Consider the following 244,648-nt stretch of genomic DNA (forward strand, 5'->3'; position numbering starts at 1 on the left):
GCAGGTCTGTAGCTCGGCAGTAGACTGACTGTTAATCTCCATGGGCTCCTGGTATGCCTGCCACGGTTCCTTTGCTTTCACGCAGCGCTGCAGTTGGTCCCTGATGTACCCCTTCTCCTGCATCCCCTGAGCAATCTGCTTGTAGATGTCGACATTTCTTCAGCTGGGCCATAGCTGTGCTTGCACAGCTTCTTCTCCCCACAGACCCAGGAGATCCAATAGCCCCTGTCTACTCCAAGCTGGAGCACATAGCCAGCATGGTCAGCACACAACAATGGAGAGCTGCTGGGGGTGCTCACCAAGCTGTGCAATCAGTAGAAGGCATTTAAAAATGTTTGGGGCTTTAAAGAGGAGGGATCCATCTAGTGTACATAACCCCTGGCCAGTAGGTCTCACACCTGTGACCAGAGCAGTCCGTGTTGGGCATTGTGGAATAGCTGCAGGAGAGTTGTTAGCTTTGACATAAGTAACTGAAGAACCCTAGCTTAGAGCAGAGGTTCTCAAACTGGGGGGTGGGTGGGTGTCACACAGGGCCGGTGCAACCATTTAGGCGACCTAGGCGGTCGCCTAGGGCACTAGGATTTGGGGGGCGGCATTTTCTTTGGCAGTGACCGCAGTGGACGGATCTTCGGCTGCTGCAGTCGCTGCTGGCATTTAGGCGGAGGGAGCTGGGGTAGGGTGGTGTGGGGAGGACTGCCTGCAGCAAGTAAGGGGGGGCAGCAGGCAGGGAAACTCCCCGCCCCAGCTCACCCCTGCCCCGTCTCCTCCCCGAGCATGCTGTGGCTGCTTCACTTCTCCCGCCTCCCAGGCTTGCGGCGCCTAAGCTGATTGGCACCACAAGCCTGGGAGGTGGGAGAAGTGAAGCAGCCACGGTGTGCTCGGGGAGGAGACGGGGACGGGGTGAGCTGGGGCGGGTGGGGTGCCTCAGGGCTGAGGGTGGGGAGCTGTCGCAGGGAGGGCGCCTCAGGGCAGAGGGGGGAGCGGCGGCGGGGGGGGGCCTCAGGGCGCAGGCTTGAAAACGGGGGAGGGCGCAAGGTGGAAGTTTCACCTAGGGCGCGAAACATCCTTGCACCGGCCCTGGTGTCACAGAATGTATTCTGGGGACAGGGGGTGTGAGAAAAACTTGGGGGGGAAAAAAGAAAAGAAAAAAACCCCACACATTCAGAGCTGGGTGCCTGGAGAGTGGTGGCTGCTGGCTGGGTGCCCAGCTCTGAAGGCAGCACCACTGCCAGCAACAGCACAAGCCACCCTCACTTCTGTGCTGCTGCTGAAGGTGGTGCTGCCTTCAGAGCTGGGCGGCCAGAGAGTGGCAGCTACTGGTCAGGCACCCGGGGGGGAAGAGTGGGGTATAAAGAAGGCTCAACACTACTTGGGAGCAGGTGTTACAATGTCAGTGTAATGGGGAGCAGGAGACAAATTTAAGTGTAGACATGCACAACTAGGTCAATGGAAGGTGACTTATGTCACCTAACTTTGTAGTGAGACCAAGCCTTACAACTTCTGCTGTCTCTGTAAAATTTCTCAGTGCTGTTTAGCCTTCTTGAGCTAGTACTCTGCCAACTACGGGATCTTCTATGTGAGAGCTGCATATTGCTACTGCAGCATTAGGTTACAGCTAGACATGCTTTTACAGTGAATAGGGGTTATAAAGGTCTGGCAGACAGCCAATGGAGGGTAGAAGCTAAAGCCTGAGAAAATTCAGCTCAATCCTATAGAGTGAGTAACACATTCCACTTGATCCATACTCATTCTTGTTCTGGGGTGAAAGAGAGCTTTCCTAGAGCAGAATGAGTGTAGGAGAGACTTTGCAGTGAGTGTGGCCAGCCTGCCTTGAATCCCCCAGAATTCCAGATGCAACAACCCACAAAGCCTCCAAATTCAAGATGAGAAGATTTTTCTTTGTTTAAAAAAATAGTTTTGGCTAAATATTCCTCACTGTTTATTAAAAGTATTCAAGTACCCTGGATGGAAAATGAGCACTGAAGAGCAAGAATCTCCTTTAGCATTTCCATTGAGACAAAGGAATTGTTGTGATGACAATTTAGAAAACAGTCAATAGGGAAACAAAGTGGGATGGGAAAATGAACACAGATGAAACTGGAAGAAATGCTCTTTTATTTCATGCATCATTACAAGTGTTAGTTATGGTATTCTGGATGTAACAGAATCCTCCCCTACCTAGAATAAGTAAGTTTTTTTTAATTGATTGTCCTGTGTTGGTTACTAGGGAAAGTAGCAGCCTTCTCTTATAGGAATAATGTTATCATCTTAAAGTGATTGTTATTTCCCTTGCATATAATATTTTCTAGGAATTCTGCATATTTGGATTTTCCAAGAACTTGTTTGTCAAAGAGACAACCTAAATCCAACCTAATGCCTTCTGAGTTTGTTGACTGAAGTTCATAGACAGCAAGAGACTAGCAGCAGATGTTTTCTGCTTTTGAGGCCAAAGATTCTCCTCCTCTGGACACACCCTCTGTCTCAGCCTTGTACAGTAACAGCAAGGTCAGTATATAGAAACCTGCCTCATCTCTAGGAGTAAAAGGCCACTGATAGCATGAGGGGTTGAACCAGTGTACACAGAAGCACAAGGTCCAAACCCCAACCATGATACATATTAAGTTTTCTTGGAAGAAAATTAGAGTGCAGAGAAGGGATTTGATATAATTGGTCACAATTTCACTTACCTAATGATACTAAATTTCAACCGAAAGATCTTATGGTCTGGAAATCCTTGTCAGACCCTCAGATGGTGCTTACAGGCAGCTTTGCTTTCTGTCATTACTGAATGCTGACAGCGTACAGGTTACTGAAAGTTGGGCATGCTATGAGATTTCATGCTATGCTGCCATGCTAGAAGTAGAATGCCACTAGTGGTATCCAAAATTAACAAAGAATGCTTGTGATGACATATATAGCCAGTGAAATTAAGGGTCATTTCACTCATCTCACTGCAAGGTGATACAATACAAATAGACTATAAGAACAATTGGTAACTCTCTGGTGTTACACCCCAAGCCACTGTTCATCTTAATAGCCTGATTACATAAACATGAATATTGAGATCCTCGCATGAATGCCTGAACTCTACACAATTAACTCCTCACAGGCTATTTGGTTCACTTGAAGAGGACTGTGAATGGCAATTCATTACTTCTAAAGATGCATCCACAAGCAGCAGCACAGAAAATTCTCAGAATCTCATTTCTTGGGAAGGGATTGCAAAGGGTGGACATATGAAAGCAACACCTTGGATAACAGGATTAGCTACTAGGAAACATCCCTGGGGTAGGCAAAAAACACAGATGTCATCCTGATAAGAACACTAAGTCAATGTGAAGCAAAATGGGCAGGAATTGCACAGCAAAGCCTTCCTTAAAGATGATCTATAATGAAAAGAAATCATATTACCCTTTATTGCTCCTTTCTGATGATTTCAAATGAGAAAGGAAGACAGACATTTTGTTTAAGAATCTCTTATTTCACAATAATATTATGTCTTTACTTCTGGATTTTCTGGAAAAATTGAGACTGGAAAATGGAAATGGGAAAGTGACACCCAGCTACTCAGATATCACAGCAACTACCAAAATAATAGACTGAAATCTGAGTTGCAGTTTTCCCAGACTTAACTAGGTGGGGGGAAGTGGAAGGGGATATGGAGTTCCTAGTTGCCAGAGTTCCCGGACTACTAACATGACACCTGCCTGTTTTCACTGAAGGCTGTGCAAGCCCTTGTGCCTAGGGCACTCTGTTTGAAGTCAAGCCTGGTGTACTTTAATTGTGCATTTCCATGCATTCCACTCTTTTAATGGGTGTGCTAGCTAGAACCTTGTCTTTTAGCTTCTGGTTTTCAGACAAATATTTGTGTATTGAATTGAGTATATGAAGAGCATCATAGCAGGACTCAATTTTATACACACAAAGTACAGTGAAAAGAACAGTCTGTTTTGTAGCATTGTTTCTAAGAAGGGATTCCCACCTTTTTAAAAAGAGGTCTTGTAATTATTTTTCAGCCTACAAACCAGTTCTTGACTGGGGGTGCACGGTGAAACTTTTGAAGTCCATTCAGGACCTTTTTAGGTATCCATTGCTATGAGCTACATATAAATATGCAGAAATTGCTGCCTGTAAGAAGACGACTCCTGTTCTGAATGGATACCCACCATTTTAAAGCTATTAATAATGGCCTAGGAGCCATTCATAGACCAGGACCCCACTGTGCTAGGTGTTGTACAAACAGAACGAAAAGACAGTCCCTGCTCCAAAGGGATTACAATGCAAGTACATCTTCAGCTAGGTTCCCCCTCCCGCCCCCATTTTAAATCATTCCTAAACCAGTGGCTAACTTTATATAGTAATTATTTGGTTTTCATTCATTTTTAGGAATGTTTCATTATGTTGCTTTTCTTGGCTTAAATGATGAGTGAAAGGCATTGCTTTAGAGAAAAACCCCAGTATTGAGCTATATTCAGGTGTGGGTAGAAGGGAATTTAAGCTTTTTGAAGAGCATATCAGCATTAGGACTGAATCCTTGTACACTGAAGTATGCATTTACTGGAGCAAGTGCCCTCCAAGCCAGGCCAAAAATAGTATTGTTCCCCTACGTGCCAAAGTTTTGTTGCCCTTTAATCACAAAATTGAAGTCTCCTGTCATTTTAGTCTCGTGAACAGATTACAAGCCTCTTATCAATACAAGAAGGAGAAATAGGGACCCTATGACAACCCAAATGCGGTAGTCGGCTTCTGTTGAGCTCTACTGATGACTAGTGCTTATTTTAGTCATTTGGCCACCTTCCAACTTCAGATAACACTGATCTGAGATGTAAGTGTTAGACTCCGCATGTGCTGTTCGAAATAAGCTTCTGAGCATTCTCCCCCTCCCCTGTATATGGGGCAAGCTCACTGACACTGGTTCCGAAAGAAATTCTAGATCCTCTGCACCCAAAGGTACAGTGTACCCCAGTTTGCCAGTTTTTCTTTAACCAACACTCTCAGGGACCAACTTTCCAGCGTGCCGGTGCTTGACCCATGGCTCTGCCCCAACTGCCACCCGACCCCTTCCACCAAGGCCCCATTTCACCCCTTCCTGCCCCCACTCCAGCTCCACCCACCCATTCCCACTCCTTTCTGCCCCTCCCCTGAGCATACTGTGTCCTCGCTCCTGTCTCCTTCCCCCCTCACACCTCCTGCATGCCACAAAACAGCTGACTGCGGTGGGCAGGAGGTGTGGGGAAGGAGAGGAAGGCGCTGATTGGTGGGGCCCGCTGGCAGGCAGGAGGCACTGGGGGGATGGGGAAGTTCTGATAGTGGGGCTGCTGGTGGGTGCTCAAAACCCACCATTTTTCCCCATGGGTGCTCCAGCCCGGGAGCACCCACAGAGTAGGTGCCTATGCCAACATTCCTGTGTAGCACACAGCACTTGTGAGCACTTAAACCTACTTTTTGTTTTATTGTATTTAAGAAAGAGTGAAGAGTTAACCAGAAGCAAGAGAAAGTGATGGAAACAACTGGCTACAACACAAAACAAAAATGCAAACCTGGGTCTATCCTTATCAATAGTTACCTTCCTGTGTAATAAAGTAGGCTTTCCACACAACGTTCAGTCCATTGCAGAGCTGGCTGGATTCAGAAGAACCAGGATCCAAATGTACATGAAAGTCCCCTGTTCCTTAAGGTGTTTCCTCAGGGAATGAGTCCAGAGTACCTTTCCCTGAACTGTATTATACTGCAAGTCTTTTGTCTTTATTCATAGCCAGGGTGATCTTCTGCCTGCTAGAATGTTCCTGTTGGCCTCCAAGTGGTCTCAATCATTTACAGTTGCCTTTGATAGTTTTTCATTGACTATTCTGGGCTGTGGCAAGATCAGATAGTACAACCCTGCATTACCTCAGCAGCTGACTAGGCAGGGGTCACCACTCCCTCTTGTTTCAAGAGGTCATCACTGGGAGACACATTACCTTCTGGTGAGTAATTTCTACTCCACGTGCACCAAGCATACTTTCAATATAAATACATTATTCCATAAATATTACCCATACAATGGATTATGAATGCTGACAAGTTATGAGCTTTCTGTAGTTATTTTACATGTTACTCTTTATGGGTAAATATCCTGTAAGACCTGTGTTTGGTGTAATGAGTTTGTTGAGTTGGAGGCGAGTTCTTTGCAAAGGACAGGAGACCCTTTGCCCAGGGGTCTCTGTGTCACACTCCCCAATCTTTTTTTAATTTTAGATTAACAATGTGGCAGAAGTGGGGCTGCTCTGGAATTTACAAATATTGTATTGGGACCTGATTATTTCGCTGTTTTATGAATATGTTTAGTCCAATAGCAGACTGACGGAAAAACAAGCAGGAAATGAGACAATAGCTTAACATAACCACCCATCTGCCAACACTTCAAAGCAAAAGGCTCTTGCATGGTGTCTTATGTTCTACCTCCGATCACAGACATCACTCACCAAACTGGCTTTGGGCAGCAGGGTTCAACTTTGTGAACACAGGAGAACAGAGACCCTAACTACTATTAAATAAAGACATTGCCTCTGGAAGAGAAGACACACAGTTGAGGGGAAAAGACTGATCTCCTGAACCTCTGGGGGCTGGGTGACTAAAAGGGAGGCCTGCCCAGTGTCTCGACCAAGGGTTGGAAAGATTCTAGGGAAGAATCTATGTGCATAGATTTTTTGTTTTAACACCCCCTCCCTCCCATATTGTGCTTTATTCCTACTATTAGCCTGTTTAAACCAAAGTATTGTTTAATCCTATCTGGTCACAAGCTCCTAAAGGGTAGAACACCAGGCATTGAACCCAGTTGGACTTACTGGGTAAGTACAATCAGTACTGAATCCTGTAGCCCAGGGCTTAGTCTACGAGTGGGAGAATTACATTATCCCACCCCAGAAGAAGTAAAAGCCCAAGGCTTGATGCCAGAGGAGATGCACTCAGGGAGACCAGAGGTGTAGCTCGCCCTGTAACCATGACACACAATTTCAGCCTCCCACAGGAATACAGCCCTTTCCTCCATGCATGCTGAACTTGCACAAGATATAAGAAAATATACTGAAGAGGATGAGCCTGCATTGTCAACATGCCAGTAACTGGTCTTTTTACCTCTTATTTCTAGGATAGTACAATGACCAATAAAAACCTTTCAGATCCAGCCTTAAATTATGGGGAGAGAAAGGACAGCCTTGCCATTAAGGAACTAGACTGGGACTCAGAACTAGGCTATATTCCTGGCATCGTGAAAATAAATGCAATTATATTTGTGGGGCACTAGGATGATAATAATGACCAAACACAGAAAAGCCTCTAAAGAGATAACAAATGGCCCTGTGCAAGTTAAAAGGGACAGGGCCTGATTCAGCCTTCTTCCTACCCATATTAATTTGCAGCAGGGCCTGTAGGCAGGTGTGAAGTCTCTCCAGCTGGAGATGGAAAAGTAAAATCCCAACTACAGTCTCTTCACATCCCTTTCTTCAGGGCTTGCTTTATTTCCAAAGCTCAAAACCAGCACAAACCAAGTCAAAGAACAAAGTACCAACCACCACCCAGGGCCTTGGGAGTTTCAACTGAATGAGTATCAGAGGGGTAGCCGTGTTAGTCTGGTTCTGTAGAAGCAGCAAAGAATCCTGGGGCACCTTATAGACTAACAGACGTTTTGCAGCATGAGCTGTCGTGGGTGAATACCCACTTCTTCGGATGCAAGCAGTGGAAATTTCCAGGGGCAGGTGTATATATAAGCAAGCAAGAAGCAAGCTAGAGATAACGAGGTTAGATCAATCAGGGAGGATGAGGCCCTGTTCCAGCAGCTGAGGCACTGCTTGCATCCGAAGAAGTGGGTATTCACCCACGAAAGCTCATGCTGCAAAACGTCTGTTAGTCTATAAGGTGTCAGCTGAATGAGTAGATGCATTTTTCCTTTTAGTTTCCTTTCCTGATATTTTGGAGAAACTGATGCTAGGGTTTGCCTGACACTGGGTCTCTCCTTTCTACTGCTCCTGCCCGAAAGGGAAGAAACCTTATAACTAACTTTCCGTAGGTCACCTGCTTACTCCTAGTCATGTGCCGGTGATGAGCACTCTCAGTGCTGTAACAGGTGCACTGGGATGTGTGTGTGCGCGCCTTAGGGCCCAGTACCCCGTTATGTGCTCTTAGGCTATTTATTCATAGGCTTTTGTGTTGCACGCATATGCTGCCTGCCTGAGATATGTCCTCCCTCCTTAAAACTGTTATGGCCCACATTCAACTCATATGCTTTAGATTTTATGTGCTGTCTAAATGAACTGGGGACACAGAAATCAACTTTCTAAGCAAGGGGTAGGGACCTTGCATTCAGGCATTATCATAATCTGCTACCACCAGACACAAACAGGACCTCAAACATGGAAATCAGGGATGATACTAGCTACTGGGTTGGGTTTTTGGTGAGGACACAAGTGGCTACAAATGACACAGGCCTAACACTCCCACTGCTTCTGATACAGATCTCTAATGTCCAGACAGCTTTTTTTTTTTTTTTTTTTTTTAAACTTATCTCTCCAGGATGTCTCCTGTTTGTGGCTTGATAAATCCCTTTCTGGGGGAAGTCACAATGGTCACACAGTAAAGCACAGTACAAGTCAAGGAAGATGTTAGAGCTCGAAGCCCTCCACTGAAGAGATCCAAACCATACTCAATTATTTATTGATGAATTTAAGAATATTTTGAAATCTGTGACCTTGCAAGTGGAGGGCATTTTGTTCAGTCTTAATGGTTAAAGAAGCACTTCATGGCACACTTTGTAGTCCCTGCCTTGAGGAATTTATATTCCATTATGTTCTATAGAGTGCTAAACATCCTGGTGATGTTCAAATCCTACAGGAATGCAATATCAATATTTTAGGTTATGTTGATCTTTTTGACCATGCACCATAATCAAAACTGACATTCTAAGAGGCATGCTCTCCTGGCATATTATGCTCCTTACCTTTTAGGTAGTCTTACATCCCTTTCCAGGTTTCACTGGTTTTAGAAGTGTCACTTGACTGATGGAAAGAGCCTTTATGTTTATATACACATGCTTATTCTTTGCTTGAAGTCCACTACACTAGAACAGGTTACAGAACAAGTCAATATCCTAGTACTAGTTTTAACTTAGCCTTTTATTTGCAGACTAATGATCACTAGCTTCTTAAACCAAGCCCTTCATGAAAAGCTGCAATAAGTCAGTCAGCTGCACTAATTACCTCAGACAAGATGAAAATACAGAAGTCACCCACAAACTGAACAACCGGATCTCATTTTTCTTCACTTCCCCCTCTTATCCCTCCCACACATCAGCCCCATAAACAGAGTGAATTAGAAGCGTAGTAAAACAGAACCTTGTACATGCCTACATAAAACCCTCTATGGTAACTGAATGTTACCCTGGGGGAGGGGAGGATCTCCCACAATACAAGGGAGACAGCCACTTGAATGACTCCCTCTAGCACGGCTAGAATCCACAGGTTGCTGGTTCTCATCAATCACCTGCAGCTGTGTCCCTATTAGAGCTTATAACTTAATGAAAGTTGGGCCTGTTTACTAATTGGTCAAGAGGCTTCAAAGGGAAAATTAAGTCTTCCCCATGCCAGTGGGTGGCATGGCTCTTATTACCTAAGGATCACTCTACAATACTGTTAGGGTTTCAGAGCCAGTGTTCAGAACAGAGTCAGCCTCCTTAGCCTCTCCTCCCACCCAGTCATCCGAGTTTGTAAACTCTCCAGATTAACTCAGACCCCACTTTTATAATAGGTGCTTACAAAACTCAGCTGCAGAGATCTGGCTTCTCAGGCAGCTTTTCCTGGTAAAGCTTCAACCACTGTCTTGCCTTACAATATGGAGTGTTTGTCCACCCCTTAAAGTATGAGGGAACATTTACTCATGAAGTAAATATGCTTCAATCACACTTATCATTTTGTTCTGTGTGATTCTGTTTTTGGTGTATACAGTATACGTTTGCTTACCTGCCCATGCACAAAACTCAGCCCTATGCCATTTGTGTCTCTATCACTAAGGGAAATTAGCAAGATGCTACAGCATTGCTTCATTTGGTGAGTGAGGGGTAGCTAATTTGGATAGTTATATTTATTGAAGTCTATGAAAAGGGCTAGTCTTCAAAGGAAAAATGGTGCATTGGTTAGAGCACTAGCTGAAGATCTGGGTTCAGTTCCTACTGTTACAAAAATCCTCTTTGACTTTAAAAAAGTGTTTTAGGCCCAGATCCTCAAAGATATTTAGGTGCCTCATTCCCATTGATTTCTAGGCACAGATCCTCAAAGGTATTTAGGCATCTAACTCACTCCCATTGAAATAAAATTTGTGCCTCAGTTTCCCAATGTATAAAATGGGGATAATAGAGTTTCTCTTCTTCACAGGGGTGTGGTGAGGATAGGAACATTAAAGACTGTGCTCAGATACTATGGTGAGGGGGGGCAAATAAGTGCCATACACAGATAGACAAAGCCAAAATGAAACCTGCCTTTTTGACTGTCCTAATTTTATATAGAGAAAAAAGAAAGGAAAAGCCAATGAGCTCTCCAAGCAAATGCTGCTGCATAGCTGAAATCTCACAAACAATACCAAACCTCACCAGCAGGGGCGGCTCTAGACATTTTGCCGCCCCACGCACAGAGGGTCCGCTGGTCCCGTGGCTTCGGCGGACCTCCCGCAGCCTGCCTGCTGCCCTAGCGGCGACCGGCAGAGCGCCCCCCGCGGCTTGCCATCCCAGGCACACGCTTGGAGCTCTGGTGCCTGGAGCCGCCCCTGCTCACCAGTAATCACACACATGCAGGAAGCTGGGTTCCTTGCAAGGGCATGACTGAAAATCATGCTGCCTGTTCACTTTCTGCAGTGTAGACAAGCAAGGTGCTAAAGGATACGTGAATTCCACTCTGTGTCATGAGGTCACTTACACCCTGATCTGGCAAAGACAGCCAATTGAGCCCACATGCAACCTCAGTGAGGCCAAAGAGACTCTGGACAGCCACAAGTCGTTTCCTCATGTGGTTCTTTTTGCAAGGTTGGGCCCTTCAGTATTGCTGTGTGTGTAAGATTTTTCTAAAAGCTTTAAATGTCAGTCAAACAAAGCAAAGCTGGTTTAAAAAAAGGCAGAAAGTATTCTGTCAAAATATTGAATTTTGAAAAATTGTGATTGCTCAGTCAGCCATTTGAAAAACAGCACCCACAAAAATTTTGAAAATTTTGTGAAACATTTTTTTCAAGCTAAATCTGGAAAATTTCCCACCAGCTGTAATTTAGTGCAATATAAAACTTATTGAAAGGATGCCGCAAATACCAAATCAAAAAGTAAGAGTTCCTAGCACAGGTCCAAGTCTTGGTAAAACCCAGGGAACACTTTCCATTCTCGTCTATCAAACAATATATCCCATGAACTCAATTGCTATCTGAAAATGTCTGACACTAGGCAAAATTCTGCCACCCTCACTCACATTGAGTAGCACCCTACTACACAAGTTGTCCTGTTGAAGACCCTGGGCATTTTCTACCAAAGAACATAAGGAGATCAGAATCTTGGCTTTAAATTACGAATTGAGGGGGAGAGAGTATATAAAATCTAAAAATATCGAAGGAGGCCGCTGAGTATTCCTTTGGTATGTCTTTCAGCCCAATATCTCAGTTATGCGTATCAAAAATATGAGAGGTGTATGCCATGGTTGCCAAGTTTCACACAGTAAATAAGCAGCCTGACTTTCACAATAAACCAAAAATCAAGCTAATCCCGTTTCAAAAAAAGGCCAGACCAAGCCAATCCCTAAGAACCCCAACACTCTACGGGACTAGATCCCCCCGGCGTGCAGTCTGGGACTATGGTGGGCCCCTGTGCACCCCAACTCTCTCCCCCTTTTGCCCCTGCTTGCCAGGAGCCGATCAAAAAAAAGAAGCAACAAGCTACAACAAGAAACAAGCCAAACAAGCAACAAGCTGCAAGCCAAAAACTAGCCAACAAGCAACTCACAAGCCAATTAAACTAAAACCAAGCCCAATTTCTGCATTTTTTTCACGGGTGTGGCATGTCTGGTGTCATGTCAAAGCCAAACATTGAAATTATCTTAGGGAACACTGTCTAAATTATGAGAGCTTTTTTGGGAATGGATTACTAAACTCATTCTGCAGGACTGGGAGGTAGACCAAAGGTCCCATATTAAAGCTCTGACTCATGAAAACGTTTAAATACATGCTTATGTCCATCCTATTCAGGATAGCACTTAAGCACACACTTAACTTTGAGCCAATGCTTAAAGTTGAGCACACGTTTAAGTGCTGTCCTGAATTGGGATACTTTGCTGAATCGGGGACTATGGTAGAGGGGTTCAGAATTCAAGGACCAGAGTTCAGCCCCTAAAACAGACTTGTAATACCTGGCTAAATGCATCTCATAATAGCTAATCTAGTTTGTGTGTTGGGGGGAAAGGAGTCAATCTCTAAAGAAATGAACGGAGGTGCTGCTGGTGTGCACAGACACACCAGGAAATATCAAGTTTCTGAAGTGCATGGTGAGGCTGTGCAAGCCACAGGCTGGTGTGCACCAGGTGTAAAAGCATTCAGGGTGGTTCTAGAACTGGCATCAGGCACAGGCCTATCATCTGACTGATGGTATTTGATTCAGCAATTTACTGAATCAGAAGCAACATTCCTTGAAAGATAAATGGTTGGAAATCCACTGGATGAATGCAGCTGAGTTTGAATGAGTCCATTATTTGGTTAATGAGATCACCTTCTTCCAGACAGCAGTGATAAGAGGATAGAAAGGAAGAACTTACTCTAGATGTGCTGTGCCAGCCAGTCCAGTTGAGGTTGTGTCAGCACTTTCCGTATTAAACTCCCATTTAATAATTTGGCTGTAAAAGTTTAGTCTTGGCTAACATATGACATACCAGGTCTCATCCTGGAAGATCAGGTAGATAATATGCTTTATAACCTTTTTTTGTAATACTATTCTTTAAAAAATCAATTTATTTAAAATAAAGACTATTTTAAAATAGCATACTTTAGATTGGACTTAAACTAGCAAATGCCAGAAAATTCATGTTGACCATTCATTTTTTTCCACTGCTGCAAATTAAAATTGGACTGTGGGTGTTAACTTTGAAGTGACTGGCTATAATACCTTTTTAAGACAGATGCTTTGTGCTATTTCAATATAGAGAGCCAGATTCTCCTTTACTCTAAGGCCCCTTGACACCATTCTGGCGGCGTATCATATGGTGCCCCAAAGTGGGAGAAAATTATATTTACACCCACCTTAAGCCGCCTTTACATTGACCCAGATATTCATCTCCAGTATAACTCTAATATGTGTTACAGTGCCTGGCTGCCAATCTAATATAGTTGCAAAAGATGGTTTTGTGGTTTCACTAAAAATTGTTTAACTGACTGCAAGTAAAGATATATCACTTGGCCAGTTATTAAAATATAGTTAATGATTCTGGGCCAAATGTTTAGTTGTAACAGTTGCTTTCCATTTCAAAGAATCGTCTGCTACGTGGAGGACAGTAGTGAATTTTTCACATGCTTGATGGTAACATTTTGGGGGCATGAAGAGCATGCTTGGGCATGCTCAGGACTCCCAGCTGATGCTCTTAATAAGGAATGTTTTCTGATACATACAGATAACCATAATAAAAAATGTTCACAACATCCCTTAAGAGAAAACAATGTTTGGATGGCAGTGTGCAGCCTGGACATGTCTAGAACAGGAAAAGTCCTAGCAAAGAACAGGAGAAGGAAATGTGGCCCAGGAGGCCTCCCATTTTTGGTTTTTCTGATCTGGCAGTTAAAGCTGCATTTAAAACAAACAAACAAACAAACCCCCCCCCACTGCTCGCTGTTTAAATAAGCGAGTGTTGAAAAATCGTATTTTTTTCTCAATATGTAATTTGAGGTCTGGTGTTGCAAGTCAGTTCCGCGTTTAATCTGTGTGAGAGCCACCATCTTAACCAGTACTGGAGACTGAACTAAGATTTCCCCACAGCTGACTGCTAAGTCTTTACACCTTGAGCTAACAAGCGGAAGCTAGGACCCTAACAGATTGGTATCTACTGCGGCTCAGGCATAAAGGAGGCTGCATGGCGTTCACTGAACAATAGCTTACACGTGGCTGCTTGAACTTTGTGTTGTACAGACAAAAATGTGGTTAGTAGAATGTACACTGTTTGTATAAAGTAGATCCAAGTGCACACCCACCCACCACAGCTGTAGTTCAGTACTGTGTACCTAGCAGAGACTCTAGCCGTGTTTCTCAGGTTAAAACATGTCCTTAGGAGCACAAACACTGCAAGGCTATGTAGTGTGTCCACTTTATATGTACTGTATTGTTTAAAATATACATATATTTTAGACCTCCTATAACCCTCTCCACTCTACCCATCCTGAGCCCCCTCCACAACTCCCACCCACTGTGTGGGCAACCATACATAAGACAGACTGATAAACAGGAATGTATTTATATGTATCCAGATTAGCTTACAGTACTTCATTGGAGAGGGAGGAATAGATTGGGTCCCCTATTACAATTATAGAGAATCGAATATAAACAAAATATTTGCTACACATTTCTAAGTATACAGCATAAGGAACAGACATGCCTGTGAGGCATAAGCAGACTAAGCAATTGCTTAGGACCCCGAACCACTCATGGAAGCCCCCTATTGGCTTTTTATTATGTGTTGGGGGTGGAGGCAAAAATATTCCTGCATCAGGCCCCCAATGGGCTAGCACTGCCTCTGCTGGCATGTGTATATGTGATGATACATTAGGGCAAAAGAACATAAATGTGCACTTGACCATCTGGTCACTCAATAAGTACCTTACCCAGAAGCTAGTGAAAATTTTTGGATTTGAAATAATTAAGGGCTACATTGCCCTTAATCATCAGTGTTGGAGTGGGAAGGGGCTCAAACTTGTTCCTTTGCTCAGCTGAGTAAGGACAGCTTAGATTTCAGCTCTAGGAGCTAGGGTCTGGGGGAGATAATGGGCTGATTACCTGATACGCCCTGCTGAAAGTCACTGGGAGGAGACAGGTGGGATGTGGGAGGAGCCTTGGCTCCACCCTCTGCTCACAGGGCAAAATAAATTGCACTTGAACAATTGTGAAGCTACTTTCTTCCCCAAAACAAGTGAGAGACAGGTGAAGAATTGTATCTGTCTGAGGCACAATTCTCTCCTAGGTTCTTTCTGGGGCAGGACAGCTGTGTGTCAGTCTTTACTCTAGGTCAGGGGTCAGCAACCTCTGGCACGCGGCTCACCAGGGTAAGCACCCTGGCGGGCTGGGCCAGTTTGTTTATCTGCCGCGTCAGCAAGTTTGGCTGATCACAGCTCCCAGTGGCCACAGTTCGCTGTTCCAGGCCAATGGGGGAGGTGGGAAGCACATGCCTCACCCTTGCTGCTTCCTGCCGCCCCCATTGGCGTGGGATGGCGAACCACGGCCAGTGGGAGCCGCGATCGGCCAAAACTGCCAACACGGCAGATAAACAACTGGCCTGGCCCGCTAGGGTGCTTACCCTGGCGAGCCGCGTGCCAGAGGTTGCCGACCCCTGGTCTAGATTGAGCTTAATGACTCAGTTGAGCCCTAAACGCGGTAACACAATAGCTGTACTGAAACACTAAGCGGTCCCGAACTCAGAGCTATATCAGCTCCAGATCTATTGCATTTGAGTAGGAACACTGCCTGACAACTAGTATTTTTGATGTCACCATTCATCTGTGTAAACAGCTGAATGAACATTTGTAGGGCAACTACTATTGTGGCGCTCTTTAAAGGCAATTTCACGATGACAGCTTTGGGCAGGTGGACAGCATGCTTCCATAAATAATTAGTGTTACAAATCTTCACCATTGCTTTTACCCCCGTCATGGCTACTGGAATGCAGCCACTGCTGTTTGTGATTATAATCTGTGCGTCACTAAAACCACAAGGTCTGGTTTTTACAATGCTGATTCTGTCCACCCCAATACCACCAATGCCCATAAATTTCATTACTTTCCAAAGAAGCTGGAATCCCGTTGGCAACATCTGCAGACTTGCCAAATATTTGTTTGGAGTACAAATCTATAGTTGAAAACAGAAGATCTTGACAAAAGAAGCATCAGACATTTTCAAGTAGTGCCTGGGATATCTGGAAAGAGTCTTCTCTAAGAATGATGGACGAAGTGTTTAGGAATTAGTTTTTGCATCAGGAATCAGTTTAGCAAGGGTCTTGCTACATCAGAAGAGATACTGATATGCTCTAACTTAAAACAGCTGCTATTTATTATGCTTATGCTGTAAATCAGTGCTATCACAATTCCAGTAAGATGTTGCATATACCAAAGAATGCAGGACTGGACACCAGCAGCAGACTCAATACACTAGGGCCCCGCAGGTTTGTTTACAGTGCTGTGCAGCATGCAAATTTCTAAAACTTACTGCATGTTTTTAAAACTTCCCTGCGCAAATGCACATTGTTGCATATTCATAGGTCCTCTGCAATAGATATGTTGGCTAAGAAAATATGCACACCAAAAATAGCAAAAAAGAATGTCGCCGTAAATACATGATGATAATTAAACATAAAGCCAGCCGCAATATTTGGAACAGGCAGTTTTCTGCTGGAAGGCTCCAGAAAGAAAAATGGCTCTTTCCTCAACAGGCCTACAGTCTCGTTGCTGACATATTGTTTCTGGTTTTCTGTACCCACATGCTGACACAGTGTTTTTGTTCTGAAGATTATGTATACACCAAAAATTACTTATGATCATGGAATGTTTATTCAAACGAGACCCTGTACAATACAGCCAGCTTCCAGGGGAGGTCAAACTAATCCAGTGTCTAGGCACTTTCAGAGTGTGTTGCAGAATTCTCCTCTTTGGTCTTGTGTACATGGGAAAGATTGGGTGGTTTTTTTTTTTGGTTTTTTTTTTTTGTAATTATACAGCTGTAACTAAACCGAACAAATATGTCCATGCTGCTTTGTTTAAAATGACTTACTTCCCTTGTGAATCACTGTGTCCACACAGCACTGCGCCTTTTCACAATAAATGCACAGCATTTTGGACAGGTATCCCAGAGTGCACTATACTGTCACTAAGTGCAAGGCCTGATGGGCTATTTCTTTTAGTGGTTTGTAGGATACTTATCGGAACATAATGGAATTCTGGGGATTGGGGGTCAAACTCCCATAGGTCCTTCCACAATATCCCAGCACTGGTCTGGTTTTTCACTAGCCAGTCATTTTCACATTATTTCATTGGCAAATAAATTTTCAAGCTGCTGTCAGGCAGCCTGGGGGAAGCACTGCTGAGCAGTAGGGATTCTGACCATTGTTAGTACGAACAGGAGGCACCAGATGTAGTGGCAGTCATGCAGGCGAGAGGCTTTGGAGAACATGGAAAATTGCTATTGCCATAACCACCAAGAGGCCACATGGATACCGCTGGCAGAGGACACAGTTACTCCTGCATGACATTTTACTGAAGCAGCTTCGATGGAGCGCTGCTTCTGGGTCTGGCCAGGCAGCGCTGACTGGTGGGACAGGTTAGTGCTGCAGGCCTGGGATGACCAGCAATGTCTGCAGAACTTCAGGATGTGGGCGGCTACTTTCCTGGAAATCTGCACAGAGCTCACTCTGGAGCTGGAGCACCAGCTAGAGAGTCCCTTCCTCCTGCAGTGTGGAGAAGTGTGCGTTAATTGCCAGCTGGAAGCTGCTTACCCTTTATTGCTAATGCTCAATAGCTAACCAGTTTCGTGCTGGTAAATCAGCTGTTGGGGCGGTTTTCATGGAGGTGGGTGCTGCTGTTGAGAGAATGTTGTTGCCTCGGGTTATAAAGCAGAAAGTTATTGATAGCATTGAATGCTTGGGATTATATAGGACCATGGATGGGATCCACAAGCCTATTATTTGCCCTCCATCACCCCCAGGCCTTGGCATTCATCAACAGAAAGTGTCATTTCTTCATGTTCATGCAAGACCTGGATTACCTCCATGGCAGCTTCACTGACTTTCTTGTGGGGTGGCCTGGAAAGGTCCACGATGCCAGGCTCTTTAGAAACTCGCCCCTTTTTTATGCAATGAAAAATGGAACTTTAGCTTCCCAAAACCCACTAGAGATGTTAATGGGGTTGTGGTTCCAGTTGTTACTCTGGCAGACCCAACTTACCTCAGTCTTCCCTGGCTTAGGGGCCCCTTTACCGGACACTTGGAGAAAGGAACGGTTTAACTGTCCGTAGAGTGGCTGTAGAGTAACTGGGGAGCGTGGATTTGGAAGACAGAAAGGAAGGTGGCAGTGTCTCAAGACAAATATGGAGGCTTCTCAGAGAGCTCTGGTTTGTGTTACAGGTGCTTGTGTTACACAACTGCTCTGACAGCAAGGGAGGGAGCCTCACTGAGGGGTGGGAGGCAGACATGAGAGGAGGCCTCTATCAAATGTTCCAATGGCCAGAAGCATTGTGTTTGTATTTTGAGAGCAGGATGTACGGGAGGCAAATCAATGCAATGTGATGAATGAAAGGAATGTAAATGAATGAAATGATTACAATGTAATGAATTGATTTTATTAAGAACAGGTGGTATTGGGGAGAGATGAATCTTATCTTAATGACAGTTTTCAACTGAGTGCAACTGTAAATAATAAAAAAAAATTGCTGTGACACCTATCAAGACAGTGCAAACTCAAAACCAACTAAAATGGTGCAGAAATAGCCACAGTGCAGAGCCAACATGTTTGTGCACAAAAGCTCCATAGGTGGGATGGTAGCTGTTCACCTTGTTTTGGGGGGTGGGATGGCATGGGAACAGTCTGTGTCCTGCAGCTGTGTGACTGAAAGGAGGCTCTCGGTGCCCTGTGTTCTCAGCCGGCTGCAGGAGAGGACTATGTCGGAGTGTTCCCCATGAGCACAGTGCAACCATGCTCCCCAGGAAACTCGTCTGCATTTGTATCATGTCCAACATCCTTCCCTGCAAGTCCCTTTCTGTGTCCAGTTGATCCATGTGCTCCTTTAACAGCTTCTTGGCAGGCTCTTTGTCCTCCTCTCTCTCTTTCTTGTCTTGCAGGATGAATGCTTCTCTCCATTCCTTTGGGATTTTTGCCTTCTGGTGGGACCCATTCATGAGGTGAGCAAACATCTCCTCCCTTGCCCTCTCTCCTCTGGAAGGTGGGCCAGGCTCTTGGCTACTGATAACCTTCCTGTCCGTGTTGGCCATGCCACACCAGGTGCTAGGAGAACAGGGGAACCTGTAGCAATATAGCCACCATGTCAACAATGCTAGAATGTTGCTTCTCTCCAAATAGTCTCCATTTTGGAATTCCATTCCCTTGCACTCTTTTCAGCCTCGGGTGCACTTGGAGATAGTGAGGCATTTTGAGTTATTGCCCCTTAAGTGGGGCTACCTGCACCATGGTGAAATAATACCCTTTAAATTACCCTTGTACAATATTTCAGGGGGATGGGAGTGAGGGAGTGGGAGTCTTTCCCAAGGGGCAGGTTATTGATTGCACCCCTGCAGGCCATCCCTGCAGTGGAGGATATTACTCTGAGACAGAGAAGGGTCCTTTTTCAGAAAGGCAAAAAGACAATCGGGGAGATATGCAACATTGCTACTTGCCAAGATGGTGACCCCTGAACTATTGCTGGAATGGAAGGGAAACACTTACCAAGATGGGCAGCCCCAGGAAGGCAACATCACCTTGTCAGGTACGTGCCAAACTATACCTCTTTTTGCCTGGAATTCTCATTTATAATGCCGGTTGATCAGTGCAAAGTGAGCTGCAAAATAAATAAATTGTGCAGCTGTGATGCATGCCCTGTAATGGGTTGAACAATGCAATACGCTCCAACAAATAAATGCTTGGTACTTTTATAACCCTTGCAGCCACAATTGTCTTTTGAATCTATGCAACATGAAATGCCCACAAGAACCTCTGTAACTTCAAGTGGCCAGTTGACTTCATTTAACTTTACATGTATGAAAATCGTAAGACCTAAAAAAAGCTCAAGGCAGTGAACAATAGCAGTCTTATGTAGAACTGGGAGAGTAACTGATTTTTTGGTTCACTGGAAATTAAAACAAACAAAAAAATCCAAATCAATTCCATCCAAACTGAAAATGACATTTTTCAGAATTTTCAACAAATGGAAAAAGGTAAATAAATAATTTTTAAAAAATGGGTTGAAAAAAATGTTTTGTTTAGGTTCTAGGCATTTTTAACCTTTTAAAATTAAAATCAAAGGCGTGTGGGAAGACTCCGCAGTGGTAGTAAAAAAACAAAACAAAACCCTCCGAAACCTATGGAAGGAAGCCAGCCCCTTTCTCTTCCCAGATAATGACTACTGCTTGTGTGTTCCCCCTTGAAATGAAGAGAAGGTAGTAAATCATATTTCTACCAGCAGGGAAAACAATTAGAGTACAATGCAGCTTTTCTAAGAAAACTGAAGTTTCATCTCAAGTTCTGAATCTGAGCACTCACTGGAGATAGAAATTAGAAAGGGTCACTAGTTTGGCCACAGTAAGGGCCTGATTCAAAGGTGGGGATTTTGTTGGTTTTTTTAGTCAGTGTAGGTCTTTCCATTGACTTTATGAGTTTTGGATCCCATGGTAAAACTGCTGGGCAACTCCTATCTTCAGACTCTTGTTTCAGGAATGTTTTATCATATAAGCTGCAGGAGAAAAAAATAAATACATTGATTTCCCCACCTACAAATAGACCGCCAGGAAAGTAGCTAGGTGGAGAGAAGTGGGAACATGTTTTCTTCCACAGCAACTCATAATCTCATGCCTGGATTATTTTTAACATTATGTTTTTCTTATCATTGTGATTTCTGAGAGGAGCGGCCTGCGGGGGCTTTGGCTACTGAAGTCCAGCAGATATCCAAAATGAGCAGCAGGAGTTCCTGCAGGGGAATGCTATTAATGACCTCACTGGCAGCCTACAGCCAGTTCCCCAGGGGGGTGTGAGGGAAATAAAAAGGCAATGGAGAAGGAGGAGAGCAGGCAGGAGAGCTTCTCTGAGCTGCCTTCTCTCTAATAGAAGCCTTATCTTTGTTTAGTTTGGACCCAGCCTAAGCAAGTTGTATTAACCTGAGTTCTGGTTGTAGTAAGCCTTGTTTTTCTATTTGGAATAAATCCCATAGTGCAGATTCCTGGTGTGAATAACGGCCATATAAACTGGCCCATTGGTGTTTGAAAAATAACAAATTTGTTCCTTTTCACATATGGAGAGTTTTCTCCCATTACAGCCATACAGCTACATTTAACAGAGACCTGCACCACACAATGTCTTTTAAAAACAGTTGAAAAATACATATTTTAATTTAAGAAAATAAGAATGGCCATACTGGGTCAGACCAGGGTCCATCTAGCCCAGTATCCTGTCCTCCAACAGTGGCCAGTGCCAGATGGTACAGAGGGAATGAACAGAACAGGGCAATTATCAAGTGATTCGTCCCCTGTCATACACTTCTTGCTTCTAGCAGTCAGGGTTCAGGGACACCCAGAGCATAAAATTGCATCTCTGAGCATCCTCGGTAATAGCCATTGATGGACCCATGAATTTATCGAATTTTTTCAATGCAGTTACACTTTTATCCTTCACAACATCCTTCGGCAATGAGTTCCACAGGTTGACTGTGCATTGTGTGCAGAAGTACTTCCTTATGTTTGTTTTAACTTACTGCCTGTTAATTTCATTGGGTGACCCCTGCTTTGTGTGTTATGTTAAAGAGTAAATAATTTCACTTTCTCCTTTCACTTTTTCATGATTTTATAGACCTCTCATATCCCCGCCAGTTGTCTCTTTTCCAAGCTGAACAGAATCCCCATCATTTTAATCTCCCCTCATATGTAAACTATTTCATACCTCTAATCCTTTTTGTTGCCCTTCTCTGTACTTTTTCCAATTCTAATGTATCTGGTTTTGAGATGGAGTATTCAGAACAGTGCGCAGTATTCAAGGTGTGGGGATACCATGAATTATACAGTGGCATTATGATATTTTCTATACTATTATCTATCCCTTTCCAAATAGTCTCTAATATTCTGTTAGCTTTTTTGATTGCTGCTGCACATGGAGCAGATGTTTTCAGGGAACTATCCACGATGACTTCAAGATCTCTTTCTTGAGTGGTGACAGCTAATTTAAACCCCATCATTTTGTATGTATAGTTGGGATTATGTTTTCCAATGTGCATTACTTTGCATTTATCTCTATTGAATTTCATCTGCCATTTTGTTGCCCAGTCACTCACTTTTCTGAGATCCCTTTGTTACTCTTTGCAGCGTGCTTTGGACTTAACTATCTTGAGTAACTTTTATTGTCTGCAAACTCTGACACCTCACTGTTTACCCCTTTTTTCAGATCATTTATGAATATGTTGAACAGCACTGGTCCCCAGTACAGATTCTTGGGAGACCCTGCTATTTACCTCTCTCCTTTCTGAAAATTGACTGTTGATTTCTGCCCTTTGTTTCCTATCATAACCAATTAATGATCACTCTTGTCCACAGGTTTGTTTGACACCCTCAAATAATTCTAATTCCATTTAGAAAAGCCTTGTTGACTCTTCCCTAACACATAGTGTTCACTGTGAGTCTGATAATTCTATTCTTACTATATAGTTTCAATCAGTTTGCCTGGTACCAAAGTCAGACTTATCAGCCTATAGCTGCCAGGATCACCTCTGGAGCCTTTTAAAAAAAATCATTGTCACATTAGCTATCTGCCAGTCATGTGGTACAGAGACTGATTTAATGTAAGTTACATACCACAATTAGTAGCTCTGCAATTTCACATTAGAGTTCCTTCAGAATTCTTGGGTGATACCATCTGGTCCTGGTGACTTATTACTGTTTAATTTATCAAATTGTTCCAAAACCTTCTCTACTAACATCTCAGTCTGGGACAGTTCCTCAGATTTGTCACCTAAAAAACAAATGGCTCAGATGTGGGAAACTTCTGCACATCCTCTGCAGTGAAGACCAATGCAAAGAATTCATTTAGCTTCGCCGCAGCAGCCTTATCTTCCTTGAGTGCTTCTTTAGCACCTCGATTGTCCAGTGCCCCCACTGATTGTTTGGCAGGCTTCCTGCTTCTGATGTACTTAAAAACATTGCTTGCTGTTAGTTTTTGTGTATTACACTTTTTACACTTGACTTACCAGACTGTACGTCCCTTTCTATTTTCCTGGGTAGGATTTCCTCATACAACAATGGGATGCTCCTTCATCTGCTTTTTTATGACCCTCTTTCAGGATTGATGAGGCACCCCTTCAATATATTTGAAAAATAGTTTTCATATATCACTACTTTTCAAAAAAAATGTATTTTCCTATTTCACAAATAACAGTTCTACTAAACAGATGATCTACAGTATCTCTCCAGTGCTCCCTCCATATCATCCCACTGCTTAAAACATACTTTTCTTCACCACCACTAAAACTGAAGACAAGATTGTCTCTACACACAAGTGAATAGGGAAGTAACATAAAGATGCCCTTGTTCTCCCCTATATAGGCTACTCACATCTGCCAAGAGCAGGGGGAGAGCAGGACTAATGGAGCTGCTACCCCCGCACCCTCCATACACAGAAAGCGCCCTGGCTCCACCTGTACCTGCAACATGCCAGCCAGCATTGCTGAACTAGTAAGGAGGAAACAGTAATTGGGTACTGATATAGATTGTAGTATCATAGAATCATAGAATCTCAGGGTTGGAAGGGACCTCAAGAGGTCATCTAGTCCAACCCCCTGCTCAAAGCAGGACCAAACCCAACTATGTTACTCCCCCGATTGGAGTGCAGGTGGGAACAATGGAGGGTATGGTGTGCATCGGACAGCCACAATTCATTCTCTGGTCTGCTCCTGGGGCAGCACAGCTACATGTTATGCATTACTCAGAACATATTGTACCCTTACAATCTAACTCTCAATGCGCCCACTTGGGGCCCAATCTTTCAGTCCTTTCAGAGGCAGAGCTTGCTTTCTCACAAGAGATCTTTTAATTTTGAGCAATCTTCTAATATACACAATGTCAGTGGGGAAGAAAACCATGCTGAGAGTAGGTAAGATGTGCCAGGTCTCTTTGGCCTTGAATAGTCCTGAAGTGTACGTAAAATCACCTAGATTTTATTAATAGAAAGTCCAGGTTTTGCACTCTTTCTTCTCTTGCAAATGGCTTTTGGAATATAAAAGGAATATAAAATGCTGGTTTGACTAATATCAGTGAGTATTAGGGAACAGACACAATCATATTAAACAGCAACAAATGATCTAAGGAGTGCCTTTGGATGCCCATTTTAAAATAAACATTTATGGTTTGAATTCTTCAGCCATCCATGACAGGACAAACAAAGTGTCATAATCCCAGGATTTGGCAGTTTGGATTACACTGGACATTCTGCCTTTCTAGTCTTACATTGCTATTTGGCTCATTATTCTCAGCTAATGCAATTATCTGTGCTCATATTTTCCACAAAGTCTAAAAGCTGCACTCGGACAGTTTAAACTGACAGTTTAATTAAATTATAGCCACGTGGCTTATTTCTAGTCCATGGATATTTTTAGATATTTGTCATTAATGTAGCATTTGGGTTCCTCCCTTTTTTCAGTTTTTTTGAGGGGACCTTACCTTTAGATACTTGAAAGGGGCTAAAATTTCAGAAAATGCCAACCCTCTGACAAGCACCTTTAATGTGTTTCAAAGTGGGTGCCCAAAAATTGGGGCAACCAAAATCATTAGTCACTTTTGTAAATCTTGGCTTACACTCTTTAGGAGGGATGGAAATCCAAACATTCATATACAATATAGGAGTGCAGCAGTTATATACCAACCTGCTTTAATCATTTGATTCCCTTGCTGCCATGCACGCTGTCTTCTAGCGCAAAGGGTCTAGTTTACATACGCTTTTACTACAGTCCAGTCTACGGTCCCATTTGCTTTTATTCCAAGCAACAGTGAAAGTCTTCAGCAAAATAATAAATCCAAAATAACTTCTCTGACTGGAAATTCTCTTAACAAAGTTTTATTCTTTCTAGTTCATTGCTCTGGGGTCAGTAGCTGTGTTCACGCTACAGTTTCCATTTAGCAGCCCTGTCAATTAAATCACAGTAGTTCTGTATGACTGTAGTGTTCATCACGGGTTGCAGTTTTTCTAAATTTGGTACCAACAGCAGCCATGAACGTGTAACTTTCAGTGTCACTAGCCAATTTTTTATACAAGGAATGTAAAGAGATAGCCTGGGACCCAGCACTGATCCCAGCGGCATTATCTTAATAGTTGGCATGTTTATTATAGTGTAATTTGGGATGCCCTTGGTTGTTTGGTGCCTGCTTTCACTCCAGTGAGCTAGTTTGTCTTGTCTCAAGTGAGTCCACAAATCAATCTGTGATTTGGAACCACAAATTATGGGGGTTGGGTGCAGGAATTACTGGATGGTGTTCTACAGCCTATGTTACGCAGGAAGTCAGTCTAGATAATCACATTTTCTTCTCGCTGTAAAATCCATAAAACTATGATTGAAAGCCTGAGCAATCAGATATGCTAGCTTTTCAAGATTTTTGGAAGTTAGGGAGGAAACTCTGTGTAAGCCAGAGTAACACTGGTGAGATGGTGCAGTTTGTTATCATTTCCCTTGATGTGAGCTACAGGGTAAATGCTTGGAGGGAGACAATTTTGTTGGATTCTCTGCTTAATTCTTAAACATGAGTGTCTTTTTTCTAAAGAGACCTTGATTATTGGCGGAGGCCAAAGCTGAGAGGAAGCAGTTGGAGAAACTGAGTGGTGAAGCATCAGGCCTGCCTGTTTTCCTGTTACCAAGAAAATCCATCATAGCAACTTGAGGAAACCCTGGTAAAACAGTGAAAATGGAAAGAGCACCTGAGCTAACTGACTGTTTCAGATGACCACTTACCAAGGCTCTTATTTTGGTCAGAGGGAGCCATTTTGGCAAGGTCCTATCAGATATGATAGAAAATGATAACTTTCTGTGGGCTTTTGGAACCATCTGGGGGAAGTGAACGCAGACCTCTGTAAGATGTTTTGACAAACCTATATCCCAACATCATTCTGTTCAGTTTTAGTGGTGTTTAGAGTAACTGCCGCAGAACCACATGAAATTACTCTAAGACCCCAAGGATTTTATCCTTATGATTTCCATATAACTTTTCTGTAAGGCAAAGGGATCTCTGCAGCCTTGTTGCCCACCTGCCAGCTGTCATTGGCTCAGCATAGATCTGCCATTGCGCTATGCCAGGGTAGGAGTGCAGAAGCTGCTGCTTGTCCAGAGGGGAGACAGCATCAGCTCTAGCCTCTGCTTTACATTCCTGTCTTCTCAAAGGACACTGGAGGCAATGGCTAGAGCTATCGAGCAGTGTCTGTTGGCAGCTAGAAAAACAGGGAGAACCTCATATCTCCACTTCAGAGGCTTTTCTACTGTTTCGTCTGCTGTGGATGGTCTGCACAGAGCCACATTTGCCTCTTCCCTGGAGCTGGGTCACGCTCAGGTCAGCCACAGCACAGAACTGGGGCTATGGAGCCCACAGTACTGAGGTGATTTTTTTCCCCCAGAAATCTACGGAATTTAAATTTACTTTCTGAAAAAATAATCCTCTTCTGTTGGTGAATTTGACCTTTATAAGTTAAACCGAGGCATTGCCCTCTTGTTGAGAATGGAGCCAGACAGTGAAATAACAGCTCAGAGAGAGAACTTCTACTCTATAGCATAACTAAAGTATTAAATAATTAGGTTAAAAAATTAAATGTCCTTGCAAATTTTCTGCACTTTTGTGGACAGTTGTTCTAGCAAGGTTAGGCAATTGCCCTTAGCTATGGGTGTTCGCCATACCTGGTGTGCCTTGGAGATTTATTGATTTGAATGGATGTTCCACTGGACGTCTGCTTCCGTGACACAGAAATGTTCCAGCATCACTGAGAGCTGTTAAACAGGTGCAACAGATGACAAATTCTGGTTTGGGTTTGAGGGCCCATGCCACCTAGGTTGAAAAGTGAGAGGTCTAAGGTGTTCTAGGGAGCTATAGTAAAAATGAGACAGATGGGGGGGGCATTAGGCTAAGAAAAGAAGTGCAGATGTGACAAGGGAGTGTTGGTTAATAACCACATTAGAGACAATGATGGCAAGGCTAGGAAGAGATTGAGAGGAGTGGGTTGAGTGTGTGACCCTGGAGTGGGTGGGCGAGTCGATTGACTGTGAGACATCTAGAGTGTCCAGGATGGAAAGGAAGTTAGAGGAAAGGTGACTGCAGGCCTTATCGCTGTGGGCGGTTGAGAACCCAGGGGACAGGATGTGATGAGAGCAGCACAGTGGTGATGGACCCTGAAAATCCTCAAGGAAAGAATTATTATTACAGGCTAAAGCAGCCTATAGATTAGTTTAAGTTGGATGTTGATGACTAATGGATGGTTTTGTGATGTACATAAATGGGAATTAGGAAACGGCCACCACATTCACATGAATTTGTGACTTACTTGGAATCTGAATACAAGTCTTGAGTGGGAAAAAACCTAATGCACCACCCTCCTCAAACATGGAGCTCCAGTTACTGTCTTTTTACATTATGGGCTTGTCTACATGAACATTTAGATCACAGCAGGCTGGGGAGTGAATCTATCCTGCACTAGCCTGTCACTCACTGTATCCATGTGGAGCCTGCTGACGTGCACTGACAGTTTGTTATTGCACTTTGATCTACTCTGCTTTGAAGCGGGAGTAGACTAACGTGCACCAATAAACAGTTAGTGTGCATCACTTAGACACTTAGACCATGGCAGGCCAGGACAGGGTAGATTCACACCCCAGTTTTCCACGAGCTAAATGTTTGTGTTGACAAGCCCCATAATATATACTTAGAAGAGTGGAAAAACAAGCAACATGGTATCTTCCCAGCAATGTGAAAACCAGAAAGCTATTTGAATATTCTTATCTGGGTGCTTTGCTTTCAGATAACAGGACAGAAGTAGTAGAGGGGTGTTCTAGATGCTACTTTTGTTATTGTTAATTGTTTTCTATTATTGCAGAACTGGAGCTCCTAGGAGCCATTGTGCTATATGTTGTGTTATAGCCATTGTGCTATATGTTGATGTTTTTCAACACTGGATAAGCTGAATAAATCATCATGGTTCTTAAATGAAAGCTAGATCACAGCCTTATTTAGAAACTACTACATCTTTTTATTTTTTTAAAAAAACCTTTCAAAGGAGTTATAAGAATGAAAATACATATGTGGATTAACTGTGGTATAAGAAGTGCAAGGAATAGTTTTCTTTCCATAATACTGGAAATGAATGAGGTCTTATAGGCAGCATGATGTTTTTGATGATGTACACACCTCTGAACGCCAAAGATCAAAAATGTTGAGCCCCATTCAAAGAAAAACCTCAAAACAGCAAAAATTCCATAAAAATGAAAGACTCCTCTATTTTGCGTGTGAGAAAAGAAAAAAAGCTGGGAATTTTACAAAAAGGTTTGAGGCTCATCATAGTAACTTGTGGGAGCTGAGAAGGGATATGCCCTGTGCGTGAAGTTTGTCACGCATTATGTCTCTTAGTTACTGTCAAGGCTGAATCCCCACTCTGTCACTGAGTGCAGAAGATGGGGGTCCGCAAGGATTCTAAAAATTAATACTTGCCACTCCAGGCTTGTATGAAACTCCCAAGGTTATAGCTCTTCTCTGACCTTGGCTTGGTAAATGCTGCCACCACCCAAATGCCTAAAAAAAAACAACCCTTAGACCCAGGAAGAAACACTTGGGAATTCCTCCCTGAGGCGTACCCTCAAGCCCTTTCACCCGCGCCACCTTCTCCAGGGAAGAGCAGAGAAAGAAAACAAAGGAAATTAGCTGTTGCCACCAGCTAATCAAACAGCATATGCACAAACCTCTTAGGCCACCAAAAATCCAATCATGTTCTTAAAAAAGGTAAATTTTATTTAAAACAAAAAAAGAAAATACATTTGGAATTTAGGATTTTGCTAGATTTTAAAAGAGCAATTCCAAAAATTAAACACCTAAAATAGTTTTCTTGGGGGTTTTGCTTAAAGGTTACAAGCAAACAAAAGCATCTGGGGTTAGCACAGAGGAGATCCACAAGCCTTAAAAAATAAACAGAAATAAACCTGATTGCATCTAGCTAAACATTCTGATCTACTTACACATTTGGAGTTCAGATAAATAGTTCTAGGCATGATCTGATGATTTATGATCATACCTGGTTTAAAGCTGCCAGCCAAGAGAGAACAATGGAGAGACAAAGGGAAAGCTTTTTTCCCATTTTAAAAAGTTCTAGCCTTCCCATTGGCTCTTTTGGTCAGGTGCCCACTCCCTTTTCTCTACCTGGGGACTTATTAACCCTTTACAGGTAAAGCAAGCAGCCACCCAGAGGGATTTTATAGCTAATTGGCTGGCTGAGTGTCCATAAAAGGGAGCTCCCCCCCACACTTTATTTATCATACTTACATATCTAATTTAGACTCTCAAGTGAAATTCCACACATTGTGCTAACTGGACTAAAAGGGGCATAGCACTATGAGCACAGGCTGGACCACACTTCTAATAACACTGGAGCAAACCACTGCCAGGGATTGGGTTACCAGTTATGTGGTTGATTGTGTCTCCATGGGGAGCATATAAAACAAAATTGGACATAAAGGCAACAGTTGCTGCTTTCAAACATAACTTTTTAATATTCCCATGCTTGTTTCAAATCACATACATGTGTTTGCAGCAAGCAAAACGGAACCACTGCATTTACATTCGGGCTATGGCAGCACCAAGGGGATACTGAGCTTAGCGATTTTATTGTTCTGTTTCATTCTGTGCAGAGATAATACTGTGCTTACACATTGTGTTGAAAAGTTTAGGTGAATATTTATGGTAAGCGAAGTCATCATGACTCCCTCCAGTGCTTTGCAGTTTCTAGTAAAGCATAATGTTGTGAAATATCTTTGAAGGTAATAAATGTCATATTAACTTTACAACTGAAGATTAATTCTTATCGGATCTGTCCCTAGGTAGGATAAAAAATTCACTACAGTGCAATATTTGTAAATAGGATGATTGTTGTCTAGGGCAGACAGAACTGCTAATACAAATCTGATCAAGTCACACAAATATTATGCTGTGGTTAAGGTTGCCTAACACTTCCCATTATAAGACTCTGTTTTATAACAGCCAAAGTTTAACCATTCAGGCTAAAATTCTCTATATATTGCCTTAAGTGTGTATTGTGCTTTACATGTGTAAAGTAAGACAGCTCCCTGCCTGGCTGAATTTGCAAACTAAGATAATTTGGATTAGAAATTAGGAATTCCTGACTCTTAGTCCTATGCTCATCATACTGAGCTATGCATCCCTCAATTAAATTTACTAGCTGATAAATTGAATATTCTCTTAAGGAGTCCTAAAAGCAGAGTTTCTGGTGTGTGCACACTCATGCTCACCAGCAGAATGAGCTACTGAAATATGTGCAAATTAATGTAAGCAGGCTGGTGTCTTGGAGCACAGGAGTGTAAATGGACCGTTTGAATTAACTTCCCCTCTGTGTTTAGGATTCAGCCAGTTACCTGGATACTTTTGCTGTTGCAACCAGCAGATAATTATATCTAAGCATGTTGTTAAATGAAACCTGTTTAGATTAATCGGGATTTAGTCTGGTGGATTATGAGGATGGATTTAGATTTGGATTGAAGAAGTATTACATGATCCAAAAACAGCAACTACACCAGAACGAGCAAGCATTTCAGCCACCACAGCAAAGGCCAGGGCCGGGGGACAGTTGCTGAGCAGTTATGGCATTTGCTGGGCAGATAAATCTAGCAGTGAGGAAGAAATTATGCCTCTCCTTCCATCTTATGTTCAGAGAATATTTGGCCCCTGGGTTCTTGTTTACACAAACTCTGGAGCAGGAAGGGGGCCTAAAGGAGTGGCTCTGAAATCACAGACATTTATTGTTTCATAGAATGGTGCCTCATACTTTCCATGCAGCCCCTCTGTTCCATAGAACCCACCTGAAGTGGTGATGGGCTGTAGGGAAAGCAGCACCCGGAGGAGCAAAAAGGGAACATGAGCCAGACCCTTAGAGCTAATGTACAGGCCCAGGCCCTCAGTACAGATGGCCCTGAGAGCCATAGGCTTTGGAGGTTGAATCCTGCCTGCCACAGGTTTTCTCATAGGTAGGGTTGCCAACTTTCTAGTCGAGCAAAACCGAACACCCTGGCCCCGCCCTTTCCCCGAGGCCCCTGCCCCTCCCCTTCCCTCGGTGGCTCGCTCTCCCTCACCGTCACTCACTTTCAGTGGGCTGGGGCTGGGGGTTGGGGTGCAGGACGGGGTGAGGGCTCTAACTGGGGGGTGCGGGTTCTGGGGTGGGGCTTACCTTGGGTGGCCCCTGGTCAGTGGCACAGAGGAGGGGGCTAAGGCAGGCTGCCTGCCTGTCCTGGCACCACGCTGCGCGCACCCTGGAAACCTCCAACAGGTCCGGGTCCTAGGCGGGGAGGCCAGGAGGCTCCACGTGCCGCTCTCACCCACAGGCACTGTTCCCCCTGCTCCCATTGGCTGGGAAACAGCCAATAGGAGTGTGGAGCCAGTGCTTGGGGCGGGGGCAGCACATGGAGCCCCGTGCCTCCCCCCCCCCACACCCCACCTAGGAGCCGGACTTGCTGGCTGCTTCCAGGACACAGCGTGGCGTCAGGACAGGTAGGGACTTTTAACAGCCCGGTCGGCGGTACTGAGCGGAGCCACCAGGATCTCTGTTCAACCAGGTGTTCTGGTCGAAAACCAGACACCTGGTCACCCTGCCCATAGATGGGAGTGAGCTGGCCTCACATAGATGCAGTTTTACTTAAGTCGATATTTGTAACATAGGAAAAGGCCACATGAAAATCAAGGGGCGTGGCAGTCAGTCTTTGTTAACATTCTGACTCCAGTTGCAGGGAGCTGTCTGTGATGTTTCTAATGCAGATTTTTTATCTGAAATTGAAATACTGATAGCAAAGCACTAGCGATATGATTACAAAAGGTGAAGAACAAACCAACAAGGGCCAGTGCTGAGGGCTTTCTAACACATCCGAATCCCTAGTTTGTCTCAGAATATTCTAATCCCATCTTTCTGGTGTACATGTACCTGGATGAAAAGTGTTCAAAATATATTGATTACCAGTGAAATCTCCATAGCTTCCTTCTTCATGATTAGCTCTGCCATCAAGTCCGGAACAGTCCATATCACATGTACACTGCCTATCTCTAAAGCCGCAAAATTAGATTAAGGGCTCAGCAACATCACAATGCAGTTTTTAATCCTCTGTGCTACCTACTCTGAACACAAATGTCAGGGCAGTGAGGTCAAATTCCCATGAATGACTTTCAGAAAAGCTCTTCCTTTGGGAAATGCAGTATCAATGCAGTTTAATGTGACTTTGTTTGTTATAGCTGCTTATTTCAGATTTATGCCGTGGTGTTGTAGCCATGTCTGGGTGCGTTCATATCTTTCATTGGACCAACTTCTGTTGATGAGAGATACAAGCTCACAGAGCTGACCTTATTTCAGGTTTACATTCTTCCTATATGCCTCAGCTCTATAGGTTTCCATGACTTCCACAAAATGAGGGCCTGCTTCTACTGAAGTCAGAGACAAAACTTCCAGTTCTCTTTAATAGATGCGCAGTAAGGCCTTGAGATTTAAGATGAGGATAGACTGCACAGGTCCACTGTTTGCAGCAGGGTTACTGTGCTTTAAGTTGCAATTTGTTTCTTTATTTAAACAGCAGAGAAATTCTAATACCAACACCTGCTGTTTCCTTGACACATCATAGATAGTTGACATGCATATTTGAGTTTGTTTTCCTGTAGTGCTTGCCTCCTAAAAATATACATTCAGATACATCTGCTACATCATTAACGTGTGATCATTTTGCACTTAAACTGAGGCAAAGTAGATCATGAGTCTGAGGCTTTGTCTACATTGCCACTTTACAGCGCTGCAACTTTCTCCCTCAGGGGTGTGAAAAAACACCCCTTTGAGTGCTGCAAGTTTCAGTGCTGTAAAGTGGCAGTGCAGAAAGTGCACCAGCGCTGGTAACTACTCACCTCGTGGAGGTGGTTTTTTTTTTTACAGCACTGGGAGAGCGCTGGTGCAGCGACTACACAGCCACATTAAAGTGCTGCTGCAGCAGAGCTTTAATGTTGCTAGTGAAGACATGCTCTGAGTCTCCTCCCACTCCTATTCAGTGAAGTCACTCCATTTTTATCAGCATCAGTGAGAGGAGAATCAGGCCCAGAGCCTTGAGGTTATATAGGTATTTTAACACTCTGTCAAACCGCCCCTTTTTATCTCCAGTATTATCTAATGATTCATAATGTAATACAGTAGCTCCTCACTTAATGTTGTAGTTATGTTCCTGAAAAATGTGACTTTAAGCGAAACAATGTTAAGCTAAGCCAATTTCCCCATAAGACTTAATGTAAATAAGAGGGCTAGGTTCCGGGGAATTTTTTTCACCAGACAAAAGACTATATACATATACATATGTGTATATGTATATACACACACACAATTTAATCCTGGTGCACAGTGATGATGATTGTGAAGCTTGGTTGAGGTGGAGGAGTCAAAGAGTGGGATATTTCCCAGGGAATGTCTTACTGCTAAATGATGAACTAGAAATTGGCTGAGCCCTCAAGGGTTAACTCTCACATGCTACAAGGCATCAGGAATGGAGAGAGGGGAGACAGCATTGCAGACAGAAACAGAGACACACACTGTATGTGTGAGAGAGAGATGCGCATTTCCCCTTTAAGTACACTGTCTTGTTAATTAGATCAGCTTGCTGAGACCGCAGCTGCTGCCAACAAGCTCCCTCCATCCTGAGCCCTGTCCTGTTTCCCCCCTGCTCTATGGAGATGGGGTGCAGGAGCAGGGGGAAGTGGGACACCCAGATATTAGCCCCCCTCTTCCTTCCCTCCCCCGCACACAGCAAGCAGGAGTCTCGGGGAGCAGCTCCAAGGCAGAGGGCAGGAGCAGCACATGGCAGTGGGGGGAGGGACAGCTCAACTGCCGGCAAACTGATAGCCTGCTGGGCAGCTGCTGCACAGGGAACTTAGGGGATCGGGGAGCTGATAGGGGGAGCTAATAGGGGGGCTGCTGGTCCACCCTGGTTCCAAGCCCCCACCAGCTAACTGCAACGAGCTGCTCTTCCTGCAAGCAGTGGACAAAGCAGGTGGCTGCCAAACGACGACGGAGCATTGCACAACTTTAAATGAGCATGTTCCCTAATTGATCAGCAACGTAACAACGTTACCAGGACGAATTTAAGTGAGGAGTTAATGTACCCCAAAATGAAGCAGAAGCAGTTTAAACCAGAGGTGTGGTGTGCCAACCACAAAATTCTAGTTGGAAAAATACTTTGACAGGTTAGTAAAATATATTTCCCCCCAGTTATTACTAATAGTCATGACAAAAGATGAGTGAGTTACATTTTTTACAGAGACTGGTATGTTTGTATTGCAATTTTACCATTGCACCTTAGGTCCTGTTTGTGCTATCAGATGAACTGGGTTAGGAGACCAAATTACAGCATGCTTCTCGCTAGTATGGTTCCATCCTTGTAGTGTACATGGGACCTAAGTGTGCCCTGTAAATCATGCTAAAGCCTGGGAATTTAACATGATTCAGGGGCATCATGAAAACACACTGAAAGATGAAACTGTGTTGGGGACAACCAGAGACAGAATGGATGAGGTAATATATTTTATTGGACAAGTTTCTGTTGGAGAGAGAGAGACAAGCTTTTGAGCTTACACAGAGCTCTTCTTCAGGTTTAATATCCTGGGCCCAACATGGCTATAACAACACTGCATACATGTTTCATCCAGCTTATTTTTATAGTGTAGCTGGGACCTTTGAATAACTAAAACAAAAAATTGGCTAATGTGAAAGGTTGAGGCTTTCCAGAGCTGTCCAAAAACATGTCCTAACTGCTGCATTCTTGATGCTTATACAGCTTTTCATAACTGTTTATTGTTCTGGGAAATGAGAAAGGACTGTTTACACAGTAGCTACAGTAACATGTGGCACAAGGCTGCTAACTCTGTGATGAAGAATGTTTTCATTAGGAAACCATGGGATAGTTCTCCCATCCCTAATCTAAGTTTTCAGATCATGCTCCTTGTCTTGATACCTGAATGTGGGGGATTTATATGGACAACTCCTAGGAAACAGAGCTGTGTGAAAGTTCCGGCAAACTTTATTCATGTGACAATTTGCATTTCTTGGCATGCTAGAGAATATTTTGTTTTGAGCTCTTGTGTTAGAATGAACCCCAAAATACCAAGCTCTGATTGGCTTGGGGTCAAAACCATACCGCCTAGCATAGTTCCATCCAAACCTTAACTTGCCCCCATTTGCTCAAAACTCAGTTTAGGTTCAACTTTTCAGAAAACCTGGCACGTGGTTTGTGATATTATCAAATCCCCAAACTGGTTTCTTTTGGGGGGATATGTTACAGGGTGACTCCTCCTGGAGCAGCCTCTTGTGGCAGTCAGTGGCAGAACAGGTGCATCTACCTCAGTTTCCCTCCTTCGCAGTCCCCAGTAACTCCGTGCAAGCTCTCGTGCCTCAGGAATTCCCCTCCTTTGGGCCAGTTTATTTCACTAACAAAAGCCCCAAATCAGACTCTATTTATCACACCCAGTGCCTGTAGTCCTGGAAGTCCCATGACAGCTAGTCCCTTGATGCTCATGTGCCACATACTGGTGTCTCATGCCACATCTGGGCTCCTCTTTGGTCCTCTTCTGTCCTTCTGCCAGGACAGCCACTCCAACCCCAAGTGAAACCCTGCTCTTCCCAGCTGGAACCTCCACCCCTCTCTGCTGAGAGTGCCTCCTTCCCAGAGACCATCCATCACTCCCCTCCTGTTCCATTAACCTTTTGTCTCAGATGGGCCAACAGACAGTCCTTTCCACTGCTCCCTGGCTCCACCCAAATCCGGTATGGAGACATCAGCAGACAAGCCCTTCAGCCCTCTGCTTTGGCTTCAAAGTCAGCAGGCAACTCACTCTGCTGCCTTCTGCCCTCACCAGCTGACAGGCCCTGGATCTCTGGCTTGTGGAGGTCAGCAGGCAATCCCTCTTATTGTTCTCCTGCCTTCCCCCACACTTACAGCTTCCTTCAGGACTGCCTACAGTCTTCTGGTCTCTGGCAGCTCTCACATGCTGATCTCGCCCCTCAACGGCTCATGTGCCCTCATTTAAGACCAATTCGGGTCAGTTTACTAGTCCGGGACATTGGCCTCTTCCCTCTTAAAGGGCCAGTGTCATCCTGTGACTGGAAGTTATGGTGAGATTTCAAAATCAGGCTGAATATGGGAAGCTAACTTCAGAGCCGGCTCCAGTTTTTTTGCCGCCCCAAGCAACGAAGCCAAAAAAAAAAAAAAGATAAAACCACGATCGGCGGTGCTTCGGTGGCAGCTCTACCGCAGTCGCTTCACCGCAGCTGCTTCATTCCCTCCGAGAGGGACTGAGGGACCTGCCACCAAACTGCCACTGAAGACCCCTTTCCTTTGGCCGCCCCTGCTTCCTTTGCTGGTGCCTGGAGCTGGCCCTGGCTAACTTCAACTTTGGTCTCAAAATGTAGTTGTAAATGGGGAATCGTCATCGAGTGGGTGCGTTTCCAGTGGGGTTCCACAGGAATGGGTTCTTGGCCCTATGCTATTTAACATTATTATCAATGATCTGAAGAAAACATAAAATCATCACTGATAAAATTTGCAGATGACCCAAAAATTGGGAGAGTGGTAAATCACGACGAGAACAGATCACTGATTCAGAACAATTTGGATTGCTTGGTAAACTGGGTGCAAGCAAACAATATGTGTTTTAATACGGCTAAATGTAAATATATATAACTAAGAACCAAGAATGTAGGCCATACTTACAGGATGAGGGACTCTATCCTGGGAAGCAGTGACTCTGAAAAAGATTTGCGGGGGTGGATAATCAGCTGAACAGGAGCTGCCAGTGTGACTCTGTGGCCAAAAGAGCTAATGTGATCCTAGGATGCATAAACAGGACAATCTTGTGTAGGAGTAGAGAGGTTATTTTACTTCTGTATTTGGCAACTGCTGCTTGAATATTGTGCCCAGTTCTGGTGCCCACAACTCAAGAAGGTTGTTGATTAATTGGAAGGGGTTAAGGGACAAGCCACAAGAATGATTAAAGGATTAGAAAACATGTGATAGACTCAAGGAGCTCCATCTTTTTAGCTTAAGAAAGAGAAGGTTAAGGGGTGACTTGATTACAGTCTGTAAGTACCTACATGGGGAACAAATATTGAATAATGTGCTTTTGAAATTAGCAGAGAAAGGTACAACATGATCCAGTGGCTGGAAGTTGAAGCTAGACAAATTCAGACTTGAACTGAGGCATACATTTTTAATGGTGAGAGTAATTAATCTTCAGAACAATTTACTAAGGGTTGTGGTAGATTTTCCATCACTGATAATTTTTAAATCAAGATGGGATGTATTTTTCCTAAAAGCTCTGCATTAGACTAGACTAGATGATCACAATGATCCCTTCTGGCCTTGGAATCTATGAACTCTGGGGCAACTGTTCTATCATCACAGTGATGTAGGTATATTGCATTGGCAACGGGATGGGCTGTAGTGCCCGGCCTGCCCTGAGAACTGCATGGGGAGATCCCGGCACCTGTACAGAGCCCTTACTGAAGTCAACGAAGCTCTGAACAGGCTCAGGGCTTTGCCCACATAGTTCTCAGCACATGACTAAGGCCTAGCTAATGGTTTCCATCTCTAATCTCTGTGATTTATACAATAGGTCTTTAGTTCCCTAAATGCATGATATTTCTTTAAACTGATGTAACAACTTCATTAGAAAGGAAGGATAATCCAGTGGTTAGGGAGCTAGCTGGGATTTGGTTCAGTTCTGGCACAGACTTACTGTGTGACCTTGAGCAAGTCACTTCAGGCTTGTTTATACAGAGAGTTGTTAGTACCTGGCAAGCTAAGATATAAATCTACAGTGCACTGTGTACTAGCCTGCTGCATACTAACTGTCCATGTCGATCCTAATTCCTGATCGTAGTGTGCTTAGAGCTGCTGTGCACTATGGACTTTTAGTGCATGAGAGTGGCGGCCACACGGCCAGTTAGTTCACAGCAGGCTAGTGCGCTGTAGATTTACACCCCAGCTGCTGCATACTAACTTGCCTGCATGCTAACTGCATATTAACTTGATCTCAGTTTCCCATTTATAAAGTGGGGCTTATAGCAGTTTCCTACCTACAGAGGGGTTATGAAGGTAAATCTATTATAGACTGTGAGGTGCTCAGATTCTATGGCCGTGGGGCCATATACCCTAGCTAGATTACTTAAAGGAACTGAGATTCTGTTATATTCATAGACTAATAGAAACTTCCTAAGTGCCTAACATCTCATGTGATAAATAAAACTTACTTGAAAATGATGCTTTTTTATTGTTCAGATATTTATAATAAAACACTAATAGTTAAGTAGTGTAATATCCTGAGGATCTCAAAGCACTTTACACAGATGGGTAAGTATATATAAAGCTCAGCTGGCCCCAAATTAAAGAGAACAAAGGGATGGGGGTTGCTAAGAGCAAGGCGGTTCCTTTCCATTACAGCTCCTGTGCTACTGTAATTACGTTGCCTTAAAAGGCTGGCTGCATGGAGGTGTTGTGGTTCTTATCTCCTGTAGATAGTGTATTTATAGCTCATTTAGCTAACAAACGCCTGACTGTCTAATTACTAAATACATAGTTTGAGTAATCCAATGCAGCAATAAGCCACTGCACTAGTTCCTGTTCTCTCATTCTCAGACTAGACAGCGGAAGCATCACCAGGTTGCAGCAAGGTAAGAGCAAATAAAAGTTTGTTTACTGTCATTCCTCCTCGCCCCCAGAGGGGAAGTAGATTGTCAGCATTCTATGTATAGATGGTGAGCTAGATGCTTCCCTCTTACAGGGAGTGGATATTGAGTAGCCTGTTTGTTTCTTGCTGTCTAACAATGTACATGTACCATTTTCATTTCTCTGAGTTGTCAGCCTGCTGGTGGGAGCCAGGTGCTAAATAACAGCTGCTTTTTACATTTCAGCACTAATAATATAGTGTCATGTTTTCATGTTGTGAAAGAATACACCCATCTGTAAGTATAGCCACTTTTCTGCACTGGAATAGGAAATGGAATGACTTTAGGCAGAAAGCTCTTGATACATTTTTCTCTGTCAGCATCTTCTCCTTTGCTGATGAATATTTGGAAACTGGATACAAAATCCAAAGAAGAAAGATATCGCTGTTCAGCTTTTTCTCCTTGACACCATTTCCTAATGGCCTGGGGCAAATGACAGATGATGCTGATTACATGTTTAAACAATTACTTATGGATTATGGCAACTGTGCAAAAGAAGAAATTGAAAAAACACTCCTGTGTTACTCAGTGTCAAGCAGGAATTCTTCATAACTAACGAGTGAAATAGCATTAGCAATACCTGCCAAACATCAGTTATCAATTTAATGTTACATTCAATTATCTTTATCCTGATCTCATGACAGTGCTGATTTTCAAGTGAAGTCTATACAAGGAAACCTCTTTGGAAAAATAAGATTGTTTGCATAGGTGTATAGTAGATTGCGTGTATTTTAATTTACATACTCCCGGTTTTATATAGAATAATGCTTTTATTGAGAGGACCTTTCAACCAAGGATCTCAAATGCTTTACATGGACGAGCAAGAATTATGATCCAGACTGTACATCTAGGGATAAAAGCCAACACTTACGAGTTTTGTGCCCCAAGGTTATTTACCACACTATTATTGAGGGACTGAAATTAATGTAGGCTGATTTTCAATGTTCCAAGCATCCACAGCTCCCAGGTATTTCATCAGCATTGTAAATTCTCAGCACTTCTGAAGATCAGGCCACTTAGGGCCTGATCCAAAGCCCACTGAAGTCCATAGGAATATTTCAGTTGACTTCCTGCGGGGTTTTTTCCAACAAAAACTAAATCAACATAATCCTACAGTAAACATCCCAGTAACCAAGTTACAATACAGTATTCATACTAAAGAACAGCTCCACTTCCTTCCATCACACTAGTGTCTTGCCCTGAGCTTCAAATTCCCAGTTCCTGGCTCTCACCTCTAGGCAGAAACAGGGAGAAATAAAACAATCGTTCTTGCTAGGCAATTATTGTTAATATGTCATCAGCTTTGCATACTGACGCTTTCTTGAGCTTTTTATTTGCCCTTAACAAGCAAGTAGTGCAAGGATCCACAATGAAGAACTGGAAGTTTAATTTTACAGATGCTTTCTATAAGTGTCCGGCCCAAAGATGACTTTAGATTTTATGTTACTTTGGGGGAAAAAACACTTTGCCAGTGTGATACAGAGATATTTTAAAAGGGAATTTAGTGCTTTTCATTGCATTTGATTTTAAAAGTGAAATTTGTATATACAGAGAGAGAAAGAGAGAAACCAAAACTTAATCCATTTTAAAAGCAGCCTTAACAATAATTCTTTGTTAATAACTAGCATTTGAAAAATATGACTAATGGATGAATAACTTTGTTTTTCCCTTCCAAATATCCAACTAATCAGAACAAGGCAAACCTTTGACAGCAGCTGGCAAGAGGTATGGTGAGAGTAAATCCATTAAAAGAGTTGTTCAATATAGAAACTCAAAAGGGCTGTTTTATAAGGAAAAAAATTAAACAGAGACATAGTTTGGGTGAAATCCTGGTCCCATTGAAATCATTGAGAATTTTGCCTAAATCTCCCATCAATGAGAACAGGATTTCACCCTTTTCCTGATATAATGCGGTCCTTAGGAGCCAAAAAATCTCACCGCCTTATAGGTGAGACTGCATTATATCGGGTTTGGTCCGGAACGGCACACTAGCAAGAGCCGGTACACCGTGCCGGACTGGACCAGCTTCCCCAATGGTAATTTAAAGGGCCCGGTGCTCCAGCCACTGCAGGGAGCCCCAGGCCCTTTAAATCACTGCTAGAGCTTCAGCAGCAGGGCTTGGGTGGGGATTTAAAGGGCCCAGGGCTCCCCGCAGCGGCTGGAGCCTCTGGCCCTTTAAATCACTGCCCGAGCCTGGCTGCCAGAGCCCCAGCGGGGATTTAAAGGACCCGATGCTCCAGCTGCTGTGGAGAGCCTTGGTCCCTTTAAATCACCGCTGGAGCTCAGGCAGCGGGGCTCAGGCGGGGATTTAAAAGGCCTGAGGCTCCCCACGAATTTGGATATAATGCGGTAAAGCAGCAGGGCTCAGGTGGTGCTTTAAAGGGCCCGGGGCTCCCTGCTGCTTGACCGTATTATATCCTAATTTGTGTTATATCAGGTCACGTTCTATCGGGGTAGAGGTGTATTTTAAACGGCACTGAGCTTGCATAGGTGTGAAACAGTACAAAATGTTCATATTTTTCTCTACCATTCTTTCTTCTTTGTAGCTAAATGAAAAAAGTCTAATCAGAAGTTAGTAGTATCTGAACTGCCTCAGACAGTTGTTTTTACATTAGATGAATTATTACTGGCTGTAATGTTTTATCTTTAGGTTTGTATCCTGGTGAGTTCAGTTTGATGATAAATCTAGGGTGATTTCAACAATGTCAGTTCATCATGCAAGACTGATTAGTTTTAGGAAGTTTGACTGCATATTATATATAGTCCCTACTTTAAAAAAAAAGTTGTGTGACCAACTTTACATATTTTCTATAGACTATTTCTCTACATAAACATGGAAGGAACAAAAGTTAAACAATATATATTTTAAAGGGATACTGTGAATTAAAAAAAATAAATAAAAATACAAACCACACTTCTATTGGAAATTGATTGGCTGATTACAGTTACAATTATTACCTAAGATTACTAAAACTGAAAGTGATTAGACGAAAAAGTATTTTTCCTCTATTTTTTTCAGTTTGTTTACTTTGTGCCTTTGACAGCATTTTAAGTGTAATCAATTTTACATATTTCTCCTTATGGTCAGTTTTCCCTGTTCCCTGTGTTGTTCTTTCAGATGGCAACAGGGGAGAGTAAAGGATTTTTTAAAAATAGGAAAATATGATTTTCCAAACCATATTGTCATGTGCATACAAGGGGGGCAGAGATAAAGTCTGAAACTACTTCTAACCATTTAATACATACACACACACACACACACACCTGGAGTTCAGATTAGAACTTTCCCTTTAAGACTGATACTGAATTCTAACTACTGAATTTTAACTTTTTTTTTTTTAATTTAAATTTGCACACCTTCCCTTGTAGGAAGCTAGAATTTCAGTATAATGTAGATGGCATGCTTCTGATTGGCAGTTTGCAGCGAACAAAGCAAAGTCAAACTCCTCTACTGGACTGTAGTAAAAATCAGATGTATCTCACTTGAGTTCCTACATTACTAATGGATAAGGCTACAATTCTGGCATGGAAATTTTTAGTAAATTTCATATCAAAGGTGCAGGAAAAAATAGATAAGTCACAGAAAGGTCACCAAATATTTCCCACCTTGCTTGCACTTGTTGACATTTTTTCACCACAGTTTCACTCCAGTGGCCAGAAGGTGCTGAAAGGGCATGGGTGTGTGTGTCCTGAGCCTGGCTCTCTGCTCTGGGCATTGCAACCTGGCACATATGGTCACACCACCACTTAGGTTTGGCCTATCTGCTCCCAGCAGATGGCGGGGCAGATGGGCCAAACCTGTGTGGCACTGCAAGCCCGTATGCCAGGTTGCAAATCCGCTTGGTTTCACAGATATTAGTCAATCCGCAATCTCCATGACCTGGGTGACAAAATCGTAGCCCTACTTATGAATATCACCATCCAGCAACCCACTATTCTGCCATTTATCACATTTATCGAACCCTGAGCACTTAAATTCCAGAAGTACAAAGGACATTATCACAATGAAGTCCTGTCTATCTGTTTCCACCGGTGCTGTGGCAAGATGGGAAAATGAAGGGGCATGAGACTCACCTTCTGAAACAACTGTTAACTCCAGGAGCTGAGAAAGGTTTGGAGGCTGCGTAGGGCCCAATAGGGGACAACAGGAAAGCCCTAGTGAAGTTCTGTTGTCTGGCACTAATGGTGCAGAACAAAGTTTTAGAGAGAAAGGCAGCAGCAAACAGCTGCAAGCTGAGGTCACTGAGGGTAAGAGGCAGGGGCATGACTCAAACTGTGTGTGTGGGGGGGTGAACCTTTAAATTGCACCCCCCTATCAGCAAGTATCAGTCATCTCTGCCTGTGAGAGAGAGAAGTATTGTTATCACCATTTCACAAATAGGGAATGGAGCGAGACTATGTGATTTGCCCAAGGTCACACAGGACAACTGTAGCAGAGCAGGGAATTAAACCCAGCTCTTCTATGTCCCAGGCTAGTACCCTAGTCACTCCTCCATCCTCCTTTTGTGAACCAGGAGGCTTTCCTGAATCCTGAGGATGAGGACAGCAAGTGTCATCTCAAGGAACATATTGCAAAACTGATGCAAAATGGAGTTGTAACAACACAGATGTAACCCACTTCCCTCTCATTGTTCCCTTTTGTCTTCTTTGTCTTGTGGTTATTCTGGTTTTTTGTGAGGTGAACTGAGCCTTCCTTATTGCTCTAGCTCCACTTCCTATTGCTGTTTTCAGCTCTTCAAGGCTCTGCAGGTTCAAATCTGCAGGTCAGGGTCTGGGAGTGCAGAAATGAGCAGGTTGTGTCAAAAGAAGGCGGTGTTGGTGGGAGAAACACTTAGTAATGAATTCTTCCTTCTCAGCTGGAGAAAGATTGTTGAAGCAATACTCTGCAGAAACAATTACCACTTACAAGTGAAAAGGAAGTGAAACACAGAGACTAGATTCAAGAGAGAGGGTGGCTGCGGCAGGCTTCCCTGTTAGTAATTGTCTGTGTTTGAAGGTCTGGGTGACTCAAGAGCTTGGCAATGAAATACAAAGCCCCTAACTTCTAAATCACCTCAGGTTTGTATCCAGCCCAGATCAGTAGTGACTGAAAGCTATATGTTTGCTCTGTGACCAACTACACGTGAAATGAGTTGGTCAACTCAGTTAATTTCCGAATGGGCTGGTGTCCATCTCATGACAACCACCATCAAACACTGGCAACCTTGTTGGCCATCTCAACAGAGGCAAAGGACTAAACGGGCAGAGAGCCTGGACTATTTTATCCTGCTATAGGTGACCCCTCCGATTCAGGGAGGGACCTGCACCTGTTCTTTGGGGGAAATGATGGTAGCAGTCTTTGGGGTTGGCAATCCAGCACTACATTTTCTTTGTTTTATGCACTGTGTGATTCAGTAGAAATTTACCTCATGGTAGTGTTCATAATTTTCCTTTTCCAAAAACCAAAAGAAGTCATAAAACAAATATTTGTGCACTAATCACCAGCCAGATTCATTATTTAAACGGAAATTTAAAATTGGCCAAATGGAAAATAACATTTTAAACTAGCAAGTGTAAATATATATATAAAATGTTATTTTCCATTTGGCTAATTTTAAAATATAATAGATATAGACAATCTCCTCATAAGAACAGACACATTTATTTTAAACTTGTAAGAGCAATGTACTGTTGGGCCAAGACTTCTAGAATAAGTTTCAGGCCTCTGCACGTTTATGCCAAGTTATATATTTTTGCAAAAATGAATTTGTGATGGAAGTGCTGATAGGTTTTCTAAACAGACAATTTGAATGGGATTTTGCCTGATGATTGGTGCTATGATGGCTTGATGCCATGAACTGGAACTACAACACGTTTGTACTGAACCGCTTTTCAAACATATCAAAGAGGCTCCAGTGACAATGGCTGTTGACCACCTAGAACAGAGGATTCTGTCATTTTACACTTTTTTTTAAACTTCCTTTCTTTGTTTGTTAAAGTAGTAATGATTTTTTTAAAATTAACATTAAAAAGAAGCCATTTTCCTGCTAAATGTAAATTTTGCTATCAGCTTTGTCCTCACAAGACACCTCTGTTCCTTTGCATTCCTGTGCTCAGTCTTAACTCTTCCCCGCTGCATCCAGGCTGAAAATCCAGTTCTCTTCCAAAAACAGACTGTAAAAAATGGCCTGGCAGAGTTCCACATTTATCACTTCTCAGTGATTTCTATACTAACCATGCCCAGTTTACACAGATAATGATGGATTTACTGTCAGCCTTGCAAGGTCAACCTGGGACCTGAATGTCAAGCTGCTTTTTTTCTAGCTCAGGGATCACCACCAGGAATAGAGTATCTCTTCAATTATTTGTGCAACCATGTTTCATCAGATTCTGCCCTCAATCTTCTACAGGGTTATAAATGTCTAATGAGAGCAGACTTTGTCTCTGCAGATAGAACTTTGTTAACTAAGTCTGGTAACAAGGTACTCAAAGGAAGAAAAACCCAGCCAAAATGATATTCTAACATCAGAGACCGTGGGGTTCCTAACTGGGACACATCCCGAGGCCCTCCATTTTTAATCAGTCCTCATTCAGGCAAAACTCCCACTGATTTTGGTAAGACTTTTGCTAGAGAAAGGACTTCAAGATTTGTCCCAACAGCATTACTGAGCTTTGTGATAATAAAATTCAGGTTTATTAAGATGCCACAATTGTAAATAAAACCCTCATGTTTTTCTAGTATAAAGGAATCTAACAAGGAAATCACATCACTATCTATGAATATTGCAAACACAAATCTACCAGAACTAGCAATAGCTGTGTCAATACAGTAACATACAGAGGAACTAGATTTATTACTGCAGTTTCACCCTACAGTATGGCCAAAATCCTGTTATTGTCATATGTGGCAAACTGGGAAATAGCTGTACTATTTTAATGAATATGGTGAATATCTATCAGTGTGTTTGTTTATGATGGGTTACTTGCTATGGAGATGGATCAAAGGGATTGTTACAGGAACCAAGCAAGGAAAGTAAAACAATGACACAGATGAGAATCCTTGAGGAAAAAATAGGGAAGCTGTTAATTGTGGAATACCTCCAACCTGGCCCCATTTAGGTTGGAACAGTTTAGTATATTAAACCATTACAGGACCCCAGCCTAGGGGGTTGAATGAGTTGAGAGAAGCTGCTCAGGGAGCATTGGTGAGTACTGATAGGGATACAAGAGACCCGCTGTCAGTCCAAATGTATGTCTACACAGCAACTAGACACCCATGTCTGGCCTGTGCCAGCTGACTCGGGCTTGCAGGGCTCAGCTTGCAGGGCTGTTTCATTGCTGTGTAGGATGCCCAGGCTCTAGTGCAGGGGTGCTGTATCATGGCCCCACCACTTTTTACCATCTGTAAGGGCAAGTGACAGGTGGGGAAGAGGGGGCAGAGAGGAGTAAGTGGGGGTGGGACCTGAAGGGGAAGGGGCGGGGCAACAGTTTGGACTTTTAGGAAGTTTTCACCGCTCCTGCTCTAGGTCCCTGTGAGGTGAAAGGGTCCCAGAGCTCAGGCTCCAGCCTGAGCCCGGACGTCTGCACAGCAATGAACAGCTCCTCAGCCTGAGCCCCACAAACCAAGTCGGCTGGCACAGACCAGCTACGGGGTTTTTTTTTTGCTGTGTAGTCAAACCCTGAAAGCCTGGGTCTGCTGCAAGCAGGCTGTAACTTGGTCCCCAAGAAAATAGGGTGGCACCAAGGCTAAGTCATGTCTACCAAGGGGCTTGAGGCGAATGCCAAGCAGGGGGAAGTTTCTGGTTTTAAATACACTTCGGAGTGTGAATAAATCATACTTTGTTTCAGAGAAGCTGCTCTCTGTGTCACTGCATATTGCTCCTGTCCACACGTTCCTAAGGGAAGCGCTTTCAGGTGCCACACCCATTGGGCCTGCGAAGTGTCATGGTTGGTAACTAGGGGGCAGAGCCGTAATTAAGCATTTTAGTGCCCAGGGCGAGCAGCCATATTTGCACCCCTTAGAGGTGACGCATAGGGGGAGCATGTGGGGTCACATGGCCCCCGCCCAGTTTTCTGCCTCCTATTTAGCACAGAGGTTTTCACACTATGGGGCACACCTTCCTAGGGGCATGCCCCCCCCAGTTTGAAAATGGTTGCCTCCTGCCAGGAGCCAGCAGATCGGAAGCTGGTAGGAGCCCCCAGCCCACTCAGATCCCGGGCTCTCCACGCTGTGGGAGCCGGGACACTGGTTGGCTTCCCAGCAGCCCTCCCTGTCCTGCTCCCCAAGCCAGGCCACCTCTGCACAGATGGACACTCCCCAAGCAGGGTGGGTGGCACAGCTCCAAGCTGTGCCTGACACACTTTGCCTCTTTCCTGAAGAAGCTGAGCACTGGCTGGCAACACCCTCTGGAGCTGACCCCTGCCCATGGAGCCTGGCTGCCATGAGATGCTCCCCATTCCCTGGAGGACTCATTCCTCTGGGGCACCTGCCTCTCAGCAGCCCGGTCACACTCTGCTCACTGCCGACGGACCTGCCACTGCAGCCGGGTCACTCTCCCCACCCTCCCTGCTCACAGAGCAGAACCGGCCCTTGCTCCCCTGCCTCAGCCCCATGGCTGCCAGGATTGCGGTCTCACAGCCAGAGCTTTGGGCTCAGCCATGCGACTCTGGCCCAGAGCTGGGGGCAGACGACTGCTGGCAGGGCAGACTCGCTCCCGCCAGCTGCCAAAACCAAGGCTGTAAGAATAGAGCAACGCCTAGAGTTACCATATTTCGTGTGGGGGTACTTGAGGGTGTATTTGGAGAACACTGGAGGGATGTGTGTACTGGGAGGGATACCTGGGGGTGCTGGAGGGGTTCTTTGGGGGTGCTGGAGGGGTGTCTGTACTGGGAGGGATACCTAGGGGTGCTGGGGGGTATTTGGAGAGCACTGGAGGGGGTACCTGTGGCAGGGGTACCGCTGAAGGTGAGCTGCCGGTGCTGGGAGGGGATGGGCTGGCTTAACAGGGGAGCACCAGCTGCTGCTGCTCAGGGGATGCTGCATGCAGGGCTCCTGCTCCCCCCCCCCATTCCTCTATCCTCTTCTCTCCCCCATCCCTTCCCCACTTCTCTATCCCCTTTCTCTCCCCATCTCATCCCCTTCCCTCTCCCCACTTCACCCGCTCCTCCCCCATCCCACATATGCCTCTACCTGCCCCATTCCCCTGCTCTTCCCCCTGCCCCATCCCATCCCTTTTCCTTCTCCACTGCTTCTCCCCCCCCCCACCTCCTTCCCCCCATATCCCCATCTCCTATCCCCCTGGCCCTGCTCACCAGAAAACTGTTAGTGTGCGCCAGCATGGTCCACATAGGCCAGTTAGTGAATAATACACTAGCATGCACTAGAATTCACATCTCGCTGGTATGGATGAAAGCACCATATAGACAAGCCTTCAGGCATGGAGGCAGTGCATTCAACAGTGCTCTTTACTGCTGCTGCTCCAAAATGGAGAGGCAGGTTCTCCATTCCCCCCTTTCAGCTCCTGCTGCCAATGGCAATATACACATGTAACCCTTCTGCCAGATGGAGCCAGCAGCAACAAGGGCTGGGTTCAGTATCTAGGGATTCCTTTTCAACACAACACAAAACTTGCTCAAGCCTCCTCCCTCCCCCCCCATAGTAACCTGGGACAATTAAACACCACCCTTGGGCGCCTCTAAGAGGCAATACTTCCCCTCTCACAAGCACAGAGTCTGAGTGTAGCAAAAACTTTTAATAAAAGGAGGGAATTAACTCAGCATTAATTTAGGAAAACATCACAACTAGGGTTCATAAACACAAATCATGAGCAAAAGACCAATCCCCAAGTAAGTTGGGCTGTGTCCTTTTCCCCTCAGGGTCTTAAGTCCAGCAACCCAGAAGTCCCTTTAGTGTGCCCATCCCTTCTCTGCACCCCTCTCACAGTTGCTGTCCTTGGCCAGTGCAGCCCCAGAGTTCAGAGGTTCATCTGCAGAGTTCTCCTCCCACTCTGTGTGGAAGGCAGGGGGGTAAAGAGGCACCTTACATGCTACACTGCTCGAGCACTCACTCGTCGCCCCAACGGCTGATTGCCACGCCTCTGCGGGGCTTTGCTCTGGCCCTCTCCACCAGCTTCTCTGCTGGCTGCTTGCCTCTCCGCCAGCCGCCCTGCTGGTAGCCTGCCATACCTCTCCACCAGCCACCCTGCTGGTCACGCCTCTCCTTCCTGTGAGGTGCTGCTCTCATCCCAATCTATGCAACTGCTGTTTCTGCTGTACCTCAGCTCAAGCTCCACCTAAGAGAGGCAGCTACCCTGCCCCTTCTGTCCATTAGCTTCCAGCAGTGCCAAGGTTCTTCTTTGCAATGAAAAGTCTGGATGCCTGTAAAAGCAGCTGGAAATGAGGCATAGCCAGCACCATGGCCAGTTGGCTCTGCCTGCTGGTTTGGACACTGCTGGCTAGATTCAGTGAACACAGGACTGGGATTCAGGAGACCTTTGCTGTATTCCTCACGGTCACTGACTCACTAGGCCATCTTGGATAAGACACTCAAACTCTCCATACATCAGATACCTCATTTGTAAAGTGTTTAATGCTTGGCCACCTTTGTAAAGCTCTTTGCAACCTATAGAAGAAAATTACTATGTACTGTACATGTCAAGGCTATTATTAGTCTACTTTAATATCCTGTACATTGAATTCTGTCACCACATGCTTTCAAGATCTATGTTTTGCAAAGGCAAGAGAGGCCATTCTACCTTTCTCCCCTGACCCGCAGCCAGGGCCGGCTCCAGACCCCAGCGCGCCAAGCGTGCCATGGGAGGGCGGCAGGCGGCTCTGGTGGACCTCCCGCAGACATGCCTGCGGAGGGTTTGCTGGTCCCACGGCTTCGGTGGCGCATCCGCAGGCATGCCTGCGGGAGGTCCACCGGAGCCGCGGGACCAGCGGACCCTCCACAGGCACGTCTGCAGGAGGTCCACCGGAACCGCAGGACCGGCGACTGCCAGAGCGCCCCCCACTGCGTGCCGCCCTGCTTGGGGCGGCGCAATTCCTAGAGCCGCCCCTGCCCGCAGCAAGCCGTGAGGTAGGAGCTGCCATCCAATATACACATCCCTCAGTGGTGGGGAGAAGCAGCAGGAGTAATGTTGGCTGTAGGAGCAAGAAAGACCATGGCCTTTAGACACCTTCACTAACATAATGACCATCATATTGGCTATGTTTATTTCTCAACCACCCACCTGTTCTCCTTTATAGCTGCGTTTGTAACACTGACAGATCCTGGTCAGCGGTGGCTGGGATCAAACCCGGGACCTCTGGAGCTTAATGTATGAGCTGCTGTTGCATGAGCTGAAACACACGTGTCTTTTAGCCAAGTCTATAGCAGGCTCATTAGTTTCTAGCTGGTCGAGCTGCCACTAGAGGGGGACAGAGTGCCACACCAAGCAGGCATGGATTAGACTTTCACTGGGTGGGCAGGATGGAAAGATGACGTGTTGCGGCATTAGTGGTATAGCAGCCTCGCTGGGACATTTGGACGATGTGGTATGGGGGACGTAGGGGAAGGACCGAGACAGTCTAACTAAATATATAAAAGAAGTCACTCACAACAAATACACCTTCAACCTTTTGTATTAATGTCATTTGTCTATTATTGTCTCTTATCTATTTCAATTGTAAGCTTTCTGGGCAAGGACCTTCTTCCTGTGTGTTTTTGCAGCACCTAGCACAGTGTGCTCCCACTTTTGAAAGGGGTTCTTCATGCACTTCCACAATAAAAATAAGTGTGCGCTTATAACAAAAATTGTTGAGGTATGAAGTTGTGACTTTTCTTCTTGGACAAATGGCAATACTCCTGTGACTAACATTTTATCACAATCTTTGTTACAGTCAAATGGGATGTTTTGTCCTCAGTGGAGTAACAGTACAAGCAGATACAGACAGACAAACACACATGCACCTTACACTTACTATTTGCTGTACCAAGAAGTCCTTCCAACCTGAATAAAATCCTGAATGTTGGTTCTGAATATGAAAAATAAATTTGAGCATAAATCTTTTCAGTTATTAACCATCAGCTTCAAATGCCTTTAATATTTTGAAAACAAGTGGTGGGATATGATTGGTGATGGATTAGCTGTTTGAAGAAAAGAGAGTACTGCTATACTGAAAAATATCTATGTATTAATTACAAGAAAGCCACATTCTAAAAATAGAATGGAACCTGAACCTAGCACACCATCATTCTAAAATGTAACAGCTTAGACTATTGTAAAGAACAGAAAATGAATGAAAAACATAATAGGACAGACTAGTCATAATATTATAGGTGGGTTTTTTAAGAACATCTAGAGAAGTTGTACACCCAACTCTCCTTAACTTTTAATAGCAGTTGAGTGCCTTACTCCCTTTCATCCCACCCCAGGCCTGAATACTTCACACAATTACATTTTCAATCCATTTCAGTAATAATTTCAAAAGTGACATTCTTTAGCATCAGAGTCACCTCAGCTTTCCAGGCAGATCATGTTATTTACTGTAAAGCTGTCTGCTTCATCAAACTTATTTTTATTTTAAAACAAAGCCATTCCCATGAAGTTTAGAACACAGATAGGCAGCCCATTTATGGAAAACATTACAGGAAGAAATGCATTATGTGTGTATAGCAATTTTAAGATGCATTTTTTTCATTTATAATTAAGTGGACTTGTTGTGGGTTAATGTTATGTATCAGTGGCCCAGAGATCAGAATCAACATCAGCAACAAACTAATGTATTTAATCCTATTATTTCAAAGGGACTGGGCATTTATAGAGTTCAAAAAGAACATGGGGCTAGAAGGATCAATGGTAAGGCTGCTACTTCAAAGTGCATGCCTTGAGTTAATATTTTTAATCATAACATGTGTCTGAGACTCAGTCTCTGAGCCTCTCGTGCTATATGTGGAATAGACAAACCATGTCACTAGGCAGAAATAAATTGTTACCACACAAAAGAATCTTTATATAAAACAGGAAGCCCCCAACTATCTTCAGTTCAGGGAGATAGAATAGTACTTCTTAAACCGGGTCTTCAAAAATAGTAGCATCCAGAGAGGAAAACTGGGACGTGATTCTGCAGTCCTTTTAGAGGGAAAACTCCCCCTTTGAACTCAGTGCAAGTTTTGCTTCAATAATGACTGTAGTATTATGACCTGTAATTCTCTTTCCTTAGTTTCTTTTGCCATTTTTAGCTTAACAATTATGTTTCTGATAATGTCTTTCTAGTTTCCTTGTTTTCACTCAGTGTTTCCTTCACTTATTTTATAGTTCTTCACCCTCTGACTATTCTATAGTTTTTCTTTCTACTTTTTCCCTTCAGTTTTTCTTTCTACTTTTTCCCTTCAGTTTTTCTATCTGTGCAGTTCTATTTCTGCCAAGAATCTGAACCAGAGCTGAAGTGAACATTATACATTTTCATCTCCAAACCTAAGTAAGAGATTGAATGTACAATTACTGTGAAATTGTACTCTGGAACCCACTCCATAGAACTCTTGTTCAGATCTCTTAGCCATTGTTCAGCTCTCTTGTGGCATAACCAGCATAACTAGTGTTAAATACTCTCTCATCATGGACAACTTTCACTGATATCAATGGATGTTTGACAGATGAATCAAGTACAGAATATGCAATAGAGATCTGGAGTGCAGATACAAGATCCACAGAACAGGTTAGAGATAAAATTGTACCTGCTAAATGTAGTCTAACCAACATACAGAAATCTGGGGGAGGATTTCAAAATAAAATCTGACATTCAGTGCATTCCTAAGGCAAAAATTTACCTTCGGGATTTGTATGAGTTCCAGGGATAAGTCAACACTAATAAGGGCAATAAGGGGTTGATCCAACTCCCATCTTCAAGAGGTAGCAGCCACAGAGAATCTGAGACTGAAAAGAAGGAAGAAATGCTAACAAGTCCTATTTGTGTTTCAGAAGTTATTTAAAATGCACTACTATTTAATAAATCAAGGGGCAATATTTTCAAATTTACAATAGCAGTAATTGCTGCAAACTCTGTCTCTGGTAACTTGGCTTTCCTGGAGATCAGGGATGGATGATTCCAGTGCAAACCTGCTGATGCAACTCAATGCCCTCTAATGGCAGCAAAGCTGGTACCCAGAGGAAGTACCACAGAGGGGTAGGGAAGAGAGCATGTGGTGGAAGTGACATTTCTTCCCTCCTCCCCTCCATGCATTGGCCCTATTCCATAGGATCAGGCTCTCCTCCATCAGCATATGAAGAGAGAAGCATGGAGTCTGCAATGAACACTCACTCCTCAGGGAATTTTTTGCCACTCCTTCCACTCACCACTATGGCTCAGATGTAAGTTGGAACCATGAGGACTTAGCTCTCTTTGCTCCATGCAGAGTTGAGGCGTCTCTTCTGGCAGTGCTGTTCGCCTAGTATGGGACCAGTCAGCTGCTTTAATGCGGTGCCTCAGCCTCACTGGCTTCCCAAGACTCAGAGCACCATCAAAATAGGAATTTGTCATTAGTTGGGAGATTCCAGGCCCTTCATGACTCTCACTTGTGTTCCCTTCAGCTTCCTTATCTGCCCTAACACTGTTGCCTCCTCTGACCTGCTCCGTTCACAGCAGCACCACAGCCCCAGCCCCTCTACTTTTCAACATGGAGAGATCTTTATGACACAGTCAGCAAGACTTGGAATGAGATTTCCACCAGCAGTTCTCTGTCTTCCTTCTTGCTTCATCTGTCGCAGACCCTCTGCAGAGCCTCATGACCCATGAGGCTGAACGGTAACATGTAATTTCATACACACCCAGAAATAACATATTGAACTGTGTCACATTGGCCTGCTCACTTTCAGTCTCCACTGGAGACTGGTTACTATGAATTAAACTATTACTGTTGATATCCCTATCTTATAACATAGTAACAATGCACAGATATTCTGAGGAAATCATTGACATTTTAGAAACAGCCTAGTGAGATGACTGGTTCTCCCCTCTATATTGAAATAAGCATTCTTGAAAGCTACCAAACCATGAGAACCTGTCTCATTTTTCACTGAAGCAAAGGAGTGAGTTTTAAAGACTATATGTGAAAACGATTCCAAAATGTTAAGAAAGCAAACTGTATTGAATGGAAATATGATTTCTCCAAGTTTGCCCAGAGTTCCTAAAAATACAACCCTTTTCAGATTGGTTTAGGAATAAATTGCAGCACATTTTCCTCCCAGCAGAAGAAAAAGCCTTTGGTCTTTCAGAAGTAAATAGTCAGATCCTCAGCTGTCTATTGAAATCAAGCTATGACAATTTACACCAGCTGAGGGCTTGCTCCAGAGGTTCTATATCAGGGGTAGGCAACCTATGGCATGAGTGCCGAAGGCAGCACACAAGCTGATTTTCAGTGGCACTCACACTGTCCGGGTCCTGGCCACCAGTCCGGGGGGCTCTGCATTTTAATTTAATTTTAAAATGATGCTTCTTAAACATTTTAAAAACCTTATTTACTTTACATACAACAATAGTTTAGTTATATATTATAGACTTATAGAAAGAGACCTTCTAAAAATGGTAAAATGTATTACTGGCACGTGAAACCTTAAATTAGAGTGAATAAATGAAGACTCGGCACAGCACTTCTGAAAGGTTGCTGACCCCTGGTCTATATCAACTCAGTGGGAAAAAATTCAGATTACTGCAAATAGGAGTTGCAACTGGGGATTTGAAGGGGAGGAGGGAAGATGAGAAATACAGTGAAAAATCTGTTTATATATTGCATATACAGGAGCAGTGGCAGAGGAGCCAGCAAGCAGAGCTGAAAACGGGAATCTGAATGGGAGTTTGTCCGGGAAGTTTGGGAAGGGTGTGTGGGGTGTTCTGTTTGGGTTTTTTGGGGAGGTGAGTTGGGTTTTTGGACAGAAGCTTAGGAGGGAAGGCTACAGAAGCAGCAGTGTTAAGGATCCAAGGAATGGAAGAGACAAAGGAGATGGCTGGGATGTGGAAATTACGGGATGTACATTATCCTGGAGGGGGTACCTGAAAGATGCTTTTTTGTATGAAGTGCCACCTGATAGAAGAGAAGATGTGAGGTTTGGAGATGCAGCTAGAAAATATGATTGAGTTTCAAAGGGGATTTGAGCAGATGATGGCAGGAAGGAGAGAGGAGGTTGAAGGGAAAACTCAAGACTTGCAGATGCAAACTGGACCAGAGAACGGTGAGGATAGACTGCTAGAAGAGGAAAGTAGCCAGTGGAAGCATGTGACGCTGAGAACAAGGCAGAGGAAAAGACTGGCTAGCGAAGGAGAAACAGGTCTACTGAGTTGTAAAATGAAGGGGAGAGGCAGGCAGTAACAGAAAGGCAAGGAAGAAGAAAAGAGCAGTTAGTCCTACAAGAAAAGGAGAACAGACAACAGAGATAGCCAAAGTTTGGAGACCCAGGAGGATAGAGGATGATTTGCAGAAGGTTGCAAGTGTGAACAGAAGACAAGAAGACTTGCAACCAGAAAGATTAGAAGCAGGAAGGCTGGAGAAGTGCACCAACACCAGGAAGAAGCAAGTCAACATGATTGAGAACTCCCTACTAAGAAGAACAGACAGGCCTGTCAACAGAGCTGATCTGGAGAACAGAAGAGCATGTGTGGTGCTGTCTGCAGGGAGCTAAGATACGGGATGTGGACCTGAGAATAAAGAGGATCCTAATGGAGCGGGAAAGAATCCACTGATTGTCTTTCATGTGTGAACAAATGATACTGCTAGATTCTCGCTGGAATGCATCAAGGAAGACTATGCCTGGCTAGGGAAGATGCTTAAAGAAATGGAGGCTCCGGTGATCTTTGGTGGGATTCTACCCATCTCTAAAGAAGGAGAGTGAAGGTGAGACAAGATGATGATGAACAGCTGGCTCAGGCAGTGGTGCTATAAGGAGGCCTTTGGGATGTTTGACCACTGGGAGGTATTCACGAAAAGAGGACTATTCTCATGGGATGGACTCCTCTGGAGTAAGGAGGGAAACAGACTTGTGGGATGGAGACTGGCACAACTGATTAAAAGATCTTTAAACTACGAATTCTGGGGAGGGGGTCAGAGAGGAATTCCACCCCCCATGCCAGATAGGCAGAGACCCTAGAGGTTCTTCACCTTCCTCTGCAGCGTGGGCCACGGGTCACTTGCTGGTTTGAACTAGAGTAAATGGTAGATTCTCTGTAACTTGAAGTATTTAATATCAAGATTTGAGGACTTCAGTAACTCAGCCAGAAGTTAGGGGTCTATTACAGAAATGGGTGGGTGAGGTTCTGTGGTCTGTGATGTACAGAAGGTTAAACTAGGTGATCATGATGGTGCTTTCTGTCTTGAAGTCTATGAATCTGTATTCCAAATTTGTTCGGGGAATGTTAAACATCTGAAACCTCCCACATGAGGATGAAATTTCAGAAATATTTAAATATTGCTTGACTGTTTTAATCTTATTTGACTAAAATGTAAGGTTTGCATGATTCCATATTACTCTCTGAGCATTAATGCCAAAAATAGCCATTTTCTTAAATGGATCCTGGGATTTGCTGAATTTTGATTAAAATTTGATAGCACAAAACTTTCCAGAATATAGCAGCAGTTCATGGAATCAGCTAGAAACTGAGCAGTTTTCAAACTTTGCAGCATTGCGTTTTTATTTTCACAGGCCTTTCAATTAAAGCTATTTCATGGCTCTAGTAGGGGGGAAATGAGAATGGCATATTACTACCCACCACCCGCCCCTCGTTTTCAACCTTTGTTCTGTTTGTTTTTTGAACCAAAGTGGAGAAAATTGCCAATATGCCTGTAAACTTCAAGAACTGGAAAATTGCTACAATACACATACCACTGAGAAAACCCAAACTAATATAATTCGATGTAAAGCTACATATAAGTTATATAAAATGTTTACAGTCAATGGCATGGAAATTAATTCCACTTATAGCTTCAGGACTAAGTTCTGTTTTTCCCACACAAGTGTTCCAGCCCATGGGAAAGAACCACTTTCCCAACCCCTCACAACACAACCAGGAATGAACCTGTCGGAATACTGCGTGTAGTACTCCCTGAGTGCATCAGGAGACAGGCTAGTGCGCCCTATGGCACTTCATGCTTCATCAGGAGTGTGGCCAGTGAAGCTAAGGAAATGGCCAGGACTCTGGCCCTTGTGTAGCTCTTGATGCCCAAAGGCAGACGTGGTAGGGAGTACATATTGCACCTCTCAAGAAGGGGTGATGTTCATCATGCTCACCCAGTCCACCTGAGGACTTCTTCCTATAGCTAAGTCAGACCGAATACTTTGAACCTCCTCTGCTCAGCTGCTACATTTCTGCACCTTAATTAATCCTTATTGTATGCCAGTTACTTCTAACATTTTTAGAAGACTTTCAGCAGATCTGTGCCGAAAAATGCATTTGCAATTGAAAGTCTACATCTTCCAGTTGGGTGACTGCATCCGCAGATGGCTATTTAAGCACCAAAAGCACCATCAGCAGCAGAGATGTCTGCTGTATACAAATGTAAGTTTCCCTTAAAGGCCTCTGAGAAATTGCCTGTTCCTCATAATATACTGCTGCAGTTGTGATCACCAGAAGTATTTGGCCTGAGCCCCTCCTGATTTAAAGGAAAGGGAGCTTCTGGCAGAGCTTTTCTCTGTGAGGGCTTCTTGATCCTGGAAATCATCCTCCTTACAAGTACAAACTAGCTGGTGTCTTTTAAACTTCAGGACATGCAGCAAGGCTCATCTCTGATGTCAGATTTATGGGGGAAAGAGGAGAGGCCTAGAGGTCAAAATGTTTGGGGAGGAAAGTGGATATTTAAGATCTTTATTGGTAATTATTTTATTAATTAGTTATTTTATAGTTATTAGTTACTCTGCCGGTACGAAAGCTGCTTAATTTGCATTTGTATTATTAGTCCAAATAAAGAAAGAAAGAAAGTTGTACATGGTCCTCCTGCCTCCCTTTAAAGGACTGCTCATTGCTGTTACATCAGAATGACCGTGTCTTTGAAGCACTGCTGCTTTGCATTGCGTAAGTCATGCAAATACTGATTTAAAAAAATGAAGAGTTTGCATTTTGAAAATTATCTGGATATTTAATCCCTGCCTATATGGAGATTCTTGATAGACAGATTTCAGATCCTGGCCTGGCCCTCTCGCCATGCTAACCAATGCCATACAGAAATCAGGTTATAGCCCAGCACCCTGCAAATTCTACAGACTATTTTATAATTAATATAGGCCTTATCCACACTGGCCAGGGAACCTGGGGTAGGCCCTGATTTAAGCACGTTTGGGTGCTTTGCTGAATCAGGGTCATTGTGCCTTTCTTGCAAGAAAAAAGTTTACATATAGTTCTGTCATAGGTTTCCCCCCCCCCACTCTGGACTTTAGAGTGCAGATGTGGGGACCTGCATGTGAACCCCTAAACTGAATTACCAGCTTAGATCTGGTCTGGCTGCCACCACCCAAAAAAATTTGAGTCATTTGGGAAACTCTGTCTTCCCCCCAAAACCTTTCCCTCCCTGGGTAGCCTTGAGAGACTCCTCCACCAATTCCCTGGTGAACACTGATCCAAACCCCTTGGATCTTAAAACAAGGAAGAATTACTCACCGCCCCGCCCCCTTTTTGGTTCCTCTGGTGAGGTGTCAGCTAGGCTAGGTGAACTTCTTAACCTTTTACAGGTAAAAGAGGCATTAACCCTTAACTATCTGTTTATGACAGGTTCTCTGGAAAGATGCTAACTTGGTTTGAAATTTCATTGTAGAAGACAGAGTCTGAGCAGCTAAATTTATCCCATGTGTTGGGGTGAGGAGTGGACCATTCCCAAGTTTATATGAGAGTAAAACAGACTGTGTTCACTGCAGACTAAGGCTGCGCTGAAGGTCAGGCAGACACCTCTGGTCAGGACACTCTTGCGATACATAAGCAATGGGAAAAATAGTGTTAAAAAATCCGCACCAAGCAGATTGTACGGTATAGTAAAGTGTACGTAAAGTTGTACCTTTCCGTAAGCAATATGTTTCTCATTATACAGTCAGTTCTTAGTGTGCACTAAATCAATCATTCTGGCCAAAGGCGTTGTAGGGGCTCACCTCTAAGGATTTGACACAACTATTAGATTTTAAGCAAATTCTGATTATAATACTCAGTTGAGGCCATGGCCTAATAAGAAATTCTGCACTAGGCTCTCTCCCCACTCCCCTTTACTAAATTATTAAAGCAAAGTATCTGTCAGAATACTTCAATGGAAGTCCAAGGGCAAAACTCCATTGGCTTTGGAGGGAGCAGGCCTGGACCTCAATTTCCCTGTCTTGTAAAATAATTTTTTAAATGTAAAACTACAAGAATATCTAGTTTAAGTTGCAAAATGGCCCCAGGAATATTCTTGAAGTGAACTGCAACATCCAGCATGCCAATAGCATCATTCTGTGGTTTTGTTATTTACTTTGTAGTGAGTGCTGTGTTAAAAAAAAATCACAATAAAGACACATAACAAGAAAATAGTATGGGTACAATTCAGACTAGCTATGTGGAAATCAAAATCACGACAAATTTCCCCTGGAAAAGGAATGAGAATTAGGAATGTCGGGGGAGGGGGTGCCAATGGGTTTGGTGTGGTAGAAGAGAAAGGGTGTGTGATTCCGCTGTCCCATTAAAAAATAATTACCAATAAAACAAAGCAGAGATGTGACCATTCATTGCTAGTGTCCCTCTCCAAGCACAAAGCCTCCAAAAAGTCAACCAGGGCCTAAGTCAACAGAAGTTCTTCTGCCCTTCTAACTTGGAAAGCAAATTAAATACTTGGCCAAAGCTCTTTTATCATCTAAAGGGCAGCATGTGGCCCTCCACCTCCACATATTTCATTCTAATAGCTCAGCAACAGCCAGTATACATTCTAGCTTAGAATTATAAACATTACATTAATTTGCAGCAAGTCAGAAATACCATTAAAAGATTGTTAGCACTGCGGTTGCTGTGAGTGGATGAGGGTGATGTAGGGAAATAAAACTAGTGGAAAGAGAGAAGAGCAAGTAAAATGTTACCTCAAGAGAGACCCAGAAATAACATCTCATACAGCCCAAATCTGATCACTTTCAGGGCTCATGTCCAGTCTCATCTTTTTACCCAGGCATTTACATAAGAACATAAGAATGGCCGTACCGGGTCAGAGCAAAGGTCCATTTGGCCCAGTATCTGTCTACCGACAGTGGCCAATGCCAGGTGCCCCAGAGGGAGTGAACCTAACAGGCAATGATCAAGTGATCTCTCTCCTGCCATCCATCTCCACTCTCTGACAAACAGAGGCTAGGGACACCATTCCTTACTCATCCTGGCTAATAGCCATTAATGGACTTAACCACCATGAATTTATCCAGTTCTCTTTTAAACGCTGTTATAGTCCTAGCCTTCACAACCTCCTCAGGTAAGGAGTTCCACAAGTTGACTATGCGCTGTGTGAAGAAGAACTTTCTTGTATTTGTTTTAAACCTGCTGACTATTAATTTCATTTGGTGACCCCTAGTTCTTGTATAATGGGAATAAGTAAATAACTTTTCCTTATCCACTTTCTCCACATCACTCATGATTTTATATACCTCTATCATATCCCCCCTTAGTCTCCTCTTTTCCAAGCTGAAGAGTCCTAGCCTCTTTAATCTCTCCCATTTGAAAATGGGAGCTGGCTTGGAAATTGTAACTCTAGGGATCGAGGATTGTTCAAAGAGGATTTGTAGTGGGTTATCTGAAACTGCTGCACTTAAGAATTACTTCTTATTATCCTAGCTCTTCTTCAGCTCTTTTCATCCATAGATCTCAAGGTAATTTGCAAAGAAAGCCAATATCATTATCCCCATTTTACAGATTGGGAAATTAAGGTACAGAGAAGCAAAGTGATTTGCCCAAGATCATCCAACTGACCAGTGGCAGAGCTGGGAATCTTCTGTGTCCCAGTCCAGTGCTCTATGCACTAGGCCACATTGCCTGTGTTTTTAAGGTATGTTAAAGGTCCCAAGAGCATATGGCTAGGCAACCCTTTTAGCATTTCTATGAATCAAAACATTTAAGAAGCAGGTTTTATTCCTAAGAGCAGTGTAAGGCTCACTCATTTTATGCAGTGGGTATTTTGCCTGCATGAGGACTGCAGGATCAGGATCATTGTAGATTTTGTTTAAAAAAAAGTGAGAGAGAGATGTTACTGATACGTTTCATCCCAGGCCTGGAGCAGAGTACTGTACAAGTTCACGGGTGGGGAAGATGCACCTGCAGCAACAAGATTGTGAATCCCTTACTGTACATGGGAGAAGTCTTCTTAACACACGTACACACTGATGCTATTCAAAACAAAGCACTTCAGTTGTTTTCCCACAAACCTATGTGCCATCCATAGGGAAGGGCTGCAGCGCCACCAACAGTAGCTCCCAGCGGGAAGTTTATGGGGTTTATATTCATCCTGGCAATTTTTCTTTAAGTTGAACAACTTACTCTTCTTGGAGTGTGTCCATCGTTACTGAAATATTAGCAACTTGAACTGCACACAAGGGTAGAGAACAAACATTTCTAATGTGCTTTGGATCCAAATTCTTCTCTCTCCGGGAGGTTTCTGAGGACCCCCCCACACACTATTTTTAAGTTAATATGTTTCTGTTAGAAAGATTGAAATGAAACTAGACTTGACAGTAGATAAATTATTTCCTGGTTATGTTGGAATTAATGGTTCTCCCTTTATTTAACATGTGGCCATTGGAAGGGTTCTCTGTATGGTTCCCTAAGTGTGCATTGAGACAATCTGCTTCTTTGGCTTCCAACTACACAAGGGGGATTTGAATTTCAGTTGCTTCACCTTTCCTCCCTCCACTCCCCCCACTAAGGGGGGTAAAAAAAGCAGGAAGGACGACTACATGGACAGAGGCACCCATTATACACGCATGCTCCTCAGAACACAAGGCACCTTATCCATCAAGTACCTAGAAAGAGACAATGTAAATCAATCCATTGTTTAAAGAAGAGTGAAACAGCTGCCAGAAGAGCCAGTGCAAACAGATTCTCATACTAATTCTAACCAAATTCTTCATTCTCCCAGCCAGGTGAGGAGAAAATCAGTGAAGGGTTTGTGCTTGAATTGCTCTCAGCCTTTCTTTCTGCAAGCTGAGCTCACTGGGCTTTAACAAAGCTCCATTACTAACAAACATCACGGGGTTAAAAAAGCAAAAGTGTGGGGAGGGAGGAGGGGGAGCCATTTTCGGAAGAGGGCCAACAAAGACAGTGTGGTTAGGAAGGGGGAGGAAAAAAAAATCTACATCCTTGGAAGAAAAAGTGTTGAATGCCAGCTGCACAGAGCCTAAAAGAATCAGTGTTTCTGATGCTTTTGTCTCCTTATATGGTAAAATGATACAGAGGGGTTTCACTAGGCTGTGAAGGCAGCAGCCTGTTTCCACACAATACTGGCTGCAGAGCAGAAATCAGAAGAACTGCCCTTCACAGGCTGTAGAAATCCCTGGTTAGCTGTGCAGCTACTCTACAAGTAGGGCCAGGTGCTCTCCTTACATATTTGTTAATGGATGTGACTCCCTGTCCTGCCTGGTCCAGGGAGAAACACTGACTGTCCGCTACTGCTCTGTAAGTAGATATCCCTTCCCCCACCCTTCCCCCCCAGTACCATTGACTATACCTTAGGAGTTATTGATTTAAATAACGAAGCGTGCAGAGTGAGAGATGTTTAATCCTAAAAAGTGTTCTGTAATGGATAAGAATAAGGGGAGGGGGAGATATTTAATCCCCCCCTAAAAAACACAGCTAGGGCTGTGAAGAGGATAGGAAGAAGGGTTTTTCATAAAAGCAGATCTTTCTGTATGTCCCTCTGTAAGTGATATCTTAATCAAGGTGATGAGGCATTGATCCATTTCATTCTGTTACTATTTTTACTACTCTATAGGCTATTGTATCTTTATCTGATCCACAGGAGAAGTCGTAAAAGTAGGAGCTCAGGTTTTGGGGTTTTTTGTTTAAAAAACAACACCTCCATTAATATTTCCTAGCCCAACAAAAGAGCTGATTATTTTTGCACTGTAGAAATAGTTGATACACATACAACAAAGATAGCTTCCTATTTGCTATTCCACACCAGGGACAAAATGTACAAGGAAAAGGGTGTACTTTTTTATTTGGAGAGATTTAATTGGAATGAAAAGCAATAAATAGCTCTGAATTTTTTCCTTTTGCCATATATATATATATATAAGGAAAAAATTCAGAGCTATTTTTATATATATATAAAAATATATATAAAATGTGTGTGAAACCACAATCACGGAGGTGGATTATCATGGACTTCTCTTTATGCAAAATAGAGGAAAGATCATTTCAATAAATAATGCTAACTTTCATTTTTCTGCTTTCATTATTTTTCTAATCCCTTCCCCCACCCCCACCCTCAAACCAAGAGGTAATATTTGGGTTTTGATACATTGTTCACAAGACAGCATCCTATTTCCATGTACATTCATGCCGGGACCCAGTCACAATTACAAAGAGGGAAACCAATAATAGAAATATACACAAGAAATGTCATTTTGTTGTTCATCAACTGCTATTTAGAGGTATGTTGATTAAGAGGATTGATTACAAATAAGTGTTATAACTAGTACATTTGGATTAAGTAATGATAATGTGACAAAATCTTCCCTTGGATATGCATATGCAGTTCCCATTGACTTCAACTGGAGTTGCCTTAGGCATATCAAAAGAAGAATAAGGATCATCGAATAGCTTATTGCATCCAATTGGTAGGGAATTTTGTAATTAAGTTTGCAGTTAAATTTCCATTATGATCCCTTATTTTCATTTGTTTCTACATTTCAGAAGCTCTCTCCTTTGGGGCTAACATCTTTGATTTATTTTTACTTAGCCAAATGATGACTTTTTGGTTCCTGAAAGTTTAAGAAAAATTGATTCAGCCATTTGGATTTGAAACCCCCACTGGCACCCACTCCCCCCCCCCCCACTTTTCTCACTGTATAAAAATTATCACCCGTTTCCCTGTCCCAGGCGGATAACTGGAAAAGGGTGGGCTTTGAAAGCTGGCTTGTAAGCAGAGCTCATTTTAGAGTTCTGTATAGCCTTGACCAAGTTTGAAAAACAATTAGCTGAATACTAATAAAATTACAAATGATTGCTTCCAGCAGCTCCCATTGGCCTGGAGCAGCGAACCGCGGCCAGTGGGAGCTGCGATCAGCCAGACCTGCGGACGGGGCAGGTAAACAAACCGGCCCGGCCTGCCAAGGGCTTTCCCTGAACAAGCAGCAACCCCAGTTTGACAAACACTGCTCTATGAAGTAGAGAAGTACTATTATCCCCATTATACAGGTGGGGAAGAGAGGCACAGAGAGAGTAACTACATTAACAATTGTGAGGTGCTCAGATATTATGATATTGGGGGCTATATAAATACTTTGATATGTAGATAGCTCATTGTTATTTAATGTTTGTGTAAAGTACCAAACTGAGAAACCCTTCTATTCATCTGTAGGAGAGGGAGAGTGATGCTCCCTTCCATGCTTTTCTGGAAGAGATGCAGTATGGACTATTTGGGCTATTGTCATGGTGCTGCTGATGGATTGTTTTATGCAGGATTTCTGTACAATGGGAGAGGCAGGAATTTTCACTGTATAGCATCACATGATGTTCTCCCATTGCCTGGTTATATCTTTGGGGCTGGCTGTTCTGGGTATTGTACTGGCTGTGTGCAAATCAATAAAAGAAATTAACTCTTTTCTGGATGGATGTACATCTGTTGGTGAGAAAGTAGCTTAGTCTCTGTGACCGTTCAGCCCTGGGCTTATATACTGTATTACATCTGCCACAGATGGTAGCTTTATTAACTTTGCACCATTTTTCTCCTATTAACTGTTTTAAAATGCTACCATTAGGCAGCTGAGTTTCTATGTTTGTAATGGTGAGCATTTGATACCCCCACCTTAAACAGATCACAGCCTTATGCCTCACTATTTATTCTGAAAGGGAAGGAAGGCAGACATCAAACTCCAGAGGTATTGAATTAGTGAATTAGCCGGAGGCTTTTAGCTTTAATTGTGAATTTCCTTCTTGTAGATTTAAGAATCACATGGAAGGTTATTGAAATAGGTTTCTTTTGTAGTTGAAATGTACACAGGTATATGTAAATACATATGTACTCCAGTCACTTCAATGACAATGTAAGGTGTGCTGAGTATGCCGTTGAACTGTCGGTGCTCATATCTACGCTGCCTTCTGTACTTACACGGCCACCGGCACTTACTTTACAACTGTTGGAATTACTTTAAAATGCTAAATTGAGGAAGATGTTGGCTGGTTGCAGAACAAGCCACAATTGCTAGAGTGTACACTTACCCCTACTATTACTAGTGCTCTTCTAGCCAGGCCCAACAGAAACTTTCCCACACAAGAAACAATTTAAGTGCCTTTTAAAAAAGTAATATTAAATAAACTTTCCAGTTCATGATAGGGACTGTGCAATCCAGGGATGAACCTAGGTAGCAGGTATACTTTGCTCAGGAGTATACATGCTAATACAGGTTGTTGTCTTAGACAATTGCTCTGAAGAACCTGAGATCAGATATCAGAATGCCACACAATAGGCAAAAATGTGGTGGGGTTTGTGAGAGGGGGCTGAATGGCTGGAAAGAACTAATTCATGGCTCAGAAGTATAATTACAGATCACCTTTCAAAGAGATGGGGTTTTTAAATCAATTGGGCGTGTAACCTTTTATTCCATATCATGTGCCAGCAAGGCCTGAAAGGGATTTGTTAATGAAGTTTCTTTACTGCTATTTGTTACGCGTAAGAAAGAGCAGAAATGTCAAGTCTGGCTTTCCCTGGTTTTGTTGAATGACTTCTGGGAGGTCTTAGGAATGCTTTTTGCAAGCTCCAAACTCTTTGTTTTATTCTTAGAAACACCCCCCCACCCACACATGAAGCAAGGAACAAATCTACAGTTAAAAGAATTGCTTTTTTCTATCAGCACTTACTGGTTAAGATCCCAGTCTGACTACAGTCATGGGGTAAGAGGCTGGGCATGTTCTGAAAGAGAGCAACAGCCTATCTTAAGATGCTTTGGTTTCTTAAAGGCACAGTACTGAATTCCCCCACTAAGCCCTTGGGTCCTGCTTACTGTAAGATCACTGTACCATGGTATTAGGAGGCTTCTCTCCCTTCCCCTTCAAAGAAATGACAAAAGAAAGAAGAGGTGGACAACCAGCCAATTGAGAAAGAAAGTTAGCAGCAACGTTTACACAAAGAGAGTGGTTAAGCACCCGTTAACAGAATTAGTACAGCTGCCATTATACAGGATACATAGGTCGCCAAATGGAAGAGATTGCTGAAGTCATGCTTCCCCACGATGAAAGGAAGTGCAGAAGAGGGAGCTTCTGCCCACTCCCCTCTAGGAGTTTCCATTTCAGGGACCTTCAAAAAGATGGGGTGTCTCTATGCTTGGCATGGGGATGTTGGTATTCAGATGACAGGTTAATGTCAAAGTATCTTTGAAAAGTTATTCTGCTTTTTCCCTCCCTGTTACCCAAGGAAGGAAAATGTGCACCTTCATAGAGGAGAAGTACACCACCACCACTTTGAGATGCTGTGCTTGTGGAATACACACACAGTAGTGCCTACTACTGCCCCTTTTCCCAGGGTGCAGCACAGACCACTGCCCCTGCATTGATCCATTTGGGAGTCTAGTGTCATTGCTGGGCCTAGACTTCCTTGGTCCTTACATGTCAGGGGTGCAAGGTCCAGGACTATACCGAGCCCTTGCCCAGGAGCAGAAAGCAGGAAAAGCCCGTTCTGCCCTCTTTCCACACTGGACTAGGTACAATCTAGCCCCAAGTATTTTAACTCTCCTGATGTCTTTATTAGCTCTGCAGAGCAGATTAAATCTGGAAAACTTTAGAGCACTGTATGCCAGGAAAGAAGAATCACATGAAAGTGACACTACCTCATACTAGAAACACGGACAGTTAATTGCCAAAAATGCCACAAAATCAGCCACCTCTGAGACAACACACAGGAGCATGTGCAGAGAACTGAGATCTTTCACTAATGATGCGTAGCCCAGCATGTGTTCAACTTTGACATATTTTAGCCATTTGTGGTTCCTCAGACTGAAGACCAGACTAACCTTCCTGAGAGCCACATGGGTGCTACCGAAAGCCCTAAAATTGACTTTAAAAAAAGCAGTGGTGTGCCATGACAAAGCCCAGCAAACACGGAAGTCCAGCTCCTCAGCTGGGGCAAATCGGCACAGCTCCATCTGGCCCAGAACATGTTACAGCAAGACAGTCAACGCCTCTTCCTAAGAATCAGGCATATCACTCACCATAAGTGAACACTCCTTGCCCAATGGCTACTTAGAACTCAAATAGGCCCTCAAAAGGTGGGCGATCTTACCTCCTTCTCCCCATCAGCCAGCCAGTCCATAGAATCACCCTAGTTTATTGTACAATATCTATTCCATATTAGGCTCTGTACATCTACCCTTTACTCCTTCTTTTCCAACTAATGCTTCTGGCAAATGTTCATTTAGTCTCTTCTTCAAATAAACAAAATAAAAAAAGAAATAACATTAGCCTCTGTTGCCTGCATGGAATTATGGTCTTGGTCAGAAAAAATATTAGATCTTGGAAAATTCACCTGCAGATGATGCAACAAGATGATTGATAACAATTGTGCCCATAACTGCTAAGTTACGGGAAAGATCATCTCTTGCCAGTAAATCCATTGTATAGTTCAGAATGGTAAATCATAACTACAAAGGATATCATAAATCTTTACACTTTAGCCTTTGGAGCATTAACATAAATAGTTTCCAAATGTTCCATGTCTGCATGGACTATGTCAGTGGAGTTGCCAGACAGAAATCTTCCTTTCTTGAAGGAAGGAAAATAAAAGGTTTGAAAAATCCTACATGCACACAACGTTTGTTTGTTTGTTTGTTTTGTTTTAAGAATCACATGTGTGGGAAGTGTGTGAACACCTCCGAGGAGCACTTAATTTCTAAACAGAGGGCTAGCAGAATCTCATGCTCACAGGAGCACAGACTGTGGGTGAAATCCTGGCCCCACTGAAGTCAATGACAAAGCTGCCATTGATTTCAACAGTGCCTGGATTTCATTCCATATCTCAGTATGCCATTACAGCGAGAGTTAAAAGCTTTGAGTCTCTTAATATAATTTGTCTCCTATATTTTATAGTGAGGATATTTCCCCCTTGCTTTTACCATTGTTTTTCTTTTTAGTGTTTCTCAGTGTGGCAGTATAAATTTTAATAACCACTTCTCTTATAATGAGCTTATTCACGGGAAAACGGAAAGGAAGCACATTGTAAAGTTAATGTATTAAATTATTCTTTGATTATTGTCTTATAATCACTGCCCTCCTTGGCACAGCAGGACCTGGACATATTAACATTCTGGGCATGCTGATGAGTCCATCTTTTTTTCCAGGCCTATGAAGAAAAGGTTGCCTGAGAATTTCTGTATGCCTTTGGAGCTTTATTTATGATGTGGATCATTGTAAAAGTGAGATTTTATGATGGGATAGGCTTGTTTATTACTAGGATTTTGATGAGGCTAATATTAACTGTTGTAAATAACTGTTGTATTATCGTAGCATAGGCGCCAACTCCATGGGTGCTCCAGGACTGGAGCACCCACAGTAAAAAATTAGTGGATGCTTAGCACTCACCGGCAGCCCACCCCCGCAGCACCTACCATCCCCCAATGGCCCCGCTGATCAACTCCTCTCTCTCCCAGTGCCTCCCGCCCGCCACAATCAGCTATTCTGCAGCAGGCAGAAGGCGCTGGTGGGGAGGAGGAGGAGTGGAGATGGGAAATGCTCAGGGGAAGGGGTGGAACTGGGCAGAAAGGGGTGGGGCAGGGGATTGAGCATCCCTGTGGCCCAGAGGAAGCTGGCGCCTGTGTATGGTAGCACCTGAAGGCTTTGTTGTGTTAGGCACTGAAGAAACACAATAAAAAGACAGTTCCTGACCCAAAGAGCTTATGCTCAATCCATGATACTAGACAAGAAGAGGGAGTTCTAGGTAAAGAGTTAAGCAATCTGATTGGTTTATTAAAGCCTGGTCTACACAAGGAAATTAGGTCGCAATAACTACGTCACTCAGGAGTGTGAAAAAAATCCACACTCCTGAGTGATTCAGTTAAACTGACCTAATCCCTGGTGTAGACAGTGCTAGATCAATGAGACCTAGCTACAGGGAGGTGGAGTACCTACACCAATGGGAGAACCCCTCCTGTTAGCATAGGTAGCCTCTTCACTGAAGTGGTACAGCTGCACTGCGGTAGTGTTTTAAGCACAGACAAGCCCTAAATAGCAGTATTATTCACCCACTGTCTAGGCCCCTCACCCAGCTTAATGCTGGTGCACAGGACAGGTGCCTGTTGAGTTGTAAGCATCTTTCATAAATCTAAAACAAATACAATGACTTATTTCACCATTCTCACTTCTCATTAGATAGGCCCTATTATCATGATATGTGATATGATATGGCAGAGGTCTAGCAAAGCATTAATGGTGTGGAAAAAGTTAGAGAATTGTTATTCCCACAATACAAAAACCAGGGGTCATCTGATTAAATTAATAGACAGCAGGTTTAATACAAAGAAGAGGATGTACTTTTTTACACAATGCACAGTTAGCTTGTGGAACTCCTTACCATGGCATGTTGTGATGGCCAGAAGTATAAGTAGGTTCAAAAAAAGAACTAAATATGTTCATGGAGGATAGGTTCATCAATTGCTATTAGCCAAGATGGTCAGGGATGCAACCTCAAACTTGGGACAGCCCTAAATCTCTGAATGCCAGAAGTGGGGAATGGAAGACAGGAATGGGTCACTCCAACTGCCCTGTTCTCTATACTCCCCCTGAAGCTCTGGTACCGGCCATTATCGGAGACAGGATACTGAGCTGGACAGACTATTGGTATAACCCAGTATGGCAGTTCTTATGAGCTTACTTTTAATTTCCCGCCCCCTGCAGAAGAGGCTGCAAGTGTGCCCTATAGAATAGAGATGGGATCCAACCAAATCCTCAAATCTAAACTTTTAGGAAGTTTTGATCCCGATCCCAACTTCATGAGTGAACCAAAACTTAAGTTCTGAATCTAGAGGCCCAAACTTTGGGAGATTTTGCAATTAGCCTCCTTCTCTTTAAACCAGAGGGCTGTGAGCTTGAGAACCTCAGCTGAATACAGCTGCCCTGGAGTCACAGATAAGAAAGATGGTCACTTCAGTTATTAGGACCCAAACCATTTAAGGCTTTATAGACCAAAAGCAGTTTAAATCTTCATCTGGAAACTAACTAGCAAACAGTTTGAGTACGGTGCACATGTAAACAGAAACCATTTCATAGGCAGACATTTACACACTCTGAAGTAATTGTTGAGTGGTTTTAAGGTGTAGTTGCATACAGCTCACAATGCAGCAATTAATTTGCAAAGATGTTGATAATTGTAACAAAGTCCACCTAAAAGGAACTCTCAGCCTTCTAACCAAAGGCAAATAATAAAAACGACTGCTACCTGCATATCCAGAATGAGTGGTGTGGTTCAATAAGACTCCCAGTTTGTGAACCTGAATAAAACAGTAAGTATTCCTCATGCAGGGAAGCGGACATAATCTCCGCTATTTCTTCCAGTTGCTTTCCCAGTCTATAAACATTAATTCAGTCTTATCTGAACTGAATCTCAGATAGCTAACTCTCCTTTATGTCCAAGTCTCTCATAGACACTGGATAAATCAATCAACTGCATTGGATAGGATCAGAGGAATAGATATAGGAATGGGTGTTATCTACAGATGCACTCATACCTCCTTTCTAACCCATCTAATGGCCCATAAGCAAGCTGAATAGAAATAGCCACTGAAGCCACCCCATGGCTCAGTGCAGGTTAGCAATTGCACAGCACTACTCACTGGGATCTCTCAAAAACAAGGAATGGAAGCATTCAAGAGTGACCCTGCTAAGCCCATGCCATAGGTGTGTCAACAACTCAGTGGTACAAAATCCCACTGACAGAGCGAAAAGACTCAGCATAGACACCCGGTCTTCACCACATCTCCAGAAGGCTGCATAAAGCAACACAATCAGTACAGTGTCTGTACAATAGCGAGGCCTCAATCAAATTCATTAGATGCTAGGATGACCAGAGGACTCTGGATCTCATTTGAGTTCCCTTCCCTACAACCTTCTGAATAATCATTCTTTTATGAGGAAGTGTCATAAATAAACAGATCAGGGTTAACGTCTCTTTTACCTGGAAAGGGTTAACAAGCTCAGTAACCTGAGAAACACCTGACCAGAGGACCAATCAAGAAACAGGATAATTTCAAATCTCTGTGGAGGGAAGCCTTTGTCTGTGTTCCTTGTTGGCTCTGAGTTCTCTTTTTGGATCTAAGAGAGGCCAGACATGTCTCCACGTTCTCCTGGAGTAGTTCCTACTATTCAATAGTGAGTATTAATTAGAAAGGCGGATTAGTCTTATAATTTGATTTCTACATTTGCAATTGTGTGTTTGCTGAAGGAAATTATTTATTCCTGTTTGCTGTTACTTTGCTTTTACTGAGAAAGAAAGGGGGAGGGGGAATGCTCTCCAGGTTTATAGGTTAGACTCTGTGTATTGTTTCATCTTGGGTTACAGAGACAAGTTACTTTCTTTTTATTCTTTAATAAATCTTTTCTGTTAAGAACTTGGTTAATCTTTTCTTGGGTGGATTCTCAGGGAAAGGGGAGGAGGGAAGCATCCCTCTGTAGTTGGATCCCGGTATCTCTCCTAGGCAAAGGGAGGGGGGAGGAAGCAGGGGGGAATGGTTTATTTCTCCTGGGTGTAAGAACTCCATGGATTTGGGGCTCTTGGGATCCCCAAGGATTTTGGGGAAGGACTGTGTCCCAATCCACGTACCTGATTGGGTGGTGGAAGCTTTTACCAGATCTAAACTAGGATTTTTAGTTTAGAGGGAAACCAGTGCAGGTCCCCATTTTGGAACCCAACAACTCTAAGTGGGGGTGAGACCTATGACAGGAAGATTGGAGTCTAGTTGAGAATTAGAGTGACTGTCGGGGTCAAAGGGTGGTTTCTTAATGAGTTCCTAATAATCACTTCTTTAAAAGAAGACTGGCTGTCAATGCCTTCCTGTGGGATGGTAAGATTCATTCTCTAATAATGGCCCCAGCAGATTCTCGCTAGATTTCAGCATCCAAAACAAGTATTGCAGATCTATTGACTAGGTTACTGATTTAGAATCTAATTCACACTCTGAAATTTGGTAGGTTCTTGTCCCAAGATCAGGCCCAGTATTATCAGAATTACGGCTTTGAGAGCCCCCGGGGCATGCCAGTGACAACACCACTCACACTCCTGGAAGATCTTCTGTGATTGTAACATTGATTTATTATTAAAATAATTAATCCAATAAGTAAACTCAGACAAACAAATTGATGTAACAGAATATTGTAAGGTGGCCAGCACCATTACAGGCATATACTAACTCTATTCTTGGGGAGAGCTCTAGAAGTTGAGATAGATCCTAATTTGATTCTGGCTTGCTGATGAAGAACTCCAATGGCTGTACCTGAGACCAGACGTTTTATAGATCTTGATGGTCCTCACGCATATGTATGCATAGCTCTTCCCTCCTTTACCATACCTTAACTTCCTTGCCCCCATAATATTGGAGAGCCCTTCTCCTATAGGCTAATATATTAATTAAGCAAAGGTTATTAACATACATCAATTGAATTACTATGGTTACCTGTGGTTAGGTATCTGCAATATTTCTTCAAAAAATAGTCTGTACCTACCAGTTTTAGAGTGTCTTCTTGCAACACTTGTGACTGTTACAAAACAATAAACAGAATCTTATGCCATCTTGTGACTTAAGGTCACCATTAGTTTACTTACTTATGCTAGTTTATTGAGCAACTACTCTTATGCAGGCTGAAAGGCCTTATAGTTATGCTAACTGCTTAAGCTATTCTTACAGATCTAGGCCTACAGATCTCCCATTTGTGCTATCAATTCCTTACTCCTTTATCTTATGATTATTGCTATAATTACTGTACAGCTAGAGGAGCATAACTGAATTCCCAGGTTGCAGTCTGCACAGCATTCCCAGAACCTTTGGCAGTGACAGTGGCCACACCTCACACAGAAAGCCCTCTGTCTCCCCGTCATACTTGACTCAACTATCTCTATATGTGCAGAAAGCTCACTTCAAATCTGACTGACATAATTCACAAAATACAGTAGCTTGAAAACTCTTCACAGCAAGAAATGCTCAACTCGCACACTGGATGAAACAGCTCAGATTAACCAGGCTGTTCCCCAAGCAAGACCATTCTGCTGAATCAAACTTCATAAGCATTATTGCTGGGGAAAACTTCTTGTGGGCAGATTATTTCATTATGAAGATGCTTGCACCTTCCTGTGAGGCATCTAGTACTAGCCACCGTCAAAAGACCACTGGTCTGACCCAGCACAGCCATTCTTATGTTCCCAATTTCCCCTCACATGAGGATTTAATTAATTAATTAATGAAAAGGTGTTGAAATTACTTGGCATTACATTAAATATAGGTGTAGTACAATGCAATAGGTCTGAAGGGAGTATATCCCATCTTGTTTCTTTCATTGGAGTTCAAGATAATAAGTCATTAGTCTGAACTTGTTTTCTTCTTCATGACAGGTCAGGATTCTAGACACCAAAATGACTGAACGCTTTGACTGTCACTATTGCAAGGAGTCCCTGTTTGGCAAGAAGTACATCCTGAGAGAGGAGAGCCCCTATTGTGTGAAGTGCTATGAGAGCCTGTACTCCAACACTTGTGAAGAATGCAAAAAACCAATTGGCTGTGATTGCAAGGTACCTTGGACTTGTGTTTCATTGATATCACTTCTGTCAAAATAGATTGGCTAGGTCTGTTCCCTGCATAAAGCATGCACCCTCCCCACAAGTGATCCCCACAACATTACAGAGGGATCTGGGTGGAAGATGTCAACTCCATAACATCTTATTAACTAGGTAATTAAGAACCTGACCTTCCAAAGTGCTATGCTCTTCCTTGGAGATCCAGGGGAATTGAAGATGCTCAACACCTGTCAGGAAGTGCTTCAGTCCAGATTTCCAAGAATATCCAGAAATTTTGGGTGCCTAATTTGATTATGGCCAGGCCCACTTTTCCAAAGTGCTTAATAATCACAGCTCCCATTGACTGGTGTTGCGGATGCTCAGCACTTCTGAACGTGAGGCTCTAGGGTTCTAATGCTGGGCACCCAAAGAGTGAAATACCCCACATTATAGGGTCACTGTTGAAAACTTGGAGCTTAACCTCTCTGCCTCAGTTTCTCTATGGGTTAAAAAGGGCTATTAATAATTACCTGCTTTACACAGCTGGTGTTAGGATTATTTGAAGGCAAGTGAAATGCTTCAGGTGAAAACTGGAGAGTATTTTTTACCATCTAGGAAAAACTTAGAACACCAGCCTTGTGTTTCATAGGTTAAAATGTTATTGAGTTTCTCTCCAAGTGATAAATGTTAATATTTAGCTGTTCATTTAACAATAAGAACACTACCCAAGTAACACGGGGAGGAAGGGGAGCTATGAAACAGACAACATGCATGTCTCATACACTCTTGCAGCAGAAAGTGTCCATAGAACTAACTTAACTGGCTACCCAGGAATTCCCCCCGTAGTAGGGGATTCACCACTGACAGATCTCTCTGCAGCTGAGCATGATGTAGCAGCTGTTTCCTCTCTAGTTCCCTCTGGCAATGGTCATGATGGTGCTGTGGCAGTCTGCCTCATCTCGTGACTCAGCCCTCCGGCCAGGTCTCATTTTAGTCCCATCCTCTTCTGGGGTACCAAAAAGTCTAATAAATAATTCCAAGGCCAGGTCTCTGGCCCCTGACCCTGGTCCCGATGGTCCTTACATCCTTCAATCAGGGTTTTAAATCATCCTTATTCCCTTATGTCAGGGGAGCTTCATGCCACCTTCTCAAGGCTGTTAGAGGAACCCAAGCTCAGCCACTGTGCTGGCTTCCAGTCCTGGGACCCTAGGATCAGCAGCTAAGATCTGCTTTGCCAGACACCTGATCACAGCCTCCCTCGATTCCTTCCTACTATTTGCTGTTCCTCCAGCCTTTCTCCCAGCTTTTTCCAGGCTCTCTGTAATGAGCAACACCTCCCAGAGCTCCTTCCCACAGGTCCAGTTCCTGCCCTTGTGTCGGGGTCAGCCACAAGACCTTACTCCAGTACTGTGTCTTCCAACCATATTCCCTCCTTGGGCTTCCTGCAAGTCTCTCTACCCTGTAGTTCTCAGAGAGTGATAGAAAAGCTCTTATCTCTCTCCCTGCAGCTCCAGACTTCCTTCCTTTATAGCAGGACCTAGGATCTCCCCATCTAGGCGTTATGCAACCAGATGAGTTAATTGGCCTCTCAGACCCACACTAACCCTTTCACCACATGTGTGAGGTAAACACTCCCATTGCACTCCCTCTACACCTCACCTTCCAGGTTAGCAGATGTGGTCGGGGCAAGGGATTGGCTAGAGTGTTCCTCTGTTCCAGCTCTCTGGTGGCGGAAAATGACCCCTTCAGGCCACAGGCAACTGGACATGGGTTAAAGCAGCTTTAAGGCTGCTCTCCTCTAACTTACACTGGAGGCCAAATTTATCCCTGTCTGGCCCTAGAATCAGAGAGCTGCAAACATGGCAAAAGATCATCTTTGCCCATTCCCCTCAGATTCTGCACTGAGAATGGCTCAGCTGAACCCAAGAGTGGTGGCCTGAATTTCAAAACCACATTGAATAGGGTACAATACTGCAGTCTATGTATAGGACCCCAGAAATAATCTCAAAACCTTCCTAGTCCAGTTTAGAATGTAATAGTTAAGCCACTTACCTCAGACCTTCATCTATACATTTGCCATGTCCAAATTGCTCATGTAACAGTCTAACCACTGCCAATAAGCAGTTTGCACAACTATGATTGTCATGGTGGAATTACAATGGAGAGTTGAGCTAGGGTGATGGAAATGTAATTTGGGGGGGCATGGAAGTGAACTGGGGGTCTAAGGGTTAGGCTCCTATTAAGGGGTGTGATCAGGAGATTGGACTCTCAAAAATGATACAAATGCCAGTTCTTCTCTTCCCAATTCATTCACCCACTGTGACGCTTTAGGGTTCAATGCAGACCAGTAAAGGGTTATGTCAACCACCTGTCCTGCAACTCTGCGTGCTTTTAATGCCATGGTGCTGTGGCGAACAGCCCTAACACCAACAGACAGTATTCAAGCAAACAGGTCACACCATGGCTTCCAGCTCCTTTTTGCAGGATGACCCCAATGCCCCCCACATCCCGCATTTCCCCAAAACTCTCTGCCCTGCTGTGTCCAGCCCTTTTCTGGAACACACACAGAAGTTAAGTTCACGGCTCCTTTAACGAGACAGTGAACAGCAGGTCATTCATTTAACTGGGGTTTGACAAACACTATTTGGGGTCACAAGCAAACAAAAGCAAAAATACACTTTTAAGACTAAAACTTAATTTCAGCAAGTTTCTCACTTGTGCTCAGTTCCCAGAGACTTCAACCCCCTTGGGTAAAGGATCCAATATTCTGTGATTTCAAGAGCTCTGATCCCTATAATCCCTCAAGTGATAGATGCCAAAATGGCCTTTTCTCCATGCTTATATCTTCCCAAAGTTCATTGGCCCTGCTTCAAGAGGCAGTAAGGCTTCCTGGGGGTGCAATCTCTACCCCTCACTGAGTTTGTTAAGTAGTTAGGGCTCACCTGGTGGCTTTGTTTACCTTGCATTTAAATGTGCTTTTCTTTGTCTTTGGTCACACCTTGCTTAATTTACATTGGAGACTGATAGATAGCTGCCTTCCCTCCTGTCTGGGAGAAAACGTCTTTCTCCCTTTGGTCACAGACTCAGTGAACATCCATAATTCCTCATAGAGTGTTAACACACACATTTCACAATGATATTAATCACCAGTGTGTCATTAGTTCTCAAATTATATATTATATGACACTTCTAGATCCAGATTATGACACCAGTGTGTGAGGTGTAGTGAGTACGTCAGGCCCGACAAGAGTTGCTGACACAAAGTAGTGAACCCTCAGTGTCACATCCAGCCCAACTGACAAGTCACTGGAAGGGCTCCTTTAGGAGACTTTACATAGGTGAGAAGGTTTTGCTACCCATGGCAGGAAATAGGCAATAATCTGTGAAATGGTAAATTCAGTGCCAACTTTCCTATAGCTCATAAACACAGAACAGGAAAGAGAGAGAGTCTGACTGACCTGATAAACTGAAATCATATTTCTGCCCTTCTCTAGAATGCACTTTTGTTCTAATGTCTCTTTCTAATACCCTGAGAAGATATTTCCATGTGTTGACATTCAAGAATCCCAAAACTTGGACTGAGTTCAACAAATCTCAGACCAAGTATTCAGGAGTTATTCAGGCTGAACTTTTCAACTCAGATTTATGGATTTAGGGAGTGTGGGTGTTATCCAATATACTTATCTGCTGTGTTTTTAAACTAGACACTCTTTAATGGCTGATAAAGGTAGGTAGTAACATTTTAATATTTCAGATGATTGTGGGGGTTTCTAAGTGTAAAGAAAAGACACAAAACTTTGTGTCTTTGTGGAGAATGTAACTGCAGTATTGCAAATGAAAATGAGAGTTTCTCAGTGAGGATTTGTTAAAAGTTATTGGAAAGAATAACAAGACAGATAAAAAGAACACTACAGTAGTAGATATGATTTACTGCAGGATGGATCTATCCCACAGGTCTTAAAACAACCCGCTCCCTAATCCCCCCCCAAATAACAATATTGACAAGCATTGTAATGTGAGTTTAGAATGAAGCTGATTTTAATCATTTTATCTACCGCATGTAAAATAAAAACCGAAGGCCAATGAAGGATCTATATTTATTTTCTTTTTCAGGTATAGCTTCTATACAGCTGAAAATTTTCAAACTAGAATTTGATATATTTAAGAAACCACGCTATGGGCCTGATTCTCCTCTCACTTATGCCAGTTTAAATGAAGAGTAACTTCACTGAAGTTACACTGGTATAAGTGAGAGTTGAAGCAAGACCTATTTTTTTTCCAGCCCTCAATGTCACTGATGGAGCCCTAAGGATCTCCATTTGTTTATGGACTTCTGATACTCCCTGTAGGCCCTTTGTCATAGTCACTGCCACGCTTCTAAACTGTGTCGTCCCTCTGCAGCTGGCAAAGCGTTCATTTTTGCCTCATGCACAGAGCCAGATTAACGTATAGCAGTGTTTCTCAAACTGGGGTCACCACTTGTGTAGGGAAAGCCCCTGGGGGGCCGGGCCTATTTGTTTACCTGCTCCGTCCACAGGTCCAGCCGATCACGGCTCCCACTGGCCGCGGTTTGCCGCTCCAGGCCAATAGGGGCTGCTGGAAGCGGTGACCGGTAAGTCCCTCAGCCTGCATCACTTCCAACAGCTCCCATTGGCCTGGAGCAGCGAACCCTGGCCAGTGGGAGCCACGATCGGCCAGACCTGTGGAGGGGGCAGGTAAACAAACCGGCCCGGCTCGCCTGGGGCTTTCCCTACACAAGCGGTGACCCCAGTTTGAGAAACACTGACGTATAGGCAAATTAGGCAAGTGTTTAGAGCCCAAATTTGGAGAAGGGGTGAGCAGGGGCAATTTGGCTAATGAAAGGGCAAGTGGGCCAAATCTGAGTGGGATTTTGTGCACCAAGTCACAATGCCACTCACTCAAATTATGGAGCGGCAGCTGGGCTACATTGGAGTGAGTGATGTTGTGACCTGCTGCAGGGGGTCATATTGTGAAGAAGTGTATGCTTGCCTAGGGCCCAGTGATGGGGTAATTCAGTCCTGCATGGCACTTTTCTGTTATCAATGGCCAAGTGACTCAGTTCACTGCTTCCTCAGACTCCTACTACCCAATAACCAGGTATCAATAGGGTGACCAGATGGTAAGGGGAAAATATCGGGACCGCCGCAGGGAGGGACATTTTTTGGGGGTTTTTTTTACACTCACTCATCCAGGTCTTCAGCAGCAATTCAGTGGACAGTCCTTTAGTCGCAGACGGTCTTCGGCGGTATTTCAGCGGTGGGTAATAAACCTTGCCGACAAAGACAGAAGCACCTGCCGCCGAAATGCTGCCGAAGACCGTCAGCGACTGAAGGACTCTCTGCCGAATTGCCGCTGAAGACCAGGAAACAAAATATCGGGACAAATGGCATCCCGACTGTGCTCTGGTCGGGACTCAGGACAAACTCCTCAAAATCGGGACAGTCCTGATTTTATTGGGACATCTGGTCACCCTAGGTAGCAAGAGGCCAGAACTGGGATTAGGATTTGGATGCCTCACTGTCCACTGCTTTGTATCTTGAGGGGTCTTTTTCAACTGTGGAAAGTGGGTGTAAAATATTACCACAAATACGGTTGATGTATTTGCTTTGGTAACACTTCATATCCACTATGCACAGGTGTAAATGAGCACACAATGTTCAAGGCAGTAGGGGCCTGATCCTCCTTTGAATTACACCAGTGTAAATCAAGAGTAGCATCTATGGAGTCAAAGCAGTGTAAAATAGGTGCAAGTGAGATGACAGGAAAGGCAGGCTCTGGGTTTCCAACACAGCAATGCAGAACACAATCCACTAAACCTCTTTAAGACATCTAGGCCATGTCCACACTAACGAGTTTACAGCTGTACCGATGCAGCTGTGCCACTGCAAGATCACTTGTGTAGCCGCTCTATGCGGATGGGAGAGAGCTCTTCCATCAACATAATAAAACCACCCCTAACGAGTGGTGGTAGCTGTGTCAGCAGAAGAAACTATCCCGCTGACATAGCGCTGTGCACACTACCATATATGCTGGTGAAATTTGGTACCAGCAAATTTCACTGGTTTTGCTGTGAAACCAGTTTTGCTGACATAAGTGGGGTAGTGTAAACATGGCCCTACGCTGAAAAAAAACCCCTTTTTTTGACTTAAATCTAAAGGTGGTTTATTTTAAATCTTGCAATCTCTTTATAGTACTTTCATGGATGACTGTGAATATAATTCACAAATTACACAGACTGGTACTTTATTTAAAATGTTGGTTTTCACAGAAACACAAATAACTAAATGACAACATGTTATGTTAATAATACATCTGGCCTGAGGCAATCATGTTAACTGTAAACATTTCTAGCTAATGTTTATAAAACTCTGACAGGCAGATTAAAAACGTTGTGTATTGAATGGCAGGAGGCACTGGTAGACATTAAAAAAATACCCCCGCGTTGCTTTCAAAGCCATTGCACGTTGTTCCTGCCAACAACTTCCTAAGATTGTCTCTTAAGAAAGAATGAATTTGTATTAAAAAAATAGGCTTACATTTCAAAGCCCAAGTCACTGGTGAACTTGTGCTACAACTAATGTTTCCCACTCGTGCTTGCTTGAAACACTGAACATTCTTTCTGGAAATTCCTCTGTCATTTTCAAAAACTCAGATGTTCACATTTGCTGAACGACTTAAATTTGACTTTTGAGTTGATTTTAGTATTCTTTGCAATTTTCTAAAAATAGTTTATTTGAAGTCTCTTTGGCACAGAGAACATCACCAATACAAGATATACCCACAACAACTCACCTTTCTAATGCAGACCATAAGGCGACATATAAAGGAACGAAAAAATCTGTTTGCAAAATCTGAGGAAAAAAATTAAAAGAGGATTGTTGTGGAAGGCTACTGTAGCAGCATGTGGGCCAAAAATTAATCAAGAGTCAATCTTAAATATGCACTGCAAACAGAAAATGGAGCCATCAGTACTATATAGAACAGGAAGGTTATCTTAACAGCACTTCAATTAAATCTCAATCCTTTGCTGAGCTGCGATTCTTATTTTGCTTTGGCACTGAAAATCTGACTTGTCTGATATCCTGTGTTGTGTTGTGAGGAGGAAGGGAGGAAGAGACACCAACGACCTTCACCTGTACATTGTCTAAGCAGCGAGGTGCTGGTTTTAACAGTGCATCAGTCAGTCACAGGCCCTGCACACCAAAAATGTACACAACATGTTGAAATTGTCTCCTACTCTTCCTGCCTTAGATTCTAAGGAGAATATTGTTTCTAGTAAAAATGCTGATGTTTTCACTAATTCATGAACACAAATATATTTGGTTACTTTCCTGTTCATAACCTCTCTAATCTCCTTCTTCCTATTGTGGTCTCTGAGGAGACCAAGTTCAGTGGAAAACATAATGGCTTAAGTAGTAAAGCGTCACTAAAAAACAATACTGTTTCAGGGCAATAAGGGATTTATGTTTATAAAACCTGGTAATTCTAATCTTATGGTTTTGTTCAGTTAAAAAAAATGTTATTCACCTACAGTCATATCACAGAAGAGGAAAAATATATTGTATCCTGAACATGTAAATTATGGAAGAATTATGGAAAAAATACAATCTCACCCTCACTTAAGAAGGCTTGATTTGGAGAAGTTTGCTTTGAGGACAGCATTATATAATGCAGGTTTGACCTTTGTGGAAAGATCAGGCTGAGAAGCACCCCCATCCTGTTTCTAATTCATACAAGTTTATTAAATTAGGGAGTTTTTAATCATCAAATGAAGCCAGCTAGGGGAGGAAAATTATGTTTTGAGCTCATAAGGAAAGTAACTTACTTAAGTGCTAAATATTTCCCCTGTAGATTCTGCTACAGGCTTTTTTTTAAGCTCTGCAGAAGCATGCAATTTCTCCCCTCTGCTTTAACCAGTAACACCTATCCCTGAGATTTGTCTAGAGCGCCCTTTCTTTGTGTAGGCTATAGAACATTCATACCATAAACAAATGTTCATGTGTACACGTACGTACACACACACACACAGGGTTTCAACTTCCTTACTTTGGTCAGAGACCCATGATCCATCCAAGGTAACCCTTCTACATTTCTCACCTATGCTTGCTTCCCATAACAATAGGATAACAGAATCTGTCAACTGTACATCAGTTGGCACAAGCTAAAACATACATTTTCAAAAACAGCCTCTAAAGTTTCACCCACAATATTGGAATCTGGTTTAAAAATCAGGGTCAATGGACACATTGGGCCACATCCTCATCTGCACTCGAGCTGCTTTGCTCCACTCTCGTTGCACAAAGCCGCTATGAAGCCAGCTTAACCAGTTGAGGATGCCTTCTAATGCTGGGGGATCCTTGGATGTCATACTACCATGATAATGGCTTTATGTAACTCCCTCCTGGCCTCATACATGTAGTGAAGATGGATCGAGTGTCTTTATAGCCATGATCCCTGCTGCTGGAACAGCTCCTTGGAGTTGTGAGCAGCCAGTGCAAATTAGAGGAGGTCTGAGGCTGCTCTAGCTTGCACTGGAGACTGGTCCAGCTATAGGACATAATTTGGCTTCAAGTCACCATTGCACATGCAGCTCAACCACAGCTCAGCAATTTCTCTAAGCCAATATGTCTACATTACACTTCAAGATTTAACCTAGCTTTGGTTAGCTTTGATGACTCTAGAGGCTTCTGGACAAAAAACAGTTCATTGTTAAAGAAAAGGGAAAGGCATAGGCTTCATTATTTTGAACTTTAAAAAGTGAAAGTTACATTTTTGGTGAGGCTTATATAAGGAAAAAAATAAGCCATTAACAGATACCAACTTTGGAGGTAAAAAATACTTTGAAGACCACAGCAAAAAAAAAAAGAGGGAGGGAGGGGAGGGAAGAGAAAATTTCTTATTTTTTCCAGTTTCCTAAGTTTAAAAATGCCTCCACAGTTTCACAAAAGATAATAATAAAGAAAATAGATTTGCAGACATTCCATTTTCCAGCAAGCAAATTTCACATTTTGGAAAACTCTGTTGGCTCTAGGTTGCACTTTTCCAGGAAAAATATTATTCCTTGGAGATCATGATTAAGTTGTTCAACTTCCTTTCAAGAAAGAAATGTAAATATCAATCTCTTCAACAAAATAGGGTTTTTTTTTCATTTTGATGTTAGAAAATCTGATATTTAAGGGTCAGAAACTGGTTTCTTTGAGAAGGTTTTGTCTGACGTGAACAGAGCAAGTTGTATGAATAACTCTTTGAAAACAGTGAAATAGGAACCTCTATGGGTATTACACTTTGTGTGACCTCAGAGTTGGAAAAACAAGAACATCCTCAATTACTACTTGAAAAGAGATTTTGAGGGAGTTGAGGGAGCAGGGCAGGTATTCAAACAAGATTTTCTCACTGTGCCACTGTTAATGATCTGTCTCACTGATGATAGTAAAATGCTGACATTCCTTGGTTCATTCTTCTCTCTTCTGTTCACTAATATAATTTAGTGCAAGCGGTTTGTCCAAATTATAGGTAAGTTTTTAAATGGAAAGTGAAAGGTTAGTTTTTCCAGTGTATTTTAAAAATTGCCTTTTCATGATACAGGAATCAATGCAAACTCTGAGAACCTATACATTTAAGAGGCCCTTGGGTAAGTCAAGCATTCTGATTATTCAACCTACGCAAAAGTGCAATGGGTTGCTGTCTTCTTTCTTTTCTTTTTTTTTCAAAGCCTCTTCAGTTGAGATTTATTTTGTAAAATCAGGATAGTTTGGATCTGGATTTTATCTGAAACACCAAAGACTTTGGGAGTTACAGTGGACATGGGTTTTTAATCATTCCTGAAAGGACAATCCTTTGAAATAATTTTCTGCACTGACATTTCAGTAGAAGAAATATTGTTTGGAACCGTGATGCCAATCCTAGTATCAGACAGTTCTAGAGTGGCACCTACGGAAATGATGTGACATTGCATCTATTTGGGGTACCCATGGCAAAGCAGCAATGTAAGTAGCAGCAAAGTGGTAGTGACAGTTCTGACCCATATTTAGCATCTAAGTAAAACTGAACTAAAGCTAGTCCTAAAAAAAGGAGAGATACATTGCCAGTTTGATCCTTAATGTAAATCCATTAACAAATGAAATTAATACCAGAGCTGAATGTGGAAGAGAGATTTCTGCCAAGACCCATGTTAAGGAGGGATGACCTAGAAGAGAGCAATGGCCAAGATGGAGGTCGAAAATATATTATATTTCTGTTAATGACTTAATTGTCAGGGGAAATACACAAATGAGATTACTTGTGTCTCTGGGGTATTACAAAAAGCAACAGTTACATTGCTTTTTGGGTTTTGTTTAAAGCCTATAGGAAAGGAGATAGAATTGTCTTTTGCAGAACAATTTGTTTTCCTGAGCTGTATGAATAAGCCTCAAAACCTGGCTATGTGATTCAGACTTGGATATCCTTGTGTAACCCTTCTGCCCATCAGAGTTTGCAGCAACAAGGGCCGGGTTCAGTATCTGGGGGTCCCTTTTCAATAACAATACAAAACTGGCTCGAGCCCCCATCCAGTGACCTGGGACAATTACATACCACCCCTGGGCGCCTCTAAGAGGAAATACTTCCCCTCTTGCACAGAGTCTGAGTGTAGCAAAAGCCTTTTAATAAAGGAGGGAAACAATGCGGCATTATGTGGGGAAACACAACAAACAGGATTCATAACACAAACCATGAGCAAAAGACCCACCCCCAAGTAAGCTTGTCAGTGTCCTTTTCTCCTCAGGGTCTTAAGTCCAGAAACCCAACAGTCACCCCATCCACAGTTTCTGTCCTTGGTCAGTACAGCCCCCAGAGTTCAGAAGTTCATCTGCAGAGTTCACCTCCCAGACTGAGTGGAAGCGGGGGGAGGTATGGGGGCACCTTAAACGATCCGCTGCTCAGGTCGACGGCCGATTACCACGCCTCTCCGCAGGGTCTCTGCTGGGTTCTTCACTGCCAGCTGCATCACTCCACCAGCCAGCCTGCTGGCCACTCCTCTCTGCTAGTTATCCTGCTAGCCACTCACTAACTTGTCTTCAGGCCCTTCCCCTATTTAACACATCTCTCAGTAATTTCAGCTGTTAGTAAGGGGGCCTCAGTGGTAGCATGTTCAGAACCACTAGTCCAGAGTATGTCTAATGCTTAGACCTAGAAATCAGCAATTTCAGCTCTGCAACACCTAACAAGACTACCATGGAGAGGTCAAGGGTACCCATACTACCAGGTACAGATACCTGTCCTCAGCCTCTCTCAATTCACTGGGCTTTGGAACCCATGTTCCTTGCCTAGCAAGTGTTACTTAGTTGAGGGCAAGTTCCTCCATCATAAAATGCCAAGTACAGTTCTACTGTCCTTGATTCACATAACCAGGATAACAACACTTTATTAACTCCTGCTCCAATGACAAAGAGACTGGGGATCCCATAGCAGTCAAAGTGACCATTTGGGCAAGCAGTCCATCATGCTAGGCAGGGTGGGTGTGCCCAAGCAAACAAGATCAGCCCCTGAAGTCCTTTTCCACAGCTCACCACCTGATGTCAGGGTAGAGCTCATTCTGACTCTGCTTACACTTGGATATTCTCCCAATTTACAATTGTGAAAATTATTCATTCTGTTTATTCTGTGGTTTTGGATTTCTACAGGATCTGTCCTACAAGGACCGACACTGGCATGAAACCTGTTTCCACTGCTTCCAATGCAAGAACTCATTGGTGGACAAACCTTTTGCTGCAAAAGAGGAGCATCTGCTTTGTACTGAATGCTATTCCAATGAATACTCTTCCAAATGCAATGAGTGCAAGAAGACTATCATGCCAGGTTAGAATATACCACTTTCATGTCTGTACTTTAAAGGCCTGCCCCAAAGCCCACTGAAGTCATTGACAGTCTCTCAACTTCATTTCATTTTATATGGTTTAAAGGCCAAAGGAACCATTTTCTGTATATCACAGGCTGTTCATTCTCATCCAGATGCCCCTATATTAAGCTCAAAGACTTTAGTTATACTAAAGCATTTCAGTCCTCAGGAAATTAAACTATGTGCCACTGGGAAACAGCGGGAGAGAGGAAGGTGTCCAAATGCCAAGGCTGCTGCAATGGCAGGAAATTGAATGAAACCAAAAAGTAAAGGCTGGGTCAAATATCAAAACTAACCCCAGCTTCCTTTGTAACAAACAGCTTTACAACACTGAATGTCCTAATTCATAATCTGATGGGCCAGTTGGGGATGTTATAACCTATGTTTTAAGTTATCCAGATCACCTAATTCACATAAGAGATCTCCATACATCCATTATACAAATGAGATGGATTAATACAAAGAAAGGGGGAAAGTAAGTTCAGTTCTATTTTTAATTCAATTTTTGATAAGCATTCACATCGTGCCATAATCAGTTTGTACACTATATATGAAAGTTTTATGCAGCCTGGACAGCCAAAGTTCTTATACACCTTGTCTGTCTAGTTCTGTCTCTTTCTTGTACACCATCTTGACTGGCTGCTACCATTTGAAGAGCAAAAGGGGGCTTTTAAAGTTTAACTTTTTACTTAAATAGCTAAATGGGGAGCTAAATACTCCCCGTTTAGCTTTTTAACAAAATGTGAAAAAAGCAGCCAGGCTACCTCCAAAGTGCTGCTGAGTACTGAATCTGAAAAGAGAGAACCATTTCCCTCTCAAGCTCGGCTATCCAAGAAACAGCTGCCTCTCAACAGCCTGAAACTTGGGTATATGGTAACAGACTAATGAAACGTGCTCTGTAGTTTACAATGCTATAGTATTCCATAACAATTTGAAGGCTTAAAAGGCCAGAGGTTGGGGCTGGGTCTAGAAATAGATAATGAAAACAGTTTTTACTCTTAAAATTCAGGAATCCATATACATGCCTGGTAATGATCAGTGATATGATGTTATTCAGCTGAATTCTTTCTGAATTGGCATTTTCATGTCAACCATGTAAAAATTGGCATGGCTGCCTCACAGGCCATGACATAAAATTTTCAGGGGCTTGGGATATAAGATAAGATGTACAAATAGAAATCATGCAAATATGTTTAAAAGCAGATGGCCAAAATTGCTTAGGGTTCCACATTTGCACTCTTTCTCCTTTTCAGGGGTATAGATACATTAGTTGTGTTTTATTAGTTGAGAAGTGTAGCTAATTGTGTCATTTTTAATTGTGAGGAAGAGTGTTCATGAACATTATTTTAATTTAGCCATCTTCTAGTGTTTGGTGTGCTTCATTTATTTTAAGCTTACAACCCAGACAGCATATCAATTAACCAAACATTTTGCAACCACATCCCTACCTAATGTATGGAGATAAAGCCATCATCACACTTGGTAATCAGGCTGCTCTACACCAGTGTTTTTCAAAGTTCAAGTCGGTCGCGGCATGTCAGGCACTGGGTCACTCTGGTCAGCACTGCCGACTGAGACGTTAAGAGTCCTGTTGGTGGTGCTACCCAGCTAAGGCAGGCTAGTGCCTACCTTTACTGATACCACGCAGTGCCCCGGAAGTGGCCAGCAGTGGGTCTGGCTTCTAAGGCAGGGGAGTCAGGGTGCTGCCCCTGCCCTGAGCCCCCTCAAACCCAGAGCCCCTCCTGCACTTCCTGCAGATGTGGTCAATGTGGTTCAAAAAAGATATATTGGAATTGGAAAAGGTTCAGAAAAAGGCAACAAAAATTATTAGGGGTATATTACGGCTTCCGTATCAAACAATTATTAAGACTGGGACTTTTCAGCTTGGAAAAGAGACGGCTAAGAAGGGATATTACTGAGGTCTATAAAATCATGACTGGTGTGGAGAAAGTAAATAAGGAAGTGTTATTTACTCCTTCTCATTACACAAGAACTAGGGGTCACCAAATGAAATTAATAGGCAGCAAGATTAAAACAAACAAAAGGAAGTATTTCTTCACACAACACACAGTCAACTTGTGGAGCTCCTTGCCAGAGGATGTTGTGAAGGCCAAGACTATAACAGGCTTCAAAAAAGAACTAGATAAATTCATGGAGGATAGGTCCATCAATGGCTATTAGCCAGGATGGGCAGGGATGGTGTCCCTAGCCTCTGTTTGTCAGAAGCTGGGAATGAGCGATGGGATGGATCACTTGATGATTACCTGTTCTGTTCATTGCCTCTGGGGCACTTGGCACTGGCCACTGTCGGTAGACAGGATACTGGGCTAGATGGACCTTTGGTCTGACCCAGTATGGCTGTTCTTATGTTAAAAGGTCTGGGACTAACATAACTGGCATTTCCATGAGACTCATCCTTGTGCTTGTATTTGAGGCACAAACACAAAGCAGAAACAAAATGAAGAAATAATTGCAGGACTTTAATAAAAGGTGTGGAACAGAGCGAAGGTAAGGCTAATACTGAAGATTTCACAAGAATTCCTAATGAATGAATTCTCACAGTGCCATCTGAAGCAAGCCTGAGGCTCTCTGTAGCTACTCCAATCTCCTTACCATAACTCGCACACTCTGGAAACTTCGTCTGTGAACAGCATCCAACTCCTTGCTATGCTAACTAATCACTACACAGGTTCTAGCAATCAGTAGAACCAAATCAAAACTGCAGTGGTTAAAACTGCTATAACTGTCAGCATGAAGGGCTTCATTTTGTGCTTTGATCTCATGACAGGTACACGCAAGATGGAGTATAAGGGTAACAGCTGGCATGAGACCTGTTTTATCTGCCATCGTTGTCAACAACCAATTGGAACAAAGAGCTTCATCCCCAAAGATAATCAAAACTTCTGCGTACCCTGCTATGAAAAGCAGTTTGCCATGCAGTGTGTCCAGTGTAAGAAGGTATTATTCTTAATTTATGTACCTCAGATTTACAAAGTTGTCATATCTATCATATCAAATTGGTGGAGGCTTTTTTGTTTTTCTGTGTGTGAGATAAATTGTTATGAAAACAATGATAAAATCAGCTGACCTTAGGAAATGCAGTACAACTTTAGGGTCCAATCCTGCAAACCCTTATTAACAAGCTCAATGCTTATTACCATGAGATGTTTCCTACAAGGGGATGACATTTTCTGAGTGTGGGAAAGGCATGCAGTGTGAAAATTTCAAATTAAAGCACTCAGCAGTGATCGGACCCAGCTCCCACTAAAATCAATAATATTTTTCCATTGACTTCAACAGGAGCTGAGTTAGGATAATGCTGAGTCCTTTTGGAAATTCCAACCATAAAGATCAAGAGGAAAAAAAGAAAGAGTTGCCACATTTATAGCATATATTTTCTGAAATTAACATTTTTGAAGTCATTATTCCATAATAGGTCATAGGCATTTGCAGGATCAGGTTAATTATTTGCACAACGTATTTCCTACAATTCATACACCACCATTCTTAGTGAATTAGAATTAAAAAATACCAGAGGAAGAAATAAATTAATGACTTGATCCTGCAACCCAAAGTCTTGTGGCTGATTCCTTGCTCACATAATTTAGTCTCACTGACTTCAGTGGGATGGTTTGAATGACTCGTTATGTGATGGATGTCTGGGACTGGGTCAAAGAGATGCCAGCAAAGGAGAAGAGATACATTTTCAGCAGACATTTGAAATTAAAAGGTCTGTTGATGAGGAGGAAAAATAAAAGGAGGCTGTTTCAGACAGCAGAAGCTGCAGAGATAAATTGTTTCTCCACCAGGGATGGGATGTGAAAGCATGGAAAGGAGGCCAATGCTGAGGTGAGCACAAGGAAAGGAGTAGAGGAAAACAGGGAAATGAAGCAGGATGGTGTAAGGGTTTTATATACAAAGAGGACAATTTTGAGCAAGATTACAAGATGAAAAGGGAGCAAATGAGTTGTTTAAAGATGAGACTTTGCATAATTGGGCATGATAATCACTTATCCCAAACCAAGGCTTCCCTCTCAAGGTCAGTTCCTGCCAGTAATCATAAATGTTATTCCTGGTTTTAAAAATAAGTCATCCTCAGTAAGAAGGTGACCTCACAAAACCTCTTTTATTCTTGAAAAAAAACAACAACAAAAAAACCAAAAAAAACCTCACCACCCTCACAGGCTATCACTACAGGAGGTGTAACTTACCGGGAGCAGCCCTGGCACAAGGAGTGCTTTGTTTGTACTGGATGCAAGAAGCAGTTGTCTGGACAGCGCTTTACCTCCCGGGATGAGTTTGCATATTGCCTGAGCTGCTTCTGCAACCTCTATGCCAAAAAATGTGCTGGATGCACCAACCCCATCAGTGGTAGGTGTCTTACTACCATGATCTTCAGAAATGTAGAAGCAATTAATTTAAAAAATGTGTTAGAAATGTAGTGGTCAGGTTAATTTAAGAGACCCAACAAATATCCCAGTCATATCATATCCTGAATTTGAGCACTTTTGCTTGTGCAATCTTTGGAGTCTTGGAAAAATTGGAATGAGTCCTCACTTTGAATTTTTCTCCTTTTCATTTGATTTCCAGGAACATGTAGACATATCCTAAAACAGCTATGCATATAGTAGGACATACATACCCTATATGGTATTCAACCTGCTTTTATTTCTGAGACACTATTGTATTCACCAACAATACTTTCCCTCCCAATAGAAAGTACATTTAATTAGGTCTCTCATTCAACTGCAATGGGGTTTTCCTGGAGTCTCAAGATAGGCGCTTAGAAATCACAAGGCTTTGATATAAAAATATTAAAGAGAACAATTATATAATGCTGTATTAACACCACTAAGCATAAATATATAACCCTCCATGTGAGGTGGTCAATGCTTTAGACATCTGAGTTATACAGTCCAAGACTGAGGTTCTGAGCCACAACTCTGAGAGAGTCTCTCATCCGACATTACCATTGCTCTGCCCCAGGCCATTATTTCACTCGTTGCCTGTCTGCTTACACCTCTCCTGCCATTACCAATAGTCCACTTTGGATGGCACACTTAGCACTTCTTTGCCATCATGGAAATTCAACATTTTCTGTCTATCTTTATGCTGCAATCTCCCCCTTTGAGCTTTTTGATACTAACTTCACTTCCCTTTCAACTGTCCAAAATATTCTTGACAAAATCGTCTCTCACTTGTCAATTCAACCACCTTGCACACATCCTTTCAGTCTCTTCACTGACTGGGACTGCACTGCTCCCTCGGCATCAGGTTCAAACAGCTTGTTCTTGCTTTCAAGGTCATGCAACACATAGCTCATACTGAAATCTGGGCCCTTGTCCCCTTTCACCTTCCTCCAAACTTCTGCTTCACCAATGAGGCCATCCTCAATGGCCCCTTCACCTCTTTCTCTCAAATATTCTTGCACTTTCTTCCCATGCTTCCACTTTATTGACACACCCTCCTCAAAACTGCCAAACCATTGCCTTTCCTCTACTCAGGTCACTCAATCCCAGTTCTGCAATGTCACCTTCACAATTGAGCAAGTTCACATTTAAAAAAAAAAAATTAAAAACCCTACTCTTTCAAGACATATGTATCCCTGTACTGAATAACTATGTTATCATATTTCTGTAACCCATATCTTTCCTCTCTGTTCTGACTCCCTGGTGTACATTATACCCCATTTCTCTGTCAAATCCATCAGTTAAGGCTCAAGTCCATCACTTAAGCTCCAGTTCCTACTCACACTGAGTAGCATGAAGAATAAGGGCTGGTCTATGCTAGAAAATTACATCAAACCAGCGATGTCATTCAGGGCTGCGAAAAATCCACACCCTTGAGTGACATAGTTAAGCCAACCTAAATCCCCATGGAGACAGCACTAGGTCAATGGAAAAATTCTTCCATTTATCTAGCTACTGCCTCTCTGGGAGGTGGATTATCTAGACCAATGGGAGAGCCCCTCCCATTGACAAAGGAAGTGTCTACACTGAAGCTCTACAGAAGTGCAGCTGTAGTGTTTTAATTGTAGATAAGCCCTAGGATACTACTCACCACGTGTAAGGATGGCAAAATTAGACTAAAACAAAGCAGGAATGGAATTCTCTCTCATTGCCTTATATCTGATATCAGTAGCAGTCCCCAAATAGCATTCTTACACTAAGCCATCTGATGACTGGTACTCCATTGTTTTTCCTTATTACTTTTGGTTTTTAAATAGGACTCGGAGGAACCAAGTATATCTCCTTTGAAGAACGGCAGTGGCATAATGACTGCTTTAACTGTAAGAAGTGTTCTCTTTCATTAGTGGGCCGCGGCTTCCTCACAGAAAGGGATGACATCCTTTGCCCCGAGTGTGGGAAAGATATTTAAAGTTTAAAACAAGGAGGAAAGCAGAGCTGTGCTTGCAATACATATTTTTTGAAACATGCGATGTTGTGTACTAGCTTTAGTCAACCATATGAAGACTTTACTTGTCTGTGTTTCTCAGTACCGTTCACATCACGTAACCTTTTTTTCCCTCCAGACTGTCTAAATCCAAAGGCGGATTGGGAGGTGGGCAACAAATGATTTCAGAATCGCTGGGTGGGTTGTTGATAAGAATTTACACAGTTAACCAAGATAAGTGCAAGACTTAAGATATGAAATGTTTTGGCTGTTATTGACATTTTCTTTTCTTCACTGAATATCTGAATGTACAAACCTGACTTAGTCTTTAAGCGAGTGATATGTTTGAATTACAGGTGAAGTCTTGACCCACTGAAGTAAATGGCAAAACTCCGTTTGACTTCAGTAGGGCCAGGAATTCAAGCCTAGTGTTCTTGGAATGTGTAATTGCAGTGTGCTGTCAAGGGTGTAGAAAGATGAGAATGTAGTGTGTGTATCAGTGCTAAAGGATCTGTGCCATGCCTTAACTAGGAGAAAATGATTTTTAATCATTTAAGTGGGAGTGTTCTGTAAAAAATATTTTATTGCATGACTAGATGATCATTGTGTGAAATACAAATTCTGTTGTATCAAATGAAACTACACTGCATAGTGTATTTCTTAAAATAATAAAATCATTTAATAAATTCAATTTTTGTGATTGATTTTTTAAATTATTTTTAATGTGTCAACATTTTCTAAAGTAGTGTGTACGTAGAACGTTTCCAAAGTTTTAAAAAATACAACAAACCATATAAATACAACCCACTTCCCCAAAGTACCGGAATTATTGAATTTGCAAGATTCTGATAATTATCCTCAAATGGATGCACCAAAATACCAGGTAATCTCCCATTGATTCCAATGGGTGGAAGACTCTCCAAACAGAAATGAATAGTAACTGAAATGTGCAAAAAGACCAAAGTAATATCATCCACTACAATAATTAATGTATGCTCAATTGCTGTATTTAAAAACTGGTAAAAAGTATTCTTCTGAAAATAAAGTTTTATCAACTACAATTTGAGATAGTTGGTCAATTTAGAATCCATATGGCCTTATATAAAAATGCTGACCATGTCCAAAACATTGTGCGATTTTTATGGGTAAAACACAGCAATTGGAGAGAGAAACTGTGTCTGATCACCAACTACTGGAGATATTTGCTACTAGCAGTCACAGATGAGCCACATGCCACTGTAGGCAGTCTCATCAGATCATACCTTCCATAAACTTATCAAGCTCAGTCTTGACGTCAGTTAGGCTGTTCCACAACTTTACTAGAAACCGGTTAGAATGATGGTTAGAAACCGTCATCTAGTTTCAAGACTAAACTTTTTGATGGCCAGTTTATATCCATTTGTTCATGTGTCAACATTGGTGCTTAACTTAAATAACTCCTCCCCCTCCCTGGTATTTATCCCTCTGATGTATTTATAGAGAACAAATATCTCCCCTCAGCCTTCTTTTGGTTAGGTTAAACAAGCCAAGCTCTTTGAGTCTCCTCTCATAAGGTTACTTTTCCATTCCCCTGATCATCCTAGTAGCCCTTCCCTATCCCTGCTCAGTTTTAATTCATCTTTCTAAAACAGTAGTTCTCAAACTTTTGTACTGGGGACCCCTTTCACATAGCAAGCCTCTGTGTGCGACCTTCCCTTATAAATTCAAAACACTTGTTTATATATTTAACACTATTATAAATGCTAGATGCAAAGCAGGGTTTGGGGTGGAAGCTGACAGCACTCTCCCATGTAGTAACCTTGCAACCCCCTGAGGGGTCCCAACCCCCAGTTTGAGAATCCCTGTTCTAAAACATGGGAAACCAGAATTGCACACAGTAGGAGCCTAGTTAACACTGAAAAATATAATTTGTCCTTCCCTCTCCATTTTTTTTTTAAAATATAGTTCTCACAGTTAAACGCAACCTCACCCAGAGCTGGGTACAGTGTAATAGTTACTTGGCTTGTTTTACATATTACTTTTTAAGTACATCCTAATTTAAATTATTTTTTTTTGTGACAATGTACCATTGCTGACACTATTTCCATTATTTTTTGCCTTCAGCCCCTTAGAGCCCTGCACGGATATAAAATTTGTATCTGCATCCAATCTGCAAACATGGTCCACAACTATAAAGCGGATTTGCAGGGCTCTACAGATCCTTCTGTTAGATCTGAGAAATGGGGCCTTGTCTGAGCCTGTGCAGGCAGCACTGGGTAATTCAATTCATAGCTCCATTTCCCCACCTGTAACACTGAGATAATATTTACATCCCTGCAGTTTATACAATGCTCTAAAGCTATTTTTATCATCTACCTCTCTCTTTTCTATGCCATATTTGTTAATTTGATTATTCCTCAGAGATTAACCTCTTTATGTCTTTGTATTCAATCTTATTTCAATGATATCAGCCAGTTTCTCCAATTTATCAAGCTTGTATTTTATTCAGTCAGACCTTCCAAAGTCTTCATCTTACCTACAAATATTTCAGTTTAGTTACTGTGCTTGCTCAGTACAAGACAACTTCTGAACAGGCCACTCACTATGCTACAAGTGGTATGAATTTGTAATGAACATTAGTGCTAGAGACTAAATTAACATCTCAAAATGTATTTGCGAATGGACTTTAACTGTTGACGGGTATATGAATTTTTTGGGGTGGTTTAGCCTCACCAGGGAAGGCATGACTTTAAACATGTTGTTTATTTTTAATTTACATAGTTCGTTCTAGGTCTAAACTCAAAATTTAGCAAACAATTTAAGAGCTCAAGAGAACACACTAGAAATTTATTTGTACAGAAGTCAAAGTAACATACCTGTCAGGATAAATGTTAATTTTAACTTTGCATAGCTACTGTTGCAACATGTGTATTCATGTCCAACACCTTTTGATCTGGTACCATTTCTAGTTCAGATTTGCTACAGAGAAAATTGCGGGTGATAGAATGTGCTGGCAGTGGAATAATATCATGAAAAACAATCCACTGAAGGAGACTCCTGGCACAAACTTCAAGAATAATGGCCATGTCAGACAGTGAATACTCTCTTTATGCACTTTCCAGATGGAAGTAATTTGTATACAGCAGGAGCTGGAGGTCAGTTAATTATACCTGACATACTTTCAGAATAGAAGAATTTCCCTGTCATAGTTACCGATGCAAATCAGCTTTCAGAATAAAGAGAGAAAAAGCAACTCTGGAAATCTTTGTACACAACATGGGTTACTTATTACCTGCAATGAAGCTCCTTTAAAAACTAAAAGTAGTATAGCAGTGCAGTTTGTGCAGGTAACTCTCACATATACAATTAGTTCACAGTTCTATTTGCACAATCACATTATTTAATGAAGATAATAAAAGCCATCCAGTCCCAAACAATTTTGATTTTTTTCCATCACTGACTTTCTATGTGAGCAAAAATGTACTTAACATATACAATACTACCCACCTAGGTTCTTATACTGCATCTACCACCATGGTATCTGATCATGGTACTGAGTGCATTCAGGATGGCTCTCCAAGCAGCATGCCAGAAAAGTGATATTCTAGGCACTGTAAATAAATTATTCCAAAATATAGTAGCAGTTGTCCTTGAACCGTATGCCTGAATGTATGGAAACCTTAAACTCAGATGATATACTTTTTCTACATACTTTCAGAGTAGGTCACTTGGTTTCTGTATCCATGTTTGCATCCAAGACATCTGTTGACAAGATTGTTCCCATATACGACGGTACTATCGGCTAGTCCAGAGGTAGGCAACCTATGGCATGCGTGCCAAAGGTGGCACGCGAGCTGATTTCCAGTGGCACTCACACTGCCCAGGTCCTGGCCACTGGTCCAGGGGGCTCTACATTTTAATTTAATTTTAAATGAAGCTTCTTAAACATTTTAAAAACCGTATTTACTTTATATAACTAAACTATTGTTGTATGTATTATAGACTTATAGAAAGAGATCTTCTAAAAATGTTAAAATGTGTGACTGGCACGTGAAACCTTAAATTAGAGTGAATAAATGAAGACGCAGCACACCACTTCTGAAAGGTTGCCAACCCTTGGGCTAGTCTAAACCTTCCAAATGTTTCCATGTTGTTGGTCACCAGAAAAGTTCATTTTTATTTTAAGAAGCAATGTCAAGTTCCTGGTTATACTGGGAATAAAGATTAGAAAATAATCCACTATGTTTCAAGTTATATGCTGAAAACCCCAATGAGCAGGTTGTAGACAGGCCAAATTAATCTCTTCACGGCTGGTCCACAGAAGTTCTATGGGATTCCTAAGATATCAAGCCAGTTTCAAAGGGTACATGGGGTAGAGGCCAAATTCCACTAACTTAGGCATGAAACAGACTTCCAAACTTGTCATCCACAGAGAACTAAAGTCAGATTCACTTACCATGTTTGTCATATTTGTTTTTTAAATCCATCAGTTTTAGATTAGTATGCTGGTTGGCCCAACAATGAGAAGCAGTGTATTTAGAATTTAATTTATTGTCTGCTAAAGCACACAGGTGGCCTCTGGTGTAAAGGGAAGTACTGTTTTCTAGTATCCTAGGTCTGTTTTACCTTTACATCATTCAGTGCAAGGTCAGAAAATTAAATTTTGAAAAACTGTACAATACACGGAAAAGTTTGACAGGCCAATTTCATGCTCCAGAAGAGTTCATGTGATGTCACCAGCAGTGCAAGCTGGGGCACAACAAAGACAGAGAAAAACATGCTTGTCAGTTGTATGTTGAAAACCTCTCTCACCCTTCAGCTATTACTCTGAAACCAATGGATTTTTTGAAGTCCTAACGTAGTCCCTTTTTATTCTACTGTAATTGTTGCGCATGTCATTTGTTATGCTCTTGGAAAACTATTTGGGCACCATGTGACCCTCAAATGAACTGTAATTATGTTCTTCTACCTTCCACACAAAAGTAATTCCTTCATTTAAAACAAACACAGAAACAACAGAACTAAAAAACTAAATATGGAAGCAGAAAATAAAGTGTCATTTTCTTACAAAATACTGTTATGGTAGGTTGAATTCTAGTTAAAAGTTGAATCCCAGTGAATAAATCCCTCTTATACTTCTGAAAAAAAAAAAAAAGCATTGTCAAACCACACAAAGGCTTTCTTCCTCAGGATATTCCAAGTTGGGAGCCTCCTGTAGCTTTTCTTTCCTGAATGCCTCCTGCTCAATTGGTTATTTCCATTTGCTGAGCTTCTGACTGCAGGAATTAGCCCTCTAAGGGTACATCTATACTACCCGCCGGATTGGCGGGTAGTGTTCGATGTATCGGGGATCGATTTATCGCATCTCATCTGGACGCGATAATCGATTCGCTAATCGACGCCCGTACTCCACCTCGGCAGGAGTAAGCGCAGTTGACGGGGGCGCCGCGGCAGTTGACTTGCCGCCATGAGGCCGGCCAGGTAAGTTTAACTAAGATACTTCAACTTCAGCTATGCAAATAGTGTAGCTGAAGTTGCGTATCTTAGTTCGAACGTCCTTGCTAATGTAGCCTGGGCTAAGTAAAGGCTCTGGAAAGTCCTGCATGCAGCAGAACCAGAGTGGAAAGGGTCAGGGCAAAGAGGCTACATAGAGATTACCATAGATCTTGCACACTGCAGAGCATAGCTCCCTAGCAATCTCTCCAAGACATCTACCAGGTGGGTTTGGGGAGACAGGCCAACATTTCAAAATTTAACTTTAAAAAAAATATATATATTCATCATAATTGTGCACCAATAACCTTCACAATGTCAGCACAACTCTGGAAACAATGTTTGTTAAAAAAATAGCCAGGAGAACATAAAACACCGTTTTATACGTAATGTCCTGTCAATGTTTTTCTAATTTCATGCTAAGTTGGCAATGTATCTGGGATCAAACAATAGTTTTACAGAGGTCATGCTTGGGACCTGAATTTCTTTACAGTGTTCTTTAAAATAATAATAATAAAAAAAATAGGTGAGGACCTGAAAAACCGATAAGTACACCAGGTATCTGTGTTGTGCACAATACAGAATAACCCAGAAGTCACTGTCACAGTTACCCGGCTAACCATACCTTTGACCCCTCCTAGTCACTTCAAGTGCATCCCCTTCTCTCAGGTCTTAAGCCATCATCTGTCTCTTTGGGTAGAATCACATGATTCTCTCACTCTCAGACCAGGCCTTGGGCTGTAGTTACTGGTGCTAACTGCAATTAGCTCAGCAGGTATGACAGAGGCTCAGTTTCCTGCATACCTGTTCCCTACAGGAGTAATAGCAGTGGCAACCAGTGACCAACAGCATTCTTAAAGCAAAGTTGTGTTTATTTAGAACAGCATTTCAGAGAAAAACCATCTTAAAAAACAATAAACCAGCCTATATGCATATCTGCCTTTCCCTAAAACTTACCATTTCCTGGATCTGGGGAAAGACCCACATCTTTTGGAGTCTTCTACAGAGCCTCTTTCTGTGTCAACCTGTCCCCCTGCAAACTGACCCCCCCAGAAAGGGCTTTTTCACTGTTAAGTGTTCTTTTGATCTCTGGGTTCCCACCCTGGCAAAACAAGGCTTGCATTTTGGCTGGAGACAATGTTTTCTCTCACCAGCTTGTAACTGCCCCTCAAGGTTGGTTTGGAGGTTGCTTGTCAGGAGCCCGTGTTGCTTCCTTGCTTGTTTTCCCACACAGCCCCCTATTAAGCTAGAACAATGCATTCATACAGGAAAGTCTTATAACCCAATATACATGAACTTCATCTCACTGACCAGCTCTCTCACATTTTTCATAAAGGGTGGAATTACTGTCTCACTTCCAATAATAATTATTTTTGCAGTTATTAAACTTTGCAAATTAGGTGTGCATCAGAAGCTACTGCTGCAAAAAGCAATCAACATCTGGATGAAAAATTCTGAAGGTGAACCAAGATACAGCAGTGAAACTAATTTCTACAGCAGAGAGCTGGACCAGGCATAACCGGATCAAATGAAAACCTGGAATTCATGTCTAAATCTCCCCTGCCCTGTACAGAAGGGAAGAGAGCAGTGACTTCTGCAGCCCCCTTTGTGAGTTAGGATATATAGGTGTAGGAGAGGGCAAGCCCTAAAGAACCCATTTTAAAAAGGGTGATGGATGAAGCCTCTGAACAGCCACGGACAGAAACTGCCTTAGCAATATAGTTTCAAGAAAGCAGATGGGAATGTTGGTGTCCCAAAACAAGTATGGAGGCACTACCCTACCCTTCTATGAATCCCCTTGACTTATCCCTCAAGGAGCCAAAACTGAAGCCAAGACAGAATGGAAAATTTTACAAGGGGAATCTTGAAGAATTTTTCTTCCCAAAACTCCCTTCTCCAGATTTTGCCATCAGCAGTGAAAAAGCTAGATCTGGCCTAGAGTTTTTCCATTATCTTGTATAGTTAAAAACAAAACAAAGCCCCTGATGTTCTTTGATTTGCTTTTTAAATGAGCAGCATACAGACATGTGGCCATTTATTTTGTGGGGGAATTATCAGAAAATTCATCTGTGTAAAATTAAGCATTTAAAAATGCTGTTCAGATTATTTAAACATGCAGTGATCTATACTTACTTCTGGATACACAACCGGGGTGGAGGTGTGTGTGGGGGGGTGTCAACTTAAAATCTAGCATCACCCACGGTACACAAAGCCAGAGCATAGTTGAGGTGGTCAAACCAGATATAATGGTCCCCACTGGCCTTAACAAAAAACAATCTTTATATAAATATGGCTTCTTATCACAGAACCATAGAGACTGCAAAGAAGGGAAACTTGAACAAATAGCTCCGGTTATCTGTCATTGGTATAGTTCTTCTATAGAACTGGGTATTTGGTTAAAGATATTTGTCGATCATTTTCATTCTTTAAGCTTATTTTAAATATTGCGGTGGTTTGTAAGATGTCCGTATACCTGATAAAATTGTTTACAATTTTGAAAAATGACACTAATATGAACAAAAGTTATCATTTTAACGGTCTTGCCAATTTACTCCTTTTAATGTAATATCTTGTTTGAAAATATATGCATCTCAAATATTTGGAAAACATCTGCCTTTCAAATATTATGCAGTTTAGGAAATTCTTTCTTCCAAGAGCAATCAATTTATATTCAAGGAGCTCTAATTAGGGAATAGCTAGAAAGTGTCTCTTACTTGGACAAACTCACTATCATAATCTTATATAAAAGGAGTCACGCAGGTATTGTATGCAAACGGGTAACATACTGGTCATTAATATTATTGCATGATGCATGGATGGGTGGTGTATAAAGACTTATAGGTATGTGCTAGAAATATATTCTTAAAATGTATTTTGCAAGCAGTGCATAAGCCCAGCCTGTCCGAGACAAAGGAATATTGTTTTCCCTGCTTGACTATGATGTGTCTCCAATGTAAACTGAGCAAAGCCAGGGCAAAAACAATAGAAGTACATTTACATACAAGATAAATAAAGCCATCAAAATAGCATGTGAGGGAGAGGACCATTTAACCATCTCAACTGGGGATGGAGGCTGTACCTCCAGGCTCTTAAAACAGATAATGGACTTTGGGAAATATAAGCAGAAACAGAAAGCCATTTTGGCATCCATCACACAAGAAGCCAGAGCTCTTGAAATCTGAGAAAAGTAGATCCCTTCAGCCAGGGGAGCTGATGTCTCTGGGAACTGGCTATAGGTGGGAAACCTGCTTAGACAAAGACTAACTTTCTGAAGTTATCTTAGTCACTAGAAAGTGTGTTTTGTTTGTAGCCTACCTTTCATATCTCCAACTCTTGCTTGAAATCATTCAAACCTATGCTCTTTGTTAATAAACTTATTGTTTTGTTACAAACTCTCAGTGCTGTTATACTGAACTGAAGTGTAAGTCTTCAGCTATTGCAAGACTGATGTGTGCTCGGTCTCTTTGAAGGCAACAAACAACTTCTGTGAGTGTCCATTGAGAGGGACTGAACACTGCAGAAGAACATCTCCAGAGAACTTGGGTTCACCAACGGTTACCTTCAATGCAAGGTTTGGACTGCCAGAATCCTGAAGCATTTGTTGGCAAGGCAGGTGTGTCAAGCTGGTACGTCAGGGAGCTGAAACATAGCTCAGCAGCAGCAAAGCTCACTCTTCCTGAGGCAGAGTGGTAACATGGTGGCTCACAATTCTGGTTGTCCTGAGTAAGATATCACAATAATTGTTGTGACAGGTGTTCTAAAATTAAATTAGGTTTATGGGATGATTTAGTATAAGAGGTGTAACATTTACCAAAATTACAACTGCAATATTGCAAACACTTATGCACATACTTAACTTTAGGAAGTAGTCTCAGTGACTTTGAGTACACTTCAACATCACTATTTCAACTGAACAGGTTTAATTACATTACAAAATAGATCCACATTACTGAAAAGATTACTTTTAATTCAGTTTATTTAAATAGGATAAAACTACTTAAAAGACCACTCTTTACATACAAAATGTACATTAACATGTGAAACTTTTCTGTACTGAAGTGTAAAACCTGCACACAGGTTTTAGTGTTTAGTAAAAGGAGACGAACACACAGTATTTAAAAAACACACATCATTCTTACTATTTTACAGCATTCAGAAGTGCCTTTGATTCCACAATAATGAATGGGAAACTCCTGTCTCAGCCATATCCAACGTAGACTTCTGTTCATATTTTCAATACATATACATTTTGAAAAATCCTAAGTAAGCTTTCAGATCGCTGCTGACAGCATTTTCAAATGGCTCAAAGCCAGAAAAAGGATTTTCTTCATGTTTAAATTAAGTGGTGAAATATGGGAGGAACACAGATTTAATATTAGTTTTTGCATATAGAAGCTTTACTACTTACCATATACACCCAAAGTAGGTGCAGGATCAGGTCCATTTAACCACCAAAATCAATAGTTTTGCCATTGATTTTAATAGACATAGGACTAGATCCAGTGTGTTATACCACACAAGTAATGATCCAAATGAAATCCACTGGGATTCAAAGAAAAGCCAACCATCTTATTTTAAAACTGTCACAGGTTGGAAAGAGGCTAGACATTGTTAAGAGTATACTATTCTAACTCAGTGCAGTGATTGTTGCCTCTTTACATGTTGATGAGAGGAGAGAGCTGGCCCACATTCTAGGATTTCCCACTTTATTTTAACAAGCATTATTATAACTGGGATAACAATAGAAACTTACTGCACGCACGCATACAGATGTGTGTGTATAAGAGCATTGCACTAATCCATTCATTATTTTTCCTTAGATTCATACTGAAAATAGGTTCTAATGTGCTTCCATGTAATTTTTTTATCTCAAATGACTATAGAAGCTTCAATTTGAAGCAAGGATGTTATATAGTTCATCTGCTATTACTAACTTAACCTGTATTTTAAATACAAATACAAGTCTGTAGTTTTGTTCTGTATAACAAAAATATTTTTTTCTCTAGAATAAAATCTGTCAATGGGATGATTTTATACTATATTGTTTAACTATCTTCTGAAACCCAAACAGGGTTTGGATGCAAAATCTTTCATACAACCTGGAACTACAAGAATTGTGTTGGGTATTTAGCCAGGACATGACCTACTGAACTGAATTTAGCTGTATAGCATAAAATATGAACATTTTTAAGCCCACAAAGGTGTTTTGTAGAGACACGTAGGAGATGAACTACAGTATACTTGAAAATTCAAAAGCAGGGTTTTTTTAGTATCTCGTATGACCACCACCTTTGGAAGGGTCTCAATGCACTCTCAATGCAAGAAGGTAGACACTTTTAAGGTGATTGGTGAGACTATAATTCCAGCTTTATATTAGGGAGCTTTCAAATTTAAAAACACTTCACAACAATGTGAATCCCTGTATAGTTTAAAGAGAAAAGTACTTCAGCTGTTCTGAACTACAGGAATGATATATTTACATTTCCAGGACCCCCACTAATTCATGGCCATGTTACATGCTGGATTTTCTTCTTTGCTTCTGTAGGTTTTAGATCATTCTGGAACAGAAGAAAGTATACAACTAATATTAGATGTGCTGCACTAGACAATATTTAGTAATTATTGTACAATATCCAGAGGGGGTTAGCTGAGCATTTTAGCACTATATGCCTCATTATAGTAACTTCCTGATGCCATCTTCTGGAGGAAGTTAAAATGTCAGGCTTACCCAGAAAGTAAACAGGAAGCAGGAGAACTATAAAGGCTGATAATCTAACCGCTTGAAAACTCATCCATTTTTTGTTGTGGTGAGCAGGTTTACCAAAAGTATTCCTCTCACTAGGAAAACATGAGTAATTTAGAAATACATCCACGTAAGAACTTTCAACTAAAAGTCTGTTTTAAAGCAAGTACAGGAATATATTCTACTCTTAAAAATTAAATAATTAAATCTAATTTTTAAAAATTAAAGAATCTTAAAAATGCTGCTCTGTTCTAAAAACAAATTAAAAGATTACCTGCGTAAAACTGCTGAAAAATTACAACTAGAGAAAAAGGTATTTCTTCACACTACCACGTATAAATGAGGAACCCATTGCTTAGGCCTCTGTGTGCACTTACAAATTTAAAAAATAAGTTCATAAGAATTGGCAGCAAACAGACAACCTCCAAATCAATCTCCAACAGTCATCAAAAATAAGAAGGAACTACGAAACAGTCTCCAGTTGGTTAGACAGGCAAATGCCTGGATAAACAGATGAACTTTGCACCATACCCTGAAAGTCAAACCAGCTCTGGCAGACCAAATAGGGGAGCAGGATCCAGACTCAAGTACAGTTCAACACAGATGCTGACACCAAACTTTGAGAGTGCAAATCTGGGTATTGTGAGCAGCAATTGAGCTAATCTCAGACACTTGGAAGTTGCAAAGAGAGATGATCTTTAAGGTAATCAGGACACAGACCAGATACTTTACAAATTAACACCAACATCATGAGTGGTTCTTAAAAGCAAGTAGCAGCGTGCCTGAAATGGCAAGCGCCAATATGCAAGAAGTCTGCTGGGTTTCGTACTAGTGGAACGACGTGCCACTTTAAGTCTCAACAAGGACCAATGTTAAAACTGTTTTGCTAGTTTAATGCTGCACAGTAACAGTCCCAACAGCAGTGTGTCTCGTATGATGAAGATTCTTTACCACCTTATTCTGTACATCGGGGTCGGCAACCTATGGCACGCATGCCAAAGATGGCACGTGAGCTGATTATTGATGGCACGCGGCGTGGGCTGAGCCGCTCAGCCCGCCACTGCTCTGGGGTTTCCACTGCCGGCTCCTGACAGCTGAGGTCCCACCGTCAGTCCTACTCAGTGCCCACTGCTGGCCTGGGTGAAGGAACCCCAGGCCGGCAGCGGGCTAAGACCCCAGGTGGCAGGAGCCGGCGGCCAAAACCCCAGAGCAGGGGCGGGCTGAGCCCCTCAGCCCGCGGCTGCTCTGGGGCTCCCACTGCTGGCCCCTTGCCAGCCGGGGTCCCACCGCCAGTCCTACTCACCTTGCTTCTGGTTGGAGTTCCACTACAGGCCCCCTGCCAGATAGGGTCCAGGCCTCCGACCCTGCTCAGCCCTGTCAGCTGCCAGCTCCACTCACCTCAGCTGCTGATCTGGGGTTCCAGGAGCTGACCTCCTGCCAACAGGGGTCTGGATCTCCAGCCTTGTTCAGCCTGCTTTCCGGCCTGGAGTCCCAGCAAGCCACCTTGGGCTCTACTCCTGGCCTTGGATCACTGCTCTGCAGCCTCTCATCTGTGGCCCACTGTCCCCAGCCTGGGACAATGAGGGTTGCACATGAGGCAAGAGGGGGTGCAGCTCAGCACCCCCATATTAAAATTGCTTATCTCAGACCACACTGCGTTTAACCTTGTGCCTGCCTTCTATTGCCATTTTTTCCCCCTACTGAGAGCTGAAGGGAATATTTAACAAAATGGCAGCTCCTAAGAAAGCGAAGCTAGATGTCTGATCATTTCAGCCTGCTTGGACAGACGCATTTGGATTTATTGAAAAGAAGGGCCGTGCTATTTGTGCTTTCCGTTATGAAAGTGTTGTTTGTCGCACATCAAGTGCGAAACAACATTTTGAAACGAAGCACGAGAAAGCCTCTCTTGATGAAGCAGACAAGACTGAATCAAAAAGGCAGTAGCAGCCTATGAGAAGCCAAGCAGTGTTTTTAAAAGCTTAAGTATAAGTAAAAATCAAGCTACAGAAGGAAGTTACAAGACTGCACAGTGCATTGCAAAAAACGGAAAGCCGTTTACAGATGGGGAATATATAAAAAGTTTCTCAGCAGTTCGGAGATTTTGTTCAATGATTTGCCAAATAAAGATATTATCATATCTAGAATAAAAGAACTGCCCATCTCTGCCAGAACAGTTGAGACACGCATAAGTGAAATGGCAGAAAACATTACGGAAAAGCAGACAATTTCATTGAAAGACACAGCAGTGTTTAGTGTTGCAGTTGATGAGAGCGTGGATATAAATGACAATCCACATTTGGCAGTTGTTGCAAGTTATTGTGCTGCCGATGAAATCCAAGAGGAACTTTGTTACCTAAAACTCCTGCATGGCACAAAGGCGGAGGATATATAGAAAGTTTTGTAAACCATTTTGAAGAACGAAGAGTTGACAATCAGAAAAATATTGTGTGACAATAGATGGTACTCCTGCCATGGTTGGAAAACAGAAGGGATTTGTAAAGTTACTTGAAGATCAAATTGGCTGTCCGATAGTCAAATTTCACTGCATCATCCATCAAGAAAACCTGTGTGCTAAAATTTCTAATTCAGAGCTTAATAATGTGATGAATACAGTCGTGCGAATGGTGAATTTCCTTGTTGCTCAATCTGCTTTGACTCACAGACAATAAGCACTGTCCATCTCTTCTAGCAGTGCTTGAAATGACATCCCACTTCACAGCAACATTTGGTTGATAAGTTGTGGCAAGGTTTTGGTGCACTTTGTTAACTGTTTTGATGTAATCAAGGCCTTTTTGTCAGAAAAAAGAACAAAACTACCCCGGACTGGATGATAACAAATGGCTGTGTAAGCTCACGTTTCTAACTGATATCACCACTCATCTAAACGAACTCAACTTCTGTCTCCAAGGTCCAAGGCAAACAGTTCTGGATCTTTATGAAGCCTGGAAAGCATTTGTTGTGAAACTAGCAGTTTTTTCCAGGGATATTCAAACTTCTACTTTCTGCTACTTCCAACTCATAAAAGAGCTATCGACATGTTGCACTGTCAATGTTGATGAGATTGGAAAGTACATGCAAGAACTGAAATCAGAATTTTCTGACAGATTTCAAGATTTCCAGCGATTTGGCCCAATGCTCTCTTTTCTAATTAAACCTAAAAGTTCAACGAAAGCAACTTGGATTTGTCTGTTTTTCAGTGGATGGATGTTGAAGATTTTGAAATGCAGCTCGTTGAGTTAAAAAGCTCAGAATTGTGGACATCCAAGTTTGTGGATCTGCATAGTGCACTTGAAGCTACCAAGAGAGATCATGGGGCCTCTATTCTGACCTGCTGGACGTCTCTGCCAGTGAAATTTAACTGTTTGAAGAAAATTGCGTTTACAATGCTTTCAGCATTTGGATCCATGTACCTGTGTGAACAGGTATTTTCACACGTGAAATCTGTCCTCTGTCCCTCTCGGAGCTGGTTAACAACTGATCACTCAGAAGCCTGTGGGCAGCTTAAAGTATCCAAATACGTGCCAGACATTGGAAAAAAACTCAGCAAGGAAAAAGCAAGGGCAAGGATCACACTAAACTGATAAGAGCTGTATTTTAATTTAATTTTAAATAAAGCTTCTGAAACATTTTGAAAACCTTGTTTACACTACATATAACAGTAGCTTGGTTATATATTATAGACTTATAGAGAGACCTTCTAAAAAACATTAAAATGTATTACTGGCATGCGAAGCCTTAAATTAGAGTGTATAAATGAAGACTTGGCACATCACTTCTGAAAGGTTGCCGACACCTGCTGTACATGGTTTTCTTTAATTATGGTAAAAGTCTGCTCATGACCAACAACCTGTGCACCAAATTTCAGCAAAATAGGAAGTCACTTATTCTAACAGAAAATACACCCCTCTTAAAATGATCAATTAAGATATCTTCCATTTATATACAATCCTTCAAATATGCACACAGGAATCACTTCCCGTACAACCAACACTACAAAAGAGTTTAGGACAGGAAGTAAACAACAGTATTACCAAATTAAAATTGGAAGAGGAATTTGGGCTGTATAGACAGAATGTGGTCATTCAGGGACCAAGCAACATTAACTCCTATTTTATACTTTTCTTCTAGAAACTCTGAAGCCATTGATTAATTAATAGTAATGTTCATTAAACCATTTGCTCATTCATTACAGCCTGATTCAGTAAGATACTTAAACGTATATCTAACTTTAAGCATGAGTACTCACACTGATGTCTCATGTTTAAATTTAAGCACATGCTTAACTACCTTGCTAAACTGGGGCCTAAATTATTTTTGTTAACAGACTACAAAATAATCTAAGATGCAGTAAAGATTTTGATTTCAAGAATGTCAACGGTAATCAACTCTGAACATGAAGGTATTTAAATTAGGGCTGCCAAGTGATTTAAAAAAAAATCATGATTAATCACACTGTTTAACAATAGAATACCATTTAAATATTTTTGGATGTTTTCTACATTTTCAAATATATTGATTTCAACTACAACACAGAACACACAGTGCACAATGCTCACTTCATATGTATTTTTTATTACAAATATTTGTGCTATAAAAACAAAAGAAATATTTTTCAATTCACCTCATACAAGCACTGTAATAAAATGTCTATCATGAAAGTTGAACTTACAAATGTAGAATTTATGTACAAAAATAACTGCATTCAAAAATAAAACAATGGAAAACTTCAGAGCCTACAAGTTCACTCCATCCTACTTGTTCAGTCACTCAGATAAACAAGTTTGTTTACCTTTGCAGGAGATAATGCTGGCCGCTTCTTGTTTACAATGTCACCTGAAAGTGAGAACAGGTGTTCACATGGCACTGTTGTAGCCAACATTGCAAGATATTTACGTGCCAGGTGCACTAAAGATTCATATGTCCCTTCATGCTTCAACCATTCTAGAGGACATGCATCCATGCTAACGAGGGGTTCTGCTCAGTAATGATTGAAAGCAGAGCAGACCGACACATGCTCACTTTCATCATCTGAGTCAGATGCCACCAGAAGAAGGTTGATTTTCTTTTTTGGTGGTTCGTTTCCTGCAATTTCCACATCAGTGTTTTGGTCTTTTAAGACTTCTGAAAGCATGCTCCATACCTCCTCCCTCTCAGATTTTGGAAGGCACTTCAGATTCTTAAGCCTTGGTTTGAGTACTGTAGCTATCTTTAGAAATCTCATACTGGTACCCTCTTTATGTTCGGTCAAATCTGCAGTGAAAGTGTGTGTTGGGTCATCATCCAAGACTGCTGTAACATTAAATATATGGTAGAATGCAGGTAAATTAGAGCAAGAGACATACTATTCTCCCCCAAGGAGTTCAGTCATACATTTAATTAATGCTTATTTAAAAAAAAAAAAAAAAAGTGCCATCAGCATGGAAGCATGTCCTCTGGAATGGTGGCCAAAGCATGAAGAGGCACTCAAATGTTTAGCATATCTTGCAAGGTTGGCTACAAAAGTGCCATGCGAATGCCTGTTCTCACTTTCAGGTGAATTGTACATAAGAAGCTGGCAGCATTCTCTCCCTTGTTTGTCTTAGTGATTGGCTGAACAAGAAGTAGGACCGAGTGGACTTGCAGGCTCTGAGATTTTGATTCTGAATGCAGTTATGTAACCAAAACTTACAAATGTAGATTTTTATTTTTATTTGCACTTCCATGATAAAGAGATTACATTACCGTATTATATAAGGTGAACTGAAAAATACTATTTTTTTGTTTATCATTTTTTCAGTGCAAATATTTGTAATAAAAATATTATAAAGTGAGCACTGTACACTTTGTATTCTGTGTTGTAATTGAAATAATACATTTGAAAATGTAGAAAAACATCCAAAAATATTTAATACATTTCAATTAGTATTCTATTGTTTAACAGTGCAATTAAAACGGCAATTAATTTATTTGAGTTAATCATGTGAATTAGCTGCAATTAATGGAAAGCTCTATTAAATATTTAATAGGTCAACAAAACCATTACCACACAGCACCTCTGTGCTGTGAGCCAAACAAATTCCAAAACCATTTAAGTTTGGACATGGGCAGTATCTAAAAGATCTCTAAAGAACACTGCAGTAGTTTAGTGATGTTTTCAGTAGGTGGTACTCTTCCTGCTGGGTCAGTATTGATCTAGTGCTTCAGCCTGGCTTTGAAGTGTTGCTGGAAGAGCTGCCTTTGAGATTAAAAACATACAAATGAGCACCGGAGCACTCAAATTCCATGGCATTTTCATCAGAAATCAACTTCCCCATCGGTAAAATGGAGATACCCTATTCTATTTGGCCTCCCTTGAGAAAGATATTTTAGATAAGTGGATGAAAATTGCTATAAGGCTAGGTCTATGTCTGAGTTGGAGGTGAGATTCTCAGCACAAGGAGACAGTCACGCTAACTCTGAATGACTTAACACACTAAAAATACAATGTAGCCACAGCAGCGTCAGAGACTACAGGCACGTACTTGGGGCAACTAGCCCCTCTCACTCAGCTACATTCTGTTTTTAGCACGCTGGCTCAATCAGAGCTAATGTATGTCTCCTCGAGCTGGGACTCACACACATATCCCTAAGAGATATGCATTATTTAAGAGTAGAAAAGTGGATTCCTGAGAACATTTTAATTCAGTAATTACAGTCTGCCTACCTAAATTCCTTCTGCAGTTCTAATCTGAGATTTTTTTTTCCCATTCCTTCCCTGAACTCCCATGAAACATAGCCATTTCACTCAAATGTAGCCACGTTACAGTGTTAAGTCTTTGCTGTCAGCCAATATCCCTGTATGTTGGCCCTTATCTCAAAGGATTTAAATTAGGTTCTTTTGGGATAAAAGTTACATAAGCTATACCTACCTCACAGGAATGCTCTAAGAAATAGATGTAAAGTACTCTTTTCATTCTAGCTTCTGCCCTTTGTGCTCCACTGCACCAGTTCTCAAAGATTCTAATGATCTCTTTTCGGTCAATGGTTAGAACCAGCACTCCATCCTCCTCTACCTGTTGGCTACCTTCAGCACTGTTTCCTATGCTTATCTTCTCAAGATCTTGCCCTCCCTCAGTTCTTGGGACTCAATCTCTCTCCTTCAGTGTGTCATTTGGAGGATCCTCCTTATCCACCCTCAAATTTTCTGTGGGGGTTTCACAGGGTCCCATCCGTGGTCCCTTCCTCTTCTACCTTTATACCTTGCCCTTGGGGTAATCTTATTTGTATACAAATTCAACTAGCATCTATCTCTATGCTTACAACTCTCAAATCTGCCCCCCACCACCTGGTCCAAATTTAAGTTCTTGGTCTTTTCCTTCTCAAACCCTCCTGCCATCCTCCTCCTCAATCACTGTGGACAATACCACCCTCTTCCCCTGTCACTCAACCCTTGTAACCTGGGTATTACCTTGAGCATTCCCTTCTCTAGGTCCTCACATCTTGCCAATTCTTACTGCATAACATCTCTAAAAATATAGCCTCTTTTCCCTCCACACAGCTATAACTTTCATCCAGATCCTCAACAATGTGTGTCTTGATTCCTGCAACATCCTTTTCTCCAGCCTTGAGTGGCCTTTTCTCTTGCCCCACTCATAGCCGCTCAAAATGCTGCTGCAAAGATCACTTCCTCAGCTTGTCACTTAAAACCTCTCTTTGTACCACTGCACTGGGTCCTACTTCTCCAGTGCACCAAACATGAAAGTGAAGACATGTAGTTCAAGATCCTTCACACCCTGTTCCCCAACCTACCTATCATCTCTCATACGCTATCGCAATGCTAACTCCTGCCTCTGCTCTGCCAATGACACCAGCCTTGATTGCCCACTTAAGTTTTCAAGCACCTTCGTGCTGCTCCTCATGCACGAGGAGCTCACCATCATCATCCATAAAACCACCTCATTGTACTCCTTCAAATCCCTTCTTCTTTACTGTGATGCTGTTACCCCGGAATTGAGGGGTATGTTACGCCAGAATTTGATCAAACTAATTGCAGCCATACTGTGTGCATTCAGTCACCATGAATTAATAAAATAGAACACCACATAGTTAAGGGTTAATTTGGACAAGGAAGGCTTTTGAGAGAAGGTCAAATACTAGCTGCAGGCTTGCAGTTTCTGCTAATCAGAATAGGAGGAGGGGAGAAAAGATTCAACAAATTATAAGACTGAAAGAAAATAAGTGAATGGAGACTTTGAGCTTGGGTGCCTTTGATATAGAAGTTTATTATGGCTAAGATTGCTAGGAACGTTTTGATGATAACTAGTTGACTGAAATTAGAAGAAGTAATGACCCATTGGGGGCCGATATGAGCTATGTGTTCTGAATTTAGTTATAAAAAGACTAGATAATAGAGTGTACTTTGGAGAAGTTTGCTGAAGCTATCCTGAGAGATTTTTTCCTGACACCATACTCCCCGGCAGGGAAGTGACCAGCCATTGCTGACCGGCTGCTAAATTACTCAATACCATCTCAGATTGTAGGTAATTATTTCGGATATCCTAAACCTATTGCTCGTGTGTGTGCACACATATCTAATAAACAGTAGTTTTAGATAAAAGCACACTTCCTTGTATCAATCTTTCATCAGACCGATTTATTCCTGAGACCACCTGGAGTGAAACAGTTAATCCACAACTTTGGATTCTGAAAACCTTGGGTAACAGTGCCTACAAAAGCTACTTGATAACAGTTAGACAGCTGATGTGCTCAGAGACCTACCTGCTCCTTCATATGCTCAAGGAAAAGATTTGCAAAAAAAAACACAAAAAACTATACAGTGGTGTGAACATACATACCGCTGATTCAGATTCTTCTTTTGGAGCTGCTCTCTTTAATTTCACAACAGCAGCTCCTGCTACAGGGGTCAAAGGTGGCAACTTCAGATTAGCCAATACGCTATTAGTCACCGGAACACTGTTCTGTTTAGCCTCATTCTTCCTAGTTTCCAGTTTAGCCTCCTGTGATAAACTGGAGGCTGAAATGTATGTTGAGGCGTTTGAAGGAACAGATGATCTCCTAAAAGTATCGGCAGTGATTCCAGCTGTAGGTGGTTTTAGGCGATCAGCAGCGCCGTTTTCTGTCTTTTTCACTTTTATACTTGTACTTGTTGAACTGCCATCAAATACAATTAGTGGCCGTTTCCGTAAGCCTTCCACAGTTGTAACACTGAAAATACAAAGTTTTAAAGTTCTCAGAAATACAAACTAGATTATCAAGAGTTCCGTTAGTAACTCAAGATATAAGCAATGTAAACAGACAATTCAAAAAATTCATCTAGCCCAACCTGGCAATATTTGTTAATGTAGTTTTCCTTAAACTGTTTTACTCATTACAATTTAAATTAAAGCAATTGCTTCAAAAATATCAAGCTAGCCAATTTAAACCCATTCCAAACAATACAACTGTCAAATTTAGCAGAGCCTTAATATTGTTGTTTACAGTTATTTTAGGATTCGACTGTATCAAAGCAGATAAATATTTTCCTTATATCTGGAATAAATTGTGAGGAGCTGTGAATTGCCTTCTTCATCTAAGATTCACTGGCAATTTGAAATTTTATAAAGATCACTGCTCCTAACATCTGCATTTGTTCATGATTCTTACGGTGAGAAAGCCCAAATGGGGGCTAGACAGAATAGTGAAAATATCCCCCCGCCCCCCAAATTTTGTTTTTAAAAAAATTCCTATTTCCGAAATAAGTTGTTCCTGAGACAAAATAGTGGGTCTACTTTTTTTTTTTTTTTTTTTTAATTTCTCATGCTTTTCAGTCTACTTGCAATCAGGTCAGGCTAATTAAATATTTTATTTCTAAACAGAGGAACACTGTAAAATTGTGTAGGTCCAAAAAATAATTCAAAAGGCAAACAAACAGCCTAAGTGGCAAAAAAGTTAACATATAATTTTAATATAACTATCCTTTTACCCATACTGAAGTAAGGACTAAAAGAATTCTAAACCTCAGGGACATGGATAAGACACAATCACCAGGAAACCTGAATAGCTATAAATTAATGAATAGATTGTAATGTCAACCATTCAGTTTGCTGATTTTTCATTTGTGACAATACTTTAGATTTGTGATGTATTTCATAGAAGTTGTTCAAATAAAGTGTTACTTTATAACATAAGTACCACTGAGGTGGCTATACATATGAGTGGTTCAGATATACATGGTTATTTAAATGTCAATAAATCAATATACTTTACATATTTAAGACTATACATGTTTAATAACCAGGTCATGACACCAATCTGATTCAATTACAACATCATTAGAACAGCCACTAAACATGGAGTTGCTGATAGCCTTTAAATGCAAAAATAAAAGAAATTCCAGAGATCTGCTGGATGATAATACTTACCAATGTTTCTTTAAAAATGAAAGGAACAATAGTTGAAGAGTGCACATGTATCCATGCTCACAGGACAACATTAACTGACAGTGCATCAAAGCTGGCGATCAGGTTTGCCTTTTATTATACAGCAACTGTGTTTAATGAATTCATTAATTTAACACTTAAATGAGCAAAATACTTAGAGCCTAATAAAAGCAACCTACACACACACAAATCAAGTGAGTTAATCTCTACCACTCACTTTGGATTTTTCCTTACAATTTTTATTCCCCACAACAGCACCCTAATCTTGAATGCACTCCATAATACTTATCTTCAATGTCCACTCCCAATAAACCACTATATAAAGCTATATTATCTGTTTCAGTCTCTTTCCTAAAGATGTAGCAGATATTCCTTAGTTAAGGATTGCTCTTTAAATACTCCATGTTGTGGATACTGACACTCAGGAGCTACATATATGTTTAGGTAGGATATTTGGTATTTACTATTGTGGGGATCACTCATATTGTATTTTTAAGGAGCAAAAGCACCTTTGTTATCATAAATGACAGTGATCTCTTATAAATAACATATTCCTAAGGAAGCCACCAAAGCAGGAATTTCTTCTGGGCAATCAGGGAACTCTCTGTTTCTGCAGAATTTCAGTTTTCATTCAAAAACAATTCAATTTGTAATCTTTAAAGTTGTGAAGATTACCTGCTGAATGTGAACAAAATGCAAACCGATGTAGTGTTGTCTTCCTGAGCCTAAAGACAGATATCCTGAAACAGAGAGGTATAAACTGTCTAAGACCCAACTCCAAGCCGCAGCACGCAGTCTAGACAGTTGTGCTGTGCTGTGGGGATTTCTTCAAGGTCTGGCAGGATGAGGCAAGAATCCTTCACTCCAAGCTCCACAGCAGGCAAGCTACTCTTTGGCAGCAACTCAGCTTTATCACTGAAGCAGCTTCCATACTGTGTTACGGGGTATAGCTGGTAGATTCATCCCCCACACTCACAAAACCCTTCTTCCCAGCAACACTCAGGCAGTCTGGTGGAGTTGAACTCTACAGCACACAGAGGATGGTTATGAGGCTCCCCAAATTCTGCTCCCTCTCATAACCATATTGGATCTACTAAAAGGTCATCAACAGCCATGGAGGAGAGGACAGTATACATTCCTAAAAGGTGTGCGAACTACTTTGATTCATCTCACTAGGGTGTTACAATAACTGAAGTTTCTCTATGTCCATTTTAGTTTTACTTACCAAAACTGCTCTAAGTCTAGAACTTTCAAAAGCCTTCAGCAGCCTGTCTCCTACCCTCTCCACACTGTGTACATCATGAATGCTGGCAGTAAAAAGATAACCCAATAAAATACTAGCCAGACAAAATTATTTTTTTAAGCGTTGAACATGAACAGCAGATTGATTACTGAAAAGTTGCCTAATAATGGCTAATCCAGGGGTTGGCAAACTTTTTGGGCTGAGGGCCACATCTGGATAGGGAAATTGTATGCCGGGCCAGGAGGTTGAGGTGCATAAGGGAGTGCAGGGTGTGGGTGCAGTGTGCAGGAAGGGACTCAGGGCAAGGGATTGGGGCAGAGGAGGGGTGCAGGGTTTACGACAGGGCTCAGGGCAGGGGGTTGGAGTACAGGAGTGCAAGAGGGGGCTCAGAGCAGGGGAACAGGAGGGGTGCAGAGTGTGGGAGGGGACTCAGGGCAGGGGGTTGTGGTGCAGGGTGCAGCAGGGAGCTCAGAGCAGGGGGTTGGGGTGCAGGAGGAGTACGAGGTGCAGGCAGGGCGCTTAGGGCAGGGAGTTGGAGGGCGGGGTGCAGGAGGAGTTCAGGCTCCGGCTCCAGCCTGGTGCCACTTACCTAAAGCGTCTCCAGGGTAGCTATGGTGCGCACCGGGGCCAGGGCAGGCTCCCTGAATGCCTGCCCTTTCCTCAGCCCCGTTCTAGGAAGCGCAGTGGCCCCTGGGGGAGGTGGGTGGAGGACTCCGCATGCGCTGCCCTTACCGCGCCTCCAGGGACCTCCCCTGAAGCTCCCATTGGTTCCCCGTTCCCGGCCAATGGGAGCTGCGGGGGGCGGTGCCTGGAGGCATGGAGCCCTCTTCCCCCTCGCCCAGGGGCCCCAGGGAAGTGGTGCCAGATGCTTCTGCAGAGCAGCGCGGGGCCCATAGCACCACAGGGGGCAATCCCGCAGGCCAGATGCAAAGCCCTCAGGGGCCGGATCCGGCCCGTGGGCCATAGTTTGCCCACCCCTGGGCTAATCAGTAGGAAGCACTTAAATAGTAAGTGGCACTTTCAACATACAATATATTAAACACCAATAAAATAATCTTAACAATGTAACCCTTACAAAAAACACAGAGTGGCTGTTTAAATGGGCCTATTTCTATTCTTTGGTCTCCATATATTCATTACTTTTTATTATAAAATGTGTTTAAGTATAAACAAGTTTTATTTGTACCATCATAATTATTTCTAATGTGCAAACTCAAACTCTGCTCAAGTACGAGAGCTATATGTAGTGGTAAAATTGGGTACAGGAATTCTTAAGAAACGTAGGTTTTTTGGTGTGCTCATCTGCATGCCTGTACCAAAAACTCAATTCCTGTTCAGCTATTTCAAAACACTGCTGCTATATGAGATCAGTTATTGCATGCTTATGTCTGCTCACTGGCTGAAGTACTTTGGAGTGCATAAATACAGTCAGACAGCTAGATGTATTCATAAAGAAACTATCTAATGCACTCACATAAAGCCGTCAGAAACTGAGGCTCTGAACCTTTAATGTGAAGCAGAGGGAAACCTGATAAAAATCACACAGATTTGGAATGGATATAGAGATCTTCCCATGAACATCACATTACAGAATTAGGACCATAGTGTGGAAATGAAATATAAATAAAATAAAGTTTTCAGACCACTTTATTTTCTGATCCAAGTTGAGTTTAAGGCCTTATATGAGAGAAGAGCCATTTAACTCAAAAAGTGGTCTTGAATTACCGGTAGGTACAACAAACACACTTTTGTTGCAGACTGGTGCCTAAGCCCCTTACTTAATTCCTAGCACACGAGCAAGCATAAATTACTATGGCCTGGTCTACTGTTTAAAAATTTGGTCAACACAGCTATATTAGTCAGATGGTATGAAAAATCCACACCCCTAACTGGTGTAACTATGTTGAACTAACCCCCAATGTAGATGAAGCTACATCAATGAAAGAATGCTTCTGTCAACATAACTACCATTGTTTAGGGAAGTGGTATTCCTATGCTGATGGAAAGACCCCTTCCATCAACGCTGCACCAACACTACAGGGTTATGCCAGCATAGCTACGGCAAGGTATCTACACGAATATAGTCTCTGTAAAGTAGACATAACTGACTGAGTGTGAATGATATAGGGTAACTATATTATGCCTTGATGTTGATTTTTGAGACATGTTAATAGTAACTAACTACAATTAGTAATAGTAATGTTACTTTTAACAATTACAAGTAATAATAGTAACAGTTGTTACTATTAACAATGACAAGTGCTAAGCTTTTCATCTCTTGTCTTTCTCTGTCTGTAAAATGAGGATAATGTTGTTTACGTCCTTTGCAAGGTGCTTTGAGATCTACTGATGAAAAGCACTGTATAAGAACTAGGTATTATCATCATCAGCGTTCTACTGCTACAATTGAACTTCTTCCCCTTCTGGGTCACCATTATGGTAATACATTCTGATATCTCACACAGCATCCCCTGCAAGTACTAGCAACATGTACAAAAACTGTAATTTACACATTTTATGAAGTGAGTAGAAAAAGATCAACCTAATTATGTTTTCCAAAATGTGCCAATGGCTATCCAGGAGTTACAAGCACAATTTAATTACCTTTTACGATCATTTTTTGTTTCATTTAGCTCCCTTTTCTTTTCCATCATTTTCCCCCATCTACTTTTGGGTAAGTCCCGCTGAGGCAATGGTATGGCATGTTGAACATAGAGATTAGTGAGGCCATCTTTGTCGATCTTTGCATTATTTTCAACTAGTATGTTCTTCTGTAGGAAAAGGAACATAGCCACTATTAACAGGAGAAACTTTCAGACGCAAATAACTTTAATGGCACTTCATTTTTTCAACAGTTAATTTAGCATAACTAACATTTTAAACAAGTAATAAAATGGGTGATTTACAGAACATTGCAGATCATCAATACATACATGCGTGAAACTCCATGCAGGTTTAAGGATGTACCTGCATAGACTCAACAGAAGGATCACTGCCCTTGTTAGTTCATCTTAAAAACATGGATTTAAATAATTCTCAGAGCACATTCTAGTTAAAATATTTTGCATTGAGTTGAAATTATGAGGATTTCTCAAAAGGTATCAAGTCAACCTTGTAATGGGTTTGCAACCTTATCTGCAGAGAAGCTACTACCTCTTCATAAAAATCACACACAGGTGGTCTTTTGAGTCCCTAGATCTGGAGTCCTGATTCCCCAGCTCCCAAAACACAAGCTTCTACCACCTGAGCAGAAGGCAGATCTTCATTAGCTATCTATAGTCAAATACTGATTTTCTAAGATGCAACCAATCAAAGGCAGGTCTTCACTACCCGCCGCATCAGTGAGTAGAGATCGATCTATCGGGGATCGATTTATCGCGTCTCATCTAGACGGGGATAAATCAATCCCCAAACAGGCTCCTCGTCTACTCCTGAACTCCAGCTCACGAGAGGCAGAAGCGGAGTCGATGGGGGAGTAGCAGTGGTCGAATCACCACCTCACGGCCAGGTAAGTCAACCTAAGATACGATGACTTCAGCTACGCTATTTGCGTATCTTAGGTCAACCCCGCTCCTTCCCCCAGTGTAGACCAGGGCCAAGAGAAGGAAATATACCCTCCCAGGCATATGGGCCTTGAACCTGTAAACCTTTATGTCTGTAACTCTATACGTGAGAGCACATTAAAATTCAAGGTAACTACTCACACGGGTAAGATTTAACAAGTTAAGGATAACAGTACTAAATTCTATTTCCAGTTAAACTGATGATGAATAACAGTTCTCTGTTCTCAAGTAGAGCAGGAGGTGAGCTCAAACTGTCAGCAACAATGTATATTAATAAATGTATTTAAAGTTCTTTCGGATCAGGGCAATTTAAATAATGTAGGTTTACAATAACCCAACAGTTTGACGAATTCCCTTTTAACTTCGTGCAAACGTTCTTTTACTTTCTGGCAAATCGGCCAGCTTTCAAGGGGAACAAGTTTTCCAGCCGAAGCGACAAGGCGCTGCTAAAATAAAGCGTTATAATGGAAGCTGACTCTATCCAGCGCGGAGGAGGCCAGCGCCTCTCCAGACCCTGCCTGCTATTTGCAAGGGCCGTTTCACAGGGAAGCATCGACCCGCCTGACACGGGCTCTAACCGTCACGGGTACAACCCGAGCAGGGACCCGAGCTGGGTTACAGCAGCGACCTCCCCCCAGGGGCTGGCGCGCGGCCCCTCCGCCGGCCCCGAGCCCGGCTCAGGCTGGCGCGCGGCGCGACCCGGGCCGCGCGGGAAGGACTCACTGCCCGGGCAGGGCTCTTCCAACTCCGCTCTCCCGGCCCAGGGAGCCCAGGCGGTGCTCGCTGGGGCTTGGTGAGAGCCCCCCCCCCCCGGCCGCACCTGCTCCAGGGTGAGCCGCAGGAACTCCTGCGACAGCAGCTCCGGGTGCAGCAACAGGTCCGAGTCCATCCGCCCGCCTCCCCCCTGCGCCGCCATCTTCCCGCGCCGATCCCTTCCCACAATGCAGCAAGGAAGTGAGCCGGAAGTGACGCAATACGGACAGCGGGAAGGAACGTCAAGCCCCGCCCAGGCCGGCGCCGGGAGGCGCGTGAGTGAGCGTTACACGTTCCAAAAAAAAAGGCGACTTCAGCCGGGGGCGGGGCTGCGCACTCAGCTCGCCGGGCCTGCCTCTCGCGAGCGTTGCCGCAGTGCGCGAAGCGCCAGACCTGCCACCCCTCCTCTGCGCGCGGGGGGGCGAAGCGCGTGGGGCTGTTAGAGCCGCGCTCTACTGAGCTCGACCTGCGTCCCCCGCGGGGCAGCGGAGCAGTCATGGCTCTGCTGCCTTGTGGGGTTTGCTGGGGTGTTGTGCTGTCTGTAGCTGCTCACAGCATTAATGCCTTGCTGCAGCAGCAGCACATCCCCCCCGTGGGGCAGGAGCCTGCAAGGCGCTACCTACTTTAATTGCTAGCTAGTAGAGTATTTAAGCACATTCTGAATTTTAAGCAGAGAATCACAGAATCATACAAATGCAGCGCTGAAAGGGACTTAGTGATCACATTCAGCCCCCTGAGCAGAGTCGGGACAAAGTAAATCGAAGTTTCAGAGGGGTAGCTGTGTTAGTCTGTATCCACAAAAACAACGATGAGTCTGGTGGCACCTTAAAGACTAGCAGATTTATCTGAGCATAGGCTTCCGTGGGTAAAAAACCCACTTCTTCAGTAAGTGGGTCTGAAGAAGTGGGGTTTTTTACCTATGAAAGCTTATGCCCAAATAAATCTGTTAGTCTTTAAGGTGCCAGCGGACTCCTTGAAGTAAATCTAGACCATCGTTGACAGGTGTTTGTACAATCTGTTCTTAAAATTGTCCAATGAAGGGGATTCCGCAACCTCCCTTTGAAGCCTATTTCAATGCTCAACTATCATTACAATCAGGGCCGTCTTTACCCAAACACAAATTTCCTGGTGCCCTATGCAGCTGCTTGCTGCTCCAGCCCCTGCCCTGCCCCTTCCCCAGGCCCCCCGCCTCTTCGCCAGGGCCGGCTCCAGACTCCAGCGCACTGCCGCGCCAGCGGCATGTCGCCGGGAGGGTGGCACGTGGCTCTGGTGGACCTCCCGCAGGCATGCCTGCGGAGGGTCCGCTGGTCCCACGGCTCGGATGGACCTCCCGCAGGCATGCCTGCGGAGGGTCCGCTGGTCCCACGGCTCGGATGGACCTCCCGCAGGCATGCCTGTGGAGGGTCTGCTGGTCCCGCGGCTCGGGTGGACCTCCCGCAGGTCCCGCGGCTCCGGTGGACCTCCCGCAGGCATGCCTGCGGATGCTCCACCAGAGCCGCGGGACCAGCGGACCCTCCGCAGGCACGTCTGCAGGAGGTGCACCGGAGCTGCGGGACCGGCGACCGCCAGAGCGCCCCCCACGGCGTGCCGCCGTGCTTGGGGTGGCGAAATTGCTAGAGCAGCCCCTGCTCTTCGCGCCCCTGCACTGCCCCAGCCCCACCTCTTCCCACCCCTGAGGAGTGCAACAGGGTGGCGGGAAGTGCAGGGATCCGGCCCCAGCCAGACCCCACGCTAGCCCTGCCCAATGTAGCCCATGAAACTTATGCTCAATCTAATATAGTGAGGTTCACCAATCCCAAAGGATTGTGCACTTAGCCCCAGGCCAATATGAGTCTCAGTTCTTACCCAATAATTATGCTGATGCCAATACTTTAGAAACTAAAATTAAAGGTTTAATAATAAAAGGAAAGAATGAGAGTTGCAAATGGTTAAAAGATCAATATACATACCAATATGTGTCAAGTCCTCAGGACAGTTTCATAGTAAAGATGGAGAGGCTACTGATTTATAAAAGTCTTTCTGGATTCAGGTCCAAATCCAAAGGCAGCTTAGATGCAATGTCTGTTAAAGATTTTCCATGCATTTTCCAGGATATTCCAAATAATTATTTGGAAGAGCTCCATCTGATGACTTATACTTTCCCTGCTCAAAGCTTTAAGCAGACTAGAGATAGCAGGATCAGGCCCTTTATAGCACTCTAGCAAACTGAGAAGCCTCTTGTCAAAGCAGGACCAGGAAGAATAGGCAGTGCAGATTGTCTGTGGACTGTTGCTTTCAAGAGAATCTTCTATTTCCTATGCACACACAGGTAAACTAGTTGCATTCATTCACATAAGGCAATCAGTCAGTACTTCATTATAGCATAGATAGTTAAGCTGAAGACAACATAGATAATATTATTAGTTTCCTGTAGTATCTTACATATTCGATCTTAAGGTTAACAGAACCACGTGCATGCATAATATAATAGTATTAATATAAGGCAATTAAGACATGAAAGGGAATTAGCATCTACAAGCTAATCTGGTTACATTGTTAAACTTCTAACAAGATATAAGTAAACAGACAAATACACTTAGGGTACATCTATACTACCCGCCAGATCGGCAGGTAGTGTTCAATGTATCAAGGATCGATTTATCACGTCTCGTCTGGACTCGATAAATCGATCTGCTAATCGACGCCCGTAATCACCTCTGCAGAAAGAGTGAGCGGAGTTGACGGGGGAGCCGCGGCAGTCGACTCGCCACCATGAGGACAGCCAGGTAAGTCGAAGATACCTCGACTTCAGCTACGCGAATAGTGTAGCTGAAGTTGCGTATCTCAGTTTGAACGCCCCCCACTAGTGTAGCCCAGCCCTTAGCATCTACCCTTGATTTCTATTACTACAAATAAATGAGTTGACGATTGCTAGTCTAGTACATCTCTTCGAAATTCACACAAGTTGATTACATTTCAATGCCTTTTGTTAAATTGTTATGGATCATCCCCAGGTTGGCTGGTTTGTCAGTACACTAACCTAAATCTCCCTTGCTGCACATCACATTAATTCCTTCTTGTCCTACTTTCAGTGGACATGGACAACAGTTGATCACCAAACCTTTTATAATAACCTTTAGTATATCTGAAGATTGATATCAGATCTTCTCTCCGTCTTCTTTTTTCAAAACTAAACGTGCCCAGTTTTTTTACCATCACCTCATAGGTCAGGTTTTCTAAACTGTTGATCATTTTTGTTACTCTCCTCTATACTTTCCAGTTTGGCCATATTTTTCTTAAAGTGTGGAACCCAGAACTGGACACAGTACTCTAGCTGAGGCCTCACCAGTGCAGAGCAGAGCAGAGCAGGACAGTTACCTCACATGTCTTATACACACCCCAGAATTATCTTAGCCTTTTTGGCAACTGCATCACATTGTTGGCTCATATTCAATTTGTGATCCATTATAACTCCTTGATCCTTTTCAGAGTCATTCCATTGAAGTCAATGGCATTAGGCACATGCTTTACAGGATTAGGGCCAGACTGCTCAGCACCTTGTAAAATCAAGCTGGAAAGACATATTCTGAGACATGATGGAGGGACACTGGGTGATAAATGCTAGCCTACCATTCACCTTGGGTAACTATTTAATTTGAATTTAAAGTCATATTACAAACTACATAGGTACCACAGCAATAGGTATTTCTCTAATTCATTAAATTAAATAAGTACAACTCACACCTTCCCTTTTACAAAAGCATTCTATAAATGTGAAAATTCTCTCTGAGACAATGTGGGTGAGGTAATATCTTTTGTTGGACCAGTCATAGCAGCCAGTAGGGAAGAGGAAAAGCTACATTCCTCACAGCACCCTGCCCATGGGGTCAGGTGAGGCACGGGATATTGCGGGGATGGGGGGAAGAGCAGGGCACACAGGGCTACTGGGAGGTCACATAGACTGGGGTTCAGAAGGGCTAGTTGGGGGGACAGACTAGGCCAGAGGCTGAATGGGAGTGGGGGTGCAGGGCCACATGCAGATGGGGGGGTAAGGGGTGCAGGGCCATGGGGGCAGAAGTGGCTGAGTGGGGGTACAGGGTCATGTAGGGATGGGGAGAACCATGGGGGATGGCTGAATGGGGGTGCAGGAAGTCATGGGGACAGGGCAGCTGAGTGGGGGTGTAGGGACACATGGGGACAGAGCAAGATGTGCCTGACTGAATGGGAGAGGGTAGGGGTCAGCCAGGGTCTGTATGGGGGAGGCTCCTCAACTCTCTCAATATCCCTCCCCACCCCTAAACAAACCTGTTCCATACTTCTCCCACCTACAGCCAACAACCCTCCAGGTTCACACCCAGGCTGCTTCCCAGCACTTACTTTCCCCTCCCTCAGTTCCTCTATTACTCCCGACTCCCCCAAGCCTTTGCACTGCTTCTGAGGGATATGGGAAATACGTTACTGTACTGTAGTTTAAATTAATTATTACTCAGAATTCTGTATTCATATGCCTAATAAGTAATCTATTTGTCAAAAAACATTTCCTGAATTTTTTTGTTTCCTGTATTGTTACAGACATACTGTATATGCTCGATCATAAGTCAGTTCGTTTATAAGCTGACCCCCCCCAAGATGGATAAGTAAAAATGGAAATTTTTTATGACTCATTCATAAGCTGACCCTATAATTCAGGGGTCGGCAAACTTTGGCTCCTGGGCCATCAGGGTAAGCTGCTGGCGGGCCAAGACAGTTTGTTTACTTCAAGCGTTGGCAGGCACGGAGGTAAACTTAAGTAAACAAAGTGTCCTGGCCTGCCAGCCGCTTACCCTGACGGGCCGGGGCAGCAACTGGTGGGGAAATTTGGGGGGAGGGAGAGAAGCTGGGGGTCAGGGGAGTAACCCCTGTGACCAACCTCTACATGACCCCACCCCTAGCCCGGGACCCCCACACTCTCCCCATCTCATCCCTTCCCACCTTCGCTGGGGCGGGCCAGGTGATGATGTCTCTGGCCTGGCCAGAGCTGCTCCAGCAGACTGGGTGGCACGGCCACAGCCTGCTCCTGTGGGCGGGGCCAGGCAGCATGGCCACAGCGTACTCCGGATGGTGGGGCCAGGCGGCACGGCCGCAGCCTGCCAGCCCCAGAGCTGCAGCTGCTTTGGAGGCTGGGGGGAGAGCAGCAGAGAGATTCTGGCCTTGCCTCTTTCCTTCTGGCTCTGCTGGCTGTGCTGCCTCTCCTTGCCCCCTCTGTTGGGGGGGAGGGGCTGTGTCCCACCTCTCCCTCTCTATACCCCTTCATAAGCCGACCCCCTTCTCTGATGCTTCCCTTTTTTACTTAAAAAAATTGGGTTATGAATGAGTATATACAGTACTTGCTGACAGGTATTTTGAAATAAATTATCAACATAATTGAAACTGGTGTGATTCTATTGTATTATTTGACAAATAAAATATTGTGCAAAGAATTTTTAATTTTTTAGTGCAGAATTCTCCCAGGAGTAAACTACACTGCATATAAGATACTCTGTGTTTGTTGTCATTTACAGTAGAACCTCAGAGTTATGAACAACAGAGTTTCGAACTGACCGGTCAACCACGTAGCTCACTTGCAACTAGAAGTACGCGAACAGCAGAGGCCAAAAAAAAAAAGCAAATACTGTGCTGAACAGTACTGAGTTAAATGTAAACTAGTAAAAACAAGTTTAAAAAAAGATTTAACAAAGTAAAGAAACTGTTTCTGTGCTTGCTTTGAGGTTCTACTGTACAAACAATTGAACAGGTCTGACACAGTGTATCCAGCAGAGGGCAGTGGTGTACATAACACAAGAAAAAGAATAAAAGACCAATTCTCATGCTACAGTGCTAACATCTAGACAAGATAATAATTATCCCAGGGCCTAGTTTTACTGGTTACTGGTGTCTGACCATTATGGACTCATCCAGTCATTTCTAAAACTTTCTAGCAGCCTATGTTACCACTGTAGCTGAATGGAAATCTTGTGTATGTCCTTTAGGTCAACGAATCCATCTTTATATTGTAAACACCATGCTCATCTTTCGTATTATATAAACAATAATAAATGAGATAGGCACTTCTCAAATATTAGAAGTAATTCCTTCTTTGCAGTTGCATCCATGTACCATTTTAAGATCCTAATTCTAACACTTATGCATGTGCTTAACTTTATTACTGTGAGTAGTCTCATTTAAATCAGTGGAATTATAGTAGCAAAATGAAGCATGTGCATAAATGTTTGCAGAATCAGGGTCTAAGAAATGCCACATACCATTTACTTATTAAGTAGTTGTTACTTATAAACTACTCAGAAAAAAAATCAAATATCTTTCACTGTATTTGTAACCATTTTAAATAAGTTTGCCGTGTTTTATCAAACCTTAAGATAGATACCATATTCTTTTAAGTTACTGTTTGTATTTCTCCTACCTACACACTAAGTGAAATCAAACCAATCTTTCCATGCATTTGTCAAAGTACCTTCAGTTCCTAGTGTAAAAAAGTTTAAACTTCAGAGTATTTTAATATATTTAAAAAAAAATAAAGAATAGTGTAGACCCATTAGTTCCTTTCAATTTATATTACCATTTATATCAATACTTCTCTTGAATCACAAATTATATCTTTTTGTGTTTGATAACTCATATTGTTGCATATGCAAGTGACAATAGTGCATTGCAGCAGGGCACCATAGGTGCCGACTTCTAATGGCGCCAGTGGGTGCTCAATCCACCTCTGCCCCCGGTCCCGCCCCGACTCCATCCCTGCTCTGCCCCCTCCAGCCCCCATTCCAACCCCTTCCCCAAAGTTCCTGCCCCAACTCCGCCCCCTCCCTGCCCCATTCAACTCCTTCCCCAAATCCCCGCCCTGACCCCACCACCTCCCCTGAGTGTGACATGTTCCCGCTCCTCCCCACTCCCTCCCGGAGCTTGCTACAGCTGTTTGGCAGTGGCAAGAGCTGGGAGGTAGGCAGAGGAGCTGGGACGCGGTGCACTCAGGGGAGGAGGCGCAGGAGGAGGTGAGGTCAGGTGGCAGGGGGCGGGGTGGGGTGCTTGGCTGCTGGTGGGTGCAGAGCACTCACTAATTTTTCCCCATGGGTGCTCTAGCCCTGGAGAATCCACGGAGTCAGCGCCTATGATCTCAACCCCCTTTCCCTTTCCAAATTGCTAAATGGGAGAGGAGTTTCCTGGCTAGATCTCAACTAGTTGGGGATGTGGGGATAGAAGTCCTGATATGAAAAATGGATATTCGGTAATGGAGAAAGTAAAGACATGTTTCTGAAAAGGAACTTATCTTCTCTAGCTGTGGAAGAACAAGTATGTCACACAAACATGCTCCAAAAATGTACAGATAGGGGGTGAATACAGTTTTCTGTCCTCTAACATTTGGGAAATAAAGTGGACTCAAGCTGAACTCTCAGACCTAATATATGTAGTGAAAGAACATCTTAAGCACAAAGGTACAATGCACAACAGGGAAGAACATATACAGGAATACTTCATCATAATGTATTAAGTAGTCCATAGAGAGCAATAATACAGCCACTGCTATGCCTACTTGCATAGCAAAACCTACAAAAATAATAACGATGTGGTGAAGAGTTATTTTTCAGTTTATACAACAATGTTAAATGTTGCTATTTAGTATAATTGTATTCTGGCCAGGCTGACAGTCAAAACAGTGAAATGTTCTGCCTATTTTAAGTTTAGTTCTGACAGGGGCTGTACCTCATGTCATTTTCAAGCAACCTTTTCTGGTTAATCCAGAAGTGGAGTTGACACACTCAGTAGGCAGGTGTAATTAGCTTTTAGTGTGACTGTCAGGAAGGGTGGTCCCTATACCATATATATCAATATGGAAAATACTAAAAATGGGTATGTGATGGGTGCCACCTGGAACTGGGGTACCCCTGAGCCCGCCTAACCTACCAGCTTGGGTTCCCTTTACATTGTACTGCTGTGACCAGCCTGCCAAGCCCTCTTCCAGACTCCAGTCTGCACCTTCACTAGCACGCATACAGGCAGGGACAGAACCCAGCTGCAGAAACATACAGATGATGTGATCAGCTCTGCGTGGGAAGGCTTCAGCTAAGGAACTTCCCAGCCACCTAGGCATGCACCCTCCTCTGGAGTGTAAAGCCAAAATTATACCATCTTGTGCTGCACAGGGAACTGTACAGCATAAGCTCATAAAATTGCCCCCATCCCGCAATCTGGAGAGGAAATATACAACAGCTTTTTACCCCAAGTTATAACTTCCATGCACTGGTTTGTGATAAAGCAAAAATGAATTGATTAACTACAAAAGATAGATCTTAAGTGATTATAAGGGATACCAAACAGATCAAAGCAGGTTACCTAGCAAATAAACAAAAAATACAATCTAAAATTAATTAGTAAAGAGACTGGATATGAGTAGCAAATTCTCACCCTAAATGATGATTTAAGCTGGCTGCAGGCTCTTAAAGGGCAAGCTGCACTTGCTTGCATCTTAAAACCCTAGAAAACCCTCTAATCTGGCCTAGAAATCCCTCTAGCCTGGGTCCAGCCCTTCCCCTCAGTTCAGTCCTTGTTCCTCAGGTGTTTCCAGGAGTCTCTTTGGGTGGAGAGTCAGTGAAGAACCACGATGATGTAACTCTCCTGCCTTAAATAGCTTTTGCATATGATGGGAACCCCTTTTCTCCAAGCTTGGTTCCCATGCCTCTCAGTGGAAAAACACTGTGGTATTCCAAGATGGAGTCTAGTACCAAGTGATCTGGTCACATGCCCCTGTAGTGTCATAGCAGTCATGACTCTGAGTCTGTTTGTAGCATCCTCAGGAAGGCTCCCAGGTTGGGAAATAAACTTCTAAGGCCTATTGTTTTCTCTAATGGCCCTTCCCAGCCAACTATCTAGACTGACTGCATTCTAAATGCCTAGTGGGCATTCCCCAGGTGTAAATACATTTGTAATAGATGCATAGACAGTATTCCTAACTTCAGATACCAAAATGATATATGTATACAAATAGGATAATCATATTCAATAAATCATAACCTTTTCAATGATATCTCTCATGACCTATTTTGCATAAAATACATTATAGTTATGTCATAATCATATTACAGTAATATCTCTATGAAGAATATGGAACATAGTGTCACAGGGTACAACCAACAAAAACTAATTATAGTAAAATAGTTTAGTCAGGCATCAATAAACAAAAAATTTATATAGCTACACACAGGAGGTTTGTTATTGAAGTAAACAGGATGAGGATTTGGCTGATAAAAATGATAGCTCTGACTATTAATATTTGATGATCTGCAATAACCAAAGAGGTTTGGCTACTGTAAAGTAAAATAATTGTGCATTGCTTTGAGTTAGTAATCTACTTATCCATTTAAAAACAAAATAGAGAATTAAAAATACACCTCTACCCTGATATAACAGAACCCGATATAACACGAATTTGGATATAACGCAGTAAAGCAGCACTCGGGTGGGGAGGAGGAAGAGCTGCACGCTCTGGCAGATCAAAGCAAGTTTGATATAACGCAGTTTCACCTATAACACAGTAAGATTTTTTGGCTCCCGAGGACAGCGTTATATCGGGGTTGAGGTGTAATTACGTTTGTAAATTAACCATGATGCCATTACAATATACGATTATAATGCCACAAGTACTTAATGCATTTTACAAAATTAAGAAAAAGCAAAGGGAAATAAACTATGCATATATTTATCAGTACTAAATACCCTAAAAAGAAATTGAACTTGGACTTTGAATGACTCAACACAAATTAATTGTGTACAATCTATGTAACCACACAATTTTATCACCCTTCCCCATTCCCCAATTGTCTGTTATATCCACTTGTCTTTCTTGTTGTTTCCTTGTGTTCCCTTTGTCCGTGTTCACCTGTTGTCTCTTGAGTTCTTTGGGGGAAGGAACTGTCTTTTTTATTGTGTTTGTACAGTGCCTAGCACACTGGAGTTCTTGTCCATGGCTGGGACTTTTGAAGTACAAATAAAATAATAAATACATAAATAAATAATAATAAATCAAATAATAATAATTAATTGTTATATCTTGTCTTAAATTAGGCCCTGATTCTGAAAGTGGACCTTTCCGCCTGTATTGAGCTCCCATAATGTCACTTGTATTTCACTCCATTGCATTGACTTAAATAAGAACATAAGAACAGCCATACTGTGTCAGACCAAAGGTCCAGCTAGCCTAGTATCCTGTATTCTGACAGTGGCCAATGCCAGGTGCTCCAGACGGAATTAACAGAACAGGTAATCATCAAGTGATCCACCCCATCGCTCATTCTCAGCTTCAGGCAAACAGAAGCTCATCCTGGCTAATAGTCATTGATGGACCTATCCTCCATGAATTTATCTAGTTCTTTTTTTAACCCTGTTACACTCTTGGCCTCCTTCAAAACATCCTCTGACAAAGAGTTTCACTGGTTGACTGTGCAGTGTGTGAAGAAATACCTCCTTCTGTTTGTTTTAAACCTGCTGCCCATTTCATTTGGTGACCCCTAGTTCTTGTGTTATGAGAAGGAATAAATAACATTTCCTTATTTACTTTTTCCACACCAGTCATGATTTTATAGACCTCAATCATATCCCCCCTTAGTCGTCTCTCTTCCAAGCTGAAAAGTCCCAGTCTGATTAATCACTCCACATATGGAAGCTGTTCCATACCCCTGATCATTTTTGTTGCCCTTTTCTGTACCATTTCCAATTCTAATATATCTTTTTTGAGATGGGGCGACCACATCTGCACACAGTATTCAAGATATGGGCGTACCATGGATTTATACAGAAGCAATATGATATTTTCTGTCTTATTATCTATCCTTTCCCTAATGATTCCCAACATTCTGTTCGCTTTTTTGACTGCTGCTGCACATTGAGTGGATATTTTCAGAGAACTGTCCACTATGACTCCAAGATCTCTATCTTGAGTGGTGACAGCTAATTTAGATTTTATATGTAAAGGCAGCAAAGAGTCTTGTGGCACCTTATAGACTAACAGACGTATTGGAGCATGAGATTTGGTGGGTGATCTCTGGGGGACACCACTATTTACCTCTCTTCATTCTGAAAACTGGCCATTTATTCCTCCTACCCTTTGTTTCCTGTCTTTTAACCAGTTACTGATCCATGAGAGGACCTTACCACTTTTCCCATGACAGTTTACTTTGCTTAAGACCCTTTGGTGAGGGATCTTGTCAAAGGCTTTCTGAAAATCTAAGTACACTCTATCCTCTGGATCACACGGATTCACATGCTTGTTGACCCCCGTCAGAGAATTCTAGTAGATTGGTGAGGCATGATTTCCCTTTACAAAAACCATGTTGACTCTTCCCCAAGAAATCATGTTCATCTATGTGTCTGATAATTCTGTTCTTTACTATAGTTTCAACCAATTTGCCCAGTACTGAAGTTAGACTTACTGGCCTGCAATTGCCAGGATCGCCTCTGGAACCTTTAAAAAAAACATTGTCACATTAGCTATCCTCTAGTCATCCAGTACAGAAGCTGATTTAAATGATAGATTACATACCACAGTTAGTAGCTCTGCAATTTCACATTTGAGTTCCTTCAGAACTCTCGGGTGAATCCCATCTGGTTCTGGTGATTTATTACTGTTTAGTTTATTAATTTGTTCCAAAACCTCATCTAATGACACCTCAATTTGAGACAGTTCCTCAGATTTGTCACCTAAAGAGTGGCTCAGGTTTGGGAATCTCCTTCACATGCTCAGCCATGAGGACCAATGCAAAGAATTCCATATAGTTTCTCTTCAATGGCCTTATCACCCTTGAGTGCTCCTTTAGCATCTGGATTGTCCAGTGGCTCCATTGGTTGTTTAGCAGGCTTCCTGGTTCTGATGTACTTACACTTTTTTTTTGCTGTTACTTTTTTGGTCTTTGGCTAGCTGTTCTAATTCTTTTTTGGCCTTCCTAATGATCCTTTTACACTTCACTTGCCAGAATTTATGCTCCTTTCTATTTTCCTCAATTGGATTTAACTTCCACCTTTTAAAGGATGCCTTTTTGCCTTTAACTGCTTTTTTTACTTTGTTGGTTAGCCATGGTGGCACTTTTTTAGTACTCTTACTATGTTTTTTAATTTGGGGGTATATACTTAAATTGAGCATCTCTTATAGTGTCTTTAAAAAGTTTTCAAGCAGCTTGCAGAGATTTAACTTTTGACACTGTACCCTTTAACTTCTGTTTAACTAACTTCCTAATTTTTGTGTAATTCCCCTTTCTGAAATTAAATGCTACAGTGGTGGGCTGCTTTGGTATTCTTGCTTCATTCCCCCTCCCTCTGTCGCTCGCTCTCCTGCACCCTCACTCAATTTCACTGGGCTGGGACAGGGGGTTAGGGTGTGGGTGTGGGGTGAGGGCTCTGCTTGGGGCTGTGGGCTCTGGAGGGGGACCAGGGATGAGGGATTTGGGATGTGGGAGAGGGCTCCAGGCTGGGGCAGGGGGTTCATGAGTGTGGGGGGTATGGGTTTTGGGCAGGGGAAGTGGGCTCTGAGTGGGACCAGAAATGAGGGGTTCAGGGTGCAGGAGGGGGCTCTGGGCTGTGGTGGGGGTTGGAGTGTGTGTGGGGGGTGAGGGCTCCAGCTGGGAGTATGGGCTCTGGGGTGGGGCTGGGGGTTTGGGATGAAGGGGGGGGGCTCAGGCCTGGGGCAAGGCATTGGAGTGTGTGGGAGTGTGTGGGGTACAGGTTCCAAGAGGGAGTTTGGCTGCAGAAGGGAACTCTGAGCTGGGGCAGGTATTGGGGAGTATGGGGTGCAGGGTCCTGGCAGCACTTACTGTGGCTCCCAGGAAGTGGCTGCCTGGTCCCTGCGGCCCTTTGGCAGATGAGTGGCCAGGGAAGCTCCACGTGCTGCCCTTGCAACCGCAGGCACCACCCCTGCAACTCCCATTGGTTGTGGTTCCTGGCCAATGGGAGCTGCGGAGCCAGCCCTCAGAGCGGGAGCAGCGCATGGCACCTCCCTGGTTGCCCATGTCTTAGGGCCACAAGGACCTGGCAGCTGCTTCCAGGAGCCAGGATAAGCAGGGAGCCTGCCTTAGCCTCAGGCCCCTTCTGCGCCGCTGACCATACTTTTAATGGCCTGGTCAGCAGTGCCGACTGGAGCCACCAGGGTCCCTTTTCGACCGGGGGTTCCAGCTGAAAACTGAATGCCAGGCAACCCTAGGTGCAGTATGACAGAAATGAATGTCCACATGAGGGCATAAATGGAGGGAATGGTGTGAGGGTTGTTGGTTGGCAAGAAGTGCACAGGGGAAGCAAGCAGCTGTGCGTAGGGCATGGGAGGTGTGAATTGCAAGAGACAGGTGAGTAGGGTGCCCAGATATCCCTATTTTATAGAGACAGTCCCGATTTTTGGGTCTTTTTTTTCTCATATAGGCTCCTATTACCCCCCATCCCCAACCCAATTTTTCACATTTGCTGTCTGGTCACCCTACAGGTGAGTGCGTGGGCGGGGGCCCTGCAGGGGGAGTTGGGTGGGGGTGGCAGGGACCGGTAGTATGGGGTGGGGGAGGGCGTACGGGGAGCAGAGGGTGTTGGGGGAGGAGATGTAAGTACAGGGGCTGGGGGGGCGCGTAGGTTGACTGGGGCGGGGCTGCCCTCACTCAGGCCACGCCCTCATGGAAGTCAATGGGGCGGCGCGTTTTTCTCCCCCGGCCTCACGCCCCGCCCTTCCCCTGTCCATCACCGGGCTCCGGGCCGGCGCCTCCCATGTGACCGGAAGGACCGGGGGAGCCGCCCCCGGAGGAGGCTGGGAGCCGGGGCGGGCCGCAGGCGGAGACCCGCCGGCAGCAGCGCGGCGCCGGTAGCGAAGCCGCCCGGAGCGGAGCCAGGGCCCCGGCGCCGATAGCCTGGGTAAGCGCCGCCCCGCCTACCCCGCCCGCCGGCAGGGCCGCGTTCAACGCCCCGGGGCGGAGCTGAGCCGCCAACCGCCGCCGCCCGGCCTGAGCGCGGGGCCCGAGCGGGGAAGGGACCCGGCCGGGCCCGGGCGTGGGCTGCGCTCACGGCGCTGCGGGGAAACTTACTGGAGCCATTTTGTCCGGGCGGAGCCGTTGGCGAGCTGGTGCCCGAGACGGCGGGTGTAACTGGTGCCGGGGCGCCGCGGGGAGCGGCTCTGCCCTGGGCTGGGTGGGTTGCGCGTCCGCCCCGGCAGGGTGGGGTGGGCGCTACGTGGTAATGGCCGGAGAGCCGAGGTGGCTGCAGTGAGACCTGCTGCAGGCCAACATCTGCTGGTGAGAGAGAGCGAAGCCTTTGAGGCACCCGGCATCTTCCCTGGGTCTGGGGCAGGTGCTCCCAGCGCCACAGCTGTGTAGCCCCTATTGCAGGGGTTCTCAAACTGGGGGTCGGGACCCCTCGGGGGGGCGCAAGGTTATTACGGGGGGGGGTCACGAGCTGTCAGCCTCCACCCCAAGCCCTGCTTTGCCTCCAGCATTTATAATGCTGTTAGACATTAAAAACACTTTTGTATATATTTAAGGGGGGTTGTACTCAGAGGCTTGCTATGCGAAAGGGGTCATCAGTACAAAAGTTTGAGACCCATTGCCCTATTGTAAGGGACCACTCAAGGCAGAGTGACCCCTTAACATCTCTGCAGTCATAGGAGAAAAAGGGGGAGTTAGCGGGTTGTAGATTGTTGTAATAAGCCATAAATCCTGTGTGTCAATTCAATCCATGATTTTTAGTGTCTAGCAGAATTATGATTTTAAACTCTCAGACTCATCTGTTGAAAGGGTTCTGCAGGTTTCCTTTGAGGATAAGGACTGCTAGGTCAGTTATAGAGTGATCGCCTTGTGAAAAGTGTTCGCTCAGGGAATAGGGTGTTTTTGTTTTATCACCATACCTGCCTTGTGCGTGTAATATCTTAGGACAGACATGGTTGCAACTTCACTGCATGCTATATCGTACTGACTAATCAATGTGGCAAAGCCTTTAAGAGGCTATCCAATGATATCTCCAGAATGTTCTTAATTTATATTTAAAAGTCAGAATATTGTATTTTTTTATGTATGTTGAATGTCCAGGTAATGGAAACAATACTAATTACAATGGTTGCGACCATGTATCTTATTTAGGGAGCATGCTATTGGTGTTCAGTATTGAACAACTTCCCTTGGTATTTCTGTGAGAGATGTAATCTGGCACTTACAAGGAACAGCATGTTCCAGGGTACATATTCCAGTACTATGTGCTTACGACACAACATGCTGCAAAACGTTTAATCAGATATACATTTAAAAGATGTAGCATACAGATTGTACTTAAGCTGAAAAAACTTTCTCTACAACCTTACTCCTGTATAGCCCAGTCACTTATTTTCTCTAGGCACTAGATCTATATTGTCAGAGAGCATTTGCTCCTGGACTTGTATGGTTTGATTGTAGCATCTTAGGCTACAGGAAGATTGTAGTTCTCTTGGTTACTTGTATATCTGTTTTTTATCCCCTTCATTCTGAAGTTTTAAAAAACAATTGTCTTGCTCAGGACCAGAATTGTATAGCTCTCCCACTGGCAATCCGCATTTTTACCCTGGTCTACAGGAACTTTGAGTGACTGTTGACAGCTTCAGGTAAGAAGGCCAGTCTAAAGTCTCAAGGGGCTGGCTTTTCATTCTAGGCTACAGGCTATTCTTCAGATTTTTGTTTTGGCAGCCAACCTGGATGCAATTCTTGTACTGTATACATTGTGCTCCTTTGATAATATGGTGGGACAATGTGATTACATTGCCCTAGAGATTCATTGTAATTTTTTACCCTGGGCTATTTCATTCTGAGGGTCTATTTTCATTGCTTAAAGTAAGGGCTGGTCTACACTGACAAAGCTAAGGCATTGCTGCAGCAGTGCTTTAATGTGCCTTGTGTGATCGCTTTAAAGACAAAACAAAACACTGCAACGAGGGGCGTAACTCTCAGCGCTGGGGCACTGTTTACACTGGTGCTTTACAGCGCTGCAGCTTGATGCACTCAGGTGTTTTTTCACACCCCTGAGCGAGAGAGTTGCAGCACTGTTAACTGCCAGTGTAGACAAGCCCAAAGAAACATAATTTAAGCCCTATGTGAAGAGGCATTTCTAAAATAGCACAGATAAAACTTTTCAGTTATAGGATTTTCCAGGAATTGCCAATTAAATCCCAGTGTGTAAGATCATGGTCATGTTCAGTTAACTTTTCAGCCTCTATAGAGGAAAATTTGGCCAGGTTTATCTCATGGTGAGATTCTTAACCAATATAGTTGCTATTTTGGAATAGGTGTTCCTCTTTCATTCAAGTACACATTTATTTTGATCAATTTTAAATGATCTAGAAAGTACTGATTGTGAAGGCAGAGCAGCAAACAACATAGTCAAAAACAGCTTGGTAATGCTTCTACTTAACATCATTCTGTGTGTGACTGTCACTGTTAGCTGACAAGCCCACTGAGTTTTGAATCAGTTTGTCCTTTTTAAATGAGACTTATATGGGTCTAGGTCTCAGGGTACATCTGCAAAGCAATTAAACCTGTGGCCATGGTCAGCTGGCATGGGTTTGCAGGGTTTGGGCTGTGGAGCTGTAAATTGCTAGTGGGGAGGGTTCCCAGCTCCTACAGCCTGAGTGCCAGCCTGAACCCTAAGGTCTCCACAGCAAGTTTTAGCCCTACAGTCTCCCCTTCCCAAGCCTGAGTTGGCCATGGGGACAGGGTGTATTGTTGCAGTGTAGACAGAGCCCTAGGCCCAGATTTTAAAACGTGAGTACCTTTAATTATGCCCCTAAAGCTATTTTTAAGCATCTGCATAGAAGTGACCTGATTTTTCAAAGGTTCTTAGCACTTGCAACTCACTGAAGTTGCTGCTGTTTATCTCCTCTTAATCAGGCCACTTCTATACAGATGATTAAAAATGGATTTTTGAGTTTAATGATCCAGGTTTGAAAACATTGGTCCAAAATAGTTTCTGGTGGTATCTTTCTGAGAAGGCTTACATTTTTCTGTGATCTAAGGGTTCGAAAGTAGACTGTTTTGGGAATATTTATGGAAACGTTCATATTTAATGCTTTGATATTTATTCACTTAATGGTGAATAGTTGTGTTTTGGTGGTACTGGTCGTCTTGTACTTGTGTAGGCAGATGTTTAGGACACATGCATTTTATTTCACTTTTTTTTTGTTTACCTGTAAGTATTTGTGGACTAATAATACTTACTTGTGACTTCCCCCACAGGCCTCTAACTCTAAATTATTTCAGTTGATGTTCAGAGTAGCATCAGTCTGTTCACTGACTAAAGACCAGTCAGAATTTTCAGGTTTTAGGGACATATTAGAGGGAAATTGCTCAATTTAGGGTGTGTCTCCATTACCCGCTGGATCGATGGTCAGTGATTGATCCAGTGGGCGTCAATTTATCGCGTCTAGTCTAGACATGATAAACCATAAATAAATAAAAATAAATAAAATAAATCGACTGCCGAGTGTGCTCCCCTCGACTCCAGTACTCCACCAGGGTGAGAGGCACAAGTGGAGTCGACGGGCGAGCGTTAGCCATCGACTTACCGCCATGAAGACACCACAGTAAGTAGATTTAAGTACATCAACTTCAGCTATGTTATTCACATAGCTGAAGTTGCATAGCATAGATCGATCTCTTCTCCCCCCCCCCCCCCCCCCCGGTGTAGATTAGGCCTAAATTTGTCACCCACTCTACTTCCTCACCAACTCTGTCAGGGAGGGTTGTGAGAGCTGCTTTCTGGTGGTTCGCACTTCTTAAGGACAAGGGCCTCTTTGAGTAGGAAAAGCTAGTCAGTACTCAGATTTCATCGATGACACATGCTTGTTTGCCTAATATTTGGTATGTTAAATGGGAAATTAACTTTAGTATTCCAAATTAAATTTGGATATAATGAAACTATAATTGATACCAATGTAGATCAGGTGTCAAACAACCACACTGTCATCATCATCATCATTCCATTCACCCCCCCCCCCCCAGCCAGGGCCAGCCCTCCCCAGTCTTCTATCCTCTATCTATCCTGGGCAGCTTAGCTGGCTGGGTCCAGGTTTTTTTTTTTTTTGTGCCTCCCTCCTCTGGTAAAGAAGAGTTGTAGCTAGCAGGGCCTGCTTGGCTTCTCGCCCACGCCACATCGTCAGCCTCATCCTCTGAAGTTTTTTCTTTTCCAAAAGTAAAGTCTCTCTCTATTGTTGGCGTTTCTGTAGCAAGCTGATTTTTGATTTGGGTGGGTGGGTTGGCCCCCGCCCACCCCTCCCCCCCCTCCCTGACCTGACTTGGCACAGATGCCCAAAGGACCTCTCTGGTGGAGTTGAGTTGGATCCATCCCCTTGTAATAGTTATCCATATGTAGGATCCTGTGTAAATCATGATTTCATGGAAATCGTGAAAATGCCTCCAGATCATGATCTGTCCATTTTTTTTATAAAAAGGAAAATGTCTACAATGAAGTCTTAAGTAATTCTTTTGTGCTGATCTTATAGTGCTGTGTGAAAATATCATTCAGTCCTTGAAACTGACATTTAGTTGTAAAATTAATTCTATGCAAACTTTGTGAATTCAGTACTTTGCAATTTACGCTATAGTGAATTTTCTAAAAACTTAAAATAAAAACTCTGATTGCACAAGGCCTGATCCATGAGATTCACATTTTGCAGAATATATCTGTCATATAGGGAAAAGTGCTCATAGATAATGGATACAAAGAGAGCCTTCTGAAGTGAATCAGTGTAGTAGTGTGATAAATAGCTCTGAGAATAGGGAACAGTACCCATTAATTTTTGTGGTGTTGACTTTTAAACCTCATGAGAACACTTTGTGGGCCACATTTTCAAATAAATTGGGTGTGCAGTTATGTGGGTAAATCTAGTAATTGCAAATGCAGCTAGTTAAATAGTGCAAAAATAGTAGTGTTCTTAATTTTTCCTCATAGAATGAAACTGACAATTTCCAGTTACAACTTAGTTACTATGTGAGGGTACCATATGGCTCTTTATTTCTGTGCAAAGCTCCCATTATCTGGGAGATTTGCTATGGATTCTGTGTAGTGTATTACTCTAGCTTTAACTTGAGCCCTCAGGTTACAATTAAAAATATAATTCGGCCTTCTCAAAATGAGTTTTGAAAGATGTGATGTAGACTAAAAGTACCAAACTGTTTCAGTATATTGGAATATGTAAATTGCAGTTTTGGTTATTGTGAACTGCTGTTTTGCAGCACCAACATTTAAGTTATTTAGTCTTTTCTTTCTTCTGCTTTGAAATGGATTCTCTGAGACCAAATAACCTAGATCTAGACTTTTTATCTTGCAAATCACCTTTGTTAAATTCAGAAAAAGTAATAATTGTCTGCAGCATTTTGTGCCCCCAAGTTCCTTGTCTAGATTTTTTTGATTTTTAGCATGCTGTGAAAAATTACTTCTACAGTGCCCCAAATATGCTAGTGTCTTTACATGTAGACACAGAATAAGGTGCTTACTTGCTGTTGTATTACACTAGTGACCACTTGGGAGCTCCATTGGTTGAAGGGTAAAACTAGAAAGGAACAATATAGCAATTGGAAGAGGCCTGTTTGTTTATGCACGCAAAGCAACCAGCTATATTCTCAAATAAGCTATGCTTTTAATTAACCAAAATGCTTCCATTTTCTCTGCACCCTTTACACATACTTCTTCAATTTATTCAGTCCCCTAAAAGTTTTCCTTTCTTCCTTTGTAAGGTGACTTCTTTTGAATCAGGAGTCTGTTTTGAATATACACACCACAATCTATATTGCTTGAGGGTTATATGTTGTATACTCTTTGTGCACTGCCTTTTAACAGTAGAAGATGTCATGTGCATATTGAGGGTGGAATATGTCAATGATTAGAAGCATAAGATTTCTGAATGGCTTACTTTATAAAGGCATTCTAGATTGTCATTAACTTAAATTTGATCAAAGAGGGCATGAAGTGCTATGTGAGAGATGTCACTAGAAGTTTATTGATGGTAGCCAAGCCTTTTACATGTTAAAGACAGGGTAATGATTTCGGAATTGACTAAGGCCGTTGAAAGTCAGTGGGACTTAGATGCTCTTATTATTTGTATTGTAATAGCACCTAGGAGCCCCAGTCATTGTCAGGGCCCTATTGAGTTGGATGCTCTTGACAATTTTTGTCCGGTTTCTAACAAATTGCTTTGGGGTTTGGTGTTAGTGGTTTGCATTTGTTTACAATGAAGTACTGCGGTTTGTTTTTTATGTCTTTCATACTCACAACTGTGCTAACTTAGTCGACTGTATTGTACTCAAACTAATGGTTGCTACTTGATTCAGGTATATATTTCTGAAAGCACTGATAATCTGATGTTCTGTGTTGATTAGATAACTTTTTTGCGTGATGATGTTTGGCCTTACTTTTGTGTGGATGTGAATAAAATGCTTTTTCTTTCTCCCTTCCAAAACAGATCATCCAGAAGACACAATGAGTTTGAAGGCCTTCAAGCTCGTTCCTGCTGTTGAGCGGGAGATGCTAATGGGAGACAAAGCTCGAATCAATGTTGAATGCATTGAGTGTTGTGGGAAAAACCTCTATATTGGAACCAATGACTGCTTTGTCTATCACTTCCTACTAGAAGAGAAGATATCAGCTGGAAAAGTAACTTTTGCTGCCACCAAACAACTGCATAAATACTTGGGCTTCAAGAAAGCAGTCAGTGAGCTGAAAGCAGCTTCAGCACTCAACAGGCTACTGGTGCTTTGTGACAACACAATAACATTAGTTAACATGATGAACCTGGAACCTATCCCCACTGGAGCTAGAATAAAGGGAGCTGTGACATTCACATTAAATGAAAACCCTATGAGTGGGGACCCTTTTTGTATAGAAGTTTGCATTATCTCAGTGAAACGGCGGACCATCCAGATGTTCATGGTGTATGAGGATAGAGTCCAGATAGTGAAGGAAGTTTCCACTCCAGAGCAACCCTGTGCCGTGGCTGTAGATGGTCATTATTTGTGCCTTGCTCTCACTACACAATATATCATACTGAATTATAATACTGGCATTTCCCAGGATCTGTTCCCGTATTGCAGTGATGAGAAACGGCCAATTGTGAAAAGGATAGGCAGACAGGAGTTTCTACTGGCTGGACCTGGAGGGTTAGGTGAGACTAAAAATGTTTTAACTTCCAATTTAGTTTCCCTCAATTTCATGATCAGCTTCCTGGATTGAGGTAACTTTAGTAATTGATGCCATAATGTAGAATAAATGCTGCATTTCCTTACAGGATGTACTTGCAATATTTTAAAATTGAAGGCTAAGTAATTCAGTAAGTAAAACTAGTTCTGGGTAACACTTTAAAAATGGTAAACTTGAATTGATCTAGATAAATTTGATTCTTGGGTGTCTATAGTGAAATAGAAAAATTCAGGTGGAATAAATTCTACTGTCTTATCACCCAGGGCAAAACAAAAGTATGAACCAAATGAAATTTTAAAACCTGCTGGCATCAGATTCTGGCTATAGAGACTGATTGAAACTGGGACTCAGGCAACCCAAATTTTCTTGTGCCAGACTTGCTGCATGACTGGGGACAATCTATTTAAAATCAGTGCCTCTGCTTCTTCATCACTGAAAGACAGTTATACTCCCCCATCTTCATAAAGGCGTGTGCAAGCTACTAATACACCCACTTCACTATAATACAAACATTAAGTGTTGTTTGAGGATACTCAGAACTGGCATTCTGCCTTGGTTCCTTATAAATGTTGCAGCATAGCAGCAGAAATTACTTTTTTGGTTGCCTTACTCACTTGCCTAAATTTTCCTGATAGTGCTGTTCAATTAGTGGACTAATGGACTTCAGGAATAATAATAATAATTACATTAGAGAAATTTAAAAGTGACACCTTGGGGGAATTCTGCCATAAACTATGAAAACAAAACTAGATTGCATGCAGAACATCAAAGTCCCCTCTTCCTGGGAGGTCTGATTTCTGTCCCACTTCCTCTGTAGCTTGCATAAATAGCTGTCTTAGAGCGTGCTCTGAACTTGAACTTCTCCAATCACAGGAGCTGAAGGCCCCTCAGAGGGAATGCTCTACCACCAGCCCTTCTCTCAGATTGAAGGGGAGCCACCTGAGTGCCTCTCCAATTACAAGTGTAGCATGTAGCAGTATGACATAAGGAGATAGTCTGTCTCAAGTATCAAGTTCCCAACTCAGGGCTGTATGCAGCTTTTACAAAATACATGAAGGGATCCAGTTGTTATGGGCATTTACAAGACCACTGTTACTAATCAGGTTTGTTTCAATTATATTGAATTTACTGGATTTGTTGGTCATGTGTCTGAAGTGTTAAGTACAGTCCATTACAAACCTTGCCGGTCTAGATTCCAAATACAAGGCACTTTTCTTTGACCTGCCCGTCTCTTACGTAAACACATAGCAACAAGTACACTTGTTTTGGGAGGGTGTGTTTTAATATAAGACACTCCGGTTCATCTGCTTCTTCCTCTGAAGAGAGGATGAGAGAACAAACATTTGACATGCATTAAGCAACAAGACTAGGTACTACTGGAAGACAGTCAGATACAACAGTGATGAGCATGGTATAAAAACCTATGTAGACCAGAACAGGCCAGACCACCATTTGCCCTGAAAGGAGTGAAGTGATGCATCTGTATATCAACTGAGTTATCAGACATTGAGAATCAACGGTCATATCCTGCTGTTGTCACTTGCAGGATGAACCTTTATACCCATGTTGGACAACTATGCTTAATATCTAGATTATCTTTGCATGAGTAACCTCAAATGGTATGGCAAAAAGTTATTGTGATTTATCACTCTAGCTCAGGAGTGGGCAAACTTTTTGGCCCGAGGGCAAAATCTGGGTGGGGAAATTGTATGCAGGGCTATAAATATAGGCTGGGGAGGGGGTTTGGGGTGCGGGAGGGATTGCGGGCTGTGGTGTGTAGGAAGGGGCTCAGGGGCAAGGGGTGCAGGAGGGGTGAGGCAGGGGGTTGTGGGCTCAGGGCAGGGGGTTGGGGTGCAGGAAGGGGGTTGTGGGCTCAGGGCAGGAGGTTGGGGTGCAGGAATGGTGCAGTGGGGGCTCAAGGCAGGAGGTTAGGGGGCTAGGGCAGGAGGGGATGCGGAGTTCAGGAGGGGGCTCAGGGCGGGGGGTTGGGGTGCAGGAGGGATGTGGCAGGGGGTTGAGTGCAGGAGGGATTTGGGGTGTGGGCTCCAGCCCGGCACCGCTTACTTCAAGTGGCTCCAGGGTGGGAGTGGGGCTCAGGCAGGCTCCCTGCCTGCCCTGGCTTTGCGCTACTCCTGAAAATGGCCAGCATGTCAGACAGTAGCTCCTGGGGGGGGAGGGCGGGCTGCTCCACTGTGTGCTGCCCTCACCTGTGGGTATCACCCCTGAAGCTCCCATAGGCCGTGGTTCCCCATTCCTGGCCAATGGGAGCTGCAGAGGGTGGTGCCTTCAGGCAAGGGCAGCCCCTGGGGCTGCAGGGACGTGGTGCAGGCCACTTCTGGGAGTGGCACGGGGCCAGGGCAGGCAGGGAGCCTGCCTTAGTCCTGCTGCGTCACAGGGCTGGCAATCCCGCAGGCCGAATTGAAAACCTTGATGGGCTGAATTCTGCCTGCAGGCCGTAGTTTTTCCCTCCTCTGCTCTAGCTCTAAATGTAGACTGGCACTTATAGATTTGATGTGCTGCAGTGAAAATCAAGATGGCATTCATATATTTTGTTTTATCTAATCAATCTGTTCTTTAACACCCATTTCTGAATGAGTCTCTCTAAAGAATTTCATTCTTACCTTCCCTTTTTTATTTTTCATTTTATTTTATTTACTTTTAGTGTAAAAGAAACTCCACACCAAAGACTTCCTGTCATCCACTTCTTCACTGGATCATTCTTTTTAATTTTCTTGCCTTTTCTTCCCTGCCTTCCTCAACTAGCTAAATACTGTTCTCTTTTTAGTTTCTGTTCCTACATGAAAGTTCTAGAGACAATAACAGATTAGGCCCTCTTCCTGTCTCACCTAGCATAATACCTAGGATTCGGGTCTAGACTAGGAAAATATGTTGTGTTTAAAGGCTATTTATTAGTCAGTATCTCTTTGTGTGTTAAGACACATATTAGTGTAAAAGTATAATTAGGCAGGCCAAAAAAGATTTCAAAGAGCAACTAGCAAAAAACACAAACAGCATTTTTTTTAATATAGTGCAGACCTGTTTACATGCGGATGTCGGGAGTCAAGCCATCATAACCCGCAGTCCGTTAACACATGTTCAAGAGGGCCATGCTGAAATATCTTAAGATATCTATACTGTATATACATGTATAATTATGTAGGATTACATATATATTCACAGTGTCCCAAATACTGCGGGCCTATCTGTTAGTGGTGCTTTGCAAGAATATAAATTCAAATGTGTAATGTAATAACATTATTACTACACAGGAGTGAAAGTAACTCAGGACACTTATCGGGGCGGAGGGGGGCCTCTGGCCCCTGGAAGGGGCAGGTCCGTGGGCGAAGGGGCGGGGCTAGGAGGGTCAGCATCCCCCAGCCAGCCCTACCAGGCTGCCTGGTCGTGCTGCCCGGGGTTTCCGTGGCGATTTAAAGGGCTCGGTGCTCCAGATGCTGCTGCTGTGGTAGCGGCATCCGGAGCCCCGGGCCCTTTTAAATTCCCGGCCCCAGGCAGCTGCTCCCTTTGCGCGCCCCCCCCTCGTTGGCAGCCGAGGTGGGGCAAAAGGGGCAGGGACCTTAAAGTGCTGCAGGGTCCTTTGCTGTGGCAGCGCTTTAACGTTGCTGCCCCTCCCATCGGCGGCCCAGCGCTGCCGCGGCAGCGCTTTAATGTCCCTGCCCTTTTTGCCTTCCCCGTTGGCAGCCCTGTTAGTAGGGTCCCTACCGGCAGGGCAGCAACATTAAGGCGTTGCCGTGGCAGCGATTTAAGGGCAGTCCTTTGCTGCAGCAGCGCTTGAGGATCCTTACAGCGCTACCGCAGCAAAGGGCTGTCCTTAAACTTTAAAGTTGCTGCCCCTTTTCTGCCCATCCTTCCCCGTTGGCGGTAAAGACGTACAACACATTTCCACTCCGCACCTCCTGTTGATTTCTATGTCAGTGAGTTAGTGAGCAAATCTGTAGCGCTACATAGCAAGTTCCTGTACTGCGTGTTAATGAGTCTCGTGTGTTAAATAGGTAGCTCTGGGAGGCATGGCGCTACTGCGCATTATGCGGATTCATGCGTGAACAGGTCTGTGCTGTACATCAGAAGTAGGAAACCTGCCAAACTGTCAGTGAGGTATCTGGACCATTTTGGTGCTGAAGTGCACTCGAAGAAGACAAGGCGGTTGCGGAAAAGCTAAATGAATTCTTTACATTGATCTTTACTGCAGAGGATGTGAGGAAGATTCCCACACCTAAGCCATTCTTTTTTTAGATGCCAAATCTGAGGAACTGCCCCAGATTGAGATGTCATTAGAGGAGGTTTTGGAACAAATTGATAAATTTAACAATAATAAATCATTGGGACCAGATGGTATCCACCCAAGAGTTCTGAAGGAACTCAAATATGAAATTTAGGACTACTGACTGTGATATATAACCTATCACTTAATCAACCATTGTATGACTGGCAGATAGTAGCTAATGTGAGGTCGATTTTTAAAAAAAGGTTCCAGAGGTGATCCTGGCAATTACAGGCTAGTAAGCCTGTCTTCAGTCCCTGGCATATTGGTTGAAACTATAGTAAGGAACAGAATTATCAGACACAGAGATGTTGGGGAAGCATCAACAGGGCTTTTGTAAAAGGAATTAGAATTCTTTGAGTGTGTCAACAAATGTTGACAAGCATAGTCCAGTGGATATAGTGAACTTGAACTTTCAGAAAGCCTTTGATGGCATGGTCCTTCACCAGAGGCTCTTAAGCAAATCATGAGATAAGAGGGAAGGTCCTCTCATGGCTCAATAACTGGTTATGAGAGAAAACAAAGGCTAGGAATAAATGGTCAGCTTTCAGAAAGGGGAGAGGTAAATAGTGGGCTCCTGAAATGATCTGTACTGGGCTCTGCAGCTTGCCCGGCCACCCAGAGCATTGCACCGGAGGCGCAGTGAGCTCAGGCTGCAGGGGAGGGGCCAGGGGCTAGCCTCCTGGGCCAGGAGCTCAGGGACCAGGCAGGAGGGTCCTGCAGGCCGGATGTGGCCCGCGGGCCATAGTTTGCCAGCACTTTTCCTGGTATGTTATATGTGGTTTTACAACCGCTTTGTAACATAGTTAGGTTCTATATATCTTGGCATTTAAGTGTTACCACTCTTCTAACAATAACCATTTCAAACATGGTTCTAACTAATACTTGAGCCTTATTGTAGACAGGACTAGAGCAAATGTTGATGAGGGTTGTTTTTCTTCATACTGGCTATCATTTCCACGTATACTTACTGGACAGAGGAGTAGGAAGGTTATGTGGTGCATTTCCTCACAGTTGCTCACCCTATGTAGTCATCAGTTACCAATACAGTTGTTTTCTTCCCTCTTCTCACCCACTTGGAAAGCTCCTAATACCTTCAGCTTTTGTGGTAGGCAAAAGTTCTATCACTTTACCTAATAGGGCATATCCCATTTTGACAAACAAAGGCAAAAGCAGACGAGAAGAAAAGTGAGGCTTAGTTTGCCCGACTTGTTTACGTGCATGCTCAGCAGCATGCTTCAAAAGAAAAATGCTGGTGTCTGGATGGCTGAAGATTGATAATTGGAAAAATCTCTTAATTTCCAGTTTTGAAACTAGTGTAGTTCAGTATTGGCTAACATTTGTTACCATCACATAGTTACTCAGTTTCTTATGTGAAATGAGTTGATTTCATTCTAGTTCCCAGTAGCCACATTTTCCCATCACAAAAACTACCAAAACCACTGTTGGCAATAATTGGCAGTGTTGTTGACCATCTCAGATGAGGATGGAGACAGACATACAATCTTGATACTTAGGCCTTTCAGATTCAGGGTTGAGGTAAACAGGCAGAAATTGGCTTGAGAAAGTATTATATTGTTGCTGCCCAGGCTTTACCTGTTCTAGAGGACTTAAATGTCTAGGGTACCTGTAGATTATCATTAAAATCACTAAAACTAAAATGTACCAGTACGATATTCCATTCTGAACTTTGCATATTGAATTATATTATGAAGCCTAATTTAAGTGATTTTTATTATCTCTAGATATTGAGTATTCTGTATTAAAAAAAAAAAAACTGGTTTGATTTGCCATAAGGAATTTACTGTACAATTTTTGGAAGTGCTAATGGATTTTTCTCTCAGAACAGAAGTACTGCATAAATCTCTGAGGAAAAAGTGGGGAGGGAGATATAGATCCTTAAAGTCTATAGTATGATTAGTGGCAAATGATCCAAAAGAGAGAGATGAGTCAAAGTTATTGAATGGTTACTTGAAAAAATCCAAAATACATAGTGTCTAGCAGAGAAAATAACCACAAATTAAGTGGAAAAGAGCCTTACTAAAAATTCAGTAAGGCTTTGGAGACTATATCTTCATTTTTAATGTGTTTTTATTAACTCTTCAGTGTATTTTTTTGCCTTGTGTGGCAATTTGCCTTGCAAGAGCCTCTACCTTTCTTGCCTTGCAAGAGCCTCTACCTTAACTTGGATACTGAAATGTTCTGCTGGCATTGAGATGTTAAAGGGAGCAGACAGGCCAAATTCCAAGAGGAAGAGTGCTCAGGCAACCTGTAGGAATGAATATATATATATATATATATATTTTTTAACTAAGATAGGGACAGGCTCATGGAATGCTGGCTTTGGTTTGGTGGGTTAAAGGGCGTACACCTTGTTTTTAAAAGAAATAGTTCACTAAGTTTCTTGGACTTGAATTATTTACATCTAGGAGGAATAAGCATTGAAATGAAGCTTGCATTACTTTCCTGTACGCAAGAAAATATTTTTTTGTGTACTAATTTGAACATAATAAATCAACAAATGTCTAATTGCAACAGGATCCTTGGAGATTCAGTGTTTTGTAAAAAGTTTAACAGAAATGCCCTTCCATTGTAAAAAGTCCTTCATTGCTTACACTTGTAAATTACTCATAATCCTGGTTTCATGGCAAGCAAGGTTCCAGTGCTTGACTCCTGGAAAACTGCAGGCTTTGGCTTAAGCTTCAGACTTTCTTCCCTTTCTTTGCAGGTATGTTTGCAACTGTGGATGGCATTTCCCAGCGTGCTCCTGTGCACTGGTCAGAGAATGTGATTGGAGCAGCCCTGTGTTTTCCTTATGTAATTGCTCTTGATGATGAGTTTATTACAGTGCATAGCATGCTGGATCAACAACTAAAACAGACCCTCCCTTTTAAGGAAGGCCACATCCTACAAGATTTTGAAGGTATTAGCTAGTACACCTATCTCTTTGCATGAATTTCTTGGGACATAAAAAAATCAAACTTATGCTGACATAGTACAAAGTGTAAAAAAACAAAAAAACAAACAAAAAAAACAACCCTGACTCCTTTGAAGAACAAGCTACCTCTCCTGAAACACACAATAATAGAACATCCTTAAATGTATCCTGCTGTTAATAGTATTTTCGCTAAAGAATATTATGTCCTGTATTCCTACAAAACGTTGAAAATGTAATTTCTTGTTCTTGTTTGAGTAATGGTCCTTATTGTATTCCACTATGGATTATGCATACTCATCCTATGCCCAGAGCTGGAAAATTTGAAAGTGGTTTTTGTTGGTCTGCGCATGCACCCTGGCTCACCTCATGCCTCCAACTGAGGCGATAAAGCATGGGGCAGACAGACTTCCTCTCCAGTTCCTTCTCACTACCACATGATCCGGGTCAGAACCTCTGTCTGTAGCTTCAGCTTTGTCCCTTATGATAAGATTTTGCTTTGTAAATAGTTTTTAGTATCTTGTACTGTTAATAGTTTTAGTGTTTTCATAAAAACAATGAGGAGTCCGGTGGCACCTTAAAGACTAACAGATTTATTTGGGCAAGAAGTGGGTTTTTTACCCACAAAAGCGTATGCCCAAATAAATCTTAGTCTTTAAGGTGCCACTGGACTCCTCGTTTGTTTGTTAGTCTGTATCCACAAAAACAAACACGGCTACCCCTCTAGCGTTTTCATAGTTTTCAATGCTATATTAATCTTTGGGGGAACACTTCTCTCTCTCTCTCTCTCTCTCTCTCTCCCCCTCCTCCCCCCCCCCTTGTACCTTGTATGGGTACTCGACTATGCCTACGACTCTGTGCTTCAAACTCTGTGCTTCTTGCCAGCGATGATACTTGATCAGCTACAACCACCAACACTACTTGTACTGCTTCAGGGAAGTTCACCATCACAGTGAGGTGCAATATCTGCTTCTTGTTCCCCAGCTATACTGGAGAAGAGGGGGAATCCTACTTTCAAAAACACCTCATGGAAAAGGCCATGAGGCCTCAATCAGAGCAGGCCAGGGAACTCTTTGTCTGTCCTTCCCCCCGCCGCTGCCGCCCTACAGTGGCCTTACTCAGAAAGGTTTGAGCCTCCTGCTGCCAAACACAACATTGGTGCCAGAAATCTACCCTCATAGACCTCCTGGTGGGATCTTCTTGGGAACCCAGGAAGCACTCTCAAATACATGAGACTGCCTTTCTTGAAATCCACTTTGAAGAAGTTGGATTCTAGTCTGAGCAAGACTAGCATCTCAACCCAGTCTGAGCAACACTAGCATCTCAACCCAAGTGGATTTAGAATGTACTAAGTCCCAGAGGCTTGACAAGAAAGCTCTTAAACATTGGGCTCTGTTGCTAATAGAACGTGATCTGTTGGTATTGTCATCCTTGGCACCTCCAAAACCTCTGGATCCATCAGCCCTGACAAAGATGTTCACTGCCTGTTCATAGCAGTCTTCCACAGCATCCTCTCTGGCTCCAATGGTCTGGGCAAAGACGACCCTGCTTGCACTGGGGAGAACTGGGTCCCATGCTGCTCAACAGGACATCTTCACACTGCTGGATCCAGAATCGCCTCCATCGGGTCTGTTCCTTTCCAGAAATGTCGTAACATCACCTGGGGAGTCAACAACTTGAAGTTTATTTCCCGCTCTTTCCTTGAGATACAGCTTCTCTCTAGTGGCACCAATGGTACTACCTCTGGAATAGGAATCAATTTTCTCCTCATCAGGAAACTACAAACCAACCAAGGAGCCATCATCAGCCTACCTTCCCAGAAAACAAAATACGCTCCGACTCCTTCAGCTGACATTTTTCAGTTGACTACAAGTGGGAGCTTCACAACTTGGTACTGCACAATCTTTGATCTATTGGGAACCCTAATCAGAGATCAGTTTGCCTTCATAGCGAACAGAAAATGCAACACACTGCTGCAGGGGAGCCCCAGGTCACCACTCCAAAGGCGAGAGATTACTTCTTCCTTGGTCATATCACCTGAACTATGCATGCTTTCTGCTTTGCATGCTTTCAGTGTCGTGAGTTTTGTGCAAAAGCTGACAGGACATGAGTTATCCTGATTGCCCCCTACTGGCTTAAACAATTTTGGTTCCTAAATCTCCTGTGCATGTAATCTTGAGTAGCGATCATCCTCCCAACATTCCTTGAGCTCCTGGCCTCGTGAAATGGCAAGATCAAGCACCCCAATCCGTATTCGTTTTACCTCAGGGGTTGGTTTTTGGATGGGCATCATCCTTGGAATGCTCATGTTCCACAGTCATACGAGACATACGCTCTAACATTAGGAAGGATTCCACTAGGCAATGTTACCTGGCTAAGTAGAGATGTTTTTCTTCTCAGACACATCAAAGGAACGTTCTTCCAGAAGATGCGAGTATCCCTCTCATTTTAGACTATATCCTTTCTCTAAAGGCATCAGGGCTATCATCAGCTCCTTACAAGCCCACTTGGTACCGATTAGTGCCTCCCATCCTCCTTCTGAATATTATTCAGTCTTCACTCACCCACTGACCATTAGATTTTGGAAAGGCCTGATCAGAACCTTTCCACCTATTCATAAGTTTACCCCTCTGTGGGACTTGAACCTTGTTCTGTCAGCACTCACAATGCCACCCTTTAAACCCCTAGCTTCCTGCTCCATTTTCCTTCTCTCAACAAAAGTTGTATTCCTTGTAGCCATCCCCTCAGCCAGAAGGATTGGCAAGCTTGGAGCAATGATGGCGGATCCTCCTTGTGCTGTATTCCATGAAGATAAAGTTCCACTACGTTTATATCCCAAATTCACCCCCCAGGGTCGTTTTGAAATTTCACTTGAGCCAGTTTAACCAATCAATCCATTTAGCTATGTTCTTTCTTAAACTGTACACTTCCTCAGAGCAACAGAGTCCACACCTTCGATGTCCAGCAGTCCTTGGTGATGGTCTTTGTAGGTAAAAGACCAATTGGGAAGTCCCAGAGACTATTCATCACTATAACAGACTTGGGGGACAAGTGATCTCTACTCAGAGGATCTCCAAATTAATTCTACACTATCAACTTATCAAACCTTCCCTCCCAGCCCCCACCCTGGATAAGAGCTCATTCCATGGGAGCACAAGCAATGACTAAGGCACTGCTTCAGAAGGTATCCCTTCATGATATCTGTAAAGCAGCCACACAGGGCTCCGTTCACACCTTTGCGAGACACTATACCCTAGTCCAGGACTCCTGCTGATGCCTCGTTTAGCAGGGCTGTCCTTTGCTTAGCCCTACCATTTACATCTTTGCACCCTCCTCCTACTTAAGTACTGCTCGTTAATCACCTTCAGTGGAATACAATAGGGACCATCACTGGAAGAAGAGGCGGTTACTTACATGAGGAGTGTAGTCCCTATCTGTATTCCACTACCTGCCGCCATCTCCTCTGATTCACGATGGAGAAGGAACTGGAGAGGCAGTCGGTCTGCTCTGCTTTTTATGCCCTCAGGCGGAGGCATGAGATGAGCCAGAGCACATGTACGCGGACCAGTGGATGCAACTTTAAAATTTTCCAGCTACTGGCTCATGGTACGCATGTGTAACCTCCAGTGCAATACAGATAGGGACCACACATCTCGAAGAACCTCTAGCTATGAGATTTTTTACGAGATTGGTTTTGAACTGAGTAAAGTAAAACACTTGCAAACTTTATGCACGAGTCGTCTGACTGATACCATTGTGCACAAAGTGGAGCATATGTGTCTGCCACTGGAGCCCTCGCTTGTAATTTTACACAATTTTTTCCTTCAAAGGAACACTGTCAACTTAAAATTTTGTAAGTCAGTTGCGTAGTTTGTGGTAATACATCTGCAGATGACGCCTCCTCCTCCTGCCAAACCCTTTTGTAGGTGTGGAATCACACTTTTTCTGTCTCTTTGGTTGCTGTGTAAGATGATCAGAAACCAGGTAAATAAGCCGACAAATGCAGATAATAAAAAAATTGAAAATACCAATGTTTTTTGTTTAGTAAACATAGGTGGTATGCATAAAAACAATGCCAAAAAAACTTTAGAAGTGATTTCAAGTTAGCTTTCCTTTAGCTATGGATTTCAGTTTCATATCTACATTGAATATAATATAGCCTTTTTATATTATGGTAGAACCTTGCTAAGTTGCACTGGAACCTGTTTTCAAGCCTACATTTCACTAAAGCATGAATCATCTAAGCAATATCAACATAGGTAATGTTGCTCTCCCTGTGAGCCAGTGGAAAGCAAAACACTTTGACCAACCCTCAGAACTCATAATACACCAACAATCAACTGTATGTTGCTCTAGGTCTGGTTTAAGAGCTTGGTCACAGAACAAGGTGGCACTTGTGTTGAGAGTATGTTGTTTTCTGGTTTTGTCTCTGGCAATCATAAATTGAAATGTTTCCAGTTTAGTGAGGGGGGTGTGTGAGAGAGCCTGTGTATCTGTGTAATTACAGGGTATCCCGGCCTTGTATTATGAATTTTTACTACTTCTCCACAATGTACTCACCCACCCTTCTGTGATGACTGCGAAAATGACCATGAAAAATACTCTTCCCTGACAAATATGCAAATACAGGTTTGCAGGCAGGGGTGCACCTTTTTTCCCCCTGGTTTGTGATACACTAAGATGTACAGAAAACTTTCTGTACTAGAACACACATTTATGCCTGTGAAAATGAACAAAAATTACTGGTTTGAGTGGACTTAATTTATTTTTGCAGTTTTTTAAGGACAAACTTAAAGGTACAGTACAGGGATTGGCAACCTTTGGCACATGGCCCGTCAGGGTAAGCCCCCTGGCAGGTTGGACCAGTTTGTTTACTTGCCACGTCCACCGGTTCGACCGATCACAGCTCCCACTGGCCGGGGTTCGCCACTCCAGGCCAGTGGGTGCTGCGGGAAGTGGCGCAGGCTGAGGGATGTGCTGGCCGCTCTTCCCGCAGCTCCCATTGGCCTGGAACGGCGAACCGCGGCCAGTGGGAGCTGCAATCGGCCGATCCTGCGGACACAGCAGGTAAACAAACTGGCCCAGCCTGCCAGGGGCTTACCCTGATGGGCCACTTGCCAAAGGTTGCCGATCCCTGGTATAGTATAAAATCTGTTAAATATATTAATTGCAAAGATGAGCTTCAGAACTTGAAAACAAAGACCACTACATTTTTATATCATTCTGTTATTCTGTAGCAATGGTAACGTTTAATGAAGTCTCTAGAAATCAGTTTGTACTGTTCAAAATGCCAATTGCCAATTTTTTTTGTCTTCTCTACTCAGGAAAGGTAATTGTAGCTACCAGTAAAGGTGTGTACATCTTGGTGCCATTACCTTTAGAAAGACAGATTCAGGATCTTCTAACCAGCCACAGAGTGGAAGAAGCCCTAGTCTTAGCAAAGGCAGCCCGAAGGAACATTCCAAAAGAGAAATTTCAGGTTTGTCCTACCTTGAACATATGTGAAAATATGTGGAAGCTGGTCCAATGGTAAAGAAGTAACTGAAGAGTGAGAGCTCTCTAGAGAGAAATCCAATATCTCCTATTTGTTGGCTCTGAGGAGTTAGGTATGCTGCTGTGTTGACTCTGGGTTGGAGTGATAATGAGTCGGCAGTGTTGAGTACTGCTGCCTGGTTGTCTTCTCTCTCTACCGTTGTTTCTCAAAGGTGTTAATGGCATCATTAAAAGATGGTACATGTTCTATCATGCTGGTAAAGAGAAAGGTGAGATGGTGAGAGAATGGATGAAAAAGTGAATGATGGGTTGTGCTTTTTACCTAGGTTCTCCTTGTGCAGGACAGGTTGCCTCCTCATGGTGAAATCATCCCACTTTTTCAGTGTTGTGATTTCAAAGAAATCATGGTCTATAGAACATATAATCAAAAAACCAAACAAACCCCAAACCCGAGAATAAGTGAAGAGCTACATGGGCAAACTTTTTTGTAAAGTATCTGTCCAACTATTTAACACATTGTTAAGATTATAGAACAAGACATTTTGGTTTTAAGGAGAAAAAACAATTGTTTGTGTGGATGTGGATCAGTTTCTTTTGCAATCTTTATTATTTAGTTTATGAAATCTTATCCCTTGGGTAACACTTTCTAGATTTTTAAGGCAGCCAGAAGGGACCATTGTGATGATCTAGCCTGACTGCTACATAACACAGGCCATAGGATTTGCCTGGATTATGGTCTGCTTCAAGTCTAATAGTTGTGATTGGACTAGAACATAACTCTTTAGAAGAACATTCTTTCTAGATTAAAAAAAATAAATTCCAGTGACAGAGAATTCACCACAACCCTTGATAAGTTCCATTGTTAACTACACTCACTATTCAAAATAAACAAAAATTGCACTTTTTTTCTAGTCTGAATTTGTCTAGTTCCAACTTTCTCTCTAAGGATCTCAATGCTTTATGAATACTAATGCCTCACAAACAAGGGTGGATGGAAAACTAAGCAAAGGTGACCTAACCAAGTGAGGTGATGGCAGTCAGGAATAGAACCCATGGGACTTGATTCAGGCACCTGTTGTAACTCCTGACAAATACAATCTTAGTTACACATGTATGTGTGTGGTTTAGTTGTATATGGATGCGTTTTAAAAAGTGAAGTTCAGAGCTGACTTAATAAGATAATACTTAGTCCTGCCATGAGTTCAGGGGACTGGGCTAGATGAGCTCTCGAGGTCCCTTCCAGTCCTATGATTCCATTATGACTGTTGCTTGTCATCACAAGCGTTCATGAGGCAGAATCTCAGTTGGAAACTATTTTTGTTGAGCCATTGAGATGAGTGTATCTGTTCCCTTCCTTCTACATGTGCATGGGCTTCTAAGAGCAGGTCTACACTTAAAATGCTGAGCTGCAGGCTTTGGTGAAGACACTACTGTGCCAATGAGAGAGCTTCTGTGGATGTAGTTAATCCACTTCCATGAAAGTCAGTAGCTGTTGATAGGAGAAGCCTTCCTATTGATATAGTGCTATCTTCACTGGAGATTAGCTCAGTATAACTGTTGCTCGGGGGGTGTGGATTTTTCACACCCCTGAGCAATGTAGTTCATAGTGTAGATCTGTCCTAGATGACAAAGTGGAGTAAATACACTACTAAACGCTTTTGTAGTGGAAGCCCAAATATACAGAGAAGTAGCATGAAGTCACCACAAATGTGTTAAAAGAACATAGTTCTTACAAAATAAGCTTCAAGTGCTCAAGAAATTAAAACGTTATAAAACATTGACCCAATAAATGAATCTGATCGAAATAAGATTTATTTTTATCCAAGTAAATGATATTTTTAAACTTGTAAAAATATATCGTTGTTCCAAAGTATCATTAATTGTCTTTCTCTGACTTCCTTCTCTTTGAGGCCTTCTTTGGTCACTATAATGACATTCAACAATGAGTTTTTCTCAGTAGTTTGGGAGCATCTGTAATTCAGTGGGCAAGTTAAGGCAAGGGAGGTGTCTTTTTTTTTTTTTTGTTTAAAAAATGCAGAATTATAATTTTAACGGTGTCACCCTCTGCAGCAAGGCAGTGGGGGAATTACTGCCTTCCAGGTCCTCCGCTTAGTGGAAACTGATAATACAATGTTGTTGGAAATGGGTTGAGTTTGGTAGCATTTTGAAAGCCCTTTCTCCCAGGAACGTAATGGTAACAAACATGGCAAATCTCAAACAATTATGTGAATATAGTCAAGAAAATGTTTAAAATCAACTTTTTTTTAGTGTACTTTAACACAGACATGTCAAATATGCAGCCCTTGCAAAGTTAAATTGTGGCTTTCAACTAACAGTACTGTTATTAGTTAATGCTCAGAATGTGATACCTGATTAATTTTTTTGTTGTAAATGGAAGGAGTGCTTCAAGTTGATTTGTATTCACTGGCAAAAAAAGAAGCAATTCAGTGGTATCGATTATATATTTGGGAGGAATTTTGGAAAGGAAATTGGGTTTTTAAAAGGTTGCCTGTTCCCTTCTGTGCACTTGGTTTAGATGAACCCCTAGAACATGAAAATAGTGGTGAAAGCTGTTGGGAGATTGGTGGCGTATGACACAGCATCCAAATGCTCTTTTTCCCCTCCCTCCCTCCCAGAACTCAACTGAATTTTGAACAAAACCATTCACCATTTAAACCAGTGGTGGGCAGCTCGCAGGCCACAGGTCGCTCACCACTGATAAATGCCAGGAAGGGTACTTACTCTTACTGGCAACCCATTCGCATATAACTGACTGGAGCTCATTAATGTCAAGATGGAAGGCATCTTCAGTGATGAGATAGCTACAAGTTGTCAGTTGAATGGCTACTTTATGTCATAACTTTGCTGGAGCCTTGGTAATTCTTTGGGTTTTGAGGACTTCAAATATCTATAGGCTCCAGGTAAGAACAGACTAAAGCTCAAATGCAAAGATGAAAGTCAGAGTGAAGGTGGTCAGGACTGTTACAGAGCTAAGTGCAGACATCACTGTTTTGCTCATGTCCTGGTTGCGTCCTAATCTCAGTGTGGTGCTGATCTGTATGAGACTTTGGGGAAGTACAAGTTCTTCATGGTACCACAATATATGTCCTAATGTGATGGAACAAGGTGTGACGCTGTATAAAAGAGAGGTGACCACGTTTCCACTAGTGTATCATCATTGATATATCACCACTGTGCAACAGTGGTGATAAATCGGGTAAGGTATCATTGGAAAAGTTATAGTCTGCTAAGAATGATTATCCTGCTTATATGCATGTCATTATTGTATATGAAGTTATGAAACTTTGCTATGTATTTGTATCTCAAACCTGTTGTGTTTTTGGGTAACACAGATTGAGCAGATTTTTATCAAGGCTATCCTGCCTGCTTGGCCTATTAAGAACAATCAGCTCTTCCAGGGGCTCCTCCTGACGCTTCTTCAGGCAGCACATAGGCAATGCTTGCCTCATGTCTCAGCAAGGCACATGTGACCCATGACTCCATGTTTTGCCATTAACTTTTCATGTACCTGGACTAAGAGTATAAATTGCAGACTGTGACACTCATTTGTCTCTTTCGTGCTTCACATCTTTGGATTATGTTGTCTAACAAAAGAGCTTAGAGCAATGGTCTGAGGACCCCAATGTTTGGGATGAACCAGAGAGACTTATTACAAACTGGCAGATTTAACATCACTGCTATTATCTTGATCAACAAACTCTGAAATCAACTGTAATGTATACGATTCATTTTAACCTCTGAATAACTCTCTTCCTTTTTCTTTAATATTAATAAACCTTTAGTTTTTAGTTACTAAAGGTTTGGCTGCCAGTATGGTTTTTAGGTAAGAACTGCCGTATATTCTGACCAGGGGTGTATGTGTGGTTTTTGGATCTGGAATAACCTAATGCATGTGATTTTGGGGTTTTAATAATTATTTATTGCATAAGTCTGGTTTGACTGGGTGGCGCATGAGGGGCTAGAGTGCCTGAAAGGGATTGTCTTCGTAATAACTAGTATAGTATTTTGACTTGGTGAAATCTTATGATAGAATATACCATCAGTTTGGGGTACATGCCCTACTTTCTGGCAGCCTGACCTAAGACTGGCACTCTTAGCTGTCTCACCTACCAGGCAGCATGATAATGGGCATATGTGCAAGACAAAAGGCAATCCAGTGCATGCTGTGCATGGTATTCCCAAGCCAGCATCTCCTGACAGTGTGACCCAGTGCCTTATGCCAGCAGAGGCCTTTCAGCATAGAAATCATAGTTGGTATGGCTGAGGGACAAGCTCTCAGCAAACCAGAAACTTGTAACAGCTGCCTGAATTTGGTTGAACACTGAATTATGAGGCTACAGAGAAAATACTGGACCTATGTTGAAGTCCACCTCATGTTTGACATGTATGCAGAAGAATCAATTAAAAATCTTACCAAAAAGAAGACTCCATAGCATTGCACCTGTCTAATACAAAATCGTTGATTCCTCAAACATCCCCAGTGTTGCAGTGAAGAAGCTACTGTCTCATACTCGCACAAAGGATGAATCAACCATACATCTTGCAGGAAAAATGCTCCAGCATGTAAAGAATTGTGTGAGGGTTTTTGTTGTCGCATAGCATAATGAAGCTGCTGCCTCATGCTGTTCAGTGGAGTTTCTTAGTAGTTTCCATGAGGAGGCTGCCATTAGAATTCTCTTGCATGCCATCAATGTCACAAAGAAGTGCTACTAAACTCAAATTTTGCACAAGACGCATGTTCTAGTGCTCTCTGTGGGATGCTACGGAAGACATTCACAAGATTGTTTTTGTGCCTACTACTGGTGAACAGAATTGATGTATATCCCTCAGATGTTTCTATCATTTGAACCATTAAAAGTCACTGCACTACCATGTTTCCACACCCTTTCAGGATGTGACATTACTGTAACGTTAGCTGAAAAGATCAAATGATCTTACTGGAAGGCATTTAATTCAGCCTTGAAAGAGTCTCTCTCCTAGCTCTGAATGATTGAGACAATCACTGGTGAGGTCATAAATGCACTGGAAGCATTCATGTGTGGAGTTTACCATTTGAAGACAAACATGACGGTGGTGGATACTTTCCAAGAAGCAGACAAATAGAGAGAACTTGTCACCAACGACGGGTGTATTTACCTGCTATTAAAAACGTTAATTTTAAATCAGTGCAATGGCTCCAGGATAATTGAGCACATCCCAAACTACCCTCCCCTCAGGCCTGGATAGGTCTTGGAAGTTGGATTGATCACAGCAGTTGTGTGAATAACCAGGCACTCCCAAATCAATCCTTCTGATAATCAAATACTTGTGTGCAAAGACCAGATCCTCACCACCTTTCAAATGTTTGGCCAGCAGCCTGCCTTGTATGGAGATATGCGAATGTGGCATCAACGAGGATTCGGGTGACAGCATGTCTAGCAGTGTTGCTCTGGAATGATAGCCTTGGCATGGTAGGACGGAAAACATTGATTCATCAAAGCTAACTTCCCTAGGGCTACCAAAGATCATTCTTTTTTATGTAAGCAATACATCTATAATACAAATTATAGATTTGATGTTTGGAACAGTTATGTTTGTGGGAGAAAGGGCTTTCTAACGATACCCACTTGACCCATTTCTGACAACATTGTTTTGTCAGAATTTCCACCAACAGGAGGACTGGGAGCTGGTGGGCAGGAGAAGGCAGCGATTCTTCCCTCCTCCCGCCGCTATGTTGCAGAGGGTAAAACCACTGAAATTATGATTCTATTGATTTTTGTGAATCCAGTGACACCTTCCTTGCCTTTCTATTACTAACTTGCCCAGGGAATAAGATTGTAATACAGTAAGTTCCCAAACTACAACTTAAGTGCTATGTCAGTGTTAAGTTTTGAAGGTGACTTGTGAAATTTTTAAAAAATGAAAAGATCACAATCTCATTTTAATGATGCATGAGCAAATCCTGGATGGCTCGCCCCCCCGTTTTTATTTTTAAAACATTTAGGTATTTTCTAGAAAATTCTGTGGCATATGGAGAACTAATGATGTAATAACTTTACAAGCAAATGAAGTTTGACAAACTGAAAGGGAATTTTAATCATGGATTTATACTTGGCTTTGATAAGTCTAGTACCCAATGAATAGATGGGAGAAAGATGTCTTAGATTCAACAGTCTAACTCCTTTATGGTGTGATAGTTTGCAAATATTTGAGATGGCTGAGAAGTATTGCAGGGAGGATCAGACTTCTAATTCCCAATATATCGGAGGTACAAAATAGGCAGGAAGAAAAAATCAAGCTCTTCTTAGAACATAAGAACGGCCATACCGGGTGAGACCAAAGGTCCATCTAGCCTGTTATCTGTCTACCGACAGTGGCCAATGCCAGGTGCCCCAGAGGGAGTGAATCAATCTAACAGGCATGATCAAGGGATCTCTCTCCTGCCATCCATCTCCATCCTCTGACAAACAGAGGCTAGGGACACCATTCCTTACCCATCCTGGCTAATAGCCATTTATGGACTTAACCACCATGAATTTATCCAGTTCTCTTTTAAATGCTGTTATAGTCCTAGCCTTCACAACCTCCTCAGGTAATCATAAAGAAGCAAACCAAGATTGGTACCCCAAGGACAATGTCACATTATATTTAACCTTTCCATGCCATGAAGCTAGATAATTTCCCCTGTACTACTTTCATTTAAGTTGTATGGATGAAGTATGGGAAAGACCATACCACACTCTGTTCATGCCACATATTTAACTGTAATCCATTATTTAAAAATAAAGATGATTCAGGTCTTCTAGAGCTGAAAGTTTTTCCAAGTTGTACATTTTCAGTTTTTAGAATAAATCTTCTGTTCCTACGTACTTTATGTAAGATGACAACAATCTTCTCCAAGATTTACCAAATTACTCCACGAAGGCATCTCAAACACTTCAGTACATGCAAGCAAATGTGACTTTCACAGTTGTCCAGACATCTGAAGAAAGTGTTGGGATTTATCCACTGCTTTGTCTAGTACCAGTTCCGTTCCAATTTTTAAAATTGCCCCAAAATTGCCATGAAAGTACATTAAATATGGGTAAAATCAAACGCTCAATAAGCCATTTCTATTTCCCCTAATTGTTAGCATGGAGACAACCAATTACCTTGAAGTTGTTGCTTAAATCTCTATGTACACTACGTAGAATAACTGTTACCATAAGGTTTTAACACAGTGTGCATGTATGAAAACAACTGATATCCTTGCCCAGACTTGACCTGTATCCCTTTAGTTTTTTCAGGGTGAGAGGAACTTTTTTATAGTTAATTCTTTCTTCATATTCTGGACCCTGGGTTTTGGGCTTTTTTTATTGCAACATTGCTCACATGTGTTGTACCCTTCCATTTTAACAGAATTGTCTTCCAAAAATTCTTTCAGACTCAGGCTAGCTCTCTCAGCCTTGGCTTCTGGCCATGGGTTATCTAAAGATCAGACTCCAGCTTTTTAAAGGGATCACAAATCTGTTTTCCCAAAACCATTTGAAAGATTAACATCACAAAGAAAATAAAGAAATTTATTTATCCTATGTTCACCAATGGGATTCCAATTCTACGGCTGAACTAGAATCCCCAAATAAATGGGTTAGTCATGTCATGTGTAGCTGACATGTGGTGTTTAGTGTATAAAGAAGGCTGCATCCGTCCCCTCATTAAGAAATGCTTTCTTAATCTGTTGCATTTTCTTTCAGTTCTGAGTAAGGGCATCAGGTCAAGAAATAAAGAAAATTCCTATACAGAATATTTTTTGCTTCCTATACAGAATTTTTTTTGTAACCGCTCTTAAAGACCTTGTCCTTTTTTACTATTTATATAATTTAAAGGTTCATTAAAATGTTAGATGTTTCCATGATGACAGAACAATATCCTAATATAAAAGCTTAAGTATATTTACGTAAAATTTTGTCTCAGGTCATTGTAGACAAGTTTATATGAAAAGGGAAAAGGAAGCAAGCAAATGTATGAAAAATTGCAATTGCATTTTTTCTAAATTGTTTAAAAATCTTAACATATAGTCTAATAGGAATTAGTGTCATTTTCCGATAAGGAATATTACCAATTGGAATAACTTTACTGAAGCCAAAAAGGAGAAATTATTCCAAATTTAGCCCACCAGATTTAGTAAGATAAGAGATAAATCATCAGTAGATTTTTCCTTTGGGCGTTTGAGACATAATTTTTCCACACAATCCCTTCCCTCAAAACAACCAACCACCTACCTTTTAGCTTCATCCTAGTTAGATAATACAGCTGTCAAATCACCCAATGCTGGGTTATTGTGTGATAGCTACTGTTTAAGACCTTAAAATAGAGAGAGAACACAGCAGCTTGTTCTAACTTTGGAAACTTCTACTTGACTAAGGAGCCAAGATGATGATGATGATGAATTTGGGTTGATGTGTATACTATGCTGGGAGGTTTCTCCTTAGATTTTATAAGGAATGTGTTTCTCATTTATTTTTTGTGGGGGGGGGAAGTTGACTTGACAGTTGATGTGGACCCAGTCTCTGCATAGCAATGACCAGAACCAATATCCACTTCCATTCTGTAACAGCATATAGAATTTTGCCTCAAGAATGACTTCAAGAAAAGTAAATTTTTGCCTACTCACTAATCTGATTGTACTAATCAACCACTTCTTTAATCCACAAATTTAGATTTCTAGCTTTAGTGTTACTCCTAAATTCTAATTTCAAATGGTTTTTTCCTTTATTTGAATGTTTCTCCAAACTTTCATTTCATTTTTTAGGCTCATTATCTTTATAGTTCTTAGTCTTCTGAAAAGACTAAAAGGGCTTCTATGTTTAACAAGTCTGAAAACAAACTTGATACATTGTTTTAATGCTTTTAATATGAATAAAGCCAACTATCTACAAGGAAAAACTTCTCTCCAGAACTGATTCCTCAGGAAGACGTTCATGGTGAGATGAGGCTGGGATAACCAAAGTGGTGATTTCTATTTGCAAGGTTAATTAGCATCATTTTATTTAAAAAATAGTATAAACAAGCAAAGTACGATGAGGAAATTTTAGAAGAAAGGGACTCTCTCAAATGGCCTCATTCTAAATAGATACAAGCACATCCACTTTTACCAGGAAGAACACATCCCAAAAAGTCTAAAGATGAATTTAAAAATTAGTTGAAAACACTGATAGGGAAACAGGAAGTCAGTCTGTAAAGTTTCCACCCTCCTCATTCAGTAACATCAAAATAAAGTTGAAATGGAAGGTAAGTCATCTTGGAGCAACTGGCTTCTACAGTGTAGCCTTCTGAAAATGTTATCAAAGAGCTGATGTTTGGAAGCAGCAGCAACCTTTCCACTCTTTGATTATCTGTCATTGCCACAGTCAAAGTACCTGTTTAGTTTTGCACAAGAGGCCCTGCTGGGAAAGAAATCTGTAGGAAAATTCAGTTTAAAAGGAGTATTTTCCTCATCTCTTTATAAAACTTTTTACTAGCAATATTACCAAATTTTGCACCAAGTGTATTTTCTCTCCTCCCTCTAGAATACCCAGCACTTGCTTTCTTGGCATGTTTGATTTTTTTTTCCAGCATTTTGATCTTCCTTTCCATTCTTCGAACTTTAAGCATGCAAACTGCAAATTCTTTTTTCTTTCAAAAGTGGTTTTTCCAACTTCTTGTTTTAGCCTTGCTGTCCATTTCCACCTTACTCTCTTAAGAAAGAGGCTAATTTAATGTTGGTCATTTTATGATGGCAGAGATCAAGGGAATCTGTTAGTAGCATCTCCTACCTGCCATTGTGGTTGGACAGAGAAGAGGCAGACAAGGCCACTTGTTTCAAGGCCTACACACTAGGAGCTGGCACTCTGTTTAAAATGCTTTTCCTCTTTGTGGTCATTTTTTTTCCTGTGTTGATTTATCAATGATGATAGCCATATTGCCCAAAGACCGTATCTAAGCAAGTCTCAGGACAAGTAGTGACTGTTTCTACCATTGCTGAGAACAGGCTCTGTCCCTTGACATAAATGTGTCACCCAGTTTTTAAAAAAATCAAGCAAATTGCACTTTATACATGACTATGAACATGTTTTGCTGGACCACTCAGATGCAAGCTTTGTTTTGGGAATGTTTCTGGTGCACATTCCTTTGCCTGAATAATTCTTCATTCTTTGTACAATATAATTTTACCAAATATTAAAATCACCTGTAGACTTATAGATATGAAATGTAGCTTAAATGGTCATTTTCCTGGAAGTTAGTAACTTCTTTGAAAATATACGGACTTAGCAGAGGTTGGGAAACACGTTCTACTCTGTAGTGGTTACAGTATTTTGATTCTGTAGGACAGGTGAATTGTTGTTCAAACAATTGCAAGTACAGCAGCCTGTTCTCTTACTATTCTGCGCTGTCCTCTGGCTATTTTGTTTGACCTATTTAAAAGTATAGCAGTCTATTTTAAATATCCAGTTTTTCACCTCATTTTTATTTAGTCTTAGTAAATTTGTCCTTGTCAGTTGTAGTTGCAAAGAGCAAGAGTGTCTGTTCCTTTAGTATCAGAGGGGTAGCCGTGTTAGTCTGGATCTGTAAAAGCAACAAAGAATCCTGTGGCACCTTATAGACTAACAGACGTTTTGCAGCATGAGCTTTCGTGGGTGAATACCCACTTCTTCTCTTGCATCGGAAGTATTCAGTGGGCTCATGCTGCAACGCTCTCTGTTATCTATAATATGCCACAGGATTCTTTGTTCCTTTGTTCCACATAAGGAAACATAATGTGGAATATTCTTATAAGGTCCTTACAAAATACATCCACAAAACAAAGAAGGTAGGGGAAAAGAAGCGTGTGGGGTAACTTATTCTGTAGCAGGTTGTATTTTGATGCCTCTTAAAAAAAAAAATGTACTATAATATGCAGTTTTCAGCAGCTGGGAAAAGCTTGACGATAGAGAGAGAGAGAGAGAGAGCTGCTGCTTGCTTTTTTGTATTTTTCCAGAGATAAATGCAGAGCCAATAGTGTTAAAGTAGCTGGCTAAATAAATAAAATTGCTGTGAAATTAACATTTTATATTACGATGGGTTCTTCGAGTGACATGAATACACTTTTTGTTGGTGTTGATCTTCACTGTTACCACTAGTCAGTTGATAACCTTCATTGTGCCTTGGTATTCCAAGATTTATATTGTGGTTCATACATGCCCTCAGTTCTAGGGATACCTGAAATACAGCACTATGGAGAGGCTCAATGGCATGGTGGAAAAATGACTTCTGAAACTGAGTTTTCTTGCCTTTGTTAGTCACTGTTAATTTACAAACCTTTGTGTTTGTTTGTTCTAAATGGTCTTCCAGAATGAATAAACCCTCCCCTTTACTGGGTTCAGTGAGTACATGAGCCTTGGCAAGTCAGTCAAATATTCCATTATAACCAAAGTAGATAAAAATTGTTCTAAAAGTTTTTTTAATATAAATTCATTTTTCTTAATAATAAACATGTTTAAAATTGAACTTGAAATTGTTAGCCTGTGTTAAGGCCTAAATTTACTATAAGCTATTAAAATAATTTAAATAAAAATATGCTGCATAAATGAGTCCTCAAATTTTAATGAATTAAAGGCTGCTACTTTTTTAGTTATACAGAATCTGGGGGGAAAATATCTTTAACTTCTTAGGTCAACTCAAGCTTTATATATGTCACAATGTCTTGTATTTCATTAAGTATATATTTGCTGTCTTTTTGCGGATATAGGAACTTTCTGTTGTGCAGAAAAGCTTTTGACGTAAATTACTGTATATACTTAATTATAAGCCAGTTCATTTATAAGCCGACCCCCCCCAAGATGGATAAGTAAAAATGGAAAATTTTTATAACCCATTCATAAGCTGACCCTATAATTTAGAGGTCAGCAAACTTTGGCTCCCGGGTCATTAGGATAAGCTGCTGGCGGGCTGAGATGGTTTGTTTACTTCAAGCGTCCGCAGGCATGGAGGTAAACCTAAATAAACAAAGTGTCCCAGCCCACCAGGTACTTACCCTGACGGGCCGGGACAGCAACTGGTGGGGAAATTTTTTTGGGGGGAGAAGCTGAGAGTCAGGGAAATAACCCCTGTGACCACCCTCCACATGACCCCTGCCTGGGACCCCCACACTCTTCCCTTCCCACCTTATCTGGGGAGGGCATAGGGAGGATGTCTCTGACCTGGCTGGAGCAGCTCTGGCGGGCCAGACCAGGCGGCACGGCCACAGCCTGCCAGCCCCGGAGCTGCAGCTGTTTCGGAGGCTGGGGGAGAGCAGCGTGGCCAGAAGCAGAGAGACTCTGGCCCTGCCTCTTCCCTTCTGGCTGTGCTGCCTCTCCTTGCTAACTCTGTTTGGGAGAGGGGCTGTGTCCCACCTCTCCCTCTCTATACCTGTTCATAAGCCGACCCCCTTCTCTGGTGCTTCCCTTTTTACTAAAAATTGTCTTATGAACGAGTATATACAGTACTTTTGGTTTAACTTTTTCTAGCAGGTGTATAGAGAAAAAAAATTATTTTGAACTAGTTAGCTTGAAGTTGAGACACAGGTTGGAAGAAGAAAACAAGTTTTCTTGCTTTTTCAACTCCCAATCTAAGAATAAAAAAACAGGTTGGGGAGAAAATGAGATCTGCTAGTTCTCAAAGAGGACATGGGGGCCAGATTTTTCAAAGGGTTTAAGTATCTACAGATGCAGGCAGGTCTCCAGTGGGATTTTCAAACCTCCTTAGCAGGATAGATGCTTAACTACCATTGATTTCGATGGCAGTTGGGCACCATGCCCTGTTTGGGCACTTTTGAGAATCCCATTAGGCTCCTGTCTGCATCTTTAGGCACTTGAATACCTTTGAAAATCATGCCCACGGTGACCAGAAACAAGCTATCAATTCACTATTTACAGCCTTTGCTTAATAAAGCAATGTTAAATTGAAATTTGATACTTTATGTATCTAGTACACCTAATTTTAAAATGTTTTTATATATTTTAACTGAATTCCAGTTTCCGTTCAAATATCGCTTGACACAAATTGAGAGTAAAAAAAAAAATTACCTAGTAAATAAGAAATGCATCATCCACCATTGTCTATCATAACAAATGTCAAAATTAAGGCTTTGAATACATGTGTTTTAAGGATATAACTGTTTAAATGTATAGGGATAGTATACCCTCTCAGTTAGCAAAAAAATACCAAATTTGGTTGTAAATCAACTGTTAATGGTTATATCAACCAATGAGAATGAATCTTGCATATTCAAAATACAATTTATATCAATGTAAATCAAAGTTTCTTGTTTGCTGATTTAAATCATGATTAAAGTCGGTTACTTAAAATCACTTTGTAAATCAGTCCACCCTGCCATAGGCCTCCGATTCTTGTGCAGTATCTTTCTTCATGGAATAGATTGTTGAGGAATACTACAATTTTCCTAGGTACTTCAGTTGAAAATTGGAGCTGTTAGCACTGTGTGTTGACAGCTTTCATAACACTGTTTAGAGCTTTGAGTAGTGTGTAAAAATCAATATATATCAATGAAGCTGGCAGATTATCATAAGTGTAGATGCTCCTGGAAACAAGAGGAACCAGCATCATGTGACCACCAGCAGGTGTGCTGCAGACTGCAATTTGAGAAGTGTATTTGTCTCTGTATTTTCAGTAATATGGATACTTCTGTTAATACAGGGAATACCTAAAACATTGCATATACATTTATCATTATCTAGTGACCACTAACTCAACATTTAGCTTAAAATATACTGGTCAGTTTCACCTCTGCTTTTATAGGTGGGGATGGGTTAATTTAAATAAATGCTATTGCTATGTTGAAAGTGTATGCCAAGTATGTAAAAATCTTGAAAATAAAACTTCAGAAGGAAAGTTATAATAGAAACACTAGAAGACCCTTAGTTTTGTAACACTTTCTAGTTGTTATAAGGTCTGGCTCTTCCTACCTGTCTGCATGCACTCTTCCTTTTTTTTTCTTTCCCCTTTTAAGTAGGGCTGTCAATTAATCGCATGAGTTAACAGCGATTAATGTAATTAATCACAATTAATCGCGCTGTTAAACAATAGAATACTAATTGACATTTATTAAATTTTTGGATGTTTTTCTACATTTTCAAATATATTGATTTCTATTACAACACAGAATACAAAGTGTACAGTGCTCACTTTGTATTTTTATTACAAATTTTCACTGTAAAAATGATAAATATTTTTCAATTCACCTCATACAAGTATTGTGCAATTTTGTGAAAGTGTAATTTACAAATGTAGGTTTTTTATTGTTTACATAGCTGCACTCAAAAACAAGAGTCAAATTTTAGAGCCTACAAGTGCACTCAGTCCTACTTCTTGTTCAGCCAATCCTAAAACAAGCTAATTTGTTTACATTTATGGGATATAATGCTGTCGTCTTCTTATTTACAATGTCACCTGAAAGAGAGAACAGGCGTTCGCATGGCACTTCTGTAGCCGGCACTGCAAGCTATTAACGTGCCAGATATGCTAAACATTCATATGCCTCTTCATGGTTTGACCACCATTTCAGAGGACATGCTTCCATGCTAATGATGCTTGTTTAAAAAAAAAAAAAAAAGCATTAATTTTGTGACTGAACTCCTTGGGGGAAAATTGCATGTCTCCTGTTCTGTTTTACCCGCGTTCTGCCATATATTTCATGTTGTTGCATTTTCAGATGATGACCCAGCACATGTTCATTTTAAGAATGCTTTCACATCAGATTTAACAAAACAAAGAAGGTTCCAATGTGAGATTTCTAAAAATAGATATAGCACTCAACCCAAGGTTTAAGAATCTGAAGTGCCATCCAAACTCTGAAAGGGATGAGGTGTGGCACATGCTTTCAGAAGTCTTAAAAGAGCAACACTCAGATGCGGAAACTATAGAACTCAAACCACCAAAAGGAAAATCAACCTGCTGGTGGCATTTGACTCAGATGATTAAAGTGAACATGGGTTGATCCACTCTGCTTTGGATCATTATCGAGCAGAACCAGTCATCACTATGGACGTGTCCCCTTTGGAATGGTGGTTGAAGCATGAAGGGACATATGAATCGTTAGCGCATGTGGCACATAACACTACTGTAGCCAGCATTGCAGGATATTTAACACCTGTTCTCACTTTCTGATGACATTGTAAACAAGAAGCAGGCAGTATTATCTCCTGCAAATTGTAACCAAACTTGTTTGTCTGATCAATAGGCTGAAGTAGGACTGAGTGGACTTGTAGGCTCTAAAGTTTTACATTGATTTGTTTTTTAACGCAGTTATTTTTGTTCATAATTCTACATTTGTAAGTTCAACTTTCATAATAAAGAGATTGCACCACCTAATACAAGTACTGTAAATTGAAAAATACTACTTATTTATTTTTACAGTGCAAATATTTGTAACAAAAAATAAAGTGAACACTACACTTTGTATTCTGTTGTAATTGAAATAAATATATTTGAAAATGTAGAAAATATACAAAATATTTAAATTGTATATTGTTTAACACCGTGATTAATCACAATTTAATTTTTTTAATCGCTTGACAGCCCTATTTTAAATTTTCAGGACAAGTCAGGGTATATGATATCTTAAGAGTCTGATGTCAAATTGTGCAGTGAGCAGTTAAATTTGTCAATCTAGATTTGTGTTCAGGAGTCTTGACTAAAATATTCAGAAATTTCATGTAGGGAGTATTTTCAAAATTATCTTTGTTATTGAGTAAACTTGATTTAAAATGCATAAGCTGAGGATTTTGTATCGTGCAATAATTCAGAAGCACAGTTCTAAATCATGCATTGAATGCTTTGTGAAGTAGTTAACTATTGCTGTATGGAGTCACTTACACTAACAAACCTTTTTCCCCCATCTTTCAGGTAATGTACAAACGAATCTTGCAGCAAGCAGGTTTTATACACTTTGCACAGCTTCAGTTCCTAGAAGCAAAAGAACTCTTCAGGTAATTCTGTGTGTTGACAAAATGAAAAACACTCATGTTAATCGTCTTTAAACAAGGTTACATGCTTGAATTTAAAGGCATTTCATAGGAATATTTTACGATGCAAGTGTAATACTCTGTGGTAGAAATGGCTATAGTTGAAGAGGACCAAAATAATTTTCGAACAGCTTTGATTGGATGAAGGGTGACCCATAATGTGTTAAGTTCATATTTTTGTACCATAACTATAATTGACATAAAGTACTAGGGCCCTGATCCTGTAATCTAATCTCCACTGTTCCCATGTGGAGACCCACTAATTTCATGCCTATGCAGATCAGCTTCCAAGATCAGGGTCTGATGTAGTTTGTTCTGCTTTCTTAAATCTATTAAAACTGCAAAATATGGCACAGTGTCCACTTAAAATACTTAAATGGTTGGGCAGGAGGGAGTGGAAGGGGAGATGTATTAGTACTCTTCAATTGAGTAATTAGGAAGCAGTAACATTTCTGCATTAAGGTAAAATCAGTTGCAAGTTATAAACTGGTGATACATAACTGCATTGTCAAATTTTTCTATTAAGCTCTTCTTTATATTCAGAATTGCCTTCTTAAACAGTGTTTGGTCTCTTCCACAAGATCTACTTGCCATTTTAAAAAAATCTCTACAAATCTTCCTGACTTTACTGTGACTTTGAAACAAAATGGCTGCTGATAGTCTTGTTGCTCTGTTCTCATTCCATAAGTGTGGTTAAAAATGATGCTGCTCACCCTATTGGCTGTTTTTGTTTTGTTTTTTGTTTCTGCTGTCAGCATCTCCTACATTTCTGTGACGCATAGGCTGTTCCCCTCTTTGTAATTCTGGAGACTGTTCACTGTTGCAATGAAGTCCTGGCTGTCCCCACCCCTTCGTTGGCTTCGCACCAGAAATCATTCCAAAGCTGTATAGAAACTCCTGAAATAATAATTGTAAAACCTTAATGCCAACCAGTGAGTTATGTATAGAATGCTAACTGCCCTACAACTGTAGACAAAAAAAATTAAATGTCCCTTGGCTAATGAACCCATGCCAAGGAGAATAGAATTGTGAGAAATGCTATTACAAAAAAGAAATAAATGGGAAAGAAATTTCCCAACGTGCGGCCCAATGTTTGTAGAGTTTTGTGATGTATGGGGAGTAGTGAACATTTAGCAGGGAAGGATAAAGAAACAGAGTGAAAAAGAGAAATCTCCTGAGGAAAATAAATGCCTGAACAGATGGCTTACTTAGCTCCTGAATCAGAACAGTGCTCTGTACGTGAAGTGGCATTTATAGGCTCTGCAGAGTGCAGATTATATCCTGACTGTTTAATCACCTTCTTCGCTGTGCTGGGCTCAGGGTTCAGACTTAGACCAGCATGTTGGGACACCCTTTCCCCAGCTATGCAGAAAAGCTCAATTAGGAGTTGCTGAGCACTTCAGGGAGAGAGTCTAAGGATAAGGAGGACACCATTAGGCCAATTCATATGGTAAGTCCCTGGCCAGAAGAGATCCAGAGTACTCCCAATATGAAGAGTGTTGTCAGCTCCTTGCAAGGAAAGAAAGCAGGGCTGCTAAATAGTTCTTTTCTCCCGAAGATTAATTGAAGGCTTCTTGTGAGGAGACTCCCATAAACAGTGAGACTAGCACCCAGAAGGGGAAGACACTGGAAAAAGGCAAATACAGTGTCCATATTTAAAAAAGGGAAGAAAGAGAACCCGGGGAACTACAGACCGGTCAGCCTCAGGTCAGTCCCTGGCAAAATCATGTAGCAGGTCCTCAAATAATCCATTTTTGAAGCACTTGGAGGAGAGGAAGGTGATCAGGAACAGTCAACGTGGATTCACAAAGGGCAAATCATGCCTGACCAACCTGATTGCCTTCTATGATGAGATAAGGGGATATGGGGAAAGTGGTGGATGTGATATAGCTTGACTTTAGCAAAGCTTTTGATACAGTCTCCCATAGTATTCTTGCCAGCAAGTTAAAGTAGTATGGATTGGATGAATGGACTATAAAGTGAATAGAAAGCTGGCTAGATTGTCGGGCTTAACGGGTAGTGATCAACGGCTTGATGTCTGGTTGGCAGCCGATATCAAGCTGAGTGCCCCAGGGGTCAGTCCTGGGGCCAGTTTTGTTTAACATCTTTATTAAATATCTGGATGATGGGATGAATTGTACCCTCAGGAAGTTCACAGATGACACTAAGCTGGGGGGAGAGGTAGATACACTGGAGGGTAGGGATAGGATACAGAGTCTCCTAGACAAATAGGAGGATTAGGCCAAAAGAGATCTGATTAGGTTCAACAAGGACAAGTGCAGAGTCCTGCACTTAGGAAGGAAGAATCCCATGCACCACTACAGGCTGGGGACCAACTGGCTAAGCCGCAGTTCTGCAGAAAAGGACCTGGGGATTACAGTGGATGAGAATCTGGATATGAGTCAGCATTGTGCCCTTGTTGCCAAGAAGGCCAACAGCATATTAAGCTGTATTAATAGGAGCATTGCCAGCAAATCGAGGGAAGTGATTATTCCCCTCTATTTGGCACCAGTGAGGCCACACATGGAGTATTTTGTCCAGTTTTGGTCCCCCCACTACAGAAGGGATGTGGACAAATTGGAGAGAGTCTAGCAGAGGGCAACGAAAATGATTAGGGGATGAGGGCACATGACTTACAAGGAGAGGCTGAGGGAACTGGGGTTATTTAGTCTGCAGAAAAGAAGAGTGAGGGGGGATTTGATAGCAGCCTTCAACTACCTGAAGGGGGGGTTCCAAAGAGGATGGAGTTCGGCTGTTCTCAGTGGTGGCAGATGACAGAAAAAGAAGCAATGGTCTCAAGTTGCAGTGGGGGAGGTCTAGGTTGGATATTGGGCAAACACTATTTCACTAGGAGACTGGTGAAGCACTAGAATGTGTTACCTAGGGAGGTGGTGGAATCTCCATCCTTAGCAGTTTTTAAGGCCTGGCTTGATAAAGCCCTGGCTGGGATGATTTGGTTGGTTTTGGTCTTTTTGAGCAGGGGATTGTACTAAATGACTTCCTGAGGTCTCTTCCAAGCCTAATAGTCTATGATCCTATGTATCTAAAAGGCTCAACCTCTTATCAGGTGTCTTGATAAAAAGGGCTGCAGAGATACCTCACCTTGGTCACAGGCATGGAGTTACTCTTGCAAAACTAGGGGCGGGGGGGGAAGAGCCCCCCCATCCAGGAAGCACAAAAGAGAATGAGTTATAAAATATCTAAAAGTTTCCTATTCTTACTCAGACCCCATCTCCACTACTCAGGAGGAGGGGAAGCTTTCTGATTTGATATCTCAGCAGGGCAAGAGGAGGAAAATGTTGTTCCCTGATAAATTTGATACTACAGGAAAATGGCATCTTCCATACAGATCTAACCCCATGTGGCAGTAGATGAGAAGACTAAGGCCTGGTCTACAGTACGCGTTTAAACCGAATTTAGCAGCGTTAAACCGATTTAACCCTGCACCCGTCCACACAATGAGGCCCTTTATATCGATATAAAGGGCTCTTTAAACCGATTTCTTTACTCCTCCCCGACGAGAGGAGTAGCGCTGAAATCGGTATTGCCATGTCGGATTAGGGTTAGTGTGGCCGCAAATCGACGGTATTGGCCTCCGGGCGGTATCCCACAGTGCACCATTGTGACCGCTTTGGAAAACAATCTGAACTCGGATGCACTGGCCAGGTAGGCAGGAAAAGCCCTGCGAACTTTTGAATTTCATTTCCTGTTTGCCCAGCGTGGAGCTCTGATCAGCACGGGTGGCGATGCAGTACCAAATCCAAAAAGAGCTCCAGCATGGACCGTACGGGAGATACTGGATCTGATCGCTGTATGGGGAGACAAATCTGTTCTATCAGAGCTCCGTTACAGAAGACAAAATGACAAAGCATTTGAAAAAATCTCCAGGCTATGATAGACAGAGGCCACAGCAGGGACTCAGCACAGTGCTGCGTGAGAAACTTAACGGAAAGCCAAAGAATCAAATGGACGCTCATGGAGGGAGGGAGGGGGTACTGAGTACTCCAGCTATCCCACAGTCCCCACAGTCTCCGAAAATCATTTGCATTCTTGGCTGAGCTCCAGATGCCTGAAGGGTCAAAAACATTTTCCCGGGTTTTTCAGGGTGTATCTCGTCAATTTACACCCTTCCCCCCTCCCCCCAAAGGAAAGGGGGAAAAAATTGTTTCTCGCCTTTTTTCATTGTCACCCTATGTCTACTGCATGCTGCTGGTAGATGGGGTGCTGCAGCGCTGAACACCAGCATCCCCTTCCCAGTGGCAGATGGTACAATATGACTGCTATCCATCATCGTCATCAGCCCGTGAGTGCTCCTGGCTGGCCTCGGTGAGGTCGGCCGGGGGCGCCTGGGTAAAAATAGGAATGACTCCCAGTCATTCCCGGCAGATGGACAAAAGGATTGGTAACCATCCTCCTCATAGCAACTGGAGGCTGAGCTCCATCAGCCCCCCCTTTCATGTCTAAAGAAAAGATTCTGTACTGCCTGGATTATCATAGCAGCTGGAGGCTGCCTCCCCCTCATTTTATCTCACTAAAAGTCAGTGTTTATTCCTGCATTCTTTATTACTTCATCACACAAATGGGGGGACACTGCCACGGTAGCCCAGGAGGGTTGGGGGAGGAGGGAAGCAATGGGTGGGGTTGTTGCAGAGACACCCCCTAGAATGGCATGCAGCTCATCATTTCTGCGGGATCTCTGGGGCTCTGACACGGAGCGGCTGTGCTCTCTGGTTCTCTAGTACACTTGCCCCATATTCTAGGCAGGACTGACTCTATTTTTAGACAAAACAGAAAGAAGGGAATGACCCAGGGAGTCGTTCCCATTTTTGTCCATGCGCCCCCGGCCGACCTCAGCGAGGCCAGCCAGGAGCACTCATGACAGCAGCAGACGGTACAAGAGGATTGATAACAGTCATCGCCAATTTCCAAATGCAAACGGTGCAAAATGACTGATAACCATCATCTCATCGCCAATTTACAATGGCAGACGGTGCAATAGGGATGGTAATCGTCTCTGCTACCTTGCAAAGGTAAACGAATGCTGCTGTGTAGCACTGCAGTACCGCCTCTGTCAGCAGCATCCAGTACACATACAGTGACAGTGACAAAAGGCAAAACAGGCTCTATGGTTGCCATGCTATGGTGTCTGCCAGGGCAATCCAGGTGAAAAAGGGCGCGAAATGATTGTCTGCCGTTGCTTTCACAGAGGAAGGATTGAGTGACGACATTTACCCAGAATCACCTGCGACACTGTTTTTGCCCCATCATGCATTGGGATCTCAACCCAGAATTCCAATGGGCGGGGGAGACTGTGGGAACTATGGGATAGCTACCCACAGTGCAACGCTCCGGAAATCGACGCTAGCCTTGGTACATGGACGCACACCGCCAAATTAATGTGCTTAGTGTGGCCGCGTGCACTCGACTTTATACAATCTGTTTTATAAAAACGGTTTCTGTAAAATCGGAATAATCCTATAGTGTATACATACCATACGTTCAAATCTCATCCTGAGACAGGAATTCGCTTCCCCCTTCTTTTGAAGACATAATCAAGGATGAATGGGAATGCCCTGACAAGGGCAAGTATATGAGCAGGCATGCACTTAAGTACCGTAAGGTGCAAGAGCCAAAAAAATGCCATTAAGAAATACCAAAAGTAGATGCTGTGGTGGTATCATAGCAAGGGATATGATGGTCACATTGAAAGGGGGTTCTCTCCCAAAGAGACAACTGGAAGATGGTCACCTTTAGTAAGGACTTTGAGCCTTAGTTGGGTGCTCCGAGAATCCCTAGCCACTATCTGTTTTATGAGAGCTATGTTTTTGGCTATTCTCTACATTTTCAAATATTAATTTCAGTTACTACATTCACCTAATACAAGTAATTCAATTTACCACCGTTCCAGAGGATGTGTCCATGCTGATGACTGGTTTTACTCAATAACGATCCAAAGCAGAGTGGACCGATGCATGTTCACTCATCATCTGAGTCAAATGCCACCAGCAGAAGGTTGATTTTCTTTTTTGGTGGTTCAGGTTCTGTAGTTTCCGCATCTGAGTGTTGCTCTTTTTTAAGACTTCTGAAAGCGTGCTCCACACCTTGTCTCTCTCCGATTTTGGACAGCATTTCAGATTCTTAAACCTTGGGTCAAGTGCTTTAGCTATTTTGAGAAATCTCACATTGGTACCTTCTTTGCATTTTGTCAAATCTGCTGTGAAAGTGTTCTTAAAACAAAAGTGTGTTGGGTCATTATCTGGAATTGCTAGAACATGAATATATGGCAGAATGCGGGTAAAACAGAGCCAGAGACATACAGTTCTCCCCCAATGAGTTCAATCACAAAATTAATGCATTAATTTTTAATGAGTGTTATTAGCATGGTATCATGTCCTCTGGAATGGTGGCTGAAACATGAAGGGGCATATAAATGTTTAGCATGTCTGGCATGTAAATATCTTGCAGTGCCAGCTACAACAATGCCATGCAACTGCCTGTTCTCACTTTCAGGTGACGTTATAAATAAGCAGGCAGCATTCTCTCGTAAATGTAAATAAACTTGTTTGTTTTAGCGATTGGCTGAACAAGAAGTAGGACTGAGTGGACTTGTAGGCTCTAAAGTTTTACATTGTTTTGTTTGAGTGCAGTTTTGTAACCAAAAAAAAAATCTACATTTGAAAGTTGCACTTTCACAATAAAGAGATTGCACTACAGTACTTGTATGAGGTGAACTGAAAAAATACTATTTCTTTTGTCATTTTACAGTGCAAATATTTGTAATAAATATAGTGAGCACTGTGCACTTTGTATTTTGTTGCAATTGAAATCAATATATTTGATATAGACATCCAAAAATATCTAATTTCAATAGGTATTCTATTTAACAGTGTGATTAAAATTGCAATTAATTTTTTTAATCACAATTAAATTTTGAGTTAATCATGTGGTTTAATTGTGATTAATAAACAGTCCTATTTTAAATGAATTATTACTCCTCAGAGTTCTGTGTTAATATGCCTAGTAAGGAATCTATTTGTCAAAAAAATATTTCCTGAATCTTTTTTGTTGTCTGCATTGTTACAGACAGTTGCTGACAGGTGTTTTGAAATAAATCACCAAAATAATTGAAACTGGTGTGATTATATTGTATTATTTTGACAAAATATGTAGAATTTTGCAGAATTTTAATTTTTTTGGTGCATAATTCCCCTGGAGTAAAAGGGGCCGAGGTGGGGATGAGGTTATGGCTGAGGTTTTCAGAAACTGTATCTGATTGCTGTACTTCAAACATCAATACACTTCTTCCATTGCTTCACAAGATAAAAGATGGGAGAAGTAATTTAGCATGAGACTTAGCAGCCCTTGTTCTTTCGGAGCATTCTACTTCCATCTCTGAAGGTTTACAGTATTTCTGTTCTGTCCAGTAGAGTGTCTGCAAGTGTGGAAACCAAAACAAAAAAAAGTCCAGTCATCTCATGAGTAATGGTTGCAACTCTAATTTACTTCAGTTGGGTCCTCAAAACTTAGTGCAGTCTTCTGAGAGACTTTTCTACACTTTCTGGATCTGCTCTGTGAATATTAGCTTTGTTTAAACTTGTGTCCAAATCGGACTACTGTCCCAGGCATTGAAACCTTAACAATATAAATCAGACTGATGTTTTAGACATCTTGAGGTGCTCTACAAATCTGAACATATGCAGTAACTTCTTCTCCTTGCCAGACATTTTACTCTCAAAATATCCTTCAGGAATATTTTCAGCCTTGGCTGAAGGAGCATCTTGAAGGAAAACAAGGCTTCTGTTAGCACAGGCAACACTTTCAACATTGGTAATTCATTCATTGTAACACAGGTGGGCTTTAACACTCTAAAGGTCTATACTTAGTCTGCCGTACACAACAGATAGTTGTGTATTTATAAATAGCTATTCATTTAATCAGTCTTTTGTTTTCTTGAATCTTTTTGCCATAAGTTGGCAACCATCCTCTCCATTCCACATACGACATTTCTTTTAAAGCATAGAGGTCTGCCTGAGGTTCTCTGTCTTTTTAAAGAAGAGCAAATTTAGTTGCTGATGAAAGGTGCCAGGTGGGCTGTCCATAGGACAAGTCACCTTTATCTACAGAACACATACTGTACTGGTAGGCCCTGTATGAGAGGATAGTTGAATGCGTCCAGAGACCAGCACAAATAATATAAAGTAGCAGTCCCCTAAGAGCTGGACTGGGGCCACCAACTAATTTCACTTTGGCCACAGCTGTCGGATGTTAATTTGTCAGTACTTACCTGAGAGAGGTTCATACCAGTTACTAAGAAGTGAAAAGCTGATCGTCCCCTGACTAGTCACCCTGAATCATGAAGTTCTCATGCCCTGGGACACCTATGTGGAATGACACGAGTTCTCCTGTAGAACTAGAAAAATCCCCAGACTTGTTCTGGGGGAAATGTCTCTGATAGTAAGATGAATAAAAATAACTTTCAAAAATTGACAGTTTAAATGGTGTCTTTGTACTGAAAAGCATGTGTGCAGACAACCTCAGTATGGCTTTTTTTTTGTGTGCCTATGTATACTTTTTCTTTCTTTTTTGCTTCATTTAGTTTGACACTGTAATTGCAGAAGCGGCCAGCTGGATGTCCGGGAGCTGATCTCTCTCTACCCCTTCCTGTTGCCTACTTCCTCTTCATTCATACGGTCTCATCCGCCTCTTCATGAGTATGCTGATTTAAACCAGCTGACCCAAGGGGACCAGGAGAAGATGACTAAGTGCAAACGATTCCTCATGAGTTATTTGAATGAAATCCGCAGCACTGAAGTTGCTAATGGCTATAAGGAAGACATTGATACAGCTTTGCTCAAGCTGTATGCAGAGGCTAATCATGAAAGCCTTCTGGATCTACTGGTCTCAGAGAATTTCTGTCTTCTAACAGACAGTGCTGCCTGGCTGGAGAAACACAAAAAGTGAGACATTTCATTAAATAGATCACCAACTCTGGGGTGGGAGTGGGAGAAATGTTTTATTTTTGGTCTGTACATTTACCAGTCACTTAAGGATTTGAATCCATTTCTCTAGATGTCCCAGTCAGATGAGGCTTACTTTAGTTTGTGGTGTTGGTGTGTGCACAAATGGCAAAACAGCATATTTGACTATTTGTTTTAAGAGATGGACTGGAATGTCTGAGTGGAGTTGAAGCTCAAACTTGAGGTGCATTGGCAGAGCTGTGTGTAGGGAGCTTGCAAGCCAGCAATTTTATGCTGGTTCAGGCAAGTACGATTTGAACTTCATTTTCAAACTTGTTAATTATGAAAAGAAAACTTTGGGGGGGAAAAATTCCCCTTGAGGTTAGGAAACTGTTTGATTGCCTGGTCCCTAGGTGTTTCTAGGCTTACAGGACCTCAGCCGTCATTTGATACTTTGTAGTAGTAGTAGGGTTGCCAACTTTCTAATCACACAAAAGCGAACACCCGTTCCCCTTCTTCAAGGCCCTGCCCCCGCTCGCTCCATTCCTCCCTCCTTCCATCGCTCACTCTTCCCCACCCTCAGTCACTTTCACCAGACTGGGGCAGGGGGTTGGGGTGCAGGAGTGGGCTCCAGGCTGGGCCAGGGGGTTAGGGTGCAAGGGGAGGTGCGGGGTCCCGGCAGCGCTTACCGAGCTTCTCAGGAAGCGGATGCCAGATCTCTGCGGCCTCTAGGGACCTGGTGGCCGCTTCCGAGGGCCGCATGGAACTAGGGAGCCGGCCTTAGCCCCAGATCCCCACTGCGCCACCGACCGGACTTCTAATGGCTGGGTCAGCAGTGCCCCTTTTTGAACGGGTGTTTGTCGAAAACCGAACACCTGGCAACCCTAAGTAGTAGTTAAAACTAAATGACTTGTACAGTATTGAACAAAGGATAGGGTAACTGGTATGACCCCATGTGATCTGAGACACAATGTGACAATTAAAAGTGGAACAATAAGAATAAAATGTTTCTTTGTTGTTGAGATGTCTTGTGCTGGGAGAAAAGTACATGAACAGAACTACTTAGTACATGAACAAAACTACTTTTAAGTTGAATTCTAATTAAGCCCATAGTTAAATTATTTAGTAGTTAACTTTAAAACTACTAGTTTATTCACTGGTCAGAAACTTAATGTTTGAATTCTGAAATCTGATATTGGTTTTCCTGCTGGTGCTTCCACTGAATTGAGAAAGGAAGAACAGTTATGAGAGCCTCAAAGGGGTTTATTTTGGAATACCTTAGAAGGGGGGAGGATCCAGAAGAGAATAAAAAAGTAGAGAATCAAGTGGTTGACATACAGCAATGTTCAGAAAACTGTATACATTAAATGTACACAGAAAAAGTGTGAAAACTAACTTTAAGCAATGTGTCTGCACCTTGCTCTATTTTTTCCCTCTCAGACCTCCAAAAATATATTACACAATAGTATAACATAGGATAGGCTGGATTGGGAGTTTCAGTTGTGATTTTCATTGGATTTAAGAGTGTTTTACTGTTTCAGTTGTCCAACAAATCCACTTGATGACAAAGACTTTACATGACTAACTTTAGTTGGAATAAATATGAAAAGTAGAATTTTAAACCCATGGAAATAGAGAGGCATTATAATGGAAACAATGGGAAACCATACTGTAATAGAACAAATTTTAGAACATGGGAGACTCTTGTTCAGAACTGCGTATTGCTGTGTCTTGACACTAGTCTACATTGCAGTAAATAATATCAGATTTTTTTTAAAGAGGAGGTAGAATTTTATAAATACTATAGTGTGAAAAAAAGATTTTGGTTGAAGGACAGCTGTTAATGAATTAGAATTACTCCACTGATACTTAATATAGAACTTTGTGGATAGGTGAATTCTAAAATGAAGGAAAGCATGAAATGTATGAAGACAGTAAACCACTGCTCTTTATCCTTTGCAATTTGTACCATATTTAAACTGATGAAGAGGATCTAAGAACTTAAATGTTCATACATTTTTTAAAATACAGGTATTTTGCACTTGGACTCCTGTATCACTACAATGGTCAAGATGCTGCAGCACTTCAGGTTAGAATGACAAATTAGTATTTAATCAAGATGGTATAATAAAACTTTTGTTAGTTCGTTCATAAACCACCCCGAAAATGTGTCTAGGTAACTTCTAATTTCAAAATTGGCATATATCCACAGCAGGATGAACTTTCTCTTAAAACCTAATTCCTCAGACTAGTTAAAACGTTAGAGAAATACAAAGCCACATACATGATTTAAAAAAGCTGTATTTTCAAGATAAACTTCTATACCTTAATAATTCTTAGCCAGAATTATGATGGGTTTTAATGGACATAAAAATCACAAGTGTGTGTATGTACCCTAGTTACTGTTGTGATCATATCTGTGCATCTTCAACTAGAAACATTAAAATGTTCTCAGTCTCTGACAGGAACCTCTCATACTGAAGAACTATCTTGGTAATTTCTTTAGAAGATAGTCCCTTCAGTAGCTTGTGTTTTTCTGTTTTCTTGGGATATGGTTGTTTTCTAGATTTCAATAAACTTTGACTTAGTCAAATATATGTAAGTAAATGAGGCAGGTAGTCACCTGAGTGATCCTGGGCAGAAAAGAAGCCTCTGGATATGCTGTGGTGTTTAATTGTGCATCAACAAACTGTTCCAATATTTCACAGGCATATTTATTCATTTAAGAAGTTTTTTCCTATGTTCTATAGTATTTCCTCTTCAGAGTCTTAATCAATGCCCATAAAAGTTAATGGTAAGATTGGTCAGGTCCTTGGTGCAGAAATGAGGTGGTGTAGTGTGAGCAAAATCATTCAGCATATAACTTCTTAACCCAGTAATGCACCGGATAGGTGCTGGAACTGGAGGTGCTGCCACACCCATGGCTGAAGGGATTGCCATTATACACATGGTTTCCAGTTTGGTTCAATGGCTCTTAGCACCCTCACTATAAAAATTATTCCAGCACCCCCGATTCCCTTGAAATAGTGTCTGCCAGCTACTTAGCCTGGTTCTGACAAACTTGTATGAACACCTGTAAATGTGGTAAGTTGATTGCAGCTGCTAGGCAAACTAATACAGTTCTGCATTTAGGAACAAAATGAGCATGAAAGAAAATAAAGTTGCTTTTTGCGAAATTGCTGTCTGATTAAATTATTTTGAATCTGTGCTAGAATATTAAGAGCAGGATTCAAGTAGAAACCAGAAGCTGAATGTAACTTTAGAGCAAAGAGAGCAAATTCCAAACTGATACTATGAAAAAATATTTCCTTGCATATAATTAGACTGTGCAAGTCACTGAGGCCAAGAACTTTAGCAACAAACAATCAAAAAGGGATATCCAGAGTTAGTGCTAACACATTTTAAAGGGATATTAAACCTCCGTGCTTCAGGATTTAAACTAATCTCTAACCATTAGGGACTAGGATAGGGGGGGGAGAGAGAGAGAGAGTGTGTGCACATGTGCATGCACTGAACTCGATAGGAACCAACAACCAGGGAAAGATGTACAATTGTTGCTGTAATTTTTTAATTGAGCAGTAGACTTAGTATAAGATGTTAAGTATATTAAAGGCAAACTCCTAAGAAGTTTAATTCTTACACACTTTTTCTGTTTCAGTTATGGGTGAAAATAGTTAATGGAGACGTTCACGATTCTACACGTTCGGACCTCTATGAGTATATAGTAGACTTCCTTACTTTCTGCTCAGACCAAAAACTAGTGTGGAAGTATGCTGAATGGGTTTTACAGAAAAGTGAGGAGGTTTGTGATTGTATCCCTTCTAAAAACAGTTATAGGAAAAAAAATTCTTGGTAAAATGTAATGATTCATCACTTCCCTTTCGTGTTTCCTACCCCTCTAAATCTTTCAGTCTCGACTATCACCTATCTAATTTGTTTGATGAAAGTGCTTCATTTTAGAATTTGCAGATGTCTACTGTGAACAATAGATTTTAAAACAATATTAAGCTGTCATCTTAAACAATTGAAGAAATGACATTTTGTATGCTAAAGGAGGTTTATATTGGAGTTTTGCTTCATGTTAAGGATGTTTTTTGTGTATGAAGATTAAAACACAAGCTGATGGCACATGTTAGTAGTTCAATACTGGTAGTATTCCATTGCTCTAAAGGGCTGTGGTGGTGGTGACGTGTGTGGGAAAGTGGGGTAAGCAACCTTTTTCTCTTGGCAACTCCTATGCTGCTTCAGGAGTTGGATGATTTATGCTCTTTATCTACCAAAATCCAAGTGCATCATTTCGGTAATATCCACGAGTATTTAGTACTCCAGACTAAGTGCTAACTGCATGCTTGTGCTAGAAAATGCACAAGTAGCAGCCTTTGTCCCATGGAATTTACCATCTAAATAGGTTCTAGTTATTTCTGAATTAAGGCATTGTTTATTCCAGCTACTATTTAGCATGTAGACTTAACTGATACTGAAACCAGCCTCATGGATCTGTACTGTCACAGTATGAGAAGCATGGTATTTAATGCCACAATTAGTAAAGCTTGTTGATTTTAGCCATTATAAAAGCTTATTAATTAGATTTCTTAAAGGAATCCAGAGATAAGGTTGAAAATCTGAGCTGACATTCTGACCTTTGACTTTCTTTTTTGCCTTGTCCTTTGTGGTATTTAATATTTTTGTTATGCTTCTCTCACATTCATGTCCTAGAATGAAAAAATATTTGTTTGAAAAGGTCCCTACCACAAAAGGCTTACAAATTGGGCAATGTATCCATTCTGAATTGGGGCAGTAGGTATGTGATGCATCAAGAAGCAGTGACTGAGCAGCCCAGTTCAGTATGTTTTGTTAATCCATTATTTTTGCATAGTGTGTGTTCTGAATATTTTGTATTTGATTTCTTAATTTAATCATTAACAAAAAACTGAGTGCTTAAAACAAAAAATAAAGATGTTGTCTGATTTCCTCAATGCAACTAACTTGTTATAGGTTGGAGTACAGATTTTTACGAAAAGGCCTTTGGAAGACCAAGCCAGCTTTAATCCAGATAACGTCATGGACTGCCTTAACAAATACCCCAAGTCACTTGTTAAATATCTGGAGTACCTAGTCTTGGATAGAAAAATAGAGGTAAGCTCTTCAGAAATACCACAAAAAAGGTTGATTCAGTGTACAAACGGGGATACCTCAGATGGAGAGCCTGAAGTACAATTAGGCTTCATAAAAACTGGGCAAATTTGAATATTTTGTACAGTGGGTTTTAAGTTTACCCAGAAGGCAGAGAAAGAGAGGATGATCTTATGGCTAGAGTGTAACCATGGGAATAAGGAGATCTGGCTTCTATTCCCAGTTCTGCAACATTGTGCTTCTGTAATATTGTGCAAGTCACTTAACCTCTCTGACACTTTCTCCATCTCTGGACAAAGGTATGCTTTCCTGCCTCATCAGTGAGGCTTAAATCATTTATGGGAAGTACTTTGAAATCTTCAGATGGAAGAAGCTATGGAAGTGCCATCTATTACTAAGGCTAAGACTTTGTCAGGGATATTTTTAGTAAAAGTCAGGGACCGGTCATGGGCTTCCATGAATTTTCTTTGTCTGTGACCTGTCCCTGACTTTTACTAAAAATATGGAAGCCCCTGGGAACTCTGGGGCCCCCCAGCACCTGTGGGGACACGGAGCTCCAGGGTCCCTCTCTCCCCATGGCTCGGAGCTTCCTGCAGCTTCCAGCTGCATGTGGGCTGAGGTCACAGGGGTCTTTGTAACTCACAGATTCCATGACTTCTGCAACCTCTGTGACAAAGTCGTAGCCTCATTTATTATTTATATGATGCTAGTCATGTGCATAGTACAGTAGACATGAAGAATGGTGAATAAACAGATACGTTTCCTGTTACAAGGAGTTCCTTACTTTAATAAGCAACATACAGACCAGACTGGAGGGAAAGTTGTCTACTAAGATATATATTTTTTTAAACTCTTAATTCCAATTGGTACACCTGCACCAGTGGAAGCTGTATTGTGGAAAGGTGTAAGTGCTTTTAGCACAAGAGTTAAACATCATGGTGCTATACTGGCCTGAGCTTGTGTGTGCTTCCACCAGTAGACTTGCAACCAGAGGGAATTAAAGATCTAAAAAGTTCTACTGTAGGCAAGGTCATTAAAAAAAAAAAATGGTTGAGCAATAATTGCTAATCGTGTTACACTTGGATGGTGTTTCTTTTAACTTCACAATTTCAATATTTCAGAGGCAGGCATGTTCTTCAATCCCTGTGTAAAGAGCTAGAGGAACACAACTTAAGTCATTTAGCCCACTTGTAAGATCACAGAGCACTTTAGAAATTGCATATACAGGAATCGTTTACCCGGCACTGACATCCAACAGCCCTCAGATTGGAACACAGTAGCCTTTTATCAGTACACAGCAGCACTATACAACAGATCTTAAAAGTGAAGCAAAACCTCCTGAGGCAGGTAAATGGTGTTACACTGAGACACAAAGGGAAAGTGATTTGATTTGACCCAGATAAAGCAAAGCAAAGCAATGATGCAGGTGGGGGAGCCAGGATTTCTGGTGCCCAATTCTCCAACTTGAACTGTTACCCCAAGAATGTGAAGTTTTGTTAAGTGGGTGGTTTCATCTTCCCACCATTCACTAAAATCCTGCATTGGAAGCAGCCCTGACCATGCTAATGAGCATACTTGTTTCCATGAAGTACTGGCATTCAACTGATGTCCTGAATATTTCTAGGTAAACCACTGTCACCAGATTACTGACTCTGTTATTACATAGTTTGAGATAATGCACGGGTATGCATGTGAGAAGAAACCATTTCAACTACTTATATACTCTGGGTTCTAAATTAATTATTGCCACTCAGTCCTAAGAGTCATTGTGGACCATTTCAGTGAAAACCTTTCCTCAGTAATGGTTGTTCAAAAATTATCAGATTTAAGTTTTACTACGTAGGGTATAGTGAGTAATGCTGAAAACGTTATGCCATTATATAAACTTTGGCATACCCTCAGATTAAGTACTTTATCTGATTCTGGTGGCCTTACCTCCAAAAGTATATCATAGAAATAGAAAACGTCCAGTGAACAGACTTAAAAATTAAGAGAAACTAATTAGATTAAAACTATTCAATTACAGAGGAGGGAGATATAAAAGGATATGACAGAAGGATATGTTAAAACTATTATCAAGAAGGTCAGGTGCTCTTTTTCATACTCTCAAAGTACTAGACCAAGGGTTGCCCAACGAAATTGGAAGGCAGCAAAAATAAAACTGATGAAGGGAATTTTTTTATACAAACAAATCACCTGTGGAGCTCATTGTTGCAAGAAACCATTGAGGCCAAGACCTCAATAGGAGTAAAATAAGGATTTGACATTTTATATAACTGGAATATCTGCTGTAATATTAGGATACATATAAGGGATATAGTTTCTACTCTAATGGACCAGAGTCTATCAACCATCAGATTGTATACAGGACTAGAAGAATCATTGATTGACGGGACAGAACTTACTAAAGTCTTCTGGAGAACAGTCTATAAGATTAAAAAATTGTTCAATTTATTGGGCAATATTTACTGCACACATCAGTGTACTTACACTAAATATCCTGTAAAGACTAATTGCTGTTTAATTTGGGGCAGGTGGATTGTCTTTGTCTTGTAATTGCATTTTTGTACGTTTTGAATTAATCTTGTCCTTTATGCCTGCAGAAGGAAAAGTATCATACCCACTTAGCTGTGTTGTATTTGGAGGCAGTGCTGCAACTAAAATCTGTGACCACAGACAATTGTGCAGAATTCACTGAAACACAGACTAAGCTACACAGTCTTCTTCAGAAATCTGACTTTTATAGAGTTCATTTTATTTTAGGTAAGATAAGTATTTTTACCCTGTTATAAATGAAAGACAGTATTCTCCTTTAACAGCTTCTGCTGAGACCTGGGTAGGTATGGAGATGGAACAGGTTTGAGGCCCACTGAAGGGAGGGAGACTTTTATTGCCTTTTATCTGTGCTATACCTGTTACATGGAGAAAGCATTGTGGTTTCCAGTGCCACCAAACTGAGTCTGCTCATAAACCTAAAACAAAAATAGAATATTTGAGCTCAGTCTGCTTACCAATACACTGAACTGGCTGTTACTGTTTAATAGCAACTGAAATTACATATCCTAGTCCAGGGGTCGGCAACCTCTGGCACGCAGCTCACCAGGGTAAGCACCCTGGTGGGCCGGGCCAGTTTGTTTACCTGCTGCGTCGGCAGATTTGGCCGATCACGGCTCCCACTGGCCGCAGTTCATCGTCCCAGGCCAGTGGGGGTGGCGGGAAGCGGCGTGGGTGAGGGATGTTCTGGCCGCGGCTTACCGCCCCCATTGGCCTGAGACGGCGAACCACAGCCAGTGGGAAGTGCGATTGGCCGAACCTGCCGACACAGCGGGTAAACAAACTGGCCCGGCCCGCCAGGGTGCTTGCCCTGGCGACCCGTGTGCCAGAGGTTGCAGACCCTTGCCCTAGTCACTCCTTATCAACCTGAGCGATCCCTTTTTATGTTGCACCACACGTGCACCTGGCATTTAGCAGACAAATATGACCGTGCCAGTCACTGAAGATGTTAACGTGTAGGTTAAAGCCTAACCAATGATAAAGGTAGTAATGTATAAATGATCCCCTTTAAAATCTTACATTTCAGAGCAAAGAGCTGCTAACTTTTTCAATACCTAAAATTGGAAACACTGAATTGCTGTTTTGGAATTTTACATGAACATGGAATAAATTGGTAGTGAACTAAAGTAGGCTTAACCACCTTTTGGCTTAATCTTATGTGGTGGTTCAAAATGCACACTAGTGTTTTCCCAACTGAAAATAAAGCAGCATATTTTGGAAGGTAATTACTTGTTTCCATTAAATTTCTGCAGTTGTGCTGCACCTACTTACTGTAAAAAACATTTACCGAAAATTAAGATTTCCCTCCTTAAGAGATTTATAGATGGATTAAATTATCCCCCTTCTCTGCCAGGTGTTAACACTTAATGTTTTGGCAGCTGGAACACAGTTCTGGGATTAGTATTTGTATGGTCTCTTTCAGAAAAGGGACATTTGCTCAACATACTGTTTTCTTTTTGGACTTGAAAGATTCCAGTATTTGAAGGGAGGCTGAGAAATGTACTGACTTGTTGTGCTTTTCACAGTTCACAATATGGACTGAGGTGCACTGAGCCCACAAGGTAGATTTATAGAAAATATACTTATTTTCAGATAAAGTACGTAGAATGACGCTGACTTTTTGTCACCTAGATAGCAGTATTTTGCTATTTGTTTTTTTCCCTTAAGTTTTGATTCCTTCTGGGGGAGCAAATAATGCCCTTTATTGAACAGAGCACTGTCTTAAATTGATTCTCATTTGACAGATAAAATCAAGGGGACAGATCTTCATATGGAAAGAGCAATACTATATGGGAAATTGGAAGAACATGACAAAGCTTTGCATATCCTAGTCCACGAATTAAAGGACTTTTCTGCTGCTGAAGATTACTGCATATGGAGCTCTGAGAGTAAAGATCTACCATACCGGCAAAGGCTTTTCCATATGTTGCTCTTGGTTTATCTAAATCCAGACTCTTCGGACTGTGAACTGGTCATGGCTGCTGTAGATCTCTTGAATAATCATGCTGCTGAATTTGATGCAGCCCGTGTCTTACAGCTTGTGCCTGACAGCTGGTCAGTACAGCTCCTCTCCCCATTCCTGACCGGAGCAATGAGGGAAAGCATTCATACAAAAAGAATGACTCAAATTACACTTGGGTTAGCAAAAGCTGAAAACTTAATTTATAAACATGACAAGGTGGGTGTATTGCTTTCTTTGTTATAATTCAAATACATGGATTTTTAAAAAATTTTTCTATAAATTAAGGTAGTTGATTCCTGAGGGAAGAAACCCTTCCCTTAGTTTTCTTCAGTTATCCAAAATTATTTTTTCCTCTGGTCATACCTCCAGTTCTGATACTGCCCAACTCTACCCAGGGTTAAATTTCAAAACATTGTGACAAAAACAATTTCATTTTCCCTTGAAAAGGGGATGGTGTTGGGCCTGAGTAGAGTAGTGGCTAGCTTAATGTACTTTGTTTAGGTTGCAAGTGAAAGAATTTGGTGTTCCCAGACTAATGCATGTGTTGTGCACATCTTGCCACCTTTTGTGTTTGGTTTTTTTCATGATTAGCATGCTCGCTTTGAGAAACTCAGAACTCTAATCAGGATTGAGATGTATTGGATAGAATTGCGTGGTAACATTTGCACGGCACACACCCCAACTCAAGCCTACTGGATCACTTCTGTAAGCACAATGTTCACTTGAGAAACTACCTTCCATCCCTGCTCAGAGTTATATTACTTAACGCTTCCAATTTGGTCTTATGTCCATTTAATTGAGAGAGTTAACAAATTGACCTACAGAATCTGATTTGAGACAAGAATCCATGGGCTAATACACCTCCGGGGAAACTGAGTAACATACACGTGCAAAACTTGCTATACATTCCACATAGTTACTAGGGGAGCGTCAGGATTTGAAGCAAGTGTCTTTTTTTTTTAAAGTATTAATTAGGAGGAAACATGAAATAGTTACTACAAACTGCTGTTAATATGCAAAATTAGTCCAAGTTAATTTAAATAATCCATGTAATTGGGCTTTATAAATTCCAATCAAGTGACCCAGGTCTTTCCACTCAGTACCGTTCAGCTAATGTAGCTGTAATGTGAAAAGCTTTAATGGACACTGTCTTATAAACAACCTGATTTGTTATGTTGTTTGTTTTTAGTTCCCTTCCTGATTTGCAGTGATATTGGATTCATGTTTTTTTTCCTCCTATTTATAGGTTAAACTAAAAGGAAGCCCAATTATTCTTTCGGACAAAAAGCTCTGCCAGGTGTGCCAAAGTCCTTTCTGTGAGCCTGCATTCGTGAGATACCCAAATGGTGGTATGGTTCACACCCATTGCGCCGCAAAGAGACTCATTAATCCTAACATGACCCATCACAGTCAAACTTGAACTATGTTCCAGGTTGCACTAGTTTCCATGACTTACTCCTTGGAAAACGTGCTGGATAAAGAGCCAAGTGCAGCTACTTTAACAGTAAATCAAGATGAAGAGATTATCCTGGGACTAATGGGAAGATTTCAATAAATGTGAAATATGGCCACTCATCTGCTGATCTTTATGAATGTAGACAGCAAAGAAAATATTAACTATCAGAAGTAGAGACACGCAAGAGTAGGCTCTTCTGTGTATAGTAAGAAAAAAAATCTACCTTCTGAAAGAAAATAAGCCTTTTCTTCACAGAAAGGATGAATACGGGGCAGACTAATGTTTTTTAAGGAAACTTAAATTTGCACTGAATGTGTTGCTTATAAACATGGTGTGGCGGGGAGAGACCCTTTTATTCAGGAGTCGGATATTGTCTGTCTCTAGAATGCTTGATGAAGAGACTATACAGTGTTGTAGCCATGTAGAGAAGAGACTGGCATGATGCAGCTTATTCTCAAGAAAAAAATGCATATCGATTGTTAGCTGCAGCATGTCCTCATTTCTTCTGAAATCTGTTCCACAGGATCACATTATGAACTTGTTCTGTGCGCTACAAATTGTTGGCTTTTGATGCACTTTTTGTCTCCCCTGGCCCATCCCGCCACCACGTTCTGCTGTATTGTTGTCATAAAACCAATTTAAGTACTGGCCTGTTGCTAGTTCCTATTGTTTTGCTGTGTCTAAAGTAATAAACTCAGTGGAAACTGATGGCCTCATACAGTCACACATCTGTATTTGAAAATCCCAGTTGTAATGAAGGTGTCTGATACAGTCTAGTTAGACCCTAGTCATATTTTTGTTGGGGAAAGAGGCTTTAATAATTTTTAATATGGACTTACATATTAATATGCAAATATGCTGTAAATACAGTTGAATAAATTGGTTTTATTATTGAATGTCCTTAGAGGATAAACATGTAAACAGTGACATCAAGAGTATGGGTTACATTATAAATGTCTGCTGTAATATAACTTTGACAGAGCAGAGACTTCATGGGACTCCTTGCAATAGTAAGGGTCAGTGTTTTGGGATCCCTGTGTGAGATCTAGGACCTGATGGAAAGGGGAGGAGAGGTCGTGAAGAAGTCAGTAATGACACCCCCAGGTGCTAGTGAATTTGGTATGATTTAGTAAATGCTCTATAAATTCTGAAGTGTTCTGTTTAAGAGACAAGATGGGAGAGGCAACATCTTTTATTGGACTAACTTCTGTCAGTGAGAGAGACGAGCGTTCAAGCTTCCACAGAGCTCTTCTTCAGGTAACGCTTTTTCTATAATAATTTAAAAAATAACATTTACTGATCCTGTGAAATCTTCAAGATACTGTTTAACCAAATTTTGTAAGGAGCCTGAGAGTTGAAAGAGGCAACTTCGCTCTACATAAGAGGATTATGTATAAACATATTTTAAAAACTTTCATTCTTTAAGCCAAAGAAGAAATCAAGCTGTATTAATAGATTCTTGAATGATACATGGTTGAAATAGTTGGTATGACTCCTCTACATTTTTCAGATTGAGTCAGTTGAGATTTTCAGCACAAAGTGTATCTGCACAATATCTAGGGCCCTACCAAATTCACGGCCATGAAATCTAGTCTCCTCCCGGAAAATTTGGTCTTCTGTGTGCTTTCACCCTATACTATACAGATTTCACTGAGGAGACCGTTGTTTCTCAAAATGGGGGTCCTGACCCAAAATGGAGTTGCAGAGGGGATCACAAGGTTATTTTAAGGGGGTTGTGGTATTGCCACGCTTATTTCTGTGCTGCCTTCAGAGCTAGGTGACTGGAGAGCAGTGGCTGTTGGCTGGGCGCCCAGCTCTGAAGGCAGCACCCCACCAGCAGCAGTGCAGATGTAAGGGAGGCAATACCATACCATGACACCCTCACTTCTGCGCTGCTGCCTTCAGAGCTGGGTGGCCGGAGAGTGGCGGATGCAGACTGAGGGTCCAGCTCTGCAGTCAGCAGCTCAGAAGTAATGGTGGCAGTACCATATCATGCTATCCTTACTCTGTGTTGGTACTGGTGGTGGCTCTGCCTTCAGAGCTGAGCTCCTGGCCAGCAGCTGCTGCTCTCCAGCTGCCCACCTCTGAAGGCAGTGCTGCCACCAGCAGCAGTGCAGAAGTAAGGGTAGCAGTACTGCAACTCAGACATAACTCCTTTTTGAATGGGATATCATAAATCAATATGGTCCAAAACACAGATAAATTAATAAAATAAGTTCAGAGGTTGGCAATGTCAACAAAATATTTTTGAAAAAAATAATAAAACCAAAATCATGTAACTCAAGGAGTACTGACATGAGGAAATCACAAACAGTGTTATCTTCTATAAAGATTTGAATATAGACATTTTTTGATGTGGACAATAGCATGGAGTTTGTAAGAAATGCTTTATATATCCTATTGGGAAACAGGCATTATATAAAAATATCCACTGCAGTACACTAATTTTGTTTTCATAAAGATGTCTCACTAATAAAAGAAAATATATTATTTTTTTAAAAGTAAGGTTACTGTCCAGCCAGAATGTCAAATCCAGATGTTTCACACTCCGTTTCACGAAGTGGCGCCCTGGGGACTTAAAATACCTGGCTAAGGGCAAATTCGTGGTAGAAAACCTTAACTAAGTTTACATGTGAATAAGACCAAATATTAGTTTGTCTTAACATATTTAATGTTATCTAAACATAACCTGTAATTCTTCTAAAACAAATTCAAATCCAGCTATAGCACACATGCAAGGCAAATGTTAAAAGGTATGCAAAAATGGATAGCGTAGAATAACATAATCTAACCTGAACTGGAAGGATAATGGGCAAAAAAGAGGCTTAAGTTTTTAACTCAAGTGTAATCTTGGGGGGGGGGGAGACAATATATTGCCACTGGAATTTCAACTTCTATATCACTTACTGCTTTCAGTGTATTAACTACAGCTGTGCACATTTTTAATACAATTCTAAAATTTAGACAAACATCTTTATTTGACAGGAAGCCTGTTGGCAAAATCAAGCAGTATCAATTTGTCTCAAAACAACTCAGTTATGTGCAAAAAATAAATTTGCAGGTTTGTGGGACTACTGCTTCTGGCACAAAGACCATAATTAAACTTCTAACTCTAGAGCAATTTGCAAGGCATTTGTTTCCAAACCTCTTCAGTTACAGCATCATATTCTGCAACTTTTCCATATCTGCTATTGTCATCCACTTTGAGACTTTACCTCCAATTAAATCCAAATTTTGTAGAAATCAGTACATTAATGGAGCACCACTAAACTGTGTATAACCCATGTTTGGAAACTTGCTAAAATTTTCCAAATGAAAGTAATCCAAAGATAAATCCAGGTTCCACAGAGGACAGTGAAAGAACATGGCTGACTAAGATGTTTAGTGACTCTGCTTAAAGAGCGACTTTCCCTGAAAAAGTTTTGGAGTAATCTGGGAAGGTTGAAAATGCTTTATGACTGACTAATGTCTGCCTCGCTGGCCACCTTTTTAAGATCTTTGAAGCAAAATGTCAGAAACTAGCAAGATTGGTTTCAAAGCTGCGGAAAGATGCTGACCCACGTATGTGTGTGCCTCTCCATGACTAACCTTTCTCTCATTGTTTCTGCCTTTTACCTCTGTTTTTAACCCTCTCTAATATCAATAGCAGCAGCACTGATTTCAGCATGGAGTGCCTCCTGCTAACCATCTATATTCAGGGCAGGTTGGAACTTCTCTGTTTTAGCTAGTAACACTTTCTATCATAAAGAACATGTTGGGTCTTTGTTTACTGCCTCTGGGAGGGATTCATTAGAGATGGTTGGTGTCAGCAGCCCTGCTGACAAGTTAGATAAGAAATGACACCAGCTATGACTTGGAAGTCCCATTTTTCTGGTTTATTTTTGCCTTTGAGACACTATTCCCTCAGTGTGTGTGCTTTCACATCAGCTGTCTTGCAGTCTCTGCCGCTTTTCTTGTTCTAGCAATTTATTCAATCATTGCTGGTTCTGGAGTCAATTCAAAACACTTCTGTCATCAAGAGCAAGCCTCTCTAGTATATTACATCTTTAGTAAGCTTCCCAATCAAAATTTCAGCATGGAATATAAAACACAGCATTGTAACAATGATACTGTTCAGCACTACTACAGGAGTTGAATCTTCTTTCCATCTTGTGTTGTCCCTACAATTTCAGATTCATATGATAGCTGTTATCAACATGAAACAAACTTCTCGGGTTGAGTTTCCTTTTTGCTTCGGCACCCAGCTCGGAGCTTTCTGTACTGCCTGCTACTAGCACATAATGAAATCTCACTGAGGGCTTGTCTCCACTACTAGTGGGAACGATGCTGTGGCAATCGATCCACTGAGGGTTGATTTAGTGGGTCTAGTGAAGACCCACTAAATCGACCGCTGATCATTCTCCCATTGACTCCGGTACTCCACCAGAAGGAGAAGAGTAAGGGGAGTCGATGAGGGAGTTTCTCTCATCAACCCAGTGTAGTGTGGCCCCCGCGGTAAGTAGACCTAAGCTATGTCGACTTGAGTTACGCTACTAACGTAACTCAAATTGCATAGCTTAGATCGACTTTTCTCTGTAGTGTAAACCTGCCCTGAGCGTTGGCCTAGAATTTCAGGTAACTCAGTTAGGGAGGCTCTCCTTTAGTCACCTACTTTGGCTAGTGTGTCCGCATTTGTCCTGGTTAGAAAGGATAAGAACTTCTCGGTTCTCCCCGCCTCCCAAAAAAAAAAAACCTGACCGTGTTGTCTTGTCCTGATTTACTGTCTGCTTTCCTCCCTATCTGAAGCAAAAAGGAGGGGGAGAATAATTGATATAACAAAAACTGCACTTCAGAGTCCAGTGTTCTGCTCAAATTAGAGGCTAGAAACAGCAGTGAACAGTACAAATTATGCCTGTAAAGGATTTCAATCCATTATCCTCCTTAATCTGTCAATAAATTGTCACGCAATTTGACTTTACTACAAGAATATTCTTGATAAATTCCATACCCATGTGTTTGAGACAGTTACTTTTTATGTATTGTACATAACAAAGTTTGATATGAGATTTTTATGCTCATTGAAGTATCAGAGGTGTAGCCGTGTTAATCTGGATCTGTAAAAGCAGCAGAGAGTCCTGTGGCACCTTACAGACTAACAGACGTATTGGAGCATGAGCTTTCGTGGGTGAATACCCACTTCGTCGGATGCATGTAGTGGAAATTACCAGATTTCCACTACATGCATCCGACAAAGTGGGTATTCACCCACGAAAGCTCATGCTCCAATAGGTCTGTTAGTCTGTAAGGTGCCACAGGACTCTTTGATGCTCATTGAAGTCTCTCTCTCTCCAAAACTTTATTTTGTGTGTGTGTGTGGGTGGGGGGGAATGTCATGTCACATTTCACTAAGGGCTTGTTCATACAGCAAGTTACTGCTCTGCAAGTCAGCTCTGGTCTACACTACAAACTTACATTGATATAACTGTATTGCTCAGAGGTGTGGAAATCCACAACCTTGAGCGACACAGTTATACCAACCGAACTCCTGGTGAAGGCAGTGCTATGTCAACAGGAGGGCTTCTCCTGTCAATATAGCTACCACTTCTTGGGGAAGTGGAGTACATACATTGCCGGGAGAAGCTTTCCCATTGGCGTAGGTAGCATCTTCACTGAACACTGTTAGTGTAGACAAGGCCTCAAAATGTGATGCTACAGCCCATGCATTCACATCCCATGTGGTCACTGCTACAGCACACTGAAAGTTCTGGATTGTAGCCTTAAGAGCTTTAGATGCATCCTCAGCCATGTCTCTCTTGGGTTCATTAAAATATCAGTTTTCATTATGAATCATTATTATGAGACTGGTATCTTTGATCCTACCGGGGTGGGAATATGTGCATAAAAGCAGTTTAATGCCTTCATTATACATTCTTATATGAAAGCTTAACTCTGAACCAAGGTTCAGACTTTGCAACAAAATGTTTTATCAGTCTTTTTCTGTACGTCTTACCATGAGTAATTATTTAAAAAGCTGTCACTCTGATAGTTTTATTGTTTTCGACAATATCACTCATTCTTTCCCAGTTAGCTTTAGTCTGATCATTCTATATCAATCAGCATGATCTAAATTTTCAGTTACATCATAATTTTTTACATTAAAAGTACATTGGCAATAATGAATTAATTCATGTCATCTGTTCTATTACCTATGAATTACTAATGCCGACTGTTTCCTTGGTGTAGAACATTGTCTGAACTGTAAGCTAATAGCTTTGTCCTCTGAACACAGATTATGAAAAGTGCTGCTACTTGCAAAGGAAGAATGCAGCAGATAGCTAGCCTAACTTAATGGCTAGTTACACAACTGACAGTACCCCTGGATTAAGCTTGCTACTATGGCAACCTTCACACTTACTCTTCTGCTCTCTTGACTTTTTGCTCGGTATGTCAGTGAACATATCCAGCGGTATGTGGAATGTATAAATGTAAACATGTTGATTTTAATAAATTATTTTAATTACTTTTTGTAACTTACTTTCTAGAGGGATATCTGCCATGGTATGCGACTGCTAAATGAAGGGAATAGATGCATGAGTGAAGTGTTGCCTTATTGGTAGCTCAGTTGTGCCTCTAAGGGAGGTGGTCAAATGAAACGTTCCAAATTTTTACCAAGTCCTGGATAAATTGGTTTCCTTGGGTTTTTTGGCTGGGGGAGGGGAGTTTGTCACTTACTATGCCTCCTCCCTTCCTATCCCCTGACTGAGTTTATCGGGATTCACTAGAAGTAGTCATAGTTGAGCATTCCAGATTTGGCAATTCTAATGGCCGCCTTCTGGTGCTATATAACTGACTGGCCATATTATCCCTGGTTTGGCTAGTTAAATAGATCTATAATGGAAATGAGCTTGGTGGAGCAACTTGAAATATGTTAGCCTAACAGTGTAGGCAAAAAGTGGCGGGGAAAGGTGTAGGTGGTGTTTTAAGAGGATCACTGAAGGTGACTGGGGACAATATTGTAAACTCTGCCACCATTTTCCACAGCTGAGGGTCGTTGAAGCTGATCTCTCACTCCTGAGCGTAAGCAAGCGTGCATCTCCTGCATGCATGCAGCTTCAGACCGGGTCCCTGGGCTGCTCGCCTGTGTGCCCCATTGGTCCCTGCACACACGGGAAAACTTCCTACAATGGGGGAAGGAACAAAGCAGCTCTGCCAAGGAACCTTTGGCAGAGGATTGGCGAGTACCTCCAGTAAAGTTTCCTAGAGATCTCTTTGGAGAATTCCCGTGAAATCTCACTATGCATTACCACATTGTTCCTCTGCACTGCTTAGCTACACAGGGGAATGTGAAGCACAGGCAAACACAGCTAGTCTTGTATGTTTCTATCCCTTCACCTACTTGTAGACTACACAAAGCAAAGGACAGCTCTACCTCATAACTGAGCAGCACCAACTGGTGGGGCTGGCTAGACCTGTCCGGCGAGGAGAAGGGTTCCTGACTTGCTGCGCCACTGGACAACCCTGCTATGTGCTCCACGTTGTCCTCCAACTTCACCTCCTTGTCCATGATTTTTGTCCTCAGAGTTAATTCCAATGTCCCCTGTCTCCAGTCCCACCAAAGTATTTGTGGGGCTCTTGGTGGTGGAGGTGGGGGCACCGCTGAGGATGGCGTCCAGTTCCTTATAGAAGCGGCAGGTCTTTGGTGGAGCACCAGGTGACGGTTTGATTCCCTTGCCTTCTGGTACGCCTGCCGCAGCTTTATCTTCACACGGCACTGTATGTCCCATTCATAGCCCTTATCCAGCCTGCCACGAGAGATCTGACCATAGGTATCAACATTCCTACAGCTGGAGTGGAGCTGGGAGTGCACAGATTCCTCTCCCCACAGTGCCAGCAGATCCAACAACTCTGGTATGCTCCAAGCGGGACAGCTGAGAAGGTGCGAAGTGAGCTGGCAACACCAAGCAAACAGGAAGTGGAATTTCAAAAATTCCTGAGCCTTTAAAAGGGAAGGGGTGGATGCCTGTGTACCTTGGTTCAGGGCAGCAAAGTTTGAACAGCTGACCAGAGCAGTCAGGAGGGGCATTGTGGCACACTTTGTGCAGGCCATTTACAGCAACACAACCAAGTATAGTGTCTACACTGACACGTAGTCAATATAAGTACTGCAAAAAGTTCTATGCCTCTCATCCAGGTGGTTTTATTTTGTTGGCAAAGCAGGAGAGATTTGTCGGCAGGAGGATTGTAGTGTGTACACTTCCATTGTTTTGTCAATGAAAGCTGATTTTTGTTGGCAAAACTCTGTAGTGTAGACAAGGCCTATCCTTTTAAAAGCAACTTCCTTCTGTAGACAAGGCCTTAAATACTCAACACAATTGTCATAAGTTGCAAATCTATGTTGAAGGTTTTTCTATGGGCAAAGCAAGAAAAAGACAGAAGTGCAGGAAAATTGACAGCTGCAGCTAAGTTAAATTATCACCAGTGAAATATATTTTGAGGCTACTTTAGGCTCTTCTCAAGAGACTGACCTCTGTTTATTGAAAAATGAAGAATACAAAACTTTGAAGGGTGAGAGCTAAATCAGGGGCTTCTTTTCCCTTTCTCATAACAAAAGAACAAGGGCCCACTCCAGGCAACGAGTCTAAAACTAAGTTAGAAAAGGATTTTCTTTTTGTGTACTGAACATTTGAAACTCACTGCCTCAAGGTATCTGTGAGAATCTTATTAGAATTCAGAAAGGATTGGACAACTAAATGGATAGGAACATCTAGGGTTACATTAGGATAAAAATTGGAGGGGTGTGAGCTCCTACTTCAGAACTTAAACTAACCTATGTTGGATCAGAGCATGTTAGAAGTGTAGATTATGTACAGGCTATTCAGAATTATGTCCCATTTTATGGTTCCTTTACCTCTTCCTCTGCAGCTTCTGCTACTGGCTGCTGTCAGAGGCATGATACCAGACTAGATGGACCACTTGTCTGATCTGGTATGGCAGTGCCTATGTTCATGATCATTGGTCTTTGCTTATGTTATCTTGAGAATGTTGGACTAAGGAGCCCAATAAGACTGACTATATATTTACTCATTGAAGGATTAGGACTTACTCCTTTAACTGTACCATATGCTAGAATTCATTGCTTCACTATACATATGCCATCTGACACCTTAAATATAATACACAGTTTAAACGTCTCATTGTAAATACAACCATGGATCATTTTATTCAAAGGGAAAACAACATAGAACATTACACTATATTAAGTAATATCCAAAGTACTATCCAGTTTTATTTCCTTAATGCAAAAAGCTGAAATTGAAAAAGATACAGGAGTGCTCTTGACTAGGAGAACATTAAAGCGCAGTACATTGAGGAACAACCTAAGTGTCTTTACATAACATGTTGCCACTAAATTAATAAACTGAAAATGTAAAAGGACTGGACAATCTTGACCGTAGTAGTAGCATCTTGTGCTTCAAGGCCTAAAACTAATTGCATAAGGAGGAGAGTTCTCCCCGGTATTCATTGTACAGTTTGGTAGGTGTGTTTTAACCTCTTTCGGAAGCATTAGATATACCTACCCCTGCCACTCAAAAGGGGATATAGCTGTTTTTGGTGTAGCAAATTCTATCTTTATAAGAGGGAAAAGGCACAGTCTGTAGTGTAGGAAGAAGAAAAATATAGGAAAGGTGGGAGTTACTTTTAACAAAAGAATCAGTCCTTCATGCAAATTACTTGCTTATTAACTTAATATCAAAAGTGGAGAGAGGAAAAAGAGGTAAGAAGGGGACAGGCTAAGAGAAATTGGGGAAAATTGCTGTGTCTGTTCCATTTTTTTCTCAGCAGTCAGTCTTTCAGAAATCTGCAGTTATTAATCAGAATATGCCTGGACACATTTTATGTTCTGTCAGAAATAAGCTCTGTTTCTTTTGTTTTTTGTTTTGTTAAATGTGTAACTGTTCCTAATATTAGAATCAGGTCTGTTCACCTCCAAGAGTTTCTTTCCTTGACCTGGTCTCCTGCCATTACAGTATCCACACCATGATGCTAATTTTTCTATTCACCTCAAAGAAATTAAAGAAAGATATGATTTTCTCCACAGCCTGATGTACGTATTTAACCATTTGCTCTGTGTGTGTGTGTGTGTGTAAATATAATATATATCCCCACAGTTCAGTTTTTAAAACATCTCTTATGGAAAGGGGCTTGTGCATTGAATTGAAATTTAAAAAATGCTGTTCCGGTTTGCTTTTTAACAACAAAGTAAAGGTGCTTTTGGAGTTTAAATCCTCTGTACTGCTCACGCTCGGCACATGGTCTGATTTTTCTACCTGCCCCCATGGTAATGTTTGCTGTGAGGGCTGTTAGTGGTGGCCACCCTGTTCTGTGCAGAGTGGGGATCTGAAATCATTACTCTGCACAACAAAACTGTATTAAACATCTTCAATCCAGTGTGTTTCCCAGGGTTTCCTAAACCTAAAGCTCTCGGTGACTTTACTCTCTGTAAGGCCCTATCAGGAAATAAACCAGGAGACATACCGCTAAATGCAATAAGCATAATAATTGATAGTCCATCCCAATAATTGGCAGGGGCTTGGACCCGTGCCTGCTTGCTTAAAATGCCCCTTGTCCGTACCCTTCTCAAAGGTCACCTTCTTTTCCTTAAAAAGAGGGTCCTTCACGTAGCTGTGGTCATCCTCATAAAGAGTCCTGGTTGCACCCTAGCTGTGATCCAACGAAAGTTCAGCACTCTCAGCTGACACCCAGCAAATTATCTTGTTGGCACTGCAACCTCAGCACTGAGTTTGGAGAACCTGGACCCTCCAAAATGCAGAGCAAGATAACCTTCCATTCCCCTTCTGGTGGCACTAGCTGTAAGTGTGCCTTCCCTAGATTTTCCTGCCCAATGTCTGGAGGTGTAAGGTGGTATTTCAGTCTAAAACGAATTGGTTTTTCCCCTGGGGCTGTCCGCTTTGCCTGTGTGTTCATTTATGGACTTACACCCCTTTTACAGATAGCAAAAGAACTTAAAAAAAAAAATTAGCATTTGTCACTCATCCATATTGGTGTTACATTTTTCCCCCCTTCCTGCAGCAGATGGACATTGCGGCATCTGGAGGAGGGTTGAGGAAGGAGTCACTTTTGTCCCAGGGACATTTAAACACTTTCAGGTGGCAGTGGCAGCATTGCTCCAAACTTTTCTGGTCATCAAGGTTGACATTAATTTTCACTGTGTCATTTGCTTTGTATACTGCTGTCATCTACGGGAAGTTTTCCTATCCCTCGAACACAAGTTCCAAATTCACACCACCAGAGGAGCAGGATTATGACACGCAGGCCAGCAAAAACAGCACATAGGAGTGCATCGTCTTGAAGGACTTCCAGCATTTACATGGTTACTAATCTAAAATGTAAATCAAAACAAATCTCTCTTCTCCCTGTATAGGGAGAGTATTGCTAGATATTTAAGCTAAATTTATAAACTTCTATTCGGACCTATGTGGGTTTGAGTTCATCTCTTTCCTCCCCCATCTTTTTCCCCCATGAGTGCTCTCTTGAACTTTTAACTGTTCTTTGAGCACCCAGTTGAGGCTCAGCAAATTCATCAACCTTGATTTGCTTAGGGCAGTGTTTCTCAAACTGGGATCGCTGCTTGTGTAGGGGAAGCCCCTGGTGGGGTGGGCCGCTTTTTGTTTACCTGCCCTGTCCACAGGTCCGGCCGATCGCGGCTCCCACTGGCCGTGGTTCGCCACTGCAGGCCAATGGTCCAGCCCATGGGAACTCCGGCAAAACACAATTTCTTCCCCCTAAGGTGAATGCAAACTTATAGCAGCTGTTCCCATGTAAAGGGATAGCAACAACAACAAAAATTGGCTAAATCTAAAATGAAAAACCACTAGGCTACCTCTTACAAGGGAGGCCATTACCTCCTAATACTGGACCATTATGGGAGTCACCCAGTGAAGGGGAGGGATAGGTCAGTGGTTTGAGCATTGGCCTGCTAACCCCAGGGTTGTGAGGTCAATCCTTGAGGGGGCCATTTAGGGAACTGAGGTACAAATCTGGGGATTGGGTCCTGCTTTGAGCAGGGGGTTGGACTAGATGACCTCCTGAGGTCCCTTCCAACCCTATAATTCTATGGCATGCCTTATTCTGGGTACTCATCAAGGAATAAGTGGCACCTGTATCTAACAACAAATTCTGTCTATACACCCCCCCTTCAAACTTCACATACACCATGACCCTCCCATTTTGGCCTCAAAATAAACAACAAACTTGAGCCTCCTTTTGTTAATTTACTACTTCCCATGACCTTTAAAACAAAACACACACACACAAAGAAGCAGCAAAGTGTGTGTGTGTGTGTGTGTGTATAGAAAAGAAGCAGATGGTGGGGAGAGGGGGATATAGAAAGAAGCATGTGGGGGAGGGCAGAGAAGAGGGGTGTGTGTGTGTGTGTGTGTGTGTGAAGAATGACTTAGGAAAGAAAACCTAAGCCAAAAACTTAAAGTACAGACTGCAACAACAAATCTAACACTCTAAAGGAAAGTGGGGCTCTATGGGTCCAAGGATCTGGGAATCCATACCCCTGTCCCTATCATAGCATTGACAGGAGAGTGGGGGTTGTCACTTGCTCTTGCAAATTAATTTGCCTTTGGGCACCTTCTAGGGTTGCCAATCCTCCAGGCATACTAATTTGCAAGAGGAGGTGACAACCCCACTCTTCTCTCGATGCCAGGGATAGTATAAGAGAGCCCTTCAAAATCCTCTGGGATCATGTATTCCCTGATCAAAGCCACCACAGTCACCAGATTGAGACTGGGGATGCCAGCTACCCTAGCCAGCCATCCCAAAGCTGTACTCCAGTTTAACAGGCCAACTGATTTCCTTGCTGCCCTTCCTTGGTTACTCCCTTGGGGACCAATTTTCCTTGTTATGGTGTTTATTATGGAGGCTATGGGTGGGGGCTTCTGAAACTCTGCCAGTGTTTCACGCAAGGGACTATACAGGGACTACCCAGTAGAGCCCAAGGGAAAAGGAAGCTCATGGGACTATCCCTGTCATCATCATCATAAGAAGGATCTAAGTCAGGGTCTTCCTTTAACCCACTGACCCTTCCCAGACTATGACTTCTAATTGCAGCCGCTATTCCCTTCTGCTCTCCCCACATGGCTCTGAGAGCACAACTGTCTTTTACCTTCCCCATGATCTGCCTGGCTCTTATCCTGGGATTCTTCAGTAAAGCTTTAACCTCGCCACTATCAGTCTGCTTCTGCAACTCAAATACTTCCTGCTGCAACCCATCACTCTCTCTCACTGTCACACGCTTGCTGCTGTGCTGTCTGAGGCAGCGTGGTCACTCTGAGGGGATCTGATTCGGCTTTCACGCTGGCTTTCACTTTTTCTAACTCTTTCACCCGCTCCTTACCGAAAACTTTCTTTGTCTAATACTGTCGCTGCCACCCACATTCCCACCAGGACCCAGCTTCCCCATTGCTTACAGAGCTCCAGGGCAGCTAAAGACTCTGAATGTCCAAAAATAATTGCCATGTTCCTGTACAAAATCAGTCAAGCTGTTACCTAACACCATGCCAAGTGTCTCCATCTTTCCAGAAGTTCCCTTTTGTTTGGGCATAAGTTCTCACTCGACCAGGTCATTGACCTGAGCTCTGTCAATTGACATGCAAGCTACAACACAGGAAGTGTAGGGAGTGATCCTGTCCTGCTGTCCTCTAATTCCTACTGTAACAAAACAAACTGTTTATGTCAACCGTCTCCTTCCTCGCAGCCGTCCTTGCTGTGGCCTCCAGATCTGTAGCCCGGGGCTCTCTAAACCCAAAGTGCTCAGTAGCTTTACTCTCTGCAAGGCGGTTGCCTGAAATAAACCAAGGGAGATGCAGTACCTCCCTCTGCTATATGGCTGGCATAAATCACACAAAATCAAGTGCTTTTACTTAAAGCCTTCACTTTATTAGTCTCCAGCGCTCTCACCAGAATGCCTTTACTCAAAGTCTCTGCTTTATTTAGTCTCAAGCACATACAAACACAAGGCTGTACATAAGGCTACATTTTAGTCACAGGGATTTTTAGTAAAAGTCATGGACTGGTCATGGGCACTAAACAAAAATTCATGGCCCGTGACCTGTCCAGGATTGTACTATATACTCCTGACTAAATCTTTGGGTGGGGAAGGCAGTCCAGGGGCACTGCAGGTCCTGAGGAGGGTGGCCCATGGGGCCTGGGGGGGATGGGGGGGCAGATGGTGGTGTGCGCCCTGGGACCCCTGCCGGTGCTGGGGGGAGGGGGGTAGTTGGCAGGATTGGCAGGCTCCCTACCTGGCTCCATGCCTCCCTGGAAGTGACCACTTCCCTCAGCTTCTAGGCGGAGGTGTGACCAGGCAGCTCTGTGTGCTGCCTCAACCCCAAGCGCGGCTCAACAGCTCCCATTGGCTGGGAACCACAGCCAATGGGAGCTGCGGGGGCGGTGCCTGCAGGCGGAGGCAGCATGCAGAGCTGCCTGGCCACGCCTCTGTCTAGGTGCTGAGGGATGTCGCCACTTCCAGGGCGCCCCACCCATTGAGGTAAGCACCTCACAGAGACCTCAACCCCTCCCACGCCCCAACCCTGAGGCCCCCTCCCACACCCACACTCCTGCTGCTGCTGGCAAGGAGGGGGAGCCCAAGACTGCTCAGTGGGGCCAGCCGTACCATTCGCTGCAGAAGTCCCAGAAAGTCACAGAAGCCGTGACTTCTGTGACAAACTCGCAGCCTCAGTTATACAGCACCCCAAACACTAGATACCTACGGCTTGGAGGGGTCACGAGTGGTCATACAACAAGGTCCAAGTGGCCAGCTATCCGCCTGTCACTGGGATTCCAAGAGATGTCCAGAAGGTCAAATCCAAATGCCTCAGACCTGTCGACCCCGCTTTTGTTAGTAAACAACATGTCAATCAAAGAAAAACCATTAAGCAAGCACTTTTTAAGCCATTAGTTATATAGACGTGTTTTTGCAGTCTTCAGTCTCATGCCTCGCCCCCACCCTCCACTACACACACACACACACACACACCAGAAGTCAAATATAGATAGCCTTCCTGTTTTTCAAGGGATGCTTACCCTAGCACATCAGAGAGGACGTGGACTCAGCACATTCCATGTGATCGCTGTCTCCTCCCTCCCAGCTTTGCCTTAGTTAAGAGAAGTTCCTGCAAAGGCCTGCTCAATGAAATAAGCAGAATAATTGATAGTCTATCCCAATTATTGGCAGTGGCTTGGACACCTAGCTGGTTGCTAAAAATGCCCCTCATCACAATGCATCCCTTTAAACAGGTTTAGTTTTTAGGCTGACATTAGCTGTAACATGTCCCTATTTCGATGCTCAGGACAAAGCAGGCTCCTGCTAGTCACTGCTTTAGCTCAAATGATGGCAGTCTTTGCTTTGCTGTTGAAAGTCCTATGTCTATCACCCCACAGACCTAGGGAGGAGGGACTGTTACAGACACATGAAAGTGGCTTTCCTTCCTAACCATAGCACATAACTTGCCAGGAAGACACTGCAACTGCAGTTGCATTACGTACGCACATGCCTTGGCATTTTCAAAACAGTCAGCCAAATGTCCTCAAAGTTGTGGATGTCACCTTTACTAGCTTGTCCTGTGAGCCAGAGTCATACATGCTACCAATCTACAGTTTGCTCAGTCACATCATTATGCAGCAGCATTGCAGAGCAGTGTGCTGATAGGGTCAATGTGATTGTCATTTCACATCATTGTTTGCTACTTATGTGCATTTGGAAAAGTCCACTGGTTCCAAAAGACCTTAGCATTAGTCCTTAACTTGTTTTTGACAGCTGGAACTAGTCTGGCCATGCAAAATTTGGGTATTGCATTTGCATCAACCGTAGAGTAGCTTTGGCTGTGCTATCTTGCAAAAAATGTGAGGTTTCCAGGCCATCAGCTATTATACCTTAACATTAACCCCATGTTAGAATGATGTTCAGATAATTTGGAGTACCCTACTTTTCCCCAAACCTGTAGTTTTAATTGGGTATAGATTTTAAATGTATCCTCCACTCTAATGGGATGGTAATATGAAAAAAAAATTTTTTTTAAACTGTACAGCCTCACTGAAATTAGACATTGCCGCCATTTTATTTTAACTATATAATTGTTTCTCAGTACTTATGCAACCTTCCCCAAGAGAGGGGATACTGGAAAGGCCACCTCTGTACTAGAGCTGAGAGACCCTGAGGCTGGGCTGCCTCCAACGGATTTTAGTTAGTAGTAATTTTGTAGTCTTTCTATAACTAAGATTTTGTACCACAAGGTTTTCCATTCTTTGGTTTTTCCACTGAAGTTTGATCATTCATCAATCGTTTCCCTCAATGTCAGATATTTTCTTGAATTATTGTACCAAGGCTTAAATTTTTCTTTTGGGGGAGCGGGGGGAGATGATGGCAGAACAACTCCCTCTGGGGGAAAATGGGATTTTTTAAAACTATCTGCCAATCCCAGTTATGTACCTAACATGAGGGGAGATGGTTGTGAGAAACAGGAATACTAGGCAGCATGCCATACAGATGGTTTGCTCTCTCAGCAGCTTTTGATCATGAGACGATGCTGGTCTGACTGCATGGACTGGCAGCACTAAGACTGCTTTAGAGCAGTTTAGTTTGTGTATTTGAATCTTTAACAAAACAGGTTACTGTAAACTAACTTGAGTGCACCAAGTCTGAGCAATTTAAAGGTCACTTCTGGCATGACAATCACGTATCTGCCCCAGCTGATATGCATAAACAGGGTCATGTGAACTAAATAAGGTTTCCCTTGCTGTTCCTCCTCCTACCACTAGGGAGTCCAGACTTTTTCTCCCCCCTCACTGCTCTTCCTGCTTTCTCGATCCCCCAGAGCAGCATACTGCAGCAGGCAGCATGAAGGAAAAGCTAACCAGCACTGGCTGCTTCATATGGGTTCTCTTGTACATCCACCTCTTGGTACATGTGCCTCTTGGCCCTAAACAGCAACAGCACCACCACCACATTCCCTACCCCGGGGACAGGATCACGGGGAGATAATGTGCATGGCATGTGTGGAGGGACCAGTCTTGGGGTGAGATACAGGATCCAGTTGACAAACTGGGGAAGTAGGACAGCACCAGAGGGTGGTGACAGGGGAAATGTTGGGAAGGTAGAACTGGAAAACAAAGGCCTCTGCAGGGGAAGAAAGGATTAGGTCAAGCAAGAGTGATGACCACAAAAGGAAATGAGTGTGTGTAACTAAGGGTAGGTTTACACTTACCTTCCGGGTCAACGCGGTGAGTTCGACTTCTCGGAGTTCGAACTATCACGTCTTATCTAGACGCGATAGTTCAAATTCCGGAAGCGCTGCGGTCGACTCCGGTACTCCACCACTGCAAATAGCGGTGGCGGAGTCGACGGGGGAGCCGTGGAGTTCGACCCCGCCGCGTCTGGACGGGTGAGTAGGTCGAACTAGGGTACTTCGAATTCAGCTACGCTATTCACATAGCTGAATTTGTATACCCTAGTTCGACCCCCCTTCTTAGTGTAGACCAGGCCTAAGAGGAGAGAATGCTGAAGAAGAAACAAAAGATGGACAGGCTACAGGTCAATGCATGAGACTGGAAGCCATGACTTCAGCACTATATTTCTGCTCTGCCATAGAGTGGCGGTGTGCCCTGAGGCCAGTCACCTCCTTTTTGTGCCTCAGTTTCTGTGAACACTTATGACAATCAAAGATGAACAGACTCAATCTGACATTGCAGTTACACCACTGTACAAAACAATTGTTTCATGTCTCGTTGCACAGGAAGAGTCACAGGAAGATGAGGATTCAAATTCTGCAGTGATTTGGCAATGAACAGAATTAAAAACATTTGTTTTTGTTTTTTTTGTTCTAGAGCTTGGTACTCTAGACTTACGACTCTCCCACATTTTTATTCTTCTTCTTGTATTTTTTTTCCACTTGAGCTGTGTGATGAAAACAATAGTTATATTTTTTTTAAAAGGAGGATATAGGCTTTCAGCTGTTACCAATGTATTGTTATTAGAAGGACTATATTTTTGGTCACAAGTGATATTTTTACATGGCACCAAGTATTGCAACATTATTGCACCAAGTGGTTTTAATTCAAGCAGTAGTAATGAGTTATTTGTAAGCCTGGGGGAAGTTAGAAATACAATCTTAACACACGGAACAATGGAGCACAGCATCCTTTTAAAGATTAGTGACAACTGTAGAAAGTAAATAGTAGAAATGAACTATTCCCTACTTTAACCAATCCTTTCATAACTTTTCCCTCACTGGCCCACAGCTTCTTCCTAAACAGCCGACTGGGTCTCACTACAGATGTATATTGTACTTGGCTGTATTCTCCTCTTTGTTCGTCCAGGCACTTTAGGGAGGACCTTGAATGTTTTAGGCATGAATTCCATGCAGGCCTCACGGAATTTCTTGATTCTCCAACAGTAGACGACAGGGTTAAACACTGACTTGAGGTAACTCAGCCACAGAATGTAGGTGCTGGTGATGTAGAAAGAAGGGCTGTAGTAGAACTGTCTGCTAAACACAGAGAGCAAGCTGAAGACGGTGTGTGGAAGCCAGCAGAGGGAAAAGCCAATGAACAGAATGAGAATTGTAGTGAAGGCTCTGGTTTTGAAGCTCATGTCCACATTCATCTGCTGAGGCTTCTGTAGTCCCATGAGGCCTAGTTTGCTCACCTGGCTCAAGCAAAGGCTCTCAGCATGGTTGTGGATCCTAAGGGCATTGCGCCGCACGGTATTTAGAATGCAAAGGTAAGAATACAGCATGACACTGAAAGGGATGAAGAAAATTGCCACAACTAGCATCACGACATATGCTCTGTCAGCAGGAAATTCAGTGTACCCCAGAACACATTGGGGAGCCCGGGCTGGTACTTCCACAAATGTCCATCCAATCACTGAAGGAAAGGAAATGCAGAAGGACAGTGCCCAGGACATGGCGATGATGACTTTGGCACGGTAAGGGTTCAGCTTGTCTTGCCGCTGAACGATAATTAAGAAACGGTCCACGCTAATGATCAAGAGTATAGAGACTCCTTCCAAGACAAATAACCAATAGAGCATAGCTGATATCCGACAGAAGTGAGCCCCGAAGTTCCAGTTCACTGTAATAATTGTAACTGCGGTAAAAGGCATGCAGAACAAAGACAGCATGATGTCAGAAAAGGCCAAAGTTGCTAGCAGCAGGTTGATGGCTGAACGCATGGCTGGCTTTTGGTAGACAATGAGGCAGACAATGGCATTACCAAAAAATCCAACAGCAATCATGAATACCATTATTATTACCAACAATATCCTGAGTGGGGCAGGCAGAGCTGTGTAACTGGAGCTTATGGATGGGGTACTCTCATTGAGAGCAACATCACTGTCTATGGGAGTGTCGTTGCATGCCATCACTGACAAACCTGAAGTAGGAGAAGGAAGAGCCAAAAAGTCTTCCTGTTAACTCTTTGATTGTTGCCATTATTTCATCTTGCCTGCAAGAAAAAGGCCATGGACAGATATTTGCAGATGGCTGTGGTAGATCAATGGTTAAAATAGAGGTCTGTCTTTGAGGAAATATTTTTCAGATATCAGGAGGGCTGAACAAAAGCTAATATTTAGCAAAGAGCAAGTAACTTCAGGGTTTATTGGAGTTGGAGTTGAATCCATCTTCAAGTACATTTGCTTGGTGAATCTCTGACCTAGAGAAAATAGGAAGGTGAATCACAAGTCATTCTCTGCATCTGTTCAATAACCCTGGGATACATACAATGATGATGATTACATTCCTTTAATCTTTATATGTAAAGATAGTCAGATGTCCTAATAGCACATGCTTCCAGTGTTCAATAAAAGGTTTACATTTTCTATTAAGACCACCATTAGATACAAGATCAGTTTTATGTATTAGATATGCTTAGACCCTCACATTACCTGGACAGAGAAAACAAATGACTGAAGTTTCTGGATGTTCGAATGATTTTTCAGGTTTTCACTTGGCAGGTCTTATTTCAAAGTTTCTGTGGTCAGCTCCACTGTGTCTGTTTATCAAATAGAAGGTCTAGTGTACGTCTTCAAATCCTTACTGAAAGCACCGTGTGGGTTAATATTCAACTACTAAACTCCCCTGCCTACTCCAGTGTCTGAGGGTTGGTAGGATTAGAAATTCTAGAGAGGCCACATAGTCATTCTGTGGTACTGAGCATCATATAAGTGCTTAGGGAGAAAATAAATGAAAAATGGAAACAATTAAAATAATCCCCTGAAATGTCCAGAAGACACCTGATTACAAAGGAGAGGAAAGTGCTCTCCCCTAGATTTTCTTCTTATTCCCTATCTCATCCCACAATTATGCCTTCCCTGCCCTTCATAGCTGGGTGCCTTTTACCTGTTTATGTACTCGTGTAAAACAGCACGCAACCCTATTCTGCTAATAGCAATGCTACACTGGGCTAGATTCACAAAAGGACTTAAGCCCCTAACTGGCTTCTATTTACCAACACATTATACATACACACATGCACCACATTAATAAGTGTTATACACAACTAATACTGTCTACATGATATTAAATATGAATGCTGTGTAGTTAGGCTACCTGACATATATCACGTTCTTCCTGTAATTCTGTTCACCTATGCCAAGTACCCCACAACACTTTGCAAAGCTAATGCCAGCTTTGGCACTGGAAAACAGGAAACCTGTTAAAGGCAACATACAGTTGTCATTTGTCCTGGTACAAGTATGGCGGTATCTGCATGGAAAATTGGTTTGGAATACAGTACCCAAAACAGCAAAGGAAAGATACACCATGGTGCCAGAAGAACAAAACAAAAAGCTGGTTGGTTAAATTTAGTCTCTGGTGACACAGAATGCTCTCTAACTTGTAAAGAGGTTACTGTATCTATGTAGTCTCACATGCATGATATGGGAGCACCCCTGTGAAAAGTGAACTGCATGTCTTTAGACAATACGTGACTGCAGCTTGGTTATTTGGGATCTTGAACATTTTTAATATCGAACCACAAGTGCAGTCAAGATCACTTGGCTATATTTTGAGAAATACAAGTTACGAGCCTAAATCCCCAAATCAGGCCTGACTATGATTCAAAATCCCCCCGCTCAGCAGCCTCCAGACTTTGTAGGTGCCTAAGCTCTCTTGGCACCTAAATTGTTGCACTAGAAGTTCCCTAGGCACCTATGTTTCCACATCTGCACATGCTCACTTCAACTCCATGCTCAGTGTCCAGATGCCTGAGCCCTAGAGTGGTACATGAACTGGGGGACGACAGGCGTTCCTCTACCAAGCTTGCTTGTGAGGCCTTAGCTGGTAAGTGTGCTCAAATTCACCTAGTGATTCAGGTTCTATAGGCGCTTACACAAAATGGTGCGGGGAGGGAGAAAGAGAGCCCACCCCTAACTTTTAGTCCAGTGGTTACTCACATTGGAAGAGACCTTGCTTCAGGTTCTGCCTACTTGTGAGGAGGAGAGAGGATTTAAACAGGGATTTGCCATCTCTCAGCTGTGAGGCTCTTTCAATCTCTCCTGTTGAAGTTGTTCCACTGTGGATAAATAAGAGTCACTGGCTGAGTGCACACACAAGACTGACTGTTGCCTAGTGAGCCCCTCTCTTCATGTGTCATTATATAATGCCTGCATCTGTAACTTTCACTCCATGCATCTGAAGAAGTGGGTTTTTTACCCACAAAAGCTTATGCCCAAATAAATCTGTTAGTCTTTAAGGTGCCACCGGATTCCTCGTTATTTTTGTGGATACAGACTAACACGGATACCCCAATACCTGTTGCCTAATGGTTACTGCACTCACCTGGGATGTGGAAGAGCCATGATTGAGTTCCCCTTCTGTGATAACATTTTATTTATCCCCAGTAGAACAGCTTCAACAGGAGAAATTGAGGCCACCCACAACAGACTAGCCCACAGTTCACAGGGAAGGGCACTCAGCTGTGCTGTGGCAGATCCCAGTTCAAATTCTGAAAGAGGGGACTTGAACCAGGTGTATCTTTACCAGTAGAACTGCAATCAGAGGTCCCCTGTCTCCTGGAGGTACTATTATTGACTGGACAATAGCAATGCAGGGAGTTAGGCTGGAAGCAATTAGGTTAGAGCTGTCTGGAGGGTTTAATAAAGTTCCACTTGTTCAAATAAACCTGCATTCAGCATCTCTCTGTGAAGGAAACAGCAGCTGAGTACCCTGAGCATAGGACTAAAAGTTACAAGGGAGGTCTTCCCTCTCCTCCTGCTGTGTGCAACAATTCACTTTAGGCACCCGTCTCAGCTGTAAAGCTTCAGACTTCTGCACCTGTCTCCCTGACAGGGGTGGGGCTTAGCACACACCCCTCACAGTGGCATGCTGCCTAGTGTGCTGGCTTTTGTGAATTGCCCCTTCACCATCTAGGGAGTCAAGTATCAGAGAGGTAGCCGTGTTAGTCTGGTTCTGTAGAAGCAGCAAAGAATCCTGTGGCACCTTATAGACTAACAGACGTTTTGCAGCATGAGCTATCATGGGTGAATACCCACTTCATCAGATGCAAGCAGTGGAAATTTCCAGGGGCAGGTGTATATATAAGCAAGCAAGAAGCAAGCTAGAGATAACAAGGTTAGATCAATCAGGGAGGATGGGGCCCTGTTCTAGCAGCTGAGGTGTGAAAACCAAGGGAGGAGAAACTGGTTCTGTAATTGGCAAGCCATTCACAGTCTTTGTTTAATCCTGAGCTGATGGTGTCAAATTTGCAGATGAACTGGAGCTCAGCAGTTTCTCTTTGAAGTCTGGTCCTAAAGTTTTTTTGCTGCAGGATGGCCACCTTAAGATCTGCTATTGTGTGGCCAGGGAGGTTGAAGTGTTCTCCTACAGGTTTTTGTATATTGCCATTCCTAATATCTGATTTGTGTCCATTTATCCTTTTCCTTAGAGACTGTCCAGTTTGGCCGATGTACATAGCAGAGGGGCATTGCTGGCATATGATGGCATATATTACATTGGTGGACGTGCAGGTGAATGAACCGGTGATGGTGTGGCTGATCTGGTTAGGTCCTGTGATGGTGTTGCTAGTGTAGATATGTGGGCAGAGTTGGCATCGAGATTTGTTGCATGGGTTGGTTCCTGAGCTAGAGTTACTATGGTGCGGTGTGCAGTTGTTGGTGAGAATATGCTTCAGGTTGTCAGGTTGTCTGTGGGCGAGGACTGGCCTGCCACCCAAGGCCTGTGAAAGTGTGGGATCATTGTCCAGGATGGGTTGTAGATCCCTGATGATGCGTTGGAGGGGTTTGAGCTGGGGACTGTATGTGATGGCCAGTGGAGTCCTGTTGGTTTCTTTCTTGGGTTTGTCTTGCAGTAGGAGGCTTCTGGGTACACATCTGGCTCTGTTGATCTGTTTCCTTATTTCCTCGTGTGGGTACTGTAGTCTTGAGAATGCTTGGTGGAGATTTTCTAGGTGTTGGTCTCTGTCTGCGGGGTTAGAGCAGATACGGTTGTACCTCAGTGCTTGGCTGTAGACAATGGATCTTGTGGTGTGCCCGGGATGGAAGCTGGAGGCATGAAGGTAGGCATAGCGGTCGGTAGGTTTTCGGTATAGGAAGTGGACCTCCCGTGTAGATAGGTCCAGGCTGAGGTTGATGGAGGGGTGGAAGCTGTTGAAATCATGGTGGAATTTTTCCAGAGTCTCCTTCCCATGGGTCCAGATGATGAAGATGTCATCAATGTAGCGTAGGTAGAGAAGGGGCGTGAGTGGATGGGAGCTGAGGAAGCGTTGTTCCAGGTCGGCCATAAAAATATTGGCATATTGTGGGGCCATGCGGGTGCCCATAGCGGTGCCACTGATCTGGAGATATATATTGTCATTAAATTTTAAATAGTTGTGTGTGAGGATAAAGGCACAGAGCTCAGCAACCAGTTGTGCTGTGGCATCATCAGGGATACTGTTCCTGACAGCTTGTATTCCATCAGTGTGTGGGATGTTTGTGTAGAGAGCCTCTACATCCATGGTGGCTAGGATGGTGTTTTCTGGAAGGTCACCAATGCATTGTAGTTTCCTCAGGAAATCAGTGGTGTCATGGAGATAGCTGGGAGCGCTGGTAACATAGGGTCTGAGTAGAGAGTCCACATATCCAGACAGTCCTTCAGTGAGAGTTCCAATGCCAGAGATGATGGGGCGTCCAGGATTTCCGGGTTTGTGGATCTTAGGTAGTAGATAGAATAACCCTGGTCGGGGTTCTAAGGGTACGTTGATTTGTTCCGGTGTTAGTGTAGGGAGTGTCCTGAGTAGATGGTGCAGTTTCTTAGTGTATTCCTCAGTGGGATCTGAGGGAAGTAGCCTGTAAAATTTGGTATTGGAGAGTTGTCTGGCGGCCTCCTTTTGGTAGTCAGACCTGTTCATGATGACAACAGCACCTCCTTTATCAGCCTCTTTGATTATAATGTCAGGATGGTTTCTGAGGCTGTGGATGGCATTGCGTTCTGCATGACTTAGGTTGTGAGGCAAGCGATGTTGTTTTTCCACAATTTCTGCCTGTGCACGTCGGCGGAAGCATTCAATGTATAGGTCCAGACTGTCATTTCGACCCTCAGGAGGAGTCCATGTGGACATGAAAGCTCATGCTGCAAAACTTCTGTTAGTCTATAAGGTGCCACAGGATTCTTTGCTGCATCTAGGGAGTGAGATGCCTAACTCAGGCTTTGTGATGGCAAGGTGTTCCTGTGATTTTTATAGGCACCTAAGGACCTTTGTGACTCTAGGTTTAAGTGATTCCTGGGGATTTGGAAAGACTTTCAGTGGTAGCTTTACTTCTAACTGCGGTACCCATCTAATTATTCTGTTAATATTTATTCAGGGTCCTTCCCTCTGCTTTGATGGCTGTGCTAGTTCATAAACAGGCTTTAAACATTAGATAAGCCTGCGTGTACCTTCCAAATGATGGACAAACTTTTGATGACTAAAAAAAAATGAATTTCCAAACCCTTAGCTACAGTCTGGGAAGAGCATTTGCTCTCCATAAGTAAATGACTGAAATGGCTTCCCCATTCAGGTCCATTGTATCAAATGAATCCATTAACAGTGTTTCAAAGTATGGGAACACTCTGCACAGGCACACACATCACCATAGGTTCATTAATTCATCTTTTGTAAAACTAATATGACTAATTTCAATGCCACAGCCAGAATTTCCTGTATTTTACCTCATCTACATTGTTTCCCAGAACTCAACATTTCAGTCTTGAGTTACTAGTGCTTTATAAAGACAGAGAGCAAAAATGTCAGTCTGCTACCACTGCACTAATCACTTGAGTTATTGTTAGAAAAGCCACGAATAATCTGCTTGGTCTTCATATTTTAAATTGTCCTTTTTTAACGTTCAATACTGTTAAGATCCCCTTTGTGAGGCCCCCAGGCCTGCATGAGGGTGGATGCCTGAACCAGGCCCTCCTGTATCCATGGTCGGGAGCTGACAAAGCAAGGTGGAAGGTGGGAGCACCAAGTCAGTGCAGGAAATAAAGTACAAAAATTGAGTAAGGTGGAAGGAAGGAAAATGAAACTAATGAAGCGTGAAGGGGGGTAGTCTCACCCCACAGGAGAAGAAAGAATAAGGAAGGGGAGAGAGAAGCACAAGAAAGGAAAAAAAGGGAATAAAGAAAAGCAGAGATATGTGCGTGCCCTCACACACACCTCCTACCAAGCACACGCAGACACACTGTAACAACATGAAACTATTTCTCCATATCAGCCTGTGTTCTGGGAATGTCTTTCCTGGCTACAGATAGTCTCTGAGCAATAAAAGAAAGTTGTCCATAATGGCCAAATGAAGTTATTTTTGATGAAAAATCATGGCTTTTTTGACAAAAATGGAAGTTTTTGCAAGAAAAAAAACTAGTTTTCATTGATATTTGGGTGGATTTAATCAGAAAACAACATTTGATTTTCCACAACTGAAAATGGCTTGTTTTTGTGATGAAAATCCAGGGTGAGATTCCCTGTCCCACCTCCCCCCCGCCCCGCACACACACTTTGGTCCCTTTATGTCACATAAAAGTGACAGAGCCACAAAGAGACCCTAAACGCCATTTTCCAAGGAGCAGTGCAAGGATTCCCCTGCACAGGCATCGTGGGAGACAGGTAGCCTTCTGTGTACCTCTTCCCAAGCCTGGGTGCAGGGAGTATGGTGGGGTTGTGATGGGGGTGGGGGGCAAGGGGTATGATGGGCAGGGCACTGCAGCACTTCAGAGCTTCCAGCCAGCACTGTAGCCCATAGGACAGCCCAGGAAAGGCTAACTTTAGGATATGAGTGTCCTGGGGTGAGTGTCCTGCTCACAGTTTTATGTTTATGAATCCTGCTTGTGGCATTTTCCCTAATTAATGTTGGGTGACTTCCCTCCTTTCATTAAAAGTTTCTTTTCTACATTCAGACTCTGTGCTTGTGCGTGGGGAAGTATTGCCTCTCAGAGGCACTGACGGGTGGGGGCTCGAGCTGGTTCTGTGTTGTATTGATGGAAAGGAACTCCTAGATATCGAACCCGGCCCCTGTTGCTGCCATCTCCACCTGGCAGAAAGGTTACATTAATAAGAAAAACTAAAATGTGAATCAAGACTCAGTGGGCTAGCGCAGTAGTCAAAATTCCTTTCGCTGAACAAATGTCACTGCAACAAGAGATAGTTTGCAGATTGATCATCAGAAATGCAGGCAAAACAACAGCTTATGTTGGAGTTTGGTGTAAATGTAGATTTCTTCTAGAAACAGTGAAGGTGGAGCCTCTTTTTTACAGCAAAACTGGCTCTCAAAAGACATGATTCAGACATTCTGTCCATGAATTTGCAAGTAATATGCAGTTAAAGGGACCTTTTCTCCCAACTCTCTTTAAGGGTACATATTCAGCATAGATTAGTGGCTACTGGAAGTAGGTGTAAGTTACATCAGTTAATGTCCCCTCTAAACTTACTTACCTCTAAATGTGGCTCATTGCCATTAATTGTCAAACTTACTTGACTTCAAACAACAGCCACAATAATATAAGTGAAAAACAGAAAACACCTATGTCATCTGCCAGTGCAGGAATCTTACCCACAGCTGATTTTCTAGCTCTTTGTTCAGTCTAATTTTCTATGTCTCAATGGTTGGAACTTTTTCTTCCCTGATAGATCTTACTGCCAAGAAATATTTTTTTGGTTATCCAGCCTAAGTTTCCTTTTCTTAATTTCATTCTGTTACTCTTAATTATGCATCACCTTTTCCATCCTCAAGGTCATTGACTGCTCAAATATTTGTAGATGCTTTTGTGCCCCTCTTTCTATACTTAATGGATTCATGTTGCAGTGGTCAGCAGGCCGGCCCCAGGCACCAGCGTAGCAAGCAGGTGCCTGGGGCAGCCAATGAAGAGGGGGGCGGCACATCCAGCCGTTCGGTGGCAATTCGGCGGCGGGGCCGTCACTCCCTCTCAGAGCGAAGGACCTACCGCCGATCATGACTTTTTCTTTTTTTTTTTTTTTGGTGCTTGGGGCGGCAAAAACGCTAGAGCCGGCCCTGGTGGTCAGTGAACAGTCCTCTTGCAAATACTGGACCAAAATACATGTCTGTTTGACAGTGGTTAAGTACAGGAGAGTTGAAAAGAAAACATACTTTCACATATATTTTATAAAATGAAGTATTCATTGTAACAAGGTTTAACTACTAAACCAGTCTTCATGCACTAAATCAAGTAAATACATTACGTGTTCTGAATGTCAAGAGAGAACATAGTGAATGGTCTCTACTCACGCTGCATAATTAATTTCTATTACTGAGAGTTCCACACATGATCAGCACTGAAACGTTACCCCAGAGTCTGGTTTCACTCCACTAAGGAGTAAGTACTCTATAGTAATTTTTACTTATGCCCATTGACTCCATTCCACAGTTCTAAATAGAAACAATAAAAAGAAACAAAAATAAGATTCCCCAGGAGAGTGCATGATGCATGTTTCCTCTGCAATGTGCTGCACCAGAAAATGGCAGCAGCTTTGCAGCTAGCCAGACTCCTAGAAATTTAAAGATGCACTAAAAGCAGTTGCAAGTGACATGCACCGCATATACCGTAGCACAGAGCAAAGCAGCTGAGAGTTAATGTAGTCTGAGACTGCATTAACTCCTCTGTCGATCCTCAGCTCATTGCCGCAGGCACTGAACATAGCCTACCTGGTTCCCCGCCCTGGTCCATGCTGTCCCCACATGGGGATCTAGAGATCTTCAGAAAGCTCTTTTCAGGTCCAAAGATGGAGGAGATGGTGCTGCAAAGCAGCTGACACTTCCTTTTGCCCAGAAGAGGTCTACATGTGGAATAGACTGTTTTCCTGTAAATCCTAGGGGAATGATTACCCTCTCGCTCTCCTATATACATACATTCTCAAAATAGGGCTCTCGTTTGCTAAATCTAGGAATTAACTGGTATCTTCCTTGCTGTCATAGACAGAACTGGCTCCCTTAATGCAACTGCTGTTCTCAACCTTCATCTCAGTTGTTGCCAAGGAAACCAGATCAGTACATTCGCAAACAACTTCGTATAACCAGTTTTGCCCTGGGAATCTTGGAACTGTCTCCCCCCTCCCCTTGCTGAGGTTCATTTATCTGAGTTGACTATTAAACCACTTCTGCAAGCTCCCTTTATATGGGAACAGCTACAAGATGCAAGTAAATACATCAAAATGTACATTAAAATAAAGAGAGTGAGCACATGCGTGTGTTTGTGCACCATCTACCTTTTTTTAACTCTGGTCAGATCTGGCTTTTTCAACCTCAGTGGAAGAGGGTGGTTTGGACTGAACTGGTTAATAAGCCATGATACTGGAGATACCTAATGCAAGAAATTTCTCAGTAGTACTAAAGCAGTAGAACACCAAAGATTCATCAACTTCAATCTAATCCACTGGAAAAAGAAAAATAAAGGGGGGGGGGACTTATTTACAGCACCTAAAATATACCAGAGGGCAAAAACAAGCCCATTTAATGAACTTGAGACAGACTTAATGCCATCTAATTGCTGCACCTGTACCAACGGCAGAAGGAAAAACATAATTAAACTTCAGAATTAGAAGTAAACAATCTAATAATAACTAGATCTCCAACAAACAGAAAGGTTATAGACGATTCACCCAGAATCTTAGAGTCTAAATAAGTTTTTGTGAAAATGAAAACAAGGTTATAGAGAGAGAAAAAAGTAATCAAACAATTCAAACGCAAAGAATAAATGAATCATCCACATATGCTAAGCCACCGTGAGGCAGGTGGGAAGCTACACAACAAAAAGATAGGTTTGATTTCAGGGGAGTGAAGGCAATGAAGTTGAAACTATCATAAGCAACCTCCAGGGACCAGCAAAAACAGTTGCCTAACCTGGATGGTTTAACTGAAAGCTGGAGAAGATGGTACTGGAAATCTTGGGGGTACTTTAAAGTAGTTGCTTAAAATACTTACGGAGATGGTTCCTTAGAGCAAGTTTCACTACGGTTACAGCAAGAATGAAAATGTCACCTAATTCAGAAGTGGATTACACTAGATGACTGTTAGTCTACCCATGAAGACTGAAAGGCATGCAAGACATTGAAAAAACTGTGTGGACAATGGGCTGCTTGCACAGCACAGCAGTTCTACTAAGCAATGAGCCTTCTTCAATTGCCTTCCTATAAAAAAACAAACCAACCCAGTGGTTTCATAGAGTCACAGTTTCCCTGCCCTCTATGAGAGAATAGCACTCTTTATTCTTTGGAGTGGGCAATTTAAGAAACAAGCTTATTTAACTGGCATAGGGCTTGCTGAATTTATTTGGATCAGTTTGTCATTCCAGAACATACAGCTAACTAATGATTCAAGTATACGTAATTCTGCAGGGTGTGATTGGACCTTGAGATGCCATTGCTGTGTACCTGTTCCTATTTGCTTTCCGAGCCCAACCAGAACATCACCTTGACTAGCTGAGAGAAATGACAATGCATCATATGCAAACTGCTTGGCTTTGGTAATACTTTATGGATATTGCCAAGAAACAATATACTGTATTTGCCTTAGAAGATGTAAGAAAAAAGCATATGTGCAGATGATAACATGGCATCTCAATTTAGAGTGTAAACTAGATATCTACCATATCTCCGGTTTTGCTTTGCAGTATAATAGAATGCCATAAACAGCATGACATTGAGTGTTCACAGTACTGTCCCTTTCAACATCTTAGAATCTCAACACTTCACAATTAGCTGTAGGGGGAGGGTGGTGGTGGTGGTGGAGGAGAGGGTTAGGTTCTGAGATAGCCAAAACGTTAACAATTCTCCAACCAATTTTGCACTTAGCATTTTCTACAATAAAACTAACTTCAGACACCAAAATCAAACCAATCCAAAACCTGCTTCATGCTTTGCTTTTCAATTGTCTGCATCCACATGGCATATGGAGTAATGATCACAGGAGGGGAGACTCACATATCATTGCCTGCATGCCAGGACAGCTGCTGCTCATGACATGTGCACTGTTGCACCTCTGAGGGATAACCTTCCGAGGAGATAGCACATACCGCCAGTGAGTCTTCATTACAAATTGCCTGGGCCTGGGCCTCTATCCAAGAAACTGCATGGCAGTGCACTGAAATGCATCACTGGATACAGCTCTTGTTCATATATCCAAGAAGTATGCCTGGAGAGTTGGTTAATTTATTTCTGATGCCTTTGGTTTCAACAGAAGAGCAGTCCAAAGACAGCAGATTTTCTTTAACTTCTCACACACTGCAGTTACACATAGACTGCTTTATAAGTTCTCTACTTGATGTTAAACCACTGAGCAGAGAAGATGCATCAACAACTGTGCACTCTTCCACCACTCCTTCCTGTAGTCGGAGCTTGCAAAATCTCTATTATATGCAGCTCTTTCCCTCTTGAGGCTGCTGTGTTTGCTTGCAGGAAATGCACACTCCTAATAAATACCACTTGTAAATTGTTCCCAGTTCATTTAGTTCCTGTTTCTGTACATGCTGTTTGATCTCAGTTTGTGCTCTCCTCGTATTTTTCCAAGCCTAATCGTTGACTGCATTTCTGGTCTCAAGCGCTTTACCTAGCTGCCTGATCCTTAGTGAGATTCTGAAGCAGTTTGCTGAAAGGTCCACTAAACTCAGACTGACCCAGCGCACAAAGCCAGATTCTGCTGATCAAACAGGCAGAAGTGACACATGAAGGGAAACAGAGAGGACAAGCTCCAATTGAGAGCAAGATTAGTTGGTGTGATGCTGAAGTTAGATCTTATGTAATAAAATCTGAATACTTTATTCAACAAATGCCAGGATATTTCTCAAATGTTTATATATCCTTCCCCTGCACAAACTCATAATATGGAGGTCCTGATCCCTGTCCAAGAACAGGATGCTGCAAGATGCTGAGCACTCTGATCCTGACCCAGCAAAGCACTTAAGCACATGCTTCATGTGAACATGCTTAAGTGGTTGGCTGGATATGGGCAAGTGTACTCAGGACCTAGCTGGATGCAGCCCATATACTAGTGACATTAACTAGGACATGGAGATAGTATTCCAAGGTATGTAAGTGTTTGAATTTCTAAAATGAGAGAGAGAGAGAAAAGGTCTTTGAAACAGGAACAGTTGGTGTTTATTCCTGGAGCACAGAGTCCAGCTCAACTCATTCCAACAGTAGAAGACAAAGTGATGTTCTCCTCATGATGCTCTCTGGAGGATGTTCTTCTGAGGAATTCTTTAAAGATTCAGGGCCCAGTTCTGCCTTCGTTTTTTGGCGTTACTCCCTTATCTGCAGTGGAGTCACTCCTGATTTACAGTGGTGTAAATGAAAAAAAAATTAGACCTGTTTCTAAGGAAAGGATGGATTGGATACTCCTCCCCAACTTCTAAAATTATAGTGATGCACTCTGGAAAAAAGAAATAGGGATTTGTATTGTTAAACATTTATATTGCAATAGCACCCACAGGCACAGTGAGGTTGGGCCCTACTGTGCAAACATATAATAAACCACAGTCACTGTCTCAGAGAGCTTCAGGTTTGCATGTAGGTCAAAGTCGGAGGGGAAGGGGAAGCGAGATCCTCTCATCCTAATATAGATTCAGTTATGCTCGGACCGACTGAATTTGTCAAGCCTGACTTTTTAAGGTCAGGCTTGACAAAGCCCTGACTGGGATGATTTAGTTGGGTTTGGTCCTGCTTTGAGCAGGGGGTTGGACTAGATGACCTCCTGAGGTCCCTTCCAACCCTGAGATTCTATGATTCTATGACTCCCATAGGCCACTTTATCAACACTTAAGAATCTAAACTGGTGTAAATAAGAAATGGAAAGAAATTAAAGAAGCCCCCATTGTACCTTACCTATTAAACAAAAAGGTTTTATACTTAAACAGGAAAAAATACTTGAATTGATTAACATTTTAGGCTTAATTATAAGGCAAGTAAACCAGTCCATACTTTGCTTACAGACAAATGCAGCCTTTTAAATAGAAACCCAACATCATCCAAAGAATTCAATTTGACCCCCTTTCTCCCCCCTCAACTTCCCATCGACCCTCACACCTCTACCTCTAAATCAAAGCCACATTTCTCTTGGAATTGCATCACTCTGATAAGTAACATCTGTTTTCCAGAGGTGTAAAGTTGCAAGGGGATCATCATTAGTCACTGGCATAAAGGATTTCACATGGAAAATACAATGGAAAAGTATCAGAACCCCATTTAAAAGATGAAAGGACATAAGTAGGCTTGGTACTCAGTTAAACAATCAATACTGGTATTGCTAAAACACTGACAGATGGAACAAATCATTTACTATGCACGTCACTGGAGGGACAACCCCACTGGGGTTATTATGGAGGCTGTTACTGCTTTAGTATATAGAAACAAACAGACTATTATTGCAAGACTTGGAAGGCAAGTTCATGAAATAGCTCCCTATTTGGCAAAGCATCAAAACAGAACAGTACACAGTCAATATGTCTGGTGCATTTCCCTCCACCCCCCTCCCAATAAGCAGAACAGGAGAATATGGTAAACTGAATAATAAATAATAATAATTTGTTTATAGCACCTTTATCCAAAGATCTCAAAGTTTAGAGGAAACCAAGAAACATTTTTATAGTTAATTTGCCATTGTTGTGACCAAGGCTAAGAGGCAGTGGGTAAAAATAATGGCAGGTTATAAGAGTCAGCTTACATCACATCATTTAATTGGCATTCAGCAGGTTGATTTACTTTCTCCCCCGCCCCCCAATGGCTTCTGAGTCAAGCTCTCTGTTGGGGTAAATGGCTGCAGAGAATCTGACCCTCTTCTATTTCCATTAGCTATAGCTGCTGCTTTTGATGCACTCTGAATATCAGGAACACTTCCCCCCTAATCCCCTTAGTGCTTCTAAGAGCAAATGCTTCAGATCTAACCAATCAATAATTCCCATCGTAGGATGACCTATTACCAGGTTATGATTAGGCTGAATGAGGATCCATGCTTATAACAGTCTACAGAGGAAGTGTTAAAAAAATGTCTACCTGCTGAATGCCAGTAAAATGATGTCATGGCAGCAGACTCCTGTAACTTACCGTTATTTTTATCCACTGCCTGTCAGACTTGACCACAAGAGGGCAAACATTTTTTTAAAAATTTACATGGCAAAGATATCATTCAATATTTAAATGAACCACTTAACCTTTTGGTACTAAAAGCTTCCTGTTATAAAGAAACATCAGTTAAATATTAGCCGAGAGTGCATTCACCTAAGGTACTTATATATATCCAGCGATAAGAGCCATCTGTGTTAAATACAGCCTCCAGGCCATTAAGTATTTTGAGTAGCCCCAAATTATAGTAAGCCTCTGATGTGAGCTAATATCCATGAACTAGATTTGGTTTTACCACAAAACTTAAGTAATGGGCAGTGCATAGTTACACTGCCCCGGGAGTAGCCCCGACCCACAAGGTAACTCAGATTATTCCTCCAGTCTTCCTGCTCCCCTCATCCACTGAGCAAGGAAAGAAAAAAGGACCAAATTGTATCTCAGGGCAGGTCTGCATTACAAATTTACATCAATGCAGCTGTACCGATGCAGCTGCTCCACTGTAGCGCATCTGGTGAAGACGCTCTAAGCTTAATAAGTCCGCCTCCATGAAAGGCGGTAGCTATGTCAATGGGAGAAGCTCTCCTGCCAACATAGAGCTATCTACATGGGGGTTGAGGCTGGTATACCTACATCGCTCATGGGTGTGGACTTTTCACACCCGTGAGCAACTTAGTTATACTGAAGTAAGTATGTCATGTAGACTATGCTTTAGAGTCACACTGACTCAGGTCTCTTGCACCCACCTTCCTCTGGGGGTGAAGTAATCTCCATGGTAGAGATTACAGCCAGCCAGTATATCAGGGCTGAAGTGAATGCAAGAATGACTTTATTTCCTGTTCAGGCTCTTAACTGCTTGCTCTGTGCCCTCTAGTGACCACTCTAAAGATTCACAACTAACACCACATCCTCCTTTCTGAAACGGGATGGTTGGTAAGACCTTTATCCAAACTTTACATTAAAGCATATAACAAGAATGAAATAGCAATACAAAACAAGAATAAAAAGCCATATGAAGAGCAGGTAGGCTGCCTGAACCTTCAGCCTTGCACCAGGGATTTATTCTGCCCTTTTATGACATTTGACTACTAGTTCTCTGACTTCCTTGAACCTTCAAGATTTTATATAATTCTCCAGGAATGCAGGAGGCAGTGTTTCTCTTACTGGATATCTCTTTGCAGGGAAAGGAGCTGGAGAAACGGCTGGCAGTTCTATGTGGACAGGCAGGGTGTTGTTCATAGGTTCAGTCTTGGGGTAGCAATCAAGGTGTTGCATCATCAGGTGAACCTCCAGAACAAGATGTCTCCTGTTCCAACAGATGATTTCCTCTGGCATCCTAACAAAGCAGGATCGAGGAGCTCTGGCCCATCCCTACACTGTCCCCTTTTCCTAAGAAATTTTCACCCAAATGCAATCTCCTGGATTCAATACCCTCAAGGATTTGACTATGGCCCCTGTTCAAGTCCTTCTTCTGACAGTCTGTATATTGACCTTCCTTCTTCTGTAGTCTTGGGATGGTTGGGATAGTGGATCACAACTTCTTCCCCATCAACAGTTCCACAGGGCTGAATCCATTTGCTAGGAGCGTTGACCAGTATGCAACAGGACAAGATGAAGATCTGAGGAATTAGAAAGAAGTTGTTTTATTGTCTTTACTTCATATTCTGCTTCACCATTGATTTGAGGGAACTGTGGGCTGGATGCGACATGAGTGAAACCATAGGTATTTGCAAACCTCAAAGTTTTCAGAGGAAAACTGTGAACCACTGGTCAGAGATTACATACTCTGGAATCCCAAAATGGGAAAAGATGGGGTTTAATCTCCACAACTGCACTTGATGAGCAACCAGGCAAACTTCAAGGAATAAAGAGATAATCAATCAAAAGATAAGTTGTATTATCCAGACAGAAAAGATCAGTCCCAACTTGCTGCCATTGCCTGTCTTGTATAGCAGATGGTAGCAACCGTTCCAGTGGGTTCGTTCTCATGGAATCACATCATCACATTTCTCAACTCTCTTTTGTAGTGGTTTGCTCAGCCCAGACTACCAAACAGACTGTTAGCTATCTCCCAGCACTTTGTAATGCCTTGGTGTCCATCATGAAGTCTGTCAAGGATTTCCTATTGCATGGATGTAGGGATAACCCATCTGGACCCCGCCAACAACAGACTTTGCTTTATGGTAAGATCGCCAGAAACCACCAAATATGGTTTCACAGAGGTTTCTGACTGTCTTTTTTTGTCCATCCTTCTTTGCAGTTAATCATGACGTGGCTCAGTAATTCATCTGCCTCTTGTGTCTTTTTCAGTTCTTGCAGGCATCTTTCTGTGACTGGCAAAGTAGTAAGGACTGTATCTACAGAACCTTCTATGAACAACTCGTTCTGTTTACACACTTGCTGTTGTGTGTCTGGGACCAGTGCCCTGGAAAGTATCAGCTATGACAAGATTCTTCTAAAGTATATGAGCAGTCTAGAACTGAAACCTCATGAGACTCATTTGAAAATTCTGCATCCCACATGGTAACTCATCTAGGTTGTTTGAACCTAGAAGAGTAACTAGTAACTCTTCTAGGGGGAGGGATAGGTCAGTGGTTTGAGCATTGGCCTGCTAAACCTAGGGTTGTGAGTTCAATCCTTGAGGGGGCCATTTAGGAATCTGGGGCAAAAATCTGTCAGGGACAGTACTTTGTTCTGCTAGTGAAGGCAGGGGACTGGACTTGATGACCTTTCAAGGTCCCTTCCAGCTCTATGAGATAAGTATAGTTTGTGGTCAATTTCCACATTAAATTTTATGCCCACTAGAATGTGTCGAAAATGTTAACAAGTCCGTGTAATGGCCAGGACTTCTTTTGCTAGGTCTGCATAGTGCTGCTTTGTACTGGTGAGTGCTTGTGAGGAGTATGCTATTGGATGCCATAGGGAAAGCGATTGTTCCTGAAGGAGGACTGCCACTATCCCATTGAATGAAGCATCAGCCAAAACTGTGGTGGTTGTATTTGGTTTATATAACGGCCAAAACTGGTGGAGTGCTCAGATCTTGCTTTATTTCTCAATGTCAGACTCTGTTTAGTTCCCCAATACCAGGATTGTGTGGCCTCAGGAAATCTCATAATGGCTTTGACTTCTCTCCCAGGAGATGTAAGAATTTTACCAGATGTGTCACCATGCCCATGAATCGACATAATATACTGACACTCTGAGGCACCTTCATTTGGGTAATCACTTGCACTTTCTCTGGATCTGGCCTGACCCCTGCTCCACCAATGATCTGGTCGAGAAACTTGACTCTGTCTTTTGAGACTTTGCATTTGTCATTAAGTGCTTTCTCCGGTCTTTCCAGGACTACAAAGACACTGGTCATGTTGGGTTTGAGTTGATTCATAGATATCATCCATTTGTCAGAGAACCCCTCCAGGCAGACCCTCAAGGAGCTGTGATATTTTCCTCGGTGTTCAGGAGCAGATGATATGCCAAAATAGTAGCCGATTGAAACGAAACCTTTCAAAGGGTGTGATGATTCTGCAGCAACTGGTATCTGCCAGAAACCAGACTGGGCATCCAATATGGAAAAGACTTTTGCTTTACTAAGTTGTTCACGGGCATTTTCAATGCATGAGAGTACAAGTCACTCTCAACAGACTCTCATTAAGTCTGGTAAGGTCTACACAGACCTGAACCTTGTCATTTGGTTTTGGGACCATTATGCCTGTACACCATTCAGCTGGTGTGCCTCTTCTGTAACTGGCACCCATCTGCTCCACGTGGCTGAGCTATGCCTTCACCCTGGGCAAAAAGGAAGAGAGACTCTCCTAGGCAGCAACAGAACAAGGGCTTGGCATTTGGTACAAGCGTAATGTGTTATTCCCCCTCTAGTTTCCCTACTCCTTGGAATAATTTAGGAAATTTCTGGCTCTAGGTCCATGGTGACTGGTTCTAGCCTTATAACCAGGCCTAGGGCTATGATTGTGGGGCTGGCGGGTAAAACCGTGCATAGGCCATCTACAACATAGACCTCTTCACATGTACTTTCAGTGGCCAAATGTTTTCCTTTCATGTTTAATGGGGACTGTCCTGGTCCTTTCAATATCTTTTTTGGCTCTTGAAATGTTGGTGCATTCATCCTCCTCTAAAGTAATTATGGAATCAGTTATATCAGCAGCTGTTCTGAAGTCTATTCTGAAGTTCATTTTATGTTTTCCTATGGGGCTCCACAGTGGTTCTTTTTAGTATCTCCTATGGCTTCAAGGTATGCAACCCCAACAGTCTTTGGGTCTTCTTGAAAGAAAGCTGGTACCACACATTTAGATCAGCAGACTGTTGCAGGAAATGTCTAAAAAGAAGACATTATGCATGTGGTATCCCTTGCTGGAGAAAGTCATCTGCTGTGAAGTCATCTGCCACACCACTGGCATTCTTTCATGCTCTTGTATTTCTTTTCTTTACTCCATGTTAGCATAGCCCTCTCTGGATCCCTTTGTGCTTATACTGGTTGACGTGGGTATTGTTTCTGGGCATCCTGAGGTATTTTCCTCCCTGTATCTATGGCTTCTAAAGTGTAGGCCCACAGCAGCACCAGTTTTCTTCCTTTAATGATTTGGCTACCTTACTCCATGTAGGGGCAACCAAGAAAAAAGGGGGGTGCAGGGATGCTGGAACAATTTGTATAGTGGGGATGCCATTGAACCAAACTGTAAACCCTATATATGATGGAAACCACTTCAAGCCAGGGGGTGCAGCAGCATCCCTAGTTCCAGCACCTATGGGCGGGGGGGGAACAATCAACAGTCTGGTAAAAGAGCAGAGATAGCTACCTCTGACTCAGCCTATTTCCTGCACCAGGAGGAATGGCCAGTCTGGGTAAGCAGATTCCATAGTTCCATCAAGTTTTGGGGTTAGATCAGCAATCAGAGAAGAAACAAGTTAATACCCTGCTCTGTAAAATTGGATCTGAAGCAGACACATGCTCTTTTCCAGAAGCCTCTCAGCTGCTCGGATGAAACAGTTCAAGACTGTTAAAGAAGAATGGAATAAACATTTCATGCCATGCCACAATGTGATTTTCTTTTTTTGGGCACAATTTCATTTACACAAGCAAGGCAAGGGTGAGTCAGTGAATGGTTTTATAATAATCCTCTACAACCTAATCCAACACTGTGGCTAGTGGGAGATAAGTTCTTCCCTCATCACAGACAGCCTTGTTGTAGGCTGAGGGACAGCCAAATGTCAGAAGGAATCCAAACTGATCCTAATGTCACATTAGCGATATCCAAAAACATAGTCTTTCAAAGTCAGACCATAAAGAAGCAACAGACTCTGCTCAGAAATAACTTCATTAGCTTTGGTGTTCCTTACCATCTCATCCTCACTCCTTGGACTCACCCCAGCAGGTCCCTCTGGCCACTGGTTTTTCAAGCCTTTTCTCTGCCAGTTCAGCTGCTCTAAACATTCACAACTAACCACATCCGTCTGCTCTCTATCTAGTGCAGATTAGTTTCCCCTCCACACTAGGCTACCACCTTTAAAATGCAAAACAAAACAAAAAACCTAGAACCCACTCCCACACAAGGCAAGCCCACCACAACCCCAACCACAAGGCAACTAGTTAGGAAAAACTGTTTCACTAGGAGAGCGGTGAAGCACTGGAATGGGTTACCTAGGGAGGTGGTAGAATCTCCATCCGTAGAGATTTTTAAGGCCCAGCTTGATGCATCAGCAGAAGAGTCCTGTACCAAGACATAGTGTCTAGCAAAAGTGTGGACCGAGGTCCACATAGCTGCCTTACAAATATCAAGTAGAGGGACCTCTTGAAGCATCACCATAGATGTTGCTTGTGCTCTTCTGGAATGAGTTCCTACCCCATGAGGAGGGGAAGGACTAGACTGATAGCATAGTGAAATACAGCCTAAGATCCATGTCAAGATTCTTTGAGATATGGCCTGACTCCTGACCCTTTCCACTATGGCAACAAATAGTCTAGGGGACTTCCTGATTGTTTTCATTCCCTGCAAGTAAAAGACTAAGACTTGCTGAATGTAGAGGGACAAGAGACTCCTTTCTACTGAGGATGTGTGAGGTTTTGGAAGAACACAGATAAGTGGATAGGCTAGTTTTGATTAAACTGAGAGACTACTTTGAGGATGAAGTTAGGATATAAGCATAATGAAACCTTGTCCTTACTGAATATAGTGGAAGAAGGATCTGCCACCAATTCCCCAAGCTCACTAACCCTCCTGGCTGAGGTGATGGCTACCAGGAATGCAACTTTAATGGATAGGAGTGACATGAATCAAGAAGCTTGCAGCACCATGGAAAAGTACCGCTTTCGATTTATGTACTGGCTGCCTTGGTGCTCCGGTCCTAAGATAGGGATATGGGTTCCATCTATCGCCTCACCACAGTTAGGGAATCCCATTGCAGCAAAGCCATCCACTATGACCTGCACATTTCCCAGAGTCACTACCCTTGATAGCAGCAGCTCAGTGATTGCATTGGCTACTTGGATCACAGCAGCCCCCACTCCAAGTAGATTTCAGAAGATTTGCCCTCTCCAAATTGATTCCCGACTGACCGGTAGCTGTCTGGCGTTGCAAGCTTCCACAGGGCTATCGTCACTCGCTTGTGAACTGTGAGGGCTGCTCTCATCTTGGTATTCTTGCACTTCAGGGCAGGGGAAAGCAAGTCACAAAGTTCCATGAAAGTGCCCTTACACATGTGAAAGTTTCGCAGCCACTGGGAATCATCCCACACCTGCAACACTATGCAGTCCCACCAGTGTGCTTGTTTCCCGGGCATCTGCAGGAGAGCAGAGTGGCAGCGGAAGCGTGACGATGGTTTGCAGCCCTATTGCACCGTCTGCTGCCAGCAGCACCCAGGACACAACAATGGCGGCTGAGCTGAGCGGAAAAAAGGCGCGAAACGATTGTCTACCATTGCTCTCATGGAGGGAGAGGCAACTGACGACATGTACCCAAAACCACCTGGGACAATGGGAGCTCAACCCAGAATTCCAATGGGTGGCGGAGTCTGCGGGAATTGTGGGATAGCTACCCATAGCGTAACGCTCCTCATACATCCTGAAATTCACCCTAGTCTAACAACCATAAATAATGAATCAGCCCAGCTCCAGCTTTCATATACATGTGACATTTACATGATATAGATTTTAAGGTCAGAAAGGGCCATTATGGTCATTTAGTCCAATGGCTCTCAGCCTTTCCAGACTACTGTACCCCCTTGAATACCGCAAGTTTCACCTCACTTACAAACAAGACATAAAAATACAAAAGTGTCCCAAAACACACTTACTGAAAAATTGCTTACCTTCTCCTTTCTACCATATAATTATAAAATAAATCAATTTGAATATAAATATTGTGCTTACATTTCAGTGTACTGTATAGAGAGCAGTAGAAACAAGCGATTGTCTGTATGAAACTTTAGTTTGTACTAACTTCGCTAGTGCTTTTTATGCAGCCTGTTGTAAAACTAGGCAAATATCTACATGAGTAGATGCACCCCCTGGAACACCTCTGTATACCCCCAGGGGTATGCGTACCCCTGGTTGACACCACTGATCTAGTCTGACCTTCTCCATAACAGGCCAAAGAATTTCACCCAGTCAAGACCATCAGCTTGTGTTTGAATTAGAATCTATCTTCATAGAGCAGGGGTGGGCAAACGTTTTGGCCTGAGGGCCACATCAGGGTTCCAAAACTGTATGGAGGGCTGGATAGGGAAGGCTATATCTCCAAAACAGCCTGCCCCTCCACCCGCCCCATATCCACCCCCTCCCACTTCCCGCCCCCTGACTGCCCCCCTCAGAACCTCCGACCCATCCAATTCCCCTGCTCCTTGTCTCCTGACTGCCCCCTCCAGGGACTCCCACCCCAACCTCCCGCCTGGGATCCCACCTCCTATCCAACCCCCCTTGCTCTCTGTCCCCTGACTGCCCCAACCCCTATCCACACCCCTGCCCCCTGACAGTCCCTTGGGATTCCCATGCCTATCCAACCTAGGGTGACCAGATGTCCCAATTTTATAGGAACAATCCTGATTTTTGGGTCTTTTTCTTATATAGGCTCCTATTACCCCCATCTCCTGTCTCGATTTTTCACATTTGCTATCTGGTCACCCTAATCCAACCCGCCCTGTTCCCCATCCCCAGAACCTCTGCCCCATCCAACCGGCCCCTACTCCCCATCCCCTGACTGCCCCCCGGGACCCCCTGCCCCTTATCCAACTCCCCGACTCCCCACCCCCTTACCATGCGGCTCAGAGCAGCAGGACTGGCAGCCGCACCACTTGACTAGAGCCAGCCATGTCACCACGCTGCCCAGCAGGAGCTTGCAACCCTGCCACCCAGAGCACTGGCGGCACGGCAAGCTGAGGCTGCAGCAGAGGGGTTGACAGCAGGGGAGGGGCTCAAGGGCCGGGGCAGGACAGTCCCACAGGCTGGATGTGGCCCACGTTGCCCACTTCTGTCATAGAGTCGTCCAGTCTTAACTTAAATCTATAATTTTATACATCAATGTAGATAGAAGGTGAGCCTTGTCGGAATGATTCAGTGTGGAAATATTGTGGAAGATGTTGAATACGTTTGTCTGCTATTATTGGAGCAGCTGGCTTCAGGATTATCGAGGTCAGCTGGTGAACCTGACTAGCACTTCTTCTCCCCCAAAACAAACAATCAGTTCTGATTTCAGAGGCCTCTGATTCATTCGCTCTGCTAGTGGCACACAAAAGGTACATGACAACTTGCAGGCAATGATGATATTCTGCTACTTCCACTGGCTGGCACCCTTAAAGCATTTTCTAAAATACCTAATGCACTGAGGTGTGTCAAGTAGCTTTTGCACCATCTGATGTGTGATAAACATGACATTACTCACAATCAGAAATCTAAAGCCTGCAGAATGTAAAGATAAAAAGAACAGCATTTTTCTTTAAATGAATGTAGTCAATGTGCTTATTAGTTCGCTGCAGCAGCAGGAGGGAGTGGGTGGGTATTTCAATGCTGGCACATTTCTATTTGGCAACAGTGAATAGCATGAGTGTTTGCAGATAGAGCTCTGTGGAATCCCCAGATTCTGCAGATTTCCTTACCAATTTTGTCTCAGATAATTAAGATTTTTAAATAATAAAAGAAAAAGTTAAAGAGGAAGTGCAAGCTCCAGCTGGATCAAATGAATTTTAAAAACACTTCAATTTTTTTTTACACAGCACTGCCTTCAAATTAAAAGTGATCATTAAAGCGCAATTTTGCTCTGAAAAGTTGCTATGTAAAAATGACACCTGCTTCCTCTGCTTCCTGTGTCTATCCAGAGTTGTATCTACTTACTTTAGTGATTTAAAAATACTGTAGTTTGTATTAGTCTTTACAGCTGTTGGCACTACAGAGCCAACATGGTTATGGGACAGTGAGCTGGATTCTTTCTGGTTCACACACCAACAGAACTTGTCCACACTGGGGGTTTGCCTAATTGCAGCCATGAGTGGCCAGCCTGCAGTATAACTGCACTGATGCGACCCATCTGCACCTCCACCGTCTTCAAATTCTGCCTTCTCTTTCAAGCAAGGGTAAGCGTCACCAATGCAAACGGCAGTTTTGCTTGTTTACTGATTCTCATCAGTTCAGCTACACCATTGCTTAGTCACTAACGGCTGCAATCATGGCAAACATCCAGCATAGACAAGGCCTCAGACCCTAGCCTTGCAAATTGGTCCCCAAAGTTGAACATGGAGCTATTCACTTCAAGAAGTGCAAGTGTAGAGGCTGTCTGCAGGATTGAGGCCTACACTTAGAGGGCCAAGGCTTCAGCTGAAGGCAATGGGGTTGCAGAAGTGTAACTGAGGGCAGAATTTGAAGACACTGGAGTAGCACAAATGTAAAGGAGGGCAGAATTTGGCCTGAAGATTCCTTATTCGTGGTGATGTTGCACAAGCAGTATAGAACCCAGACAAACTGGGATCTGAAAGTCAGTTTACATTTGTTTACATTACATATAGTTTACATTAAAAACAACATCTTTTAACTTATTAGCTGAGCAGATTGTATCAATAAGCCATTAAGAGAACAAGTCCTGCAAAGGGAAGAAGGAAAGTTCCAAGTCCTTGCAACAACTGACCTCTACACATGCTTGGCTAAACAGGATGTGACCAGGGATGGCTCCAGGCACCAGCACTGCAAGCATGTGCCTGGGGCAGCAAGCCTCGGGGGAGCAGCCTGCCGGTCACTGTGAGGGCGGCAGTCAGGCTGTCTTCGGCAGCGTTTCTGCGTGAGGTTCATGAGGTTCGCTGGTCCCACAGTTTCGACAGTAATTCAGTGGCGGATACGCTGAAGGGACGGGACCAGGGCGGACATCTCGCAGAAATGCTGCCGAAGGCTGCCTGACTGCTGTGCTTGGGGTGGCAAAAAACATAGAGCCGCCTCTGGATGTGACCAGTACATTCTGAGAAATCTCCTTCTGTCCTTCTGGGAAAACCATCCCAAGGAAGAGGAGAAAAAAAAAACACCCAAACCATGCCATGTGGTTCTTCTGCACTCTAGATAGAATTCTAAGGAATTCAGACATGTCAACTTGATCTTGGTGGCAGTGAGAGATGTGCAGCTACTTCAATAAATCAAGGTGAAGAGGCTTAAAATAGGAGGACAGAAAGGTGTTAGTATTATTCAGTAGGGGAACAGAAGAAGCCATTTTAACCACGGAGGCCGTATACAAAACAATGCTTAACAACAATCAATAGATTTAGGATAGGTGCACTACTAGCCTGATAATAGCACCTAAGGTAAAAACAAATCACAGCACTCCCCTTTTCTACAGGTCCACTGCTACATGCTTTTATGTTGCACTGTAATCAACATCTCTCACCTCACCTGGATCAACCTTTGGCCTGCACAATGGTTCCAGTGGTTCATTATCGCAAATCATTATCTACATATAATTTAGAACAAGAGCTGAGATTTCACCAGTCAGTGGGCATGTCTGATAAAAGCACGCCAGAATTTCTTTACATGGTGTGACAAAGTTCCTCCTCTACCTTGGTAGGTCCTGCGCTTATTGGCGGATTTGCTCACCTCACAGATTCACCCTCTGGGTTGGGAAACAGCCCAGAGACCTTCCCCTCTGGTAGAAACCACAGTCCAGGTCAATTCCTCCTGTGTCTGATCAGGAGTTGGGAGGTTTGGGGGGAACCCAGGCCTGCCCTCTACTCCGTGTTCCATCCCAGGGCCCTGTGGATTGCAGCTGTCTATAGTGCCTTCTGGTACAGCTGCGCGACAGCTACAACTCCCTGGGCTACTTTCCCATGGCCTCCTCCAAACACCTTCTTTGTCCTCACCACAGGACCTTCCTCCTGATGTCTGATAACACTTGTACTTATCAGTCCTCCACAGTATGCCTACTCACTCTCAGCTTCTTGCACGCCTCTTGCTCCCAGTTCCTCACACCCACTTCCTCTCCTCTAGCTCCCTTTGGCTTGACTGGAGTGAGCCCTTTTATAGCATCAGAGGGGCCTTAATTAGAGTCTGGTGCTTAATAGCCTCACCTGACTCTTAGTAGGTTAATTGGAGTCAGGTGATGTTCTCATTAGCGTGGAGCAGCCCCTGCTCTGGTCACTCAGGGAACAGAAAACTGCTTATCCAGTGGCCAGTATATCTCCCTTCTACTACTCTTCTGTTCTCAGCTGGCCTGAGTCTATCACAATGGTTATATTTCACTCACTTTAGAGAATTTAGAGATGGGTTAGGCTTAGTAAATCATCTAGTCTATCTCCTTTCCAGTGCAACATTGCATACTACCATTTTAAAATGTCCCAGTCAATGACATGTCCATCACTTCCCTTGGAGATTATTCCACAGCCAATGTGTGACGGTTGGATCACAGAAACCCCCTTGGGGCTGCCAACTGATGTGCCAAGACCATTTCTGCCCCTGCTTTCCCTGCCAGCTTGGGACTCCAGCACCCTGTCTTGCTGAGCCAGACACACCAGTCAGCTCCAACACAGACCCAGGGTCTGAACCACGTGCCCCAAAGCTGCAGACTTAACTGAAAGCCACTTAAGAAGTGTTCCTGTCCTTAACACTCAGATGCTCAAAGTCCAAACCCCAAATAAATTCATTTTACCCTGTATAAAGCTTATGCAGGGTAAACTCATAAATTGTTTGCCCTCTATAACACTGCTAGAGAGAGATGCACAGCTGTTTGCCCGCCCCCCCCCCCAACCAGGTATTAATGCATACTCTGGGTTAATTAAGGAAAAAGTGATTTTATTAAATACAGAAAGTAGGATTTAAGTGGTTCCAAGTAGTCATAGACAGAACAAAGTGAATTACTAAGTAAAATAAAATAAAATACGCAAGTCTGAGTCTAATACAGTAAGAGAACTGAGTACAGATAAAAACCTCACCATTAGAGGAATTTTACAGACTAGTCTCCTCCTAATCTGGGTCCAGCAATCACTCAGACCCCCTGTAGTTACTGTCCTTTGTTCCAGTTTCTTTCAGGTATCCTTGCGGGGTGGAGAGGCTCTCTCTTTAGCCAGCTGAAGACCAAATGGAGGGGTCTCCCAGGGGCTTAAACAGACTCTCTCTTGTGGGTGAAGACCCCCTCCTCTCTCCAAAGTCCAGCTCCAAGATGGAGTTTTGGAGTCACCTGGGCAAATCACATGTCCATGCATGACTCAGTTTTTACAGTCAGTAGCCATTGCTCACATGCTATTTTGAATGTCCTCATGTAGACTTCTTATGTGGATTGGAGCCCTCCAAGATCCATTGTCCCTTAAGTGCTTCTTGATTGGGCACTTAATTTGCACATGCCTTTCTCAAGAAGCCGACCAAATGCTTTACAAAGGCTTTACCTAAAAATCAAGCAAGTACACAGCCAATATTCATAACTTTGAATACAAGGACACATGCATACAAATATGATCTACTCAATCTATTAATCCAAACCTTTACAGAGATATGTTACATGGCATATGTAGCATAAAACATTCTAGTTATGTCATATATACATTCATAAGCATATTTCCATAAAGCCTTATGAGGGTCACTGTCACACAATGGATCTAACATTCAGGGAATCTGTCATGATATTCAGGCTTACCTTTCCTATTCTTAATTTCATCCAGGTTTGCACCCATTGGTTACTGTAAATAATTTCTCTCCTTCCCCAGAGCTTAGCCACTCTTGTGTTCATGCCCTTCAAATATTTGCAGACTGTACCTCCTCCCACCAAGTTACTCATGTTTAGCACTTTACTTTTTCCTCTGGAGTCCATCCTTCCACCCCTTTGGATATTTTTCTTGCTCTGGCATCTTCCTTTTGAAGATAGGCTGTTCAGAGCCTAGCTTTGGGGAGAGGCTTCGCAAAGACTGCCGTTATCAGAGGCAAGTGGGACTTCTGTGAACACTCACCACAATGATGCTGTCTTCTAAGGGTGAGATTAATTCAGACAGACATATACATTTTTAGATGTTTATCTTTAAAGCTCACCAATCACTAGTCTCAGTCTGCAGAGAACAAATGGAATGACATGCAAATCTAACAATGCTTTACCCTGGGAGATGCTCCCTCTAGTCCAAAGATGAGGCACATTAACAGGGTGGTATGAGGTAGCCTGTAGTGCCATGTGTGCTATGCCTGTCCTGTGCATGGATAAAAGACTTTACTCTCCAAGGCTGTGAATTTATTACCTTTCATTCAGTGCACATTTTTTCTTAGAAAAAGAAGAAAAAGCAGGTTTGAAAGGAGGAGGATAATGGATCTTGCTATTTTCATCAAGTTACTTTCCTAATTTTCTACTCCTTTATAGGAATCACGTAAAGGTCCTCGAGGTGCCTTTATTTATCTAAGGAGAAAGAAGGCATCATAGTTCCCTTTTATGCAAAAAAGCCAAAATACAAGACACATACCTGCAAGTAGAAGAAAGCCCATTCTACCTCACTGACATCTTTTATCACATATCTATATCTATCACCCCCACTCCTGCAGTATCTGACCACCTTTCAATCATTCATCTATCCTCACAATTGTCCTATGAGGTTGGGAAGTACTCAGTTGATCTTTATTGTACAGATCAGGAACTGAAGCCAGAAAGGCTAAGGGGCAGATCCTCAACTGGTGCAAATCCATTGACTTCATTGGAGCTCTATTGATTAACTCCAGCCGAGAGTCCGGCTTGCCATGATTTGCCCCAGATCACACAGGGAGTCTGGAGATGGAACAAGGAATTGGACCTTGGTCTCTTAAGTTGCAGACTAGAAACCTGTCACTGGACCATCCTTTTCTTGCATAATTTTCGGGTTCCAAATCAATCCAAGCAATTCAACTCCCTTCCTCAAAACTAAAGCATAGTTTCAGTTCCCAGACAAAAGGCTTTCATTACGTGCCATTACTAATGCAAACTAGTTCATACAAATATAATAGTCCAGTGAAAAAAGAAACAGTCATCCTTAATTCTTATGTTTATAATATGGCAGGTGAATGTTGCAGCATTAAGTGAATGGTGCTATTTGGTTTTCTAAAATCTGCTTCCTCCTCTTTTCACCACTGAAAGGGAACTGAGGGCTGGTCTACACTAAAAGCTGTAAGTTGACCTAAGTTACGCTTCTTCAGTTACGTAATTTACGTAACTGAAGTTGACATAACTTAGGTCAACTTAAGCAGTGTCTACACTGCACTGTGTCAACGTAAAACACTCTCCCACTCACTTACTTTATGCTTCTCGGGGGGCTGGAGTACAGAAGTTGATGGAAAAGCACTCTGCTATCAACTTAGTGGGTCTTCACCAGACCCGCTAAATCGACATTGCTGCATTGATCGCACCAGTGCCGATTTAGCTGTAAGTATAGACATGACCTAATACTCTGAAATACTGCACTGTTATGGTCAGATGCATGAAATTACATCTTAAGGAAAAAAACAAAGACCTGTTCATTTTGGCAAAAGACTATATGTTATCTGTGGTGCAGTCAGCTATCATGAATGCCCCTTTGACAAAAAGAGTCAGATAGTAAATTTCTGACATTCTTTCTTTATTTTCATTTTAAACCATACATAGGAGGACTTCACCCATTGCACTTCCAATATTTAGAACACAGGAATCAAATTTACACTGAACTGCTAAAATCCACTACCACAGATTATGTGCATCTATACATTATATGCATTTATAATACATTTACATACCATAGCTCCATGATACCTCAATTAACAAATACCCTATTTCCCCTCAAGCCATCCCCTCTCCAAATACCTTAAGGAAAAGAAGGAAGTAATTGTGGAAGAAATGTTGCTCTTTTGCTGTCTCATAAAAGCTATTTCCAAGCAGTTGTCCCAGATACAGTGACCAACACCAGTATAAAGTAATATGTGCATTACACAGCCAAGGCACTAGGTAGTTGTAGTGAACATCCATAAAATGGGCCAAGGTTCTACAGACACAACTGAGACCAGAATTTGTTCGTTTGTGTACATCACATCACTTAGGCAGACAAGGTATGATATACAGTATGCACATTATGAATGATACCATAGTGCCACATTTATGCACAGAAAAAGACATCATCAGGCTCTAAGTACATCAAACCACCTAGGTAACCAAGGCACTACTGACATTTATGAGGCCATAAATATGCTCAGTTAGAGGAAGCAGGCTCAGGAAACAGGCTTTTTAAAAATTCTCAGTGCTGAGGTACAAAGGAAACAGTCGCGCTGTATTTCCATCTTCTTTATTCCATGCATACTTTATTTGGGCAGAATATTTATAATCGTTTCTTACAAAATGCTAGTGTAACAATTGTAATTTTGGAGTGACAGTTCTTGTATGGTATATTTCTTACTCGTATGTTTTACGGCCATCAATTTATATAATAGCCATGAAAATCATTGTGTAGGTGCAGCTCATTAATGTATATACATTCCAGCCAAAAAGCTACAATCCACACATATTAAGCTCCTTGTATAGAAAGTTTTCCTCCTCTTCTTTATATTTTCTGCTGCTCTGCTTGATGACTAGCAATAAAATGGGTAAACAGAGCTCCAAGGGAAATGAAAACTACATCTGCCGAACATTCAGAGCCACTGCCAAAATACACAAGGTGGATAATTTGCATGCAGTATGTAAAAAGTAGTTACGCTGCTTTCTTCCTACACTTTACATCTCCATAAAACATAATAATGGATTTCTAATTATACATCTGAATAATAAGGAAGCAGCAAGAACAGTTTTAGGAGGAAAAAGGCACAAGGGGAAAAAAATGAACCAAAGGAACAAATGAAATGAGGGCAATGACATGATTCAGAAGATGCTTTAAGTGGTTGTGTAATAAACATTTTGAAGCACACATTTTCTTAGGCTTCTTCATAGCACTTTTAATGTTTCACATCTGTCTTCACAGTGAAGGGATGAGTATTATCTACAGAGATGGATAAAGGGAGCTGCCTTCATGTTTATTAGAATAAATATTATATTCTTAAACAGGCTTTATGTGTGGGAGAGGAGAACAGATTTATGCAGCATGCAAGCTGCATCAAAAACTAAGTGTGAACACTGGAAATACTAATTCTTTTCCTTAGTTTAAGGAATATGTCAGTGATCTCTAACATGTTGCAGAACACTACATGCTGCCAGCAGAACGAGCCACCTTCACAGAGAGGTTTAATAGAGACTGCTTCCCCCATCCACAAAGGAGCCTACAACCATATCTGCCACCAGGCTGGAACCCACACAGCACACTGTTCTTAATCATGTTCTAAAACTGGATCTCCTCTAATGGGCTCTGCAGATCATTAGTGATCTTTTGCAACAGCTGCTGGTACAGACCGTAATCATCTGGTGGAGAAGGTGACTAAGGAGTCATGCCATCATCTGGAGATGATGAGGGAGACCCTGTTGGGACAGTCAGTACCAGCAGAACTGGTTCCAGCTCTTCCTCCTCGTGCACTGATGGTTCCAGTTGATGAGAGGAGAGGAGTGGTATGACCCCCTCAGAGGGGTCCAGAGACCTGTCAGAGGGATCCTAAGGGCCCCAATTAGGTCAGAGGAGGGATCCATCAGTTGCGGTGGGCCCCATGGAACTCGATACCAACAGTCCCTGGGGGCATTGTATCTGGAGGCACGGTAAGCATAGCCTCTTGACTGTCTGTCGGGGCGCCTATGCCTCCTTGGAGATATTGGTGCAGCTATCTCCTCGGACTCCTCCAGTGCCGAGGACAGTTCAGTCGGTAACAGCGGTCGTTCCTGACCAACGGTTGCAGATGGAACTGCTCCTGAGACAGTGGCAACGATTCGTCCTCTGGAGTGAGGACATCCCTCAGGAGGGTAGGGCCGGAAAGGAGTGGAGACTGTGACTAGGGTAGGAGTATGTCCTCTGGTGCTACAAAGGTCTCTGTGTGGCCTGGAGACCAGGGAGTTCCAGCAGAGATGCCTAAAGGACCTGGCTCATCTGTCGCAGCCAAATGGTCTTTGGAGAAACGAGGCAGTACTGACAATGAGCCTGGACCCGCACTCGTAGATGAGGCTGGCGAAAGTCTATCTTTCCACTTTGGTACAGCAGTCACTGTTGGTACCGGCAAATCCCTGTTTTTGTGCCCCTTGCCCTCCAGTCTGGGGGTTTTCAGTGGCATTGGTTCTGTGGATTCCATATGCGACGTCTCCCCCAACCTGGGGAAACTCTTCAGACAGTTCTCTGCAGGGGGCTGCCCTTATGCCTCTGAGAGTGTCCCTTACTCTCACAGGGAATGCTGTCAGGAGAGTCCCTGAGACTCAATGTTAAAGGCTCCACTCTCAGGCATGTGCATGGAGGGGCACTGCTGGTTGGCTGAGACTGATCTACAGGGGGGTACAGGATCCTCCTTCAGGAACTTTTCCAATTGGAGCTCTTGGGCCTCTTGCGTGCTGGATTGGAAGGATTGGCAGATACTGCACTTTGCAGAGATATGTGCCTCACCCAGACGTATAGGCACCATTGATGCTCCTCTCCGATGGAGAAGGAACGAGGGCAGGATGTGCAGTTCTTGAATCCTGGGACTCTGGGCATATCCTGGGTCTGGGGAGGATTTCTGGGGGGAGGGCGGAGGCAAGGAAGAATGAGGGGAGAAAGTATTCTATACTATATCCAATAACTATAACTACCATGCTAAGTTATAAAAGCTATTTACAATTTTCAGGTTATGCATGGAGTGAAGGAGGGCACAATTTCGACTCAGGCCATGCGGCAGTAAGAAGGAACAGGAGAGGCATTAACCTACCCTGCCTCTTACATCCTCATCTGGGGGCTCGAGGGAAGCTACTGCGCATGTGTGGGTCAACAGACATTGCTTTGAAGAATTTCCAGACTGGGACGCATGGCGTGCATGTGTACTCACATGTAGAATACACACAGAGACCTTCACTCAAAGGAGAACTGTTGCTGTGAAAAGGATAATCTCTCCTTTCTATGATTAACTAGACTCTGTTCTCATTACTCGCCTGTTTGCTACCCATCTTCCAAATATACCGGAGAGCTCCAGGACTTGAAATAGAGGCCTGAGAAGGCATTTGAAAGAATGAATGGGCTCCTGCCACACTGGGATAGGGAAGAAATTCCCGGTATAAGGGGAAGTATGGAGGAAGGCATAAAGATGAAAGAGATAGGAGATGAAGGGAGAAGTGATTCACTGGTGGAGGGAAGGCATGGTAGGAGTGTGGAAATAAATTCGAGCAGATGGGACAGATTTGTGCAGGGCCTTGAAGATGACAAGCAGCTTGACCTGTGAAGAAGCCAATGGAGGGGTGCAAAGGCAGGGAGCCACAGTTTCAGAAGGAGACAAGGAAGGTAATTTTAGCGACTGCATTCTGAGTGGAGTGGGTAGAAGGTGAAACGGGAATCAGGGAGATCTGTGAGGTGCAGGTTGCAGTAGTCTAGGAGAGAGATAACCAAGGTGTCAACAAACATTTCTAGTGCCACAGCAAAAACAGAGACTTTCAAGGTGGCATGGAGAAAGAACCCGTAGGACTTGGCAACTTGGGTTTTCAGGTAAACAGAGAGAAGGGAGTGTAATTAAACAAACAAACAAACAAACAAACAAAACCAATCACACAGGGGGAGTGAGCCTCCATGACTGGGGTGAAGGAGGAACAGGAAAGGGGTCCTTTTGCCATGCTGAACCTGAGCTGATAACAGGACATATACTATGTCAGAAAGAATCAGACTGTGCAATGAGGGAAGGTAGATTAGTAGGTTACTGGCATAGATCTGATGGCTATCTGAGCATATAAGGTCACCTAGGGATAAGGAGTAGAGAGAGAAAAGAAGCAGGACAAGGCGAAAAACTTACTAAGTGAGTATACTGAATCTGATCTACCAACAGTTAATAAACAATGGATGTTGGCAGGGGAAGACAGAAAATATCATAGGGAAGCAAGAGGTCAGCAAAGCTGAAAAAATTATTGTGTCAGACCCAAATAAACTCTGCTAGAGTTCTGAATGTGTGCTCTTAAAATCATTAGCTCAGACCTCAATACATTTTCTTTGAATTTTTTGTGAAACACTCTCTTTGAAAACAGGGTTCTTTTCGATAAAGTAATTAGTGTTTGCATAGTAAACCTATGAAACTCATCCACTTAATGCATAAACAAGTCAATGTTAATTCAAGAAGCAACAAGAAACCCCCCCCCTATAAAGTACAATATATTTTCATCCTTACATTTTTGGCCCAAGATTTGGCCCAATTCCATTTAGCTGTCTTTTTAAAATGTTAAAACCATAAGCAACTTATAAGGACGTATATAACTTCTTACCCGGCCTAATCCTAATACTGGGTTGTAGGTATAAGTATAGAGTCAGCATTATTCCAAAATGCTTTGCTCCGTGTCACTAGAAATATGTAATTCTCAGTTTACATTCTACATTATGCTTTAAATACTGACACAGCTAGGAACCTCTCGGTTGAATGCTTTGAACTAAACTAAACAGTTATTTGCTTTATATATCTGCTTACTTACTTTGCTTCCTATTAAAGTGAACGCACACACACACATTCCAAAGAAATGTTTGGTAGAAGTTCCCACATGAGGTGGTCTTGGTTTTTTCCACTCAGGCTTATTGAAAATGTGTCAGCATGACAAATTTCGCAGCCACATCCAGCACAACTGACATTTACATATACACACATGGAATGCCCAAGTGATTAAGGAGATGAGCCAGCATTATAATAAATATAAGCTGGGTTTCATCTTGTGAAATATCAGCCATGTTTCTTTAATGATACTGGTAAGTAGAAAATGTAAAGAAAAAAAGTCTGGTGCCTTCAATGCAAATACAGATTTCTATCCAATAAGATTGAGCTTTGATTTTTTGCGAGTTCTTTATACAACATATATATATTTTTCTCAGTTGGTACAATAGACCTGTTTCTTTTTTATTGGTTCTATAAGCTTTATATTCAAATAAAGCATTTTGGTATTGGATGAGAAGCTATTTGGGGCACAACAGAGCCCTGATCATCAATGAAACTACCACAATACAAATAATATAATGTAAAAGTGTCAATAATTTTACACTAAATAATGCACTTGTGAAAGTGAAGAGCTGGTGCATTTCAGCTACTGTGCAGTTGCCACACTAAAGGGTATGTGCGGTAACAGAACATAATGGGGCATCGCTGAAAGAGGGCAGAGTTAAGATTGCATGGGCTGATAACAGGACATAAGGTTGCATGGGCAACCTTAACTGTGCATTTACCATTGTTCAGATATTTGCTCAACTCAGCGTTCTGCAAGGGGACAACATACCACCAAGCAACCTTAACTCTGCATTAACATAGGATTTTTTTTTTATTTTTTTGCCATTGATTATTATTAACAGAGGATTGGGCTGGGACTCAAAACCTGGGTTCAATTCATGGTTCTGCCATTGACCTGCTGGGTATCTTGGGGGCATCACTTCAGCTCTCAATGTCAGTTTCCCCATCTGTAAAATAGGGACAGTGATGCTGATCTATTTATAAAGCACTTTGAAATGTATGGATGAAAAGCTCTATCTGCATAAGTGCCAAGTATTTATTGCAATACTGCCTATGGGCCAGCCAGATGGGGCCCTGTTGTGCTGGACACTGCACAAACACAGGAAATGACAATCCCTTCCCCTTTAAGCTCATAACGTCATAATAACAACAACAGGTGGAAGAGAGAAGTGGGTTGGGGTGAAGGTAGGGGAGCCAAAGGAATAGCAATAATAGCATACGCACATTAATCAATTAGGAGCAGTGATCACAGCTCAGCACCTGCCTAGCTGTTGGGCACAGTCCTCAGGTTTTCTAAATCTGGAACAATATCCCTGATCGAGTGATGTGGCTTTGTCCTTTGTTTGCTAAAAATAAGCAGGAAGGCTGAATCAACTGCAGGGCCGGCTCTAGGCACCAGCGCTCCAAGCATGGGCTTGGGGCGGCACTTTCCAAGGGGCGGCACTCCAGCTCCTTTTTTTTTTTCTTGTGCTTGGGGCACAAAAAGCCGGAAGCCGGCCCTGAGCGGAGGTGAGCTGCGGTGGTGGGGGGCGCGGGGAGGGCCGCAGAAAGTAACCTGGGGAGGGGCAGAGGAACTGCTCCCCCGCCCAGCTTACTTCAGCTCCACTGCTGCCTGCTCCCCCGAGAGCGCCGCCGCTCCGCTTCTCCCCCCTCCCTCCCAGGCTTGCTGCAATACAGCTGATTTGCACTGCAAGCCTGGGAGGGAGGGAGGGGGAGAAGCGGAGCGGCAGCAGTGC

General features: G+C 42.6%; 4 protein-coding genes across 8 annotated transcripts; 2 read left to right on the top strand and 2 right to left on the bottom strand.

Annotated features, from left to right (window-relative positions):
• The first annotated feature begins 19,678 nt into the window (after positions 1–19,678).
• FHL2 (four and a half LIM domains 2) lies at positions 19,679–92,793 on the top strand. Of its 5 annotated transcripts, none has more exons than XM_039493004.1 (6): positions 19,679–19,717; positions 73,709–73,885; positions 85,552–85,726; positions 88,555–88,724; positions 89,951–90,137; positions 91,993–92,793. In XM_039493004.1, exons 1-6 carry the CDS (start codon positions 19,682–19,684, stop codon positions 92,142–92,144), a joined length of 897 nt encoding a protein of 298 aa, XP_039348938.1. In that variant the 5' UTR covers positions 19,679–19,681; the 3' UTR covers positions 92,145–92,793. The 5 variants fall into 5 exon arrangements, with proteins under 5 accessions (XP_039348938.1, XP_039348943.1, XP_039348953.1 ...); XM_039493009.1 differs by lacking the exon at positions 19,679–19,717 and adding an exon at positions 38,778–38,913; XM_039493019.1 differs by lacking the exon at positions 19,679–19,717 and adding an exon at positions 62,410–62,574.
• Positions 92,794–101,589: 8,796 nt separating this feature from the next.
• On the bottom strand, positions 101,590–119,591 carry C1H2orf49 (chromosome 1 C2orf49 homolog). The gene is made up of 4 exons (XM_039518339.1): positions 119,398–119,591; positions 117,619–117,785; positions 112,188–112,557; positions 101,590–103,189 (listed from the first exon to the last, which is right to left on the bottom strand). Exons 1-4 carry the CDS (start codon positions 119,491–119,493, stop codon positions 103,133–103,135), a joined length of 690 nt encoding a protein of 229 aa, XP_039374273.1. The 5' UTR covers positions 119,494–119,591; the 3' UTR covers positions 101,590–103,132.
• A 13,431-nt stretch (positions 119,592–133,022) lies between these two features.
• On the top strand, positions 133,023–190,189 carry TGFBRAP1 (transforming growth factor beta receptor associated protein 1). Its single transcript, XM_039543061.1, has 12 exons — positions 133,023–133,217; positions 139,777–140,475; positions 147,518–147,712; positions 153,049–153,203; positions 169,118–169,200; positions 177,852–178,193; positions 180,225–180,282; positions 181,852–181,995; positions 183,189–183,329; positions 185,930–186,089; positions 187,625–188,058; positions 189,089–190,189. The coding sequence occupies exons 2-12, from the start codon at positions 139,794–139,796 to the stop codon at positions 189,260–189,262; spliced, it is 2,568 nt and encodes an 855-aa protein (XP_039398995.1). The 5' UTR covers positions 133,023–133,217; positions 139,777–139,793; the 3' UTR covers positions 189,263–190,189.
• A 17,375-nt stretch (positions 190,190–207,564) lies between these two features.
• Positions 207,565–208,923, bottom strand: GPR45 (G protein-coupled receptor 45). The gene has a single exon (XM_039514503.1). The coding sequence runs from the start codon at positions 208,725–208,727 to the stop codon at positions 207,612–207,614; it is 1,116 nt and encodes a 371-aa protein (XP_039370437.1). The 5' UTR covers positions 208,728–208,923; the 3' UTR covers positions 207,565–207,611.
• Positions 208,924–244,648: the final 35,725 nt, after the last annotated feature.

The sequence above is a fragment of the Mauremys reevesii genome, linkage group 1, assembly GCF_016161935.1.
Source record: "Mauremys reevesii isolate NIE-2019 linkage group 1, ASM1616193v1, whole genome shotgun sequence".
NCBI classification, from domain to species: Eukaryota; Metazoa; Chordata; order Testudines; family Geoemydidae; genus Mauremys; species Mauremys reevesii.

Excerpts from the sequence above, each read along its gene's own strand:
- FHL2 (XM_039493004.1), top strand. The coding sequence starts at position 19,682 with ATGGGCAGCCCCAGGAAGGCAACATCACCTTGTCAG. Across the intron at positions 19,718-73,708 it reads AGGCAACATCACCTTGTCAG|GTCAGGATTCTAGACACCAA; the intron begins GTACGTGCCAAA and ends TCTTCATGACAG. Across the intron at positions 85,727-88,554 it reads CAAGAAGACTATCATGCCAG|GTACACGCAAGATGGAGTAT; the intron begins GTTAGAATATAC and ends ATCTCATGACAG.
- C1H2orf49 (XM_039518339.1), bottom strand. The coding sequence starts at position 119,493 with ATGGCGGCGCAGGGGGGAGGCGGGCGGATGGACTCGGACCTGTTGCTG. Across the intron at positions 112,558-117,618 it reads ACAAAAAATGATCGTAAAAG|TGTTACAACTGTGGAAGGCT; the intron begins GTAATTAAATTG and ends TTGTATTTTCAG. Across the intron at positions 103,190-112,187 it reads AAGAAGAATCTGAATCAGCG|AATGATCTAAAACCTACAGA; the intron begins GTATGTATGTTC and ends CTTCTGTTCCAG.
- TGFBRAP1 (XM_039543061.1), top strand. The coding sequence starts at position 139,794 with ATGAGTTTGAAGGCCTTCAAGCTCGTTCCTGCTGTTGAGCGGGAGATG. Across the intron at positions 147,713-153,048 it reads CATCCTACAAGATTTTGAAG|GAAAGGTAATTGTAGCTACC; the intron begins GTATTAGCTAGT and ends TTCTCTACTCAG. Across the intron at positions 188,059-189,088 it reads TAATTTATAAACATGACAAG|GTTAAACTAAAAGGAAGCCC; the intron begins GTGGGTGTATTG and ends TCCTATTTATAG.
- GPR45 (XM_039514503.1), bottom strand. The coding sequence starts at position 208,727 with ATGGCATGCAACGACACTCCCATAGACAGTGATGTTGCTCTCAATGAG.